The sequence below is a fragment of the Emydura macquarii genome, unplaced genomic scaffold, assembly GCF_026122565.2.
Source record: "Emydura macquarii macquarii isolate MOO-44397 ecotype Brisbane River unplaced genomic scaffold, CSIRO-AGI_Emac_v2 contig_1253, whole genome shotgun sequence".
In the NCBI taxonomy this organism is placed as follows: domain Eukaryota; kingdom Metazoa; phylum Chordata; order Testudines; family Chelidae; genus Emydura; species Emydura macquarii.
The window spans coordinates 95,282,033-95,570,390 of NW_027131390.1; the positions used below are offsets into that span (position 1 = coordinate 95,282,033).

A 288,358-nucleotide genomic window follows, 5' to 3' on the forward strand; every position below is an offset into this window, starting at 1 on the left:
TGTGTTTACCAACTTTACCTTTCAAAGGCAAGCCTTTTATGTTAACTTTAATAAATTATGTAAATTCTTTTCTCAAGTTTTCTAATCTCATAGGAATAAGATTTTTCAAAAATCAGGTCACATATAAAAAATACAAAAGTTTAAAACAAAAGAATTTTTTTGATTTATGATGGATATGTTTATAATATGGTTGTTAGATTTCAGTTTTGACACACCCAATTTCCATTAATTACAGGTCAGTGTATCCAAAACTAATTCTTGCAAAAACCTGAAGTCTGAATAAGGAAGCTGTGAGTTTCAGTAACAAAATAAAATACATATGTTAATGCAATCCCACCTTATAACCAGTCAATCTTCCACAAAGCAATCATCCAAATAAACTATGTGGACTAGACATTTATTATTTAAATAAGAGGGGAAAGACTCAATTTAATCATGGAGTTTATTACACAGAAGATTGTGGGTCCACATTTTAGAAAAAATGGGCAATCTATTTCAACAATTTTAATGAATGATTCATAACTTCTAAAATAATCCCATATGCATCTGCCTGAGTCCTTACCTGCAGAATGGAGTGTTCAGTTGTTGTATAAGAACCCACTTGCTTATACATTTAAAGACTATCACCACAGAAAAAACAATCCAAAACGGAGTATCAGATTTAGTGTTCAGTATTCATTTAAATGTTGATAGCAACTTAAGTTTTTTTCCCCTCCAATAAGTTTTCATGGCAAACAAAGCAGAATTTGGGGAAAAAAAGAATAACCACATACAGAATGAGAGACAAAGTTAGCTCCCATGATCTGACATGCTTTTTTCTTTCATAAAATAAAATTGAAGCTGTACATTGTAACAGTACTTTTTCTTTTGAGACGAGAGCTCAGCATCTTCAAGGTTTAAACGTAACTACAACAACAAAATAAAGTCCTTGGAAGATGTTTCATATTGGGCAGGATCTATTCCTGTTGAAGATAATAGCAAAATTCCCAGAATTCTCAGTGGGAGTAGGATATAGCCTTACTGATTATCAAAAACATTCTCATAGATTTCTGCTACTAGACGAAGCTTAAAAGTTTTCTCCCTACTCTCTCTCTCCCCCCCTCCAATGTACAGTTACTCAATTCAGGTGCTTAGAAATAAACAGATCTACTGTAGTGATCATAACTCCCGCTGCTGTGGTAAAGACAGAACTGACAGCACTATACTACTGAACAATACAGTGCACCAGAGATGGCAGTATCAACAAACTAGCAGAAATCCTCTATCCTCAGTTTTTAGAGGCAAAACAAATTGTATTATGCCATGTGTTCCATACAAGCAAGTGTGTATTTACAGCTTAGTGCCTTTTTTTTTTTTTTTTTTTTTAAAGGAAGCAAATATTTCTTAATTGTTATATTACAGTAGGCCATGGTGCTTTGGATTGTTTAAGCACACATGCACAAGTCTTTATTGCCAATGTATTTATATGATGTTCCATTTAACTTATTAAATTCCTGATTACAGAAACTCAGGTTGCCTCACTAACAGCAGATTCTGTTTTCACCAATAAGTTAATGCCAAATATAAAGACCCAAATTGGTGCACATATTTTCTGGGATTCTTCTGACTGCAACTCATAAAGAAGCAAAAAATTAGAATTCCCTGGATATTAAAAGCCAACGAAACAGCATCCATGTCAGGGATACTCCAATAACTGTTCAATTTCTTTTCATACAAAAGTATGCCTACTATTAAGTAACCAAAAGTTATGTTCCATTTTTGCAGAATTACTGCAAGTACAGAAGCTTTACCATCATTACATCCCAGTTATTATTGATAAACACTGCTGCATAGACACCTGACATATATGCTTTTCGGATACTGAAAAATCAGTTAGTAACCACTTTCTATCTAGTCTGCAGTACCTGTTGCATCCTGTAACAACAAAATGGGAGAGTTGTATTAGGGAATTTAAACATACTTGAAATAAACAAGGTAATTAATTTTAGGTTAGAAACTTTGAACTTCTAGTTTTCTGTTGACTTGTCTTGATAATTTGTCTGACAGTTTCAGTTGCATTTCCCTTATTTGGTCTTTGGTAGGTCAAGAGAGACTTCAATAATCTCACACAGATAATGAATGCTGGGTATAAAAGAATGAGTGAACCCAATATATTCTAGAGGAAAAATATTAAAGTGCCTATATTTTCATTAGTGGAGATGCTTGTTAAATCTTCACAAAGAAAGCATAAAAACATCAAAGTGAGGTTTTTCAATCACCACTGGGACATACCCAAGTTTTAAACCAGAAAACTATGGTCATTTTCAAATCCTACTGCAAACTAACTAAGCAATTCATTTCCCACTAATTTAATGTAACTTTCCCCAGCCATGAACAGTGCTTTCAAACATGTCAGCTTGTGCTGCAAAAAAATAGAAATTTACTCTTTAAAAAAAAAAGAGATACATTTTACTATTTAAAAATATTTAGTTCACTGTTCTAAACAAGTATAGTCTGAATTCAAATTCAAACTCTTGGTAATTAACTGTAGCTTTTAAATATATCATTGGCCTGCCTATTAAAATAAAAGGACAAAGAATCCAGAAAAACGATCAACAATATTTTTCCTAAGAAGTTTTCCTTCTCTCATAATTCCTCTTTAAAATATCTTCCTCTTTAAAAACAGAGCTAGTTATGAAGATAGTTCACATTCCTATGATACAATAATTATAGTTAGTTTAGTTGATCCTTTCTCTATCTTGCAGTAATGTTTTAATTACTGTAAGGTATAAGCAAACTGAGGATCTAACAATATTGCTCAAATGATGCTGAATACTTTTTGTTTCACATAGTACTTCGAATAGGCAGACTACAACAGAAGCATGGACAAATTCCAAGGATCACTCTCTTTAACGGACCCCGTAAACGGTGACAAGAAGTCCATTTTGAAATGGCCGTATGTTTCCATCGCTGTTCCACACCAGAGAATGGCACAATCAATCAATCAGTTATCAAGCAACAACAGGATTTGTCACACACTGGCAGCCACCAATCCTCACATTCCCAGAGCTGCCTGTTTCGAGTGCTCAGGTAGAGAGTAGCTGTGATGCAGATGATAATCTGAGTGCGTGAGGCTTTAAAAAAAGGACGGGGAGCAGGCAGCTATATATTGTTATTTGTGTTACCTTGTAATTCCAAGTTCCTGTGAAATGCACCCTTTTATAGCCATTCAAGCTGCAGCAGCACCCAAAATAGTGCCCCCAAAAATAAATGAAATCCACCCTCCACCCGTAAGCACATTTTTTTTTCAATTTTGTACTGGAATGATGTTCAGATTCTTAGCTGACGACGGGATGTTTTAACTCGTTAAAAAATAGAAAACACTTGATTCACCCAAAAACAACAAAAAACGTTTGATGGGTCTGGGAATTTTCTACAAACTGTTCTTCGCAATGATCTTCAAATTGTTACAAAGCATGGAACCTCATTTCTCTTCTCCTTGGAGTAGGTGAAAGATTTCGAAGAGCTCCACTGCAAGTGTTCACTTAGAAAAAAAATAAAAATCATTTAGATGTTCATTATGAATCCCTCCTTTCAGAAAACTCCGCTGAGCAGCATTCGTTCTGCCTGCAGCAAGACAACTGGACAAAAGTGCAGGAAGCGTAAGTAATTCTCTCAAAACCAGTTTGTTTGTCCCCAAACTTAAGCAAGGTGCTGCTGCTGCTGCTGCTATAGACAATCTCTACAAAGTGCAACCTGTCCCTTATTGTAGTCTCTGCAGGGGCAGATTCGCTTGTGGTTTGGATGGGATCCTGCACAGCTGAACAGCAAAAGATCGCCCTGAAAAATGCAATGTTTCCTGCTTTCATCAAAAGACGGGACCACAATGTCATTTGCAGATTCAACAGTATGACATTCCACATTATACCTAAAAAACAAGACACACTTGTCTAAGTCATATTACCATCATTCATTTATAGCAATTTGGGTAAATAATTTTTCACCCCTCACCACTCCTAAGACTACATCCTTTCTATAAAAAGCTAAACCCCCCCCTGAACTACAGCAATAATTAAATCATACCATGATATTATATTACACAGTTTGCAAGTAAACAGTCAGCCTAAGAGGAGTCAAACAAAAGTAGAATAATATAGATCATACAGTAACTGCTGATTTATAGTAACAGACACTGGGAATAAACAGAATATTAGTCATTTTACTTTCCAAATTTCCAAGAATAGCAACCCCTATTCTGCCTGTTGGTGCAGTGCTGGAAATTGATCAAGATTTATGATGCTAAGCAGCAACATAAAATGCTTTCATCCCAGGCTCTGTTCCTACAGAAATTTAAGCTAGAAATGTTAAGTTTTAAAAAACAATTTAAGAAGTTTCAAACTATGTTAAAACTGATAAAATTCAGAGTCTTGTAGAAATGGGACTGATTTTGTAATGTGCCTTCTTACCTTTTTATTGCACTGAATAGTGCAAGGATGGGAGAAGCTGGGAATGGTTTGTTTCATGAAGTCTTTAGAACTTTTTGTAAACAGTACATGTAGCAGAATGTATGGGCATTAAATTGGGAAACAGCCAAGAATGAGGGGAAAATCACAACAAAACAGAGAATCAGACAAAATAATTTTTGACCTTGTAGGATGAATTAGAAGACATTCAGTCTAACATTTCTCTTAGAGAATTTCTTTGACTTTGGCTGCCTCTCTAGTTCCCCATTTCTTACTCTTCATCTTATTCTCAATACAGAAGCTGTATCATTTACTGTGGCCTTTTCTGGACACTGCACAGTATTGATGTACATCCTTCTACTCAGACTATACTCCCTATGAAATGCTCTCAAATCTTTGCTATTTGTCAGATAAAATACTATACCCCAAGATGGGCAAATTTCTTCTACTGAATAATTTCAAATAGGTTTAGTATTGTACATTCCTACTATCGCAACACATTGCAGTGTTATTCCCATTTAGTACCAGTGTTACAAGTGCCACACTCTTTCTCTAGAGGACAACGCAACCCTTTTAGTTTATATCTGCTGTTTACTGAAGAGTAATGTATGAAATGAAAACAGTTAAAATAATACATTTCTCACTGTTCCCAAAAGCTTTCCTAATATGCTTATGGTGAAGAAATCCTAGTAAGATGAAATCATAAAGGACAAGATCCAAACTACTGAATTCAGTAGAAAGACTCCCATTGACTTCATTGGTCTTTGGATCAGGCCATAAGAGAACTAAAGTTAGGACAGGCTTCTATTTTACAAAACACTTTCATTTTTCCCCTTTAAATATGTGGAATTTGCAAAGATGGTCTGATTTGGCACTTACCCACTCTGCAGTGTCCTGAGACACATTTGGGTGATCAACAATAATGGCTAAGAAAGTATATGATGTGTTATCTCAAACTGTTAATAAAGATATTGAACCAAAAGGTGCAATATTTGCAGTGGATCACTATTCAGTATGAGGAATTGCAGACAACAAATGCTAGTCAGCGTGCACTGTTATTTCCTGTAACATAATCCTATCTCTGCCCTGATTCTGGTTTAATCCAGAAATGTAAAAAGCTATTCTTCTAATTTATTATCTGACTTCTCCAACTGGGGACACATTCTGATTACATTAAAGATGTATTAGCTTTATATTGCAATTTCCAGGCAGACAAAGATCTGTAAGGGAGCATTTTTTCCTCATTTAAGCACAGCATAGACCAATTATAGCTGGATAAATACAGTAATAGGGCCATTCTGCAGAATTAACTGTACAGAAGAACTGCAATTAGGATTCTTTCTCCATAAAGTCTCCTTCAGACCAGTGTCCCAGAAATAAAAGCCTTTGTGTCTCATTAACAGTATCCTGAGCCAACCGCTGTCATTTTACTTAGTCCATAAAAGTATCACAAGCATTAACAAAAGTGCTTTTTTCAGAGTTTGTTTTTGGTAATACATAATTTAGATGCTGGCCTCTTTTCAATCATTGTGATCTGGTACAGTGTCATTTCTCTACGGAGGGCCCTTCCCATTATATTTTATCATACTTAAGGGGAAAAGAGTTTGAACCGTCTTACTTCATATCATATTGATTGATTTCTAATGTATGAGACAGGAAAAGGTTTGGATTATATTAATTTAGCAGCATTCAGGTGCACAACATTTGGAAAAAGGACAAGCCACCCATTTTCTGGCTGCAAAGCTGAAGTCGGCTGGTCATTCAAGTAGCACTGTGTGGTAACTCGGGTTATTCCCTACACTGAGGTCAAGAAATAACTGTGACTCGTTAGATACTACTGTGAATAAATGTTAACTATTTAAAGAATGAGCATATTGTGTTAATTTTTTTGTCATTCAGGAATGAGAGCTAATTTTCAGAATCCAACAACAACAAAAAGATTCTCTTCGCTGTTTGGTCTAGGCACTTCAGCATTTTGAGAAACCTTAAAAGATGGAAGCAAGACAGCCTGTCAATAGGCTAAAAAAAGTTTTATATCTGTGTGGCTCCTTTGGTTTCCAATAGAAGTTGCTTAGCTTCAGGATTTGTTGAATACATAAAAAGCTCATTTGTGGTAAAATCAATAGGAAATAGGACTAGAAAACCTAGACAGCAGACTTCCTAGCAGTCATCTGTTGCACTGCAACTTCTGAATACATTTGACTGACATTGCAAAATAACCATTTTACATACATGCAGACACATGAAACTAATGCTAATTTCCCTAATGCATTCTAAATCGACCCTAGCTTGTCTAATAAAAAAGGGGTTTGAAACCTACATATTTAGGATACTACTGACAAAGAGTTTGCAGAAATCATAACTGCCAATGAATATGGATGTTTCAGGATTAACTAGAGCCAGAGAGAGCAATCTGAAAAAATATGAAAATAAGCAGAGATTTATAAACATTGTCTGTATTTACAATTGCATGAACTGCCTCAAATCAGTTCTTGTAGATATGGAGTGTTAATCAGTTTTATATTGCAGAAACGTTAATTGCACCATCTCACATAGTTCACACATACAAATAAAATTGGGATTAACATTTAGTGTATCACACACAAACTCACTAAAAGAAGGCAATGCAATGTTAGAGTATAAAGTATTCCTCTCCTCAACTACAGCTACTAAGTGTCCCAGGTGGTGCAAGCCTTCCTGGGTGGCTACAATCCTGGCAACTATGGCAACTTCATCCCAGGGGTTTAACTGTAGTGCAAGCATCCTAACATTAAAGGGCACTTGTGCCAAACAGACGGGGAAACAAAGACTGTTGTTCTTCCTCCTAAATGCTGAGCTTCCTGCTTTGAGTACACTGCTGAGTGTGGGGCAGAGCTGAGCACAGCAGCTGCCCCCACCATTGTAAACTGCACTGACTAGTGGATCGCTGGAGGGCTGACATATTTTTCACCCAGTCTTCCACCATCTGGGGAAGAAGTCACAAACAACTGAGGGTGGAAGAGGAGGAGGCAGGAATAGAGAGAGATTCAGCTGGGCAGAGAATCTATGGCAAAGGAAGAGACAGGAAGACTATTATTTGTAGGTGAAAACATGGAAACAATTTGAGGGACGGAGGCAGGCAACCCAGAAGCAAAAAGTGATCTAATAACAAATCAGCCTGTTGTTATTGTTTATTGGACCAACTTCTGCTTGTGAAAGGGACCAACTTTGGTGCTACAAAGAGCTCTTCCTCAGGTCTATACCTTTCCCAGACCTGAAGAACAGCTCTGTGTAAGCTCAAAAGCTTGTCTCCTTCCCCAACAGAGGCTGGTCTGTCCATTAAAAGATATTACCTCACCCACCCTGGCTGTCTAATACCCTGGGACCAACACAGCTACAACACTGCAAACAGTTGTTATTGTTGTAACAGAAGCCAAATCGAATTCTCCTACAATAATCCACTGGCTAATGACAATATTCAATTATCTTATTAAGTAAACAGTATAAATGACAACTTAGAACATGTATGCGGCAGAAAGCAGGTTTGTTAGGTTTATCTGTAAATTAGAATTCAAACTAAAATAAATCCTCCAATAAAAATAAAACATGCTTGTAAAGTAATTCAGGCTGTTGCTTTCTAAACCTCAAGTAAAGCTATGTAACTATTCACTACATTAAGGCAGGTGTGGGTAGCACATTCTATAACAAAAGTCAAGTTCTAGCTTCTGTTCTACTGCTCCTTTTCAATTGCTCAACCCTTTCCTAAATTATCCTTGAAATTTTCCATGCTTGTCCAAGCCCAGGGATTAAATTTTTTGCTCTAAAGTTTGATCACATTTAATCTATTAGTTCAATTTCTTGAGTGTGCCAGACACACACACTTCTGCATACATTCGGATTAGAGGGTTTTGTGCATAAAATGCACAAAATATATCTCCAGGTAGAAAGCTGAAAAATGGCTTGTTTAACAGGTCTCATTGAAATCTCTAGAGCAGGGAAGTTATTTACCTTATTGTAACTGGAGTTCTTCAAGATGTTTGGGTCCCTATCTGTATTCCATTGTGTATATGCACATGCTTCATCAACCCAGAGTCAGAGAATTCTTGCAAGCAACATCTCTTGGTCCACACATGTGCCTTGAGATGATGGCACCAAGAATAGAACTTTCGATAGGGCAGGTATGGAACACACAGCTAACAGTGACTTCGTGAGTGCTCAAAGTACTAAATTAAAGTCCCAGTGAGGGATTGGTTTATTTGCTGGTTGAAAGGTTCTGAGCAGGCCTTTTAAGAATTGGGCTGTTACTGGGTGAATAAAAATTGAGTAACCTGACGGCAAGTGACAAGCACTGATTGCTGCCAAATAGATCTGCAGCGAACTAAGAGACAGACCTGTCATCTTTAGAGTAAGGAGATAGTCCAAAATAGCAAAATATCCACTGCCTTTGGATGTACATGCTTCTGCTGGGCTCAGAGAAAGAAATGTTTCCACTTGACTAGGTGACATTTTCTACTGGAATCCTTTCTGCTGTTAAGAATGGCTTGCACGGTTTCAGAGCAGCAGCATTCTAGGCTGGATGCTCATCCAAATACCAAGCTGTGAGATGAAGTGCTTCAGAGTTGGGATGTTTGACCCTGCCATTCTCCAGGGTCAAGAGACTTGGAAACCACAGCTGTCTGAGCCATTTGGGGGTGATGAGGATGACTTGTGTCCTATCCTCTTGAATTTTCTGTAAGACCAGGGGTAATAGCGGTGTGTGAGGGACGACAACTCAAAATGCCCAACCAAAGTAATAGTAAAGTAGAGTGACCTCTGGAGTGCTGTCATAGGGCTCCTCTAGTGCCGCATGTGGGGCATTTCCTGTTTGTCTGGGAGGCAAAAAAGGTCCCAACTGGGGGTTCCCCACTGAGTGAAGATGCTACTGGTGTGTAACTTGCACTCATCATGATCAATCACAAAATGCCTGCTGAGAGTGTCTGTCAATAAATTTTGGTTCCTGGAAGGAACACTGCTGATAAGGAGATCTGGTTCTTGATACAACAGTCCCATGAAGGGGGAATGGATCTCACTTCTCCTTGTTTATGTACAATAACAGTTACGTTGTCTGACATTATGTGGACATGGTGAAACTGGATGAATTATAGAAAAGATTTGCAAGGTTCTTGGACTGCGCGGAGCTCCAGAAGATTGATGTGCGTTCTGGCATCTTGAAGCATCCAAATGTCCTGTACCACATGACTGTCCGCGTGAGCTCCCCAGCCTGTCAGGGACACATCCATTATGATCACCTTGTCGAGCGTGGGGGACAGAAAGGGAACACTCACCCAAATTTGTTTGGGGTCTTTCAACAACATCAGTGATGACATCACCCTGGTGCTATGGTATTCATGCTGTTTGTTCGCATACCATTTGGAGCCAAGCCTGCAGACAATGAAGGTGGGATCTGGCAAACAGGGTAACTTAAGTATATGAAGCTACATGCCTTGGAAAGAAATGCAAGTCTGAACTGTCATTCGAGGGTTGTGCATCACCTGGTTAAGCGGGCTGTCCATGATGTGAAACCTATCCATTGGGAGAAAAGCCCTTGACCTGATGGAATCTAGGATTGCTCCTATGGATTCTATAGCCAGGGTCAGGATAGGCATTTCCTAATTCAAATGGACTCCCAGGGACGATAGGAACTGAAGCATCAACGAGGTTGAAGTGAAGGCTTCTGGGCATGTCTTGGCAACAAGAAGACTGTAATTAGCTAAGTGAAGACAATGAAGCTGCTCCACCTGAACTATGTTGTTACTACTAGAAACACTTTGGTGAAGACCCTGGGTGCCATAGCTAGTCCAAATGGAAAGTGCCTTGTACTAGAAATGGTCTGGGCCCACTATAAACCTGAGAAACCATCTGTGGGCAGGGTGAATGTCTATGTGAAAGTAAGCATCTTTCATATCAAGAGCTGTGAACAAAGTGTCGTTTTCCAGGGATGGTGTTATTTATGCCAGCATGACCATATGGAATTTCAGTTTGTGAATAAAGGCATTAGTTGGCTGAGATCGAGAATGAGTACTAGAAAAATACATTGAGGAAAACACCTGTTCCCTGATGCTGAGAAGGTCTGTGCTCTATTGCTCCCGACTGGGAGAGCCGATTTCACCTCCTGCCACAGGATCTCCTCATGATTCTGGTCCCTGGAAAGGAATTGGGATGAGGGTTTGGAGATAAATTTGTAGCCAGAATGAATGATATCCAACAATCACTTGTCCATTGTTATTGCACTCCAGTTGTGGGAAAAAGTGTTAGGTGACTGCCAAAAGGTGTGTGGGGATAAGATAGAGGTGACATCAATGGTTTGCAACTCCCAGATGTCCCATCAAAAGTATCTCTTGGTCGGGGGTGGGGTTGAGATATTGTTGCAGATATGGGAGATAGAGGATACCACAATGTTTGTACTTTGTCTCTTACGAGGTGGTTCATATGGTGAAAGACTGATGAGTCATAGGCCTTGATTTATAGAGATTCATGTGGTACTTCCTCTTTAGGGCAGGTGTATATATTCTAGGGAACAGAAGGTTGTCCTGAAGATCTTGAGAGTGTGCAAGGAATCACCTGTCGTTTCATTGAAAGGACAGGTTTTGTCAAGGGGCAAGTCTCTGGTCTTCTGGACCTCCCTAGGAACCCCAAAGAGTGTAGTCTTGACTCATGGTGCATCACAAAGGCCATAGCCATTGAACTGGATGCTGCATCAACCACTAACTGTATCTTGGTTCTAATTCCTAGCCTGCTCTGGTGGGGGATGAGTAAAGAGAAACTTTGCTTCTTAGCCAGAACAAAATATCACTTCTCAACCCTCTTCGGGGTAAGGGCACACACAGTTGTTATATGCCACACTGCCCTTGCAGGTTCCAGTATGACCTCATTACCTCATTCACTGGAATGCTATTCAAGCTGGACCCTGTAGGTTGCAAAATGTCCACATTTATGTTGTGGATCTTGGACCCAATCTGTGGAGATTGGGAATTCCTCTGCAACCCTATATAGTAGCTCCTGGAATTGTTTATGGTCATCCAGAGAAGATGGGGATCCTGGAGTGATTGCCTCATTTGGAGAAAAGGAGGAAGATCTTGCTGGTATTGGTGGAATCAGTGGATCTGGTTCATAGTCCCCCTCTTCTGTAGGATCAGGAGGAAGTTTCTGCTGTTCTCTTGAAGGACAGGGGTGGGGTGACTCCCTAGTGGCTCACATATCTGTAATGAGCATACTGGTCCCATGAGCCCCACCACAGGCAGTAAGATGGATCAAAGCAGGGTTGTGGAGGTGCCCAGGGAACAGAGTACCACCGGTCCCGAGGGAGGTATCAAGACAGATGTTGGCTCCAAGAGGCTCTTGACTGTCTGGGCTAGCTCCCCTCAGAGGAGGTGATGAAGGTTCCTCTGATGGTTCTGATTCTTCTGAGGAGGAAAAAGATGAGTGTGGTTCCATCAGTGGTAAACTGCAGCTGGCAAATGGGATGGGGGAGAGGTTCCTCCCATAACCCATGTCCCTTGCTGAAGTCAAGATCTCCCTGGGGAGGGAAGGTCAAGATAAGAGAGCAGTAGACCAAGGATGTCAGGAAACCAGTCATGGGCAGTTGGGCCTAGTGGTCAAAACAGGAATCAGGCCTAATTCCAAAGCAAAAGCATGACTGGGTACAGGACAGGGTCTAGGTTGGAGTGAGCCTTGGTACAGGGCAGAGTGTAGGCTGGATCAGGTCAGAAGCAAGGCAGAAGCAGGGCTTGGGATAAGGTGAGCACAGGGAGACAGAGAATCCAGGGGCATGTGCATTGAGCAGCCAGTGAGCTATTGCTGCTGTTGGCTTTAAGAAGAGGCCTGCTAGCTTCCTCAGTCAACCAGGCAGGGTGGTCTGGTCGGTGGCCTTGATGATGCCACCTAGCTGTGCTCATTAGGCCATTGGGAGACTGAGCAGGTGCAGGTGTGTGACTTAGTTCCTGACTCTCCCTCTACCTCAGGCCCAATTTCTCCAGGTGGTCTCTGTGAAAAGTCCACAACAGATCTGGGGTTTTTAAATGTGATTCGCTAGTTCACAGGATCACTTGTCCAGGCTGTAAGCCACACAGTCCACCAAGTATCGGAGTTGCCCTCTAATTTATCAGGCGTCAAGGATTTGCTGGACTATGTAGTCATCGAAGGGTTTCTCAGTGTATGGCTTCAAAGGGGAGACATGAAGCACAGGATGAATTTTCAGGGACTCAGGTAATGGCAATCTGAACATTACTAGGTTGATCTGTGCCTTAATCTTGAAACGGTCCAGCTATTAGTAGTCCAGTATGGCTGAGGGGCGAGTTGATATAAGATTGTGGTCAGTGTTGATGCTCCTGATGGGAACTCTTTACTCGTACCAGCGGTTCTCAGTGTTTAAGCTTGGATATCGATGGCATCAGCTCAGTCTGTGTGGTGTCTGGTACACACAGAGCCTTGCTCTCATGAGCCTTCTTGTTATGTCTCTTAGAATGGTCCCTGTCCTTCGGCAGGAGTGAAAATTTAGCTGGCCTGCCCAGGATCAGATCTGTCCTCTTTAGAGTAAATTTAGAGGGGCATCTGCTCTTACGCTTATGAGAGCATTCCCTGACCTTCCAAACAGACCTGAGAAAAGGGTCTGTGAGTCTGGGTTCCTCTGCTCCTAAGTCAGATGTCGTGGCAGGCGGCGCACTCCTTGCTGATTCAGGCAAATGTATGAGGATGGTCCCCCAGCCTGGGTCTGACTGAGACCCCATAGCCTTCTCCTTTTTAATCTGAATTTCCTGAACCTCATGAGTATGGCTAAGCAAGGAGTGACACATACTGCACCTGGCAGAAATAAGTGCTTTCCTGAGGCAGTAAAGGCGGCGCTGGTGATCATTGCGTAACCACAGTGGAATACACACAGGAACCCGCACTCAAAGAAGAAATACTAAGATTTCTTCAAACTGTTAGAACAGTTTTAAGACAAACTTTGAATGTTAACATACTGTATTTAAATTAGAATTTATATGACTGTTAATTAATATTTATATTATAATAGACTATTTTAGGGCATATGTACAAAGTCCCAAATTTAAGGTTTATCTTTTCAATTTTAACTCTGCTTTTCAGGATTTGAGAACCTGACCACACAACATTACAGATGCATTAGCACTATTTCCCCCCCATAGAATGTATTTTATACAAGATACCCAACTATATTTTCATACTTCTCAGTACTTACTTCTGCAGATCCTTATCTTTGTTAAGATGCTGGAAGAAGGATGGCTCACAGATGAGCTGGTTTTCCTGACAAACTTGTTTACATGATTTTCCAGGTTCAGTAATTTTTACTTGAAGTGCACTTAGGGGGGGCCACATCACTTGCCCGTGGCAGAAATCCTGCAGTGACAAAGTGTACTGCATCATACAAATGGTTTTTGAATAAACTCTTCTACAGTTAGTAACGTAACAGTGGTAATTAAAAGCCGCAGCAAGATCATTTTACCTCTATTCAGCTGATACATAGGAGAACAACATGAACTTTAATAAGCTCTCACAAAAAATGGACACTAGTTGGCACCAGATGCTTCAGAAGAAGGTGAAAAAGTGCTGTTCTTCCTCAAAAGAGACATTTCTTCTTACCTCTAGTACATTAGTGGTTGGCTTATGCCCTGAAGCAGGCTTATGTGCCTCATTTGTAAAACTCAGATTTAATGTGATCATAGATGTCCTCTCTACCCATGCATATTTAATACATTTCTGATTCCCTCTTTGCCTCAGAGATACCTTGTGGCAATGATTTAGCACTAAACAAGTATTACTGATAGAAGACACAGACACCACCAGAAAGTCCTGGTAGTGAATGATGCCAAAACCTGATTATGTATTCCCAATAGAAAAGGAATTCATGGTTCCAATATTAGGAAAACCTTCCAAGTGTAAACATCTGCCCCAGTTTTTTCCTTTCCAAATGCTTAGCCACAGAGTGTGTGACACTTACACAAAGACTTAGTCGGCCGGGATAGGGAATATAAACTGTTAAACAAAGAAAGGGGGGTGCGCTCCTTACAGAATAGATTTTTGTTCTGGATGTTAAAAAATAAAACGTAGTTCTTTTTTTTTACCTGTATCCGATGTTCTTTATTAAATTATGTGCTTACTCTCCAGACCCGAGAATAAGCATTCATGGAGTTTGTTTCTACCTTCCAGTGGAAGTGCTAGTGACATTTCCACCCACACTGACACCACAAGACTATGACCAACGTGAACTCTCATGTGCAGTTACTGCAGGGAATGGAAGTAATAGGGATTTTGTCCGAAGTGCACCTTTTACTTATTTATTTCATTTCCATTTACAATAAAAAGTGCTCATACACTATTTGCAAAATACTGAAATTACAGAAGACAAATGTAAATTTCAGTCAGATCACATCTTCAGCAGCAAACAGCAAACAGGTCTACAAACAGCAGCTCTAAATACATTAGAACCTCAGTGTTACAAACACCAGAGTTATGAACTGACCAGCCAATCACACACCTCATTTGGAACCAGAAGTATGCAGGTGTGCAATCAGGTAGCGCAGCAACAGAGACCAAAAATATTTTAAATAAAAAAGCAAGCAAATACTGTCCAAAATTAGACCTAATGCTTCAGCGCTTTGGAATATCCACATCAAACACTAATTAAAGCAAAGCTAGAGGAAGATCTCCCCTGTAGGTCATGCCCCTTCCCCACATTTACCTTTAACAATTTATCTGTCACTTGGATCTTATCCCTTTCCCTCTTTGAATCCCTCCAATTATTCTCTCTCACTGACCAAATCAATATATTAAGACTCCTATCCTCACCTGTAAAGACTCCACACAGGCCTGCCTATCATCCCAATCCTTGTTCTTGTTTCTTATGGTATCCCACCTTCCTCTCTATGGGTTTGGCCACACAGCAAAGAAAAACTTGTGGCTGACCCAGGGCTGCGGTGCTGTTTCATTGCTGGGTAGACTTCCAGGATTGAGTTTGAGCCCAAGCTCCCACCCTGAAGGGTTTTAGAGCCCAGGCTCTGTCGCAAGGCCAGAAGTCTACACAGCAGTGAAACGGCCTCAAAGCCCGAGCCCCACAAACCCAAATCGTCTGGCACAGGCCTGCTGCAGGTTTTAATTTGCTGCGTAGACACACCCTTTGAGCCTTCCTGCGTCTTTGTTTCCATCTTCCACTCTTGTCTTCATGCTTTCTTCCTTAACATATCATACGGCTGGAAGAACCTCTCTGTGCCAGAATGTGGCACCCATCTTCATTTCAATTCCCGATAATATCCCTTTTCTTCTGCAAGGACCATGAATACTAACCAACATCAGCAGTATCAACTGCCACCAAAATTATTTAGCCAATATTATGTATTTTAAGAGAATCCATACTTATGCTCAAGTGAACCACTTTTCCCAGCAACCCCTATGTATATTAAAAAATATCTGTAAGCTTTTGTTCTGGGTGCACAGAAATAAAGTAATATTCTGCTGAGGATTGTGAAAATAATACAAAAATAATAAGAAACTGATGTTATTGTTGCTAAAAACTTGGTGCAAATGTCTGGCGATCTTGGATAGCGATGCAGACTGCACAGGAATGGAAATATTAGGGTAAGAATGATGCAAGCTAATTTTGGGGAGTTTGTGCCCACAGCAACAGCCTAAGATACAAATACTCCTCAGCAGTCAGGTGTATTTTTGGAACAGTCCATGCTACTGGTTGTAACCCCAGATCGATGAAGTGGTAAAGTATTTACTCTTATCTTTCTGTATTGTGCTAACTGATCTTTGACTAACACTTATGGGTTAATAACTTTGCTTAATTGTCATTATTTGACATCTTATTGATAAAGACTCTAACCTTTAAGTACATAACCCAGTTTATTTTAACAGGTGTTCTAAGCTAGTACCATCCTTTAGGGGTCCCTGCATATTTTTATCTGATCTTTTTCTCTTTCACACTGTAATTTCCTCAGTGTAGGGACTGTCTCTATTTTTTCCTTTTATAATGCACCAGGCACCCAGCCAATGCTGAAGAAATACATTAATAGTAATAGTCTATCATTCTGGCAGCAGTAAGAGCAACCCTTTCTGGCAGTCAGACCCAAACACAATTAACTGAATTAATATGTATGTGTTTGCATCACTGTAGTGGCTGGTAGAGGCCAGGGATCCATTGTGAAAGGCACAGTGTGGACATATGAAGAGGGTCCCTGCCTGAAGAGCCTAAACATAGCCATCTCTCAGATATCACGTTGAATATCTGTTGAATAATGAGCTATATTTTTCTGTATTGATGAAAACTACTGTCAATCATAGATAACTCATCCAGGAGAATCAAACAGCGCATACACTTTTAATCAACACAGCAACAAAGATCTTGAAGAGTTTATGGGGACTAAACTGGAAATAGCTATGTTAATGTTTGTACTTACGGCAATTAATTTATTCTTTTACACTTCCAGTTTTAAAAATACAATTACAGTTCTCTGGGGAGCAATGCCATAACATAAAAAACACAACGAACGAAAGGACTGCCTGTAAACCTCTCTTTCAGCCCACACCCACCTCAGTTTTGGGTTGACTGAAACTGCATTTTTTTGCTGAATAAACTGTCCGGAAAATTTTGCCAAAATCTAGTCCTGACACCCAGTACCCTTCGTTAACTGCTAGACCATGCTGATATGGTTTCTTTTTTGTCATACACCAAACCATCATAGCATTAGAATAGCTGCCAGAAGACCTATGAGCTAAGCCACTAACTTTGAGACCGGTCTGCAGAGTTGGACCTTTGCACCCATGAGGCTCCATCCAAACTTTAAAAAAAAAATAATTCCAAGAACAAATGGTTTTAATACTAAGGCACTCTTTAAAATAGAAAGCCCACATGTAAGACAGGTTTATTACATTAACATCGAAAGGTCATACCTGTTTTTCAATGAATGCATTCATCCTTTGCAACATCCCCTCACATGTAAATTCATAGGGCAAATAAGGTTCAATCTGTTGAAAAATGACAGTGTGTTCAGATTATAATTTTTAAGGAACCGTTTTACTGAAAGTGTTCCTGTGGCGCGTGTTATGTTAACAGCCTGCGTACAGTTTAATACATTATAGCTTTTGTAGCAACAAGTGTAAGCAAAGTAATTAACAAATCACCATTTTACAAAGCTCTGTTTAAACGGACTTTTCCTTCCTCAGAGGCAATTCCAAAATTGCTTAGTGATTGTCTTTGAGGATGTGTTAAATGAGGGAAATTAAGAGTTTGCTGAGCAGTGGCAGATATAAACGCAGCACAAGACTACTGGATCTCATAGCTGCCTTTTGTAATTCTATTTCATTTCTAAATTTAAATAGTACAAAGGAAAATGTGATGATTCTATAATCAGATGCTCTTTGAAAATGTTTTCAGACTGTCTTTTGATTTTTGTAATCCTTACAATTAAAGCTCAATGTAAATGAAGAAATATCTTCATAGCTTTTCTGTCACATGTAATTAATGGGTTCAACTGAGCTAAGTATGTTTGCACTGCCTGCAATTCTCCCATATTGATAGGGCAAATGACTTGCTAAATGCACAGAAAACTTACAAAGACTCAGTAACAAATCAAATTCAGTAACAAACTTGGATTCAGTGACTCACATGCTAAAGTTCCAATCCTTTATGCTCACACACATGCTTAGTTTTACTCATGTGAGTAAAGTTAAGGACACGTGTAAGCATGTGCAGGATCTAGTACTAAACTATGATACTCAGATACCACAGTGATGGGTGTGGCATACAACCTCAAAAGGTTAGAACCTTCCAGACTGCAGCACTCATTTCTATTAATGAAGTTAACGATTTGAGGCACTCTGCACAGCAATAGCTCATACACCAGGTAGTGATTACAAACAGAATACATTTTAACCTTTTGATTCAAAATTGCTTTCACTGCGTTCTCGACCTCAGAAGGATCATTGATGTTCACAGTCCAGACATGAGGCTTCCCAATGTAAACCTCAGCATAGGGATGCTGAGATGTCAACTGAAAGAGAAAATAAATACATTGGTAAAAATCAAGGGCCAAGATATCTTCTCCCCCTCCCCCTTCACGGGGTTTGGGTCTCAGGATACAAGATACACAGATAATGCAATAACAGAGCTGGAATATAAAGACACTTAATTTCTCTTTTGTCTCTGTTTCGGATTTTTTATATTTATCCCTTTAAATCTTGTGGGTGAACTTAGTGCATACGAAATATGCTGGATTGATAAATATGGGGACCACTGACCTCTAATTTATCCACAAAACAGGTACAGCATAGGTAATAGCAGTGGATGCTTTCCTGTCTCTCACCTTATGTACCAACCTCTCCTGTTTTCTCTCTATACTCTCCTCTCTGGGAGATTTCATCTGCATCTTTGAAATTAGTTAACATCTAGATGAACTACTCCTTTTCTACCTGGAGCCTTCTATTCTTTAGCCATTCCTGCATCTCTTCCTGTCTCAGACATTTCTTGAAAATCAGTATCTTTCCATCCAAACCCTTTCTTCTCCCTCTTTTTCTCATACAAATGTGAGAAATGCGTGATAATTACTGTGCACATTTTCTGATTCGGATTTTCTATTCTCAGACTGCTACACAAGGTTATACCAATTAGTGCTCAGTACAATGATATGGATGATATTTTTATCATGTGGACATGTATCCCCTTGGAAGTGGACTATCGAACTCATTTCACAATCCTAAAATATAACCTTCGTCCTTGAAATGAACCCAGCTAGGTATTTTCTCCCCTAACTGGAGGTCCAGCCATTATCATCTTCATTCTTTTGAAACTGTGTATCTGAGGCTGTCTTATTTGTGTCATTGTTTTACCTTTCCTGCTTGGTCTTTAATAACCTGTTTACAGCCTTCTTTGACTTAACTCCATGCATTCAGGCTGGCAGCAATACAAAATTGAACAGGGAAACAGAGTCACATATAATAATCATTTAAAAAAAAAAAAAAAAAAAAAAAAAGAAATTTCCCCAGTTCATCACTTCTAATAGCCTTGGATGGATATGAAACTATGATCTAGAGCTGATCCTAATGATTGTTCCCTATGTCATCCAATCCTCCATGTTCAAAAGTTCTAAACTCATACATACATTGCAGAATTAAACATGACTTCTATCACCCAGAATGAACCCTGACATGCTCCTGAAAATGAGACTGCACATCACCTCCAGTGTGCATTTTAGAACCTAACTGTCATCTTGCTCACTGCTTGCTAGAAAACAATTAAAATAAGTTTAAAAAAAATATCAGGTAGGCCAAACTAGAACAAATGAGTCAGTTGGCATCATTTAGACCATGGCCAGGACTGACAGTTTGGCATTGAAAGAGATTGCAATGACATCAGGGATTCACAGAAGCAAAGAAACGTGAAAGGACGCATATTAAAAGGGAGAACAGTTTAAAAAGTACGAGAGAGAAATGTGTCCTCACACTGGCCTTAAAAGGAAAGCCTTTTAAATAATAACGCAAAATTCCAACGTAAGAAAATTGCGAGCAAAGCATTTACACAACTGTCTCTTCACACATTATGAGATTTTTCTCCCCTTTTGTGTACAAGTACTTTCACTGAGCATTTTTTTTTTTTACATATACTTAAAAGCCATTCTTCTTGAATAAAATAACCATTTTACTTTAATTCCTTGCTGAAGCAAATGCAGTGCATGCAAACAATGTTCACAAAACATTGACCTTCTGGGCTCAGAAGCCAGCTTTGTAATCAGGCATTGTTTTGGAGACCTATGTTCACCTTTTATGATATTATAAAAGTGATTGTACTGAGGTATAAATAAAGGTAAAATGTAAAGGTTATGTTGAAGCAGAAATAAGCCAAAACTGGATTGAAATAACAAGGGCCCCATTTGTTCTATGAGCTTCATGGTGGCTGACGCCTTGCTTCTACAGAGGCCCAGTGAACTCAGTGGGGATCCACATAGAGTCACTGGAGGACTGGCACCTTAAGTTCTATTAAGAAGATTTCTGAGGAAGACTTACAGCTTACATTTTCTGTCTGTATCAGCTGTGTCCTAGTGCACCATGCTTCCTCCATGACCATTTTTAAAATTCCTCTTGAAAACCCAATCTCTCCAAGAAATCTGTATATGCCAGCTGACCTCAGTATCATACCATTCCCACTACTGTTTAACAATGCTATTTAAAAATGCAGGTTATCACAATCCTGGGTTTCCAGAGCATTCACACCTGAATTTTAGATTGTACAAACTACTTGGAGCAGGTCATATGCCTTTATTAATAAGCTGTGTGGCAGTGAGCATAATGTTAGCACTTAAAAAAGAACATTGGCATTATGTTTCATAATGTGAATTGAAATTTTTCAAGTATATAAATATAATGATTAAACGTCACACAGCTTCCGGAATTATACTGGAGATCACCGGTTCTTTGTACATGTCAGACTGGGAGACAGCACATTAAGGCAGGTCTGATTTTGAAGACTTGATGTCAACGGCGAAACTCCTCGGGTTAGTAATATTCAAGCACAGTCTCAAGCAGCAACATTTCACTGTGTGCCAGCTCTTGTGCGGATGTGTTCTATAGAAATTTTAAGAATACTGTCCTGATGCTGAAATACTTCAATTGGCCAGAGCTGAAGTCATTCTTAAGGCTCTACTGCTGCACAGAACTAGAGGTGGTCAAAAACTCATTTTTGCCCTGTAAGGAATTTTGCACAAAAAGCTTCCATTTGAAATTTTTTGGGTAGAAAAGTTTGTTTTCTCACAAGAAATTTCGAATCAACATTTTAATTTAATTTCAACATAAAACGTTGTTTTGTGTCAATTTTTTGGGATTCAGAAAACCAAAAAGAAACACTTTAAATTGAAATGAAAACGTTTGTTTTGTGCTGACATTTCTTTTCATACTATCTTTTATTTTTTGAAACCAAAAAGAAGCAAACCTTTTTAAGCCAAAACAAAATGTCCATTCAATACAAATATGTTCCTCTCAAACCTTCCTACAGATACACTGACATTTCTCAACAACAACAACAAATTAATTTCAGACAAAACTATTTTTAGTAGGAAAACTTTTCTCACACAATTTTTTGATCAGCTCTACATAAACCAAGAGAAAAACACAGTAACTTTAGTAATATTTATGCCAAGTAAATATTAAGGATTTTCATCTTTAAAGTGCTTTAAGAACATTAATGAATTCTCAGCACATCGTGAGCTTTTATTTTCATTGTACAGGTGAAAAAATTGAGATACATGGTTACCACCACCTTCCCTAAATCCAAAGAGTCAGAGCTGGGATTAGAACTCATTCCTGGTTCCCATTCCTGTGTTTAGATCACTAGATCAGGCACTGCTGTTTTAAGAGCAAGAAAATAGAGTAAAAAGTAGCCAGTCAGTATAAATGCTCTTTCTACACCAGTATGCCACACTACAAGTAGTAAAAAATAATAATCACTAGTAATCTGAATATTGTATAGTGGTCCAATGCAATTTTTTTTAAATGCTGTAGCAGACTGGCAGTGTTTGCCTAACAAGGCGTGGCATTTCAAGCAGTGTTGATTCCGCCAGTAAAAGGTTAAGTGGGTTATAATGATTTACTGGGCAGTTGACAGATTATTGCTCTTGGATATAAAAGATCTAGGAGTGGCTTTCTGGAGAGAGAAGATCCAAAAAAGACGACAGCAGTCCTGAGCAGAAAAACCTGACAAGAAGCCAAGCTTGAAAAGAAGCTTTAAGCTCTTCTATGTTTTTATTGCTGTTTCCTCTATTTTATTATTGTTTTCTTTGTTAATAAAGTCAAACTGCAGGAAGGGGGTGAATTTGGACTACTATATACATTGTGTTTGTAGAGCAGATTGAAAACGGTGTACAAAACCTTGCTCATAAACCCTTTGGCACAGGCAACCTATGTTATTTAATTAAAATGGGAAACAGTAGAAATGCATCACTTATCAACCAACTGGCCCTGTTCAATGTGCAATTTATCTAGCTGACACCATTTGTGAGCAGCCCAATACTATCATGCAAGCTGCTTATTCCCTTTTACATAAACAAGAAATTCTGCATCTGATTAACAACATACATAGTGCTTATTCATAAACAATGCAAGGTTGCAAGCAAGAATGTGTGTTAACCAATGTCAGACCAAGAAAAAAAGGGTTAGAGAAATGCTAAATGTTTTCAGCAAGTTATAGGCCTAACTTTACCCATATATAGATATGCTGCATTTATACTGTAAAACACAATGAACAATATTCTTCAGTAAATCCTTCCATGGGAGGTCTGTTTCCACAAAATATTCTGTGTATGCTTTGAAGATTTCTAGTTTGCTTTTCCTATTCTCTCTTCAAAAATGGGTTTAGCTCTCTAGATGTCTTTACATTCAAATACACACAGTTCATTGTTAGTGTTACTATTACGGCTAAACAGAAGCTTAATCAAAATCAACATTCATATTTATCTGAACATGTATGCGCTTACTGCACAGTGATGCTCATTTCCTCAAGAGAAGTAACAGATCTCAACTGAGGTTTCCCTGGATAGAAAATAAAATCTTGAAGTGAAACTTACATATATGGTCTGTCAAAAAGAATTAGAAGAATATATATATTCATGAATACATAGTTATAGCTTAGCAATACTTCCTGGGTTTCATTATTTATTATTTGTATTATCATGGTTATAATGTACTTGTGGGTCCTACAAAGGACTAACATAGCAATTCTGGCCACTGCCACCTTAAAGCAAAAGGACAAACTGCTTTCTGTCTGCAGTAAACTATGGACCTTAGTTTGACATTCTATTTTTATTGTAATATTACAAATAAATCAATTATTTGCAATAAAACTTCTATTGTTGTACAGTCCTCAAACAGAGAATAGTACAGTAGAAATAGTATCAGCAACCGAGGCATATCACAACACCAATTCTTTACAATGTTAGAAACATCAGATAATAATGCTTACCTCTCGGAGTGTTGGCTTGCCTTTGAAAAAGTCTGTATTTTTGCTGCTTTTCGGTGGATTAAATTTTAGATTTAGAAAAGCACATCCATTAGCAATAGCCTCAAGGGGAGCAGGCCCTTCATATGGAAATCCAAGTCCAACAAACAACTGCAAAATAGAAAACATACATCACATAGAACTCATTCATTTTGTTTTCCTTTAGAAGACAATAAAAACACAGAATTAATCTAAAATGAACAATGCTAAAGATTTTAAATTTACAAGCCTACGAAATATGTCCACATAACAGTTTTGAAGGAATTGGGTAACATTCTATTACCTAACAGAACTTTATTTAAAAGTTATCTAGAAACTTTGTGCTAAATGTTGCTAAGGATTTGGCTGTTCTCTCTCTCTCTCTCTGGGGAAAAATAAAGGGGGGGGGAGTAATGGAATGTCCTGTAAAACGGATCTAACAATAATCTTTCTGTAATGGGCTGGAGAGAAAATGATGGCAATCCACTCTAAATTAAACAGAAGGTTTTTCATGAAACTGATGGAACAACAGCACCTTTCAGTTATATTTTGGAAAAAATGGCATTTGGTGGTTTGATTACAGTTTAAACAAAACTGCTAGAGCTCTCTGGTAGACTAGTAGGCACAAGTTTTACAGCCGTTACATCACTGAATAGCTATGCCACTGTATTTTTCCCCCCCAACTTGGTTTTTGCCAACATAAAAACACTCAATCCAAATTGCACAAGCCTTCTGTTAAAAAAAACAGTAGGTGGCAGCAAACTTCAGTTGAAGACTCAGCAAAAGCACTGCAGAGGCAAACCAGCAATTCAATTTCTCCATTCTAAACTGAAGGGGAAAAGGCAGAAGTGCTTACTTTTGCTGCCAGCTTACGGTACAAAGTATTATAATAAAGACAGTTATTGGGCAACAGGAAATCCAACTGAAAGATATTTAACATTTTGTCACAAGGAATTCACACACTTGTGCATCAGCTATTTAGAATCCAACCTCTTTCCTGGCCCTGACAGTTGAGAAAATTGCATTAAATACAGGGCTGTCTTTTTCCCCCTTTTAATTTAAAGCTAGAGCACAATGGGTTGATTAAAAACCTCTGAACTATGATAGCTATAGTTGCCACAAATCTCTAACAATACCATTGAATAGTTCCACGCATAGGCTAATCTCAACTACTGCCTACCAGAGCTAAGCCTCATGGCTATTATAATTATGCATTCAAGACATGACACCTCTCTTTAGCAAACTAAGATACTTTTTCACAAACTCTTGAATTAAAAAAATTCTAAATGACTATAATCAGAAGTCTATTTCAGGCTACATATAAAAACAGTTAAATCAAATTTGAAGCATAAATTTGTAATATCAGCCCTGTTGTAGATAGGCATTGCAGCATTAGGCCTTTAATGCTCTCTAGCCCTTGGCATTAGTAGTTTAATATTATGAGCTAACTGGCTCTAAAAAGAAATCTGTGGAACAGCCTGAAATGTTAACGTCCCTGTCACAACTCTGAGAACACTGAATCTCTGCGCAATAAAAGTTAAATGGAGATATTAGAAATAGAAGCAAACTTCTTCAAAACAGCAGGTGCATTGCAAGCAGTTATTTCTAAAGACATGTCTAGCAAAAAAATGTTTGAAATAACCTTTTTTAATGACTAAAAATTAGTGGTGGGTGAAAAATGTAAAAATGGAAATAAATTCTCAACAAAAACTAGCCTATACAAAAGTAAACTAGTTTTATATAAGATGTATATATATAGAAAACATATAGTACGTTTCCTATGATGAAAAATTGGCATTCTAAGTTTCACCTCAAAAGATGTTTAATAACTTCAAGAAACTTAACTTCTGAAAATAGGGCCTCACAGAGACATTACATTTATTAAACTGCATACAGGAAATTTTAATAATTTTTGATAAACTGACAGTTAAACTGAACCTTTATAATTAGCTCAAACAGATACTTGGTTCAACCATTAATTAAAGGATTTGAAATGTCACTAAATTCTACTGAGACCTGTTTTTAGTTAGATATGGATAACAGTATAGTTGTACGGATAAAGAATTCTTCACTATCTGCCCTAAACTGATGCCATGCACTACTGAAAGGTTTTGCATCTGTTCTGTTTATTTAGAGTAAGCTCCATGGAAAAAGGATTATGTCTTTATATTTTGACAGCATTGGGCACACCATCAACGCTTTAATCAATTAAACGTCACCACCTGCTGGGCACTCATTTTAAAATTTTACGGAATCTAATGGTATTTTTTATGAGTACTTAAGCTATGTTTCTTCAACATAGCCCAAATTGTCAGGAAATCAATGTATAACTTGCTCACAAGACAGTAACAGTACAATAGAAATAATAAATAAAAACATTCAAATTAACTCATGAAAATCGTATCTGATGCGCTTCGAAAGCAAAGCGTGTAGGAGTGTGACACATTTTCATGAACTCATTCTCATGCTGCTTTAATTTCCAAATCCTTTCCTTTACAGATACCTTATTTCTGAAAAAACTAAAATAATCTGTCAAGGTACTTCTAAGTGTAAGTGTGTAACAAATGTTGCATGTCACTAACTGCAATAAACTATATCAAAAGTCTAATAGAAGCAATCAAACATCTGGAAACTGAAGGCTGCATTTTCAAATAGACGTGAAGCAAGTGCGTTTGGAAAATGCTTATCCAGTTAACCTGTGTAGAGTTTTGAGCTGACTGGGGAAGGCAGCTTCCTTATCCCTCATATGATATGGTGTTGGGCTAAGAGGGTAGGAGTTGAGACTTTTTACTTTCAGGCTTTAGGTTCCTTGCAGAGCCTGATGGGGATTGAGGAATGTTTGCTTCCTTATTTATAGATTCCAAGGCCAGAAGGGATCAGTGTGATCATCTAGTCTGACCTCCTGTATTAAACAGGACATAGAACTTTCCCAAACAATTCCTAGAGCATGTATTTTAGGAAAGCATCCAATCTTGATTTTAAAATGGTCAATGATGTAGACTCCACAATGATCCATGGTAAATTGTTCCAACAGTTAATTACTCTCCATGTTAAAATTTTACACTTCATTTGCAGTCTGAATTTGTCTTACTTCAACTTTCAGCTACTAGATCGTGTTATACCTTTCTCTACTAGAATGTCCCATTATTGAAAAGTTCCAGAGGGGTTGCCGTGTTAGTCTGTATACAGCAAAAACAATGAGAGTCCTGTAGCACCTTAAAGACTAACAAATTTCTGCTGGAAAAAAAAAATCTGACAAAGTGGGTTGTGGCCCATGAAAGCTTATGCCCGCAGATATTTGTTAGTCTTTAAGGTGCTACAGGACTCTCGTTGTTTTTGAACCTATTATTGAATATTTGTTCCCCATGTAGATACTTATATAGTGTAAATCAAGTCACCCCTTAACCTTCTCTTTACTAAACTAAAAAGATTGAGCTCTTTGAGTCTGTCACTATAAGGAATATTTTCTAATCCTTTAATCATTGTTTTGGCTCTTCTCTGAACACTTTCCAGTTTTTCAACATCCTTCTTGAACTGTGGACACCAGAACTGGACACAGTATGCCAACAGCAGTCACACCAGTGCAAAAAGCAAATATAAAATAACCTCCCTAGTCCTACTTGAGATTCCCCTGTTTATACATTCCGGCATCACATTAGCCCTTTTGGTCACGGTGTCACACCAGAAGCTCGTGTTCATCTGATTATCCACCACAATCCCAAAATCTTTTTCAGAATCACTACTTCCCAGGATAGAATCCCCCATCCTGTAAGCATGGGCTATGATCTTGCTAGCACCCAGTTTACCAAGTGATCCAGATTACTCTGAATTAGTGATCTGTCTTCTCTGTTATTTACCACTCCAAGTTTTGTGTCACTGCAAACTTTATCAGTGATTATATTAGATGTCTTACTGGTCATTGATAAAAATACTAAATAGCTTAGGGCCAAGAACTTATTTCTTTGGGACCCCTCTGGATACAGACCCCCTTGTTAATGATTCCCTATTTACAGTTACATTTTGAGACCTATCAGTTAGGCAGTTTTTAATCAATGTTAATTTTTATATCTTTCTAATTTTTAATTGAAATATAATGCAGTACTAAGTCAAACACTTACAGAAATCTAAGCATATTACATCAACGCTATTACCTTTATCAATGAAACTTGTAATCTTATCAAAGAAGATATAAAGTTAGACAGAACTGATTTGCAATAAACCCATGTTGATTTGCATTAACTACATTACCCTCCTTTAATTCTTTATTAAATTGAGTCTAGTACCAAATACTCTATTACCTTGCCTGGGATCAATGACAGGCTAACAGGCCTATAATTACCTGGGTCATTCCATTTACCCTTTTTAAAAACTGGCACATGAGTTTTCTTGCAGTCTTCTGGAACTTCCTCATTATTCAAGGAAGCACTAAAGGAGCACTCAGGGAAGACACAACTGTTGTGGAGAAGCTAAATGAATTATTTGCATGGTCTTCACTGGACAATATGGAAGGGAGATTCCCACACTTGCGACATTCTTTCTAGTGACAAATCTGAGGAAGTATCCCACACTGAGGTGTCAACAGAGGTCTTGTAACAAACTGATAAATTAAACAGTAGTAAGTCACGAGGACCAGATCATATTGTAGCTGAGGCCTGGCATGACATGAGGAAGATGAAACATGGTCAGTGCATGGACGGAGTATGCAGTACAGGGATTGGCTCCAGCAAATAAACCAAGCCAATCCTAAAATGCACGTGAGATGTGTAAATGTATATAAATAGTTGCTGTGTAACTTTGGAGCTGTGATGTACCCTGCATTTGAGTCTGATCAACTTGCTGACTTAAGTCCATCAAAAGGAATGGCTTCAACTGTACTCTGAACCTCTTTTGGGAAACCAGAGAGCCAAACTCTGTGGAATGTGATACACCTTGACTTTAGCAAAGCTTTTTGATACGGTCTCCCACAGTATTCTTATCAGCAAGTTAAAGAAGTGTAGTTTGGGTGAATGAACTATAAGGTGGATAGAAAGCTGGCTAGATCATTGGGCTCAACTGGTAGTGATCAACGGCTCGATGTCTAGTTGGCAGCTGATAACTAGCAGAGTGCCCCAGGGGTCGGTGCTGGGGTCCTTTGTTCAACATCTTCATTAATGATCTGGAGGATGGGGTGGATTGAACCCTCGGCAAGTTTGCAGATGACATTAAGCTGGGAGGAGTGGTAGATACGCTGGAGGGTAGGAATAGGATACAGAGTGACCTAGACAAATTAGAAGATTGGGCCAAAAGAAATCTGATGAGGTTCAACAAGTACAAGTGCAGAGTCCTGCACTTAGGATGGAAGAATCCCATGCACTGCTACAGACTGGGGACTGAATGGCTAGGCAGCAGTTCTGCAGAAAAGGACCTGGGGGTAACAGTGGACAAGAAGCTGGATATGAGTCAGCAGTGTGCCCTTATTGCCAAGAAGGTTAATGACATATTGGGCTGCATTAGTAGGAGCACTGCCAGCAGATCGAGGGAAGTGATCATTCCCCTCTATTCAGCACTGGTGAGACTTCATTTGGAGTACTGTGTCCAGTTTCAGGCCCCCCATTACAGAAAGGATGTGGACAAATTCAACAGAGTCCAGAGGAGGGCAACAAAAATTATTAGGGGGCTGGAACACAAGACTTATGAGGAGCAGCTGTGGGAACTAGGCTTGTTTAGCCTGCAGAAGAAAAGAATGGGGAGGATTTGATAGCAGCCTTTAACTACCTGAAAGGGGGTTCCAGGGAGGATGGAGCTAAGCTGTTCTCAGTTGTGATATATGACAGAACAAGGAGCAAATGGTCTCTTGTTGCAGTGGGGGAGGTCTAGGTGGGATATTAGGAAAATCTTTTTCATGAGGAGGATGGTGAAACACTGGACTGGGTTACCTAGGGAGCTGGTAGAATCTCCATCCTTAGAGGTTTTTAAGGCCCGGCTTGACTAAGCCCTGGCTGGGATGATTTAGTTGGGGTTAGTCCTGTTTTGAGCAGGGGGTTGGACTAGATGACCACCTGAGGTCTTTTCCAACCCTAATCTTCTATGATTCTTCTCATCACCACTACTGTAGCGATCCAATGGGCGGGGGTATCAGCAGCATCAAGGGAGGCTTGCAAGGTTGTTCTGGCAAGTAGAGAGCCCTGCTCAACAACTGCCTGGAACTGCTCCTTGTGTTCTGCTGGTAGACGGTTGATGAACAAGATTAGCTTAGTATCATTGACATGATTGTACTTTGCCATCAAAGCCTTATAACTGGCAATTCTAAATTGTAGAGACCTGAGGAACTGGAAGCCTCGACAGTATCTGACTGGAGAGCTGGTGGAGCCAGGGTAGCTGAGGAAACCAACGACCTGGGCTTTTTAGAGGTAGAATCTCTACCTAGCAAATCCAGGGCATGTGAAAGGAGTCCTGTGTCTTCTTCTTGGGCACCCTGGAATTGTGGGACTCTGAAGCAGCAGACTTGCTTGAGGACCAACATATGTGTGTTTGGAGGGGGGGTGAGGGGAAGGAGAGGGTCCCTTGGCCTGGATCAGAGGCTGGATGTAAAGAGCTCTCCATCATGAGGAGGCGAAGCTTTATTTCTCTATTTTTTCTGGCTCTTGATTTTAATACCAGACAAAAATAGGACTTTTGAGCAACATCGATTCCCCAAGGCAATGGATATATCAAGAATGTCTGTTGCTGACCGGGATCGGCCCCCAGCATGACAGACAGTGCTTGAAGCCAGGAGAACTGGGCATCACCTCCTAGTAAGAAAAAACATGAGGATTGATATCTATGTAATCTAACATCTATGTAAAAGGTACGTAGGAACAAAAAATGGGTAGGAAGAATATTTTTAAGAAAGAAGCTATAATAAGAGTATCTACTAAATATGGAGAACCTAACACTAAGATTACTACTAAATATCAGCAAAACAGAAAAATAGAGTTGAGGAAATATCAATAGGACAACTGCTAGAGCTCTGCATCAGGCTGAGGCTGTAGAGAAGGAACTGGGAATGGTTTGCCCAGGCAGTGCTATATAGCAACAATGGCACGGGGCACAAGACTGACTAACACACATGTGCAGGCTGAACGGACACTGCTATGAGAAATCTATAATCAAAGGCGTACATTACAGTGGAGCACCTTAGGGACACTACTCAAAGAAGAATATTATATATAGGTGCATAGGAGGCAGACATCTTGTTTCCTAGGGTGATTTGGTGCTCTGTAACAGACACTATCTAAAACCCCATCTTGTGATTTATCTGTTCGGACATTGATCCATAAGCCTTCAAAATCATTTTTTTCTGAGTTATCAGTGACTCAAAAACAGAAGTATGCCATTTTTGACAGGATGCCGCACCCCCTCTCCTTTTGCTCACTCAGTCCTTATATATAAATAGGTCATAAACATTGATTTTAACATTCTAATAGTGCGAATCATCCCACCAGGTTTGGTAATACCAAGGAGACAGAATCATGCTCATAAATGAGCAATTCCAGTTCCTCTTGTTTGTTATCCAGGCTCCTAGCATTGGTTTATAGGCAATTCAATTTTTTTTTTCTCTTCCTGTCCTTTGATTTCTTGATTAATTTTGTTCTCAAGGTTTCCATTTTTGTGCTGAGTATCATATCTTCCTTGTTATACCCTCCTCTTTTGTTATTAGTTTAACCACCTTCTGTCCTCATACTTGACTGGCTAGAAGGGGACATGCTGGCCCTTACATTAGTCCCTCTCCTTTTTTCTCTTTGGGAATCTTAGCGTCTCCCCCTATGCTGGGATTATCTTTCTTACCCTCCTTCGTCTAGCGTTGTGCTAGTTGACTGCATTGGTATGTGCTGAATTTCCTTGACTGCTGAAACTAATCATCTTCTGGGGTTTGGAAGGTAACTTTCCTGCTTAGAAAATTATTATGCTCATACAGTGTGTGTTTTTTTAGATTCACTCTCAGCAACCAGGAGATCTGTTTTTATTGTTCTTCATTATATGTTTATGTCACGAACTTCCTATGCTTGTGAGGATCAAATATTTATACAACTGCAAACCTCTATTGCGGAGTATGCATATATGTAGAGTGAACTGCCTGCACCCATCTCACTCCGCCTTGAACATGTTAGCTCTTATTCTGTGTAAGTTCTTTTTGACTCTTATGAGATTAGTGCTTGAAACCATTTCATTCAGTATCTGAATATTTTTCTCAACTTTAAATTGCTTTCGAAAGCCAGAGCCATCATTATTCATATAGTGCTGTAAATGGGCACATCACATGCTAATGATAAAAAAAAATCAGCACCTGAATGAGTTTACAATAAAAATCTAGAGTATATAACAAGAAAATACAAATATGAAATGATTATCAATAGCAATAGCTATTTTCTTCCCCCCACTTAACTATTTTTATTGCCCGTTGCCAAAATATCTACATGCCAGCAAGTGTACACTATTCAAAGACATCTTCCTATCTCAAATCTTACTTCCTCAACTTAACTATCATTCCAGATCAGCTTCTGCACCATTCTCCTTACATGGGAACGTTTTGCCTTTTGTGGAAAAGTAAGTCTTTTTCCTCAAGACCATTTCCGCATTTTCAAAGGACTAATCTGCAGAGGTTTATTGACTCCGCCATACTGACACTATCTGTAATGATCGGATGCCTTTCTTTTATGATACAGCTATTCTTTAATGGTCTGGAAACTAAATGAAGACCTTCCAGATGGCAGAAAACCTCTGTGGTTGTGACTATTGCCTTTCCTAAGGAGAGGGCTTGTTAAGTACATCATTGCCTTTTGAACCAATACTAAGCTATAGAGAATAAAGTGTGTTAGAAGCACTGTACTAGAACATTACTGCAAATAATGTAGTAGTTCAGTAAAACAACTCAGACTTGCAGACTTTGTAAATAACAGCAAAAAATGGAATGGAAAATAGATTTTTATTTTAATACAGTTAATGTTTTGTATTGAGGTCTGATGAAGATGAATATTAAAAAATGTATCTGGTATTTACCAGATCACATCTCAAATGCTAAAGTTCCACAAAACTTTACAAAGTTTCCTGTTTTCATCTCTCATTAATACCCTTTGCTTACCTGGAAAGTTTAATCTGTTCTCTGCAACTGACAGGTTTATAACCATTTTTGTGTGTGTCAACACTGAACTATTTTATAATACACTCTATTCTGAACTGCAGAAAAAGAGATGACCCAGAACTGAGATGCTCACAGCAATGGAGTATAACTTGGATACATTTTTCTCACCCACATGAAAAGCTCACTGGATAAGCACAGTCCTTTGGTAAATGAGAGAAACACCTTTAGAACAGATTTCCTCTACTGTGAATTTATAGAAGCAGAAAATATAGCACTGTATTCTCAATAAGCTTCTTCTAATTATACTGCTGTGTAAACTGCAGGATGAGAAAGATAAGTCTGCTTGCTTAACATTGCTTATACAATAGCTGAACGTGATTTCCGTTTTAGAGATTGCTACACTCTGCAACCAAATCAAGATACTCCTTATGTCATTACAGATATGTGAAAACCAGAAGTTCCATTCTGCAGAAAACTTATTTCTTTAAAAAAAAAAAAAAAAATCTTTGGAATCAGAACCAAAAGTTGGATTTGTGACATTTTCCACACTGGAGGTGGAGTGAAAGTGGGGGATGCATGGTGGATATTTTCAAAGAATTGTTTTGGAAGAACAAAAATGGAATTTTAAAATAGTTTCCCATCTGAGCTCCCCAACTACCTTCCTGGCAGCCCAGGGAACCTAGGAGCCTGGGTTGGCAGGAAAGTTTTGACAGAATCCCTATGTTCCTAGTAGAATATTTCAATTCCATCCAATCAGCATTTTCCAAAGGGAAACTGTTCAGCCAGAAATTTTTTTACTTACTTGTTGTCATGCATTGCATCAATCATACACTTGAGCTAGCCATTTTGTAAGTGCTCCCTATTTGAAAAATACCCATTTTGAAAGCCATTTTCATATTCTGATCTACAAGCCCCACAATATAATGGCAGCTTCAAGCCCTTGATGATGATTGTGAGCAACTAAGAACTACTTCAGAGATAACCATATATTTTGGGGCTTGCAAAGCAGTGATAAAAAAAATCACAATTTAGCTGTCATCTACTGGTTCTTGGAACATATTGCAGAAATTGGATCCAGTCTGAGATGGAAAAAACTTGAAGGTGCTTCATGCTGACATATTTGTAGGCACCTTGTATTTTTAGATGGACTTAATTATCATTTGGACAGAACTCTGACTTTTCAAGGACAGAAACACTTGTTTGAGGTTTTGCCCTAATTGGGAAGTACAATATTGGAACTCACAGCAATGAAAGAATCTGATTGACCTTTATGGCTGAAAACTTGTGATTAGAAGTGGAACTTTTGAAAGTGAAAGTATCTTTGGAGGTTTATTATTATCTTAGAGACGAAGCTGTAAAAAAATAGCAGGTTTCTGCTTGAAGCTGCAATTGAACATATAGATGCCAGCTTCGTCAATGGCTATAGCAGCCATCATTTGCTTTTGGCGTCCTGACTACATGCTATGATCTAGCAAGCAGAGAAACATAACAGCCCCATTAACAATTTGCTAGACCACTTTATACAGGCATTGCACAAGGAGGAGCAGGAGAGTGGCTTCTACCAGTGCCTACACTTGAATACGATTAGACGCACAACCAGGGTATGTGCACATGCATGTTAAAAGATTTGTTAAACTACCGGATCACATGTCTTTACAGATACACTGCTTTTGGGGGAAATATTATGCTGTAGGCAATGCAATGTTAGAATCTGGAGTTTCCTCGGTTAACTTGATACAAACAAGCCAGCCCACAGAGATGCAGTAAACCAGCTGATGCAGATACAAGTGAATAGTCATAGTGCAGGTATTTCATAACCATGTCAAGTTATTCTCTCCTGCCCTGCAGAAGAACCAGGAACAAAATATTCAAGTGGACAGTCATAGTGACCACTAACAACAAGCACTAGCGGAGGACTAACTTAGTCCTGTGATCATGTCACATATAGATTTCAAGCCAGATGACCAGTCATTATATTATTGATGAGATACTAATCCTAGATATTAGATTTTTGTATTCAAAGCTGACTATTCTATAAATCTCAGTTCCCACTCATTCTCAGACTGCTATTTTATTTTTTATTAAAGCAAGTGTAAAGCTAAATATATCAGAGTGACTAAATGTCAGACATACTAAAAATAAGAAAAATGAGAACCCACGTCATAATAGCCCATAAAAGAATCAACAAGCTCTCTCATTTGGTCATGATATCAGCAAGACATTTCATTTTGATTGACTTAAGAATGAGACAAGACCCCAAAAACTGGGACAACAAGATTTAATGTTTTAGCTACCTGTCACCAGGTATTTTTTTTTAAATGTTACCCTGGCTGCATATAAGCAAGCAAATCTTTTGTTTAAAGGAAAACAGCTTTGATAATTATCAAATATGGTAACAAATGTTATGGAAAAATAGACAGACTAATTATATTTGAAAGATGTCACCTATATAATAAGGCCCAATTTAAAGAAGCAAAGATTATAATTAAAGAGATTATTCAAAAGCAGATGTAATATGATAGCATTTTAATACTGGTCCCTCAAAAACAGATAGCTGCTGAACACCATCATGTGAGAAATAAAGTGAACTCTCAAAACTACAGTGTCAAGGAAGAATCAAAGCACAGCAATAACATGGAAACACTTTCAAAGTCTCACAAATCCTTGTAGATTTTTGCAAATTGCATGCAGAGATCCAACATTTTTTAAGACTTCAATACTATGCACAATCATAGTGACATTTTATATACATCTTTCATCCAGACAGATCTCATGAGCACTCTACCAACTATAGCGCCTTCCATAAAATTCAGTCACTAATCAATCTGATCAACGTAATTTGGATCAAAATATCAGAAGGCAAATCATATAAAAACAAAACTCAACTCCCACCCTTTATTTTTGGATGAGTCAATAATAGCTATGTAAACTGCTTAATAATGAAAACTAGAATTTTCAATGTAATACAAGTAAAAAAGAGCCCTAGGAAGTTTCATGCTACTGAAGAATTAGAGGTAAAAACTGTTATTCAGTTATAAAATGTTATAAACAATATCATGTGCTATGCAAATTGTGATAAGCATCCTGGCAGCTAAATAGAAAACATGTTCAACTGCTTATTTTAACCAAAGAAGGGAATAAATTTAACTGGAGAGATTTTTGCTCAGATTATTATTAAAATGTCAATATTTACCCACAGTGGTTAACACAGTAATTTCAATTTTTAAGTACAGGAGAAAGCTGTGGTGATCTCATATACATCTGTGTGGCAAATTTAAGTACGTGCTGACTTTTTAAATGGTAACTGTGTGTGTATGCAAAAAGAATGCACACTGTGGTTGCCTTTAAAAAAAGTCATAATTTGCCAATAGCTGCTGTACAGAAATACAAGGTTATCACTGTTTCCCCCCCCAATACTTTGAATGGAGATCTCTGCGGTAACTGTGTAGTACGACTGGAAAAGCTTACTTTTTAATGGCTTCTGTTGTAAGTGCAGAACGAAAAAAAATCAAAATGGGGGGGAGGGGGGAGGGAGTTGAAAGGCTCCATATATTCCATTTTGCAAATTTAAAAGCACGAAACATTTCCTTCACAAACCCACTGATTGCAAATTACACATTTTATTTTAACCCAATCCACTAACAAGTATTAATACTGCAAATTGTCCCCCCCTCCCCATGTGTTTATTAGATTCTGTATAAATCTGTCAAGGTGAAAGATATGGGATGGCAAATTGGACCAAGTGTTCTAACCTCTGGAGAAAAAAGTTTATTTAAATGTGTACACTGCTCTTATCTTAACTTTAGTTCAAATACTGACCACGGGACCACAGGCAAAAAAAACACTATAAAAGTTTCTCTCTCTTGCACACATGGAGCTTTTAAATTGTGGATTTAAAAATGAACTAAATTCCCACAGATAATAATCTTTTTGCTCTGCTTATCACAGTTACAAACAAAGAAAAATTAATTTAATGATTGTTTGAAACTGATTTTAAAATGTCTCTCCTAGGTTGGATGGCATGAACCAAGTTTTCTATAAGTGCTGCCAGTTTGTCAAGCACATGCACTGTTTGGGCAATCTTAGGGAGTTGACGGACTACCCAAAGGCCAGGTTAAGGTCACTTTTATTTGGCCTTGTATTTTTAAAGCCCTTTAACGTGCCGTTGTCAGCTAATGGAAAGATGGCATTTGGATTCTTCAGGTCCGGTAATTCTTTAGTGGTTTTAGCTTTTTTTCCTCTTGGCAATAAACTTACTTTTGTTTCTCTCAGCAGAAACTGCAAATCCCGTCCACTAAGGATGCCATGGTTTTTCACATAGCTGGGCATATGGACAGTACTTGTCCCATGGACCGTTCCATGGACTTCCATGTAGGTATGAATGATGTCCAAATAGGCCTTCTTATCCTATAAAATCAAACAAAATTTCTTTTAGTCTTTACAAACTTTAAGAAGTGATACAGTCCCGATCAGAACAGGTTATCTACCTAAACAATATCCCACAGTCATAAATGAAAGGAGGTCAGTGGTTCCAGTCTTTCATAGCTATATCTTTGACATAAGACTTGACCGTGTATTACATGGTGAGCATTTCAAAATCTTAATTTCTAAAAGTTTTGCACTAGTTTGCAATACAGACAGCTTGCTCCTGTTCCACAGAAATCAACGAGAAAATTCCTATTAATTTCAATGGGGTAAAATCAGGCCCCCAAACCATAATAACTAAGGCAACACACCTTTGCAAGGCAGAAGTTATATTGAAAACATTTCTGCATAAAGCCAATTTTGTAACCCACACTAATAACGATGCACACTTATTCCACTTTCATGAGACTATTTATGCAAGTGGTCACCACTCTTGCAGAGTCATGCAAACAACAGTTGCACAGTTGGGCCTAAAAATAATAGCTGCCTGGAAACTGGTTAGAAGGTGGTTGTGGTATTTCTGTCAGGAACTCAATATAATTAGTCTTGGCTCATCCTCACTGTGAAAAAGGAAGGAGTTAATCTTATCTCCCTGGAGCCTCATTTTTGCTAACATTTGTACACATGCTTGCTTAATTTTAAGCACACAAATGGTCCCATGAGACCTCTACAAATATTTACTCTCACTTGCTGAAGTTTAAAGAAATTTTGAAAAGACATTATATACACAAGAGTAATGTATTTCTAGGATTATTTTTAAATCAAGTAACAGAACAGTGCACTGTCCTGGTTTGCAAACAAGAGCTATTTTAATTTTCAATACCATATGTTAATAATGTTTCCTGAGTATTAAGGAGATGCAAAGACAGCAAACATTCCCATTAAAAAATCCAAACTCCACTGACTAAAGACTGTATTCACAGCCAGTAATAAATTTCTGAGCACAGACCATAAAGACTCTCTCTCAAGATTTGGACATAAGCCTCCACAAAGTCCAGTTCTCACACGAAGCAACAAATGCCTCTACTCTGATGGCTGGGCAGTTTCTAGGCTTGTATTCGCTACTCTACTTGCTTTGTCACATGCAACCCCTACATACCAGTATTTGATGGCTATATATGAGAAAGTTGGCCAACAGTCAGATTGAAGTTCACTCTGTGAGGAAGTAGACTAAAAAAAATCCTATTGCTTGGAAGCCTGGGACAACAAGACACCAAATTTAGACAATTGAAATTTTATTATTTACTACTTACCAAAAATGGGCATGCATTAACTATTCAGTGCATCCAATCTGAGGCTTGAAAATAAAAGTTGGTTTCTAGATTTAGTTTCCTCTGTGGTTTGGAAACACTTGGAGGTGAACAATTTGCCCTTTCACAGCCTGCCCCATTGCTAAATCTCTCTGATCCACCAGTTGGTGTCCAATACTACATTTTAGGAATAATGCACTGGTTAATTATTATTGTATGTAAACAACATATATTGAGAGAACCATACTTTCTTGTCTGATAACTATGTCTGAGATCCAGATTGCCTTGTACAAATCAATTTATGAAAAGGTCTTTCCTAGTCTGGAAGATGGAAAAAGGACAAGGGTGAAGGAGCTATACAACTCTGACAGCTGCTAATTAGTCTCTACAAAATCTTAAAGCCACAGAAAATACTGTATATGCCACCTGATAGTTAATTCAAAGACTATCTAGACACCTAAATACAATAATTAAGTACAGTTTCTTCTCACAACCCCAACAACGCAAATATATTTCATTAGGATGAAGGACAGAGAAAGGCAAAGAGTATTATGAATAAACTCACTTGCGAGAAAGGTTTCAAACAGTATATTTCAGTGAATGAAACAGCAAAACACAACTTACATTCTTAATATTGGCTGAGAAAACTCGTACAAAATCATGCATAAACAGAGTTCTCAAACATCAATTTCCAAGTCTAATAATACTAATAATAATATTAATGCCTAGCTCTTATATAGTGTTTTTCATTAGTAAAGGGTTTTACAAAGGATGTCAGTATCGTTATCTCCATTTTACAGATGGGGAAAATAAAGCACAGAGAAGTAAAAATGACACAGTTACCCTGCAAACTAGTTGCAGAGCTGGGAATAGAACCCAGGTCTTCAAAGTCCGAGGCCAGGGCTGTATCCATCAAGTCACAGTTCTGTATTAACATAATATGTTTTGTGACTCTTTTCCGATTATTATTTTTTCATTAACTGTGAAAGGTGTCTGATTCACACCACTTCAGCTGTGACCAGGAAGGGCCTCTTCCAGGGCTAAAAGGGGATTCTATCTTCACACCTATTGTCAAAGGCTTTTTCCTGAGGCATCCTTCTCCCCTTCATTGATTCAGCCTTGCTATGGAGTCTGAACCTGGTCACTCATTAGATTTCAAACTAAAGCAATACAGGCTCATTCTCTCGTCTAACTTCAAAAAGTGCATCTTCCCTTATTCAGGGCCTTGACCACGATTCAAGTGCTTATCTGTTGGTGTGGATTAACGCATCAGCCCTTAGTGGATGCAGTCATAAAACTTAGAAGATCCCAAAAATTAGAGATGGAAGGGACCGTTAGTTCATCTCCATCCCAAGTTCTCAATTGTATATTTACTAGTATTTTGTCTCAAGCTATGGGGATTTCACCAGTTCCCTTGGAAGACCATTATGCAACACTGTAGATTTACCACTCCTGCCATTTTACAGATGTGGAAATGGAGAAATAAAGGCAAAGCAACTTAACCAAGCCCATACAGGAAGTCAGTGGCCAAGTCAGAATTAGAACACTCAGTCCTTTCCCACTTCCCAAACCCATGCTCAGCTTTCCTGACAGATCGTACTGCAGGAAGTTTTTCCTGAAATTATGCCTATATTTGCCCTTTCCTACTCTCTGTACTGTCCTAAATAATTCCTCTCTCTCATTTGTGTTGACATCTTCAAATAATTGTAAATGTGTGTCCCTCTTTAGTTATCTTTGAATTAAGCCGTACATATTTAATAACTTTTACATTTTCCCCACGGGTGAATCCATTTAGCTTTCTAATAACTTGTTCTTTTCTGAACTTTAATTTCTCAATACATTTCTGATAAGAAGGTGCCTAGTACTGAACACGACACGCTGGGTACAATTGTGCCCCAGACATGTTCCTTCTATTATTTGTATTACACTTGCATGTCAATTGAGACTGGGACGCCATTGTGATGACCAGTGAACACACAGTAAGAAACAGTCCCTAATGGAACAACTTTCAATCTAAAGAGACAAGCCAGACAAAAGGTTGGAAGGGAAACAGAGGCCCAGAACTGAAGTGACTTTCTCAGAGTCAACAGCAGGTGAATGGAAGAGCTTTCAATAGAAGTTTTGTCTCATTTCAAGTCTTACTCGAATGGCCTCCACACTGGGCTAGGGTCCCTTTTGAGGCAGCGATGTAAAGGGGCTATAACCTTCCTGCTCTAATGCAACATCTCTGAGCGTGTGGCTACAAATTATTTTGGCATTTTCCTTCCACACTGAATGCAAACTCATGTCTAGGTTGCTATCCAATCCAATATCACCCTAAACACCTGCAGCACTAAGCTCCAAGACCCTATCTCCCATTGGAAGTTGGTTTCTTTTCCCCCCTGCATGACCTAACTACACATTACATATAAATGGCCCATAAAAGAACAAACCAAACCTATCAGTACATGCGAGGTACTATTCCCAACAAAAGTGAGATAAAGAAAACACAGAATTGGCTATCATAAAATACAGTAGTACAGTTTATTTCTTTAGATATTTATAATTATAGCTTCGGGCTATGTATGTAGTAGTGTTAGCAACTCAAATAATATATTTAGTGCCTGGAAATAATAGTTCCAGGTGAATTATGTACTTTAAAATACCACAGGGATAAGCCAACTAGGTTAGACTAGCAATAAAATTAAACATGAAGTGCACTGCTCTACCACAGACTTACATATTATTCTCACAGTATGTTTTTCATTTGTAAAGGCTCTTTATTTTTTTCAAAGTAGTGCCTTCCAAGAGTAAGTGCTTTGCAAACAGCTAAGCCTCATCATGTCCCAGTGAGGAAGGCACTTCAAGTATTATACTTCTATTAGGAACAAACTGAGCAGAGAGATATTAAGTGACTTGCCCAAGGTCACACAGTAAATCATTAGAAATCAGGCAATAGAAACCAAGAACTTGGATTTCCAGTTAGCATGAACATGTTACTATATTGTCTGAAAATGCAGACTTTAAAATTAAATCAATTACGTAAAAAAATCCAAATTCCCAGTTTTTATAAAATAGAAAATATACAATTAAAAGTGAGATAGGACTTGAGATCAAATATATCCCTCATGGTAAATGATAAAATCTTCCTGGAAATAGGAGAATACTAACATTTAGAAAACATTAAGGAACATTTTACAAGTCAAAATGCTCACAATGTGTTTTCTTTGTTTTAATAACAGAGGTCCCTTTCATGTAGCCTTTTCTTTTCTTTTGACGTTGCAGAACTACAAATTGTAAAGCCCGTTCTTTTTTTCTTAATGCAGCTGAGGTTTAGTGGCATATCTTAATCCACTGTGCCTGCTTAAACAAATATCATAAATTATGTTTCACTGTTTTAAAAGCGAGACTTGATAAGACTATAAAGCATAGGTAGTAATGTCAACATAATCGGCCTACAGCTCACCTTGAATCTTATCAGCTAAAGTCATATAATGTTTACTATAAATAAAATCATGATAAGCGGCAAAGAAAATAGCTAGAAAGAAAAATAGAGCATTTCCTGAAACTTTTTACTGATTTCAGTGAAATAAATTAATTACCTAGCTCTTGCACAGAACATTTCTTCTTAAAATAAAAACAAACAAAAGTTATCCAGTCTTCACAACCCCTCCTAGAGGCTCTAAAGAACCATATGCATCATCCCACTTCAGAGATGCAGAAATATGAGAACTGAGGACAAGGGCCAGATTTTCAAAGTTATTTAGGTACCTAAAGATGCAAATAGGCACTTGGTGGGAATTTCAAAAGTGCCTAATTCCCATTGAAATTGCTCTCTTTAATGAACTTTTCCTTTATGAAAATATAATAGGGTATATATTAAAACCCTTATTCACACTCTCATCTCAAGCCAATTCTCCAGTTTCTCCTATTGCATAACAGATGTACATTTTTTCACTTTGTCTATGAGTTATCTTCTGCAGAAGTAATTCTACAGAAGCAATTTCCCCACAAAACAGAATAGAAAAGATTGGGAGATGGATTAAAAATAAAAATTCTTCTAAAGGGCAAAAGCAGTAATAGGCAAGATACTGTATAAAACATAAACCATTCCTTGATGCTGCCAGAATGTTCAGATTTATTAACAGGTGTCAAAGAATCACCGAACATAACCAATTTGTTTATGCAGTGTAGTTGTAGCTGTGTCAGTCCCAGGACATGAGAGAGATAAGGTGGGTGAGGCAATACCTTTTTTTGCACCAAATTCTCTTGGTGAGAGACAAGCTTTTATATTTCCTCACCACCTTGTCATTCCAATTTATTTCATTATTCCACTCATATCCTGCCAACTGAGTTACTGCTTAACTCCATTCTGCAATACAGGAAGTATTCTTTTTCACTTGTGTCAGTTGAATTGTCCTAGATCTAAGATGTGTTTGTTTCTTGATATAAAAATTATTTTGAAATATGGTCAGGAAAATAAATACCCACATCACATTGTACAATTTTTACTTTTCTGAACAGTAGGAAGATATTAGAAAATGATTCTTAATAAATTGAGAAATTTAACCAAATGTACTGATTATACAGAGAATTCAGTACAGGACCTAAGATTTAGGTAGGAAAATATATAATCAGACACAAGTTGATGTTTTTAAGATGACGTTGATGGTTACCTTAAGTGGATTCCCCTCCCCCCACTGTTTGATATTATTGAAGTGAAATATTTTTTTCTAACAAAATGACAACTACTTCCTTCAATAAACCATGCAATACCGATGTTCTAAATCAAAGAAAACAACCAGAATGAAAAGTAACTCATTTTGATGCTTAATTTACTGGAACAAAAATATGAAAAGTACTTTGTTATAATGTAGAGTTAGTGCATTTTTTACATTTTAACAAATAAACGCTTCCCTCTCTATAATGTGACAGTAAAATGAATGTGAAATAAATACCTAAAACCCACTAAATTTGATTTTTAAATGGTTCTGAAACCTTACTTAAACTTGGAAGATGAGAATGTTGTTTCTGAAAAGAATATATTTTCTAATGCGATAGGAAACTTTTGTTATAACAATGGTTAGGTTCCTGGTAAGCAAGAATGCTACTAATGATGGAAGACTGAGGATCTTTAATCAGTAATTCTTTCATCATTCAGTCTTCTGGAATGAACTGCAGAAATTAAAAGCATGTTTGCCAATATATATTTCACAGTACATAGAGATAACGGTAAATTTGTCATACCTACGAACAGCTATACTGCTAGTTTCTCCTATTCCAACTCAGACAATAGCTGAAGCATGCAACAGGTAGTGAGAGAGAACAACCGAGTTGTATTGTATTTTCCTTCGTTATGAGCCTCAAATGACAACAATTCCACAGCACAACCCCCAATCAAACTGTTTTCTGGCCTAAAATATTTGCGGAGTGCACATGAAGATGTAGCAATAATTCACCTGTACAATACATATGGCAAAGTTCAGAAATCCACTGGAGAGATGAGCACATCAAAATGTGTAGATAGGTATCCTCAAAGCTTAGATACCAGAATATGACCAATCTGGGAAGAACAAATAGCTTTCTTGTTTACTTTAGATTTCTTATCAGACTCTTTAACCAGCCTGGAATAATCCCAGTGGAACCAGTTAGAATACTACAGAGCTCTTAGGTAGGAAATATCATTCAAACAAAAACATGTTCTCTTCTACCAGCGCTTGACAGCACAGATGGCATCACTTTATGAGAAAGTGAGTTGTAAATCTCTTCAGTTTTACTACAGAGATTATTCAGGGCAGGTCTTCTATTGAATGCCATGCAAAGTTATTGCTAACTGTTTTGATCACAAGCAAGGGCAGCCGGATCACTCATCATAGGTAGGTCAGTATTTGCAAAAGCATGGTGCAGAACCTGCTGTAAATCATAATGCTTAAAACATTTATCTTGCTTGAAAAGTATTTATGAGAGCAAGGTAGAATAATTAATTTGATTGTCTATTCTTATTTGTGCTACTCTGAGACAGCAAAGAATCTCTCTTTTGAGCCTTATATCCAAAAGCAATTCCTATAATTTGAAATAAAGGATGAATTTCCATTTAATTTCAGGCGTACTAGTACCAGAAGCAACTAGCACTAGTTATTTTTGCAGCTTTCTAACCATTAAGGTACAAGGTTATTGCAAAAACCTCTCTGAGGTACCGTTATTTGTTCTTTTGACAAAAGTCTGTTGGTTCCTATAATAATCATGGACTCCTCAGTTCTGGCATATATTTTGGGGAATTCCCATTCTCTCTTTCAAAAGAACTCCTTCCCCTTGAAAGAAAGGGGCAATTCTTAGCAAGAATTTGGTCAAAACAAGACTAAAATCCTCATATTCTACACAAGTTGCTATGCTTTCTTAACACACTAACCTACATATGTAATAACACCGTGTCTATGTAAGCAAATGGGAGATGACAGTATCATTATCTTCAGGGATAGCCTTTATTTTAAGGTGCAACATTGAATCTTATTTTTTGTTACTATTCCAAGGGTTACCCTCTGTCTTCAATTATTTATATGTAACTACAGGAACACAGGACTCAGATACCACAGTCTCCATTCTTTGAATATTGTCCAATGGAGAGAGGCTGGGGACAATCATTATAGGTTGCAGTCTCTCTGAAAGTAAAGGGGCTCGCCTAGGTCCACCTTTCTCTCTCTACAAACAGTCGTTGTCCAAAGAGCAAATACAATTCCATTCAACTACATACTCTATATGGTCAACAACGCACAAATCCCTTCTTGACTTCCAGTACCAACTTGGTGAGCAGAAGTTAATTTAATTCAGCCTTTGCTGATTGTTGATATTTGATCAATATTATTGTTGATATTTGATCAACAGTAGAGATAAGCCTGAACCAGAAATGGAAGTCAGAAACCCCTCTATAAACTTTAAAATTGCCCAGCAAAGAACTTCGCAGCGAGGGCTCATCTGTAATCAAGAATGAACACAGGGACGCTCAGGTATATTTATTTGTAGACCCCTAGCTCTTGAAAGAAAATAAAACGGGGGAGTTCCTGAGGCATAAAAGGAAAGGAAACTGCCTCCTCCCAAATCTGTTATGTTCTAAACAACTCTAGAGGTCCAAACAGAATAAATATCCACCATTAACTAAGATCCCCAAATTCAGGAAAATATCCACATTCAAGACAGCACTTAAACACATGATTGAGTGCTTTTCTGAATCAGGACCTAAAACTATACAAAGAGAATTAAGCATCCAAAATACAATTACTTCTTGAGATAATCTAGTTTAAAAAAAGTAATGGAAACTTACACTCAAATGAAATATTAGAAATACTGGCAGGCCTACCTGTACCATTGTGAAAGACCTTATGGTGTAGGCTATGCAGAGTGTTTCTGTTTGCAAAGGAAGCCCCTAGAGTCTCGATTAGAAAGGGCTGATTTGTAATAGGCACTGTATAGTTTGAAGGCTTACTCACAAGAAGAGATGTGAAACAAACAAAAACAAAGCAAGCTTTAAAAAAAATCCCATTGTCCAAAAGAAATCACAGCAAACAAAACCAAACCCCTTCCATAAAATCAAGTGCAGCTTTTTTTTTTTTTTTTTTTTTTTTTTTAAGAGTAGTTGGAACAAATGACTGAGTCTCCCTTATGTTTCCTGTACACCATGCACCCTCCCTTCATTCCCTCCATAAAACATACTCCTTCCTCCCGCCCAAAAAACCACAAACCAAAACAAAAACCTTCCTAAGCTACTTATTGTAAACCCTTATTTAGCTTGTGATCTGCTTGGGTCAGACCCTGTTTTCTCATTTGACTATAAAGCACCAAAAAAATACATATGATACATAATAAATAAATAAAGATCTCACAGACGTATACCTGTCTTTGTGCATTTTAACTCTGTTCTTTTCATTTTATTTGTCTGGGTTAAACTGCATGCTCCTTGGGACAAGTGTTCTGGAAAGCGGCATATGAATAAAAAAAGTCTACAATGGCTTTTTTATATCAATGTCACAAATAATCATGGACCTTTGCAAATTCAAACACACTGCATAAAGGAAACTTTATCAAAATGAGTGCACCAATCTTAATGTATAATTGACTAACCTGCCACAAGTGCATTAGAAAGTACAGGTTGTTTAAATAAATCAGGATCTGCAATGCATTATCACTTTTATTTTCAATGTGCTTCCACTCAATCACTTAATGGTTCCTTACAGCATCTTAGCTACAAACATGTTTCATCCAAAATCATTTAACTGGATACCACTAGATTTTTTCCTTGTATTTTGGTTCTTTCCAAAGTAAAGTGAAATAGAAACAGAAACTTAAAAGTGCTGGCTGGGAATACAAAATTGATTTGTTCAGTTCTCGGCACAGTCTTGGATCAGACTGGGTCAGTCCCTCCATTTCTGTTGCTTATAGTGCAAAGTAGGTTTACAATATTGAATGTCACATTAAGCTATAGCAAATGATTTCTCTTCATATCCAAAATGGAAAGTTCTACTAGCTTTTAGTCATTTTATTCGACAGCTACAACAAACTTGCCATTTGAGAGAGACACTTTTGTTGATCATTGCGCTCAGAACTGTTATTACTTTATGCCAATTATTTCCACCTACTTCTAAAAACCTCATGATAAGGCCTTTCACATCAAAGAAATGGAATGACAACAGTCTTTCCCTAAGGCAGTGTCGACAGGAAGACATAGTCTGAAAGGTTGAAGTTTTAAACTGGGTAAATTAAAATTTCAGAAGTATTAATGCTGCTGTAATAATAAATGGAAGCATGATGCAAGGAAAACTGAAGTCTCCTTTTACTCTGCTTGAAAAGCTGGCACAGTACAGGCATCAACTGAATGTTGCTTTAATTTCAATTTGGCAGTCTGGATTATCACAAATTTTCGTGATTTTAAATTATTCAGGTCACCGTCACAGAATATTAGTCTCATTTACCACTGAACCAACTGTGTTAGAGAACAATTAATCAGAGTTCTTGTTCAGTTGGTGGTCCTTGTAGTTCAGATTGTAAAACATGGACATTAGTTTGTGGTTCCAGGTTTAGCTTCCCTTATTAAAAATGAGAACATGTGAAGATTTTTATAAATCTTTATTAGTATAATTTAGAGAACCAAGATCTGCTGTTGTAGGTCTTGGCCCATGCCATGAATTTACTTCTTCAATTTTTCAGAACTCCTAATACCTGGATGTTTATTTGTCTTATGCTGGATCCAAGGTAGTAGGAAGCCCAACAATGCCCATCTTATGTTAATTATAACCCTACAGCGAGATTATACCACCCTGTAAAGTTTTTCTAAGCAGAGAATAGCGAGAGTCCTGTCGCACCCGGGAATCCTGGACGCCCCATCACCTTGGGCATTGGCACTCTTACAGCAGGGTTATCAGGCTATGTGGACTCTCTTCTCAGGCCCTATACTATTAGTACTCCTAGCTATCTTCGGAATACCACAGATTTCCTGAGAAAACTACAATACACCATCATGTGCCAACAATGCCCCTCTGCCATGTACACTGGCCAAACTGGACTGTCTCTGTGCAAAAGAATAAATGGACACAAATCAGACATCAAGAAGGGTAACATTCAAAAACCAGTAGAAGAGCACTTCAATCTCCCTGGACACTCAGTAACAGACTTGAAAGTTGCCATACGTCAACAAAAAAACTTCAAAAACAAACTCCAGCCCAAAACTGCACAGCTGCAACTCATATGCAAACTTGACACTATCAGACTAGGTCTGAATAGAGACTGGGAGTGGCTAGCCCACTAAGAAAATAATGTTCCCTCTTTTGACATTCACACCTTCTCATCAACTGTTGTGAATGGCCTCATCCACCCTGATTAAATTAACCTCGTTAACACTTGCCTCTATCCTTGCATGTGTATATATACCTACCAAACTGAAGTTTCCACTTCATGCATCCGACAAAGTGGGTTTCTGCCCACGAAAGCTTATGCCGAAATAAATGTATTAGTCTTTAAGGTGCCACAGGACTCTGACTATTTTGCTAAAAACAGACTAACATGGCTACCCCTCTGGAACTTAAGCAGAGAATGCTATTTTAAGAAAGAATCATTTTAATTTTCAAAATAGAAGAGAAGCATTCATGAGGGGTAAACAGAAAACCAGGAATGCAAAACAAGAGCACAAATGAGACACTTTGTTTGGCTTTAATGAAAATTCTAGTTTCTCCAGAGATTTGTGAGGGAGAGACATGTACAGCAGAATCCAATTTATCCAACCCTCCTTTATCCGGTTCTCCATGTTAACCGGACAACCAATGCACACAGGTCCAGAAAGGGGTGATCTTGTCTGTGGCTGCTAGATGGCGCTGCAGCATTGCACTTTCCCATTCTCTCATTTATCCGAATTTTTGATTATCCGATCTGGCCCAGTCCCAATTAGATTGGATAAATGGGGTTCTGCTGTACTGTGTTTTGATCTATAATGGTGTTTACCTTCTGAAATTAATAAACACATGCAACCATGTATGTCCCCAGAGGGGACAGGTTCTTGGGTTGATCAGGTGATTGATAATAGGATGAAGAGTTTTTCATCTTCAGATTGTCAATTCAAATCCAACCTAAGCTGGTAGTGACTGAAGTCATTACTATATAATGATGAGATTTAGAAATCTGTGTAAAATGAGCTAATAACCTCAACACAGCTCCAGGTAAGCATCAAACGCCACAACCGTTTGCAGGCTCAGCTGAGGCCCAATGACTGAATGGGCAAGAGAGTGAGCTAAAAGAATTAAGGGACATTAGAAGGGTAATCTAGGAAAAATTGCCAATGCCTGTGCATTTCCTATTTTAGGAAATGGAGATTTCCATCTCCACAGCTACTGGTCTGGTGCATTTCACAAAAAATACTTCTTTTAAATGAGTCATCACATAGGTTATCTTATTGCTCACCATACAAAGTCTGTACAGTTATGAGGCAGACACAAACATTGCCTTCTTCATAACCATTCCTTGTTCATTTTATCATGAAAAAGCTTTTTAAAAAAATGCTTTTTATGCAAGTTAAAAGAAGGTTGACTATAGTCATATTCCAAACCCTGCCGTGAAGAAAAAATACTGGAGTAACAGTCCAAAACACTTTAGTAAAACTACAGTAAGGTAATTTACTACAATTTAGGAGTAGTAAAATTCTTTTAAGGTACTGACAGGGTTTGGGATTATTACTGGAGATGAGTGCTCTATTTTTAAAGGTGTTCCAGCATCCACTGCTTTGTAATGCAGAGAAACTAGTAACTATGTTAAAGTGTATACCTCAACAACCATCATCACTTAACAATCAAGTTCAGCAAAAGAAAATTTTAAAAGACATGGGAATAACATGGTGGATGAGGAGATAGGGCAACCAGCTCTCCCAGTCTATTTTAGATTTCTGGCACGGGGACTGAATTTGGTAGAGTCATGTTTTAATCTGTTTCCACGTTAGTATATTAGCCCACGTGCACAGATTAAAAAAATGTATAAAGTCCTGTAAATTAATAGTATCATACACACATTCACATCCACAATGAGCTTATAATATAAATAAAATGGTAGAGAAACAGATCTGGGAATAAATGGTGTAGCAGTGCTAGCTGAAGACATATGCAGAAATCAAATGACATGGAAAGTATCAAGATACAAGAGTTAAAGTCAGAGGACACCAAGAGATGAGAGAGGGGAAAATGAGAAGCCATTTAAGCAGATACTGAGGGAGTAGTCTGCAAAGTAGGAGAACCAAGAGTGCAAAATGTCAGGAAAATCAAGTTTAGAGAGAAAAAACAGACGAGACTGATCAGCCCCGTCAAAGGATAAGAACAGAAAAGTCTTCTTCATTTAGCTAAGAAAAGGTCAGTAGTGACCTTGGGTGAGGACTGTTTATGAAGTCAGGAGAGAGAGTGAGTGCAAACCAGATTAGATGGAATCAAGGAGATAGTTGGAGGAGAGGCAGTCAAGGAAATTAGAACATGCTCTAGGATTTGAGACATAAGGGGAAGAAGGATGGTAGGACATTGATTGGAGAGAGTTCAACAGCAGGACTTCTTAAAAGTATGAGAAAAGAAGGAAATTAATCAAAGCAGAAAGGGTTACAAATAAAGGGGAAGGAGGCAAATAGATGGAACCTAAGGAAGACAGGAGGCAAGAAGTGATGGGAGCGGATAAGCTGAAGGTATAGGAGCAAAAGGTTAAAGAGACGTCTTCAGAGTCAGATCAGGAGAGATGAGAAGAAGGTAGAAATGGAGTGAGAGGAGAATTGGGTTGGATGCCAGTGGGATCTTGGCCTAGACAAGGTTGGCACAATGATAGACAGATAAAAGAGCAGATACTGAAAAGCAGGATTAGGAAGAGAACTGAAGGTCAAGAGGAGCTAAAGAGGGCCAACAGCATCAGAATTACATCAGAGAAGAAGTAAAGCTCTTAAAAAGGAAAAGGGCAGAATCGAAAGACAAAAGAGGCAACTTAAAGTTGGGTAAATCAGCAAGTCAATTGGACCACAGTGAAAGAGTGGGTTGAAGGAAGCGAGTGCAGTGGAAGAGACACATTGGGATGTGGTGCTTGTGAAAATCAAATCCTATTAGCTGATAGTGTTACTCAGTATTATAGGCCTGCATTGATTCACTGTACTGGTGCAGTGTCCTATGAAAGAAAAGGAAGAAATAAGCAGAACAGTTGATAGCTCAGCCATGCTAACGATAAATACAAAATATCGATAATTTTTTTTAAGGAAGACTAGTTTCATAAAAATAAACCATTGTTATAAAAAGATGTTCAACTATTCATTCAAAATTTGATGTCTGTAAGATGATTTACAAATGTACAGCCATATGTATGGCATTGTTTACTTGTTTTGCTAGTCTGTCTCTCTCCATATATATTCAATGAAAGCAAGTAGGCCTGTTTGGAGAATCGTGACTGAATTAAAGTGGCTGCCTCCCTTGAGACAAGCCACAGTTGCCAAATGGAGACACGATTTGAGCTGCTTTCTGATAGTAGCTGGCATAAATTTCAATTGATAAATTAGGCAATAGCAGTGCTGCAACATTGGAGGGAGAAGTGGATGATCAGCAAGGAGGATGTCTGCATGTATAGGGGTTTGAAAGGAGATTTTCTCCCTACATCTTCTGGCTTCAAGAACTGAAAAGTAGTACAATGAAATTATGCTATAAATACAATGTAAAAGGAACTCCAGTCCCCTGCACTGAGACAGAACCAAATAAACTAGACCATCCTAGACAGGTGTTTGCTTAACCTGTTCTTAAAAACCTCCAATGACGGGGATTCCACAACCTCCTTTGGAAGCCTCTACCAGAGATCAACTACCCCTTATAATTAGAAAGTTTTTCCTAATACCTAACCTAAATCTCCCTTGTTGCAGAGCAAGCCCATTACTTCTTGTCCTACCTTCAGTGGACATGGAGAACAATTGATCACCGTCCTCTCTATAACAGCCCTTAACATATTTGAAGACCATAATCAGATCTTCCTCCCATTTTCTTTTCTCAAGAGTAAACATGCCCAGGTTTTTTTAAACCTTTCCTCGTAGGTCTGTTTTTCTAAACCTATTATCATTTTTGTTGTTCACCTCTGGACAATAAGTTGTTCAAATCTTTCTTACAATGTGGTGTCCAAAACTGGACACAATACTTCAGGTGAGGCCTCAATGGTGCTGAGTGGAGTGGGATGATTACTCCTGAGACTTACATATGACCCTTCAGTTAATACACTGCAGAATGACAACAGCCTTTTTTTGCAACTGCATCACATTGCTGACTCGTATTCAACTCATGAGCCACTAAAACTCAAGACTACATATTCCATGTTCAGATATTTTCCAAAACAGACAAAAAAAAAAAAAAAAAAAAAAAAAAAAGCCTGCTCTCCCCCCCCAAACACTTTGGAAACTACAAAAAGTACAGCAGATTTAAAATGTATTGCATAATTTTTCTTTATTGAATTAAGGATGAGGTTGTGACTGGGATGAGACAAATAGCAAAACAGCACTGGCAGTGGAAGATAGTCTGATACCCATATGAGAGTTGGGAAGACACCTGCAAACCTCAAGATATTGCCTTTTAGCTGTAGTAGTTGATGATTAAATCCAATTCTGTTTCATTTAGATGAGGGAGAAGTATTATGGGTTTCACTCACATTCTCCACATCCCTCCTGTTCCAGTCTGGCAGACAGCAGTCTCTCTTCAGTCATTTATATTGTCCTGAACTCCAGACATTAAGTCACTTGACCGTCACCCATGCTATGTTTCCCTCATTTTTCCACCCCAAATTTTAGGCTCTCTCAGCAGCCTTTCATTCAGTGACCACAACACAAGCTAAGAACATGTCTCCATTTTGCCAACCATTGCACTCCACAACTGAGGTACAGGGATCACCTTTAGAGAATTAGAGAAACTGTACCATTACTGTACTGGGAAATAAAAGAGTCTGAAGTATGATTTAGTGGTTAAAGGGAATATGAATGAGAGCCTGCAACAGAATCCAGATCTTCTATCACAGATATCTGTGTGGCCTTTAACTAGTTACTTAACATATCCAGGTCTCTGTTTCCCTATTTGTAAATGCCAGCTATCTCAAACGATTGTAACAATGATGTGGGTATATGAATTATACCAGCTCCACGACGCCATGCACCAGCACTCTATTTTAGTTTATAGTTCTGCTCTGAAGTGGCAGTGTGCTGTCCCATATTTATCATCTCAAGTATTTCAGTTCAAATCCATTTAGTTTTAAGGTAAACTGAAGTTGCTTCTAATTGCCAATCCTGCAAACTCAGCTTGGAAATCAAAACTGATCTCTATTTCTCAATAATAAAAGGTTCTTCAGGCAAAATTATGCCCCCATTGATACCAGCTCAACCCCATTCCCTTCAGTAGGTATATACTGATTGGAATTAGGTGAAGAATTCTATTCATAATACATAATAAGCAATAGAATCAACTCCCCCTCCAGTGGGTATACTCTTGGCACTGCAGAACCAAATAGGAGTACCAAGCAGTAAAAGGTAACAATATACAAAGTTTTACAGATCCAAGTGCTTTACAAGCATGAATTAACTAATGGCTCCTATATGGCAATTGAAACACTGGCCCCATTTAATAGATAAAGAAAGAGACACAGAAGTTAAGTGATTTGCTCAAAAGGTCAAAACCAAGTCAATGGCACAGCTGTCCTAAAACCAAGGTCTTCCAACTTCCGAAGTGATACTATAATCCAGCGGTTCCCAAACTGTGGTCCATGGATCCCTGCAAGGCTACCACAAGGGGTCCACGGAAAAGAAAAATAATAACATCCTCACCAAGGAAATGTACAATTTCAAATAAAACTAGTAGCATGTGGTGGTCCACGAAATGTTTGGAGGATGAAAAGGGGTCTGCACACACGAGAAGGTTGGGAACCGCTGCTCTAACCTTTACAGTTGCTGATCAGAAGCAGGACACACAAACATACTATGTGGGGCTTATATAATTTTGGTTAAGTGATCTATTCGGATACAAAATGTAAAGAAAAATAGCATAAATAAATTAGTTCAGTTCAACTCTACCCATACTGACAAATGACAAGGCCACTAAACAAGTAAAGCAAGCACAAAATAAGTCCATTTCACAGATATAAGCTCAGCCCAGGAACCCTGTTGATCAGAATGGATTTCATCACTCAAATATGTTTCTCTGCCCAGTCCCTGAAGTCAACTCTATCTGTAGGGGTTGTACTTTATGTATGTGTCTACCCAGTGCAGTGTGCATGTCAGACAACAAATACATGTTCATAAGCAAACAATGCATTTTAATAGATCAAATGTACTGTCATACATTAGGACTTCCCCAAGAATGTAGGCCATACTTACAGGATGCTGGGGCCGCTATCTTGGAAAGTAGTGACTCTGAAAAAGACATGGGGGTTTTGGTGGATTAAGAGCTGCACATGAGCTCCCAATGTGACGCTGTGGCCAAAGTGCTAATGCAATCCTTGGATACATAAATAAGGGAATATCAAGTAAGAGTGGGGAGGTTATATTTAGTACCTCTATAGTTGGCAGTGGTGTGACCACTACTGGAACACCATGCCTAGTTCTGGTGTCCACAATGCAAGAAGGATGTTGAAAAATTGGAGAGGATTCAGAGAAGAGCTACAAGAATGATTAGAGAACTCAAAAACTTACCTTAAAGTGAAAGTCTCAGAGCAAAATCTGTTTATAATAAAGAGAAGGTTAAAGGGTGACTTTTTCTACAATCTGTAAGTATTTATGTGGGGAACAGAAATTTGATAGAGTACTCTTCAATCTAGCAAACAAATGTGTAACAAGATCCAATGGCTGGAAGTTGAAGCTAGACAAATACAGACTAGAAATAAGACACACATTTAACAACAGTGTAATTAACAACTGGGACCCCTTATCAAGAACTGTCGTGGATTCTACATCACTGGAAATTTTAAAAATTAAGATAGGATGTTTTTCTAAAAGCTATGTTCAAGTTCAAACAAGAATTAATTCAGAGAAGTCTTATGACCTGTGTTATTATACAGGAGGTTAGACTAGATGATCACAATGGTCCATTTTGGCCTTATAATTATTAAACCATGTTGCTGGAGTAGGGTGGACAGAATAAAGACCTGAAAAAATATATATGCATAAAAATCCAAGTAACTGAGCAACAACCTTGTTTATTAGCTCTGACTACACCTGACAGACTGTTCTGCTGACTCGGACAACTAATCAGGTCAGGAAGTATAGATGATTATTAGATCCATCTATTCTTGAGAGACTGCATTATGCTTCCGGGACTGATAATCAGATCAGGAACTGTAATCACAAAAGCCTAAGCCAGAAGAACAGACTCAAAATTAATGGATTTCTGTTCTGCTGAAATGTGTTCTGGAGAAAAAGGAACAGACTATAAAATCTTCATTATGCAAAAGGAAAAAAAGAAAACTAATGAAATCTTTCTTCGGCCATGAACCAAACAACAGAAAAATCACCAAAGCATGTACCATTACAGTCAACAAGAATTACTTTATAAGTGAAAGTTTCAAGGTTAAGGAGGATTGGATTTGGATAAATTTTGAGGGATCACAACTACAAATGGATTGCTGACTAATATCCACATGGTTCTCACTACATCAGCTAATGAACAGAGACTCTGCTCTTTCCTTCTTTCTTTTCCATACACCAAGGTCTGATAACCTGTTAGATCCTGTAATAGACAACTAAAGTGGATAGTTGGCAAGTGGGCAACAAGGTGTTTATCAGTTTCTTCCACAGAGTTGCCCTCTTAAGTGGGATTAACACAACAGAGTTATTCTCATGGGAAACACGACCAGAAATGCTATTAAATCATTTAGTATGTTTGGACATCATAGCTTCCTAAATCAATTAGGATTAATTCTAGTTTCCTCAAAATTGCTCTGACCAGGGATCATCAATGGAAGTTACAGGTGAAAGGGGGAGGACTCAATCATCCATTCCAAAGACAAAAGGGTTTCTTAGTCCTGGTCTATACCTATGGGGAAATTTGGCGGCAGTCGACGGGAGTTATGCAAGCTATGTAGAGTAGCTTGCATAACGTACGTTGACTTCCTAAATCCTCTTCTGTGTGCCGCCTCCACTACGCTGCGCCAAAGGGAAATGTGTACCCGTCGACACAGTGCTATGCTTTTTGGGCAGGTTGTTTTACTAAATTGACTTCTGGATCGATTGAGTGGGTCTTCACTTCCGCTCAATCAATCTGGATAAATCGATCTGATGGTGGTGAATTTGTCGCCATCAGTAAAGACATACCCTTATTTAAATGAAGCAAACTTTCAGTTCCCTATTCATCTATTTTGTCATCAGTTGTAACTGAGATGCTTCCCCTTTTCCATGTCAGATGTGATACACCTGACAATTTACTCACAGCAGCAGTCTTAGTCCTGTATTCTTAAAAACTCTGGTGTACTGTACCAATATAAATGGACCAGTAGTTTATGGTTACCACATTTCATCTTTATTCTAAAGGAACAGTGTTTTTAGGTGAAGGGCTGTAGCATCTCAAAGATTTAAGGCACAGACTTATTAGAGGGTTTCAAAACCCTTTGCCTGTTATACAATATTCAACCCAGGAAATCAGAATCCAGACACTAGTCAGCTTCATTGAGTTAGATTAAATCCTTCCTCCACATCCCTTACTGCCAGACACTCCCCCAATTTTGAGAAGTGGTAGCAAACTGACGCCAATTAGCACCCCTTGTATACTGATTCCTCCTTTACCTTCTATATGCAATATTGCCCTACCTTCACTTACCCAGTGGACCATTACAATTTATTTGGAGTCCTCCCTTTCTATAATTAAAACTATATCAAAAGTTTGAAACCTCATAATAGACCAAGAGGTCAACCCACATCAAGTAATTTTATCTGGACAGGACAGATTGATAATTTGCCACTCAAAGACCCAAAGCAGCAGATGAAGAAAAGACTTTCCTTCTAACAGCATCAATACACACCAAGGGAACAGTAAGGGATGATCTATTACTTTTGCAGAATTCCTGAGCTGCTGAGACCAGCATCAAATCAGCTAATAGATGCTGCAACAAAACACTAGTTACCCTCAGAAGAGCAGAGGATATATATGACTGGCTCTTTTTGATACTGTGGCAAGAACATAGGAGAGAACCAAATGTCCTTTGCTGGATTGAGTCTTTTTGTATGGCAACTTAAAAAGTAATATTAAAAGGAAGACATTCAAGTTTGTCATCCAGTCTGTGGCTTTTGGTGACATGCTATAAATCAAGGCTGTCCCTCTGAAGAAGGAACTTAAATGGCAGCGGTTTACTAGATGCTCTGTGGTTTGGCTGTCTTCTCACATCTGCATATCAGGCTGCCCTTCATTCTCCATTTGTGTAGTAGGTAATTGCAGCAATTGTCTGAGATTCTGATGTGCCTCACTGAGAGCCATATATTATGTGGCATGGTGAAGCCAGGTGGTTGGTCTGTTGGATCAGTGATCACGTCGAGATTCTTGACCCCATTATTTTCCCACATCCTCCATCATTTGTTTTTGTTGATCATCATGAGGCTTTGACAACTTTGGTCACTAACCAGAAGGGTATCCTGGATTTAAGGCATAATCTCAGGAGGTTTTAGAGATCTTCATAGATGTGCAAGTTTAGATGATTATCATTACATGCAGTCATATTCTTGTATTATTGCTACTTCTCTTTGGAGGGATGGTGGTAAGATATACACGAGGACAGGAAGCCAGACTGAGAGACTCCAGGATAATAGGGATTGTAACATTGTCTTTTCTCTGACATCACATGATATCAAAAAGGGAATCAGATATGTAATCCCCCATCTGTAAGTGACAGTTATTAGGCTCCACATCAGCTCTAGAAATCACTTTTGTTTATCAGGACAGGAGACAGACCAAGCCCAACTTGATCTTCAGGGGACGTATACTAATATATTCCTCGATGGGTGATTGCGCCATTTCCTCTTAGGAAGTCTCCTCCCAGTCATCACACGTGTCAAACTCTTCTTGAAGAAGCAAAGGTGCCAGTGCTGATGGTGCTGCTCATATCTGTGTCAAATGAAACACGAGTGCCCTTGAATCCAGCATAGTACAGGCCTGAGATGAGGCCTATATTGGGAAAGCTATTGCAGCCAATAAAGCAGCCTCCCCACTGATGGAAGAACATCATTCAGCATTATCATTGATCCTGAACAAGTTGTGGAAACACTAAGCAAAGCCCTTCTTGACTCTGGAGCATTAACAATTGGAAGGGGCCCTGCAAAAGGTGTTTCCAGGCAAACAGAGCTTTTGGCAAGGGAAGCAGGGTATGCTCTTCGGAACAAATTGGAGGAGCTTGCACGGTCACTCCCAAGGGGATCCTGTGTTTCTCAAGGATGTACTGGACCAGTGAGGATCACTGCTGCAGAAAATCAAGCTGCCAAACCACAGCCAAAAGCTTTGATGAAGAATCCCCAATTATGAGTAGGGAAAAGATCCATGCTATCAGAGGTGTGCATAATGGCAAGGTGTCCAAGGAAATCTGGAAGCTTGACTCTGACTATGTCCATAAACAGCCGACTGTAAGTGTACTGTGATGCTTCCTGGGGGTACACAGAGTTGTAAGGCACTTTGCTACCACCTGTCCTCAGCATGAGGATGCCTTGTATGTGCCTGCTGCGTGTCAGTTCCTCAGGACCACCAACATCTGACAACACAAGCATTACCTTTTAGGCCTCTGCAGGCCCTGCTTTCTCTGCACAGGTTAACGATAGGCACACTCCAACCCCCAAGCACTCTGAATGTTCCCCTGGAGTGTCCAGCTTCTGTTTCACTGGACACTTTCAGAATATTCCTCAAGGAACAGTACCCACCAGCTTACCAGTTACTCAGGATCATCACTCTACTCAGCACACAGCACTTAGAAATGTTTATAGCAAAAATAAGTTTATGTCACAAAGAACAGAGATTCAAGGAGAAGCAAGTAGAATTAATGGTAATAAATGGTTACATATAAAACAAAATCATAACATGCTTTCTAGCACTAATCTTAACTAACTAGGCTTGCTATGTCACATAGAGCAGAAGCTCACCCCAAATCCTTCCAGCATATTACAGCCAGGCTTGGGTATGATCTTCTGTTCACGAGACAAGTCATGCTGTCTTTTTGCCTCCTCAGTGGAAAGATCCCCTGTGGCTTTTTACAATCCCAAGATATATCAAAACCATCTTTTGATCTTAATTCATAAACAGGACACCCTTTGCTGATTGTTCTTTCTTGTGGCCACCCTCTATTGTTAACCTTGCTATTTCAGCTTCTGGCTCCGCATTCAGATACGCTTATCTTGAGACACACACAATCCACAATACACACTAGACCAGGCAGAGAGAGAAGAGTCTCCTATTGTCTGCCTGAACAGAATCTGTCCAATGCCAATCACCTCTTGGTGACATGCTTTTCATTTCAAGGCTTTAAGATAATTTCCAGTATAAATATATAACTTCTTAAATATTACCCATACGTACATTTTGCAATGACTAAGATGACTGCTGTGTTACTGGTTGTTGGTAGAAACCTCATATCCCATCTTTTGGCACACTATTATGTAGACATCAGACCCAGGAGATTCCTAGGAACGCATATGCACTCCTTATGCCCTCTGCCAATTAACATTAAGGGGTTCCTGGGCCACAGGCACAAAGAGTTTTTGGTACCAACAAAGATTGTGGTGCCAGAGCAGTCTGTTTTAATAAAGCCTGCAGTGCCCAATGGGAGGATGAGCCCCATTAAGTGTTTGGCTTGGGCAGGGGCGTACTGAGGAGGGAGGTAGGGAGGGGTTGGGGAGGGGCGCCGGCCAGACCCTCCTTGGAGGAGCCGCCCCACACTCTGTCGCCAGCAGCCAGGGCGTCCTCCCGGCTCCTCCGCCCCTGCACTGGGCACCAGAAGGGAGCTGCGGGGACCAGAGCCTGTCAGCCAGCCCACCTCCCCCTGCTGCCGGGCAGCCTCCGTTGCCCCCACAGTGGGGGGAGAGTGGGATATGGGCCTGCAGACACCTTCCCCCAGGGTGCTGCTGACGGAGGGGGGAGAGGGAAGCGCCAATCTAAGTATGGCCCCCAAGCACTGGAGACCCATGGTACGCCATTGGCCTTGGGGCATCTGCTCCCAGGCCTGACACTGAGGGTGATATTGAGGCTGGGGCAGTAAGATGAGTCTCAGGTCTCTTTACAGAGGATGCAAAAAGGACTTTGAAACTCCTGAAGAGTCCTAAGATGGCCTGGTAAAAGCCTGTGGATATGAAAAGTAGTTTGTTTCAGTCTCAGGCTTGGTCTACACTTACCCTGGCGATTCAGCGGCAGTCGACGGGAGTTATGCAAACTACGCAGAAAACTTGTGCAACTCCCATCGACTGCTGTGCTTCTCTTCTGCACGCCAACTTCACTTCACTGCACTGTGCCGATGGGAACCACGTTCCTGTCAATGCAGTCCTACACCACTTGCGGGGGTGGATTAATAGCGTTGACTTCTGGATCGACTGAGCGGGTCTTCACTGACCGCTCAGTCGATCCAGATAAGTCGATCTGACGGCGGCAACTTTGCCGCCGTCAGTGTAGACATAGCCTCAGTGGTGGTAGCAGCAAAGAGATTAGGGTGTGTGTGTTCCTTTATGTAAATGGAAAGGATGATATCATCCTAACATGAGCATGATACGGGGTCCCCAGTAATTATACTATTCCACAGCTCGCTACTAGAGGCATTAGGTCCTGTAAATGCTGATGTGTGGTGGCTGCCATTGTGACCAAGACACCAGAGATTGACCTGGAACCTCTGGAGATAAAAGCCTGAGCTATCACAGTGCCAGCTAAAGAGACAAGGCTCTGCAGTTGGAGGCTGTAACAATTTATATTCTCTGTGGATTGGGCACAGAGGAAGACTTTTAACACACAAACACCAGTGGGTTATGTACTACTTCTGCTCATAGGAAGCTCCTCCTGTGTGTCTGAGGCCAACAGCAGTTTGAATTCCAGACAAGCTCCCACTTACATGATGGCTGACAGCTTGGCCAACATAGTGGGAATTGAACTGGGAAAATCTAAACCTAAGAGCATGAGCTACTACATCTTAATATGAAGAACCAAAACTCTGGAGCTAGGAACTGTAGCAGAATCATACGCTCTGTAGATTGGCATACTTTGGGACCTGTGACATTCTCAGCAGTGGTTACAAATGCACACAGGCAACTCTAAAAGAAGAATTAAAATATTCCTTTTGTGAAGCAGAGCTCATTGTCAATGACAATATAAACATTAATGTTTCTTTGTCCAGATATGATAGTTGTACAACATCAAGGTCAAAAAAGCACAAAGCTGATTTTTCCAAGGGAGTATGAGAAGGGATATTTCCGAAGTTTTAAAGTGAGAGCCTGAAGGTTCCACATAACAGGATGTTCTGATATGAGGTTATCAAATGCAGGAAAAATTTTCTTTCTGCAGCCCGCAAGAGAATAAGTCACTGAAAGAGAGTTGTTTATGACATACAGTCCAGGTTTACTAAGCCTCTGCACCACTTCAAATCCCTTCAATGTCTCTTAACATTTACTGTGTCTCCCTCAAATCAGTCTGGTAATAGCACTTCTTCTGCTCATTGTAAGTTCTTCTTGAGTGTCTGAAGCCAACAGCAGTTTGAATCCCAGACAAGTTCCCACTTATATGATGGCTGACAGCTTGACCAACATAGTGGGAACTGAATTGGGAACATCTAAACCTAATCTAAATCTACTACATCTTAAGCTAAAGAGCCAAGGTGCTGTAGCTAGGAGCTGAAGCAGACTCAGCCTCTGTAGATCAACACACAGACTAATTTTGTCACCAGTAAATAAAACAAAACAAGCATCCTATTCACTTGGCTATATAAAAAACTCCTTTATCCAAGCAAGGGAAATGCTATGCAACACTCAAAATTCCATTGTGTCTCACCATCCTTCATCAGCGCACACAAGCACATACACTACCGAAAGCTCTAGCATTTTTACAGCCAAAGTGAAGTAGACAGGTATTGTTCAAAGATTTTCAGACCCACTCCTCCATCTGGCTAGACAGATGCCCCTTTTATTATAAGGTCCCCAAAACGTTCAGTAGATAATTTTTTTGAAGTTACTGCTTATTTTCAGACAAAGGACTTATTAGAAATTCACATGGCAGCTTACTGTAAGTCTTGAGTTTTGGGTCTTTTTCCCTTGATCAAAATGAATTTCACGAAGATGTAAAGAAAAAAAAAATTGCAACTCACCTTCCAGAAGTTATCTACTTTGCCATAAACAAGTGACTGATTCTGCCTTTTGATGTCATTAATGTGTTTAATGTCACTGGAATTAAGATGCTGCTCCACCACAAATCCAAGGAAGCTGTTGTCTGGAGTGTGAGCTGCAAGAAGGAAAGGAGAGATGTTTATTACATGAAGTAATAAGGCACTGGGTTTTTAAATGTGTGGTTATAGTCAGAAAGTGACTTACATGGACATGTCTCCTCACTTAGCAAATCTGCTCCCTGCATGTATATTCAGAGATATATTTGCTTACTTTATTGACAAGATTAATTCTTATTATTTTAAGTCCTACAGAACCAATACAACAACAGAAGTAAGTCATTCTTTTCTTACTCATTCATCACCAGCAATAAAAATTCTGAAGCTGGAACTTGACTAACAGTACTTTTTATGATGTGTAGCTTTACGTTCCAATTGAAAGATGATGGTGTGTAAGCCAGAAGTAACTCAGTTTGACTTTCAGAATCCCATTGCAATTTGCAGAGCTGGCAATTAGAAAAACACTATCTTTACACTTGTGAAATGAGCTGTAAGACATTGAGGAACAATACACATGAAAGTCCAGGGTGGCTTAATTATTACTATAATCACTTGTTAGAGTTTAATTGTACTTAGCAGTTCAAATTTGCATACTGGTTCACCTCCCAAAGTGGAAAAGTAGGCAACATCAAGCATGGTACAACTTACTTTAATATGGTGTCTCCATTTTAATTATTTTCATGTAAAATCACAAAAGTATACACAGAGGAGAGATGTAAGAGGTTAATATGAATTTTACCATTTGGTTCACATAATCGTTATAAATAGTGGGTGAAAGCCTGGTCCCACTGAAATCAATTGGGTTTTTTCATTAACTTCACTGTAGTTAGGATTTCACCCTCTGTTGTTATAAAATAAATTTATTTATTGGCGCATTATGTTCTAAAAGGACACATTGCATGAAACTTTTCTATGTTATCTTGGAGTCTCTACAAGTCTTTTGTTATGAGCAACATCCAATAACGCTAGCCATTTAGGTGCATTTAGAGATGCTATAGGTGCCCCATAGGGGAAGAATTTTTTCTCCCTCACTAACGATGTGTTCAACTAGAAAGGGATTAACATATTAAGAAGAGGAGGTGCTCAACCTGTGCAGTAACTGTGGTTCTTTGAGACATGCCCCCTCTGGGTGCTCCATTTGAGAGGTACGTACGCCCCACACATCTCTGATTGGAAATTTTCATTAGCAGTGTCCATTCAGCCCATGGAGGCACCCTAGTCATCCCTTTTGCCCTGCACCAACGCTATACTGAGCTGCACATAGATGAATCACTCTCAGTTCCTTCTCCATTGTCAAGTGTCTCAACAAACTCCAAAGCAAGGGGGAAATAAGATGAGTAGTGGTGCCCCCACACGGACATGCATCTCAAAGAACCACAGTTACTGCACAGGATGAGTATGGGTGCTCCACTTCAGGTGTCTACCAAGCAGTACCCCCAAAAGGAGGAGGGAGCTTCGGAATCTAGTCCATGATTGAGGAAAGAACTGTGTCACTAACTGCCCCATGTCATCTAGAGGCATTGATTAGGACAGCGTCTGGAGAAGCTATGTATGGAGGAATATGCAGTGGTTCTGCAGATCTCAGATACAGGGAAATTTTTAAGGAGGGTCACAGATATAGACTGAGACCTCATAGCATGAGCTGACACACCAGGAGGAAGTGGAATACTGGCAGGACCATAACAAGCAATAATACATCAGGAGATCCATTTTGACAATCTCTGGGTAGAGACAGCCAATCCTTTAAATCTGTCTGCAAACGAAACGAAGAGTCTTGGAGAATTCCTGAATGATTTAGTCCCATCCAATTAGAAAGCCAGCACTCTCTGGACATCTAGAGTGTGGAGATCAGTCTTCAAAATGGAACTATGTGGTTTCGTAAAGAAAACTGGTAGATGAATAGTCTGAATCAGGTGAAACTCAGATGATACTTTAGGAAAGAATCTGGGATGTGGCTTTAAGGAAATCTTGTCGTTGTAAAATATTGTGAAAGGAGGGTCTGGCACTAAGGCCCCAATTTCACCCACTCTTCAGGTGGATGTAATAGCTACTAAGCGCCTTCCCTGGAACAGAACAGGTAGCATTTTTTTTGTTTGAAGCTGTGGCATAAAGGTCCACTTCTGGGAATCCCTAAATCTGAAATATGTTGGTAAGAATCAGAGTCCAACTCCCACTCATAGTCCTGGGGGAAAAGACCTGCAGAGAGCATCAGCTGTGATGAAATTCTTATGCAATGCCTTATACATCAGTTTCATGGCTTTATTGCTTTGATGCAGAGGGAAGGGGATCTCGTCCCCACCTGCATGCAGGACACACAGACTGGCCTTTGATGAAAGGCAGAAAATGAAGGCAGGCATTTCTAACCACTCTGAGCTCCAACAGGTTGACGTGGAGGGTGGTTTCTTGGGTGACCAACTGCCCTGTACCATATGAGCATTGAGGTGCATCCTCATCCCAATAAAGATGTCTGTCATTACAGTGACCATTGGCACCAGTTGTAAGAAGGAACTCCGGCAACTACTTTGTGATGATCCTTCCACCAATCTAAGGCGTTTCACTTGTCGGGGAACTGATACCCATTTGTCTAAACTGTGTCTGCTTGGTTTGTAAGCTATTCTGAGTCATCCCTAGGGATAGCAAAGGCATAATCTTGCATGATTTGTCACAAAAGTGCAAGCTACAATGTGACCTAGAAGCTGAAGACATTTTGTGACTGAGGTATTGTTTACCCCATTCATTCACTGCATCAACCATCAAAGAGTTGGGTGAAGAGTGGGATAATCAGAACTCAGAATCCTGAGACGGATGCAGAATAGCTCAGGTAGTGTATAGATTTCTGTGTTTGGAGTGTATTTAGTTGATAACTGATGAGAACTACAGAAATCAAATATGATTATGGGGCTTCACTAGTTTATTCCTGAAAATTAGAACACTAATTGACACCATAGAAAAGATAAGTCAGTCTCTCTCTCTCTCTTTCTCTCTCTCTCTCTCTCTCTCACACACACACACACACACACACACACACACACTACATTTTTATGTCACTAGTCAATCTCTCACAATTTCAGTAAAATGGATGGTATATACAGATTCACAAGTAAAATGCAAGAATTTCAAATAAAAGATCTAGGAGAAAAATAGTTTGTATAAAATATTTACATAATACATAAATTGCTTTCTGAGTAGGAAAAAATAGTCAATCAGTTGTATATATAGTTGTTTTATAATTGTCAAAGTAGACACATGCACTTATTGCCAGGATCAGAGATTTCCAGTCTCAACGCACTAATGCAGGAAATACCGATGGGACCCAGAAGCACAAGGCTACAAGAAAGATTTCTAGGAAAACAATTTAATACATATTAAACAGACACTGAAATCCTCTCAGTTATTATATTCTCTATTTAGGACTTATGTGCCTTGAATAAGCTACATAAAATCAAATTATAATTACCCTTTTCACAAAAAAGTGTTTCATCTCCAGTCAGACAGAGGACTTCTAGACCAGAGAAACTGACAGTGGTATTTAACAATAAATGGTGCATAATGAATAATATTGATCAAGGGCACCTTTTCCATCTTCTCGTATTTTAGCATATGCATGCAAAAGAATGAGAAGGCAATACAAATGTAAAAGAAAAACAATTTTTGTTGTTTAAATTCTGAGTATATTATCAATTCACTTCTTCAGATCACAGACACAAAGAGCTTAATAGGATTTATAAGCAAGATTACGTATTTTTAAAAGCACTAACATTGCTAGTTTGCATAACTGTACTTAGACAGAAACACATAAAAAGGGAAATAGAACCTCATGCTTCTCGATAAGTCAGCGGACTGGCAATGAAATGAACAACATTTTGTTAATAGGTTACTATTTGAATTTGGCCCATCTTAGTAATTATATTTGCTTTATGTGAAAAGTTGTGTTCCAGTCCAGATCCAAATAGCTTTTTCTAAAATTGACTACATTAAGAAATTATATCAACTTTTGCCTGCCTGATTCCTGCTTGCTTGATTTTTAGCCAGTAATAATTTTCTTGCCCCTCAGAACCAAAACTCTCAAAGTAAAGCTGAGTTACTATCATACTGTAAAATCTTTACTGAAAAATATTTTAAGGTCACAACCCGATAAAAGACTGTGCTACCTTTGGGTGAGTGAGAGGCCAAGAAAGTTGGCTCTTTCCCATCCAATTTAGCAACACATCAAATCCTTGAGAGGTCTATAGTACTGCAATTGCACATGCTTCAGAATGAGTTTAGTTGACTTACATCTTTACCATCTCTGTTGTGACAAAATGCCAAGTACTGAAGAGGCAGAATAACCTCCATATGTAGGATTTTAAAAACTGGATAGATACTATCTGTTAAACTCCAACAGTATATGCATATGTACACTTTTTTAAATACAGTTTATGAAGTTGCTTGTTCTGCACAGGAGTATGTAATAATAGTAGGAGTAAATCCTATTATATATGCAGCACTTTAAGAACTATTAAACCTCACAAAACCTCTGAATATGGATAACTATTACCCACATTTAATAAGGGGGAAACTAAGAGGGGGTAAAAAAGAAAATAAAGAGAATCAGATCCATAGCTGAAATTATTAATCAGGATTTGCAAAACCTAGCACCCGGCTCAGACCACTGGATGCACATGCATTAATTAATAAAAACAATGTTTGCTTCTTTGCTGCATTAAAAACAATTTTTTCCCTTTAAATAAAGAGAATTTAGCATGCATGAAACGGAGGTGATAAGTACAATCTAGAGTTGGTGGTCAGGATTGCCCTGGCAACTATTATCTCCGTGCACCGTCATTCTGAGCTGCTGTCTTGTGCAGGGCCTCACACAGAAAGTTATGTACCAACTGTATTAAATAATGCATGGCAAATGAGCCCTGGCTTTAAAATTCATTTTCTGTTTGGAACATGAACCAAGAATATGAAATTAGGTCATCAGAAGTGAAAGGCACATTTGCTCAACCGCCCACCATCTCACAAACACTGCCTAGCAGTGTCCAGTTACAACTCATTATCATGCTTTCATAGTTACATCTTCTAGTCACAATTTGTTACCATATTTTTTGTTACTTGCCACTAAACAATTGTGAATGCAGATACTTAATTTGCTGAACAGCTTTCCCTGTACTTCTCTAGGACTGTATGCATAGTGCATGATGATGATAAACTAAGTATGTCTCTTAGAATTTTACAGAGCAGTTAAATTCAACAGCATGGTAGACAGCAAGTAGCCTCAAATATAGTCAACAATGAAAAAGCAGATAAGATGTTCTTTTACAGAATCTGCAACAATGAGGAACTCCCATTAATGCAGGGCCACAAACAGAAGCTTCAAAACATTCTAAATAAATTGGGTTTGGTTTAATTTCCACCACCAGCACTTGCACAGTAGATAAGCCTTGCCCTCGTGGAGCTTGACAGCATTATGTTGGTAACCTTCTCACAACATTCCTGAACTATTTCTCAGATACACTGGGCATAAACCAGATCTCTCTCAATACTGGACAAACACGTAATTCTTCTTTTCACGCCTCATTATTTATTAGAGTTACTGTATGAAAAATAAAATCCCACTCTTTTGTCTCTGTTCCATTGACCCCTTTAGTGTTGCCAGAGCACAGATATCCTTTGGCAGAAGTTCTACTTAAAGAACAAAATGTCAACACACACCTCTACCATATAAGGTGAAAAAAGCCCAAACTCCGAAAGTGACTTGGCTGCCAAGTTTGAACACTGAATACTATGCCTGCTCTCACCAGGCCCCTACCTAGCTAGCATCATCTGCTTTTGGGGTTGCACTGGGCAGTGGTATATGGATTGGATCCCAGAAGCAACTATGCATAACTACAAGGAAGTCCTTTTCCAGGCCTCTCCTGCTCTTAGACTGCCTGTACAAGTGACTCTTCTCCACCTTCTGCTGGAGATAACTGAAGTCTGAGCAACTGTTCAACCCAAATCATGCAGGGGTGAAACTGGAAGACTTCATAATCTTTCTCTATCATTTGACAGAGTGACTATAACCCAAACAGCTGACCTGATATAAAAGACCGAGAGAACAAAGGTATTTCCAATCTGTCAAGCATTATTTACCATCCATTAAACCAAACAAAGTATGGATATAAAACATAAAAAGTACAAAATTTTCAAGAAGAATTTTGAATGCCCAACCCAACACATTAAATTGGCCTGGTTTTCAAAGCTGTATGCCCAGCACTTTTTGAAGCTGTCTTCCCATCACCTCCTTTAAGAAATCTTAAATTGGACACTCCAGATCACTTTTAAGCGTATGTGGCTAAGATTTTCAAAAGTGCACTTCATGAATTATGAGGGAAAAGACAACTCAGTGGATAAAGTAAGTTTGTGAAAGAAAGTTGTTTGCCTGAAGCTGGGAATGGGCGACAGGATGGATCACTTGATGATTACTGTTCTGTTCATTGCCTCTGTAGCACCTGGCATTGGCCACTGTTGGAAGACAGGATACTGGGCTAGATGGATCATTGGTCTGACCCAGTGTGACCATTACTGTATTCTTAACAAGATGATATCTTACACTGTCTCCTTGATTTTTACTGACACAAAGTGGCGACCTTTCAACCTTTCCCTATTCTGTCAAGGAGGAGATCTGTGTCTCCGTCAATGTCTATTTGGCTGCAGTTCCAATGCACTGAACCATGTATAAATAAAGCAGGAAAAATTGGACACTTTTCTAGCAGTCATTGTTGAAGTAGAGTAATATTAGAGCACACCTTGCCATTACTGAAAAGATGCACTGTGATTGTATAAAGGAAAAAAAGACCAAATGTGTACTGTGTTTCAGACTATCAGAAATCTGTGTATTCATAACAAATGCAGGTGACGTGTGTGTGTCTGAAACAGGTATATTAAAGGAGGTATCGTGATAGATCTGTGTAGGGTTATTATTGTGTAGTTATCCAACATGACTAATGTTTGGGATTTATCAGGGTGTTTTTTTGACAGCATTGGGTGGGATTCATTAATCAATTTGTTACGGCCAAAGGGAAATAATATAGAAGGGACCATTATAATCATTTAGTCTAACCTCCTGCACAATGCAGGCCACAGAACTTCACCCATCCTGTACTATAATAGATCCCTAACCTAAGACTGAGCTATTGAAGTCCTCAAATAATGATTTAAGGACTTCAAAGTACAGAGAATCCACCAGCAAGTGACCCGTGCCCCATGCTGCAGAGGAAGACGAAAAACCCTCCAGGCCTATGCCAATCTGCCCTGGGGGAAAATTCCCTCCCAGCCCCAAATACGGTGATCAGTTAAACCCTGAGCATGTGGGCAAGACTCACCAGCCAGACACCAAGAAAGAATTCTCTGCAGTAACTTAGAACCAACCCCATCTAACGTCCCATCACAGGCCATTGGGCATATTTACTGCTAGTAGTTAAAGGTCAATTGCCAAACTAGACTGTCCCATCATACCATACCTTCCATAAACTTATCAAGCTCAGTCTTGAAGCCAGCTAGGTTTCTTGCCCCAACTGCTCCCCTTGGAAGGCTGTTCCAGAACTTCACTCGCCAGATGGTTAGAAACCTTTGTCTAATTTCAAGTCTAAACTTCCTGGTGGCCAGTTTATATCCATTTGTTCTTGTGTCCATATTGGTGCTGAACTTAAATAATTCCTTTCCCTCCCTGGTATTTAACCCTGTGATGTATTTATAGAGAGCAATCATCTCTCCCCTCAGCTTCCTTTTGGTTAGGATAAACAAGACAAACTCGGAGTCTCCTTTCATAAGGCAGGTTTTCCATTCCTCGGCTCACCCTAGTAGCCCTTCTCTGCACCTGTTCTAGTTTGAATTCATTTTTCTTAAACGTGGAAGACCAGAACTGCACACACATATAGGATAGGCATCTATCTGGTGTCTTTATAAGAAAAAATGACTTTCTCCCAAAATATGCTTGCCTTGTTTTTGCTGCTGTGCCTGTTGAAATGGCATAGGAGGTGTTAGTTAGCTTGCTAAAAAAAAATCACATCAGTAAGTTACACTGCAGAGACAGGTATAAAACCTACAAGTCCTGGCTCCCATTCTCTTGATCTAAATACACTATATTCACTCCAACAATTTGATTAGCGGACACTGATTTTTAGACATACACATCAGGCACTGCATGAGCTGTCTAAATATTTCAGAGCCACTGAATAGCTTTACTTTTTTTTATAATAGTCAAGAATTGCAACTTTCAGTTACGTTGTTCTCAAGTACATGTTCTAATTTTCAACAGCAATGTAGGTTGTTGGCTTGAAATAATCTGAATCAATCCACCTCAGTTTAAATGCTCATAGCAGGAAAACAAACAGGGTGCAAACCTTAAAACTATCTACAAGAAAAATTATAGATGCGAAAATTATGTTGAATGGAGATTGAGAGTTTATGATACTGAATGAAAAGCAACAAGGAAAGCATTGTGTACTCTGCTCAATTATAGACAAGACTTATGAAAAAAGGCAGAAATATAACAGCACAGCCTGAAGAATTCTGATTTAAAATGAACAAATACAACTGTAATTTAGTGTACCAAATGCAATCGCTCTGCAGATACTTAAAAAAAATCACTTTGCAGAAGGATTTGAGAAATTGAAGCTAACAAAAGAGAACTCCAGAAATGCTTACAGTTAGAAGCTCAATCACTATATGTTCAAAAGCTAACTTTAGAATAAACCTCCTTATCAATATTTATATCCAGTTAATACTGTTCTTACTAATGTTTACATCCAGTTAATGTTCTTTTGTGCATTTGTGCAGAGAGTACTGCAGCTTTGCAAACTCAAAAACAGACTTATGAGCACCTGCTCCTCTGTGTTTTCTTAGATTATGACCTAGCTTTTGAAACTGCAAAGATTCTCCTTAATGGGAACATTCACTTTTTAATTCTAGCTCTAGAAATAAATTATATAGGAAAACAAGGATACTTACGGAACATTGTATAAAACTGCTGTGGATTAAGGTTCCATTTCCCCCATGGCGTTTTGTGGCCTTTAGACTGGGCATAATGAGCATGATTAAACTCAGGTTCAGTCCCAAACGAATCCAGTACTCGTAACATACACCTGAATGAAAATCAAGTAATTAAAACCATTCACTTTCTTCTTTGACTAAGCTTTTTCTTGTAAATTTAAGAACATCCTTCCCCCAGAACAAACCTTAATCATTTCTAAGTTGTGAAATCACAAAAATGTTTTTTACTGTTCATTTTAATTTACGATTTCATTGTCAACAACCATAGATGCAACCAAACAAGCTATAAGAAGAACAAATGTAAGTTTTAAAAGTCACTAACTACTGTATATTCATATCAATTAAAATGTAAGCATGCCCGTCTGGTATTTGGTTTTGTTGGATACACTTTACAAATTTAGCTTATTCATCTGGGAATAGTTGTTTATAGGCACAGTGTAAGGAATCAAAGAAAAAGGTATTAAATTCCTCTCTCTGTAACTAACTTATAGCAACAAAAAAAAGATTTAAAAGTATAATATACCCCCTCTTTGAATCCTTCCACTAGCTCTCCCTTCTCTAGCACATCAACCATAGGCTGCTTGTCTTCATTTTCAAGGCCCTTCATGGCCTATCCTCACTGTACCTATCATTTCTCATTCACTGTTGACTCCTGCTGCGGATCGGCTAAGGATGCCAACTTCCATTGCCCACTTGTTAAATTTTCAGACAAGCACCTTTGTGCTTTCTCCCATTCTGCCCCCTCCCTGTTGGAAGGAGACCTCCCTAAACATCTGCAAAGCTACCTCATTATCCTCCTTCGCATCACTCCTTAAAACTCTCCTTTACATGATGCCTACAACTTAACAGCAGCTAGGCCACGCATGTGCTGAGACCACTGTCTGTCACGCTGACCAATATTGTCACATTTTTTGCTTGTACTCCCATCCATCTGCTGTTTCTTGTCTTATCTTTTGAGTGTAAGCTCTGTGGGGCAGGGACCATCTTTGTGTTCTGTGTACAGCTCTTAGCACTACAGGGTCCAGGTCCATGACTGGTGCTCTCAGGTGCCTCTGTAATAGAGATATATAATGATAACTTCTGAGCTTCTAAATGGACACTAATTCTGATTTTGGTTTCTCTTAATCTTTTGAAGGGCCAAGAACTGTCTGCCTCCAACAACCCAATGGGTACATACAGTTTGAAAGGCAGAACTGCCCAAAAAAAAAAAAGTGAAATATGGGTTACAGCAGATAGACTACAGGGAGCTTTAAAAGTTCCACACCACACCACACCGCTGTAGAGTACAGCTCTGCAGGGGTTTGACCTATGTCACTGCACATTGTGGGTGGAGGCATGACCAACTGATCTGCAATTACATGGATCCACTTTCCATTCCCACTGGTGAGGGGCCCGGAACTGCCTGGGCTACCAAAAGGAACAGGCTGCAGTAGCAACCACTGAATTGTTGAGCAGTTACTCTCCCCATTGAGAAATGATCTACCCTCCCAGCCTCTATACACTACCCTATGCAAAGTTCATTTCCTCAGACAGGATGAAAGAATTTGGCCCTAAAAACTCACATGTACAGTCAGCTGTAGTGTCATTTGTTTCACACATTTCTTTTGAAATGTCTCCTCTAGCCCCCACTGTCTAAATGAAAATTCATAAAAGCAATGGCAAATTGTAGCTTTAATCTGAAATGTTACCTTCATATTTAACAGCACAGAACAGAATAATTTACACGTTTTATCCCTATAGGGATCTTTCAATCAAATGAACAGAAAAATACAACATACTGTGAATCACAGAACAACAAAGCTGACAGTGCAGTTTCTGTAGTAGTTATTCAGTGTTTTATGTCAACTGTTTTCATTGAGAATGTTTTACAACAGTGGCAATTATCTCTGCATCACAGAAAACACTCGAGCAGGACAAAAACAGACTCTGCATCAGTAAATCAGAGAGTAAGAAAAGCATTCTTGTTTCTTGGGTAGTCTCAAGCTCATTCCTAATAAATGCACACTTTGGTCAGATGTGTGACTTGACAGCCTTCTAAGAAGCTGAAGAATTGAGACCTCATTGCGGCTTGTTGAATCATCTACGTGAGCAGCACAAATGCTTCAGGTATATTTAATGATACACATACAGGCTGATATAAACAGCTGAATCTGTAACTGAAAGAGTCCAATATAGAGAAAGCCAAAGGTCTCTGAAGCAGCAGGATGACAGAGGTACAGAAATGAAGGAGGTTGCAGTAGAAAGGAAGCTAACGAAGGAAGGGAGAAAATGAAGTGTTTGTTTATTTGATAACAGCACATGGAAACTGAGAAAGGGTAAGAAAAGGTAAGGTCAGATAAGAGCAGAGACCTGCGCAGAAGGGAGCAAAGGGTTTAGAGTATGGTAAGAAGGGTCTGGACAGGGAAACCTGAGCCACAAGACACAGCAGGGTGTGTCATTCATGATTCTTTAAATGTTATGAAAATAATTATGTACCAGGTATTCTTGGTTATATTTACTGTTCGGAAACTATCTCTGCAGAATTCACTGAGCAGACAGTATTAAATGAAATCTTAAAAATGAGTGTTGAACCTCAGTCTACGAAAAAGAGATACCTCCCCCTCAGATTTTCCTATACTTTGGGCTTTAACATTGTCAAAGTTACAGAAGCTACTGCTTATCATTGTTTGTCCTTGCCTATACTAACAGTTTAAGATCATTCAACAACGATTCAATGGCTGGCTTTTCCAATGTAGACCACTGAATCTTGCAGGCTAGTCAGGACCTGCATTTCTAACGTAAAAACATAAGCAGAGCTCCCCTGCCTAAAAAAATCCAGAGACTTTCAGGGCCTCTCTATAGTGAATGTTGCTCATTTCGCATACCAGTCATGTTACCTCTTTTCCAAAAAAAAAAAAAAAAAACTTGTTAAAAGGTTGGCTTATGGGAGTGAACCACTGCTGGAGAGATTGTGGAAAAAGACAAAGGGAGATAGATACTGATCTGCTGAATGGAGTATGCACGTGTTCATGCAGGAGATCAGCTGCACATTTAAAACTATATTAAACTATTAATATTTATACATTACCTTCAACTGATGTACATGAATGAAACATTAGATCCATAAAGACATGCAGGAAATTTAAAAATCCTGATCTAATGCCACAGGTACTTTGGCATTCTAAAATAAGCTGCATACATCAAAGTCAAACCAGTTTTGATTCATGATACTGGCAGCACCAATGGTGCCGGTTACACAACATGTATTACCTGACGTCATCACTGTGCTAACAGCATGAGAAATGAACAAAACAGGATTTGGTTTATTCAGAGTCATTGCTTTTGGAGCTGCAAACTCTAGTCACCTAATTTAAAATCATCAATAACTTCCTGTGAGCTCAAGTTCGCTCACAGAACTGAAATGGCAGTTAATATTCAAGTGAACAAACAGCAAGTTTGAATTTAATTTATATTCCAGCCTGTTCTGAACAAGCAAACTGAACTGGTCAGCATACTGACAGCTGCTGAGAGAATTTAACTGGCATAAAACAAAGAAATGTGAGGAACACAGAAACATCCTTAACTTCTCTCTAGAACAAAAAACAGTTCATACTGTAGTTATAACAACTCTATAGTTGTTATTAATAAATGAAGACAGCAATTAGTAAAGACACAATGACATGATAGCAGTTCTATATGAGAATGATCATTCTACTGGAATAAACTAAAAAAATATGTAAACCTCTGCTTTTACACTGGTATTATCCATGTTAAGTAACAAATTCTTTCACTGACACAAAACTTGCCAAGAAGCTTATGTTACTCTGTGTATACTGTGTTTCATGTTCTAGGGAAGAAACATTACTAAACCAATTTATTTTAAAAATCAAAACTAAGAAAAACTGTATTTTACACAAATTTGTTTAGAGCCAAATTTAATCGGTAAACTCACAAACCAAGAAAAAAGTCGAATTACGAAAAAAACAGGAAAAATAGGTTTACATTTTAAGATGTAGTGATTCATAATGTAACAAAAATGGAAAGCTAATCAAATAATGTTGGTGTCATGCTACATTAACATATTTTCATTATAAAACATGGCAAATAGGAAATTAAAAGGAAAAAAGAAAGGGACCTTTTTCATTTGATAAATATATTTTTCTTTCCTATAAGACTGTTTATTGCCACTCTGGCCTAATGACAGAATCATATCTGGCAGAAAAACAACCAAAGAAATTCAGTGGAAAACAAGATTAAATTGATTAGTGAACTCCTATCTTTATTTAGAATTTCCTTCCAAGTCCCAATGAGAGAATTCTGTAATGTGAAAGCTTAGTCATAAGTCTTATTTAAAATAAACCTATCCTGGAAAAGTTGGAACTTCTTAGAAAAAACTCAGGCTGGGAGAAAGGCTAAACTGACTTTTTTTCCTGCCTACATGAGAATACATTTCAGTACATTCACTCTTTTTAAAAAAAAGAATTTATTGAGAATTTTGAGTGACAGAAAACCACCAACTTGATTAGGAGCAATTCAGAAACAGTCAAGAGTGCAAGTCACACAAAAAAAGAATCTTTTAAACTAAGGAGTTTGAATTGCTTTTTACAGCATACTGAGACATTTTGCAATAATGGTAGGAGCAGCTATTTTGGACCTACTGGTTCCAGATGTCAGCTAAGAGAGAGATGTGCCTCTCAATCACATATCATATGCAGTAGGTGGTTATGTGAAATAGCAGTTAGTGGCCTCAGTTCAGTTCCTAGTGGACAGATATTTATATGTCACAAAAGCCACCACAATTTGTAGCCTCAGTAGACTCAATGGGCTAGAGAGACTGAACTACCCATTCATCCTTAAAGATGGCTCTCTCCAGTGGTGGATGGGACAGTGGGTGTGAAAGATATTGCCACTGACTGCGCAAGTACTGTTTCAGTAGATAAACAGAGGTCCTTAGTCTCCAGCACTCTCAATCCAACACCTTTCATGAAGATTAAGTTAGTGATTTTGTTTTACATTAGAAGATGATATACTTCCTTCAATTGTAAAAATGAACTCAATTTACACGCTGATACATTTACCATTTGATTTAAGGTAAAAGAACACAGCACTCATAGGGAGCAAATGAGAAGAAAGTAGCTTAAATGGAATACACAATTTCAACAACATAAAAAATATTCCGAAATGCTACAGTGCATCTCTGCTATACTGTGTCTTGCTGACTTTCAATCAGAAGGAGAAAGATGGTTTAGAAAAGAAAGAAGCTAGAGACTCTTTATTCACTGTTCTAACAACAATGAAAGAACTCTAAGGAAGTAAAGTAATTTTTAACAGCTTGACTTTCAAATAAATTCAATTCAGACTAGATGGTATTCAGGTCAATATTTTATATATTTACTGCACACGTGCTACTCAAATGCTTTTGTTAAAGATCTTCTGCAAATGGTCAGATAAGAGTAATACTTACTGGTAATGAACCCATGATGGACCAAGCGTTTTCTTAAACTGAGTAAGTCCCACAATATCAATGTAAATGAGTTCTACCACTTTATCTCCCTGGGTGGGACAGCCAGATCTGTTACCTACAACCTTCTTCATGATCCTAGCAAAAAAAAAAAAAAGTGGGGGGAATATTTCCAGCACCTTTCTACATTCACACTATAATACTATTTGTATTGATAATCCAATTACATTAACAAAAAAATCACACTGGTTACTGCTTATTCTAATTTTGCAAAGGTAGTAACTGCATATATGCAATCTTAATCTCTTACTGCTGAAAGCCAGTAAAATTCTAAAAAGTGTATTGCATTAGGTACAATAAAATAGAGACTTCTTATAGTAGACTCTTGTCACTGAATAATTTCTCTAGTCTATAAACAAAGGTACAAATATAACCTGAACAGCAATTTTCACAATGCGATATACTGAAACAACTTGGGATATCACTTCTAGTATTTTATTAACTGTTTTATTATATCAGAATTCATTATAATGTGGTTTTATTGTATATATTGTAAAAATGAAAGCTACAGAAAAAAAGGACAAGTGCCCAATCTTAAATAGGTACATTATAAAAAGCATTAAAGCAGTAGGAAGTATCATTAAGACTAAAAACCAAGATGACTTTATTCTACAAAAAGCTAATGTAAATTTGACTGAAATTTGAGCATTTCCAGAGCACTTACTTGTATTAAAATTAATTTATTTAAGATTGTAAATAGCTGGATGCTGAGTGGGGGATATTATACATTAAAGCAAAAAAACATAGAATTAGAATAGTCAGTAATGTATCTTATTGCAGATACTTAAAGTACCTGCAATGGTAAAAATAAAGCTGCTTAGTTTGAATTTTCCAGCATTAATTTACGAAGTCTCAGGAGCCTGCAGCTACAATGAAAACATATTATCCCTTTTCACAGAGTATATATTTAGCTCATGAAAATAATCTTCTTATCGCCTGTTTAGTGAATTATCACTTTCATTTTCCTCTTCAAAAAATTATATATAGTACTAATAGGGGCTTCAGGAGTTTCTTTTTGTATTCTAGTTTCAAAACTGAAAATAATCTCCTTACTCCTTGAGCTCTGCCAGTGAAGCTGAAATCCTAATGTCATGACCCAGTAAGTAGAGAGATGTAATTAAATCACTCCACTGGACTAATTCACCAAGTGGGCCACCGCTAAATGCATTCTCTGCGATCTTGAATCCAGATTCCTTTGTTAAAAGTCCCAAATGAACAAGGATCTGAAAAAGAAAGCCACATGTAAGCAGTAATAATATTAAATCTGCAACTAATAAACCAATATACATTATGTTGGTTCCTTCTTGCTCTTTCCACATTCCAACTAAAACACGTTTTTTTTAGCCAATTTAATCAAAGAACAGTTACACTTCTCAATAGCCCTCCCCCCACTCTACTAATTGCAATAGTACTACTTCATTGCTTTAGACCGTTATACAAACCATAGGAGTCTTTTTTAATCTTTTACGTTCTCAGATATGATCTAAACAATATGATTACACAACAAGAGAATGCATTAAAAATGAGGGAAAGCAGACTTTTATATGGAGGAAAATATGATTCTTTAGGTTTGCCTTTTTGTCCAAATAAAGTTTGAGATCAAAAAGATTTATTATAACAAGGAAAACACAAATAAAACGTTACAATTAACTCATATTATACAGTGCCTTGCATGTTGATGAGCTCCAGAGGGGTAGCTGTGTTAGTCTGTTTTTAGCAAAACAGCAAGAGAGGAAATGGGTTTCTGCCCACGGACACTTAAGCCCAAATACATTCGTTAGTCTTTAAGGTGCCACAGGTCTCGCTGTTTCACATTATACAATATGTGAAGATGGCAATTTCATCATGCAAATATTGGAATGTTAATTAATTCCCATTAAAAATTAAAGGGGTCTGAAGACTAATAAGACAAGATCAATTTCAGGATATGACAGTATTTCTTCTGCTCTTGGAGGACCCTATTTTTACCTTACACTAGCGAGACACTCCAGCTGAGGACAGGACAGGACATGTTTCTCTCTGGGGCTACTTTTCACACTGCTGCTAACACAAAGCACTGTGAACAGCACAAGAGTGACAAGGGTGTCCCCCGCACTCCCCTGGAAGGGATTTTTCTCTGCAGCTCTCCAGATCCTTTCTGACCTTTGAAAATAAGCTACTACAACCTATTTCATAACTGAGCACCAAGCACTGTGAAGAACTATCATCTGACTTTGCTGACAAGATTATGCGCATTTAGGATATCTTCTCTAACAGCATAGATTTGCACCACCTATAGCCACCAACCAACAGCCTAACTGCATTCCTAGATTTCAGATAGTTCACTCAAGAAGTTCTGGATGCCCTAAGAGAGACTCAAACCAAGATATGTCAATCCAACCCATCTCATTCCTGGCTTGTGAAAGACAGTAAAGAACTCGTACCATTCCTGATTAAAATAGTCAACACCTCAGAGAAGGAATCTTCCATTCTTCCTTCAAACACACAATAGTCAGACCAAAACCGAGGAAACTGATCCTGGATACATAGGTTCTAGCCAACTATCACCATATAGCAAACCTTTCATTCCTCAGCAAGTTCATAGAGAAGTCAGCTAAAAGCCAACTACAAGCTCAGCTAATTGAAACTAATATTCTAGACCTGAAACTACCTGGGTTCAGGCCAGGACATGGAATTAAAACCATTTTAGTGGCACTAGATGGATGTTCTCCTATTGGTGGATTGAGGAAAAACATCCACTCATCCTCCTAGTCATCTCTGCCACATCTGATACTGTCAATCATGAAATACGGTTGGCTTGTCAGAGGTGACAGGAATCCAGGGCAATATACTGATATGGTCTGAGTCCTTTCTGGAGGAATGCACCCAACAAATAGGAATCATCGTCCCACAAGGATGAATTCCCTCCCTTTTCAACATCTACATACAGCCACTAGGTGAACTGGTCAGACAACACTGACTCAAGTACCAGCAGATGACACACAGCCCTACCTATCCTTCACCACATACGACCATGGCACCATCACCAAGTTGGCTCAGTGATTGGACAAGATCAGCTCATAGATGAACAGCTGGCTGAAGCTGAAACTGAGCAAAACAGAAGTGATACTAATTGATAAAGGAAAGCCTTTTGAAGAGTTGCAGACAAGTTTAAGTCTTCTTTGGTCTCAATCTGTAGTTTAGGAATCTTCTTGAATATCTCACTGATAAGCTCTCACATAACAGCAATGCTTCCTATCACCTCTGATTAGCTCAAAGTCTCAACTGGATCCTGGCAGATGATGACTTGCCCTCAATTATTTATGTCTATCACCTCTCAATTGCACTTAAAAATGTGAAATATCTGGGCATGAAGCTTTCAGTGCTTAAGAAACACCACCAGTATAAATCACTGTAGCACATCTCCTCAGCAACACAGGGTACTGCAAGCACATCAGACTTGTCTTCTGTTCTCTCACTGATTTCCCAAAGAATTTCAAATCACATTCGAGATCTAAGTCCTTATTTTTACAGCAATCCATAGTCTGGGCCCAACATATCTAAAAGTCCATCTAAAGCTCTGGGATGAAGACTGAGGTCAACAACTCCACTCCTCTTGCACAATGGAACTTTTTATAATAAGGGTAAATCTTGCCTCTGCAGGACTTTCCCAGGGGTCAGTCCAAGACTGCGGCATGAACTCTCCCAGAAACTAAGGACCATCACAAATATCCACATCTTTTGCTTCAAGTGTAAGGCATATTCCTTTGATCTTCCCTTCTGTAACGAACACATAGCAACCTGTATATTTTAAAAAATCCAATCCTTTCCCTTCTCCCCCAAAACCCTCACAAACAAAATAATCTACTAGCCCCTCTGAGATTTTCTTGGAAACAGGAGTAGGAACAAACAAGAGATTACATAATTTTTCTCTCTTCCAACACAAGCACTGTTTAGATGACAAGGACGCTTACCAAAAACTGTTATGATTACAACAGCTAAAAGCAATTAATTAAAAAAACCCTCACTTTTTTCCGTTTTCTTTTCTCCAGGTTTTGCTTTTCTGCAAGTGACTTAATTGCTTCAATCCAAGCATCAGCCATTCGTCTGATGCGCAACATCATCCATCGGAATTCTTCATGCCTTGACATCATTTTGTAGAGGAGATCAAAGTTGGTATGAATTTCAGCCTTCAATTAAACATTAAGTAATAAAATCAGAACTTCATGCAGTGTAATTTTCTTCAGTGACAATCTGTCATACTTAAACACTCTGCTTCACATCCCCCATTTGCAAAATGAAGAAAAATATACCATCTATCTCACAGGTGGTTTGAGGCTTTAATTAACATTTATAAAGCGTATAGAGACCTTTGCCTGGAAATCACTATCACTACAGAAGTGTCAATTATTTTTATTACTATCTTATAGCCTGCAAAATACCAAAGTCATAAGTTTATGCAGGTTTCAGAAAGGATTTTTATTTGTACAGTATCATAGCTCCATTTTTGATTATGTGATTGCAAAGTGAGCCTAAGTGGCTCTACCTCAGATAATCTACGATTAAAATGCACTAGAAACAAAAGAGAAGAATCCAAAGGCACTATAATTATTTGTCATGAATGACCAAAGAAAGAAAAAATTAGCCATAAGAACATTAAGAAAGCAGCCTTTACTCTGTTTTAGCAGATGGACTGTTTCCAGTTATCTAAGAACAGCTGGTCCTGCAGAATGAGATATCCTATATCCACAGTCAGGTTAACAATGTTCACATATAGCCCAGCAATTACCTTCATATATCAAACAATCAGGTTATAATGTTTATAGCTCTGGTGTATATGAAAAAAACCCAAATTTTAGGAATGAGCAAAATGCTGACACAAAACTAAAATACAATCAAATGTATGAGCCATTTGTTGAGACTCTAGCCCTTGAGACACAAGTGCTTTGATTAAAGCTTGCAGTGCACAAATCCATCAATTTTTTTAAAAAATGGGCAGTTTACACCAGTTCCGAATGGCCACAGAAGAGCCATAGTCAGCATCTTTATAACTTTACCCAGCAATATGAAGTCCTCAATATTGCAAAGATTTGTGCACATGCTTAACCTTATGCACTGCAGATAGCCCCACTGACTTCAACGGGACCACTCAGTGCACAAGTCTTTACATGACTGGGACTCACGATTGTAATTTAGTGCAATAAAGGAGGAAAACGGGCTGAAACACTGTTCACATGACTGAATGTGCATCCTCAGAAGTAACTGTTTCTACAGGAGTAGTGCAAGGAAAGGAGGAATATGATCTGAGGACTCTAATGTCAATATTCTTATTAGCATTTACATGGGTCTACGCTTCGGATTTTTGTCTGTGGACTGATTAACAAACTGTATCCTTGCCTATACAGTAACTGATAAACTGAAGAATGAAAATGGATCTGTTGGACAATTTCACTGAACATTTAAACAGGTTTTAAGGCATGCCCAACACCACCACTGCTCTTACCATTGCTTTTTGATCAGTTTCTTCATCAGGATTTTTTGCTCTCCAAAGTAAACGAGGACACCAATTTTCAACCTGCAAAATAATTAACAGAAAATAAGTTATTTTGTTCTGTTTTCAACATGTGCATCTTTATCAAATTCTCTTGTATTTCCTTATGTTATGTTTCCCTACATCTTGAACAGGGCCACAACTGATCAATACGAAGTCAGCAGAGAACAGCATTTGCTGTCATGATATGTCTTCCCAGGAAAAGACACCAAAAGATTCTTTACACTATAAATGGATGCCAGAGAAAATTTATAGAAGTTATTAAAATCTCTTTGAGCACCTTAAATACAGTTTATAAGTGGTCTTGTTTTCAATAGCTGGTTGCTTTTTATTAGGCAAAAAAAGAATAATAAAAAATAGTCTGGAATATGTTACACAGTTCTAAAGACATGGCTTTAAAACTGATAGGGGTGGATTAAAAAATAGGAAGAAGTGTTCAACCCAGTATATTTGAGTTCTACTTTGCCAATCTAGACAAGAAACGTTATACTGCTATTGAGGAGAGTTGTTGGGAAGCAGTGGGGGAGGACGGTGGGGATGACACTGGAGAATGCATGCATTTAAACAACAAAATGACACCACATATCAATGCCAAGACAAAGGAAGAGTAACCACAAGGACTGAGTGACTATAATGATGGAGGAACCATGGCAGTAGCTACTACCATTGTACTCCTGTACATGCTCAAGGAGTCACTGCTGCTTGTATAATGGCTGGCTAGTATAGCATCTGGCATGTGCATGCAAGCCCCAGTGACTTCCTGCTCTTCAGTTTAAGATGTTCAGAGAGCCAGGATTCTTAAACTGCTCACTGTGGCTTCAGGGATTGCTTTATTGATGATGTTGTGGAGAAGGGAAAGTGTGTAAACCCTTTGATCAACTCTCAACAATTGGTGGAGAGAAGCCCCTATAGGCCCAAGATAATTGCACACATATTGGGGAGAAGCAGAAAAACAAGAGTGTGCTGGCCATCTGGAACACCTTCCCTAACAGGGTATGTGTAGGAATTCCCTGGGAGCAGAAGTCAGTGTTGCTGTCACTATACTCCTATGTTTGCAGAAACAGTCAAAATAAATGCAATATTTAGTGTAGAGAAATAAGGTGGGCAAGATCAAAGATATTACCTCACCCACCTTGTCTGTCTCATATCCTGGGACCAATATGGCTACAACACTGCAAATATATTTAGCTTACTCAGTCATACTGTATGATCTGAAAGCAATCAACCCAAATTCAATAGATAAGTAGCCTAAGCTAAATAGCATGCAAAAAGATTACTTAGAAAAGCAAATCACATGAAAATGAAATAGTAGAAACCATAACCTCATTAAGGAGCAAAAAACATCCAAACTAGCTGAGTTCCCCAGACAAACTATATATGAGCATTCAAACAAATGTTAGGATTTATTCCACGCAATGTATTTAATACAGTGTCTGAAAGTGATGATGTGGTCAACCTCCCTTGGGAAATGCCAGGCTCCTCATTACACTCAAGAAAGATGCTGGACATTGTAGTAATTAATAGTTCATAATTTTAATCAACACAGGCTGCAAAAGCACTAGTGGAAAATACTAGAAACCTCCATTCTTCCAACCTAAGACACACAAATCAGCTTGGCTTTGCTAAACAGCTGTATTTTTTAAACCAGGTAGGCATGATATTTTGGAGCATACAGCAAGATATTTCTACCATCAAAACTGATCTGTATTATGGAGAAATGGCCAGGACTATTGTATCCCTCCCCATCCTTTCCCCCACTGCTCCATCTCCCATGTGTGGTCACCCTAACCTCTCTATTGTTGCCACCAGCTCTACCTGCTGTTTTTTCCCTCTCCACCACAATTTCCCCCCTCCTCTCACCAATACAAATCTAGGTCCCGTGTCCACATCTTCCCCCCTCAATTCTGGTGACCTTTACTTCCATCCTGGTTCTTCCCCTCTCTCCATCTGCACACCAGTCCCCTCATATCTCATGCAATATCTTAGGGGATCATACCATAGTACATTTATAAACGGGGTGTGTATCATTGTGGACCAGGGATTGTATGCAACTTGGGAGTAGTGGGGGGTGGTGGGGAAACAGTTACCACAGCTCCTCCAGGAACTAAAAACAATGGGGGGCAACTAAGGTGAATCACTCAGGTTGTAAACATAACCAGAGAGGTACCACCCCAAAAGGTTTACGTTTATTGGTTCAAATCGGGCTTTCCAGAGGCCACCAGACAAAGCAATGTCTTTTGGCATAAAAAGGTAGAGTTTGAATTGACACAGGGCTTCTTTTGATTTAGCAAATAGACAGCATCCTCTGTCCAATGTCCAACCCTTGCATTAGGGTTGGAAAGACTTTGGCTTACTATTGCCCCATAAGACTGATGGGTGAAATCTGCTAAGCTTTCAGCATATGGATAGGAACTTGTATTGTTTTTATAGATTTTCTCTGTAATGCTTTCACCTTTAAAAACAAATGTATTTTGCTTTGTGAAGGCTGGCTGGTAACCACGGTACACTGTTGTAGTCCCTGAAGAGAGGTTAACCATAGGTGCTGGACCCAGATCAGACCTACGGGGGAATCACAGTGAAGTGCACAGGGACTGCAAACCTACACCCCCAATCTGGATGGAGATAGAGGCAGGTCTCCATCCAAGAAAGGTGATCACTGGAAGCCTGAAACCTTAAATGAGTGCCCTTGAGGAAGACTGGAGAGGGTCACTAATCCCTGAAATTGTGACAATCGTAACCTCTTCGTGTATCACTCTCTCTAGCTCCTGGCTCTCATGCAGACCTGTATCCTTCCTCTGTGCAGCTGCCCTCTCCTACGGAGGCCTCTCCTCTCATACTCTCTGCTCTGGATCTGACCTGTTCCTGCTGCTTCCAGTGCCTCCCCTTCCCAGTCTTCCTCTTTTGAACAGCTCTGCATTTGATTCTTCCCTCCTCCCCCTGACCATGTTGCAGTCTCCTTCCACCTAACTCCTCCCCTTCTGCCTTCCTTATCTGATTTCAACTCTTGGCTCTCTCCTCACGAGTCCCACGTGTGACTTCAACTTCCACGTTGATAACCCAGCTGATCCCCTAGCGGCATGTATCCTCTTCATTTGCTGTGCAGCCCTGATTCAACTCTCGTGTTAGTCAAAAGGACCATTCACTTGGTTTGATCCTCACTAATAAGTGTGCATGCTCTCACTCTCTCTGTTACTGAGTTCTCCCTCTCTGACCATCACCTGTTCTTTTTATCATCATCCATCAGTCCCTCTTCCATCACACCATCACATGACCTTCCCAGGACTTCCATCAGTGTTGATAACTTCTTGTCTGCTCTCAGCCTTCTTCCCTCTGCCTTCTCTTATCTTTCTTCCAGTGGTATGGTTGTTGATTCTCTCCATGCTTCACTCTCCTCCACCCTTAACTCTTTTGCCTCTCTTCCCCATCGCAAAGTAGGCCCTGCCAAGTGCCAACCCCATCCCTTGCTTCTACCCTCCCACCCCAACGTCCACTTCTTCCAGTCCTGCTGTCACACTGCAGAGCTTCTCTGGTGAAAATCATGTGATCAGTCTGACTTCTTCCACTATAAATTTGTTTTCTTTCTTCCTTTGGTTCTGCCACCTTCCTAGCTATAAACTCCATGTCTCTAGAAAACCCACACCCATGATAATAGCCACCTTTGATCTTTCAATTCCTCTTGGCTCACCTTCCATTCTTACCCCTCCCCGCTGCAACACTTTCCTCTCCCTTCCATCACAGATACAGAAGTTTATCTATTTTCCTCCTCGAACCCCTCCACTTGCCCCACTAACCCCATCCCACCTCCCATGAATTTACCCATACTCCCTCCTTACTTTTCTCCTTAAACTTTCCCACTCTTCTGGCTCTTTCTGCTCACACTACAAGTATGCCTTAGTCTCTCCCATCTTAAAAAATCCCTTGAGTCCACCTACCTCTCAGCCACCACCCCATCTCCCTTCATCTCTAAGCTCATTGAATGCAGTCTACAATTGCTGTGTGGAGTTCTCCCCCTCCTGATCCACCCTATACCCCTTCTAATCTGGCTTCCACCCCTTGCACTCCACTAACCCTGTCTTGCCATAGTCTCTAATGGACTCTTCCTAGCCAAAGCTCGGAACTGGTACTCCATCCTCATCTTCCTCAATGTATTAGCCACCTTTGACACGTCTTCCTCTTGAAATCTTATCCTCCCTTGGCTTCTGTGACTCTCTCCTTTTTTGGTTTTCCTCCCACCTCTTCAATTACTCCTTCAACATGTCCCTTGCAGGATACTTCTCATTTCCCTCTCCAGCTTTCTGAGAGTATTCCATAGAGCTTTATCCCTGGGACCTTATCAATCTCATGAATAAAGATCAAAGGACTGTTCTGATATATCTGGGATTGCAAAGGGTCTCAGGGGATCTTTCCACTGAAGAGGCAAGAGGACACGGTGACTTGTCTTAGGAACGGATGGATGATCACGGCCAAGCCTGGCTGTAATATGCTCGGGGTATTCTGGGTGAGCTTTTGCGCTATATGACATAACACCTAATGAGGTAAATTTAGGCTCTAGAAAGCATGTTGTGATTTTATTTTACATTTAACCCTTTGTTTCCTTTAATTCTACTTGTTTTTTCCTCAAATTTTTGTTTTGTTAAATATACTTCCTGTTTTTCCTATAAACATATCTAAGTGCTGTGTGGAGCAGAGCAGTGAATCTGAGGTGTAACAGGTGAGCTGTCATGTACTATTCCTTTGGGAGTAGCAAGTCTGCGAATTCAGTGAGTATCCATGGATCAGAGGCTGGACACTCCAGGGGATGCTCGGAGTTTGGAGCGTACCTATTGTTAACCTGTAAAGAGAGAGAGTGGGATCTGCAGAGGCCTGGAAAGTAGTTCTGATTCACATGGCTTCCTCACACTAAGAGTAGGTGGTAGGAAAGTGCCTCACAATCCTGGGTACCCCCAGGAACAGTCACAATGGTGTAGTTAGTAGGATATTGCTGGTTATCTAAGGATCATGCTCCTGGTACTTATATACCAGATAATATAGATACTGAGAAAGTCACAAGTGAAAAGGCTGGAAACAAAGAAAATGGTTGCCATTTGTTATTTTCTGTTTGTTTATTTCGGCTAAGGGAAATAGAACAGGAGGAGGACAAGATGAGTAAAACCAGAGACATACACCAACTATAACAAAATACATTTGGAAAAATGTATATTGAATGTGGTTTAAATGCTACAGGGGAAAACGAGGAAGGGCTGAATCTCTACTCAGAACATGATAAGGAGCGAGGCTATCTGAATGATCCGCCCACAGGGACTGAGACTTGGTGAGGTGTAGGCTTAGAGAGCCAGATGGGCACTGATCCCGGGAAGCAGCCATAAAGCTTGAACTGGTAAAGTTACACCAGACACATATCGCTTACAGTTTAGAAACCACAAAGAAGCTGACAGATCACCGAGATTACGTTTTATAAAATGGTGGATTATTTGAGGAAATGGAAAAAAAGGTAAATGGACAGAGAATTATCACAAGTTGGTAGATCTAATTGCTCAGGAGTAGTTCTATGATATCTGCTCAGCTGAGCTAAGAGCAGCTGTGTGGGAGAAATCCCCAGCTTCTGTTGCAGAGGCAGCTGATACTGCTGACTCACACTTACTAGCAAGACTTTACACAGAGTGTAGGCCCCAAAGGGAAGGGCAAATGCCTGTAGTAAAAGGAGCATCCGAGTTTGTTCCTGGGCGGGAAAAGGAGAGAGGAGAAGGGGCTAAGCCCACATCACCTCCTTGTAACCTTAATTATTGGACCAGAGGTCAAGAGGAAGACTCAAGAAAATGTTACTCATGTGAGTCTCTGGAACACATGAAAGAGCAATGCCCTAAGCATGGGGATTCAAAAACAGACCCCAGTCTGCCCAGGTTAATGCAGCTGCCCTCAAATCAGAGACTGCGTTGAGGACAAGAGAGCACTGAACTGAAGATGATGCCTAAGTGAAAGGCAATTCGGTAGTGTTGTCCACAAGAAAGAAGGAGCTACGGAGCATTTGGGAGTGAACAATTAAGAGCTCTGTTTATAGACTTACTGAGCTTGAGATGACCGCTAAATATCCCTCTGCCACCAATCTCTGACTCGAGGGTAGCTGTGTCAACCTGCACATAAGCCTGTACATTGATTCTAGAAAGAGAGGGATTAAGGCTGGCATAGTTAAAACAGCCAGTTAGGAAAACTGTTTTACTAGTAGCATGTTGACAGGCTTGAGGAGTGCAGGACACGGGTGTGTGAGGCAAGAAGGAAGGTGTTTGTAATAGCAAAGATGAGAGATGACAAAATAAGGATCAAGGTTTGGAAGCTGGAACAAAGAGAAAGAGATGAATTTTGGAGATAATTAAAGAACCAGCAGGATTTAGCATTGGCCAGAATCTGCAGGAAAAGGAAAGAGAGGGATGAAAAGTGACACCAAGGTTGCAGGCCTTGGTAACTCCTTTATTATCTAAGTCAAGACAAACAGACAGACATGAATAAATCCCACTCCTGACTTAACGCAAAAACTCATCCAGCAGAAAATTGTTTTTAGAATTTAGTGGACACTGGCAACAACAGAATGAAGGAAGCAGGACTGAGAGTACGCTAGGTGTTCAGTAGCAAAGAAGAGAATAGAAATTTACTGTACATGCTCTGGAAATGCCCAGTAAGCAAGTAAACATTGCCCTCTGAAATTGAGGAAGGGGCACCAGAGAATTTCCCAATATTAGAGAACCCTGCCCCCTAGTTCAAAGGGTTGTAGATGCTCATCTTGGTGGTGGGGGAGAGAAATCAGGCCACATCCAAAGTTTTAAGTTGACTTGCTGAGCTCTGGGAAAGGAAAGGAGCCCACAAGAATTTACAGCTTTCTACTCAGAAATCAAAAATACATGAGCTGCTGTTCCCTGCATACAGGTCTTAACACACTGTTCAATTTTATTAGCCCAGCCTATAGGAAATATGTAGAATCAACTTTTTTTTTATCATTTGGGACAGCAGTGAATACAGTAAGAATGTTTGGGCAGTACGAGGAGATCTGAGCACTGAAACATCAATATATCAGAGGCATATTCTTCCCCTACAAGAAAATACAGGTTACTTAAAGAACTAGAGTATTATGGTGCAAATAGAAAAAAGTTTGAATTTTATATCATTGGCCATTTCCATACAAGTAAACTCAACTCTGTTGTGTCATGTACACCCAATGCTACTATATCATAAACACAGACTGCTCTTGCTACATCTTCTCCTCATGATGGATAAAAAACTATGCTTGCACTTACTGTTATTCCCCTAATCTTCACTCCCTTGCACCTTTCTACTTTTTGTTATAGCCATTGTTGTGGGTTGCCTTAAATTAGATGGGGAGCAAACTGAGTCAGGCTTATCCTACTGTGGGCCTGTACAGTGCCCAGTATAATGGGCCTTTGTCCCAGTAAAGGACCCTAGCATCTACTAGAGACAAAATGAGTGAGGTAATAACTTTTATTGGACCAACTTCTGTTGGAGATAGAGACAAGTTTTTGAGCTTACGCAGAGCTCTTCTTCAGGTTTGGGAAACGTATTCACTCTGAGTTTGTCTCTCACCAACAGAAGTTGGTCCAATGAAAGATATTACCAACCCACTTTATGTCTTTAATATCCTGGGACAAATATGGCTTCAACAACACAACCTAGCATCTACTATAATATATATATAAATAAAAAGCAGGTGTCCATCAGGACATGGCTGTTACAGACCTTAATTGCTCTGGTTCCTTTAAAAAAGGAGACATCAGCAGCTGAAAGCATATGGTCCAAGACTGAGCTACTGTACGATTCTGTTACAAATTTATGGTAACTGCAGCCTTTCCTATTTCCTTGATCATCATTTGCATTCTGAACTTTAACTGCATGGAGAAGAAATGCTAAGAATGGAGAAGCAGTGGTGTATGTCTACTATGTGAATTAAAAAACAAACCCTCTGTTGTATTTTTAAGTCACCCATTACTATAGTATTTGAGCAACTCACAATCTTTAATGTATTTATTCTCAAAACACGCATAGGGCAGGAAAAAGCAATATCCCCATTGTACAGATAGGCAAATTGAGACAAAGAAAGGCTAAGTGACTTACTCTAAAAATTATCTGCCACAAACCAGCTTTAGGGAAAGTATCAAATAAGTTTAATTTATTTAGGTATTGCAACATAAAGGTTCCTTTCAGATGGCCTCAAAACACATAGCCATGTTACCTACCATGAGAGCTTCTTTGTAAATGACTGCCTTTCAAAAAACTTGAAAATAAGTATCCTTCTTAGAATACTTAGCACACATTAAAGATCTAACTTAGATGCCTATTATCATAGTATCTGAGCATCTAACATTTATTAACATTTATCCTCAATGCCTCTGTGAAGTAGACATGCACTATTCCCATTTTACAGATGGGAAACTGAGGCAGACAGAGACTAAAGAAATCTTTGGTGGTGCAGGGTATTGAACCCAAATGTCTCAAATCCAAGGCTAATCATCTAATTATTGAATCATCCTTCCTCTGTTAGATATTGAATATGGTTATTACACTCCAATGGTCTGTGGTCCACTGAAAGAGTGTCAGATGTGCTTTAGGCACAAAGTGATACAGAAACCTGGTGAAGTTATGGTCTATGCTAAGTCTCAGTCTGTAATGCTATTTTACCAAATTGATTTGAGTAAAGGTGTACCTTTCATGATGCTGTTTTAACATTACATTACAGCTGGGAAGAAATACAAATCACCTCACTCACCTCAAAGTTATTGGCTGGCTTCCAAATGAAGGAAAAAGATTGCAGTTAGTGCCCCCACAGGAAAGCTAATGAACAGGTGAGGACTAATGGGGGCAGCACTAAATAAAAGCTCAGGGGACAATGAGTGAAAAATTCATTTTTATAGGGTTGGGGGTTTTTTTATTCCTCACAATTTTTTTGATGAGACTTTCCAATAAAGTACAGTTTTCCCACTGAATACATCATGAATTTCCCAAGATATAACTTTGCCCAGAAGCAACATAATCCCTGAAAGTTGTAGCTGTATCATTGACAGTACATGGTGAAATATTGATATTTTGACCGATCGGTTATTTAAAAAATGTAAGTGAAAAATTATGTTTTGAAAAACAAGCCAATTTTTTTTTTGTTAAGGGTGAGTTCTTTTGCCAAGGAAATAGACATATTTAGTCCCTAATACCTAAAAACTTTAATTTTTAAAGTTAGGGGAGCAACTATTTTCCATATCCTAGAAAAACAATTCCAAGTTAACACTAGGATACTGAAAACAGATGCTCCCTCTTTGTATTAATTAGAGGTTTATCTTATTTTCCAGGTCAGAGCATCAAACTGCTTCATTAAAACACCAACAGGAGATACTGATCTAGAAAATAAGACATACAAAATAAGTCTGCCCTTAAGTATCAGCTGCTCTTAATCTTAATGATTTTTAAACAATAAAGTAACAAAAGATATCAACTACTGTATCATGTCACATTATGATTTGATATGTCATGATGCACTATTATTGGCATGTAATGAAAATGTAAAAATAAAAAAATAAGAATACATTTCAACTTAAAAATTTCATTTTGAAACGCAATCTTTTCAAAGCAAAATATTCAGAAATGTAAATTATAATTTAAAAATTAATTTTTGTAACAAAATTCATTTAAACGAATCTGATTTTCACAAAGTTGGTTTTGTCAAAAATGTTCTGACCAGAGGTCTGCCTCTAAGCTCCTGCATGACCTTGAGCGAGTCATTTCACCTCTCTGCCTCCGTTTCCCTGTCTAAAGTGAAGAGTGATATTTAGGTACCTTCATAAAGCACTTTGAGATCTATATATACAAAGCATATAAAGGGCTTCATGAAAGCAGTACATTCTGAGGAGAGATCTGAAAAAAAAGCTTGTCACACTAGATTACAGAGACTGTTAGAGAACATGGGGAGAATATACTCAGGTCTGCTATATATATCTTTTGTCATTTCCAATATATTGGCGTATGTATAATCAATTGTATTATTCCTACATAGTTATCTTTTGGGTGGAATTGAAAAATCTTGAAAAAGGAACATCTTTTCCCTGCTACAGAAATGCATTTTAATATTTTAAGGTGGCTGCCCTTTTCCCTCTGCCCACCACTCAGAGTTCTGAAGCCAAATTTATCATTCAGCTTTTCACCCATATCATAAACCATCAATTCTCCATCACAGCTCACTTTGACAAATTACTCTGTGCAACACAATTTTCAAGTTATCTTTAGCAGCCAACACAGCTCATAAATCCACACCATTGTAGTGGTTATTAGAATTTCATTTCATGCTTGCATTCACAAACATTTAAGCTTTCAACCTTTGCTGTTGGACATTAATCATGGCATTAATCATGGGATTAAGTATGCTGAATTTAAACTCAAGGTTAATAGCATGTTCAACCAATATTAGTTTTACATACTGTCAGGGGAGAACTCTACAAAGCAAAGACCTTTTTGTCAGTTCTTCCCTAAATACAAAACAAATTGATGAGTAAAGAACTGTTCCTCTGTTCCACTATAAAGCACAAAATCACACAAATTCAGCAATGTTACTTAAAAAGTCATTTGAAATAAAAAAAGTCTGCAAACATCCTAAATCCTTTTCAATCACTTAACCCGCCTAAGCCACCATAGTAATTACAATGGAAGCAACGTGTACAAATTGAAAGACATTAAAAATATATGTTGTCTGGTACAAGACTGACTGAACAAATCTCCTCTTTTAGTATAAAGGAAAAATAAAGTAATCTTCCAAAATATTACAGGGAGCGGAAATGCCTATTTATAAAAATAGAGGAAAGTTAAACATATCTAAATTTATATATTTGCATAAACTTTTTGATACTGGAGTTAATTATGCATTTCTTAAACTATTCAGTTATAGTCTAACTTATTTCCCTGGCATTCAATGAATGCATAGTTACCTAATGAATCCCAGCCACCTCTCCTCCCGTTTAGTATGCACATCCATCCTTCCAGATGCAAAAGGCTGAAAAATTAGACTTGCTCTCCCCACCCGCAAGAACACATTCTGCATAAACTCCATCTTACTTCAGACCCAACACAATAGCTCAATATTTTATTTATTAACTGTATCTTATTTGAAAGCAATGATCCACCAAGACATATCTGAGTCACCAATTATTGAGTTCAATGCAGGGGTAACTGGCATAGTTTATACATGAGGTCAAACAAGATGGTCTATGAAGTGGTTTTCAACTTGGGGTCTGAGGACTATGTCTAATATTTCCAAAGGGGTTTGCACCTCCATTCAAAAATTTGTAAGGATCAGCAAATGAAAAGAGATTGAAAACCACTGGTCTGATGGCCTTAAAATCTGTGCAAATGTTCTCAGCTAGGTGTGATGGTCCAGGGCTAACCATCTGACCTGAACTGTATTTGTACTATAAACTGCAGTGAGTTTCATGCTGTTCTACAAGAGAGTATGCTCTTTGACAAAAATTAGGAAATGCTGTAAGATCTCCAGGGGTTAGAGAGCTATTGATGTACTAAAAGACTAAGAAAACTGCTTGTTGTAGCACTATCCAGAAGGATGGCTACCTCTTGCACGTACCAAAGCGTTAATAATATATAAAAATATTACCTTAATGAATTGTGATGCAAAAGGTTTGTGTAATATTTCATACCTGAGGTAATTAAATTTGCTATGGTATCTGCTCTCTCATTTCTAGTATAGGAAATACTGCATATACCCACAAATTATACCTGCCTTCCAGAAGTGCAACAAACAGTGGTAACAACATGGGAGAAAGAAGCAAGCTGGACAAAAATAATAGAAGACAAAGCTGTAAGTTCAACGCAAAAAAATAAACCCACAAAATAAAACTCTAAAAGGGAAAAACCCAAGCACACAAGAAACCTTGGTTTATAAATTAAAAAAGACACCTGACACCTGGAATGTAGTATACAGGAGAGGAGAACAACGGAATTTCATAAGAAAACCCTTGAAAGCATTTCATAAATTCATCTTCATCCTGTTTATTTCTGGAAATTTTAGCCTTTTTACCACATCACTGCCTGGAATCATTAGAGAGCTGTTACTAATAATTAGGCAGATTTAATAGAGAACAATGACATTAGTGGAATACAACAGCTATGAAAGGCCAAACACTTGACACAAAATCTTTTGACTACGCTAGAGAATTTTGGTGCAAGATGCAAATTGAATTTGAGGTGGTGCTGGGCTCTAGCTCTCTCCAGGTATTACTTCCAGTACACCCTCCACTGACTCACCTGGCCTGCGTGAGAACAACAACAGGAGACTCGTGATGAATTTTCAGGACCTCCAACAAAAATTGTCTCCTTGAGCAAAGATTGAGCTTCAATTGTTGAGAATATGTTGCAAAAATAGTTGTGCTTCCTAGGAAGTCTCACACCTTAGTTAAATATAAATCTAAATATTCTATGGGTTTCCAAAAACCTTTTCCAAATCTCCCAGAAGCCATTACTTCAGGAAGCCGTACTGGAAACTATAGGATAGATATCTAAGAGCACTCTGTACTTACATCTGATTAAGCACCATGTGTGGCGTAAATTACAGATGAAACAGGATGGCTAGTGCGGACTTGCTATTTACATCAATACAATCCCACTGGTTCAGTTAACAGTACAATTCTTGAAGCAGACATACCTAGGGAGCTCTCAATACTAGCAACACCCTTTGGAATCATTTTCATTTCTCTCTATCTCCTCACAGAACTCCTGTTAAAGATGTGTTTCCCTTTTCCAACATGAATTGTACAAATAATGATCCATAAATACTGAGACATTTTAATGCCCCCTTATGGTAGGTTTTATGCACTTGAAGAGAGACTTACTGACCTCACTGAGGTAAATAAAAAAGGAGCATGTAGACCCATCCACACCGTAACTTGCATAACATGGATCCGATCGCCACATATCTTTCATCCACTGAAACAAAACAAAAATAGCCAGTCTGTTAGATTTAAAGCTTGTGTGTATCCATTAACTTTAAAAATCCACGTTTTCATCAGAACTCATTAATTTGGGATGGGGGAAAACTATGTCACTAGATCAAACAAGACTAAAATCAGTAGTGACAGAAGCTATGGAAACTCCACAGCAGCCTATAAGAAGTGAAAACAACAAGAGTCCTGTAGCACTTTAAAGACTAACAAATTGTTAGTCTTTAAAGTGCTACAGGACTCTTGTTTTTGCTGTATATAGACTAACACGGCTGCCCCTCTGGAACTATAAGCAGTGAGTTGATTCTCTCTTTTAAGCCATTAATGGTAGGTCATTACCATGCGGTTACCATGGATGACTACAATAAGCACTAACTGGCAGCCAGATAAGCATAGAGACAAAGAGTGAATGGAGACTTGCATACTCTCTCCAGCTCAAGAGTGAAGCAAGTTAATGGTATGACATTGCTTACATTGCCTCTGCACATGGTTGCACTTGTTCAGTAGAACAAGTCAAATAGAGCAGTGTTTCTCAACCTTTTAAGTAGCAAGTACCCCAGCACTCAATTTTCCACTCTGAGAAATACTATCTTTTCCCCTTTTACCACTGTACGACTGTATTTCTCGTAAAGCAGGAGGAGTTCGGAGTTCTGTAATGCTGTGTGGCTGTGGCAGATCACAAAACCCTCTGATGTTTCTCCCCTCCTTCCTCCTCCCCTTCCTCCATATAGGAGCAAATGTCAACACCAGCCAATCACTATGGCCTGATGGCGGGGACACATGGTGTTCTCCTCACACACAGGTGGGAACTTGTGAGGTATGAGCAGGCACAAGGGGCCCATCAGAGCAGATAGCAGCACTCCCCATGGCCATCCTTAGGGGGGTGCGGGCTTGGGGCAAATCACACTGTGTGGGCCACCTGCCTCCGAGCTGGGACAGGGCAGGAAGCAGGAGGCTGCCACCTGGCCTCCCCAGAAGTCGGTGGCTGCCACTCGCCTCCCTTCACTGGGTTTTTCGCCACATACCCCCAGAGGTACACACACTGCCTGTGTCTTGCGTACCCCCAGGGGTACACATACCACAGGTTGAGAAACTATGAAATAGAGCACTTCAGACCCCAGTGCTTTCAGTTTGGTATCTTTACACAAGCAAAGAATTCACTTAAGAAACAAATCTTTTCATGGAGCACCACCTAGATTTAGTTGTTCTGGCAAAGTCATCAGAAAGTAACCAAAAAATAAATTATTTTTCAGGATCATAAATTAGCAATTTAGCATTCGAATGACAAATTACAGAGCAGTTTTGAAGCCAATTTGGTCATGTTGCTCAAAATTGAAGTCACAGAGTTACAAATAGGCCAAGGAGAGTGATTTTTTAAAAAAAGTGAATTTACAACAGATAATATCAAGTTATTTCCAAGTATTTTTATTGAGCTAGTAGAAAATATATAAAAAAATCTCAGATTAAGTATATAATCAAAATATGTATCACATTTGAGTTTCAGAAACAAATTTTAGTATTTCAGAATCATATTCATTTTTATGCTTCAAGCAAAAAAAAAATTGTATTTTTAATCACTAATACACAGTCTCACTGGCCCATCAAGTTATAATTTTAAAAAATGGAAAAAATGTCTATATGAAAATATGTATTATTGACATTTTTCAATGTGTTTTGACATTTTGGGTTGAGTAAGAAATGGACAGTTCTCAGTATTTGCTAATTTTATATATATTGTCAACAACAAGGTAGGCACTTCACACAGATATGGCAAGATTCCTGGCCCAGTGGGTTTACAACCTTTGGTTTTGGTTGTGCATAGAGTTCAGTGGAATTATTCACATGCATAAATTTGTGTAGGCCTGGGACCTACATATTTTTGAATTTCCTCTGATGTGCAGTCAAACTCTGAAGGGACAATATACAAAGATACACAGCAAGCTTCCCAAAAGCTATGGGACTCTCTTTGGTGTTTTATCCCATGCCTTAACAAGGGACATCATCCATTTTCTTCCAGCATTAATACTACAATGGCTTCAGGTAAGGAGTGCCGTAACGGCAGCATGTAATCTTCTGTAGTGGTCTTCTGTGAAATTCTAGTTAGTCAATCTCAGTTGCTTATATCTATAAATCTACAACTGTTTCAGCAATGGCCTCTTTCAACATAGACTAGATTTTAAAAACACAACATATACACAGAGTTTAATAGAAGGCCACACTTACCTTTACTTTGCCCTCACAGTGAGGGAAGCCATCCATAGGAGGCAATTCACACTGTTCCTGGGCTCCATTAATGAGATCTGAAGAGAAAAATCAACAGAACAGAACTGTAATATTGATTTACACTGTTGGCAAACATAATAAATCCATTCGTTTGAACTTCTAAACCATCCAAACTCACTAAAGAAAGAACAATATTGTAGTCTCTGTGGCAGCAGAGAATGGACAAACTGCAAGTTGTGATGTCAGTAACAATAATGCTAATGCACAAAGTAATTTTTAAAGCACCCATTTACTTTTAAACTAAATAAGCACCTTTCCAAAGAATATTTGGACAACCGCTTGGGTCTGATCCTGAAGTCCTTACACATGCAAGTAGTCTCACTGAAATCTATAGGTATGATTCTCCTCTCACACCAGTGACAAGAGTATCTCCACTGAGCTCAATGGGGTTAAGCTGGTAGTAAGAGGACAATTAGGTCTAACAGGACTTTTTGCATGGTTAAGGGATAGCCCTTGTGTTTGAACAGGGCTGAGGACACTATCGGAGCTCAGTGCATAGTAGTAATGAACAGCAGAAAATTTGGTAGGGAATGAAATTGTTTTTCAGGTTATAACAATGGAGAAAAAATTTCAATTCTTAAAGATGGTACTTGGCAGTCAAAAGTACTAAGTCAAAACAGGGCCCCAAAGTTGCCTTAATGGGCACGTACAGAGCCGAGGGGGGGCAGCGGCAGGGCTAACATAGCCAGCTTGGGCGAGGAGGAAAGAGCCTCGGGCTTGTTCTGACACCCACTGTCCCTTCCCAGCTGCTTGTTCCTATCTCAGGGAGAGAAGGCAGAACTGAAGACACACGTCTGCAGTCTTCCCTTAGCTCAGCCACGTGACATTTCAGCTGAGCTACTGGATGCATGACATGGCTGCCAAACGCATGACTGTCACTTAGATGTGCAACCCTTGGCAGCTCTCTAAATGCTGTTATAAAGTACTCCAATACCTTTCAGACACAGCAGTGGTGCCCAAACCATCCCACAGTAACTAGGGTCAGAATAAGAACTGCACAGAAGCCTGCAACTCCCTTCCATCAAACCTTCATCATCATCCCACTCCCTCTCAATTGAAACTCACTTACTGTAATAAGAGCAAGGAAAAATGTGTTCACACCATAAAAGCCAACTAAAACATCCAAACCACAAAGCCACATACAATCAACCAAACTGACACGTGTCAAACATGAATCATGTTTCTGTAATATGTCCTCAGTTCTTCCTATACTTCCTTTTATGTCTGTCAAGTCCATCATTTGCATTGTACTGATCTGTCTTTTGATGGGTGTTTTTGAAGCATGTAGTACATCTGAGTGCATTATAAAATAATGCATACATGCAGTTGTATGTACTTCTTTAGTACCTTTTATCTCAAAGAACTATACAGGAACAGCGGTTGCCTAACTAGCCACCTGTGGCATAGAGCACAGCAACTACTGAATACAGCGCTGCAATTTTACACAGCAGTTTGAGACAGAAGACTAAGAAAATAGTCTCATAGTCTTATTTGAGATGAGGTCCACAGATCCATGACATTGGGTTTCTGCTATATACAATCTAGGAGACAGACCGGAGCTGCCAATCAATAGCGAGAGAAGTGCAGCTCCATCTTTGAAAAGCTCACCACTTGAGATATTTGCACGGCGAAGAAAATCTCTAACCACTATTTACTGGTAAGGAATCTTAAATTAAGCATTAAGACTAAATAGTAGCAATCCTTCTGCAGAGCAAGGAATTAAATTAAAATCAAACTGAATACCAATCAATAATCCAATTTTTTTCCAAATTAACAGCCCATTAGGGTGGGTTGGATCTGTAGGTCTCATTATTCCAAGAAGGAAAGCTTTCAGGTAAAGCATGGATAAATTTTCCTAATCTAATTGAAACTGTCATGATTGACTTTAGGTAGGCTGAATATAATAATCCAACCCAACAACTTTTGTCAAGAACACTCTGGTTAATGCTTTTCCTACTTCCAAAAACTGCCACAAAACATTTAAGGATTAACAAGTGGGCAAACTATGGATTTTGTCTCATCAGTAAGAATAAGATGATGTCTCAGAAACCATGGAAGTCACAGATTCTGTGAGACCTCTATGATACTTTCACTTCAGTCCCAAGGTGGCTGGGCTGGAGCCGGACCCAGAACTCTAAACTACCACAGGTGGTGTCCGCAGTTCCCAGCTACCAGCCCTGGAGCTCCAAGCCGCCGGGGACACCCCAGAGCTGTCATCCACAGTGGCAGCGGGTGCTGGATCCCCCTCCCACAGTGAGGCTCAGGCTCTCATTCCCCCCATCAGCCTCTTTTTGTCACAGTTATTTTTAGTAAAAGTCAGGAACAAGTCATGGGCTTCTGCGAATTTTTGTTTATTGCCCATGTTCTGTCCCTGACTTTTACTAAAAATAACCATGACATAATCTTAATCTTATTCATCAGATAGGCTTTACCACATCCAGCATGATGATATACTATTGCACCAATTTGCTAACTTCTGACTCAAAGGAAGAATGCCGCCTACTAAATCTCCAGTGCCATATCTCATATACTCAGGATGTTTTTCCTTTGATACTGAGAGGTGCCCATTTTGATACAAGAGAGAGATTGTTTAAGGTAAACATCTTTTTATAAGACATTTTATATTTAGGCCCATAAGCACGCAACTTAGTGATGGAAAAATCTATATGAGAATAATTGATCTCCTGAGAAGTTCTCACTGAATTTGTCAACAAATTGTGTATTGAAAGAGATGTACCGAATTTGGCTAACCTAGTGGCACCACTCAGCTTTTAATTTCTCTGAAACTATAGTCAAAATGTCAACCATTCATTCCTACCTAACAAAAGTCAAAACCCAATTGACTTAGCATTAAAAAAAACTAATGGAGCTCAGATTCTCTATATTTTTATAATAGGGACTACATTTTTAAGGTTTTTTCCCCCTTCATATCTTGACAAACTCATATACAAGTACATTGCAGCTAGAAGTTATTATAGCAGATACAATACCAAAACTGGAATAATGTTTTCTGCAAAAGTATCTTTCTATGTTTTTTTAGATGTACATTCCCATCTAAAATTTCAGTATTGTTGGTCATTGAATAGATGTACTCATCCAGTATGTTGCTCTTGGAGATAACTTTTATAGTATTTCCAAGCTCAAACATTAAAAAAATCATGACCCCCCCAAAATCATGAGATGTTAAGAAATAACTTGTGTTCTTTCTACTTGGTGGTGTCATAACCTTTAGTGTTCACATTTTCTAGCATTTCTCTGCCATTATGAGGGCTAGAAACTTCTTTTTTTTTAAATGAAATCTGGGATTCTCTTATAATCACATGAATCCAGGATCTAGGTCTTCAAGTAATGCTTCATATACTGTGCTCCAATTTTTCCCCTGCCAGGATGTGTAATGCACCAGCTGAAATAGTCAACACTGAAATGTGAACCCCTTCTTTCTTCCCACCTGCCTTTTTTTCCTTCTTCTCCTGTCCACCCCTTATAATACAACATTCCTTAAAAGAACTTTCTGTTCAATTAAAAACCCATATTTCAGGGCTGCTCACTAAACTAGGAATCTCTGCACCCACGTACCCAGGGTGAGCTTGCCCATTCAATGTTCCAGCACCTCCTACCTCCATTGCAGTACCCACATCCCCAATAGATACACAACCAGTTACCCACAACTTGACACTCAAACCTCTCTCCCCCCAACCATGGATTTACCCCAACTACAACTGCCAGATTTTATTCAGCTCCATGTTCTGTCTCCCTTCACATTTGCAAGCAAGAAACCAGACTGTGTAATTTTACCAGGAATCTGTCTGCATTGAGCAAAGCTTTACAAGGCAACATTCTGGCTAAAAAGATCGACAGAATGTAACAGTCCTTTCTAAAAATGATCTTGCATATATTACCTGCACAGAACAGGGAAAAACGTCAGCTGATTACACTTGTACTGACGTCTTGTACTATTTGCCTATTACCAATGGTTCTACCCTTTGTATTGGGGCAATGCTCTTTTCCCAATTTCATGACAGCCCTCCCTGGAGTCCTGGTTTGAGAAGGGTTCCCTCTGGCTTCAGGGCCCTCTCCCATTTCTCTCTCTCTTTGCCCAGAATGCATGTGGGGATCATGGTCCAACTCCTCCTGGAGATGATGTTCTGTGGGTTGTGGAATTGTTCTAGTTGGTTCCACTTTTTGTTTTTGCTTTGGATGGCTGACATCAGGGTTTTTTTTTTTTTTTTTTTTTTGGATAGTACTGTTGGGTTTCTTGCATGATCTCCAAGTAAGTTTACTGATTTTTTCCTACCCATGTGTAGGAGTATGTGATTATTTCTTGTTTAAAGTGGTCCGTTCTGGACTGTGTAAGGTGCTGGCGATGATTCCTCAATTTTTCTGAATTCCTTCTGCAGAGCTTTTCAGCATATTTGAAGTTGTATGTAATACTTATAGAGTTATAGATGGTGAATCTTCTGGGGATGATGATTTGTTTCTTGCATTCGCTCAGGAAGTAGATGTCTCTGTTAAGTTTGACTTCTTTTTCTTCATGTTGTGGAGTTTCCATTTCAGATGGCAAAATTTGATATCTTCCACTGATGATTACAGTATTGCTGGAGCCATGTTGGGTCCCGGGATATTAGAGAGAAGGTAGGTGAGAGAATATATTTTTCTGCGTGAGTTCACTCGAGACCATACTGATGGTCTCATTTCACCCACATAGTTGGTATTGGGGCATTTACTGCACTGGATGAGGTATACCACATATGATAGGCATGTGCTCTTTCCTTATGCTCTCAGTGTAAGCAATGATAATGAACATTTATATTAAATATAGAAATACAGATTTGATAGAAGTGTACTTTACACCAACTGCATCTGAAGAAGTGAGCTGAGGCTCACGAAAGCTTATGCCTACTGAAATTAAATTTATTAGTCTTTAAAGTGCTACAGAACTCTCATTGTTTTTGCTGTATACAGACTAACACGGCTACCCCTAAGGAACTCTTCTAAGTATACAGTTGTTCTTGAATGCTGTTTTTATCAGGGTTGGATATTACATACTACCTAACAAAATTTTATTCTACATTGGCATACTAACATAACATTAACAAGGTACAAGCATGTTCATGGATTGTATAGACAGGCAGATCACTACAGGAATGTGCACACAGAGCTGTCTGAATTTCACACTTTCACTAGCATATCTCAAGACATTTCTTTTGTGATACTGACATGTGCTGCCTTTCCTATAAGTCCTTGCTACTGGGAAGGTTTATGAAGATTTGCAGGAAGTCAAGAGTCTCTCATTAAGTCTATTTTAAAGACTTAGGGCCTGATCCTGCCAGGTACTGGGTGCCCTCAACTCCTGCAGGCCTAAAAAAAAGTTGAGAGTACTTAATATTGCATAGCATTACACACTTAAAGTTAGAACTAGTTTAAGTTTAAAATATCACACCTAGTTTTAGATGATCAGATGAAGGTGGAAAATGGTCTAGCCATACGTATTTTAAAAATAAACACTTCCGTTTTCAGCAGCCAATGTGGAATTCTAAGCAAGAGTGAATGAATGAGATCCTCAGAGTGGTGGAATATGACTTTAGCAGCAGTGTTTCTTTTTGATAGAAGAAAGGCAGGAGCTAGGACAGCAGGAGAGGAAACTCTAAATATTGTAGATATCCTTTTTCCTTATCTTTCCCAAGTCCCTGACTCCTCCTACTGAAATAAGAACAGCAGGTATAGAAATATCCTCCAAAGATAAACACTGAAGGTTATCACCACTCTTTTGAATAGTGAAGGTAATTTTAAGTGGATATTTATGCAATATTTCAGGGTTCCTCTCAGAAAGTACATATTACTAACACAGGAAATGATTTTAGGAATAACCATGCTACAATGAACAACAAAAAAATGATGCAATATTTTAAATCTGCCATGACAAAAATATGTCAGCATATATTTTGTAGTCCTCTAATTCATATTTCTGGCTATTATAAACACAAACAGAATTAAAGCAAAGAAGTAGGGAAGCAGTGAAAATTTGTTATTACAGTATGAAATATATGATATCCTAGGGCAACAGCACTGATGATAATTGCATATCCAGTCCCTTTCCTCTACTCCTTTTTCTGCTGGGATCTTAACTGAATTGTTTGTACATCCCTAGCTTTTATTTATATTTTACATCTCTCTCTCTCTTTGCAGGAATTCCAACTGACTGCACAGACACCTACTGGCAAGGGCGGAAGAGACAACCTGAAGGTTGTTCTAATGCCAAATTCAGCAAACATTTGGGAGTTATTGCTTAAACAGTCTGTCTTTTTTTTTGCCTTCATGAACTCTATGTACTGTTTGTGCATCCCCTGCAAGAACAAAATGCCAAGATAGCTTAAATTTAGAGATAATATATTAGGAACTAATATCTTGACACTAGGGGGGGAATAAACAAATAGCAAAAGTCTACATACAGCAACGGAAAATATTAGAGCAGTGAGAGTCATTCCTACATAAGAGAGCTGAAAGAACAGTATTTTTTCGTTAGAACAGTACACGGAAAATAAGTGGTGAACATAAAGAGCCTTTTCAGTGCTCCCTTTTTGCTCTTTCCATAATACAAAACAAGAGACTAGGATAGAACTTAAAGGCAAAACTTAACATGGAGGGAAGTTTTGTTTTGTTTTTTAAATGCAGTGTAAAATTAACCTGTGTAATTTACTGCAACTAATTTTTTTAGACAAAATTTAGTAAGAATCAGCAGAGGATAAGATATAGTATATATCTTAATGGCATGAAGAAAAACTATAGGAGTTACGCATCTTCCTATTTCTGAGTATAATTAGTCACCGGCTGAAGTCAAAGAAGAAGGGTTAACATCTAGTCACGTAAAATTGTCACAGATGAAGGATGGCAGCTTCTGCATCACACAGAGGTTACATCATTGAAGGGGTATTTTGAAACTATATAACAAAGCTCAGGTAGAGCAGGAGGGGGTTTGTTTCCATCTGGCACTTTTTGCAGATGTCACAGCATGGCTACAAACCAACTGTGGCACCAAAAGAAGTCCCCCAACAAGCTGAAAGGATGCCCCAGCACCACCCAGGGGTGTGTGGCCTTGGCTCTTGCCCCATGTCACATGCCCATGTAAGGGCTGGTGTGTTTCATACACAAAGCACAATGATTTAAAAGATAACAATCATCTTTAAAAAATTGTGATGTGAACATTTTTTATTGGCTACTACAGACACCTATCACCACCAATTGGGATTAGAGAAAAAATATTTATATTTTTCCCCCAGTACCTTTGTGCATCTGACATCTTTATAGCATTTTGGGTACGTTTCATTACGGTTTCCCAGTCCACAATCAATCAGTTTTCCTTTATTTATGTGAACATTTCACACAGACACTGAAGAGAGAAAAACCAGCACAAAAATTGTCAGGGGAATAGGAGAGTAGCTGACCTAAACTACTTAAAAACTGCATGGATTTCAAGTTTTTCACACACTCATTGACACATTAACCAGTACGGTTCGCTCATAACGTATTGGATGTGAGTACACTTAAATTCATTCCAGCTTGAGAGTTATTACCATTTTAGTGATGCTCCCTATGTTTAAAATAGGGCCAGAAATGGGTGGTATCTATAGATGCAGAATGAACTTTTTAAATGTGGCCATTGCACAGTTGTGAGAAAGATCCAACTTGAACGGAAGTAAATTCAGAATTAAAATGAAGATTGACACTGCTTGAGTCACATGTGTTGTTCGAGAACCTTTTAGACTATTATGTCCTACAGCAAGTAATCAAAATGGCATTCACCAAAGAGAGTTAGTTTGACCCTAACTCTAAATATTCTTGCTTTTCATGGTCTAATTTATCTTAATTTTCTTAGTCTAACTTCCTTTAAAACTGACTGTAGGTTTGGGTTTTTTTTGAATGCGAGATGGAGTGAAGTGACTTTTAGTCTAAATAGGATGTTGTAAGTGGCCATGCAAGGAAGAAAAGAAAAAAAATAAAGCCAGAATTGGATAACAGGAATCTTATTTTCAGTAGCCAGAACACTCCTCCCTTTCACAGCTGTTTCATAATGGTACAGGTGGCATCAATACCCTTGGAATAAATTCAAAGGTTTTGGTGTACAATACTAAAAAATGAACATTATTCCTCCCTTAACAATTTACATGCTTGAACTGTGGTAAAACACGGGGGATCATAAATGTAGAATAGAGGAAAAATCATGAAGCACTTAGTTTTTCTGATTCTTCCTTAGCTTAATCTTATTTGAAGCAGAAAACAACTCTGTAAATACCTTTTGTTTACATGTAAGTGCACGCTGAAGTTCCAGCTGTCAGTCCTTTGTCTTGAACAGACTGTAAGGTCAGCCTAGGCTTTCCCATTCAGTTTTGCTTAATGTTAAAGAACTTGCACAGTCGCTGCATACCTAAAGTCTCAAAACTGAAGACACTTTTTATTGGTTTGAGAAGTAATTTTCCATAACATAAGAGGGGGATGCCACTGGACAGTAAAGTCTCTCAAAATGGAAGAAACTTTAAAAATGTATAGTGTCATATTTCAGAACTCCAAGCGTTTTAAATTTAATTAAAATTCAAGTGCCCTTTTTAAACCCCAATTTACAGATGCATGTCTTTGTCAGGGCCTGCAATAAAAACCAGAGTACTTGACCTGTATGGTGTTGTAGCCACCTTTGGGGCTGTAACTGCATGGTCCAAAATACAAGGAGCTAATTTTTGCTGATTTTAGTTAATCATGTAAGAAAGATTTCTCTGTATTTCATTAGCATTAATAACTAGCAATATATGTGGACTTTGACTTAGAAGTGGGTGAACTCTGCAGATAATGTGCTCATAGTGGGCCTAAACAGTCTCTCAATTTTCATACTTTCTACACCATGGATAGCAATAGTGATATGTATTCTAGAAACAATGAAGCATTGCAAGGAATAGTATGCTGAATTATGTCTATACAAGTAGTAAAGGCATGCTATTAAATTGAGTTATTTAATAAAAATGAACGATTAAAGCCAAGTACTCTATTTAAAGAGCAAAATTGTTAAAAAATAAATGAAAAGCAGCCATGAGACCATGGAAATAGCCATACCAGAACAAAACATCAATGGTCCATCTAACCCCCCCAAGAGTGGCCAATGCTGGATGCTTTGGAGATTATCTGAAAATCTCCACAAGTTACTGTACATTGTACAAAAAAATATTTCTTTCCATCTCCAGCTGACAATTATTATACTCTGAAGCATGAGGATCAGTAGAGCCTTTAACTTTTTATCCTAGTCTAAAAGTTGATATTATTCTGATATCCTGTGACAATGAGTTACACAGGTTAAATAATAATTTATGTTAGTAAATATTTCCTTTTGACATTTTTCATTTTATTGAGTGTTTTCCTGTTTTTGTATTATTGGGAAAGAGTAGTTGGAACTCCTGGTTGGCCTTCTCTACGTTATCTTGCATATATCTCTAGCTCTTCTCTTATTCTTCTCAGTTACTAACCAAACAGTCCTATTCTCAATTTAATTTATGAGCCCTCTCTGTCCTTCTCCTTCAAGCTTCATTTCTGATGCCCTTCTCTGAACTGTTACTATTTCTGTTCTGAAGTTAGCAGTCAGGTGACTAAAGCTGAATAGCACATTCAAGTTGAGGATGCATCAGGCTATACAATGGCATATTATAATTTTTCTCTACCATCATCCCTTTTTAAATACAACCTTTTAATTTACATTTTCCTTCCATATCTGTAATGGTTTTTTTAAAGAATGATTTACAGCTTGATCTGAAAGCACCATCAGGAATAGCAGTAATGAGCTAAGAGTTAAAGACATTCCAAAATGTGAAAATATTTTCTAATGAAACTTCAGTAGCAAAGCATTAATATGATTTTAAAAAGACTAAACTTTTTCAGTACTGGTCCCCCTCATCACACCTGCTGTGCTGCCATCTGCCATTAACATACTACTGAAATCAGTTCAATGTTAGGAGAGTTCAAGTAGTTAATCAAAATGCAGCCCAAGGGACCATTTACAGCTCCCTTCAGCATTCCCCTACAAAACTACCAGGTTACTCTGAAAAAAATCAAGCTTGCAATTGTCTGAATCTCTTTGATTCTCTTAATGCCTTGTATCAGGTAGAATGACAGGAGGCAAGCAGAATACAAAATAAAAATGACTGTTTTGTACCACAGAAAATGCAGAATAAGATTACTATGGGTCAAGCAATTGCACCATGGAAAGATGATGACAGTGGGCTGAACTTTAGGCAATAAATTCACACACACAAATTCAGTCCATGCAAAGTGTAACTATGAGAAAGCTGCAGTCCAGAGACTTGATCCACAAATTGCTGTGTCATCTATTACATCAAATATGGGGTTCCTACTTTGCCACCAGGACCAATTTTTTTTACTGGGATTTTTAAGGTATACATTGAGAATTTTTTGCAAGTACCATTTCACCTGATTAAAAGTTCCAGCTAGAACCCTTCTTGGATACTAGATGAACAAGGTAATATGCAGTACAAGCACGAACTAGTGTTATTCCTTTAGGAATTTTGTAGAATTTAACTTACAACAAAACCCTTGTTAATAGAATAATTCAACTTAATGAGCAGTGGATTTCCTTTGCATCCGGTAAACAGTCAAAAGATAAAGTATTTTCCTTTTCAAATGAGAAGGGTAGAAGAGCCATTCTTGAAGAGTAACATCTTGACAAACTAAAAATCTGTTATATACATCAGAGTTCATTGGAAAGATATCCATGAAAGCAATTAGCTGGTCATGAAGTCCTTCCAGTGCATGATCTCTCTCTTCTCACATGGAAATATTAACTCAGCCACCACCACACTAATTTGTCTCATCATGGTGACATTAAAAACAGCCTGCAGAGTTCCCAGAGCAGACTTGTCAATCTGCCTTCCTGTTCTGTAGTGTACAGAATGACAGATGTCTGACAGACATCCAAAGCATCATCTCTTAGATGACAAATAAGTACTGTAGGCTGCATCATCAGGAGGGGCTTTAAAGGAGAAACTTGTTTGCATGAGGATCATGTCATAAAAAAAACTAGATTAAACCAACACTACAAGGCAAGAAGAGAACACAATATTAGAAAATGAGAGGGAGGAACAGAATAAAAAAATCTTCTGGAAGATTTTCAACTGTTATTAAAACTGAAAACAACCTAAAGTCATAAAAAGGAAAGAATAATCAACTTCCAAGACAGCAAAACAAACTACTATTTAAAACAGAGACTATGACACAGGAGACTTTTCTCAGAAATAAAGGGCATTTAAACATTTTTGTAAACAGTCATTCTGGCATTATTTTCAAACAAAATTGCATTGCCTAATATATTAGGTAATTATGTCTGTGGTAAGAATTTTAGTCTGCATTGGGCTTACATGGCAGACACAATACAGACAACATCCTCAGTCTATCTAGGGTTTTGTTTTATAAATGACATACCAAGATCTTATACCAGCAACATTATTTAATAAGAATTACCATTTGGTACACACATACATTCAAATGTTAACATCACTATTGTTCTGTAGTACATTTGAAGGACTCTGAAGAATTGCAGCTATTGTTTCTTTAGTTTACAGATATGAAATGACTGAATTGAACACCTGGAACCCTATAGACATTTATATCTAAGAAACCCACAGATCACCACCATCTACCATCGTAGCAGGGTGGATAAAAATGAATGATTTTTTTAAAAATTAAAAAATTGGACTTTTTAAATTTAAATCAGATTTTTAAAAAAAAATATCAATAAAATGCTAAATTTTTCTCGTTTAAAAATAACAGTTTGTAATGAAAACTAATTACAAACATGCTAAACCGACACTTACAGTCTCATAAAAATGAATTAATGGCTCTAGTCTGTCCTGCCTAACTGCCAGTTCTTGCTTCTTGAAGGTTCTGGGCTTTTAGTTTCTGTTTCTCAGCGGACTAAAGTCATATGTACAAAGAAAGACACAGGCTGGATAGGATTGTTGTTGTTCTGTGCTTATGTGGTGGTGAAGTGGGCCAAGGAAGGCAGAGGAGTTAGTTAAGACACTGTCTTAAAGACAGAGGGACAAAGGACGGAGACAGAGTAGAAAGGAACAGAGGAGTGGACTAGAAAGAAAAAGGGAAGACATTCAGTACACACACAGCTTCCTATATTCCTCCACACTTCTGCCACAGAAAAACCGTCATAGCTTCTGGGCATAAGAGAGACCCTATCTGGGAATATTTTGATGAAATTCCTTCCCTGAGTAAAAAAGGAAAAGGTGTCAAGTGTAAGCAGTGCAAGGAGATGATGCAGGGCCTAGGTGCAAGAATGAAACATCATAATGAAAACTGCTTATTGAGAGAAAATGACGTGGATGAAGATGTGGATATGTCTGAAGAACAATCTGGACCAACTGGTTAGTAACTTAAATAATTCACTTTGCAATGCAGTATTCTTCAAGACTCTCTCTCTGTCTTTTAGTATAAGTGTGATTTAACAAATAAATTCCCAAACTGTTTGCTGTGTAGGATGTTGCTAGAAAAAAAGTTTAGCTTAGCTAATCCTTATGGCTTGTTTAATTAGTTAACTAGGTTTAGAATCTATCACCCAACTATACAGTACAGAAAGCTGCAGTAAGAGAAATCTAGAGTTGCCACCAGCTCCCACTGGCGTAATTTTCTTATTTTATATTACATTAATACATGCCCCTTATTTTGGAACATCATGGCCAGACCATAATGGTGATGCCATAAGTCTATTCCCTATTTTACTTCAGCATAATTTAGTTTTCCCCAGGCAACCTCATTTCCATTTATGCCACAAATTCTCCTTTTTGCATTGTTAACAACAAACACTTCATTGACATGGTCGAGTCCTTACGACCAGGCTACACTCCACCTGGTAGAGCAGACATTGGTGGAAGGTTGCTAGATACAGTGTATATGAAGGAACTTGAACAGTGTGCAAGAAATACTGAAGGGAAGTTTGCCAGTTTAAGCCTTGACGGATGGAGCAATGTACACAATGATCCAGTAATATGTGCCTGTGTGACAACAGAAGATGGGGTTTCATATCTTTCAGAAACAATAGATACTTTGGGAAATGCCCGCACAACAGAACATATAAAAGATATTTAAAAAATATTTAAAACTTCTATTTAAAAGAAGTGGCAGTGAAAGTAGTAATAAACTGTGAACAAAAATGCAACTGTCATGTGTGCAGTTTTGTCACAGACAATGCAGAAGATACTTAGAAGAAATGGAAGGATGCTCCTTAATAACATATGGCTGCAGTGCCTATTTAATGGATCTTTTAGCCAAAGACTTAAATACATCTTCTCCAGGAATAAAAGAAAATGTTGTTGAAGTCGCAGAATACTTCTGTAACAACCATTTTGCTTCAGCTTCACTGGAGAGAGTAGGAGGATCCAAAGTAATCCTCCCTCAAGATGTTCGATGGAATTCTGTGGTTAATTGTTTTGAACAATTTATAAGAACTGGCCTAGTCTGATAAAACTTTGTGAAGAAAACCATGATAAAATAGATGGAAGTATCTCATCCAATGTATCTAACATTGGATTAAAGAGGAAGGTAGAGGATATGCTCAGTATACTGAAGCCTATATCCATAGCCTTAAACTTCAGAGAAATTGTTGCTGCATTGCTGATGCTGTTGAAATTTGGAAGGCAATTCAAGAGACATTGAAGAAAGAAATACCTCACCAGAAAGTTAAACTGCAAGCAATAAAGAAGTGAATGGATCAAGCACTAACTCAATCTCATTTTCTTGCGAACGTTCTCGACCCCACATATTAAGGTAGATGGCTAACTTCTGAAGAAGATGCTGCTGCCATGGCATGGGCATTTCAAAATCACTCCTCAGTTATGCCAGTCATAATAAATGTCAGGGTTGGAGCAGAACCATTTAAACAGTACGTGTTTACTGATGATGTTTTGAACAAAGTCACTCCCCTGAACTGGTGGAAATCATTAGCCAGGCACCTTGAAGCAGAGTTCCTTCAATTGCTAAGCCAACTTTTCACAGCAGTAGCTTCCTCTGCAGGCACAGAGAGAATATTTTTGGAGTCTGGTATTATTCACTCAAAGCTAAGAAATCGACTGGGATTTGAAAAAGCAGGAAAACTTGTATTTCTGTTTCAGTCTATGAATAAAAATGACAGTGGGAGTGGGGAAGATCAGAGCTAGTTATAGAAGTTTTAAGGACAGCGTACATTTAGTGTTGTGATGACTTGTCTGTTAGAGTTAATAAAATTTGAAAATAAAAAAAAAAAAAAATGTAAGGACAGCCGTCAGCTGGCAACTCAGGAGACTGCTGCAATTGCAAATGTGAAACATTTATGTAACATTTAAGAATTAGTTTAATAAAATATAGGTATTATTGTGTTTGTGTGTGTGATTTAGTTCTTACCATTCCTAATGTACTGCTGCTGCATCTGCAGCTTGACACAGGTAATGAGTATTATGTACTATTTCCTAAATTAATAAAAATCAAGTTATCTAAAAAATTACACAAAGTATACTCTTAGAAGTTGTAAAATGCTGTATTGAGTTGTAAATTAACATGTTTTAGTGATCAGATTTGCACCATTGTTTAAGAAATATGTGAAGAAGTACCAGTGGGAAATTTTATTTAAATCAATGATTTTCTCTTGGTGATTTAAATAGTCTTGATTTAAATCAATCCACCCTGCTTCATAGATCCAGTAACCACTCCAAAGGACCAAGAAATCTGTTATCTGCAGTCAGGCACTCAGATACCACAGAATATGCTTCAAGGAGAAAGTCCGGAATATATACTTTAACAAACAAAGCCACCTTCACCAAACAAGGACACACCAGCAGAGAAATAGATTGCATTATGGAATGGGACACCCAAATACCCCTGGAGAACCTGCTTTAATACAGAAATAAAAGCCCTTCCAATTGTCACCTACCACCCCATACTGAAATCCATATGAGGCATTGAACAACTACAACTCATACTCAACGGGATCCCGACCTGAAAGAAATCTTTCCTGAATCCCTTCTTCTGGCCTTCAAAACAACCCCCCAATCTCTCCAAGCTCATCATCAGAAGCAATCTCCTCACAGACCGGGACACATCAACTCAAAGTGGCACCAGATCGTGCCAGAACAGACACTAAACCTGAGACTTATCTCCACTACACAATGTTCAACACCCCCCACAACAAACCTTTTCAAGTTCCATGAGTCCTACACATGCCTATCACATGTGGTGTACCTCATCCACTGCACAAAATGCCCCAACTGAAACTATGTGGATAAAACCAGACAATAACTACGTTCTCAAATGAACTCATAGAGGAAAATGGTAAAAGACTAAAACATCGTATCACCTGTGGGTGAATGCTTTTCACAAAGCAATCACTCTCTCTATATATGAACTATCAGTTCTCATCCCCAAAGGAAATGTGCACAACACTTTCAAAAGACAAGCCTAGGAGCTTAAATTCATAACTTTTAACTAGACACTAAAAATCATAGACTGAATGGAGAAACTTAATTTATGGTTTATTATAATCTGTAACCCACTAACAACATCCTCCCCCCCCACAGCTGCTTTTTCTCCTCCCTATGACTGGAGCGGTGTTAACAGGCCACTTCACTTTGAATGGTCCCTTGACATGTGTCAACTACTTATGCTAAACAATCTGTTCCACCCTGAATTTATTAGCAGTGACACTCTTTCCCAGACCTGAAGAAGAAAGCTTTCGAAGCTCAAAAGATTGTGTCTCTCACCAACAGAAGTTGGTCTAATAAAATGTATTACCTCACCTACCATGTCTCTTTAAATGCCAGGCCACAGTTGCCTAAAGGACATACTGCAACAGTAAACAATATTTTTAAACATTAATTCCCTACCAAAGAAAGTGGATAAAGCAGGAAGAGAATTTATAGCTTCAGTCTGAGATACTTTATTGCAAAGGCCTAACGGGAGTGTCTCATAAAACTAGTATGAATTTGTGTCAGCAAGATATTACAAAAATATGGTTGTTAGAAAAGATCAAGCTGCCTAATGAGCTATCTTTGTGACTGGACAGGGACAGAAGATTTCACTCAAAGGGAGTAGCACTCTAGGCTAAGAATGGATGAAAATGCTGCTGCAGTTTAAATTCCCTACCTTTCCTGCTTACACAAACAGTCTAAAGAAAAGCTATGTTCACAGAGGTCCAGTGAAACAGTTATCACTTATATTTAGGTACCCTATCATGATTGCCCTTTGAAGTGCAGAACACCACTTCTCTTTTATTCTCATACTCTGGTCTGTTCTTATTGCTACCCCCAAGGTAAAACTTGGGTCAGTATTTCTTCCATTTAGGGATCTGAGCAAATGTGTTATGTTTACTGCATAAATGGCTAATACCTATTAAATTCATTTTGGGGGGGGGGGGGGGGGGGGCAGGACTGTCTGTAAGCAAGAATAGGTCTGCATCCCACAACTTGAGTGAGTGAAGGATCATCTGCTAGGACAGGTTGTGGATCCTTAATGATGTGCTGGAGAGATTTTAGCTGGGGGCTGTAGGTGATGGCCAGTGGTGTTCTGTTGTTTTCTTTGTTGGGTCTGTCCTGTAGTAGGTGACTTCTGGGTACCCGTCTGGCTCTGTCAATTTATTTCTTCACCTCTCCAGCTGGGTATTGTAGTTTTAAGAATGGTTTTATGGAGATCCTGTAGGTGTTTGTCTCTGTCTGAGGGATCGGAGCAAATCCGGTTGTATCTTAAGGCTTGGCTTTGGACAATGGATCATGTAATGTGTCCAGGGTGGAAGCTGAAGGCATGAAGATATGTATTGCGGTCAGCTGGTTTTCAGCATAGGGTGGTATTAATGTGACCATCCTTTATTTGTATTGTAGAATAAATGGACACAAATCAGACATAAAAAATGGCAACATCCATAAACCAGTCGGAGAGCACTTCAATCTCCCAGGACATTCTGTAGCTGACTTGAAAGTTGCCATGCTTCTACAAAAAAAACTTCAAAAACAGACTTCAAAGAGAAACTGCAGAGCTGGAACTCATCTGCAAACTTGACACAATCAAATTGGGTCTAAATAGGGACTTGGAATGGTTCTCTCATTACAAGAAGTAATTGTCACTGCTCACACATTCTCACCTCCTAATCAATGGTTGTGAATAGGCCTCAACTACTCTAACTGAACGGACTTTGCTTATACCTACCTTCCCCATTGTTGTTCCTTACCCATGGATGTATATATACCTCCTATCTGATTTCTATTCCTTACATCTGACCAAGTAGGTTTCAGCCCACAAAAACTTATGCCTGCATAAATTAAATTTGTTAGTCTTTAAAGCGCTACAGGACTCTCGCTGTTTTTAAAAAGAAAAGAGTTACTTACTCGAGGATTAGGATGAATCTTGGAGGTATCTGGATCCTATCAGCCTAATGAAATTATTGCTTGGTGGCACCTGAAGTAGCTTGTAGTACTGAGCCCATAAAAGGAGCACAGAGGGGAACATTTTAACCAAATACAATTCCCATGTTTGTGTAAGATGATGCTTCTCCAAGACCAAGAGAGAATGCTGATTATTCTGAAAAAAATGTTTCACTTATTCTTTCCAGAAGGGTACCAAGGTCTACCAAAGCAAATCATTATTGATTATCCATGGCAAAGCATGTGATTCCAGAAACTGTTCTGCTTTGTAATCGTTTCAAATATATCTCACCTTCTTAATTTAGGTTTTTTAGGAGTGGAGCCCTCGTCCCAAATTTACACTCTCAAACAACCTAAAAGAATTGGTATATTACCAAGCCCTCATCTGTCTGCCCTGATCAGTGCTGCACATTCTTACATTTGTAAGGTGCGCTTTACCACAGCACCTTTACTACATTTAAATTTTTAAATTAAAGATGTTTTCCTCAAAGCAGGATCATAATGGTGCTCCCTAACCTATCAATGAGACTTCACCCAAGAATTAGTGGATTATGAACTAGAGACCAGCTTCTATGAAGAATCATAATTTCCACTCAGGAATGGAGGGACTAGACTAAATAGGTGACTTCCAATGTGACCGAACAGTGGTGAGTATTTTCATCAGAAGCAAATTCCAGAACCAGATCTTTCCTCAGGTCCTGTCACTCCCAACTCTGAGAACAGAGGGAAGAACCACTGCTATGAATCACAACTGCTCTGATGGCACATGGGGAAAAGAGGCAGTCTTTGAGACACCTGTATCTTAGATCATTTAGGACTTTAGAGAGAATAAGCAACAGCACCCTGAACTGAAGAAAATTGCAGTTCTTAGCTTTAGCCCTACAATCTTCTGGTGGCACATGGGGCAACTTATGTTTCCCCACTGCTGTCTGTTCAGAGCAAGATATTTGACCACATCCATGACGACAGCATCCTTTCTGTCCTGCAATAGGTTATTCTTCATCCTTCATGCCTTCTCTTTCCTCCAGATGAGATCCAATCTAAGATGTACCTTGTGCTTTTGCCATTGGTAGCCCGAGGGCATGTTCATACCACCATAGCTGTCTAAAATTGCTGTCTGTTGACCTGTGCAGTGCAACACTTCCACACTGGTTACACAATCTCTTCAATGAATTCCTAAGATTCTTCATAAACAATGCTGGTGGAGTGCATTCAGCTTCACCATCCTGTTGTGTATTTCCACTATCTGCCACATGTGTAAGGCGTACAGTAGTATACCATTATACATCTACAATCTAAAATCAGATTGTAGATGTATCTTCTTAGATGTTTGGCAAACAACCAGGAAAACAATCCACTTGCTTTGCCGATTCCTCCCTTCACTTCCTTATTAAGCTGGCCATTTGCAGATACTGTATTTCCAATATAGACAAGTCATCAATGCTTGCATACTTTTCTCCATCAATCAGACATCTGCCAGCATCAATAGCATTCGTTCCTATCTCCAAGAGCTTAGTCTTCTGCATACAAAGTCCTGCTTTAGCCACTTCTGCTTGTTTGCTCATGAAGAGTCTTTTCATTCCATCCAAGCTGGCACCCCATTTGACTATATCATCTGCAAACTTAAACTTGCAGTTTAGCTCTAGTGCAAAAAATACCAACATCCTCAGCAGCAGCCGCCCCTCTTCTCACCAAGATCTATGACAATGCAGAAGAGAAGTGGGGATAGCACGCAAGCTTGCTTTAAACACCACATAACAATCAAACTATTCCATGCCTTCACTCTGTTCGGAAGCAGCACATGCAAACTTGTCATGCACAGCTTTATCAAATTAACAATCTTTGCTGGAATTTCATAGTGTCTCAAGATCTTCCCAAGAACATCTTTGTGGATATTATCAAATGCTTTTGTAAAAATCAAGAAATTTAAAAACCATCTTCTTCTGGTATTCTAAGCTTCTCTTAATAAGTATTCCTAAGGGAAACTCTGGTCTGAACACAAGCTACTTGATTGAAATCCAGCCTGTTTTTCCTTGAGTATTTTATCAAAAGCAGCTTTCATCCTATTCAAAATAATTCAGGACACTTTTCCAGGTATAGATAGCAATGTCACCCCTCTCCAATTATCACAAATAAGCTAGTCCCCCCTTTCAAGGGATTTTGCAAATAACTTCTTCAGTTTTTGGCAGATATCTCCTTTTCCCAACCATTCTGTACAACCTGCTCATGCACAATCACATCCCCCAAGCTTTTAACATTTCAGCATCTATAATATCATAGGCTAGTGCATTACCACTCTTCCGTGGGTTTATGGCCTCAGTTACTGTCTCAAAAGGCTTTTAATGGTATAGATAAGTCTGCTATTTCTTCACATTGCTCAATGTGTTAATGGTTCTAGTTTGTTAAGCACAGCCTTGAAATGTTCCATTCAACTGAGCTCTCTGTCCTTCCTCTGTGGTTAAAATTGTACCACCCGCAAGACTTCACAATTTCACATCAGTTGTTTAGTTACTAGAAAAAGCTTTTTAGAATCCCCACTCTCTCTTACCCACCACCTCAGCTTCTCTTGTTTTATTTTCCACCCACTCTCTTTTCTCTTCTAGTCAATCTTTTAACTTCCTTGCCTTTGTCTGCATATTCTTACTGAAGAATAGCGCTTTTACTGTTCTCCCATTTTTGTTGACTTTTCTTCTATAATTCTTTCCTCTCTTCAACAAGCCTCCGTGTATTTGGTTAGAGCCATTATTCCTTCTTATCTCATTCCCACTGTAATCCTGGCTGCATCCACACCTGCTTCTTAGAAAAATTGCCATTGCTCTGCTATGAAATGTTGTAGCCATGTTGGTTCCATGATATTAGAGAGAAAGGTGGGCGAGATAGTGTTTTTTATTGGACCAACTTCTGTTGGTGAGAGAGACAAGCTTTTAGACAAGAAGAGCTCTGTGTCACTTTGTCTCTCTCACCAACAGATGTTGGTCCAAAAAAAAGTATTTCCTCACCCACCTTGTCTCTCAGTTGTTCTCCTGTGTCATCCATCAGTGTCTAACTCTTCAGATCTACTGCTAAGTTGCAGCTTGAAATGCATCTTCACTGATGGATCTATTAACTTTGTAGTATCATACATACCCTATGGCTTTCATGATGTTATCTTCTTCAGTTTTATTTTGATTGTCCCAACAACAAGATAAAGGAAAATGAGACATAAGCACTTGTATACATCCTGGAATCCAAAGGTTATCTTCTCAAGTTTCTACTAATGGCAACATGATCAACCTGTTTCTGGGTGAAGCCATGATTTGATCTCCATGTCAGTTCACATCTTTCCTTGTGTGGAAATGTATACTTCAACCAAAGATTTTATTTTTCTAGTAGACTGATACAGATTATCTGTGCTCTAAAGTGATCTAACATTCCAACATCCAATTCTTGTTTTAAACAGGGTACCTTCACAATTAAGGTTCAGATGAAGAACTTCCTTGTATTCTCAATCATTAGAGTGTCGAGGATTTGCAGATTGACTATCAGTTGATGTTATTAGCAAATTTTGATAGACTCGTTTAATCTCTGAGTTGTTTCCATAATAAAGCATTTTGACAAGGACAGGTTGTTAGCCTGGCTCACAATCCACTACCAAAAGGGCAAAAATGCAGAGGCCAGCATCCAAATGTAATATAGTCTTGTCAGGCTACCATAGCTAAAATGTGTTTTGCTGTCTTCTGCACTAGCCAAAGACCACATGTGGGTTTCAAAGGCACACCCAGGTACAACACATTATAGCAGTCCAACCTACAGAAGATGAAGGCAAACAAACAAACAAACATGGTGGTGTCTGCATCTCAGAGGTAAGGATGCAATCTTTTGAACCCCTGAAGGAAGGACGAATGTCTAGCCATTGCTATTAAGTGGGAATTAAAACAGATTAATCCAGTCACAGTCAAGATTGTGACCCACTGTTGAGGAATTTATAGCCTTGAAACGAGGGTGCAGCTTTTGGATCCAGGCATCAGAACAGAGTTTTGAGCTTGGGTAGGGGTTTTTGTAGGGAAGAAACAATAGTTCAAGGGAGATTTGTTTATGGGTAAACAATGACTTAAGAGAGTCTACCAGAGTTGTTTTGTTTAGGCTGGACAATAGGAACTGATCATTCCTGGCTATGGGCAGTATTTCTTTGAGGGAGCTCACAATGCAACTAGGCAGATTCAGTATTTGGATGCCAGTAAAGGATTCATTACTAGAATTGGTCTGATAACTGCTGAGCTGGGGGTGTGCAAGCGTGGGGTTCATTAACATTGGGATCAGAGATTCCCCCATCATGCAGTGCTTCCCTGCTTCTCTGGTCCCAGACTTCAGAGCGGTCCATGCCTTGGAATCTTTGTCTCAATTCTGTATGCTAATGGAGATGCCTCCTTGTTCCATCTTTGATGCAAGTGAGGCTAGGAAAGTTTCCTTAATCTTGTTACCCTTGTCCGGAGAAGTTTAGGTGCGTCTCCCATTGCCTTTTCATTGCTTTTTGTAAGTCTTTCTTCTGATCAGTTTTTGGTTCAAACAGAGGCTCGGTTGCCTTGGTGAGTTAGACAGGCTGTGTACTATGCCCTGATTCCCCAAGAACATAGGACTGACAGGTAACAGCTATACCATGTTTGAAACCCAGCAGAGATGGAGGGGTCCAAGAAGTCAGAGGAGCCAGAAAACACTGAAGTCAACCTGCCACCAGTTTCTCAATATCTCGCCACAAGAAGGGGAAAAGGGTAACTGGTGAGTATTGTCATGCGGTCATTTCTGAGGCAAGGACTGGGTTACAACATATTTAAATACCTCCAGCAACTTGCTCCCCTTCAAGCAGGCATTAACAATTCTCATTAGTAATGGAGCTATCTTCACCCCCACTAATTTCCATCAGCCAAGAATTGTTTAAGAATCCCTCTGCCAGTGCTTCCTTTGTTACTATGACCAGAAACCCATAGCCCCTTCCATCTGACCATATAATCCATTACTTAATAATAGAGTTTGAAGAGAGAACAGCCTGGCCCCAAACTCAAAATTCTGAATACCCTATAACTTTGGGGAAGTCCAGAGACAGGTCTTCTAACTTCACCGCTCATGTTATCTAATATTTCACACAATCTGATTGTGCTCTCCCCCTCTGGACTGGATTCAGAAAGTTCAGAAATTTGTTGTGTCCTCAAGGCATGGCAAAAATCATATGCATTTTACTAGTGCAATGTAGAAAAGGTAAGATGGGTATCACTGATGAACACCTGAGTGATTAGAGAAGATATTAATCTTAACTAGCCACAGAAGGAAGCACAGGAGCCAGAGAGAATGTTAATTGGAAGGCGATTTTAAGAGGTTGTCCAAGGATCTATCAGCTTGAAATAATTTTAATTATCTTTTATAGGGGACAACAGCACTGAGTCAACTGATGTTTTATTATCAAGATGTCTATTGAACAAATCCTTCTAGGGCATCTATTCTTTCCTGCTAGCTTTCCAATCTCATGAAGCTTGAAAATATTTTTAAAATTAACAAATTGGCATGTTAAGTTATCATTCATTATGCTGCAACCATTTCTCAGATGTATTCTCAGTAATTCTGTATGGCTGTACAGATAAACCTAGGTATACTGTAAACATTTATTTCGGAAAAGTTTGCCCACATGAATTATGTGAAACATTTCATTTTTATACTAGGTAATTTAGCTGTCTATATCTGACAAGGCAAACAGAAGTGCAGTTAAAAACCTTCAGCAAATATGAGATACATTCACTTTCTCTATTCCAATTGTCAATGTCCTTAATCTGATATAAACCGAGGAGAGTTCTGAAATCCACAAGTTTAGTCAATGCAAGTGTTCATTACTAAAAGACAAACCATACAGATGGAAAGCTTCACAAAAGGAGATTAACTTCACTGGCTTGACCATTGGGGTTAGTCCACCTTTCTTGTATTACGTGATCATTTACGTATACCATATGGATATGATTCTTTTCTGTACTCATAATCCCTTTGTCTATCTATGTATTTAATGAAGAATCAGTATTTGTATTTTAAAATAAAAGCTTCTATACTTGTGTTCTCAAATGGCATGTATTTATGCAGTATTTTAATGTTTCATTTTGGCATTCAGCAATTCATAGAAAGGGGAAATCATAGAATTACATTTTTTTAAAAAGTGTTCCCTAAATAGTTAATACAGACACACACACCACTGAAAAAAACCACAAAAAACCCACACCTTCACATGGCATGAATGAATTTTCCATATTATGTGATACCATTTTAAAATTAAGTTTTATAAAGCATACTGGCTTTTTCTCCTTGTGATCATCACTCATATTCAAGTGCCAATGCAGAAGGGTAAATTAAATACATCAAATAAGTGGAAAGAAGTTATAATTTTTAACCAAAAATATTTAATCACTACTATATTTGTTCAGGTATCACAACTGTACACATTAATCTCAATATACAAAAATCAGTAAAACAGACCTACAGTTTGACTGAAAAGATACAGTAATACAGCTCCCAGCATGCTTAGATTCTCTGCTACATATTACAGATTAAAGAACAGATGCCAATTGTACATGTTGTAGCCTCCTTTGTGAGTGGACCTTACGCCTGCATGGAGCTCCACTGACTTCAATGACACACTGCACAGGAGAATTAATCTACATGGGTCAGATTTCATGACTAAGGCCCTAATTTGCTGTGATAGACTGCTCCATAAGAATGGAAGCAATAAATTTGTAAGAAGTGGGTATCACTGCACAGCACACCAGCGAAGGCAGACTTTTTGCATTGCTCATAATTTAAAAAGTGAATTCAGCATTTTATAACTATTTTTGGAATTTTAGGTGTTTCAGTCTGATAAAATTAAAACTACCTCAAGAGCTCAAAAGCAGCGTCAAAATAATATATTAAATAGAATCTGAAAAACAACATTAATAAAAAATTAGATATTGTGGTGATATGGTCTCAAGAGATACCTATAATAGTCTAGACTGAAAGTGTTGAAATTACTATCGTTCTTGTTAATTACTCTAACAGCAGGATTGCATGAACTGTTTGTCCAAAGCTGTCACTGAGATATTGTAGTGGATAAAACAGAAAAACGGTAAACTTCATGTGTTTGCTTTCTGGTAATTACCCAGCAGGGAAATAGTTGAATAACAAAAATGGTTTCCATAGATAATGTATTACAAAGAAAGCAATGGAAATACCTTTATTTTTGGAGTTCATGACAGGCACATATGCATTATTAGAAAAATGAACAAATCCCTAAGAAACAATATGTTTTGCTCTATAACAAGATAAATTCAAGTTTACCCATTTCTCTTAAAACAGGTGCAAGACTTAAAACAAATAAGGCTGAAACATTATAGATAAGATTAAAGCTCTGGTTGATACTGTAATCATGATGTTGACTTAATGGAGGATAAACCATTCTCCCAACAAAGCACCAGTTTATTTTATCAGAGTGTTATTGTACATTTGGATGGCTTCCAAACTTCACTACAGCTAGGGAACTGTCTTCTGGAAGGACGAACTAGTACTTATGGTAAAAAACAAAAGAAAACTACCCTATTCCTCACATTCAACCTAACCACCCTGTGAGATGTGGATTTCCTCTTTTCTAGCTTGAAATGGATGGCAGTAGACCTCTTAACATGCAAGGAAACAGGGTTACTTACCAGTAACTGTTATTCTTCGAGATGTGTTGCTCATATCCATTCCAATTTAGGTGTGTGCGTGCCCCGTGCACAGATTCCCAGAACCTTTTTACCTTAGCACACCCGCAAGGCCGGGCGGCGCCCCCTGGAGTGCCGCGCTCATGTCGCTGTATATAGGGCGCTCCGGCCCCGTGGGTCCCCAGTCCCTTCTTTCTGCCAACTCCAACAGCGGGGACGGGGGGCGGGTTTGGAATGGATATGAGCAACACATCTCAAAGAACAACAGTTACTGGTAAGTAACCCTGTTTTCTCTCTTCGAGTGATTGCTCATATGCATTCCAATTTAGGTGATTGAGTAGCCATACCCTTGGAGGCGGGTAGGAGTCACTGACGAGCAGCTCTACTCAGCACGGCTCTGCCAACCGCTGCGTCTCCTCTCGCCTGTTGAACAATGGCGTAGTGGGTCGTGAAAGTGTGAACTGATGACCAGGTGGCTGCCCTGCAGATGTCCTGCAGTGGCACATTCTCTAGGAAGGCTGCCGATGAGGCCTGAGCCCTGGTCGAATGTGCCGTTACCGTTCCTGGCAGTGGCACTTTCGCTTGCTCGTAACATGCCTTAATACATGACGTGATCCAAGAAGAGATTCGCTGGGTGGAGATGGGAGAGCCCTTCATCCGGTCTGCCACTGCTAGGAACAGCTGTGTCAATTTACGGAAGGGTCTGGTTCTCTCCACGTAGTGTGCCAGGGCCCGCCTGACATCCAGCAAATGCCATCTCCATTCCTCTTCCGAACCATGCAGTTTTGGGGAAAATACAGGGAGGAAAATGTCTTGGTTACAGTGGAATTGGGAGACTACCTTGGGAAGGAAGGCCGGGTGGGGCCTCATCCTGACCTTATCCTTGTAAAAGACAGTATAGGGGGGGTCCGAAGTTAATGCTCTTATCTCAGCGACCCTCCTGGCCGAAGTGATGGCCACCAGGAATGCTACCTTCCAAGAGAGGAGTAGCAGGGAGCATGTAGCCATGGGTTCAAAGGGGGGTCCTGTCAACATGGTGAGGACCAGGTTTAAATCCCAGGGGGGGATTGGGTCCCGAACCTGTGGAAACACCCTCTCCACCCCTTTCATGAATCTGACCGACATGGGGTGGGAGAACAGTGACCGCCCTTCCATCGGCTGGTGAAAAGCTGAGATGGCCGCCAGGTGTACCTTCAGGGAGGCCAAAGCTAGGCCTTGGAGTTTAAGATGCAGGAGGTATTCCAGAATCACCTGTATTGGCGAGCAGGTTGGCGTGATACCCTTGGCCTCCACCCAACCCATAAAACGCCTCCACTTAGCCCGGTATGTAACCTGTGTGGAAGGTTTCCTGCTTCCCAACAGAATCTGCTGAACCTGCAAACAGCAGGCTCTTTCTCCCTCTGTCAGCCAGAGAGTCTCCATGCTGTCAGATGGAGGAAATCCAGGTCCGGGTGCAGCAGGCGCCCCTGGTCCTGGGACAGCAGGTCGTATCGCCTGGGGAGCGTAATTGGTGTGGCGAGATAGGTCGAGCAGCGTACTGTACCAGTGCTGTCTCGTGGCAATCAGGATGATATTTGCCCTGTCCCTCTTGATCTTGAGAAGGACTTGAGGGAGGAGCAGAATGGGGGGAAATGCATACACCAGGCCTCCCTCCCCATTCTACTAGGAACGCGTCAGACAGGGAGCCCGGCTCGTGACCTCGGAGTGAGCAGTATTTCGGGCACTTCCTGTTCCAAGATGACGCGAACAGGTCCATTTGGGGAACACCCCACACTCGGAAGATTGAAGCTGCTACCTCCTGGTGTAGCGACCACTCGTGTCTGTGTGAGAACGACCGGCAGAGGCGGTCCGCCTCGTCGTTTCTGTTCCCCGGAGGTGATAGGCAAATAAGTGAAAGTCGTGCCTCACTGCGAATTCCCATAGACGTGCGGCCTGGCACAAGGCCGAAGAACGCGCTCCCCCCTGCCTGTTCATATAGAACATGGCTGCAGTATTGTCTGTGAGGACTCGTACCCCCCTGCCCCTCAGGAATCTGAGGAAGGTTTTGCAGGCCAAACGGACCGCCCTGAGCTCGCAAACATTGTTGTGTAGAGCTCTCTCCATCGGTGACCATAACCCTTGGGTGCCCAGGTTGATGCTGATGTGGGCTCCCCATCCCACATCCAAGGCATCCGTGATAAGGGTCACGGACGGAGCCAGGTCTCTGAACAGGACTCCCTTGAGCACCTCCCTCGGGTTCGTCCACCAACAGAGGGAGGACAGCACCTGTGGGGGAATTGTGACCACCTTGGTCTGTAAATGTCTGGAGGGTACATAGACCGAAGCTAACCACGCCTGTAAGGGCCTTAGCTTGAGCTGAGCCAGCCTCACCACGTAGGTAGAGGCTGCCATATGTCCCAACAGCTGTAGGCAGTGCCTGGCTGTCGTCATGGGGAACCTATGCAGCTCTGCGATAATGGATCCCACATTGCCTCGAAACGCGGTCGTGGCAGGAAGGCTCTGGCCTGTATGGCGTCCAGGCTAGCCCCTATAAAGTCAATGCGCTGCACCGGGGCGAGCGTGGACTTTTGCTCATTGATGAGAAGCCCCAGTCTGGCGCACGTGGCGCAAGCCAGCTCCAGGCTGTTTCACACGTGATTCCTGGATCTGCCCTTGATGAGCCAGACATCCAGGTAGGGGAAGATCTGAACCCCCTTACGGCGCAAGTAGGCCACCTCTTCGGCCATACACTTGGTGAAGACCCTCGGGGCTGAGGACAGGCCAAATGGGAGGGCCGCAAATTGGTAGTGGCCTCCCTCTATCATGAATCTCAGGAATCTCCTATGCCCTGGTAAAATGGAGATGTGAAAGTAGGCATCCTTTAAAATCGAGGGCAGCGTATCAGTCCCCTGGATCTAAGGCCGGAATTATGGAGGCTAGGGAAACCATACGGAACTTGATATGTCTGATATATCTATTCAGACGGCGGAGGTCCAGGATCAGTCTCAGGCCGCCCTTGGCCTTGGGGATCAGGAAGTATCTAGAGTAAAATCCCCTTCCTCTTTCCATCCCCGGAACCTCCTCAATCGCACCGAGGCTCAGGAGTGAGTGGATTTCCTGTATGAGGAGTTGCTTATGTGCAGGGTCCCTGATAGGGGACAGGGTGGGAGGGGCGTCCGGGGGAAAAGAAGTGAGCTGGAGGGCATAACCCCTGAGAACCACCCTCAGGTCCCAACGGTCCGTAGTGATTGCTTCCCAAGCATGATAATAAGGCCGAAGCCTGCTTTCAAAGGGTCGGTCAGGCTCCCAGGGAAAAGGAAGAGCGCCACCCTCATAGTCGCTGTCAAAAGCGTTTATTACTGTTGTCACTTCCGGTTTTGCCACAGTGCTGCGCCCGCGCTGAAGAGCCCTGCCATTCACGGCGGTTAGGCCCTCTAAAGTGCTCCCGCCCCCTCTTTTGCTGAGCGGCCCGAGGGGCTTGTCTTGGCGGGGGAGGTGGCTGCCTTTGTGGCTGGGGGCGAGACTGGCATCTCGACACCTGAGGGGTGTATAGCCCTAAGGACCTCAGGGTAGCCCTCGAGTCTTTGAGGGCATGCAATTTGTCATCCGTCCTCTCCGAAAAGAGGCCGGAACCTTCAAAGGGGAGGTCCTGGATGGCTTGCTGGACCTCTACCGACAACCCCGATGCTTGCAGCCAGGAACAGCAGCGCATGACGATGGCGGACGCCTTTGCCCTGCCTGTGGTATCCGCCGCATCGCTGGCAGACTGCAGAGCTGCTTGGGCCACTGTCTCTCCCTCCTGTCCCAAGGTGGCCAGGTCTGCAGTTTGATCAGGGGGAAGCGCTGAGATCAGATGCTGCATCGAGACCCACATGTTTTGATTGTATTTCCCCAAGAGGGCCTGATGACTTGCCACCCTTAATTGTAAAGTGGCCGTGGAACAAACTTTGCGGCTGAAGAGATTAATTTCTTTCCCTCTTTATCCCCTGACTCCCCTGGAGATCCCTCTGGTTTGCCGCATCCACAACTAAAGTCCCTGGGAGGGGATGATTATACAGGAACTCAAAGTTTTCCTTCAGCACATAATACTTCCTTTCTGTTCCCTTCGATGTTGGGGGGAAAGAGGAAGGTGTTTGCCAAAGGGCCTTGACAATCTTCATTACCCTCTCGTGGACGGGGAGGGCCACGCAAGAGAGGCCTGAGGACCCTGAAGGGCCAAAGAGGGGATCATCCTCCTCCGACATCTCCTTAAGCGGTAACCCCAAGTTGGTGGCTACCCACTTAAGGAGGTCTTGGTGCACCCAGAAATCAAAAAGAGCGCCTTATGGTCCCTGGACATCCCCTCCGGGTCTGACTCCCTATCAGAAGGGATTTGTGGAGGCAGCTGTGTTGGGGGAGGTGGGGGCTGCACCACCCCACAGTGGAGCGATTCAGCACTCTGTCCCGGCTGAGCGGTCCAAGGTCCCCAGTACGGCCACTGCCACGGCCCTTGTGGCCACCCTGGCATAGGTAGCTGCTGGGTGTCCACATAGTGGCCTTTGTGGCCTGAGTCCCCAGACCGTCTCTTGCGACCCTTCGGCAGGGAGCGGCTCTGGGAAGAAGAGGAGGACCAGTGCCAACGCCTGCGGTGTCTTCTAGAGGAGGACCGACTGGAGGAACTAGTGGACCTCCTGCGTCTGCGTCCCGAACGTTTGTAGTGGCGCTTCCCACTACGGGATTGGGAGTGACGGCTCCTTTGGCTGCGTGCCGTTGAAGCGGAACGGGAGCGCGCTGGTTTTCCCGGTGCCACGAAGCCCGGTGCTGAGACGGTCGGTGCCGTAGTCGTCGGTGCCAGTAGCCCCAGTGCCGAATACGTCAGTGCCAGCGGTGCCGAATACGTCAGTACCGGCGGATCCAGCGGTGCCGAATACCCCGGTGCCGGTAGCCCTGGAGGTGCCGAGGTCTGGCCCATCAGAGTGGACCACGCCAGGGAGACGTGTGACGCCGCTGTAGGAGCCGGTGTCGTTATCGGTCCCGGCATCGTCTGTACCGCAGTCGGTGCCGGAATTGACGGTGCCACTGCTCTTGATGCCGAGGCAAGGGGGGCTTCCAGGCCGTCGTTGCTCGGTGCCGCCGGGGTGTCACGAGGAGAGTGGTGCCGCGACATCCCCCGCACCAGAGAGCTCGAGCCCGAGCTGTGGGTGGTGTCAGAGTCGGCGCTGACACTCCTGCGCCGGCTCTTCCTGCCTCTTGACTGCCCCCGGTGCCGCGGTGCCGAGGCGCTCGACGACTGAGTCAGAGCTCAGAGGGGACGCACTCTCCGCCCTCTGTGGCTGTCTGGGTGAGGATTGGGAGCGTTGTTTCCTCCACCCACCGGGGCTACCCAGCACGGGTTTGCCCCGAGACGCTAGTCCCGCACCCCTCAGCCGAGGAGGGGACGGAGGCGTAGGCAGGGCCATGAGGGCCCTTGCCGCGACGAACGCCTCCGGCGTCGATGGCCCTTGCAGGGGCACTCCCCCACCCCCAGGAGTCGGGGGAGGCTCCCTATGAGGAGACACTGGTGCCGGAGGGACCTCCACGGCAGGTGGCTGGGTGTCTCCTGACTTTCTACCTGCTTCGCTGGTTGCAGGGAGGAGTCCATGGAGGCGATGCCGGACCGCTTTGACTTCTTCGGCACCGAAGGCTTCGGTGCCGATGTCGGTGCAGACGGTGAGCATCCACTCGGTGCCGGGGATCTCGACGGCTTGGAGGCCGGACGGAGCGCAGACTCCATGAGCAGAACCTTCAGTCTTGCATCCCTTTCTTTTTGGGTACGGGGCTTGAAGGATTTGCAGATCCTGGATTTTTCTTTGCGGTGCTGCTCTCCGAGACAACGGAGGCAGCAGTCATGAGGATTACTCGCTGCAAATTGCTTGGAGCACATGGAACAGCTCTTGAAACCAGCGGAGCCCGGCATGGCTCCTGCAGAAGCCCTTAAGGGCACGTGACAGTGTCAACTATCTACAATTAACTGTTTTTGAATAACAAAACTAACTAACTAACAAATCTAGAGCTCTAGAGCGAAGAGGCTAAGGACTGCTGCTTGCAATAGCAAGGGGCAGAAGTTCCAGCAACCATCAGAGGCGGAAAGAAGGAACTAGGGACCCGCGGGGCCGGAGCGCCCTATATATCGCGATGAGCGCGGCACTCCAGGGGGCGCTGCCCAGCCCTGCGGGTGTGCTAAGGAAAAAAGGTTCCGGGAATCTGTGCATGGGGCGTGCACACACCTAAATTGGAATGCATATGAGCAATCACTCGAAGAGAGAACATGAGATTTAGCCTCATCCAACCTTATTCCACCCACCTGTTCTGTATTGTCCTCAGGCTAGCTGAGAATTCAGAAGTACTCAAGGAGGCACCAGAAGGACAAATGATTTGGCCCTTAAACAAAAGGCCCCCAGGTTCCTACTGAAGACTGCAAAATTTAGCTCAGACTTTTAAATTTAAAAAGGTAATTCAGTGACAATGCAAGTGGAAAGTCTGACAGCCCCGGGGAGATTGAAGTCCTTTTCTTTGCTACAGAAGAAGTTCACCATGGTAACAGCTGTACACATACAGCGTATGTAGCAGTTGTGAAAGCTAGAATAGAAGGACTGCTGACAAACATCCAAATATTTTAAATTGGGCCTCCAGATGCTAGAACTGCGAAAGGGACAAAATCCAGAAGAGAATGGGCAGAATAACTCCATCCACTGTAGGAATTGTTGAGTTATATTTTATAGCTTGTGTTATGTAGCTGGCCAGATTAGATCCATTGCGATCCTCCCTCGCTTTAAAAATCTCTGAATAGTGTTTAAATAAAATTTAAAGGAGAAGGCTCTTTATGACAACTGTGCAGTTCCTCCACTAGCTTTGCACAAGCTTTTAGCTCATGTTAGCACTGAAAGTCATATGAGACTCCTGCCAAAGAAGGATGCTGTATTGGATACTGCCTTGGTAAGAATCTGTTAGTCATTTCTTGCACTGGAAATGCTGGTGCACTAACAAGAAAATGAACAGCTCAAAGTATATATCATAGTCCATTAGCAACTTAAGATGGTGTCCCTACTTGCCAATTACTCAAAGGCACTCCATAGGGAACTCTTTCCTTGCTTCTAGGAAGATGTTATGAAGAAAAAAAGGAATTATGTGAAAAATCTTCTCTCACCAAGGTGCTTAGAGCCCTGCTCGAATAAAATAATAAACATCCTAAGTAGGCAATATAAAAACAAATACTGAAAAGTGAAGTGTGAAAAATCAGTAAAACTTAAGCCTCTTTTAAGGAATAAAATCTTGACTGGTGATTTGTCTTTATTATTTCAGTTTTTTCTCCAAAAGCAGAACAATTAAGTCAGAAATGTTTAAGTACCAATTTGAGCAAAGTACATCTTAACTTCTGATTCATGCATCTAATAAGAGGCAAGATTAAGTAACCTTGGAATTGATAATGTAAAAGTAAACACTCAGAATAACTGCAGCACTGTTATACCTGCCGCACTAAACACAATTATCTTCAACAGTAAGACAAAAGAGGCAGCGTGTTACCGAGTAATAGCAGTGTGTCTCAAGTGATGGTCATTACAATTTAGCAACCTTGGAAGTGCCACATTCCCCTAAAAGTGCCTCATTACAGTATCTTATTTTTGGTTATAAATTTAATTTCATAACAGTGAAGAAACTGATACTACTAAGCATTACTGAGCTACATTGGTCAGCATACCAAAGCTTACTTAGTCCCGAGTTTCTAAATTATTTAACTGTACCCAAGACTATAGGGTCATGTTTAAACAGCCATCGTTATATGCTGGGCAAAATTTCCCAGGGCACTCTACAAAGTAATATGAATAGAGTCCCATTCAGCTTCTTCTCCATCCTATGGCTTTGTCTCAACTAGCAGTTTTGTAGGTAAAACTTTTGTCTGTCAGGGGTGTGAAAAAACACACCCCGACCGACATAAGTTTCACCAACAAAAGCTCTGGTGTGGACAGTGTTGTGTCAGCAGGAGAGCATCTCCCACTGATACAGCTATTGCCACTCGTTGGGAGTGGTTTAATTATGCTGGTGGGAGAGATCTCTCCTGTCGGCATAGAACAGCTCCATGGGAGACCTTACAGCAGCACAGCTGCAGCGATACAGCTGTGCCACTGTAAGGTCTGTAATGCAGACGTAGCCTAAGTTCTTCTTTCCTGATTATCTATCCAAGTATTATACGCTCATGTTACCATAGTATCTGAGCACTCGTTCTCTGCATACCCACAACTACTCAGTCCCTCCCCTCCTTGCCTGCAGCGCAACTCAAGCCTTGGCTACACATGAAAACTGCTTTAAACTATACTGGCTGAATTAAAGCAGTACAACCCCTAGTGTGGCTGCAGTTATACTGGTATAAAAGTGTCTTATATCATCACAGCCATTACCATAGGGAAGGAGAAACTATACCAATATAAGGTGACATTAAACTGAAACCAGTCCGTCCACACTAGGTGTTGTACCATTTAATTTGGGTACAAAAATCACACCCCTATCTAAAATAGTTATACTGGAACAAAATCTCGGTGTAGACAAGGCCTCAGGCTGCTGGAACACCTTCCCACCCTCGCCCCTCACTCACCAGCTTTGTCTCGCTATGATCCCCTCCCCGGACTGGAAAACCTGATCATGGGGCTGAAGCACTAACTTCCAAATTAACAAAGCATTCGATACCTGTTTGGGCCCACTGACACCAGAGGCAGACAGGGAACTGTGGATAGCAATCTCTGAATGGTGGGTCAAGTGCATGCAGCATTTAGTGCAGGACTGCTGAAAGAGTAAAACCCTATGTGGATACATAGGTTCCAGAGGTATTCTGCTGCCACTGAACTATATGCCTCAAATACACCAAGAGGCAGTGACGTCAACAAAAAATTAGTCAATCCACCAAAAATAAAATTAGTAAGAGAACTTTTCAAATGACATTTTATTCAAGCTATCACATATTTAAAATAAAGATTATCTATTCTAACAAACAGGGCTGCACGGTATATAGTTTCCTTGTCAAATTACAGGAACTACTGGACACAACAGGGAAGAAGATTCTTACATCTTGGTTGATGCTGAGGCCATGGTGTAACTAAAAATTATAAAATGTCTGCTTTGTTGCATATTTGGCTTGGTGTTGGCTGCACCATTAAAATCTGCTAAAGATAAAGGAGAGACAAAACGCACAAGGACAGATTCACACAAAACCAAGTCATCCAACTTTTTAAGACTGGGATAAAATGTTAATGTGTTGCCCCCTCTCCCAAACCTGAGCCTAAATGTGTTAAACTGATATGAGGGGTTAAAACTGTTTCAAACCCAATGACATGGCTTTCAAGACCCCCATTTCAGCTCTCCTATTAGACTTCAGTCCTTGCCTGCATCGTTGCATTCAAACTAGTCCAATTCACAAACCTCTTCCAACAGAGACTCACAAATCTGCTATGTAGAAGTTTCCACTCCGCTGAAAGGAGACTGCTAGCTCACATTTGTTTATGACACACTGTCACGCGGGTTGGATTGGGGGGGGAGAAAGGGGATTTATTATATTATTTAACATCAGTATGTCAAAATAATAATAATTCATATAAGATATGCCGTATCAGGTACTGTTAAAAAGGCTATAATGTGCTAAGTAAGATGATAATGTTTATGTTCATATGTTATATGTGTAATGGAAGTTATGGATATGGTTGATATATCTGTATTTCAAATTGTGCTGTTTCTGGGCGACACCCCACACAGGATGGCTGCAGCACTAGCTACTTAATGGCCCATTAAAGAAATTCATAGGTACAATGGGCCCATGGGGAGAAGCCAGGGATATACCTGATGAGTCACCAGGACTTACTCATGTGACTCTGGACTCCATCTTATTCCTGTAAATTTCCACAAGCAACATGGAAAAGACCAAAGGACATAAAAGGCAGCTGCACCCCATCCATTTGTCTTCAGTCTCCAGCCTACCTCTGGATCAACTCATCTGCAACTGAACTGAAGCAGTGAAACAAAGGACAGACCCATCCAGGTACTGGATGTACACCAGAGGGACTGTACAAGCCAGCAAACTCCACAATTCTACTAGAAGCCTGATATATATGAACTTTCAAGTCAACTGTATGTATCTGATTGTTTTAATCCTTTAACATTTCTCTTAAAGTTTGTTTCTTTCTTTTTATAATCAACCTTTAGTTTTAGTTACTAAAGGATTGGCTGGCAGTGTGGTATTTTGGGTATGATCCAAACTTATATTGATTTGGTACTGTGGCTGACCCTTTGGGGTCAGAGGGAACCTTTCTGGTAAAGAGCATAGAGTTTTAAATAACTGATCTCTTTACTGGAGCTGATGGCTGATTGGGAGCCAGAGACTGAAATGCAGTAAAGGGGGCTGGGTATATTTTTATTTTGGCTTCTTGATAACCAGTGTGGGGAATCAGAAGCACTGTTTGTGGCTGGTTGAGAAGTCTGATTTCAGTGTCACCCACCAGTGCTGGAAGAATTTGCTCTCCTTTTACAGCCTGCCCTGACCTTGGCATTTTCAGGTGGCTACCCTAGGTACGAACGGGTCTCACACACGTCAGATTTTTACTTTTGGTTTCCCCAAATGAAAAGCAATTAATCAGTTTTGCCACCTTATTCCTGAAGAGCTCAGAACACGTGGTGCTTTCAGTTCAAGGGTATTAGTATCACTGTTTTTTTACACAATAAAATGTAGTTGGAATTCTAAAGAGTTTTCAGACCTACCTGCTACATTGAGCTTTTCAACTGCTCCTAAGCTGGGAGCAGCAGTAGCAGTATTGTTGGTAGAGTTTGCTCCTGTGCCATTAATTACAAGGTTCTCCACCTTCGACTCTAGCTTGCCAATACGCTGTAAGATATTATCCAGTAAGACTGCAAGAGTTTTCTTCAGATCTATAACAAACGAAAAACAAACCATGTAACATCACACTGGATACCACATCGATGCAACAGACACCCATCACTGGCACCTCGTATCAATCGAATTGAAGAAGAGAAGCTGCAGCCTTGCTGTGATCAGATACCATTTCACCACTACAGGTCCCCTCTGAGCCACAGCAACGGTCTTAAAAATTGTGGGAGAAACCAAATTGTATTTAGAAATCTTTGTCGGGGAGCTCCTCTCGTCATATGAATATTTACATACAAAACTCAGATACCATTTGTGACTGTCACGGAGGAGAATGAAATTAATCAAGACATAAAAACAAGACTGGAATTAATATTAGCACTCAGAGAAAATCTTGTTGATGAACAATTACCCTCTATAAGAACTGTTTTCCTATTTTGTCCAAATTAAGTATAAACTCCTCTGGGCACAGAACAGATCCATACAACTATTTTGTAAAGAATGTTGTAAGAAATAGATCACCAAAGGGAATTTATATATCTGGATATCTTTATATGTGTCTTATGTGTATGTGTGTATCCATAAGTATATACACACACATAATGCATGTGTAAATGTATGTCTTGTACACCTGCTTATATAGTGATATATGCATGTAGTTTACACACACACACTTCAGATATTATGGTAATAGGGTGGGCAATATACACATGCTTGTATCCACTTCGTTATCCTGTGTATGCAAACGAACTTGTGCGTTTTTGTTTTAAAAACAGTCAAAATATGAATCCTTATTGCAACACAAATTAAATTGTTAAAAGTGATAAATGATTCCTAGTTTGTAACACTGGCTACACAAACTCTGCAAGCAGCAGCTGGAACTTGTCAAACTAAGCATTGAATGCTATGTAAATCATCGGGATCAATTACTTTACATGTTTTATTTGCAAGCAAGGAAACTATTCCTCTTGATTGAAAAGCATGGTACTCAAGTCCTTATAATACACTCAAATGCTCCCATAATGAGGTCTAGCTTCACATTTGTGTACCGTCAAACGAACAGTCTAAGGGATGCTCCCAGTGAATATAAAAATCCCATCCCTATAAACAGGGCTCATATCTCAATCAGACTGAGTAGAGCCAGCAATCAGGTTCCACACTGGCACATCATTCTCTGCAAATTTTGACTTTTATACCATACATCAATAATGCTATAAACCACTTGTGTTTTCTCAGGCCAGCTAGTGATCTTATCTGTCACCATCTCAAAAGAACCCTCCTGCAACTAGGGTGAAAAGAAAGAAAAAGAAAATCTGCATACTGTGTAAAACAAACCAAGAAGAATATGAGGAAGTTGATTAATGAACAACAACAGAAAGTATAAAATTCAGAATTCAGAAAATGTAACAGAAAAGTGGACAGATTGTCCTTACCTCATGATAGTGTGTGAAAGGGGTGAAAACGACAATTATACAAGGATTACAATGCTGGCCTAAAACTTTGACTATACTGGATTTTTCCCATTTATGCCACTATCTCAAGAATTTACGTATATTCAACAGATGCTACCATTATGCTGTTAATCATGCAAAAATAGATTTAAAAATGTGTAATTATCTTCTTTCATATCTTTAAAATGAAATAATTTTCTGATCTGCAATTTGACATCTGGTGGAATTTTAAGTTATAATTTACAAGCACAGATTCACTTGCTTTACACTGGGTTTAGTTTTGTCATATGGTTTTTAATGTTTCTAATGAGTTTTTAATGAGCAGTCAAACACATGTGCAAATAAGAGAAAGTTTATGTGGAAAGGCTGCAAAATTTAGAGTTCAGGAAACCTACCTGAAAAGAAAATGAATTACACCAATTTTAAGGATACTCTAATTACGTATGTTGTCCTTCATTGGCACGGTTTTCTTTACCTTCCAAAGACCATAACAAGTGAAAACACAAAGAGTACTAATATATATTGCTCATATTTTGAAATACGTATTGATATACATACATATCATATCGTAATGCATTTTATATTGCAAATTTTAAAAAATAGAGTCACACAGGAGTTGAATGAAAGAAAAAAGATGAGTTGTTATAACCTGATTTTAAGGTGCAATTTCTTGCCGCCTGTCTGAAAATGCAGTGTTTCTCAATCTTTTTGAGTTGGCGACCCCCTCTGGATTTAAGAAAAAAAAAAAAAAAAGCATGACTGCCCTATTGGAAAAACTTGCGACCCCCATCATAAACTTGGACGCAGGGCTCTAGCTGCCCCACGGCCATGTGGCTCGGGGCTTCAGCACTCCCACAGCTTGGCGGTGCGGAGCTGAAACATGTAATTTAGTTTCCTGGGGTCCTCTGTGGCATTGGGCCTTAGGCAATTGCCCTGCTTCCTATCCCCTAACATTAGCCCTGCTTGTGACCCCCTCTAAACCCGTTCTTCAACCCCCAGGTTGAGAAACACTGCTGTATAGAATGGGAGCTCCATTTACAAGATATGTAACATAAAAGATCTTAAAGATGTCAGTTGTCCAGAGTAGCAGTGCATTTTTGGCACTGATATAGCAAGCCCTGGATTTGGACCAATGCAATTCTTGATTATCATTAAAACACTTGCTATAGTTAATCTAGATAGAGGGTGTAAAAGACTGGCAATATACTGGACAAACCTTATGGGATTAAGATAAACTTCACTGATTTAACTTAAACCTTACTGAATTAGATTTAATTGCGAGAAGCTGGGAATGGGAAATAGGGATGGATCACTTCATGATTACCTGTTCTATTCTATTAATTCCCTCAGAAACACCTGATGTTTGCAGGCATCGGAAAATAGGATACTGGGCTAGATGGACCATTGGGTCTGACCTTTGGGGTCCATTATATTAAAAATGCAGCTGTGTATGTGTTATTGTGGAATTGTATGCAACTCCTCTAGGAGCAGAGGGATGCTAATGTAATTTTGCCTTTTATCAGCCACCCCCGGAGAGGTTTTAAATACTAGTTCAAACTGGATTCTCCAGAACCAACAGATAAAGGATTTTGGGGTAAATAGTCTGGTTTTAAACAGACTCAGGGCGTTCCTCCTGACCCAGCAAATGGAGAGGTCTATGGAGGGCCCCAATCCTTAGGGAAAACTTAGGGAAAAGTGACAGACTTCAAACCACGAGGAAACCCTTTGGGGTTTTGAGGGACTGCTCAAGCCAAAGCCTATGTTAGGATTGGGGTGATATATGGTAAGCTTATTAGCATGTATGTAGGGTTTATTTATTGTTTTTAAATATGTTCTCTCTGTAATGATTTTACCTTAAAACTGGCTTGCATACGAAGTGCTGTGTGGTACCTTATAATAGTGGGCAATTACTCTGTTACTAATCTCTGAAGAGAAACTAAGCAGGCCTGCTTAGGCAGTCTCCAGCTGGGATATCACAGTATAGTCAGGGGACTGTGCACCCTGGAAATACCTTGATCAGAATGGTATTTCCACTTGAGAGGTGATGGCCAGAGAATAAAGCCTAGAGCAGGTGCCTTTGCTGAATTGTGACAGAGGGCTAGGTATGATTGTTGATATGTTTATTAAAAACATGTAAGTGTTTTGGAATTATCATGTTGAGCACATTGTTAGCCCCTGTAAATGTCTGTTCTTATTACTGTTGCCCTCAGGTTCCCTACCTTCCCATTAATCTCTCAGATTTCTAAAGCTAGAAAACAGTTCACACGATGTACCATCTAAAATTTTGAAGCTCCAGCTTTTAAACAACATAAAGCATTAACCTTTAAGTGTAACTGTTCCCATTATATTGGCTGTTAAAGTAGACGGGTGAAATTGTGGAGGCAAGATGGTAACCAGAACCACTTTATTTTAAAACATATCACTCATGGCAATTTATTGAAATTCTGTTCCCCTACATAGTTTTGATAAGGAATATTTCATATGTAAAGCTTCTCCATATTTAAAAGTTATTTTGATCTCAAGTCTACTGGGAGAAGGAGCTAAAGTCAAGGTTTTAGTATTATGCCACTGATGACATCGTAAACAGATTATATTTCCATATTCAAGAGGAATGACAGTGACCTAAAGAAGTTAGGTAGAGAAAATAATTGATATTTCTAGGGAGGACCAAGACAGTGCCACCATAGTAGTTCTTTAATGACAGAGCCCTGAAAAACTACTGACTTGACATTCAAATAGACACCACCCTCAGGGCTAGAAAGCAACAATGAGGAGCCAAACATGTTTACCTGGCCCACACCTCAATAGTGTGAGTCTAACTGAGCCACAGAAGAATGTTTAAACTACCTAAACGGTAGCAGATGCCAGTCACTTAAAAGATCCATTCAGAAGAGGGCTCTAAGATATACTAACATGGTTTAAAAATGGTCTGTGTAGCAAACAAAGCATAAAGTGTTCATAATTAGTGTTCATAACCTGTTCCAAACTAGGAACTGACCAATTTAAAAATGATTATGTCTGATCCACCCTGGTCAGGCAAACAACATTTAAACAGAGTTGGCATGAATATGTTAAACTGTTCCACAAATGTAATTTACAAGAAGCCATGCCACTGATATCAGACTGAAGGGAAAAAGGAGAGCAAGGAACCTGCCAGTAACAACAAAAGAACAAAGCCAAAGGAGTAAAACCCAGAAATAAAGGTAGGTGAACCAAAAATTAAAAAACAATAATGTTGCCCGTAGTGCAGCGGTGTACAAAATACAGTGAGAAGAGTAACAAAAAATAGGCCTTCTGCCACAGCGCTGCCAACGGCACTGATGCTAAGAGACTGCTGAGCAGGAAAACAGGCAAGCACTAAAAATAATCACTCGGGTGCAAATTAAAAACTAGGAGGGGACGCTTACACTATGTATCTCTCTGATGTGATGAAAACAACTTTTTGTAAAAAAATTGCCTACTACTTCTCCCCACCTACCCACCCTGCATTTGTACTGTCCTAATGTTTAAAAAAAAAAAAAAAAGTACATGACAGACAAAAGTTAAAAGATGTTCATGTCTATAAATAAGGCCCTACAAAATTCTGGGTCCAGTCTAGTCAATTTCACAGCCATAAGATTAGAAAATTGATCAATTTCATGATTTCAGATTATTTTAATTTGAAATTTCAGGGTGTTGTAACTGTGGGGGTTCTGGCTCAAAATGGGGTTGTGGGAAAGTTGCCAACCTGTTGTAGTGGGTGGCAATCACTTCTGTGCTGCCTTCAATACTGGATCTAGCAGCTATGGGCCCGGGTAGGGCACTCCCAAAAGCACAGGGAAATTGAGAAGCCTCCTCTGCCTGAAGGAACCTCCTGAGCTGCTGCTCAGCCCTGAGCTTCCTACAATAGGAAGAGGTACCAGAAGTGGGTCTGATCTGCCCCATGATGCTGGAAGCACCCCGGCCCAGGACTAGCAACTAAGGGCGCCCCCCCCTCCAGCTGGGACACCCCCAGCAGTATGGGGGAGATCAGATTTCATGGGGAAGGGCCAATTTCACAGTCCATGACACATTTTTTACGGCTGTGAAATTGGTAAGGCTCTAACACACTGGGCATAAGACAGAGGAAATATTATAAATTAGTAAAAAAAAATATATGTTGTCATGTGAAAATTAAAATGGGCTGGCTATTTTCATAAGGAGACAAAACAAATGTGGATTAAGACAACAGCAAGAGAAAAAGGTAACCAAAACCAAGAAAACTAGAAACAATCTTTCAGACATCAGGAGAGATGGCTATTAATGGCTGAGGCTTCAGAAACATGGTAACAGTTTGGGGAGGCTTTCATTGAATAATGGATCAACATCTTCTAACTACTTTGATAAATACCGACCATTAACAAAGATTTGGCCTGCAAAACAGATAGTTGTAATATACATAACTAAAAGTTTTAGACATTCAGTGCATTGCCCAATGGACACCCAACTCAAGTATGGCATTATTCTTATGGAAATTACCCTTTAAACAGGGCTGTAGTCATACTGTTATTGAAAATAATTTATTACAAACATCTTTCATTCTCCATCTTCAAAATCCCTAATTTGCACATAAGATGTGGGAAGTTGCAAAGTATTCTTTTTTAAAAATTATTACTTTGCATTTACATAGCACCTGTGAGCTAAAGATGTCAATCTCTCTTCTTAAACAAAAATCTTAAATTAGTTTCCTGTGAAGTAGGTTAGGATTAGAGACCAATCATTTTCCCCACCACTGAGAGCTGTAGTTGTCTCTGCTATGGTATCTGGCCTCTGATTAGTATACCAAATTACTGCACAGCAGTATATACAACAAGAAACAAATGGTAGGCAACTGAAACCACATGGGAAATTTAACTAATGACATCTCATGTACTTGAATTTGGCATATTAACACAACCCTAATTTTACAAAAGATGCTACGAAACCTCTGAGGACAGATGACCATTTATGTTTTGCAAGTCACATGAGCCTATGGCCCTCTTACTTAATGACAGGACATGGGTTAAACACTGATTCAAAGGGAAGAGCACCATCTATTGAACAAATGTTATCATTCTCTGCAGAAACCTGGGCTTTCTTTGTGGGCGGTCTTCCATCCAACCTAACTCAACTTTGCTTAGCTTGTGATATTTAATGGCATCACAATACAAGTTGGTATGTCTGCAAGCTGTCAGACATAAATAAAAAATCATAGAACAAGGGCTAGTTGTTATCTAAGCCACATAGCAATATAATAGTCAGCTGCCTAGGGGATGGTGACCTCAGCCTCACAAACAAACACATTCACAGGAACACCCAACTCTTCTCAGAGGAAACAAAGCAGTAATAGAAACTGCAAGCCGTCCCAGCATCTCTGGCATCTGCTGTAAAGAGGTCCTTTCATTCTACACACTGAAGGGAAAGAGGATACTGAAAAAAGAAAATGACTGGCTCCGAACTACATGAGCGTGCAGCCCTAATCTAGGGCATCATAACTTCTTTTACAGGTCAAAAAGAAACACCAATAAGATTTCTCTTTGATAAAATGTTAAAGAAGAAATAATCCTAATGACTAATTAGCAATTAACTTGAGATAGTCTAAAAGGAACAAACTATTCTGCACCACTAATAGGTGGTAAAGAAAGCAAATTGAAAACATCTATGTCAGAGACATACAGTTACATCAGATTTAAAGGGACAACATCACCCTGACGACTAGTCTTTTTTTTTTTTTTTTTTTAATGACCAATAATTTGATAATATGCCTGTGCGAGATTCCTTGCCAATTTCTGTGATTTTTACACATTTTCCCTATTTAAAAAAAAAAAATCTTTATTTCTCCTCTGCTTGTGTGTGAAAGACCCACAGAAACATGGGACAGAAGAAACAGTGAAACTTACTATATGTAAGTGCAGTCAATAGTAGGTAAAAAATTCAGAGAAATGCATGATTAAATTTAGGACTAAATAATGGATTTTACACTTTAAAACTGTTTTAGGAGATGTAATTTGTAAGATTCAGCAAATATCTGAACCAAAATGGAAAAGGTCAGGAAAAACACACACAAGCAATTTTCAAGTTTTTGCTTATTTTTTATGCAGCGTGTCTCTCTAATCAATTCACACATCTAAAATGACAAATCAAGTTTCTCAGTAAATGGCAATGCCTGATTTTAAAACAGAGATATAAATAGATAGATAGATGATCACAGTCACAGCAGATACAAGCACAGTACTGGGAACCTATAGTAAAAATTAGTGGACTGAACCATACGAGGTTAAAGATAGTTTCTGAAGAGCATTATATAAATGAGTTTGGATTCTGCTATGGCTATGAATTTTGCTTAGTCTAATTTCACACCTAGGCATTGCCCTTCTGTGAATCTCTTCCAATTCTAATCTCTCTCTTTGAGATGGAGTGACCAGAACTGCATGTAGTGTTCAAGGTGTGGGTATACCAGGGACATTAGAAAAAATAATCCCAGCTATACATAAAAAATGAAGAAGGAGTCTAAATAAGCTGTTGCCACTCAAGAAAAAGACCTCGGAGTCATTGTTCTTTGAAAACATCTGCTCAGCACACAGCAGCAGACAAAAAAGCCAACAGAATGTTAGGAACCATTAGGAAAGGGATAGATAATATGAGAGACAATATCATAACACTACTATGTAACTACATGGTACACTTACACCTTGAGTACTCTGTGCAATTTTAGTCACCTCATCTCAAAAAGATGTGTTAGAACTGGAAAAGATGCAGAAAAGGGCAACAAAAACGATTAGGAGTACAGAACAGCTTCTATACGAGGAGAGATTAAGAAGGCTGGGGCTTGGTCTACACTTACCTCCGCGATTCGGTGGCAGTCAATGGGAGTTACGCGAAGTACGCAAAGAACTTGCGTAACTCCCGTCGACTGCTGTGCTTCTCTTCTGCGCGCTGTCTTCACAACACTGCGCTGACGGGAACCACCTTCCCGTCAACTCAGTGCTACGCCACTTGTGGGGGTGGATTAATAACGTCGACTTCTGGATCAACTTAGTGGGTCTTCACTGACCGCTCAGTCGATCCAGATAAGTCAATCTGACAGCGACGACTTTGCCGCCATCAGTGTGGACATAGCCTGGGACTGTTCAGGTTAGAAATGAGACGAGTAGGAAGGATGATCTAAAAAACTATGAATGGCCTGGAGGAAGTGTTATTTACCCCTTCACATAACACCTGATGAAATTAACAGGCAACAGGTTTAAAACAAACAAAAGGAAGTACTTCTTCACACAACACAAACTCAACCTGTGGAATCATGGAATGTTGTGAAGCTAGAAGTATAACTGGATTCAAAAAAGAATTATGTAAATTCATAGAGGTTAAGTATAATCAATGAATATTAGCCAAGATAGTCAGGGTGTAACTCCATGTTCCGGGTGACATGTTCCTAAACCTCCAACTGCCAGTAACTGGGACTGGATGACAAGGGATGGATCACTTGAAGTTACCCTGTTCGGTTCATTCCCTCTGAAGCATCTGGTACTGGCCACTGTCAGAGACAAGATAATGAGATAGCTGGACCAGTGGTCTGACCCAGTATATACATTCTTGTGTTCTTATAAAGTGGCATTAGGAAAGGTATAGCCAATAAAACAGAAAATATCATAATGGTTCCTAACATTGTTAGCTTTTCTTGACAGCCGCTGCACGCTGAGTGGATGTTCTCAAAGAACTATCCACATTGCTTCTAATATCTCTTTCATGAGTGAAAACAGCTAATTTAGACCCCATTATTTTATATGGGTGGGTGATGTTATTTTTCCAATGTGCATTACTTTGCATTTATCAACACTGAATTTCATCAGTCATTTTGTTGCAGAAGTGGCAAGTGGTGCTATGGGGAGCAAGTAAAGCACTAGTCTAAAGACAGCTCCACCCAAGGCAAAAATTACAGCTGCCAAGTCACTCAATCTTCCTTTCTTAGTCAATGAGAGCAGTAATCACAACTCTAATGATGGGTTCCCCTCCATCTCCTGACACAATGCCATGCAAGCAAGCTTCAGACCCATTGTGGAATGAGTGACCCATATGACACTGAAGAATTACTATGTCCATAAAAGATTTTTCTTTCCTCCATCTAAGCAAAATAAGTAATTTACTGGCAGGGTATGTAACTTTGGGTTTTTCCAATAAATAGAGTGATTTCCCTGAATTAAGCTGAGTCTATGAGGAGGGTCATACCAGTTATCTGACACATTCCAGCCCTGTATTGCTGAATGTTGGGGCAACATATATGTCATCGATCTCTGTTGTTTACATCCTCTCCAGTGCCAACCCAGCTGCTGTAACTTCATGTTTGTCATCACAGGAGTATGATACATTCTGGTGACAATTTTTATGGTGTTTCTAAGACAACACTTCTTTGAAATTCTTAGGTATGTTTAAAACTACAGCATCTTTCTCTTGTATCATTGAGACTTTTCCTTGTGTGTTCTCAGTTCTGGTTTTCCAAGGTTTTATACATCTCCTATTCATCTTTCAACAAAAAAGAATAATGTTAACTGAAACTAGAACATTTTGAGAAGAATCTTTCTGGCAATGCTGAAGAATTAAAACTTTGGTTCTCAGCCAGTGGAAAGGCTGGAACCACTTTGGTCACTGCCAGCTATTAATATTCTTAGCTTGGAATTTTTCTGTAAAAATAGAAAAACTGAAGCATCACATTCAAACCACAGAGGCAGAGCTGTCCCTGAATATAGAAAGTGCAGACTAACCTAGGAGATTCTAGAGTAGCTGGGGATTTGTGAGATAGTGACTTTATTGTTCTTATTGACGATTGGTTGTATTCTGCCTGCTGGATAGATTGTGGCCAGAAAACCCACTAAACTTGATTAGGACAGATAATTATTTAAAACAGAAATCAATGTAGTTCTGAAGTTTCCATTACTGCTTAACTTGAATACAAATGTTACAGTCACAGAATTAAATGGTGTATTCCCCCTCACAACCATCTGTTCTTACAGTGATGGTGTAGTTCCACTGTGGAAAGCAAAGGCCGGACTTGGGGGATTATAAGTATGGGTTCAGCACCACAGAACCTTGCTCTGCTGGGGCTCTCTGAGCCTCATAGTCTTAAAGGACAAGACTGGTAGATCAGTAATTAAGTCTATGGAAGAGAATGACATGTGGATAGAAGAACCCACAGGGCACTATTTCAACCCACTGCAGAATGGCTCCACTGCTCCTCCACATCTTGTGGGTGGAGGATTCCCTCCCACTGTCCATGGGGAGAGTCCCAGTGTACAGCTTGGTCAATCGGGCTGTATTCTGAGGTTCATTTTTTGGGCCATAATTAATGTCGAATGAACATATTAATTAACCAGAATTTTCTAGGAAGCTACAAGCTATTCTAGAATATGCACTCACCATACGCTGTCATGGTCCCAACATAAGGCCCATCAACCACATTTCTATTTTCTTCTGCCAATGCTTTGATATATCTTTTGCTGAGATCCAATATTTGCTCACGAAGCACTGAACTGCTTTCATGCTGAGTTCGCTGTTGAATAGTAAAATGAAGCAGCATCATTCCCCAAATAAAGCCAAAAGTCACCAGAAAAAAGCCAAGTTTCTGAGAGGATAGCTTCCATGGAGTAAAGAAGGCCATGGTTTCCCAACAGCTTCACAGTCAGTGTAAAGGGTCTTAAAGCATGAAACCAAGGAGCAAACGCATGGTCCAGGTATGTAAAGATCTCAATGCAGGAATCAATCTCACTCTGGCTCATTAGTCAGTGTATTCCCTCCTTTCAGTTCCATCCTGCTGCTGGCAAAAAAAGAAGAGAAAAAAGCATATGGTCACCATAAAGTAGTAGAGTATCTCCAAACTGAATTTTGTTTGTATTGTAACTTTTGCAGAATATGAACAGAAAACATCCTTTCTTTGTACATTTTTACTTTGTTATACTTTATAATATGAATCAGAGCAGGAACAAGCTGAGAAAAGATCTGGAAAGAGAACAAGTATAAAAAGTTTCAACGTATGTTAACCAACATAGAACACCTGTGAAAATTTGGACCCCTTTCAATTCTTTAAAAAGTTTCCAATCTGAATTTTAAGGTAAAGGTATCTTAGTGCAGTGGGTGAATGAAGATCTTATCTTGTAGTGGATTTAAAACAATCCTACCATAATTCTTCTCTCAGAGAACAAGTAATTTTAGCTGGCAGTGACAGTGCTATTAGTTTCTGGCAAGAGCTAGGGCATACGGCTAGATAGGGGATCAGGAAAGTTGATTCTCTCAAGGGAAAAAGGAAAAAAGCGTTCTGCATTATTTAAGCAAATGCAAATTCTCCTGGCTTCCATTACAGGTATTCAGAAGAATCTCTTATTGGTTTTGTGTGGCGTCAGTGCCAAGTGTCACAAACGGATAGCTTCAAAGAACTCTGAGTTATTTCATAATGAGTAAGAGTTCAATCTGCACATTTCTGCACCACGCTTAGGAATATAAATATATTTCTGAACTGTCACACTACACCATTTGTGTTTTAAAATGCTCTCACTGTTCTAATTTCAGCATATGTAATTTCAGCAAAGAGCTAATATATGACTATCTAAAAATCAGTAAGTAGTGGCTCCATCGTTGCATAACCCATTCAATAAAAACTAGCCAACACCCAATTTTGCTGAACATATCAGTTAATATTAAATGTGACAAGGAAAGCTTGTTTAGGAAGTTTCAAGTCAGGTTTTTAGCATAAAACACTGCAAAAGGAGAAACACTAAAATGAAATTAAGTGTAAGCTATCATTTAAAAACACAGATTTGGTGAAGTGTTATCCTATTAACATTATAATATTCCCAGACAGGATTATAGAACACACAATGTTCTCCTCTTATTTTGTACTCACACAGATAATGTAGATGTTGCCTGTTTTAATAGAATAACTATAAACACGCCTGCTAGCATTGCTGTATGTACTTATGGGCACATTCAAAATTAGATCAGCAGCTTTGCTTTTGGTAGAATTAACCTCTCCTGAGAAGAAGATGTCCACCTTTGGCCTGGATATAGTGCAAAAAGTCTTGTGCATGCACTTTTATTACTGCAATACTATTAGTCCAAAGATCATTATGCACCAAAGTGCGTTTTTGTGTGTGTCTGTTTTGCTTTATTTCCTGTATTGCTGAAAAGTTCCATTTATAGTCTTGCTTTGTACCAAATGCTATGCTTTATAAAAAGGGCTGGTGTGAGAAAAATGGAAATTGTTTGTACTTGTTTCCTTTATAGATAATGTAGCATACTCTTCAAGTGAACTTCAGTTTGATGTGTTTCGGAAGCCCATCCAGAAAAAAATAAAGCTTGTTTTACTAGTGCTCTCTCCTTAAGCTTTGGTCGGCTAAAACCTGACCTGGTGATCACACTGCGGAAATTCCATTCTTTCAGCTTAATTCTATTCTGGGAACTCTTTTTCCAATCACCTATATTAGAAAATGTATGGATTTACCATTCTCTTGTAGTACCCAAATGTGAAAATACTGGAAATTCAATAAGTAAAAATAACTCTGTGATTTGAAATCAAAAACATCGAAGTCATTAATGAACTGCAATTCCATATAAAAGTTGTCAGCCCTATAACAGTACCATTAAAATTATATTAATTCTTTCCATAATTACTACTGTGCTCCAAGACTGGGCAGGGCGAAACCAGAGTAAACAAAATGCATGGCATGAATGAGGCATTATAAAGGTTTTATTGACGTTTGTTTAGGGACACTGCTCCCTGGAGGGTCATGATAAGGTTATCTGGGGGGGGGGGGGAGGGAGGAGAAGAGGGGCCACAAGGACCTGATGGGGCTATGCCGAAAGGCTTGAGTCAGGAGGGGGCTCTGTCCGGCAGGGGAAGCGGACAGGGCTATGTGCACATCCGGGGCATGCACAGGAATAAAAACAACAGCTTTTGGAGGGGTATGTTCTGTGCCCTGGGGCAGGAGGACCTCGCTCTCCCTGCCACAGCCCTGAAGGAGCTCTGTGCCCCCACTGATTATTGGGGAGGTGCCCCTGCTTGCCCCTCTCGTGCACACTCCTGGTGCAGATGGCCTCTGCTTCCAGAAGCAGGCTCCCTGCTTGCCTCATTGCCCAGCGACCACCAAGCAGTTATGCTCCTCTCCTGGGAGCGTTGGTAGAGACTCTGCGAGCGGAATATGGAAGGGCTACGCCCTGGATGTACTGATGCCCATGCCAGAGCCCCTGTCTGACATTGGCTCCTCAGTGCTGCTCCAGAGCACACAGCCCTGTCCATCAGCCCTGCCAGACAGAGCCTGGGTAGGGAAAGCAGATGGGGCCGCGCTCAAGGGCTGGAGTCAGTAGGGAGCCCTGTCCAGCAGGGGGGCAGTACTCACAGGTGCATCATTCCACTCCCCTCCAACCCTAGCCCTTCAGCGCTGCCCTGTTCATTTCCCCTGTACAGGTGCGGACTGAGATGGGGAGGGACCTGGGTCCCAGCAGCCAAGACTGTCTGATTGCTGCAGGGAGCAGGTGGTTTCCTCAACTGACACAGGTTTAGTACCCCCCACCCCTGTGGTACTGGACACCCCTACTCCTGGGCTCCGTGGGTACAGGTTACTCCTCCCCCATAATCCCACTAAAAAGAGGGGTGTGTGCATTGGACATGAATCTCTGAAGTCAGGCTCACTGAAAAAATTTTTTTGGAAACTTCTGGATTACAAGTAATGGGGGGTGGGATGTTTGTGACAAATTCCATGAATGGCAAGGGGCGTGCGACTGGAAAAGTTTAGGTTTAGGGAAAATGTGAATTACTCATTGGTGGCTTAACACAGGCAATCCAAGACTCGTAGCAATAAAAACAGCTTAAGCATCCCAAACCACATTCTTTTCTCTCTCTCTCTCTCTCGTTTTTTACATAAACACATTTTTCTGAATTGATAAAATTAACACTAGCCAAAAATCAATGTAAAAATTGCCATTTTCACAAAACTGTTAACACTCAGTTTTTGAAGGCATTACAATTCTTCTCAGGCTCAAAATAAATATATGTAATAGACTATCTCTGTTGATTTGTGTATCGAATACGGTCGGAAGAAAACTAATTTATGGAATCCAGTGAAGATCATGAGCTGAACTGATGTGTGCATAACAAACAATTAAAATGTTCATGAAAAAGATTACATGATTCTGACTGGGGAAGAGAAAAGACTACCCTATTCTACCACCATCTCCCACACACCCAACCTTCTTCATGTGAGTCGGAACAAGATGAATGTTCCAGCTTCCATGGTCTAGGCAAAAGTAGCCACCCTAGACACTCTACTAATTCTTGGTATAAGAATTCTAATGACTAGATGCTTGATGAATACCCAGAATCCTATAGCCAGCTGACCGTTAGTTTTAGCAGACCTTTAGTAGAGATTTAGTTTTATTGTTCCATTGGTGTATACCAAGATCTAAATATATGTAAGAAAAGTTCTCTGCTCCAAAGAGCTTGTAATTTAGGGCCCTGATCCTGCAAAGACATATGCACGTATTCAGTCATTGACTTCAATATAACTTGCCACATCAGTGAAGTTCAGCACATACATAAGTCTTGCCAGGATAAGGGCCTAAACTGCCAACACACAGAGGCCAGCAAGGGACTTTGGAGTTGGGAAGCCCGATATGCACCATAAAACAGATTTTTGTAGTATTGTTTGGGTGGGAAGCCATGAAAGTAATTAAAACTGAACTCAATCACAATTAAATAAAAACAAACAAAATTTCTTATTTTAAGCCACTTTAAATGGTTGCCTATGTACTTTGAGGTGACCTTAGACAGCCTCTCTCCATGCTCAATAACAGGAGCTAAACAATCCTCAGGTTTAAATAGGATGGGACTGGTAGCAGGATATTTTCAGTGAAGCCTCAAATCAGGAATTCTCTCCTCCACAGTTTAACAGGACCTGAAGAAGTTGACTTTCAAGACATGCTTCAAAATCTGTTTTCCCCAAAACTCATCAGGTCTTGAACTCTTGTTTGAGTGGGATGAGAAGGACTTTAAATGGTAGACATCATTCCACATGTGTATTTTGTACATGCCTCTAGAGCAATAGACAAATCAAAACTAAAAAACAATTTGGTCTCTGAGTCGGGTCACGGATGTGGGAGTCCAATTACTTTAGATGGAACTGCACTACAACCTATAATGGCAAATACTGCATTGGAAACAGGCTGCTAACGTTAGGGTGACAACATGTCCTGATTTTATAGGGACAGTCCCAATATTCGGGACTTGTTCTTATATACGCACCTATTACCTCCTACCCGTCCTGTTTTTTCACACTTGCTATCTGGTCACCCTAGATAATATGGAGGCCAGATCTGATCATTTAAATGCCAACCTTATCAAATGCATTCTAAACACACCAGACACACATACAGAAAAACTCCAGTGCGAGTGGACACACCTGGTATGACCCAACATTCCATAGAAAAATGATGCCAGGACTCATGCGCTATGCATCAACCAGTGGACTAACGCATTTAAAGGGATACATACGTGTGTGTGTGTAAATTCTCAGAGTTATGAAGCAAACTGGGAAAGCTAGCTCCGGTACTAGTGATACATGTAAGTAAGGGCAAAAAATCCAGCTTAAATGTACTGTACATATATTAAACTTTATTACTAATGCTAACTATTACCTCACAGTAGATGGTGTGTTGCATAGCAGATAGTGTTGGTATGTTCAGATAACCTATCGAAAACAAATTAATAACTTTTCCAATAGTGCAACTTATCCTTCTGACAGAAATCCATGGTATCTCATCATACATCCCACCTAGTTTTCACAGAGTTCGCTAGTCTCTATTCAGCAACAATTTCAAGTCTCTGTTACAGTTTCTTCAATAAGTTTGTTCAGACTGATTTTCTCTTGCTTTCTTTCATTTCTTGTATGGCTGCAGACCATATGTAACATTTGTTTTATTTCTCTCACTTAGAGGCTGAGTCATCTCCTCTGCTTTATAGACACAGTGTTATTGGTGAGGTGGGTTACTGACTTGCTCTGTGTGGTCATTTTACACCACTTTGCACAGTTAATTAAATTTCAATAAGGGAACTGTTAATGAAAGATGGACAAAAAAGGTAGTTCATTTTAGAATTATGTTCAGCTGCAGTTTTTCTTCAAATGGAGAGGACTACATACAAATCAAACGATAAAAACGAATTTATAAGCACAGAAAAAGACACATAGAAATGCTAGATTTTTAAGAAAGTCCTACTTCATATGATCAGCACAGGGTCTATTCTTGGACAGCTGGCAACACCAGACACTTTTCCCATACACAATATATGCGCTACCACAAATGCAAAATATCCTTAATTTCTGTTTGTTGCCTCTTGCTTGCTTCATACGGAAGAGAATCACTGTGCATCAGGCAATGATGGCAGCAACTAAGTTACAGAAAGATGCAAAGTGGAACTATCGATGGAATGGGATTGATCAAGCGGGTCATGGAGACCCGTTCAATAGATTCGAGAAGTGCTATCTGTTCGATGTGATTAAACCACCTCCCTCAGAGGAGTGAGGCTGCATGAGACACCCTCCAATTGACACAGCGCAGTGAAGATGCCATGGTACGACAACATAAGTAAGTCAATGGGAGATATGTAAGCTACTTTATGTAGCACACATATCTCCCGTTGACCGCTGGTGGTAGTGTAGACCAGGCCCCTGTATTTATTATCAATCCTGTCTACATTTCTAATACCTCTTAAGCACATCATTCTCTTCCCATTTATAAGGAGAAGTCACTTCATCAACATGGTAATATACAAAGTTCAAAGAGAAGCCAAATATCCTACTCAGGGAAATGTTAGGTATCTGTAGCCATCACCAATCTGATGCAAGATCTCCTACAACAACAATTACAGCCAGACCCAAAGTTCACTGTGTGGGAAGGATCTCACTGACTTCAGTAGACTTTTGATTAGCCCATAACGAATCTTATAGCTACCATAAAATGGTTTGGTAAGCTTACATCTAAAAAATTAAATTTAAAATGATTTCCACGGTTCACATCTGAAGCAGAAAATCCTATAAAATGCAAAAAATTCACCAGAGCTAGCAAGAAGACAGGTGCACTCTGGAGAAAGCAGTGCCTCTCTACTGTAAACATAGTAAGCAAATGAAAGATATGCAGACAGCAACTTCTAGCTGTGTCAACCCATGCACAGCACCTACGGTCTCAGATCATCTCACAGAGAGAAGCTACATAATAATGAGTTGAAAGCTACATAATAATGAGCTAACTCATTCAATAGCTTCTTTTACATCAGTTATTAAAAGCATATTTCAGAATTTAAATTGCTTAACGCATAAAATAAATGCACAAAGCAGTTACCTTAGCTGCATTAAGAATTCCTGAAAGACATCTCTTTTGTCCTCTTTCCTGTTTATTTTTTTTTAAAGAATGCTCTCATCCCTCCCTTCTAGATGTCTGATGCCATTGCTACCACTCTCAATCTCTCTCCTGACCGTCAACTACACCTGAAGTGAGGCACCATATACTTCTACAGAAGAACTACCTTGGGAGGCAAGTCAACTCGGTAAGAGAAGCAGAATGACGCCAGGTTGACAGTTGAGGCAGGACAGATGGTCTGAAGGAGATTAGAAGTAAAAACACTTTTTTTTTCCTTTTCTTTTTTAGGAAGAAAGCGTAGGGGAAATTGTGACAAGCAGTAGTAGAGAGAAGAGCAGCCTTTGGTGAGATGCCATTAAAAAAATACTACTTTTCATTTTGAACAAGCAGCCTGCCTTCACTTTCAAAAATAGTTTTGTCATTTGTGAACAGGCTGAGTGGCAACCCAACCAAAGATTTCTTGTGAAAGTCCTTGATTGTACTAAGTATTTTGAAATCTTTCCAGTTTTCTATCAAGCATATCACTTTATGTAGCTTAGCTACACAAAAATGGACAGCAGCAGATGCTCCTCTCTTTATGCTAGTTAGTGACCTATTTACTGGTCCTCTGATTTTGTGATTTTTTTTTGATACTAGGACAGAATGAAACAGTAACAATCCCTCCTCCAGAGATTTTTTTTTTGCAAGTACAAATCTCACTATGATGCAAATTAAAAGTTTTGTTCTACCGAAAAACGAACACAGCAGAATAAATCTTCGCTTCTTTAATAAGCATGTCAGCAATCCTTTAATGCATGGTGTCAGGATCATTACTCTTTTGTATTGAGTAGGTTCAACATAAATACCCTTCCTCATTATCCCAACTAAACAGCAAGCAGCTCACTTATCAATTCAGCACCCCGAGCTCTTCTCTTCTTTATCCTTTCATAAAAGATTTTTGAAAAAACACCTATAGGGCACAGCTGCGACCTTCTATATCTGTTCTGTACTTTATTGTATCCACTGAGTCTTTAAATTGTAATTATTTGGAATAGGATCACCTGAGCAGCACAACCTATGTACCGTACTGCCTTGTGTAAGCTAATGATAGCAAGTTATAAACCAATAACTCAGCGTGGTTGCAATCTGTGCATTTTAGCACATATGATCAACTACTGAAGGGTGTTCCCGCAACCAGAGTAAACTTTTAATCAGAAGAAAATGCAAAAGATGCTAGAACATTAATGTTCTGGAATTGTGCTCTGGGGTGACACTTTGTGGGGGCTCTCCTCTACATCCACTATTTCGAGGCTCATGGAAGCTACGTTCCCTGTTTATGGAAAAGATAAATCTGTTGTGCTAGCTAGTTGGGCGTGCTGGATAGGTATAACAAAATTACTCAACAATTAAACAGATGCCCAGCCAAGTGACTTTAAGCTCAGACTTCTTCAGAGCTTCTCATGCAGACAAGGCTTGGAGAAGGGAAAAGATCTGATAGTAACGAGATGTTGCAGAACAAGTGAGTACATAGGGCCCCACTGATCCTATTTTTAATCCTTAGGAGTTTATTTACCTGAAGCAGAGTAGCAATGACAGCCACAACAGCTTTCAGAGCATCTCCACAGGTTAGCTTGATTTATGAGTGCAAGTATCAAAAGGCAAACAGGGGTACTGCAGTGCGTTCCAAGCCAGGCAGGAAGAGTGTGATTTTGAAGTTAAGAGAACAAGATAAGATTAAAAGACACAGAAGGTAGGGGTCAGAGCTGTAGAGAAGGATAATACAGATATATGTAAGAACTTGAAAACCAGTGAGGGGCACATTAATGCCATTGTTAGAGATAATATACAGCTTAGTTTTCTTTAAACCAAAGCCCCTGAGAAAAACGCTGGAAGTAAAAATGTGTGATTACTAAAGCTTCCTGCTGGTTTTGTCATAAATCTACTTAAGGTGACTTGAGTTAAACACTGGAATGGATTTATACATTTAGACAGAAGCACAGAAGAGTAACAAAGTGTCCTAGAATGGAAAGAACCCTCTTGGACTGTTTCAGAAGTGAGGAATGAAACATCCTAAGCAAATGTCAGTATTTTAATAACCTTTCATCTTGTCACTATCTCAAAATGTCTTTATTTGGAAATGAGAAAAAGTTGAAATTAGCATTTAGCATAAAGAGCGATTTAGATGAGATGGTAGAAGATCATAGGGCTAAAAATTGATTTTCTTCAACATGGAAATGAAACCTATCATATCCAGCAAAACTTTAAGGCCTGAGGTAGTATTTTTTCAATGAAAAAGCAGAAGGGCTTTATGATATCTGAACTTTTTAAATAACAAATAAGAAATAGCTGATTCTTTGCCAGCGAGTCTACTTTGAAGAAAAGCTTGAGAGAGAGTTAATCAACTTACAATTTGGAGGAAAGGTCTTCTCGTAGTTTTTAAAGCAACAAGGAAAACTCTACAAGAGTCATTTAGAAATTTGCTTGCTCATTTGCAAGCTATTTTATCCATTTTTAAGTAAAAGTTCAAAAGTGGGATCAATGAAGAGCCTCATCAGATTTCCAAAATGGATGCTGATTACCATCCCTCCCTCTCACTTTCACACACACAGAGGGGATGACTAATTCAGTCTATGAAACAGGAGATGTCAATGACCTATATAACATCCTCTTAGTTTCCATATAAGTTTGACAGTATAATTTATTTCATATAAACTATAAAAACTGTTCTTTCTGAAATGCATGAAGGTGTCATACTTTTAGAGCTCAATCCTGAAAGATTAGCAGAGAATTTACAAATTCCCAGTAAAGCAGTAATTCTGCCATTGACCCTTTGCCCTGGTCTAGTCTTAAAATTTAGATTGACCTAATTATATCACTCTGGATATGAATTTTTTTACACCCCTAAGTGTCAGCTGACCTAAACTCCTAGCATCGACGCAGCTTCCATCAAAGTATGAAGCTTCATCTACACGATGGGCGCAACAGCAGTTTAGAAGCAGTTGTGCTCCTCTAGCACCCTACTGTAGACATGCCTTAGTTAGCAATTTTGTGGTGCATGACTCAGGGTTAAAAATCCAGTTCGCTCTCCCAAAGACGGACTGTCTGTGCAATGCTAGCAGTCGTAAAGAGAAAATGATAAAACTTATGAATTATATTTGTAATAACTGTTATAACTAAATTCTAAATCTTATTATCTAATGTACTTTGTTACCAAAACAAGCTAATTACCCCACATGTGCACAGAGGAAGTGGAATTAATTAACAGAAGAAGAAGATACACCACAGGGAACGTCGAAGGTCTGCAGAATGTTCTATGCCTCAGTCAGCCTGCTCTCATCTGTGACCCCCTCTCACCTCTACACAAAGAAAGACTCTCACCACAACTTGGCTAGATGAGGTGAAGCTATATGTTGGGTGTCATCAACCTACTGAAAACACTTCAGCCCACATCTTGCTAACTCTCCTAACAGACTCTCGCACAGACTGGATAAAGCACAAAACATCGCAGCACACCACCTGGAGGCCTCTTGGCAGAAGAGCAGTTACCTCATACTATACCCTATCCAAAAGAAAAGAAAGAAGCCAACCAAGGGCAATTCTGTCCAATCCCCTGGGGACCACAGGCAAGTTAACAGCACCTCACAGTCACATTATCCCAGACCTCATATCTGCATGGACAACTGATCTTTATTCTTTGACAGGAGGCAGGGTTGATTGATTTAAATCAAGACGATTTCAATCACCAAGAGAAAATCATTGATTTAAATCAAGTTTCTCACTGATACGTCTTCACATATTTCTTAAACAATGGTGCAAATCTGATCACTAAAACATGTTAATTTACAACTCAATACAGCATTTTACAACATCTAAGAGGGTATACTTCGTGTAATTTTTTAAATAACTTGATCTTTATTAATTTAGAAAATAGTACATAATACTCATTACCCGTGTCAAGCTACAGATGCAGCAGAAGAACATTAGGAACTAAACCTCACACACACAATAGCACCTATATTTTATTAAACTAAATCTTAAATGTTACATAAATGTTTCACATTTGCAGTTGCAGCAGTCTCCTGAGTTGCCAGCTGATGCCTGTCCTTAAACTCTTTTTTTTTAATTTTCAAATTTTATTAACTCTAACAGACAAGTCATCACAACACTAAATGTATGCTGTCCTTAAAACTTCTATAACCAGCTCTCACCTTCCCCACTCCCACTGTCATTTTTGTTCATACATTGAAACAGAAATACGAGTTTTCCTGCTTTTTCAACTCCCAGTCGATTTCTTAACTTTGAGTGAATACCACCAAACGATGAAAATATTCTCTCTGTGCCTGCAGAGGAAGCTACTGCTGTGAAAAGTCGTCTTAGCAATTGAAGGAACTCTGCTTCAAGGTGCCTGGCTAATGATTTTCACGAATTCAGGGGAGTGACTTTATTCAAAACATCATCAGTAAACATGTACTGTCTAAATGGTTCCGCTCCAACCCTGAAATTTATTATGACTGGCATAACTGAGGAGTGATTTTGAAATGCCCATGCCATGGCAGCAGCATCTTCTCCAGAAGTTAGGCATCTACTTTAATATGTGGGGTTGAGAACATTCGCAAGAAAATGAGGTGCAGTTAGTGCTTGATCCATTCACTTCTTTATCGCCTGCCGTTTAACTTTCTGGTGAGGTATTTCTTTCTTCAATGTCTCTTGAAGTGCCTTCCAAATTTCGATAGCATCAGCAATGCAGCAACAATTTCTCTGAAGTTTGTTTAAGGCTATGAATATAGGCTTCAGTATACTGAGCATATCCTCTACCTTCATCTTTAATCCAATGTTAGATACATTGGATGAGATACTTCCATCTATTTTATCACGGTTTTCTTCACAAAGTTTTATGAGACTAGGCCAGTTCTTAATAAATTGTTCAAAACAATCAACCACAGAATTCCATTGAACATCTTGAGGGAGGATTACTTTGGATCCTCTTGCTCTCTCCAGTGAAGCTAAAGCAAAATGGTTGTTACAGAAGTATTCTGCGACTTCAACAACATTTTCTTTTATTCCTGGAGAAGATGCACTTAAGTCTTTGGCTAAAAGATGCATTAAATGGGCACTGCAGCCATATGTTATTAAGGAGCATCCTTCCGTTTCTTCTTCTAAGGATCTTCTCATCTTTGACACATTTGCAGCAGAGTGAATAATACCAAATGATGAAAATATTCTCTCTGTGCCTTTAAGACAGTGTCTTAACTAACTCCTTTGCCTTGTTTAGCCCAGCTCCATCACCACATAAACCCAGAACAAAAACAATCCTATATACTTGTGTCTTTCTTTGCACATGTGACTTTAGTCTGCTGAGAAACTGAAACTGAAACCCCAGAACTTTCAAGAAGCAAGAACTGGTAGTTAGGCTGGACAGACTATAGCCATTAATTCATTTTTATGAGACTGTAATTGTAGGTTTAGCATGTTTGTGATGAAATTTAATTGTAACATATTTTAAACGAGAGAGAAATTTAGATTTTTATTCATAATTTTTAAAAAATCAGATTTAAATAAAAAACCGATTTAATTTTTTTTTTTTTAAATAAAATCATTGGTTTTTATCCACCCTGCCAGGCGGTCACTGACCAACACAAGTAGTGCAATCTTTGACCTTACCCAGGCCAAAATCCAGACTGACCAAGGTCAGGAAAGGCATTATTTTAGGTTCATGTGAAGTGTAATCTGTATTGCAAGGAAGAATACAAACACGCTGAAGATGAGTACCATAGTTCTGCATAAATTTTTATGTTTGTGTTACTTAGGTGACTTGTGTATGCACCTCCGTAGAACCATCATACTGCACTCTCCTCGTTAAAAATAGTTTTTAAAAATAAAAGATATAGTTAAAATTAAAAATAGCAGTGTCAGCACAACTAAAGAGACATACATGCTGCAAAATAGCTTCTCATCCATCATCCCCACCAATGAACCACACTTCACAAATAAGCACAATTTAAAGAAACATTAAAAATAACTAGCTTTTCAAAAAAATGGTTCTTTTCCATAAAACTTGTAATTAGTCCAGTTTTAAAGCTCAAATGCCATTGAGGTCGAACACCCTCAGACAACTAAGTCTTCTCCAACTGAAATATTTAAACTAAAATAAAGGCAAATTTAAAAAATCATGGAGAATTAACAATGCATATTTTAATCAACTGTATATTGCTGAGTCAGAAGCAGAAAAGCTTTTTTTAAAAAAAATACTCAGCTTAATCAAAGATTTTTGTAATGTTTATTCCTTCTTATGTGGGCAAGTTTTAAACCTGGGTCAGCATATAAAATTTCCTCCTACCGATTTGTTGTTGGCAAGCATTTGAATAAGTCTATTTTATGTGTTTAGACCAATGACTGTAAATATAAGCACTATCCCAGAAAGCACAGAATTTAATGGAATTAGAATTTCTGTAATTAAAGAAGAGTCATCTGTTTGGAAGCAATTGTGCTATAGTTTATTACAATCTTCACTTATTTCTACATAAAGAAGTCCTTTTCTCAAATTAGTTGAAGAGCTGACAATTAAAATTTGCCTCTCATCTGAATTTCAAAGTTATCGTCATAGCTGTGTATGCCAGTTGCCTAATACTTTTAATACATATTTCCTGTTCTCTGTGTATGTACATTTTCAAGTTTATATGGTATTTATTATTAATAATATATCAATATATGAAACCAAAGGAATAGCAAGTTATTTTGCCACCTACCAAAGGAGAAAAGAAATATTAAAAACCACCTCATATTATGCAATGGTATTTGTTTTATGTCATCTTTATATGCCAGCTTGCAAAATTATGGCAAGGTAAGATCTTGCCAGGTGCTTATCCACCTAAGCTGATGTGAGGGTTTTGTAGAAAAATTTGCTGGCTCAGCAATTGTGTTAATCTGACACAGCTCCATCTCTCTTCACTCTAAATACTCAGTCTCATAAATCACAATTATATCACTCCTGCGACTTACAAATTGATTTTTGAAGGGCTTGCTGAAGTGAGATACATGCTGTTCTATTGGATAATATAAAAATACCAGGAAATCTGAGACTACAGCTGTCACCACGCAATACACCACGGCCACTCAGAACTGCATGGCAACAACAGGGACAGAACCCACACCCTCCTGCTCCAAAAGCATAGGCCCAGCTACCTGAATTCAAGGAAAATCTCATGCAGTTTTTAGTATTTATAGGGCCTGTAATCAACAGCTGAGCAGTTCTGATTCCATCCAGCACAGAACAATGGTACACACATATACTGGCCACATTACTGGATTACTTCCAATGTAGTAGTTTTTTAGCAGATTTTTTTTTCCCCAAAGCACTTATTTAATTCTCTGCACCCCATGAGATAGTAAAGCCTTTCAGAGAATTGTAAACTGAGGCAAAGAGGTTAAATACCTTGCCAAGTCCATGTAGTATGTTAGAGGCAGAACCAGAAATAGTGCTAAGCACTAGGCCTCAATTTACCTTGTTATCCATGTACTACAGTACAATTGTTAGCTATGGTAGTGGAGGATTGACAGTTCTCTGGATATAAGCAGGATTTAATATCTATACAACTTTCTTTGGGAGAATCAATATATACTGTACTCAACAGACATCCATAGAACCATCTTGTACTGGCACAGTTAGTACAGCAGCATCACTTCAGCTGTGGTCCATGCTCAGCTAAATGAGAAATTTGAGTTTAACACTCAGTATAGGGAGTGTAAACACAGCAAATGTGTGCAGACGCACAGAACTGCTCTCACAAGTTTAGATAGCAGCTGTAAAAGAAGCAAGAAACCAACAGAGCAAGAAAAAAAGTTGACACAAATGGTAAAAAACTTTATAACCCATTGGAATCCAACAGAATACATGAATTCGGCATCACATGTAGCTACCAAAGTTCAGACCCTGACTATTAAGCTCTCTCTTGATTGCCCATTTGATACCATTAGTGACAAATAATGATCCTTCCTTACACCTACATGGGCTCTCTCCCTGTATCATTAGATAAGGTGAAAAACAATAATCATTTTACTGCCCTGAGAAAACCGTTTCCTCTTTTTGGTATTGATATAGACCATAGTGAGGGATTGCATGAAAACCATTTTTCATTCACCTCTAGACCTTTTTGTGATCATCCATATTTTGGAGGCAGACTATGCCGTAATGCCTAAGGCTTCCCCACTGGTGTATATTTGGTTGTTGCTTTTACTGCTATTGATATTGTAATTCAAGATTTATTCCCTCAAGAGGAACTTTATTGCATGAGGCTGAAAGACAAACCTCTGCCCATCCTAAAAGATCATTGCAAAAGTAAATAATATTTTGGTAAACAAACATCAATGTTTTAGAAGCTTCAATTCCAAAGTGTCCCTTAATTTGTTAATTTCTTTCTCTGGCAGTCTACATACAATAGAAGATTTTTCCTAGCTGAGATCATTTTTAAATAAGTCAGAAAGTAAAGCTATGTCTTTAAAACATGGACCTTTGTGTACCATTACCTCTTGATATCAACTCTACTCTTATCACGGACCTTCACCACAGAAGTTGCTAGGAAGGTAGATAAATTTAATTCACAAAACCTTACTTTTGAAGCTGCCCTTAATTAAAAGCAGTGAGAAGTAATAAAACATAATAGACTCCTAAACAAAGACACAGTATATCAGAAACCTATACCACTTGTTAAACATGAAAACTTATTTTGATTATAGATGGGAAAATGTCATATTTCAACTAATGGACTCCTGGGAGCATGGACATCAGCACCAACTGCATACACAGGAAACATGTTTCCTCTTAATAAGAAGCCAGATTATTTTTGAGTGGCCTACAACTATACCGCAGGGATTCTCAAACTCTCATTGCATGGGCCACATCTTCACATTGAGTGTCTCAGACCTCTCCTCCTGTTTACAATCATATCACTGCAACAAATGTAATTGTTTACATGGAAAATACCAGCACAGTGTTTTAACACTTTGAATGTTCTCTTTCGCCCTTTTGTCTCCTTCACTCCTTATCTCTCCCCCACCTCTTTGGGTCCCATCCTTCTCTCTCTCTCTCTCTCTCTGCTTTCCTGCCACTCAGTCATCTTCTCATCCTCCCGCCCCCCACATATGCTTTCCTGCTGCTTGGTTCCCATCTTCCCTGGACATGCTGCCTGATGCCCCATTCTCTTCTTCCCTGGACCTTCCTCTCCCAATGGTGGCTGGCCACTCCAGTGCCGCTCAGACCTCTTGTCCCTAAGAGCATCTCATATTTCTTCTTTTCCTCCTCCTCACAGTAAGCTAACACCAGGCTCACTCCTCCTCCTCTACAGATGCATTTTGCAGAGCCTCCCAGCAACTTCCTTTCCTACTGGAAACAAGGAGTCAGCAACTGCAGACGACCAGTGTTCCGTTGCCTGATTTCTGGGTGTTTAGTAATTTGAATGGGGTTATAGGCTTGCCAATTGATCTGATCAGAAGATAATGAGGTTCTAGTCCAGGGGTGGCCAACCAGTCAGAGACAAAGATCCGCAAAGAGTCACATTTACCTTTTCAGTTTCCCCTCCTCTCTTACCCTCCGTTGAAAAGCTTGTCAATTTCAAAGAGCAAAGAGCTGCATGCAAAGAGCCACGAGCTGCATCTGTACAATCAAAGAGCCGCATGTGGCTCGCGAGCCACAGGATGGCCACCCCTGTTCTAGTCCCAGAATCAGGCTCCAGAAGAGTTTTTACAGGGTCCCCCGAGGTGCACGACAGGAATGCTCACATTGATAACAGAATCTGTATAATTTTATAAGCTTTTATTAGGATAACATAAAAAAATAGACAAATGACTGATTAAAAGAAAATGAATAATCAAATGGATAATGAATGGATAGGATTACAGTCTTAGTCTAAAGACACACGTGATATATCTATTTATACGGTATGCTTTGGATTAATATACTCACACCCTTCCCTGATGACCTGGTTGAGAAAGATGTCCAATTCCTCAACTCTTGAGTGGAGGGGTGGAGAGCTTGGCAATGCTCGAGAGCTAACAGCTATAAGGTTAAGACAAAGACTACAAATAATACTAAATATAAACTAAGAACAAAAGAGTCTAACAAACAATAACTAAAAAGCTTAAAGAAAGGTAGCTGGTGATCACGCCCAAGTAACATGGTTTGTCCCTTTTTATACCCTGAACAATATGAGTCTTCCTTCGAAGTCCAAACTTGGCTTCTTCATCCCCAAATTATTAGGGAACACTTATTCTACAGGCTGGCAGATTCGTATGTATTAATGACATACCATATTGTTTCCAGATGGTTCGCTCATCTCACCTTTGTTAATTCTGACCCTTTATATAGGTTTTGTGGCGTACCTGTGAAGTTTACTTGGGGCATAAACTGAGGCAGCCCTCCCCCCCCCCCCCCCCGTCTTGATACCTCCTGACTTATTTAGAGTAAAGGTTATAACCATATATGTCTTATCCTTTAACTCATCATTACTTATCTGGGCCAAAGGTCCCGAACATATGTATGCTAACTGCCTTAGTTTTCATACCTCTAAGGTACCTTGCATTACAGCTATAAGAAGTTAATATGAATCTATGACTAGTATAAAAAAAAAAACAACAATATTTAAATTTATAAGGAAAGGTATACATGTGCAAGCAAGCAGGCTAGTCTATAGGCTACAGTTCCACAGATCACAGTTCGGAAATCACAACCAAAAACAAGGCTGTTCCTGCACCAATACTTACTGCTCCTTCCCACAAAGGCTTTTCTTCCCAGCAAAATACCATGGGGAAGAAAAAGTACTTAAGGGACCTATCCTGCATTGTCAGGAAGACTGACTGAATGACCCAACAGGTTTCTTCTATATCTAATTTCTATTTTTTTTTTTTTTAATCAATCCCCTCAGAAACTGTGACTTTTCTTAAATTGTTTGGGTTATATACTGGTCTCCTCTACAGATTTAAGGAAGTTTAATTTCAGTCCTATTTACATGTGATCAGGAGAGCAGTTCTTTAAAAATTACATAGCTCTACGGAAGACACATGCAGAGTAAATTATATTTACAGATACCTGTGGTGCTGAGTCCTAGCATTCTTCATGTTTAGGCCAAACCTCTCCATCTCAAGTAAGGAGATCCTTCACAAAACAAAAAAGAAGGAAATGGGGAGATTTTATGTATGTGTGTTTTTGCTGTTTAAGGCTATGGATGAACAACATCACCAAGAAAAACTGGAGGGGGGAGCCAAAATTCTGACACACATTTTTAATATATGTAAGAACTTGCAGTGCTTCACTGGCTCAATGCACGGATGGCAAAAATACAAGTAAGTTGTAGAAAAAAGACTAATTAGCAAGAAAAAAGCCAATAACTTTGAGGAGTTGAAAATGACTGGAGAATGGATAATACGTCAAGCTGAAAAAGAAATTAAAAGATCTCGCAGAAAGAAGAAAAGCACATGCCCTGAGGTCTGAGATGATAATCCAAATGCACTGAAAATCAAAAAGGAGGCAAACAAAACATTTACTACGCAGATGAAAAATGTTTCTAACAAAAGTTACCAGACTGACAAAAAGCAGATTTAGACAACAGCAGGGCAAATGAAATATTTGAATATATAGAGCTATGCTGAGCCAAAGGACAAAGATCGAAGAGGACATCATATAATAAAGGGATGAGAAGCTTGCTAACTGATAGGTCTCAAAGTGTAATTGTAAACAGGGAATCATCATCAAATGGGTGTCTTTACAGTGGAGTCCCACAGGGCAGCTTTTGGACCTAGGCTATTTAATATTTTTATTGACTTGGAAAAAAGACATAATATCACTGATAATGTTTAGAGATGACCCAAAATTGGGGGCGTGATAAAATGTGAAGAGGATAGGTCACTGATACAGCGTGATCTGGATTGCTTAGTAAGCTAGACGCAAGCAAACAATATGAATTGTAATATGTCTAAATGTAAATGTATACATCTAAGAACAAAAACGTAGGTCATACTTACAGGATGGGGGACTCTATTCTGGGAAGCAAAGACTATGAAAAAGATTTGGGCTTCATGGTGGATAAGCAGCTGAACATAAGCTCCCGAACGATACTGAGGCCAAAATGGCTAATGCAAGCTTTAAATGAATAAACAGGGGAATCTCAAGTAGGAATAGACAGGTTATTTTACCTTTGTATTTGGCACTGGTACAACTGCTGCTGGAATACTGTGTCCCGTTTTGTATCACAATTCAAGAAGGAGATTGACAAATCAGAGAGGATTCAGACAAGAACCACAGAAATGGTTATAGAATTATAAAACATGTCTTATAGTGATAAGCTAAATAAATTGAGCTCTTTGAGTCTAACAAAGAGAAGGTTATTATTGACATCAATACTGTAAAATTACAATGAATCTTACAAAATATGCTGCGTCAGGTATCATTGGAAAGGTTATAATTTGCTAAGTATAATAATATTGTTTATATATATGTATCACTTTTGTATTATGAGTTCTAAATATGTATGGTATATTTGTATTTCAAACTTGTGCTGTTTCTGGGCATCACCCACAGACAGGGTGGCAGTAGCACTAGGCGCGCTTAATGACCTATGAAGGGAACTCAAATGTACCATGAATCCAGTGAAAGTTCATGAATCCAGGGACTACACTTTATGAGTCAACAGGACATGCCTATAGGCAGGGGATTCTGAGGCTTTTCCATGCCATGTGCTATGTGGCTGTGTTTGGGACAAGGAAGTACAAGCCTCATGGCAGAAATTATAAAATGCAGCTGCACTGTCTCCATCTTGTCTTCATTCCTGCTTCCTACCTCTGGATCAATCCATCTACCTCTGAAGCTGTGAAACAAAGGACTGAGACCCATCCACGTACTGGATGTATACCAGAGGAACTGTACAAGCCTGTAAACTCCACAATTCTACTGAGACTGTGATATATATGGTGGTAAAAAAACCACCATAGGTTCAGGCCTACTTAGAAAAGCTGGACTTGAACAAGTCCATGAGGCCAGATGCAATGCATCTGAGGGTGTTGGCTGATGTGATTGCAGACCCATTGGCCTTTATCTTTGAAAACTTGTGGCGAATGGGGAAGGTCCCAGACAATTGGAAACAGGCAGATATAGTGGCCATCTTCAAAAAAAGGAAGAGGAGGAGGATCCAGGGAACTACAAACCAGTCTGCCTCATCTCAGTCGCCAGAAAAATCATAGAGGAGGCCCTCAAGGAATCCATTTGGAGGCATTTGGAAGAGAGGAAGGTGATCAGTAACAGTCAGCATGGATTCACCAAGGGTAAGTCATGCCTGACCAACCTGACTGCCTTCTATGATGAGATGACTGGCTCTGAGGATGTGGGGAAAGTGGTGGACATGATATATCTTGACTTTAGCAAAGCTTTTGATATGGTCTCCACAATATTCTTGCCAGCAAGTTAAAGAAGTATGGGTTGGATGAATGGACTATAAGGTGGATAGAAAGTTGGCTAGATCATCGTGCTCCATGGGTAATGATCAACAGCTCAATGTCTAGTTGGCAGCTAGTAAAAAGAGTCCTCCAGGGGTCGGTCCTGGGGTCAGTTTTGTTCAACATTTTCATTAATGATCTGGAGCAGTGGTTCTTAACCTTTCCAAACTACTGTACCCCTGAAGTCTGAGTCCCACCCCCACGGGGCTGAGGCATGTAACTTAGTTTCATGGCGCCCCTGTGGCTCCAGGCAATTGCCTTTCTTGCCACCCCCCATACCAGCTCTGCACTTGCGACCCCTCTAAACCCCCAGGTTGAGAAACACTGATCTGGAGGATGAGGTGGACTGTACCCTCAACAATCTGCAGATGACACTAAATTGGGGGGAGTGGTAGGTATGCTGGCGGGTACAGATGTTCTAGGAACTATTTTGGGGAAGTTCTATGACCTGTGCTATACAGGAAGTCAAACTAGATGATCACAACAATCCCTTCTAGCTTGGAATCTATGAATAAGACATCAACAATCCTTGATACTCCTAAGGTTGAAACTGGAGCTAAAAGAAGGGCAACTGGTGATGGCTAACTTATTAGGTTCCAAAAGTACAATACATAAGACTGTAATTACAAACTGAGACAGCATTCTGCTTAGCAAAAAAAGATTTATTGGCATCCCTACATACATACTTTAAAGCTGCATATGATATTGTCTCATCTCAAGGTATTAGGTAGTGAAAAGGGTTATTTTTCAAATCCCTGTTGCCTTAGAAGCAAAACCACAACCAAACAACAAAAACTCATTGTTAAGGAGAAATGTTAAAAATATAATTTGTTTGATACTAGAGTCAATCTCCAAAGATCTTTTTTTAAAAAGCCAGTATGCCATTTTTACATGAAACACTAATACATACATGGGGCCAGATCCGCAACTGGTGTAAAACTATTTAGCTCTCTACTTCAGTGGAGCTATTCTGATTTACACTATCTAAGATTTATGGACTAGATCCTCATTTACACACACACACACACACACACACACACACACACACACACACACACACACACACACACACACACACACACACACACACACACACACTCTCAGACACTGTATTGTGCAAGCATTTATCTAGTCCTTAACTGAAGACCTTCTTTACAGAAAACAAGCCTGATATTTCCATACACGAAGTTGTTAACGCTGCATGTTGTGTGTCTGGACGTGTGCAGAGAGGGTCTAGGGGAAGAAATAGGAAGCACAAGTAGAGAGGACTACATAATATTTCATATATACAGTCAAGATTATATTATAAAAATGTTTGCTGTAAGATGCACGCTAAATGTCTTTCAGCAATCTTCCTTTAAGGGATAAGTCACATGCTGATTGCACAAGATGACACCTCACAATAAGGAAACAAGTTTCCTTACTAACATGAAAAATAAGTAAAAATTTTACATTCTCGTTTACTGGACACCTATATGTCAGTTTTACTAATCATCAGATCAACTAATGCTAAAATGTAAAACATCAAAGACTTGGAAAAAGATGACAATAGTTTCTGTCATTTATTAGCAAACCATTAATCAACTGATGGAAGAGAATCATGATTTCATGTTAGAACAATTAAATTATGCAGAATTGTGAAAGATCCAAAAATGTAACAAATGGTTTAAAATATTCTGGGACATCAGCTATCTTCAAAAGCACATCTTACAGACAAAGTCACCAAGGGCTGGATATTAAATAATGATGTGCATCTATAACTCAAACTGCAATTGTTGGGAGGTGTGAATGCTAAGAACCTTGGAATACCAGATCCTTATCTGACTCAATTTCTCTAACTGTAAAATGGTTACACTTCCCTCTCACCCAGGTTTTGTGAGATGCACCTTATTAATGTAAACTACATCTTTATCTGGTGTATGAAAGATGCTATTTATGTACCACTATTATATTGAATATTGCTGAGCTTTTTACTGCCACCATCTTGGAAATTTAGATATGAAATCTGCTCATCTATTTTCACACTTATTGTCTCTCCATATAGGTAGTAATCCAATACTGAAGGGGCGTTTGTTTTTTAAAACTATATTGTCAAGTCCAGCATAACCCTTTAAAGGTCCCTAAATATTATTAAGTAAAAGACTTCAGAACAATCTATCATGAGCAGCAGTAGAGGCAGAGCCTCTCAAAAATTAGCATGAGAAAACTGAAGCAACACTGCAGCTTGTTGCGTAAACAAACACCAGGGATAATAAAAAAGGCAGATCAACCAAATATTTTCAATACAATCTCACCAAAAGGTGTTAACACAGAACAATGATGAACTGGCAGGTAATTCATTCTCAGAGCACAAAGATTAGCAGAAATAGGTTGTTTTCCCTCCCAGGAAACCAAGTAAAATGTATTGCTATTTCATCCGACAGCAATGACAGGAAATTAATTTGTTTAATGTAATGTTGCATAACTCTGAAAGTAACACAAATCAGGCACAGAATCTAATGCAGCTTAAGTGAATTTATTTTTAAAATAAAAGCAAGCTGTATACTGTAAGATCTTTCTGTTTTTTCGCCACAAGAATTTCTATTTAGAGAACTGTCTGCCATCCACCTCCATGGAATTCCCACTGGGTGAAGGGATTCCAGAACAGCAGGTTTGGGAAGATGAAGATACAAGTTAAATGAGCCTTGGGGCAGAATCTTTGTCTCTTACGCCATTTTCAAGCACAGCCAGGAAAAAAAATGGGAGAGATGCAACTAAGCACAAAAGGTGGAGGTCTGGCGGGGGAAAAAAAGAGAGAAAACAATGCTACCTAGAGTAGACGTCACTACTGAGCATAAAATTCAACAAATCAGTTTTCAACCAGAAGAGAGGTCATTTAAAAGGGAAAAAACTTGCAGAAAGACATTTGGCGGTTACAGATCTAGATGAAAGTAATTAAATAACCTTCAGTGATATGGGGTTTCAGTAAGAAAGAATGATGCAACAATATAACTGTTCGAACTATACTGTGAAGCACTTAAGGACTCTGCTTTATGAGACTACATTTTAGCTGGAAAGAATAGAATGTAGAATTTAATATACACATACAGGAAGAGGGCTAAAAAGGGGAAGCAGAAGTGGCAAACAAAATACTGAACAGCATCTTATATCTTATTCCAAATCTTAAACTAGATAACAAAGGAGGGGAGGATAAGGCTTTGTAAATCTAGCATGCTGTAAAGTTAAAAGGCTGACTGATAGATTTGCAGGTCATAACAAAACAAAACCTGCAGGTCATAACAAAAAACCTGTTCCTGCTCATCTCTATGCTCTGAAAATGAATTACCTGCAGTGGACTGAAGATCTGAGCCCTTTAATTCACATACTAAACAGGGTCAATCTTTAGATGGGAGACAAAGAAAAGAAACTTCCATCAGCCAATTGTACCAATAGCTGCCTGTCAGACTGGGCAGGGATATAGAATGTTGTGATATAAAAAGGCAGCATAGGCTCTAGGGCTCACATCTACACTGCAATAAAAGATTCGTGTCACAGCGACAACTGGTCTGTGTCAGCTGACCTGGGCTTGCAGGATTCTGGCTACAGGGCTGAAAATTGCAGTGTAGATGTTGGGGCTCAGAAACCCAGCAAAGGAGGGAGGGAGGGACTCACAGCCCAGGCTCCAGCCTGAGTCCTAACATCTACACCACAATTTTTAGCCCTGCAACCTAAGCCCCATGAGTCTGAATCAACTGATCTGCGTTCTGAGATTTTGGGCAGGTATACACTAGAAATGCTACAGCGTCTGGAGAAGATGGATCATTAGTCTCCCTCCGTGAGAGGCGGAAGCTATGCAAGCGGGAGGACATCTCCTGCTAACATAGTGCTGGTGTAGACGGCGCTTAGGTCACTGTAGCTTGTGTTGTTCAGGGGGACTCCTTTTCACATCCGAGTGACACAACTTAAATCAACTTAAGCAGTAGTGTAGTGTAGAGCAGTAGTGCCGCATTTTTTTCACTGCTATGGTGACCCACCATAAGAGTCTCAGATGTCAACTCAGCATGCTCAAAAGTGAATTTTAAATCACTTATAACTAGATTTAAATGTTTACCCCCTAAAACTGGAAGAGGACTTACCTCTCAATTAGGAGTATTTATAAGGAAGGTTTTGAGGGAGTTTTGTTCATTTGCTTTGGATTTATTCTTGAGCAGAGTCTTAAAAAGCAGGGTGAGTATTTTTCCACTGTCCAATAACTCAAACAGCTCAATGGAATTTTGCTACCAAAACCACCTCTGGTCAGAGGCCAGCATCATGCCCAAAGAATTTTCTGCCATGTTAGGACCGCATCAATGGGGGCTTATAATGGAAGCCGTGACACAACTAACTGCTGGTAACTCCAGCCATGACAGATACTAAGGTTCAGATTTTTTAAATATTTAGGCACCTGAAGATGCAGATAGGTGCATAGTGGGATTTTCAAAATCCCCTAATTCCTATTGAAATCAGTGGTAGGCAAGCACCTATAAGCACTTTTGAAACTCACTAGGCACCTATCCACACCTAAACACCTTTAAAAAGGTCTATTTTGCAAAAGTGCTGAATTGTGAGCAGTTAGCACTGCTGAAAATAAGACCTTACGATTTTGATCTTGCCAACACTTATTCCCATGACTAGTCCTAACCCCCATGCAATATATCAGAAAGATAATAAGAGCCTTAGCACTTGTTATAATGAAAAGAGCTATGCATTTGCTTTGGGGCTAATGGCACAGTTAAAATTATGCTAAGCTTCCAGTTGATAATCTAAGAACAACACATTCAACCCTTTCTGTAACATTCTCCTTTTCACTTGTAGGTTTCCCTGCTTGGTCTTGGGTCAAAGTTTAAATTTTGAAAAAAGTAAGTCCAAAGGTGTGTTGGATTGATATCTATTCAACTATGTCTCAATAAAAAGACCCAAAAAATCCACACAGTCACTGACAAATTAAGTGCTCACATTTAAAACAGTTTAATGTTACAGTTATAACTGTAACCTCTCAAAGACCAGGATATGCGAACATTAAGATTCTTAATGCAACCATAATTTGTCCATCTTGAACATAAGGGGTAAAGCCTATCCCCAGTGATGTCAGAAACTTGCCACTGAATTCAATGGAAGACAGATTTACCCATGGAATATTTAAATTGCTAGTTATACTGTTAAATATAAACTTAATATGCACTGGGCCCACTCCTACCTCAGGCATACATGCACAACTCTAGCACAGGTTAGTATTACAAACGAACTCAAAGAAGAATTTATGAGAGCAAAAAAAATGGACCCTATATGTGCCATGCAGGCCAAGTCAAGTCATTATGTGTCTCAGAGCATGTCTACATTGCACAACTATATATAGAGTATGCACACTGCACACCACCCAGTACAGGTACAAACAGCATGACAGATGATGACACGCTGCTTAGGTGAGTAAAGATATGACAGAACTTTACGTGTATACCCAGTACAGCTCTCTACACGTCCAAGCAGTGCCTCCCCCAATTTTTTTTGAGGGTAGTGTCCTGCTGCTGGAGCCTTTCCCCCCAGTCTTTCACTGCCGTGTATAGGTAAACACCTCAGGGTGGACACAGCCTGCTTTTCATTGTGGTGTTTATCCACACATGGTGCCTGTACCCTACACACTGCTGCCAGTGTAGACAAGGTTTAAGTGTTTAAATGTGTAACCTTATGTTTATGCATTGATACTGGGATAGATATCAATAAACACTCACAAATGTATTTGCGAAATCTGACCCATGATTACATTTGTTTGTATATTTGTGTTCCTTTTGGTTAGTTTTTACAGAACATTCAGAAGGCCAGTTTTCTTGTTGAATGTTTGTTATGACCTCCTATTTTAAGGAAAATCCACTTGTATGCAAGCAAGAGTACATGAGAAAGAGCTATTCACTCTGCTGAAATAGTTTGTCTTCCAGTTACGGAATAGAACAGTATCATGTGATCAATCACAGTGAATACCCTTAATACCCTATTTGCGGGTAATCCATAAACTATTTTTTTCTGGAAAATGATTACAATTATTATGGAAAAAAACAAATTCAGCACAGTTGTGATCAGTTCACAGACCATCTGAGAATAGGAAAAAGGGTTAAATACACTGAATAAATTGCCTCTTAACTTACCTCTTCTCTATAGCATTCCCCCCAAAATAGATAAGAAGAAAATATGGTCCCAGGGTAGGATGGAAAAATGACTGACCTTCTGGACAGATCTCTTCTCTAATCTAACTTGGCACCTGGATACTACAAGCAACAGACACGTTAGGAATACTGATGAGTTGGACTGTAAGGAAGTGTGTGCCAAACCTCTGGGAGTAAGTAGCTCAAACCACTTTACCTTATGGGTCAACGAGTCTGCAGGGAATATCCTTCACTATTTCTATCATACAACCAATACTGCACTGGGACAGGTGGCCTTCTTAAAATATGACAAGACAAAGACTCTGCCAGGGTTGCAGCAACCACAGACAATTGTTCCATTTTCCTGAGACTCATTAGCATTGCTCAGCTGTTGCCACACTCAGTAACAATGCTAGCCTCAGGGGATCTGACAAATACAGGTCAGAGTGAAGGTAAGAAGTGGAAGATTACAAGACAAATCTAAAAAATGGTTTACCCTTTGTAGACTGAGGCAGATTTAACCACCAGTGGCAGCAGCAGTTTGTTTTCATTCCTTGACAAGTTCTTTGGCCAAACAGACAGCTTTCTGGGAGGAGATAGCACATTAAAATGTCCCCAGATGTCACTATACAGGTGATTAAAGATCACAGGAACTGCTACGCAATTTTCTTTAGAAAAGTTTAAAAAAAAACCAAAAACCTTCTAGCTACTTACATCTCAGATGAAGCAAAGGAAGAGACTGTATAGGAGTCTAGTCTCCCTTTAAGGAAAGTGCATAGGTCCAAATTACTGTAATGGGCTATAACACTGCACATACATAGGAGACAAGATCCCATGACAAACAGTATGTGCTCAGAGTACTAACTGGAAATAAATTGCTTGAGTAATCCTGCAACTGCCAGCAATCCTTACTTCTTCAGGAGCTGTAAGAGTAAAGCAGTTCCTGGCTCTCGGACTGCTTCAATTAGCTGATTTGTGAAATTAGTATAATACCACCTACCACACAACGTTTAATTGATTTACTTTTGTATCAGCTATCAGATTTTAAGCAACAAGAAATTATGTTGAGATCAGATTAAAAATAAATCAGAAGTATAAATGTTATCAGTTAATAGCCATCTGCGTGTCCCAAAAGCCATAGGTCTGTCTAAAAATGAGGTTTACTTTATAAAAAGCAGTCACAATGTTTTAAATTGAAGAAAAAACACATATATATATTAAGGGCACTAACTCCTGAGAGTTTTGAGGAGAACTACCAAGTTAAAAATCTATTTTAAAAAACATTATCTCTGTCACTTTAAAAAAAAACCTGCAAATTCTCTGCAGAAAACCACACTTCACATTCATTTTATACAAGATCATTTGCAATGTCCTTCCTCACAATATTAGAGGAGAAAGCATGACTAAACAAAAGCAGCATCTCTTTAGATTCATGCTATCAGTATTATGTGTCACATCTCCTATATTCATTAATAGCCACTCGAATGACTGGATAGGACATCAAGTCTGGTTTACACTTAAAAATTAGATTGACCTAGCTATGTTGCTCAGAGCTATGAAAAATTTTTGTACCCCAAGTGCCACAGTTAGGTTAATCTAACCCCCTGGTGCAGGTGCAGGAAGAATTCCTCCATCGACCTAATGACTGCCTCTTGGAGAAGTGGATTAACAACATCTATGGAAAAACCCTTTCTGTTGATGTAGGAAGCATCTATGCTTGTGGCCTGGTCTACGCTGCTGTGCTTACATTGACCTAGTTATATCTACACAGCACAATGTCTTCACGATGCTACATCGACGGGAGACGCTTTCCCGTCGACACTGCCTTCCACCTTTCATGAAGGTGGACTAATTCAGCTGATGGGAGAGTGCTCGCCTATTGACTGAGCGGATCTACACAGACCCGCTCAACTGATGTCGCTGCAGTGCAGACGTGCCTATAGACCCACTGCATCGATGTCTGCCGCGGTGGCAGTGTAGACTACCCAGTGTTACATCAGCAGAGCTACACTGTAGCTGTGCTGCCGTGGCGCAGACATACCCCTCAAGTGTTATGTACTTGCACCAAAGTAACTGCAGACTCCTGATCAGCAGTGAAAAAAAGAGAAGCTTGAACTTTCTTCTAAAGCTGATTCACCTGGCCCAATCCACATGAAATTTTATAAAGGTAACAAATGTTTCTCCCCAAGAATAAATTAGGAGATTTATAGAAAAAGTACCAGCGGGGTTGCCATGTTAGTCTGTATACAGCAAAAACAACGAGAGTCCTGCAGGACTTTAAAGACTAACAAATTTAATTTCTGCAGGATAACCATAAGTTGCACTTCTGAGCCTAATTCTGAGCCTTTTTGACACTGTATGTAGGAACTGAATGGGAAACTAAGGTTAACCTCCAGTTTTAAAAATGCTTTAAAATATCAAAAAATAATTTTTACAAGAACCTGTAGTCTTTCGATAGACAATTTCCATTTAGTTCAATGGGAGTTTTACCAAATTCAGTATTGCCCACCCTAAGCATATAAAACCCTGAGTCAGGCCTCCTCAAATAACCATACTGGCTTAAAAATCATGAGATGTTCAAACATAATAGATGTTGGGGGTCTTTCTTTACATTCTGTTTTTTGAGCATTTACATTTCATGTTTTCAAGCTTTTCTCCAGCATCATGAGGGCTAGAAATTTTCTTACTTTCTTTATTTAAAAAAAAAAAAAAATAGAAACAGATTCTCATGTAATCGAAAAAACTTCAAAAGCTGTGACTTTAAAAAACCCATACTGATTTTGCAAGATAAAAACTGCAGGAGTTAGCAACACTGCTGATTTGAAGCTCTGGGATAAAGACTCATTTTTAAGGCACTTACTTCTCTCTCCCAAAACGAAGTAAGGGAACTTAAAAGAAATATGAAGGCACAATGGGATTTCCCTGTCATTTCCCCTTTAAGAACGTAAGAACGGCCACACTGGGTCAAACCAATGGTCCATCTAGCCTAGTATCCTACCTTCCGACTGTGGCTAATGTCAGATGCTTTAGAAGGAATGAACAGAACAGGTAGACATCAACTGATCCAGTTATGTGTACACTAGACTTTGCTTTTCTTACTTCTCATGGCTGCTACTGCTGATGTAGCTCCAGATATTCTAGGCTACTGTAGGCTGGCTGATGGTATTTTTTTCACCACTGTCATCTAACCTTGCTCAGAGAATGTCTAGACATCAGAGTGATTAACAACCCAGTCTGTGGCTATGTGCTGTCCCATCTACACTAGTGCTCCCAACCACTACCACCAGTGGAGCTGCACCATTGTTAGCAAAAGTTGGGTGTCACAGTTACAGGGCTAGCTGCACCTTGACCCCCTCTGTGGTCTCTGAGTTCACCACCCCCTCAAGTGTCAGGCCCCATGCCTTTGCCTTTCCTGGGGTGGAATCACACAATTTTCCCACTCTTAGACTGGTCCCGGGGTTGCAGTACCCTGTAGATCAACAACTGTGTTTAACCACAAAGATCCAACTGGGTTTGGCACCTGCAGATCTGCCTTTTGAGAGCTTGTGACTAGTGGTGAATACAGTGACCAGACAGCTGTCTTACACCAAAGTATTGTTTAATCCAAACAGCAGGAATACAGCATAAGAAAAAAAAAGGATTTTAAAACAACAAGAGGTCCTCATGGGTCCATTTCCCCCAAGCCTCTAGACCCTTCTGAAGTGAGCTTAGAAAGGCCTAGCTTCTTCACACCCTCCAGTAGGGTCTGCTAGTGTGAGAACAGCTTCTCAGCAGCAACTGCCTAACTTCTGGACAGAGAATCTAACTGTTTAGAATCCTTTTGATCTATGGTTTCCCAGCAGTGATAAAACAAGCTGTGTAACTTGAAGCCCAGAAGGTAAGATCTTCACAGCCAATAACTCAGGCATTGTCTCTTAACAACCCTGAAGCGTTTATCAGGAGGTGTCTTATGTGAACTCATTGCCCAGTTTCCTGCTTGTTCTTTCAATAGCATACTATTAAACTAAACCAATGTATTCATAAAATAAGCATCTCAATAACAAGGTCACAATACAGTATTCATAAATTTACTACAGAGCAACTCCAGGTTTGTCAGAATAAAAGTTTAAAGGAAAAACGTCTAGTACAAACAAGTCTTAATTGTGGCTCTTGCACTGCCAGCATCACAAAAGACTCTTCTATTATAATCATCTGTCTTCAATACTAGCTTCAAACTCCAGCTGTAATTAATTTTCAAGTACTCCAATTTTCAGACTACTGGAATGAGCTAACTGGTTCCAATTTTTCATGAACTGTCACTTCCATTGCATGTGTTAGTTTGTAACACACCCATGCATACATATAACAAGCTGCCCATCACCGGTTCCCTAGATATCATTAGTTAAAGATTAAAATGGCACTGTAACAAGAAGTTTATTAGTCAAATGAATTCATTCTGTTGTACTCATTTCTAAAGTTAAAAAAAAATCTAGTCAAACTAAATGGAGTTATTTTCCTGTAGAACAGTTTAACCACTCAGAACCCAGTTCTCAGTGGGAAAGTCATAACAAGGCTTACGTTGTATTTACCCTTCCTGGAACTTAATTTCATTAACAGTAAGAGTGAATCTTAAGCCTTCTTCTGAGACTTGGCTGCCTCTAGTATTCCTCATTCTGGACTGCCCAGCTCACACCTACCTTTAGACAGCCAACTTATATCCAGGTGAAATGAGGCATACGCCAAAGCAGGCTGCTTCACAGAAAACCTGCCAGCCTGTTAAAGAACTTTTTAGTCTGCAAGAGATTAATAAACCACATGCACATCATTTGCCAAATTCACTGTAGCATGTTCTATTGTCCTCTTTTAAACTCAACACTACAACTTAGTATAGAGGAAAGTGTAGAGCAAGGTTTTACACACAACACATCACTTAAAAAGGATATCCTTTGCACTTATCCTCCATAAACTTCCGTTTTTAAGAGGTTAGAAGAACAAAGAACAGATATAAAAACAACAGCAATTAAAATACTTTAGCAATAAAAAGTTTGGTTAGCTCAAACCACAGAAAAAAAGAAAAAATATTATTCAAAGCAGAAGAAATTTAATGACATCCAGAAACTCTTTGTATTCTGGGTACGAAAGTCTGTTTCTCTCCCCAAGAGTTGCTCCTTCAGCACAGTCAGGGCAGATCTATACCTAAAACGCTGCAACTGTGTCGCTGTAGCATTTTAATGAAGATGCTACTTTACCAACGGGAGAGCTTCTCCCATTGGCATGGTTAATCCACTTCCCTGAAAGGTGGTAGCTATGTCAACAGGAAAAGATCTCCTGTCAGCATAGCGCTGTTTATGGGAGAGGTTTGGTCCGTGTAACTGCTTCACTCAGGGGTGTGGATTTTTTAACACCCTGGAGCAACATAGCTATCCTGATGTAAGTTAATAGTGTAGACCTGGCCCTAGAGTTTCTTCCACTCATTAAAAAGGTCAGAGAAATACACACTATCGAAAGAAATAAGACCATGCCTTTTTAAAAAGGCAGCAAAAGATATTCATCCTTCAATTCAGTCGCAAAACAAACGGGAAAGAAGAAAAGGATAATATCAAACAAAACTGGAGACTGCCTCCAGCTGCATTCTCCTCATTCTCGCCAGCTACTATGCTGCTTTGTAATAATACTTCACTATATATGCCATTCAGCTCATGATCTCAAAGTGTTTTACGTATACTGAGCCCTTGCAAATTAATAAAGTTTTCTCCCCATTTTTCAGATGAGGACACTCAGGGACAAAGAGACTGGCTAGTTCCAAGGTCACAGAAGAAGTCTGCAGCAGTCCTGGCAGTAGAACCCACAGCTTTTGACTCCCTGTTCTAACCAACAGACATGCCTCCCTGCCTAAAGTATTATTGACATGGTCCCGTTAAATATGGTGGATGTTTGAAAAAAATTTCAGACTGGGTTAATTACTAGGCCTAAGTAGGAGTAAATTGCATATGAGATAGGAGTCAAGTTTCTCCACATCCTCACATGCACAAATAGAGAACTCAGGAAAAAAGAGGCTGTGAAGAACCCTGTCAAAGACACATGGGAGCAAGGGCTGGTAGAAGAGACAGTAACTGGGTGACTGGAATCCAAGCCAGTTATCACTTAACCACACTGCAGCCTCTTCATTCAGATTAAAATTAACTCACTCAAAAAAAAATTTAACTAAATCCCCATTAAAGCTCCATCTCAATTCACTCTGACAGAATAATTTGTTTTTCCACAGACAATTTTAGGACAGCAACACATATTTGTTAAGTAGCCTTTCTACAAGAATTCTCACATGTTGTAGAAACAAACTGGCTAATGTGCTTTTTAGCACTGCTTATTTTTCACAACAACAAAAAAAACACATTCCAGAAATCAAGTTTTCTGTTCATTTAAAATTACATGCATCTCTAGTAGAGTTTCACATTTCAGGCATATTTATGCACAAGATGACTCAAGATTTTCAAGGACAATTTAAGGTTTTCAGAGCATTCCTATTCATTAACCCTGCAGGTGTTTGCAAGGACACTCAGCAACCTAATGGTACACATACCTCAGGATGAATTACATTGTTACTGAAGTACACCTACATGCTGAATGTCTCAGCAGCCTTGACTTACAAGCAAGAATGAGTAGTAAATGAGGTAATATCTTATAATTGGACCAACTGCTGTTGGTGGAAAGTAGGTTTGTGTCTTCCAACAGAAACACACCCCTGATCGATGCAAGTTTCACCAACAAAAGCATCAGTGTGGACAAACCCTGAGAGTTGACCACTCCAGTAGCAGTCGAGCTAGCTATCTTAATGAGCCTAGATAATAGAATTTAGGCACTGCAGAAAACTCCAGAGGTACCAAACCATTGTACTGCATGGACTTTCAAAGAAAAATTACAGCAATTTATGAGCCTAAATCAACTTGATACTTCAAATCTCCCTTCAAGACATTTCCTTGACCATAATTAGATACATATATGTATCACAGAGCAGATGAGTAGGGGATTTTTGGACTAATACAGCCCTTGCAACTAACTCATTGTGTGAGGCAATCACCTGTGTTTTTAATTCAGGCTAGAAAAGAATCCTTTGCAGCTTGTAAAAAATAAGGAGACTTTCTTACAATGAAAGCTTCCATCACCAGCTGCCTACAAGGTAACCTGCTTACTCTGGCAGCAATTTCACCACACCTGGCCCTTCAGGCCCTCTCCACAATAAACATATTTGGAAAGTGTTGCTCAACGGTTTCAAAGAAATGTGTTTGCATTCTGAAAAATGAGGCAACTGTGAAAACCGCTCTACTCAACTGTGTTTCTTAACTAGCTTATCTGTGGTGCCAACAGGACTTAAAGTTTGATGGAGAACCACTTCAGTCATGTTTCCCAAGCAATCCCAGAATGCATGACACAGTGCCAACAAACAAGTGATTACAAAGTGTCTACTTCCAACCTAGACATTAAACAGAAATTTGGGATGATCAAATATCCAAGCACAGGTGTGAGTTTTATTCCATTGCTTGTTCCACAATCCATTTTAAACAGAAGTCTGTTCTTCAATAATTTTCTTTGTTTTCCTATTAAGCAGGTTGGGTCCTGTTTTCCTCTATTGCCTTGTGGATTTAATCCTTTAAAAAAGCTTCTTTAGGATGCATAGAGCTCATTTTGAAGATGTCAGTGAAATAACAGTTTACAGGGCCACTGTGTCAATGAGAAAGACTTGGCTGGTAGCTCTCAAGATGGGTGGGAGTGGAAGCTTCCCCATATGTAACAAATGTGTTTAATTTATACACGGATGCATAGAATTCAGTCAAGCTCTTTCCCCATATAATGGCCTCTTTCACACATAACATTACACAGAATTATGTAATAAAATATGTCCTGTTATCCATGTATCTGAACATAGTTTCTTTCCACATGTACAAGACCGACCACCTCTGCTAAACTAAGCCCTACTTCTTTAGCAAAAACAAAGGACTCTTCCTAGGCATTTCTGCAGCATTCCGGGCAGCTTCAGGAAGATATGAAACTGGCTAGAAAAGATGTACTTCTCCTACTCCAGCTTCTTGGGAAATAAAGGGAACTTAAAGGCACCTTAAATTAATATAAGCTTAAATTCTATATCAATTTTTTGTATTACAGTAGCACTTCAAGGTCACAACTGAAATTAAGGCCTTATTATGCTTGGTACTGTACATACACAGTCAGAGAGTGCCCTGCCCCCCAAGCTTACAATCTAAACAAACAAGATGGGTAAAGGGTGGGGAAGGGAGAAGGGATGTAACATAGAAGCGGAGTGAACAACATGATGATTAGCAAAAATCATGTTAGCTTCAAACTTTGTTGTTTTTTTTTTAAACTTAGTTTTGTTTGTTTGGGGGTGGAGTTTTGGTAGGAGGGGGTTAGTTAAATGGAAAGACAAGAAGAAAGAGAAAGGATACTTAAGGGGGGGGGAGAGGGAAGGAAGGAAGAATAATTTAAATAAAAACCTCTTAGCCTTTATGGCTGAAAAGACAGCCTTACACACAAATTAATGCACTGCTGTCTTTCCGAGATCACAGACCCATCCCACCCTCAATGACTGAGCTGCTCAGAGCTTTGCTGATAAAATCCCAGTCAATTTTTCTGCTGCTATATAGAACCCTTGGTTTCTATCAGTTTCATTCTTTGGCAGCTGGCATGAAAAGTTAGGAGCAGCAGAAAAGGCAAGCACTATTCACTCTGGAAATGGACCCAGAAAAATGCAGTGGAGGGTCATGGTAGAGCAGTAGGATGTACTGAGCAGACTGAGGAAAGAAAAGACAGAAGACACCCCACATGCCTCAGCGGCCGCTAGAAGACTTGGTGGTGGGGATGATCGGCTCGTGAACACAGTCACCTTTAGTCTCTTCCCACAGAGGCCACATCAGTAGCTCTCAAGATGCTTCTGAAGGAGATTGGGCAGCAAGACAGCTCAGGCAGTCTCTCTGGAAACCTTCCAACCCACTCAAGACAAGCTACCAGATCTCTTTTCACTGGCACAATGACCCTGGGAGAGCTGCAGATATAGAGCTCATTCCCATCACAGCAGTAGCAAAGGGGAATAAGAAAGTAGCCCTGTGTCTCAGTGTAGTTACAGCCAGGGATGTCACACAGAGAGCATGACATCACCCACAGTGATGTGACCCCCTCAGTAATCATTGAAGTGAAAACTTCACTAAGCCACGATGGAATATCCCCATTAGTGCTGAATGTAATAATCTGCCTTAAGGTTTTTGTGAAGGCACAACATTGAGGGAGTAGAGGATAGAAAAAGTAGGTCAATTCAATCCAATCTTTGTTCTCTAATAGGACAGAAAGTTGTACTATTCCGTGCCAACTGCAACCCATTTACTGAGTACAGGAATGAGACCACAAACCCATTTCACATAAGCCATCCAAACTGCCAGCAGATCATAACCACTTTTAGTCACTACCAACCTAAATTTTATTTGAACCAGCATCTTGAGGTGAAAAGGCTCCATTATCTTGAGTCATCTAAAACAATTGCTAACCCAATAAAAGGAACATCAAAGAAGTAATCAATGCATTTTTAGCTGTCTTTTAATGAGGTTTGGCAGCTGGAAAGAGGGAAGATGACCATGTGACCAGCCAGCTCTCCACAGAACCATAGTAAGTGCCATGCAGCCCTCATTCTAGAAATCTTGACTATAACTGATCCCAAATCATCCCATCTTGGTCACCCATGCCTGTATTTCACATGGACTCTTCAATAAATCATGCTCCTGCCTCATTCTGTCTGTAGCATTTGCTGTTCATCGTACTAATCACGTGCATGATACCACTATCAAAAACAGGTGGTTACCCAATGGAAACAATGATAATTATGTAGATCCTCACAATAACAGAGCTACTAAACTGTGTTACCTCTGACCTTGAAAGAGCTGACAAAACTGAAGTTTGAAACTGGTGAAAGTATTGCAATGTCATCTATAAATATCATATCACTAGCACATTATAATTTAAGCACTACCACCGTTTAATGCAGATTATAGAATGTCCAATCACCCCAGTTTGGTTTCCCTGCCAAGCAAGCATAAAAAAAGGGGAAACTAAAAACAGATATAGCATGCACAATTCTGTATAGAACATCCTAAGATTAAGGATACATATTGGTTTTGATGATCCACTGCCTTGCACTTTGTGCAGTCTTTTATATTTGTACAAAGTGATACACTACCATTTTGATCTGGTAGCATTTTTGCACAGGTGTAAAGACTACATGAGGTACAAGGCAATGGAGAAATCAGCAAGTGATGGAAAGAGGGCTACGCTTGTTTATCTTTCAAAATGAACACATTAAAAAGATGGAACACACTCCTAGGGATAAATATAGCATTACATAGCAAGGTTTTCATTTCATAATTTATGAACAAATGAAAGTTACTACTAATCAGGAGAAACAAACAAGTATGGTGGGTAGCGTTCATATACTGAATACCATTTTTGAAGCAGCAATAGCAACTGTGTTCCTTCCATGTTAATTTGTGGACTGACTATTGACCTACCCTTTGGCTGCTCTATATACAGGACAAAACAACATGAAGAAAAAATCCCCACAGGAAAGTCTCTCAGAACATTTATATGCAGTGTATGTGTGAAACCTTAAGATACAATAAATCAGTTCATGTCCTCTATCTAAATACGATGCAGAATTATTAATTTTGAGGAAAGGTTTCCCTATATTTAGACATATAAAGTTATTGTACATGAATATTTTACACATACACAATGAACTTCACCAGTTGGAAGAGGTATAGTGCACAAAACACTTTGAAATCTGGGTCTAATCCATTGTGATTTCTGTGTGCCTTGGAGTCTTTGTTTTTCTAAAGAAGAACGGGAAGAATTTAAAGATCTGTCAGTTTTCAGTTGAAAGTCCTATTCCTAAACTGGATTAGCTGGTAACCTAAAAATACCAACCATTAATCTTCAGAAGTCATGAGCTCATGTACCCCAGAAAGTCCTGAACAAACCACTAACCAAAGGAAACGAGGTCAGACTCCAAATCAGATCGCTTTGGAGCAGCATCAATCTTATTTCAGAGCCATCATATTCTAAATCTTTCCTATGGTTCCTACATAAATTATTAGTAACAGACGAGGTCTTTGTTTGTACAGAGACTGAAACCCAAAATGACATTTCAGTTTAATTTTATAGTCTTAACATAAAATACAAAAAATAGTTCATCTACAGCTGCCAGCCAAAAAAGATGTCTGCCAACCTGCTCCAGAGGTTCTATAAACAGGCATAATATAACACAGTACATTGAAACCTGATAAAATTTGTTTCCTCCCCAACTTTACACCTCATCCCTCTCTCCAATAACCCAGATTAATTTGCTGCATAGCTGCTCACTAGAGCCCCAATCCTACAACATCAATGCACATTAACAATTCCACTGAAGTCCAACATTAAAAAAAAAAAAAAAAAATCAATTTCTAGTAGTTTTAGATTTTCAATGTATTGAAGCTGTCCTGAGAAATGACAAATCTGGAGGAACTTGTTCTTAGTATTAGATTGAATAAAGTCTGCTCCTTTTTGGAGGCGAATTACATTACAAAGCCTTTATACTCATTTAAATTGAAGTTTTATATGAATTTTATAAGTCTTGTGTATGGTCCTTCTCTTATCCTCCAACAACATAATTCCCTAAAGGAACATGCTGGCGATTAAAAAGGGAAGATGAGAAACTGTGTTTGTAAGAAGCATAATTTTTAAACAAATGGGAAGAATACCCAATTGTACCTTGTGTCTGAAAGAAAACAGTCATTTTAGAAAACAGGCTATATCTCTGTCTAAAAGAATGGGGGCTCAATTATCCAGAGCCATGACATATTGGGGGATTAATTCTTTATTGACAAATTTGTCACCAAAATGAAATATGTAAGGTAACAAACTATAGAAAACCTCTACTAAACACATCCCTTCCTCTTGCAAACACATCATAATCATAAATCAAGTTTTATTTAGAAATACTCTGCAGTAACATTTATGAGCTATGTGAATGAATGATTTAAAACTGTTTAAGACAAAAAACTAGTGGGCAAGGAAAGTGGTTTGACTGACAAGTACTTAGACAATATCTTGTCCAACTCTTTGCTATACAACATTAAACCTCTCATATTAGAAATTATCATTACTGCCTCCCTGTACATGTCCTGCTCTGTAGCCTGTTTATCACTTTCTCATATGCCCATGCATGCCTAAGTGATACTTTATGTCAATCACAGCTTCAGAGGCAGGCAACTTCTTGTCTCTCAAAATGATCCATTCAGCTAACTGTTAATCCAATCTGCAAGCCAGATCTATTCACAGGGAACATGTTTCACAAATTGGAAGGATAATTTTAAACACTGTGAAGAGTTAGCTGAAAATCTTGATGCTAAAGATGGGTTTACCTGTTCCCCAAAGAACATATTTACCAACCCCATCTTTAGAACATATGCTAAATACTGGCAGGGGCAGACAAACAGCTGAAGGAAGTACAGCCATACCAAATAGGGAGAGGCAATGTAGTCAGTTATCCCTCCTCCTTCACCCCCCTCAGCATCTCCTAGGACCCAGAACTGTATTCACTCCAGCTCCCTCCTGCCCCCTCCCTCAGTCTATTCAACCTGGGCCACATTCAACCTGTCCCCATGCTCTCTCCTTTTTCCTTACCTTCTCCCTTTAATATCCTCTCTCGGTTCCTCTATCAGATCTCCTCCCAGCAAACCCCACCCTAAAAAAAACCAAACAAGCCAACAAACAAAAAAACCTGTGGCATTAGTATGTTTGCAGATCGCCACATTGCTCACTTTCCTCGCACGCTATATCTGTTCTCAACATCTGTGCAATAATCACAAATCAAAAATTCTTTTAAACTCAAAATTAATTCAGATCTTATATATTGTGTGCCCTCCATTCCAAAGTTCCCAGGCTATCATGGTCTTATATTTAGAAGAAGATTCAATAAAAGCAAATTTGTCATTTGAACTTAATAACTAACTAATAACTTAATTGTGAGTGTCATTGAAAATGGACAACAGAATATGCATCCAAAAGAATTCAGTTGTTGGGTGATAGAAATTACAGCTGTCAACAATGAGGACTATTAACATTGGAACACTAATTTAATTATAAAGAACCAAGTTAAAATATTTTAGACCAACTAGTCCATTTTCTTAAATTAAAATTGTTGTTTAAGCTTTTTATTTTATAAAAAAGAAAAATACAACCCAGTCTAGTTCAAGCTGAAATGACTATTCCAGCAATCTTCTAACCTTTAGTTACTGCTCAGGGCTTGACATGAACTGTAAATGGCTGGTAATCTGACTATGTACTACTGTATGGCTTTGTAGATTGCTATTTACTCATCTCAGAATGAGATGTTATTGCTTGGAATGTGCTTTTCTACTGATAATATAGGAAAGGTAAATGTCTTTTCAGACTTGTACCTGGCCTTTCAGTTCAAAACTGAATATTCGCCATTTAAAAGAGGTTTTTCATGTTCCAAAACAGCAGACCAGAAAACTGTTTCCTTGTTGCGTAGTCCTAAAATGTATTTGTTTAAAAAAGTTAATAGCCAGAGCACCTGAATGGGCAAACATTTAAACATCTCTAGGGTGTTTCTGAAGTAATGATAGCTTATTTGTTATGATCAAATTCCATTAATTATTAGCCCATTTGATGTTAGATTCATCTTTTTGCAGACAAATAAAGGCCCCATAAAAAGATCTTTGTTCCAACAACTGTGAAGCATTAACTAAAGTTCTCACCACTCTAAATCCTTTTCCAACTGGCAATATTAAAACACTGATTGCTCTTATAAAATAGAAATGTTCTTTAATACCACGTGAAGTCAGTCAAGTTACAAAACCCATTTACTCAAGTACATACTAATGGCTTCCAGGGTCTTCACCCTGAAAACAGACATTAGTGGTTGGGTGTTAAAGTTGTTCTGGAAAAAAACATGGTCTAAGTCACCGAGCAGATTACTTCTAGTCACAAATCTGTGGCTTGATCAACACCATGTGATCCAGGCTCTCTCAGAGATCCACACCAGAAGAAAATCTCTAGGAAGGAGTTAATTTAATTATTTTCTGCTGGGGAAAACACACAAAAAGTTTTTAATAGGAGAATGGAGTCTTAACATTTAGAGAGGAGAATGGTGTTCCAAAATGTATTCTGCTAGCAGATCAGTTAAGAGTAGCATTGCTCTAAGGAGAGGAAGGAAATAGAAGGGGGAGCAACCACCATGGTGACAAGTGTAGCATAAAAAAGTACAGCCTGCACACATGTACATTGGGAAGTAGGAAGGTGTAAAATAATTTAACACTTTATTGCCAAAGGATCAAGATTTTGAAATTCAACGTATTAGAAAATAACACATGCCTCTCCCCCCATGATCCTGCAATGGACTTCAGATCTTTGCAGCTCTTTCCTGCCGCAAAGCTGTTTTATCGGATAAAGCATCTGCAGCAGGAATTATTCATGTGGTGTTAGCTCCATATATAGAGAAATGTCATTAAGCACAAAGATGTGATAATGGTTTACATTCAATTGTCTGCAATCAAATTAAAGGTAGCTTCATGATCTCCTCTACCCAAAGAATCTAATGCGCAAGAGTCAACCGCAAATTATCTAGTTCACCAGCTGATTTATCAAGCAATTTCACAAGTTATATACTAATGCAATTAACAGTCCGTATATAAATACTTTAGTACTTTACCAAGTACTTCACATGGTTCAGATTTTGTATGATGTAACATTTCATTTAGGCTATACACTGTATTAAATAAGAATCATAAAAGCTTACTTGGTCCCTGGTAATAAGCAAAACATTTTATATAACTATGTCATACCATTAAACTTCATGCACAGTCAAGGTGAGTTAATTTGATACCTGCTGAGAGATATTCTAATGGATGGCACAGCATTTCCTTCCTTTTGATTAATTTCACACTCAACAATGGACATGAATTCTTTTTGAGTTATGATGTCTAGAGTGTAACGTTTAACTTCTCTAACAGACTAAATCAATCTCACCCTGCATCAGTGTGCTGGGAAACATAGAAGTCACATGTCACGCAACTGCAGGGAACTGCTAGTAATATAGGTGTTGAACTACACCAGTGCTGGAGAAGAGTGACTGGCTGTTCTTGTTCAGGAGAAATACATGCCCCTGGAGAATGGCCTGATTGCAGAAATGCTGCATATTTATGTATCCGTAAGTAATATTTGGAAAAGCTTTAAACACACTTAAAGCTTGTCACTGAATAATTACTACTTGAACATTTAAACTTCACTGTTTCAATCTCTAAAGATATTCCAAACATTTATCTTGTAATAGCAGAGAATCACTTGTAAAAACTCATAACCAGCCAGAAGGATAACACCATTTCAAAAAATGCAAAAGAGATTTTGCCTTTGGAAGCCACTTATGAAACTGATATTTTCATTAGAAAAAGTTAATAGCAATATGGATCATTTACATAATTCAATGTTCAGGAAATTGAGAAGTTAGCTATTTTTACCATAAGTCACTTGTTGTGGTTTACAGAAATAAACACACCATGAAAACATGGCAGCTGTACAGTATATCATAGTAAAAATTCTACTTAAATAAACTACTATACACCCTATTTCCAACTGGAAATCAGTCATATGTATACTGTAGCTAAGATTCTTTGAGAAAATCATTGTGCTCATAATAAAATACAGCTATGAACTATTACTTCTTGACAATGTCCTCAGTTTTGGTCTTTGCTTCCAATTAATAATGGGAAAGTGCAATATGAAAAGGAGATAATTTAAATCATTATCTAAATACAAGGAAAAATAATTATTTTTAAAACACCATTATATGCTGGAAATGGTTATGCCGGCAATAGGATGACATAGAACAGAGCACAGAAAATGCAACTCAGAATACATTTCTAAAGAAGATAATTTCTATAGCCCAAAACTGACAGCTGCTAACCATGCTCAACAGTATTTTCTCTTTACCACCATATCCTTGCTCCATCAGTTTATCATTTCCACACCTGTCTCTAGTCTTATCCTTAGGCCATGTCTACACTAGAGCGCTTACAGCACCACATCTGTACCGATGCAGTTGAGCTGCTTAAGATCTCTCACGTATCCCACTGTACGTCAACAGGAGTGACGTCTCATCGATATAATTAAACCAGCGGTAGCTATGGGAGTAGGGGAAGCTCTCTCACCGACATAGCGCTGTCCACACCGGCACTTCTGTGGGTGTAATTTATGTTTCTCAGGGGCAGTGTTTTTTTTCACACCCCCTAGTATCATAAGTTATACAGACAAAAGTGGTAGTGCAGACAAAGCCCTAGACTATAAATGGGATAGGGACCCTCTTTTTGCTATGTGCCTGTACAGCACCTTGCACAATAGTGCTTTAATCCATAACTGGGGACCATAGGCAGTACCATAATAAAAAACAATACCAGCATCAAAAGTGTGCTAGGCACTTTACAGGCAGTAAGAGAACTACCTCCTTCCTGCAAAGTTTTCAGTTTTACCATTTGAAGGATTACACACACACACACACACACACACACACACACACACACACACACACACACACACACACACACACCCTTTTTTCTGCTGTGTTCAATAAGGAGCTGTACTTCCTTTGTCCTATTTGACTGGAGCTACCGCTGGGAAGTATCAGTGGAATGGCAGCTCCCACTAAGAGACCAATTACAGTTACAACTATAATGAAACAGTGACAGGAATTTCTAACCACTATTTTGAAGATTAATACTGAATACACGAGACATGGAGAACACAGGAAGGCCTGGCATAAAGATTTAACTGCAAAGAGTGGAGAGAATGCACATTATTCACATGACATTATGCAGGCTCCCAAGCTCATGGCAATGAAGCATTTATATCATACCAAACAAGAATTTATATTTTTGCTTATACCACATTTTATGGAGATAAGCCTGTGCCGCTTCCCAGGGGTACACAGGATTGTGAAGCACCTTGCTACCACCTGCCCCTGGCATTGTCTCTGCCTGCCACAGGTCAGCTCCTCGACTCCACCGGCCACACGTAATGCAAGCCTTTCCCTCCAGGCCCACACAGGCCCCACTTGCTCTCTCCAAGTTAGCAACAGACACTCTCCAACCCCCATGCATCTCGCTGTTCCACTGGACCCACGCAGTATTCACAGATTAGCTGCTTCCATCAAGGGCGTAGCTACGGGTGGGCTTGCGCCAGGGCTCACCCAAGTTCCACTTAAGCTACCTACGCAACTGGAGCTCTCTTAGCCAGTGGCTTCCCAAACTTCCAGGTTCCGGTCATGTGACTGGAAGCAGGAAGTTGGTATTTTTCGGCCAGTCCACCCATGTCAGCTAGAGGCCCTGCCAGAAGATCAGGTCTGGTTACACACCTGCTTCCAAAGAAGCAGTACACCCTAGCTTACTGCTTACACTTCCAACATACAGCACTTCACTAGGTGTACAGGGAAACAAAAAGTTTATATAATAAGGAACAGAGATTCAAGCGATAGCAAGTAGTAGTATTGTAAATCAAATCATAACACGCGTTCCAGAACCTAGACTTATTTAACTTGATACGGTCACGTCTTATAGAGCAACGGCACCCAAAGTCCTTCCATCATTTTACTGTTAGGCTTGGTTGTGATCTTCTGTTCATGAGACAAGTCATGCCGTCAGCTTGACTCCGCACTGAAGAATCCAGGTTTTGTGTTTGCACCCCCAGATACAGCGGAACAATCTATTGTCCTTATTCATAAACAGGTTGCCCCCTGTTGGTTCTTTTTCTCCCATATACTCCTGTCTTGCAGATTTTGCAATGTCTTAATCAGTATCTGCCTCAGTATGCAAAGAGGCTTTATGTTGTGCTATATACAATACACAATGACCAGACACTTGCCTTAAGAACATAATTTTCAGAATATGCACAATTCCGTAAATATTACCTATACGTGCATTTTTCAATGACAATGACGACTAGTGAGCTACTGACTCTTAGTAGACACCCCACAGGCCACCCTTTAGTGAAGAATTATGCATATATCCGACCCAAGGAGCCCTGTAAAACTCTATGCACCCCTGGGCCACCTGCTAGTTGTGACCAAGAGGTCCCTAGGTCATCAAGGCATTTTAGAAATGTTAGAGTTCTATAATCTATCAAGACTACTTTCCTCATTCTCCTGCATGTAAAGCCAGATTACTGAGAGTCATCTGCAGTATCTTTACAGGGGAGGAAAAGTAACTAATAAATGTTTCTTCATAAATCAATGTTAAGGTCCAATCTCTCATAACCAGCCAGGGCTAGAAGGAAATGCTTTGAAACGAGAAGATGCCCAACTCTACCACTGCAAACTATATTTTAGTCTGGGTGATTTATGATATCCTATCAAGGCTGATAATTTTATCTCAGAGAACTGGAGGGGTGAGGAGAGGGATAGTGGGGAGGTCTCTACATTTTGAAGGAAAGGAGAAAACATTTGAATTTTTTTTAATGGCAACTTTTTGAAAGCCACTCAGCGATCTGAAGCATTATAAACAGTCCTGGAGAGGAATTAGTAGACTGGGTATAGGTGAGATGCGCAAAGAGCATGATAAATTCATCATATGGACACCACTACGTGCATTTTAAATTTTTAACTGTGACAGGAATTAAAACATCTACACCACACACTCATACTACTCATTTAACTGTTAAGAGCCCAATTTAAGTCCCTGCATAAAACCTGAGTAAATGTCCATTTTGGTGTGCATTATTCTTATAATGGTTACCTGTTTATTTGCTAATTTGTACTGGACCTTCCATGTGGATCACCAAATTTCTATTGTGTACTCCTGTAAATGCACAATTGCAGGATGAGTGAGAAGATGGATTAACAGGATTCTGAATGCAACGCCAAAGTCAATTATCCCAACTTCTTGAACTTGCATGTTGGAGCTCATGGTAAAAATCCCATTGTTGGCAGAAGACTGTGCCAATACTACCAGAGCCCAAAAGTTAAACTTCAAAAGGAGAAGTATTCAAACTGAAACTATTAGCAACATTCACTTTTTGTCACCACAGTATGGCTTTCCATTAAAATATGCAAAGAGAACAAAATTTCAGTTTTCTCTCACATCACCCAACACTCAACGTGTTCAGAGTTTCAGAAACAACTAGAGATTCAGAGTGCACTATGTGAGACACCTAAGCAGAGACCAATTTTCATAAAGTATTAATCACCCCACTCTCTGGAAGTCAGGCCATGATGAGATGTCGCAGATGGAGGACCCAAAATCTGAGGCACCCAAAATCACTATATATGGAAATCTTAGCTTCTGAAATCCAGCTCGCTCTCACTCCTCCCTCCTTTAAAAACAAAACCAATCAGTCATGTTTTTAAAGCAAAGGAAATTTTAAAGTATATTGCACTTCTCTACATATTATATGGAGATACAGGAAATAGAAGTCTTCAATCCCAGCAAGAGACTTAAGGTAACTACTGAAATTTTATCTGTACATAGAACAATTGAGACCAAATTTTTCTACTACTCAGTAGATTAGTAGTAGTAGTAGATAAAGTGTTTTTCATTTTTATAGCACTTTGTGAGCATCAATTAAACTACGATTAACAATTTAATGTTATATTCTGTTTTCACATATTTATCACATGCAAAAACATTCAAACAATTTCTAAAAACAAATCTCAGACAAGTGATTACAACTAAAGCATCAGGAGACAAATAAAATGAAAAAGTGATATATTTAGCATCCTCTCTGTAGAGAGAGAATTCCTTCAAATGTGGGAAGTTAAAATAGTAACTACCTTATTCGGTATGTGCGATTTTTAAAAAATCCCATCTTTGCCAGGAAATGAGGGCACACTTTTCTCCCTCCACACAGATGACCTGCTTTAAATAGTCTTATATAATTCTAAATGAGGTTAGATTTGCCTTATCACGGATTTGCACTTATATTTTTTCAGTCTGAACCAGATCACACGTTAAAAAGTTTCCTGAACTTGTTCAGCTAAAATGATCTAACAAACTTGGGGTGGGTCCAAATCTTCATGTACTTCATGGGGCAAAGCTGGTGAGGTGAGTTAAATTTTAATTGAAAAGAACAGAAATACTCCAACTGGAAACTTTTGTTTCTATTTGTCCCTTTAAATTTCAAGAAGAATGAGCAAACACTCACTCTCTCTCTCTCAGGTATTTTCCTTTGTACACAGTGCAGAGCTGCAAGCCATCTTTGAGGCAATATCAACAAACTAACAGCATTTTCCCCAAACTAGGTGGTTTCCCAGCAACAGGCAGAAGTGGATATGTTTCAGCACTGGGTGAAGTGGATGATATTTCTTTCGCCTACCTCCATAAGGGCACTGTGAGGCTTAATTAATGTTTGAAAAGCTCTGAGTTACTGTAACTGAAAGCCCTAAATACTTTGTACTTCTACAATAGTTGAGGGATTTTTTTTTCCTAAGTGCATAGTAACGTGTGAGGGGGAGGGAGAAACGTCCCTTTCTGAAGTGTTTCTTGTAGCATTATCAGATGACCACACTGAAGGGTATTATTAAGAAAAACCACAGTCAAGTACCATGTGTGAGATGTAAACTGAACAGAAAGACCAGATAACAACAAACAGCAGCAGCAAGAAGTTACCTGAAACTTCCCTTTGGCAAACATTACACATCTCCTCTAGGGCTTTGTCTAAACTAGAAAACTTCGTACCCATGTAACAGCAACAATGCATCTGAAGTAGTAGTAGCAAGAATATAAGTGTTAAGGCTAAGGCTCCATTTAATTCACAATACTGTAGAAATTGCAGATCCTCCAATACTAGGTTTCCACTGCAAATTCTGCTAGCTACTCAGGGCTGAGAGCAGGAGCCCTGGAGTCAGCCACCTGGATGGCTGGGCTCCCACTGTCAGCCCTATGCATTAATGACTGTAACATAGTTGCAGCAAAATGTCTGGTTATCAAAAAAATTAGCAGGCATAAGATAATACTTGAATATTTATATTGTCCCACCAAATTTTTCTTAAACAAATACGTCTTATCTGGCTTTTCCAAAATTACTGCAATTAATAAAGGCCCAATATTACTTTCGGCAATTTTCCATGTCTTGTGCGGAACTCAGCCAAAACTATTTGACAATCATCCCACAATTCATGTAGGGCCTTAGTTAAAGCCTGTTTACTACTGTGCCATAGTAAGTTATGCACGTTACTCAGCAAGTTATGATACAGTGATGCCTGTTCCTGTCTATACTAGTGGATTATAGCCACTGTTGCTGTAACCTGGATACTAATTTTTCCAAAGCAGATGCATCCTAGAGTTAAAGTAACAGCCACAGCCCTAAATGGATGTGATCAATTGCAAACTGGTCTTCTGGTAGCTCAACACCAAAAATCCCTCTTAAATACAAATGAAAATTTAGTGGGCAATAAGTTGCTTTGGAAGCTTACTTCCATTTCCTGGCAAGGTTAAATTAAGTTACTAATAAAACCTAAACCTAAACAAACTAATCTCTTTAGATTTATAAAAAAGTTAAGGAGAATAACCTGATTTGATCTTGTGAATAAAGTTGAACAGCAGCTATCAAAAGCATTGTGTTATGAAACTTCATGAATGGCTCTGAAATGAACAAAGGTTGTTTTTGACTAGTAAGGAAAAATTAGAAGGCCTTCTCCGTGCAAAGAAAATATAACAAGGTAGAGAAAGACAACGTTCAAAAGGGACTTCAATCAATAACTAGAAATAAATTTAGATACAGTGGAGCATATTTGCCTTAGCTTTAGGATTAATTAGTTGGATAACTCAGAGAAATCTGACAAAGGTGTAAATCCAATAAAATTACTTTAATTCTCCTGTTCTAGTTTCCCCAAGCAGACACTTGCATACTCACCATTCTAACCACTAAAGCTGGGGCATAAGTACTCTACAAAAGGACATAGATAACAAAGGACATGTCTGTAAGTCACTTTCCAGAATCAAGTGGACATTATCTAGCAAAGATAATAAGGTGAGACACATAAAACCTCATCTGTGACAGATATGTTTAAAACAGAAACAGACTAAGCATACTTCCTGTATTCTATCACACATTTTGATCATCATTACAATCTAAACAGTAGTTAACCTGACTGCCCAGACAAAACTATTGAAAAGATTGCGGCCTACAGATCTAAAAAGTTTTTAATTAGCAAAGGAAAAAAGTATACTGCACAGATTGTATACAGTAGCTGGTGTGGATTTCGTCCCAGGTTTACAACTCGCTCAGAGGGAGCATCACTTATTTTGAGCTCTCTCCTCATGAGCCACACCTAAAGTTTATGAAAGATTCACTCCTCTATACCTGCTGCACTGGCAGAGGCATTCACCACTGGAGAAGACAGGGGGGTGTACCAACAGCATCCCTTCCCTAAGGTCTTCAGCAGGGGGCTGCTTTGCTTTATAACTAGAGCTCCACAGGCAATCTGCTGGTGGAGGCTGTTCAAGGAATGTACTGAATAAGGCCAACTTCTCAACCTCTGGCCCACTTTGTGGACTGCACGGTCAGGCTCTATTTAAATGGCACCACTACACCCCAACATCCCATACTCGCCAGCACCTGGCACACTGCCAGCTTGCACTGACAGTACAGTGGATAATTCTGACTTCATATGCAAACAGTGTAATAGTATGCCTGGTGAAGAAGTTCAACAGCTTTAAGAGGAGATTGGCCTTGATTCTTTCACACAACACATCAACCAAGATTTTGAAGACTTCTGGTCACTGAAACTCCACACTGGTATCCTGAACAAAATTCCAACTAAGGCACAATTTAATTTACCAAACTAAATCCTCCCTCAGGTTTCAAATTGAAATGATATTCCTCCCTTTTTGTCTTCAACCACACAAGTGTTGCTGTGCACCATTAAACAGGTGCCATGTTTTACTCGAAATCTGGATGCATTTCAGTGGTGGGTGAAAGTGATCCTTATATAGGCTGAACCTTAGTTAAGTGTATAAAGTGCTTTCAGAATCCATCTCTATTCTGTGTCACATATAGCTATATAATATTATACCACACATGAAGCATCAAAGTTCTTTTAATCATATGACTTCTTAATAGCTTTAATCTCATTCAAGACTGAGAAACATTTGGTCTTCAATGAAATAGTTTGTAGGATTTAAGTTAATGTTTCTACCCCAATCTCCAACATCTGTACTGCCTAGCGAGCCAGTCCTTTCTCCTAAATTCTGATAATCTACTGTGGTAAATAGAATTGCTTACATGTTTCAGACACTGCCTAATTAACATACTGACTCCTTGGTTTCTGAAAATGCTATAGCAGGTACATGACAAAAACTGAATAGGATTCCCCCCAATCTTGCAAAATATCTTTGTTATTAGTGAAAGTGTTTTTTCTGCACCAGATAGTCCTCTTGGGACAGCTATTTTAAAACCCTTTGAGGGTCACAACTGAAACTGAAACTGGTGGCCTAGTGCCAAGTACATACAAATTCATATCACACTTCCGCCACCCTATGCAATTGGACCAAGCACGGCAATGTATCTTTTCAAGAAAAGCTCAGGTCGAGAATAGCAGGAGTAGTTGAGTGAAAGAGAAGCCTTGGTTAAGTCAGGAGTCAAGCGCATTGATAGAATTTAAAAGTTAGCTCATGTCTACATAGCCCACTCCCAACAAGTATCCATTATGCTCTATAATGGGGTCTACAAACCCCACACTGAACATAGGCAGAGGAGGGAGGAAAGTCCCTCCTGTTCATAAGCAAGCAGCTTGATCACAACCCCATGCAGCTGCCAGAGCTACCAATTATATAGGCAGGCACACACAGCAGCAACCAATTAAGAAAACAGGGCCTGCTATAAAAGGGAGAGTGCAGAAAAGGAAAAAGAGGCAGAAAGGCCTGGGATAGCAAGGTGGTAAAAACCCTGCACAAGGCTACCTCCAAGTAAACAGCCAGGAGACTGAAAGAGATGGCAAGCCTAAAATGCTTAGGGCTGACCGATTTAATTGAAGGTGAGGGTCCAAGAACTGACCTGAGCGCAAACTAAGGAGAGTCAGACAGGAGAAGCTGAGGACTCTCAAGAGACCACCCCAAGAGGCAGTGACATGCTCTTAGCATAACTATCGGTTACAAATGCTAACAGTATGTTTGGATCTAACAGAAAAGCAATAGAAATAAGACAGAAAAATATCATGATGCTGCTATATAAATCAATGGGGTGCCCACACCTTGAATACTGTATCCAATTCTGGTCCCCCCATCTCAAAAAGGGTATAGTGGAATTGGGCACAAAAGGCAACAAAGATGATCAAGGGTCTGGAATAGCTTCCATACAAATAGAGACTGAAAAGATTAGGGCTGTTTACCTTAGAAAAGAGGTGACCAAGTGGGAATATGATGAGACCTATAAAATCATTAATGGTATGTAAAAAGTGAATAGAGAAGCATTATTTAGCCTTTCCACAATACCAAAACTGGGGTCACCCAATGAAATTAGTAGTCAGCAAGTTGAATAGAAACAAAAGGAAGTACTTTTTCCCCACAACACACAACTAACCTGTGGAACTCATTGCGGTGGGATGTTGTGATGGCCAAAAGTATAACTGGGTTCAAAAAAGAACTGGATAAGTTCACGGAGGATAGGTCCATCAGTGGGTTTAGCCAAGACTATCAGAGACGCAACCTCATGTTTGGGGCGACCCTAAACTTCTACCAGCAGCCAGGAGTGGAAGATGGGGTGGATTACTCAATAACTGCCCTGTTCTTTACACTCCCTCTGATACAGGCCTCTGTCAGAGACAAGATACTAGGCAAGATGGACCATGGTCTGACCCAGTATAGCAGCTCTTATGTTCTATGTTCTTATGCTATTTATTCATTCCAGAATGTAGAAGGATTTCCATGCATAGCTTCAAATTCATCAGAAAGCTTCTAACAGGAGAAATAAGGAATGGAACCCCCAACCAGGAGCCAAGGTAGCTCCTTGACAGGAATCCCAGTACCCTCTCATCTTCCAGCAGCAGAAGGGGTGGGGGAAGTGTGCAAAGTAGAGAGCAAAAAAAAAAAAAAGAGGGGTTAGTGACTTTTTAACTAGGTTTTAGCCTAGCAGCAGGGCCAATTTTTGTTCTTATTTGAGGATAGTAGCTTTAGTTCCCAGGCTAACAGCTAAAATTTTCAAGTTCTATCTATAGGTTCAAGGATAAACATTAGTGAATGGCTGTGTGGGGCAGGCATAAGAAACAGGGATGAAAGATAAGTTTGAAGAAAAAAATAGGGGAAAAACTAAGAGAAATTTCAGAGTAAGAAGTAGAAAGGAAGAATTGGTCTAGAACTCAGGAGATCTGGATTTGATACTGAAATCTGCCAGACTTCCTGTGTGACCTTTGGCCATCAAGACCTTGTGCCTCCATCCCTAATTTGCAGAGCCAGGACAACACTTATTTTCCCCACCATTTGTCTATCTTGTCTATTTTGACTGTAAGCTCTTTGTGGCAGGGACTGTTTCTTACTAGGTGTATGTACACCTATCATGATAAGGAACCATTCGTAGACATGCTACTGTAGTAGCAGTAGTAGAGAGTAGTGACGAGAAAGGAAACCAACACTGAAGACAATTCTGGAAAAGATGCTTGATTCAGTCTCGGAGAAAAGAAAATGTAGAGTGAAGCCAGGAAGTGAAGGAAGGTATACCCAACGCCATGTAATAAGTGTAGCTGCTCGAATAGGATTCAAGTAGTACATTATTGGAAGAACTTCAACGTTATTTTTTCAACAATACTCTTTTCCATTATTCAATCTCTATAGCACATCAAATACTATTTGACTAGCATAACTGATGAATCCTGGCAAAGTTCAAATAATGTATTTGACAAATATTTGTTCTGCTCTCTCATTATCCAGTAGAAAACTGAACAACGTTATACACAGTACATAAAAATCTGTACCCTTTTATATTGCAGGGGGTTTGGACACACGATTTGCACCCTGGATAACTGACTTAGTTCTCAGGTTAGACGACACTAGGGAAATTTTTTAAGTCCTGTAATTTTCCTATGCCAGAAGGCTTTGCCAGAATAATTTCCACATACTTACCATGCTGCATTTTAAGTTGTATTATCAATCTTTTTAATATAAAGTGCCAAATCTGAAGTTATTTAAAGAACAAGGTGGGTGGTAGCTTTAAAAATATTCCGTAGCCTGGGAAAGGGCTAGAGCATACCTACATCACAGTATCCTCCTTTTGTAATGCATTTCACTTCATTGATTTTAACAACTGGTATTATTCATAGAGCATCAAATGTGCATTATACACTTATAGGACAAGAGAAGGATTTAAAACAGTTTTAAAGACTCACAGCCAAGACAAAACAAGAACACGAAATCCATATTGATAGTATGTATACAGTCACATCAATCTTTTTCCATAAAGGCTCAAAAGCAATTTTCTAAATAGGGATCACTTCACTCACCACTGAAGTGACGTCGCCTGTCAGATGGAACATGAACTCTGTTTAACAACATGCAGCAACACTACTGCACAGGAAGTGCAGAAGAATACTGTATCAAACTGAAACCAAATCTACAGGGGCAAAATATAATTACTTAAAATTGGAGTATGGCTAGGATGACAAGAGTTAATGCCCCTTCTTGTGGAAAAGTGCCATGAGACCCCAGTTTTAATTTCTGTCTGAACAGTGCCTCACACAGAAAAATATAAATGTTACGTAGTAAAATTAGGAAACAAAAGGAAGCAGCAAGCCCTTTGGGTTATCAATCAGCATCTTGCACTAGCATGAAAAATGATTCAAGTTGTAGCTTCTGACTTCCTTGGGACAGCTGAATCTGGGGCTATGTCTACACTCATGGTGGCGTGCAGAGTACAGGCACTGCATCTGCAGTGATAGGCAGGCTGTGTCCACGCTGATCACTGAGGTGGGTAACTACACATGGCAGTGAAAGGCTTTGGCAGGGGGAGGAGGGGGGGCAGCAGAGAAAGGATCTTGCAGCTCCCCGCTGCTGAAGCCTTTCACTGCAGTGAGGAAAGACTGGCAGAGTGGAGGCAACAGGACACTACACTGCTAAAAATAGCATAGATGTGGGTGGTATGGCTTGGGCATGTAGAGAGCTGCTCAGGATATACACCCTAGGGCTTCTGGCATATAGGGCAGGCTGCTCTACTCACCTAAGCTGTGCCTCAACACCTACACTGCAGTTTATTCCTGTGATTGCTGGGCATGCAGCGTCTGTACTCTACATACCACGGTAAGCGTAGACATCCCTTGGGAATGCTGCAGCATGAAGAAGCAACAAAAAAAACCCAAACCATGCTTCATTCTGAAGCAACCCAATTAGCCAACCCAGGAACAGCAATGACCAAGTCTGAAGAGATTTATGACCAACAATCCCGGTTCAGAACGACAGTGGCCATGAGCTTAAAGCTGAGGGAGGAAAGCAAAAAACTTAGAACTTCTTTAATGGACTGCAGAAATCCCACACCCTGGATGTGGGAAAGAAAAATACACTCATGCTTCATTTTCAACTATAAAAATAATTCATTCCCTGTGTAACTTTCCTTTGAGACATGAGAAATGCAAGTTTTATGTAGACTAACTGCTCTGTATATTTTAATTATAGTGATATTTTTCCAAGTATAGCCCTTTATACAAGGATTACTGTTTTGCCCATTCAAAGGGCTCGCTGTTCTCTTTATCTTAGACATCCTCCACATATGCCAATATCTTGGTATGTAAGAAGGTACTCTTTGGAACTTTTAAAGTAGTTTAATCAATACTACCATTTTGCTGTAACATTACACTGTTTGCAAACTACCTGAGTGGTACAGCAGCTATGATGCTAGGAAATTAATCAAGCTACAGGACTTCAGTAGAAACTTGACAAATGATAAATCTGACCAGGCCTTTTCTCTCCTATCATGAACTGGCCTCAATAAAAAGCCTAAAAACACCTGGGACCCATTGTGCTAGATGCTGTACAAAGAAGGCACAGATAACTATGGTCCAAGCCACAAGAGCATAAGTAAATGGGCATGCAGTTTATTTACCTCATCACAGAATTCAACCCATTACACTGGAATGCTTGTCACATTACTTTATAATCTGCAGTGGGATGTTTCCTTTCAGTGTTGGCCACTGGTTCGAATTTAGTCAAGATTAGTATCAGATGGCTAAGTCGGTGATTTCAGCCCAGTTCCCAGTGCACTGGTGGGAACTTCCCAGAACCTCCAGCTCAGCTGGTACTAACTGGCACCTTGCAAGACTAAATGGACTGTGTCTCAGCCACCTTCTCACCCTCACCGCCCTCACCCCCTCCCCGATAAGTAGTCCCTCACTACGTCTGGGATAAAACACAGGCAGGTTGAGAGAAAGTTTGAACTGAACTACAGTTGTCTAACTTTCCCTATAACAACAGGTATGGTAAAGTCTATGGGGATATCAATCCAGCAACTTTCTCAAGCAATAAATATTTTTTTCAAATAAAAAAGATTGAAGCAAAAGTAGTTGGCAATAAACAAAAAATTATTACCTTTGAATAGACGTCAATACAGTTTTCCCTAGCAGAGATTTCAGAATATTAAGGTCTATTTAATGGTCTCCTTCCCCATTTTATACAGAGATCTCTGTGATCAAACATATTGCCATGAACATATACCTCTAATTCAGATGTGTTTCCTACAGCATTAAAAACAGATTTCTGAAGCTCTCTTTTTTACTATATTAGTTATTTTATCTCCCTGCCAAGCCAGTGGAAAAATCAGGGGTAATTTTTCAACAGCAATTAGAGATTACAGCACTAGCAGTAGGAAGCATTTCCTTACTAACATAAATTACATCATCAAAACTGAAAAAGAAGAAAGGTTATGAAAGTGATAATAGCAAGGATAGTCAATGAAACATTCACTGAGACTGTACATTTTAAAAATTCAATTGCTGAGCATGCACAAATCAATAGATTATCAGGTTGAAATATTAAAACAATTGGTGATGATTAAAAATCTAATGACCTGCAAAATCTGCCATTCAAAATAAAGCCATTTGTGAATTAGGTGAGCACCAAAAATATTTAAAAACAAGTATGACAAGGCAAAGTAAGGATGAGAGAGATCTGTAGCCCAAATCCCCCCCATGTTCCCAAATGTCTAAAAAAAATATAGAAATTCCCACCTATGTTAGAGTCTGTCATACCAGTACTGAAACTGGAAAAGAGATTTTTTTTCATCTACAGAGCTCACAAAACCTATTAATTGTAGGTTTTACAATGAAAACCCTAACTGATTTACAACTACAGTGACAGGGCAATTTTTGTGATAATATATGCAATCATTCCTACAAGACAAAAATAACTGTCATGTGCTCTGAAGGTGTTATTTATTTTAAATTCCATCTTCATGAAATTTGCAGAAATTACAAAAGAAATATTATCCAGGTAGGCATAAGACGTATTCATGTGTAAAATCACTGTTGATAGAATTGATTTATAGAAATAAACTCAGCTGGTGTTTGCTGGAGAACGACAACTATTATTCAAATCTATGAAGAGTACAATCGATACAAATTTGCAAATTAAAATATGCATGTAACTAATCAGTATAACTCAATTACAAGCTCGTAACACTTCAAATTTGTCAATCAAGTATCTTAACTATAATAATTACACAAAATTAGCCAGATATTTTAGATGCAGAATACACTAGGAATCAACTGTGAGAAATGCTGTTTAGCATTTTCATCCTGTATATACTACATTTTCGAACTGTTTACGTAACTTGGATATATTAGCTAATCCTAAAAAAAAACCCAACTACATTTAGTAGCCTTTTTTGTGACAGTCAAAGTCAGTTAAGCGTGATGCTATAAATACAGGAAGCGATATAAGGAGTGAAATATCTAATTTTTGCAGTTATTTGATACAAGAAATCATAAGGTATCAATATGATTATAGCCAGATTGGAATAACTGGCTCTAAGCATTTGGACAAATGTGCATTCTGTTCTATGCAGGGTAAAGTATAAATTGTATATTTTAAATGCCAAGTTATATGTAGATTTTCTGTATAGGATACTCCACATGCTTTCCTGTACTACTAGATCAAAGAAAACACACCCATCGCTTTCACAACATTTTGGCATAATAAATAAGGAGGAAGAGTTGCTTTCATGTACAAATTCTTAGTCACAGATTCTCAAGTCAGAAGGGGCCATCATACCATCTATTCTGACCTTCTGTATGACACAGGCCTAACAATTTCACTAATTTCCCCGACACTGAGCCCAATAACTTGGGTTTAGCTAAAATATCTTCCAGGAGGGCATACAGTCTTGATTCGAAGATATTGAAAAATGGAGAACCCATCACTTCCTTTGGTAGTTTGTTACAATGGATAATCATCCTCACTGTTAAAAACCATGTGCCTTATTTCTAACTTGATATGTGCCTTGATTGCTAACTTGACTGGCTTTAATTTCCAGTCATTGCTGCTTGTTATGCCTGGATTGAAGATCATTTAGAACCCAGTATTTTCTTCCTGTGAAGGTACTTACATGCTAATCAAACCACCTCTCAACCTTCTCTTTGATGAGTTTGAGCTCTAAGTTTCTCATAACAAGGCATTTTCTGCAGCCATACAATAATTTCTGTGGCTTTTTTCTGCACCCTCTCCAATTTTTTCAACATCCTTTTAGAAACAGACACCAGAATTATATGCAGTCAGTGCCGTATATAGAGGTAAAATCACCTCCCTACTCAAACTCACGACTCCCCCGTTTATTCATCCAAGGATCCCACTGGGCCTTTTGCCACAACAATGCACTAGGAGCTCATTATCCACCAGCGCTCCTCAATTCTTTTCAGTATTACTAATTTCCAGGATACAGTGCCTCATTCTTTAGGTGCTCTCTGTATCTAGACATATGACCTTGCATTTGACTATATTAAAATACACTTTGTTTGAATGGGCCCAGTTAACCAAGTGCCCAGATTGCTCTATATGACTGCCCTGTCCTCATTCTCTACCACTCTAGCAATCGTTGTGTCATCTGCAAATTTTATCAGGAGAGATTTTATATTTACTTCTAGATCATTGATAAATCTATTGAACACAGTATAAGAATAATAATATTCAGCTCCATTGTTACTGAAGCATTATTCCTAGGGTTCCTACATTTTGTAATGAAAGATTGAAATCTGATCTATTATGACATTCATTTTCTTACATATCTATCTAGACTGAGCATAATCATTCGCCTGCAGGGATTCAGAATAAAACAGTGCTTCCCGAATGAGAACTTACTATATACCAGAACACTGTCATTACATTTATATTAATTCTGCAACTTGTTCAACTCAAAGACTGTAGCGACATTTTGTTTTATCTGTCCACAACAGAAAAACACCATGACTTGCAATACAAGGTGAATTTTAATATTGCACTGACAGTATTAAAAAAAGTGGAAAAGAATGAGAAAAATCATTCTAAATAAAATCATGAAGAAAAGAATAGGTCAGCAAAACAAGGAACCACTAGATTGCCTGTCCAATAAGGAAGGAGTTTATGTCTAAACAAATATAACTAGTTTTAAACCAGTATAAGAATATCTACCCAATGGCTTGCACCAGTTCAAATCAATATAAAATCCCATCTTCAGTTAAACCAGTGCAATTTTGTGTATAGACAAGAAGTAGAGTTTTCAGAACCACTCAACTCCCCTTTTTAAAACTGACTTTCAAACTAAGGCCTGGTCTATTCTAAAATGTTAGGTCAACCCTGCTATGTAATTCAGGGGTGTAAAAAATCCCCACCCCTGAGTGATGTAGTTAAGATAACCTAACTCCTGGTGTAGACTATGTTAGGCTGACAGAAGAATCTTCCAGTGATGTAGCTACCACTTCTTGGGGAGGTGGATTACCTTCACTGATGGGAAAATCCCACCCATCAGGGTAGATAGTGTCTACACTAAAGTGCTACCGTGTCACAGCTGCAGCTAGCCACTGTAGCATTTCAAGTGCATACAAGCCCTTAGGCTTCTAAATCCTCCTCACTTTCAGTGATAAATCTCATTTTTGAAAACGGGTAGGCAGCTAAGTCACTTAGGATCCTCTGAAATTGTTACTTCAGGCCTGTACATCAGATTATGTTTCTAGGTGACTAGTTTGGCAAGTCTAGTTTTGGGCATCCTATTATTACATAAAATTTATGTAATATTAGAGATTATTTTAAGGGGATTATGTAAAAAGGAAAGGGAATAGAGAGCAAGAAGCTTAAAGGAATACAACCCCATTATTTTGACAATTTCCAGGGAATCCTCCACAACAGGCAGTCAAAAGAGACACCTTACATGGAAAAAAGCTTTTTTCCACATCAAACAAAAGCAACACCACACGGGAAGATATGTTCGGAATTAAGTTATGTACAGTATATTACCAGTATATAATACAGTATATTACCTTTTATAATCCATACTTAGTTGTTAAAGAGTTTGAGGGAGAATGCTTTCTAACAGAAGGGCAAAAGTTTTAGCAAAAGGAATCTATGAATTCACTTTAATAAAGGAACTATGCCTGTTACTATCTTAGTTAAATAGGTCTTTGTTAAATTTACTTGTCAGTTATCACAGGTTCAGTGAGGGGGTTTTGTTTTGTTTTCATCTTCTTTTTATTTAATGCACAGAGACAGTTGTTATTTAAACAAATTTTCAGTTTAGGACACAAGAGCTTACTTTAGAGGTCTGAAAAATTTTCATAGTAAAGCCACTAGGTTCCAGGTGCCTCACCTGATATATTTCATAGTAAAGCCACTAGGTTCCAGGTGCCTCACCTGATATGAAAATAAGCATGTCAGCTTGTATTTCTTTTTCAAGAAAGGGGGCTAATTCAGCCAATAGTTTGTCAGGGATTTTGGAATTAAGTAACCGAGAAGAGACCCTGAGGTCATTCTCTATTTCTTTTTCAGAAATGGGACTATTTTAGCATGCAACCCATCAGGGATGTTAGAATTAAATGAGAAAGGAAAGGTCATTTTGATTTAACAAAGAATAAAAGAAAGTATCAAGACTAGCAACATCACATATTGGATAAGACTTTTTGGAATCAGATAGTGCTTTTAAATAGATTCTGATTTTTGGCTTTCAAATAATTGGCTATTAAACAGCTTATCTTTATAAGAGTCTAAACAGAATTTGGTAATTCCAGCCTGTAGTAACCGAGTGAAGCTATTTCAGAGTTAATATTTTCATCACCAACTCATCCACACACAAAAATTCACTTTAAGCAGTTTCTTTTTAAACAAGAACTTCAATTTTCACACTACAATGTACTGAAATGTGGGAGTTTCATTTTACACACCAAGTTCACTATGAAAAAGTTTCAGTGTAGGAGAGTAAGGCCTTATCTACACTGCCGGCGGCCGTCGACGGGAGATAGGCAAGCTAATTACTGTAGCTTGCGTATCTCCCGTCGACTTACTTATGTTCCCTTACCACAGTGTCTCCACCGCGCTGCATCAATGGGAGTTGTCCTCCAGTCGACGCAGCCATACCTTTTTCGGGGAGAGGTGGGGTGGATTTATTGCATCGGCCAGAGAGCACTTCCAGGATCAACTGAGTGGGTCTCCACTGCCCGCTCAATCGATCCCACTGCATCAATCCTTGAAGCCCCAGCAGTATAGACATACCATGAGAAAAAACATTTCAAGACTTGAAGACTATCAGATTAGATTCATTTTATTTCTACTGTTTACTCTGGTCTGTTAGAATAACTTCCTTTTTAAAAAAAATGAAGTGGCACATCTGATGACAAACCCTCATATTGCAACTTTTAAAACTCCCCATATGGCACTTTAAGTTAAATCAAGTGTTTTTGAAAAGGAGAAGAAATTCTCATTCTGTTTAATTGGACATCCATTAGTAATATAGTTCAGACAGCATCTGATAAATTTCACAATTAGCAGATAAAATTAGAGCAAGTTTATGTTGTATATGAAGAGGGACCAACCAAGATAGACTCGTGTAAGGTATTGAAAGTCTGTTTAGGGAGAAGAAAGTGATAGGTTTTAGCAAATTAATTATGAGAATCATACTTTTTTGTTTGGTGAAGTAGGCACTAACTGTCGGATTGCCCTGAGCCAGGAATCTAGAACAGCATCTAAAAGCATCTCTCATAATAAGGGATATCACCATGGGAAGAATCTTTCCTGACAGTGGAGAAAGGACATAGAAATTTAGTCTTGTGGAATCTTGGATATTCAAGATACTGTCCCAGATATATCATGAGAGACTAGAATAACTGTAGCTCTGAAATCCCTACAACTCTTATTCTTTCAAGAGATCCTTGTTCACATAAGTAGTGCTCTTGAAGTTAGAGGGACTACAAGAGAAAAGGTTGTTGCATAGCTGGGGTCCAATGCTTAATGCAGTAAGTTGACTATGTGGAAGGGCAGGAGTGGGGAGAATGACCTCAGAAAAATCAACCCATAGAAACCATTGAACTTCTTCATATAACAAAATAGAATAGAAATTACCTTAAGCAAAAAAGGACAGACACACAAAAGCTGGTTAATTAACAAATTTTCCACAAACAGAATTTTCAAACATATCTGAGGACACTCTAGGATGATCTCAACACAGGAGGTTGTCTAAAGAGATCATCTCTTGCACAGGTCTCATTGTATGTTCTCTTATTTCCATCTCAATTGGGCCATTTAATATCTTAGAAAATAATATAAGTCAATGAAGACAAAAAATGAAAAAGGAGAAGTAGTCTAGAAAATAAGTGAGAACACACAGAAGTGAGAGGAACAACATTAGGCTACCTCAAATGCAGAAAAGTAGGAGCCTTAAGACTTAGTATAGTAGTGAACAGACTGCAATCATAAATACATAAGTATGGAGAGTTCTCCAGCTAAGTAAAGTGTAAGAATTTCTCAGACCCATTTCTCAGGTCTAAGGGGACAGCAAGATTTATTCTTACAGATAACAGAAAGGAGGCAGTAATAAACGACTGAAAACAGCTGCTGAACTTGATTCCCTGGCAGAAGGAATAAGAAGAGGTAATGGTACATATCCCTTATAAGGATATACCAGTGAAATGCAATCAGAACGAAGTTATACATTTTATATATTTATAGACAATAAATGAAATGTGACAAACTAAGTTATGAAGATGCACAAGGCAACACGCAAGTTAATAACATTGAAAAGGAGGTTTTTGTACCAATAAAGATCCCTGGTTGCCCATCTAGGATATGGAAGGAGGGCAATGAAATCTATTTGTGAAAAAAGCTCCTTTTTGTAGAAAGTAAAAGCTCTAAAGGCCTGATCCTCCTGAAATCCAAGGAAGTTTGGTCATTGGCTTCAATGGCAACAGGCTTTGTTTAGGAAATGGGAAGTGTAAAAAGATACTGTGGTTGGAAGGTTAGACCAACAATCATCAAACAGGAAATTAAAAATTAAAGTTGGAATAAAACCATTTTAGGGGTGATATGAGTGGGATATAAGGATTATTTGGTGGTGAACAAGAGATTCAAGAATATGCTTATCAATTAGAAGTTCCAAAAGTCTCAGTCTAAAACAGCAGAGATCAAAGAGGTTTTAGCATATATGAGGTAGTAAATCAAATGAATCATAGTGTTGACTCAATGTTTCCTTTTAATGACAACTTTGCAAAATGGACTAGAGCAGGACAGTTCGCCTTTCACTTTTTGCTGTTTTACTTCCTCCTTTATCTTGTGTCCCTGCAGTACCCGCCCCCAATGTGCAGGTAGCAATGCAACCACATAGATATGTAGGAGAGTCTTAAACCTAATCTCTGGTTATGTATTTTAAGCCTGGTCTACACTCCAGAGTTTTATCGACAAAAGTGAGCTTTCGTCAACAAAACAGTGCAGGTGTACTCATTGAAATGCTCCTATTGCTGATTTAATTCCCCTGCTATGCTGACATAATAAAACCACCTCAATGAGGCCTGGTCTACACTGATAATCTAGGTCGATGTAATGCCGCTTATGTCAACCACATAAAATATGCATCTCCACTGGCATGTCAGTTTCGCTGATCTAATTCGTAGTAAAATTCGACTTAATAAAACCACCTCCGCAAGTGGTGTAGTGCTGAAGTCGAATTCTGTGGGCTGAATGAGCATCAGTGTAGGCAAAGTGCAATGTAAATTGATGTCAGTGGCCTCTGGGAGGTATCCCATAATGCTCACTTGTGATCACTCTGCACATTCACAGTCTGCTGCCTTGTGGCCACATAAACAGGAAATAGATTCTCCCCACAAGCCCTGAGAAATTTTGAATTCCCATTTCCTGTTTGGTCAGCATGGAGAGAGCTTGCCAGCGCAACTGATCATGGCAACTGCACACCCCAAAAGCTTTTCCAGCCTGGAGTCGACCTGAGATTCTTGGATCTCATTGGTCTGTGGGGCGAAGAGTCTGTTCTGGTTCAGCTCCAAGCAAGCAAAATAAATGTGGATATCTACGAGAAGATATCTGGTAGCATGTTGGAGAAACGGCACAACAGGGACGCACAGTCGTGCCACGTTAAGATCAAAGATCTGAGGCAAGCTTACCAGAAAACTAGGGATGCTAACAATCGTTCTGGCTCCTCACCCAAAACATGCTGCTTTTACAAGGAGCTGCCTGCGATTCTTGGCGGAGACCCCTCCGTTATGCCACCACGCAATGCTGAATGAGGACGAGTCAGCGGATGAGGAGGATGATGAGGAGAACAGGGAACAGGCGAGTGGGGTATCCCTTCTCCCTGAAAGCCAGGAGCCGTTTGTAACACAGGAACAGCCCACCCAGACGCAGGAAACCATGACTGACCAGGATGCCGGGGAAGGCACAGCTGGTGAGTATGTACTGCTAATTGCATGTCTTTGGTTATATCCCCAGTCCAGAATCTTGTACCAGCAGGAAAAAGTGGTGTGCGTGGCGGTGGAGCTGTGCTTCCTTGTACTTCGTATGCTTAAGCATTGGGTTCACCCCAGAAAAGAGTATTTATGTGCACAGGGACGCTCCGAGAATCCTCCATGCATATCTCCAGGAAGCTTTCATGTAGGTACTTTGCAATCCTTTGCAGAAGGTTTCTTGGAAGGGCAGCCTTATTTCTTCCATCGCAATAGGACACTTTCCCCCACCACTCTGTTATTAATTGTGCAGGCATCATCACAGAACACAGCATAGCAGCATAAGGGCCAGGCTGTAGCCAGATGCTTGCAGCAAATCCTCCATTTCTGCCTGCATGACCCTCAGCAGGCTGATATACTTGTGGTTACCTAGTGAACATGGCACACATTTATAGTACCCGCCTAAGAACGCTTTTGAAGTGTGTGTTATTCCACAGCTGTGGATGGTTTCTTGGTTCAATACTCCGCAAGTCCATAAGCAGGATGTTGTTGCTATGGGCCTTGGGCATCTGCAAACATTTTTTTCCTCTGGAGACTGTTAACCCCTACCCACTCCTCACCCTTTCTACCACCTCTTAAAAGCCTGATCAATGGGAGCCGGACATCCATACTGCTCTAGGGAGCATGGACTTGTGCAGCATGGGCACCAGGGATTTCCCTAACGTAGATGTACTAGCCCCTTACTTACCATGGCTGGAACGACACTCTGACCCCTGCAATAGTTAGGCAATGGTATGCGGAGTTATTTATAAGCTGTAACATTGCTTTTTATCCATGGGATGAGTTAACAATGGGTACCTTATGCTTTCTTTCCTTTACAATGGGCAATGTGGCCTTAAACACACAGTCTCATGTTCCTGCAGAGCACCTGTCGCAGAAAAGAAGGCCAAAAAGAAAAACCCTGGGGTAACATGTTTAATGAGATAATGAATGCCTCCATGACTGCTGACACAGATCTAAGAGTATGGAGGATTTCATTATCTGACAAACTGGACATGGACATTTACAACTGGAAGGCAGCACAGGAGTATGACTGTTCACAACACAAGAAGAGATGCAGCGTATAATGAGTGATCAGATAGACATGTTGAGACGCCTGGTTGAGCTTCAGGAAGCTCAGCAGCAGGAGAGACTCCCTCTGCAGCCCTCGCAAAAGTCTGAGCTAACACACTTTTCCTTAGCTCCCATCCCCAAGCCATCTAGGAGGAGGTTGAGCAGGGTGTAGTACCTGCTGCACTCCTCACCGGTTGAAGGGAGCAGAAAGAGGCGATGGCCCCTTAAGGAGTGGGAATATGTGATTCTCTCCTGTGCGCACAGCCAAAATGGGCTCTGTATCTCCTCTCAGGCCCCACACAATGCATGCAGAACTTTCAATGATCTTTCTTTTCTCCCCTCTGCAAAGGATCTCCAATAAAAAGGGACTGCTTTACAATGCATTACTGTTTATTTATTGATAACAAGGGAAAAAAGGGGGGAGATGGATTGTTGGGGGAGGGGGAAAGTAGAGTGGGGGAACTGGATGAGTGGGGAAGGTGTAAGGTTGGGGTGGAAAACGTACTGCTTCACAATTCATTACTGTTTATTTATTGATAAGGAGGGATTAATGGGAGGAGGAAGGTGCGGGAGATCTGGAACAGTGGGTGAGGTGGAGGGGGGGAACTGGAACAATGGTGGATGGATAGGGGATGCGAAGTGAAAGCACAGCAAAGATAAGCAACCCACATTTTTGTTGTGTCTCATTGCAAAAGCAGTTTTTCAATGGTTCGCTGAGGCGCAGTGCTCCGTAATTGGCTCTCAGCGTTGCAGTGGCATCTAGCTTTTCAAAATTTGCGGCCAGCCTATCTACCTCCACAACCCAACCCAATGGGAACTTCTCCCCCTTTATTTTTTGGTCAGGGAAGAAAGTGCCCACCTGCATCTTTTTGAACAGACCTGAGTTCCTAAAGATGCGTGCGTCATGCACCTTTCCAAACCACCCCACATTGATATTGGTGAAGCGTCCCCTCTGATCCACAATGTCCTGCAACACCACTGAGAATTATTCCTTTCAATTTATGTACTCTGTGGCACAGTGGTCCAGGACTAATATGGGGATATGCGTGCCATCTATGGCCCCCCCCACAGTTTGGGAACCCCATTGCAGAAAAGCCTTCCACTATGTCCTCCACGTTTCCCAAAGTCACTACCCTTCTTAGCAGAAGCCTATTAATGGCCCGGCACACTTGTACCACAGGTTCTCCCACAGTGGATTTACTGACTCCAAATTGATTCCCAACTGACTGGTAGCAATCTGGTGTTGCGAGTTTCCACAGAGCGATGGCCACTCTCTTCTCCACTGTCAGAGCTAGTCTCAAGCAAGTATTCATGCGTTTCAGGGCTGGGGAGAGCCCTCCACAAAGTTCCAAGAAAGTGGCCTTTCGCATTCGAAAGTTCTGCAGCCACTGCTCATCATCCCACACCTTCATAACGATGTGATCCCACCAGTCACTGCTTGGTTCCCAGGACCAGAAGCGGCACTCCACCTACTGTAGATGGTGCGTGACATCCTGCAGCAAATGGAAATTGTTTCGTTCTATGGCTTGTAGCAAGGTGGCCTTTGTGACACTGCAATTTTCAGCGCTGAGGCTCCTGTCTCACTCCTGAAAATACTGCAGAATAAGTCGTGAGGTGTTTGTGATGCTCGCAATAATAGTGCAGAGCTGAGTGGGCTCCATTCCTCTCAGGCAATGGTGCGCGCAATGGTGCGAAAAGGCGATTGTCTATTTGTTTGGATTGGGACAAGAAGGGGGGGGAGGGGAGAGCACGTTGCATCATGGGAGGACGACAACCTTCCCAAACGCCCCTGCGGGTAGTTGCACTGTGGGATTGCTACCCATGGTGCACTGCTTTGATTTTCAATGTAAGCATGGATGGTGGGGACCTAATCCCCAATGCAATGAGTGTGGTGTGATCACACTTCTCTGAATTCTGCACATCTCTGCTGGAGCCCTGAAATTGACCAGAAATCCAGGCAGCTAGAGCCCAGCTATCCCCCGCTTCCCTGGACAGCCGGGAACTGGGGCCAGAAGCCCTGGGTGGCTGGGCAAGTTAGGAATTGCGCTCCCAGCTCAAACTGTAGACATAGCCCTAGAATGTAAGCTGTTTAAGGCATGGACCCTGGATTCATAGTCTGTAAAACATTTTGCACACTACTGTTGATAAGTTATTATTAAATGAAAGACAATATACTGTATGTGCCAAATGACTATATTGTTGCCTCCATAATTGCAATACAACATGCGGAGAAAAGTTACATACTACTCTCTTGGTATTAGAATGTGGTCAGGAAATAAACCAACCAAAGATTTTGCTGCAGCACATAAGGAAATCACATTCAAAGAGAAAGGCTTTCAAGATATTACAAAAAAATAGAAGAGGCTCCTGAAATTGCATATTCTCTCAATTTCATCAAAGAGAAACATTAGGGTATCAAGAAAAAAAAACTGATCCCCAAAAGCAACAACTGTCTTTATATACATTCACAAATGCAGGTCACATGAATATCTATTTTGGCGGTTATGATTTCCTTAGTCTCCTAAAATATGCTTCTGAAGATTCTACTTTACAAAGCAGATTAAGGATTTTAGATAATCTGTCCTCAATGCTGCTAGTTCCTTCTTCAATTTCTGACAATCAATTTCTGGAAGTCCGATCATTCTGATCTAATTCACATTAAGCATTCAACCACTGTCTTTACTTTCAGTATCCTTTCAACCAAGCCTGAGAGAGCTGGCTCTCTCTCAGGCAGCAAAAAGGATTTATCTCATGGCTAGCCTACACTTAAAACTTACAGCAGCACAGCTGTATCGGTACAGCTGTGCTGCTGTAAGAGAGCTTATGTAGCTGCATTATACCAATAGGGGAGAGCTCTCCTGCCGACATATTAAAACCACCTAAATGAGCAGCGGTAGTTATGCTGGCAGGAGAACGTCTCCCACAGACATAGCACTGGGTAGACAAGGCCTTACAGAGAAGGAAGAGTGTGCTTTACTTATTTAATCCTATTCTGTTATACAAAAGGTAAGTGTGCATGCATGTGAGCACACACACGAATTTACTACTCAAGAAGGAACTGGCATGGGCATCCCTTAAGACTAAATTCTTCATTTATTCCAGAAAGATATAGCACAGGAAATGGCCGTGCAAATTTCCCCACATACAGTGGAAACTCCAGGTAAGATTTGAGATAGTTTCCACAGTCCATTCAGTTAATCTTTGGCATTTTAGATGAGGCTGCCACACATAATGGTGCCACTTGTGTTTCTTTGTGATAAGTACAGTTGTTCACTAGGAACCAGAGAACCACCAAATTCATTTCACACAAGCCACAAAACACTTAACAAATAGTAACATTTAATTACCAACCTAAACTGGATTCATATAAATGACAGGCAAATGGTTCGATTTACAATTATGAATACCAGGAACCATAAAGTCCTTCCCTATTTTTACAGTAGTGTTCAGTGACTTTTTGAAACTGAGAAGCTATTTTGAAAGTGATAAAAATGAGAGTGCTTGCTGTGAAATGAATTAGTCTCAGTTGATTTGCTAGCAAGAAGGTGCCCACATAACCCAAACCACCCCAACTACTGCTCTTGCCAGACTCAGCAGAGACTACAGATTGAATGTACACAGAAAATGAAATACCCTCCCACCAATGGAAAAAAATCTCTAGTAGTCAGGTTTCAGGTACATTTTTGGGCAGGAAACATGAGCTGCCATTGCCTGTATTATACCGCTTTTGTGGATAGGTAATTTCAGCTTCCCATGGCTTTCAAACCAGTACCTTCCCAGAGTCTTAAATCCACTTGTAAAAAGGGTGAAAAAATGATTACATGAGGAGAAAGGGCGATAGGAGTAATAGAGCCAATAAAATTCATCTTCAAACCATAGGTCCAAACCTGTTCTGCAGAGGTGAAGCACTTAGGCCATGTCTATACTGACAGCGGCAAATTCGCCGCCGCCAAATCGATTTTTCTGGATCGATTGAGCGGTCAGTGTAGACCCGCTCAATCAATCAGGAAGTCGACGCTGGTAAACCACCCCCTCAAGTAGCGTAGTGCTGCGTCGACGGGAAGAGGCACAGCGCAGTGTAGACAATGCACAGAAGGGAAGCACAGCAGTCGACATGAGTTAGGCAAGCTACTCTGTGTAGTTTGCATAACTCCCTTAGACTGCCGCCAAATCTCCAGGTAAGTGTAGACCAGGACTTGGTAATGCACTCACCTGGTGCACCTTCTTTTTTTCTGTATCTAGGAACATGAACAGCCCAGTTGCAAGAGCTACCACAACACCTTAAGTATGCAGATGACAGAGCTTTCTCTGAAGTGATCAATGTTGTGTGACATATCCTTAGGTACCCCAGCTCATCCCTCTTCCAAAAATAACCCTAAAATGCTCCTTTTTCCAGAGGTTTTTAGTGTTTTTCTTTTGGTATGACCACCTTTTTTTTTTTTTTTTTTTTTTTTTTAAATGACACTACAGTGGCTTTTGCACAATTTCGAGTGTGTTTTTTGCATTTTAATTCTCTGTGCAGCAACATAAGTACTGTCTCAATGTATGTTTCTAACTGGACAGAAGAAAGGGCATTTTTATCAATAAACACATGCAATAGCTTTACTACAGTAGTTTGTAGTATACTAAATATATATGTATACACACATTATATTAAACATTACATAGAAAAAATGCATTAAAAAGAATGTTAAAGGTACACAGTAAAGCAATAAAAAAACTGGGGAAACACCAGACTTAAGGCTGGCCATGTAACCTTAATTCAGCCCTTTTTTATAGTCTTTAAGACATGATCAAACACTATTACTTAAACACAGGACACCCATTTCATTCAATGGACAGGATGGACCTGCCTGGGAATGAATCAGAGTCATGTAGTCAAAGAAGCTATAGTCAATAGGACCCCTATCTCATTTTTTGCAGAAGAGGGATGATGTGTAGTGAATGAGGCAGGGGATTGCAGCAAGAGACTGGACGATCTTGTGGTTAAGAAAGTTGAATGCCACATGTAAAACTGGATTTTATGCTCACCTCTGCCATAGAGCTCCTATGTGCTGCTGGGCAAGTCACTTAAATCAAAATGTTCACACAGCTGGCCACTAACTGTGTACTCCTCATTTTCTAGGTGCCCAGTGTGAGACACCTTGGGCCACATTTGCAGGAGTGCTGAGCACTCAGCAACTGCCATTGAAGTGAACTGGAACTGTGTTTTGAACATGAATAACTACTCACAGAGAGTGAGTCGGGGATCCTGTGCGGGAAAAAATAGTATGTGATCATGTAATGAAGACTGTATCTTAATGTACGTGTATAAGTGAGCTGAATTAAGGTTTCACAGGCAACCTTAACTCTCATATTTTCTAATTTTTGAGTAGCTGACTGCAACCACAGAAGTCTTTCAGCATAGTTTTTTGGATGTAATATACACTTGAATGACTTCAGCCTCAGGAATAAATCCCTATCTAAAGGGATTCCTGACACAATAAAATATAATGACTGAGTTGTCAAGGCTACTGAGAAGGTTTGTACTTTGAAGTTCACTGACCATAATTGCTCCCATCAGTCTGCAAGGGAGAAACATGGGCACTAAGGGGACTGTATTCAATACTTGCAAGATAGTTCCTGGAATGCACGTAACAACACTGATGGAATTTTTATTGAAAGAAAAAAAGAGGAGAAAAAACTACACCTTTAGGACAGTGTCTCATTTTCTAAAATGAAAATAACTAAAACTTCTGTTAAAATTTATTTTCCCATTAAACTGTAGATTACATGCTTGTACATAAAGTACCTGCCAAAAAATTAGTCAGAAAGTCTAGAATATGCAGAAAGATAATCTTACTTATCTATACTGGAAAGGTAAAAATGCTCACATAAGGCCTACCATTGCATTCCCTGAGTATTCAGTATTTTAGTGGAAGATTTGGGTGCAGAAGGAATACAGAACCAGGCAAACAAAGAGTACCGTAATTTCCAATCTGCAACAAAATTAATTGCATCCATGGCAAAAAACAGTAAGCAGACCAAAGGAAAACAAAACTTGGCTGGCATGGAACACAGCAGTATGAATGAACCTTTTAACAGTTTCACATCCTGAGATTTACATACCCCTCCAGTTTGGACGAGAATGAAAGAAGTGCAAGACATAAACCAAACCTCACCCCAAACCACAATTCAGCTGTCAGTTAATCTAAAAGATTTATACAGCACAGTAAGTCACATATCAAACCTGGTCTCTGTAAAATAAGCATATCATCTTTTACTATTGAAACACCTGTCCTCCCTATATTGTTTATTTGCCATCCTCTGCTGCGTTATGTCTGCATTACACTGTTAAACTCCTTGTGGAATGTACCTGTCTTTTCACATCTTCCATAAAGCACCATCCATGCCTAGAGCTCTATTTAAAATGATTCTTTGGGTTTGTAACAAAACCCCAGTGAGCTCTACCAGGTTTGGGGTGTTTATTCCAAGATTTTCACACAACTCCATTAAACGCTCTGTCCCCATCAGACGTGGCATGAAACATTTCAATACTCTGCTCAACTTTACACCTGCCCTCAGTAACACACTACAGTCAGGTCACCTGTCACCCAGGAGGACTAGACAGTTACAGGGTGTTTTCACAGGGTTATTGTGATGGGGGCAGCCTGAACAAGAAAGACTTGGCAGCATTTACAGACACGAAAACAGCTTAAAAATATTGTCTAGAAAGGCAAGAAGACAGCAGCTTAGTACCCAGCAGGTATAGATCTGTGGAAGCAAAGAGCATGGCTGGAAGCACCTCTATAGAGTCCCCTGGATCATCAGGATGGCAGCATGCGACCACTAGCCCAACAGAGGTATACTATCCCCTGGCACAGAGAAAAGGGCTGGAACAGCCATACGTCCCCAGCACAAAGACAATGGTTAGAAGAGACAGTAGCTGTCCCCTGGCACAGAGGCAGGGCTAGATGAGAGAGGCTGCGACTCTCCCTACCCACAAAGAGGGAAGGCCTGTCTGTCCCTCCAAGCACAGAGGCTGAGAGCATCCACCCCTCCATGCAAAGGCAGGGGCTGAGAGTGAGTGTCGAGCATAGGGGTAGGAGGCTGTGCATGACCTGTGCAACCCATGCCCGCACAGGGGGTAATGTGCACGCTCCCCCTGGCGCAGATGCTGTGGGTGTATGTGTCCCAGGGCAGGGGCTGTGTCTGTTCCCATCTCCCCCCACGCACAGGAGCTGTGTATATCCCTGTCCTTCCTGAGCGCAGGGGCTGTGTGTGTGTGTCCCTGTCCCATGCATGGGGCTGTGTCTCCCCTACCGCTTCCCCCCTGCTTCAGGCACAGGGGCCATGTGTGTCTGCCCACCACCTCCATCCCCCACACCGGGCACAAGAGTAGGAGTTATGCATGTCTGCCCATTGCTACACCTCCCATTCGACCCCGCTGTCCAAAGGGGCAGGGGCTGTGTGTATCTGCCCACTGCCACTCCCCTCCCAGGCATAGAGGCATGGGCTCTGTTTGTGTGTCAGTGTCCCCCACACAAGGGCTCTGTGTGTGTGTTCCTCTCCACACAGGGGCAGTGTGTGTATCCTGTCCTTCCTCCCCACACAGGAGCTCTGTGTGTCCATGTCCTCCCCCTCCCCCGCACAGAGGTTCTGTGTGTGTGTCCGTGTCCCCCACCCCAGCAGAAGGACTGTGTGTGTGTGTCCATGTTCCTCATCTCCTACCCTGGCACAAGGACTGTGTGTGTGTGTCTCCCTGTCGTCCCCGTCCCCCTCCCCACCAGCACAGGGGCCGTGTGTGTGTCCGTCCCCCCTCTCCACACAGGGGCTGTATGTGTTACGTGTCTCCAGCACAAGAGCTGTGTGTGTGTGTGTGTCCGTGTCCCATCGTGGCCCCCACAGAGGTTGTGTGTGTTTCCGTGTCCCGTCCCCACACCACGGCACGGGGGCTGTGTGTGTGTGCCCGTGTCCGGTCCCGCACAGGGGCTGTGTGTGTCCCCCACCCCGGCACAGAGGCTCTGGGTTGTTGTGTATATTCGTGTCCCGTCCCCACACCCCGGCACGGGGGCTGTGTGTGTGTGTGTTTCCGTGTCCCGTCCCCACACCCCGGCACAGGGGCTGTGTGTGTGCCCGTGTCCGGTGCCGCACAGGGGCTGTGTGTGCCTCCGTGTCTCCAGCACAGGGGCTGTGTGTGTGTCTGTGTACCCCCCACCCCGGCACAGGGGCTCTGGGTTGTTGCGTGTGTCTGTGTATCCCTCACCCCGCCACGGGGGCTCTGGGTGGTTTTGTGTGTGTGTGTGTCTCCCCAGCACAGGGGCTGTGAGTGTGCGTAGGTCCGTGTCCCCACCCCCACCCCGGCACAGGGGTGGGTGTGTGTCCCCGGCACAGGGGCTCTGTGTGTGTGTGTGTATGTCTGTGTGTCCCCAGCACGGAGGCGGCCCCCCGCCCCGCTGCCTGCAGGAAGCCCGGAGCTCGCCGCTCCCGCCCGGCCGGGAACGGGCAGTGACCCGCGCGCTGCTCACCTCCTTCCGCGCCAGGCCGAGTCCATCGCCCATCGTCCGCCGGGAACACCAGAGCGCCGCGCCGCGCCGGGAGCAGCTGCCGCGCCGCAGCTGGGACCGGACACCTGGGAGCGGCGAGCACGGCGGCGAGGTCAGGGAGGCTGGCCGAGCAGGGAGCGTCTGCAAAGTGCACGCCCGGCCGGGAGCGTGCACAGCAAGGGAGCGTCTGCAAAGTGCACACCCGGCCGAGAGCGTGCACAGCAAGGGAGCGTCTGCAAAGTGCACGCCCGGCTGGCAGCGTGCACAGGAAAAGGAGCGTCTGCAAAGTGCACGCCCGGCCGGGAGCGTGCACAGGAAAAGGAGCGTCTGCAAGCAACTCTCTTGCTGCCCTTGCGGGAGCATAGACGACAAAGGAGCATCTGCAGATTACACACCCTGCAGGGTTCGTGCACAGCCAGCCCGCCAGAGCAAGGGCGCTAATTTTCATGACAGTCTAGAAATGTGCTCATCAGATTTAGAGAGAGGAGGGGGCTGAGGTGAGATCTTCTATGGAACCAACTTCTGTTACTGAGAGACAAACTTTCGAGCTACATAGGTCTGAGGAAGAGCTCTGTGTAGCTGGAAAACTTGTCTCTACCACCAGCAGAAGTTGGTCCAATAAAATATCTCACTGTACCCATTTTGTCTAATATCTTGGGAGCAACACGGCTACACTGTCCATTTCTTATACCTACTCAGGCAGGGAGAGACATCAAATTCCCAGTGTGGTCAGTGTGTGTGCACAACTGCCCATCACCACCCAGCACAGAACACCAACAGGGTCAAAGACTGCTTGCAAACTGCTAAGACAAGTAGTCGGGAGGAGTGCACAGTCATCGAGCGCAAGAAAGGAAGGTCTGGAAAGTATCAGGCTGCCTGGAGGTAAAAATGTACAATAATCTAGTCCAACTAGACATGGTCCACCAATTCCCAGATCAGTAAAGAACTTTGTCCAATTGCAACTACAGTGCAACTAGGAGCCATATACAAATTCACACTCCCACCACAGACTGTACAAAAGCTAAATCCGATCAGGAACTGTCTGCGAGCTTCTTCTCACCTCACCTTTCCTCAAACCCTTCCCATGACTCATGGTGTCTCTGGGGAGTAAGTGTAGCTCACAGGGAAAATAGGAGGCCAGGCCAAATCCTCAGCTGGTGTAAACCGGCACAACTCCCCTGAAGCCGGGGATTTGGCTCAGGGCACATCTACTGCTACCATTCTTCCCATTATATGCAGGCTCCCCATCCTTTCATTAGCTGAAGCCTCTCTTGCAATGGATTTGTATATTGGCAACACCCAAACCTACTCAAGCCACCTTGCATCTCAGAATGTTAAGGCACTTTCACTTTCCTGTTGTTTACATTTTACAGATGAGGTGCTCATACATTGAATTTATGTCAGCACTAAGATCTCTTGACTGCCAATACCTTGGAATAGCCACAGGACCCTCCCTGCCCTCTTTCTACTGTCTCCATTTTCTCCTCCCATTGATAGTCTTTCTCCTCTTTTCTTTATTTTCTCCACCATTGACTTTTTCTTTGGCCAGCCCTTGGTCTGTCTGCAATTTCCAGTGGTCCTCTCCCCTTATGTTCCAGTCTCCTCCCTCAATCCTTTTCCTCCTCTGCATTCCTTTGCCACACCTCCAGTCCTATCTTCCTTCCTTCACCAAGTTCACCATCATCCTGTTCCCATCCCCAACATTCTTGCCTGCACCATGTCTCATTTTCCCTATTCACACATGCACTTCCGGGGATGACAAGGGCCACTGCAGCTGCTGCTCAGAGCCAGATAGTGTGAGTAGGAGGCTGCAAGTTCTGGACACCTTGAACTTCGGCTTCCCCATTCTCTGTCTCTCCCCTTCACTGCCTGAGCCATTTTCCATGCTGCACTGAGAACTATTGAGAGGGTGAGGTGAGGAAGCCATTAGCGCAGGGGTTCCCAAACTTTCTGCCAGCATGACCCCATTTTAATGAAGTCTTTCCTGCCGGGACCCCAGACAGCATGGTGAATGACATTTTGAAGAGCAATATATCATCCTCCTTGCACTATGACTTTGTATGCACCTACATGTGAGGTCACAGCGCATGAAGGATGCCATTTTTCTCTACAAAATGGTGTCCTCTGCACAGTGTGGTCTCATATGTTTGGTGTGTGCGTGTTCATGCTGTGCAGAGAATGCCAGTTAGTAGGGCAAAATGGTGTCCTCTATGAACCATGACCTCGCATGCATTGCACATTTGAGGTCATGTGCTGCAAGCAAGATGATGTATCCCATCTGCTGAGAGTATGACCCAGCTGGGGTCACAACCCACACGTTGGGAATCACTATATTAGTGACAAAGACAGGATGGAAGCAACAGCCCTAGTGTTTGTTCCCTTGCTACAACCAGGAGTTCTGAGTTACATTTCAGCTAGGATGCATGACAACGGGGCAAATTTTTGACTGTCACACAGGGGGAGTATTATTGGTAGGTATAGACTTACTACCACTTGTATTTGGAGATGGAGATGTCTCCCAAAATGTGTGTGGTAGTGTCTGGGACAAGATTTTGCCTGTGACAGTAACCGTGTCCTTTGTCTGCAGGATGTGGATTAATTATATCAGCTAACTTTTTCTAAACATTACATAGTGAAGAAATATTTACAGTACAGTACAGTATATTTGCCTGATTTTGTATTTATTAAGTTGTTTATAAAATAAAGCTTTAAATGTACTAGACTAAACTGTAGTGTTTGGGGCCATTACTGCAAAATGCTGTAGGTAGGAATTGAATAAATTGTGAGTGGCTTGACCGACTCTTTTTAATCCAGCCCTGAGAGGAGTGTTATGTTTTCCAAACTGCATGCACACACATTTGAAGGTAGTGGTTCTCAACCTGTGGACCCTGGGCCATTTTGACCCAATCAGCACACAGCTGTGGCCTATGTGACAGCTTCAGGGTCATACAGGTAGTATATATATAGTGTGGATGCAGCCCACATAACACATAGAGAGCTACATATGCAGCCCACAATGGTAAATAGGTTGAGAATCACAGTCGTGAGGGAAAGCAAATAGAAAATGGGTGACATCTGGTGGCCAATATTACTCAAGTGGTTGATATGAATCATATGCTCTTTAATAAAGAGTCTAAAGTAAAGTTTCTAATTTTGGTTAATAACTATAAAACCTAACATAAGACTAGAAGAAGAATTTGTACAGTTTATAGTAAACTCTGCAGAACTAAAGTTTATAATCTTGTGTAGAAGTCTTCATGCATTGTGAACTATCAGAAACTGTCCACAGAAATGAAGTAAAATCAAATTACATGTAATTGGATATCTTTTTTATTACAATACACAAAGTCTTTGCTAGTATTTAATATTATCTGATATTTTTTTCATGGGGTAGAAAATTGTTTACACAATGAATGCTGAAGGACACTTGTTTATAACCACTGGCATCAAAGTTGGAAAATCTCACTGAGATTTAATGAGAGGTTTGGGATTTGAGATTTTCCTATGCATGCAGTAATCAAAGCTCTGCACTTCTTCCTGTACAAAAGATGAGTAAGCTTCTGAAAAGTTCCACTCTGATTTGCGCTGAGGTTCTTGTGACCAAGAAACAAAACAGATGAAATAATGATGTCTAAAACTCTTTGATTTTCTTCCATTTGTTATGTTTGTAAATTAGGAAGCTCACATCAACTGGCTGACCCCAGATTAGTCACTTTTGTGGCAGAGATGCTCAGATATTAAAATATCATTTAATCAAATTGCCCATAGCTGCTTAAAACAAAACTCCTTGTAAACCTGTTACAGAGGAGAAGGGAAGATCCAATGGTCCACTTGTTAATACAATAATATTTATGAACCAGCTTTTTCATCCATCAGTTGAAAATACATTACAGTATAACTTCATACTGTATAGTGTATATGTCTCAAAATGTTTTACAAAGCTAAATAAAAGAGTAAAGTAATAATAGAGCATTAACCAGGCAGATGAGAGTTTGGTGACTTCCTCAAGGATTACCAGAAAAAGGGAAAACTGGGGAGAATGAGAAGGGAAGAGAGAAGATGAAAGTAGAAAGTTAGAGGCAAAGGGGGAGATAAAGGATGGATGGGGAGGGTTAAGGACGGGGAAAGTTGCAGGGCAAGTTGGCCTTTTTGTTTATTTTTTATCTGCATGTATAACGAACAGGTTGATGAACATTCAAATACAGCTTTTTATGGTGCTATGCGCAGTAATTTCCAAGCATTTCTTGAAGTTTATTCTCTTGTTCCATTGAGTTTCTTTGGCATTTTCATTCTTGTTCTATAGCTTTTTGAGCTTTACAATACATTTCTCAATCAACCCATGTCAGATCCAATTGTCATTTCTTTACATTGTAATCATTTTTAAAATAATTGTAAAAACCTTCATATAAATCTAAGGCTGAGGAAAATGAAAACATATGACTTCAATGGAGCTGAGGATCTGGCCCAGTAAATGCAAGCAAGAAGAATCTTCTTGTAGTGGTGTAGTCACACATTAATAGGTTTTTCTGACTGATTATTTTTCTACATCCTTGAAGTTGCAGATACAACCTTTTCACTGATGGATCACAAGAACTCCTCTGTGTCATATCATCAAGGGATGACGTTTTCTTGCCAAAGTCAACCTCATGTTCATGGAGGAAGCAGGCAGACTTGGCTTTGCTGCCAGGGTCGGCCTCAGGTTAGTGGAGGAGACCGGAAGACTGGGTAACAGTGTCACATCCTCATTAATCTGCACAGTCATGTGATTATGACATTCTGGCTCATTTAACATAAAGGACGGAAGCACTGCTTAAAAAGCCTTAGACCTCTGTAGGCTAAGAGTAGATGCTGGGAGTGGATATGGACTCTCTATGGTGTTGTTAAGTAGTATAGGCCTTCATCTGCTTTTCTAATCTAATGGGCTTGAGTCTCCATTGTATCTTTTGTAATCATTAATGAATCAAAGTGGCAATGTTTTACACCCACTTTACACAGGTGTGCACAAGGCTCAAGGTACACTGTATTTTTTCATTTGAGTCATGAAAAAAGATAACACTTCTGCCAAACAGCAGGTTATCCTAGTACAGTGTTTCTCAACCTTTTAAGTAGCAAGTACCCCCTAACTTCTGAAAATTTTAATAAGTACCCCAACACTCAATTTTCCACTCTGGGAGCTAGGACCGGGCGGGAAGCAGGCGGCTGCCGCCTGCCTCCCTTCACTGGGTTTTTCACCGAGTACTCCCTGCCTGTGTCTTGGGTACACATATCACAGATTGAGAAACTATGTCCTAGCAGATAAGGATACAGACACTCATAACAATGAGAAGACGATAACCTGTACTGATGGGGTACATATATAGCTATTGTGGGCAGTCTCTGGTGAGCAGTGACCAATTGGGCGTAAGCTATATTAATTTAATCACAAGCTCTGCACAGGCTGCATGAATTCCTTACAGTCTGTGTTGAGTTGTGTTTGAGTTTCTTTTTTTTTTTTTTCTTTAATCTCATTGGCCCAGGAGGAATTAAAGGCCTCACTGAAGGTCATGATTCAGCTCCCATTGAAGACAATGGAAAGACTCCCATTTACTATAGCGAGAGCTGGAGATGAGGCCCAGTGAAGGGCCTGGTCTAAGACTAGGAGCAGGTAAGCAGGGCAGTTGCCCTGGGCAACAACTTCCCACAGGCGCAGAACTGTTGTGCTGCTCGATTTTTCAGGTGCTTTTATTTTTCTCTGCTCCTGATTGGCTGGCCTTTTTGTTTTCAGCCACCTCAGAAGTGGGTGGTGGGGAGGAAGGAGAAACACGTTTTCCATGCTGGCTGGCAAAATGGTGAAGGCCGCTCCCGGGTCCAACCCTTTTTGTTCTTTCACAGCCTCCCATGCAGCTCAGGGTTTAACTCAGCAGCTCTTGAGGGTTCTCAGTGGTTCAACCATTCTGGAACTCATCATCTGCTGATTTAAAAATGAAGAGTGTGAACTGCTGCTCACCTTGAGCACTGGTCTTGCTGTATACAATTGAGAAAGCTTCCGCACACTGTCTTCTAACAAGCACTAAGAATATTCTAGGATTTTACCTCAGCATCTGAGGGACAGAGTCTCCTTATGCAGTAACTCCCTCATTTTCTGTAATCTTATCCTCCCCATGTCTGGTTGTCCATTCCTCATGTTGCTGATCTAACGTTAGATTGTAAGCTCCGAGGGGAAGGCCTTATTTTTCTATTTTGCTGTAAAGTACCATGAACATCTATGACGCTATATAAAAAAAGATGTTAAGCTTGTGAAATGGTATTAAATACTCATTTACCCTCAATGAAAATCACAGCAGTAATCGCAGATGTGCTGGAAAATCCTGACTCTTATTACTGTGACACCTCACTGATATCAGTGGGGTTGTACTAGTGTAACAGAGATCACAATTTAGCCCACAGTATCTAATTAAATCTCTGTTATAGTATTACCACTACATCAAAGATCTCCAGTCTGATGCTCTAATCAACAACATGCTCTTTTCTAAGGCAAGTCTGGAAAATAAAACAGAAAGTTTTGACTACTGTGGTCTATTCAGTAACCGTCCTCCTAATGTTCTTTGAGATCCACAAAACCCTGAATGTTGGGGTGAGTGTTGGATTCTGAACTTGGATGCAGATCCAAATTTTAGGGCCAGCCAGTCCCTATTGTTATAATAGACCAAACCAAAATCCAAGCTCCTATTAATCCCCAGAACTTTGACAGGGATCAAAATCAGCGTGTGAAAGTTGTGGCCATCTGTAATTATTATTAATAAGCTTCTTTTTTCAAAAAAATTCTCTTTGAAGAATTATGCAATTTATAGTGGAAATATAAGCCAGGTAACAGCACCTTTCACTCATGCTAAATGCATTGCCAGCATCAAAAGGTTAAGAAAACATGTCACATGGGAATAATTGCGATTGACATCTTCTCTTCCTCTGAGTAGCCAGGTGACGTTTGACTTATAGCAGGCATTAGGCTGGGGGGGGGGGGGGTGTGTGTGTGTGTGTGTGTGTGTGTGTGTGTGTGTGTGTGTGTGTGTGTGTGTGTGTGTGTGTGTGTGTGTGTGTGTGTGTGTGTGTGTGTGTGTGTGAAAGATTGATTTGTTTTACTTCAAGCCTTCTTAAAAAGGAACTGCTGTCACCATCTGGGTGATTAAAGTTTTAAAATAGAGGCATTTGATTTATAGCACAAGCGATTACTTTTTAAACTAAAAAGGACTGATCCCATAACTTCTCATAAAGGAACTGATGCTTTCAACAGCTTGTTGTTATAGTAGGTCTGTACCTGCTCCTGCTGTAATCAATGGCAAAACGGGAACTTCACTGGGAGCAGAAGCGGGCTCCTGTTACAACTAGGGATGAGCAGATGTTGCAAGTTTTGGGTCAGTGGATCTTAACATCTCCAAAAGAAGAGGGTATTTTACTCTGAGATTTTGGTTTAGGTCCATCTCTGATTATAATCTAACTTCATGGCTGCAATGCTGTAATATTTCAAGCATGGGAGATTTCTTATAATAAATTTCTGTCTCTTGATTATAATGTGGTACAAAGTGACAAGACACCTGGTTCTAGGCCCTGTATAGAAATGCAGATTCATTTCACTCACCCTGGCAAGCAGACCAGATGGGTCCCATTAGCTCCAAGTCAGCAATAGACAAGATTGGGATCCTAGGAATGTCAAGCTCAGGATGAGGATTATGTTTGTTGTTATTTAATTTAATAATAAAGGAAAACACCAGTCAGGGAGTAAGTCTAGATGATATCTGGCATGTGATTGCACTGTTGAGAGTTAGGTGGAAATGATACCAACCTACAGGCAACTGTGGAGTTTTATACTTTACAGTCATCTTTCTAGTTTAACCAGAATGACAACTCAGATATAACAGAGACAAGGTGGGTGAGGTAATAACTTTTATTTGACCAGCTTCTGTTGGTAAAAGAGACATACTTTCGAGTTTACACAGAGCTTTTCTTCAGGTCTGGGAAATGTACACAGAGTGTTACAGCTAAATACAGGTCAATAGTCAAGGCATCCTAAAACAATAAGCTACACACAGGTAATGCAGTAACTCTGTTACCAAATAAAGCAGCTATTGTGCACTCAACAAAGCACTTGACCTTATCCATTGGTACTTACTTGCCAAAACTGAATAGAGACACAAAAGAAGACACTAAGAGCAAAGGCATTTATAGCTGCTGACAAGATAGACTGTATTACAACGGGTGCTCAGACAAAACAAAATAAAAACAGCAACAACGGAAAAACCGCCATTGGCGTTGCATGAGCTTCCATTTATGAAAGGAAAATGTTTTATCATATCTGATAATCTGAGGAAATATCTATCCTGCACTCCCTTGTAGATAGACATCATTCTAATTGGAGCCCTGGCTGACATTTTATTTACTTAGAAATGCCTACCACTTACAAATATCAAAAAAATAAAACAATTGCCATCAAATGGGCAGACAGATGACCTATGTCTATTATAATCCAATCTCACTCTTGCCCACTGACAATAAGTACTCTTCTAGACATAGACGTTAAAGACAAAAGCAAAATTAATTATATTGATCTTGCATTGCATCCTAAGGGCTGGTAAACTCTGACTATGCTGGATCACACAAGGGAGTTAATTGCGTATCTGAAGACCCTTTGCTGACAATCTCCCTGCCACCTTCTGGAAGAAATTCAGCACTGTGGACAGATAGAAAAAACATTCAATTCAATGGCAGATTCTATAACAGAGCTCAACGGACAAGGATGAGATCTAAGATAACTAGATCCCAGACCATTCAAGGCTTTATGCATGATAAATAAGCACCTTGAATTGAATCTAGAAGGGAACTGGCAGCCAGCATAGGTCATGTTATATGTTCAAGGCAGCCTGCTCAGTTTAATGGACATTATTTCACACAAGAAAAGGCTGGTAGGAGATTGAGCACATATTATTTGTGCGGGAAATTCACATATCACAGTCTATGAATTGTAGAAAACAAAGGTGAGGGTAAGAGATTTTAAAAGGCTATCACTTTATTTTATCTTGCTCTTTGCTATCATCATATGATGGATCAGCAATGACTGACATAGCACACCTTTGCAGTCATCTCCAAATCCAGCCCCAATGTGGCAGTATCACTCAATTAAAGTGGAAGTTGAATTCAGCCTTTAGTAGGTCTGGCTAGAAATGGAAAAATTTATACCAATAATTTTCTTTCTGCTAGCAGTGTCTGCCTCAGTTCTGAACATCCAGGCTGCTCCCCTCCTTTCTGCAGTCACAGAGGTGGATCAAAGTTTTGGCACCACACGTTTAACCACACTCCTTCAACTCCTGCTTGATGTCATATGAGTTATTCCAAAGCTGTAAAACTTGAATAACAATATTAGTAACATATTCCAGACCAACTATGTCTGGTGGACCCTCCTCCATGCCCCCAAAAAGTTTGTCATAAAATTAAAGAGCCTTTCTCAAGGCTGACTATGTAATTCAGCAGTGTAGCAGGCAATGCACCATAAGGCTGCAGTTTAAGTAGACCAAATGCTTCTTTGTTAAATATGATGTAGATTTGTGGCTTATTGAGTGGTTCTTTACATTTACAGTGTCATTGGGGACCAGAATCAATGACAAGCAGAAAGGGCAAACTTTCTGTCAGAAGAGTCAGAGCTTAGAGAATTGTGATAATTTTTTAGTCAGTGTAGGCAGAACAGGGAGTTAGATCAAACTGACGTTGGATGGTGCCAGAAAAGAGAATATTGTGCATGTGATTTTACATTAGTCATTGTCCTAAAAGGAATGAGTGTTGAGTTACATAGATATGTAAGATCACACAGCTAAAATGTCAGCAACCTACTTACAGCAGGTCTAATCTAATCTAATCTAAGACGTGCGGTGCCAGTGGTGCAGTGATTTTCAGAACCATCCTACCAGCTCAGGGCAGTGTGAGTAGAGGTGGTCAAGGAGAAATGCCTGGGAGGGTTCACACTGCTGTTCCTAAAAAGGAATAAGCCAGTAGATTTAGAACTTGTGATGCCTAGGTGATGTCTGGGTGGGTGTGATAGCAGGGTCACCCTCCTAGGACTCTCTTGAGCTCCTGATTGCTCTGTTGTTATACAGGTGCCTAAAATTGACACACTCACCCCTTAGTGCACCCACATAACATTGACACATCTAAATTTTCTTTTGCTGTGTTGGAAAACTCAAGAATAAAACCCAGAGATGTCTGGGTAAAATGTCCCTCGTATGACAATACCCAAAATGGGGCCCAATTTACATCAAACTCTTGATAAACAACACCTCCTCTAGTTAATGTACAAGGGCATGTTTGACTTAAAAATTGGAGCAAACTGTAGAGAATGCAATCAAAATCCTAGTTTTAAAGATATATTTTTATATATTTACATAGACATTATATCAGTCATTCTTCAGTCTCTTTCACACTCATGCTTCTCCTACTGACAGTTGTAGGCTCATAGCAGTTAGCCAAGGAAAAGACTTGTTAGAGCATGCAGTCCATTTCCCTGCCAATGCAGGATCATACCCTACACAATATATTTGCTAATGTTTGTTCTTGTCTGTTTTAAATGTCCCAAGTGCTAGAGCTTCCAGTACTTCGGCTGAGAAATTTTTCCAGAGACAAACACATTTAACTAAGTTCCAGAGGGGTAGCCGTGTTAGTCTGTATACAGCAAAAACAACAAGAGTCCTGTAGCACCTATATATATCTCACTCTTGGATGGATATGTCTTACCCTTGGATGTATATATATACCTCCTATCTGTGATTTTCATTTCATGCATCTGACAAAGTGGGTTGCAGCCCACTAGATGACCTCCTGAGGTCCCTTCCAACTCTAATATTCTATGATTCTATGATTCTATGATTCTAACTAAGTTCCAGAAAGCTTATGCCTGCAGGAATTTGTTAGTCTTTAAGGTGCTACAGGACTCTCGTTGTTTTTACATTTAACTAATATTCCAGAGGCACAAGGAGACTGGAACACCAGCAATACCACAATATTGTCCAGCATCACTATCATGTGCAGACACTCATGGGTTTACCATTAGATCATAAATAAATCCAGATCACCATCTCCATGGTCATGTTCTGTAGAGATATGATCCTGTGATTTCTGCAATCTTTCTCCTCCTTTTGTGTGTAAAGAATCTTGTAGCCACCCCACATATGGAACATGAATGAAGTGAAAGCCCCAGGATCAGCCCATTCTCTTGCTGTCTTGCTGTCTTAATTCTGAAGAATAGCTTTTCTAATGCACTTACTTGTACATGTTCTTCTTAGGTTAAATTAGATTTTGGGCTTATTAGCCTTGACAATGTCCCTTTAAATGTTGAGCATAATGGAAAGAAGTATGTAATGCACAATGCAGGAAACCATTAAGAGTAATAACATCTCTTGCTTCAGGGCAGATCACCAAAGGGGTTGGGAAAGAAATGTTACCCTCATGGGTAGCATTGAATAATTTGTTAGATGCATTATCAGGTTTTTCACCTTCCTCCCATGTATAGTAGAGACAGAATACCAGACTTGATGAACCAGTAGTCTGATCCAATATAACAACTCCTATGAACTTAAACATGTAACCTGTCAGTATTTATAATTAAGAGATAAAAAGTAGAATTATTGTTGAGTGATTAGATAGCAAGGGCAGATGGGAAGTGATTTCCAAAGGAAATCGTCAGTTGTAAATATACAGTGAACCACTGGGGAAACTTGAGGCACTATATGGGAACAATTCACTTGTGTCTTGGATAAACTCAATCTTTATAGCAACAGAATTATGCAGATACTGAATCTGATAAAATACTGGAGGATCATTCTATTAAGTCCTGAGTTATTGCCCTTTTAAATAGGAATTAGGAAGCCAGAGTTTGCTGCAAAATTTGTCTAATTATTTTTTCAATTTCTCTGTGTTTCTAAATCTTAATTGCATCCTTTCCTTTTATCTACTGTGCAGTTCAGTCACTTACAACAACAAATACGTTGTCACAAGGTTAAACTACAGTACTCTTAATGAATGAAATATTCCTGTTAGAAATGTTTTTGTACTGAAGTCTGAACAGTCTGATCTTTCAAAGCTGCTCAATATATTAACAACCCACAAAAAGAGTGGCAAGAATTTTCTGTTTCCAAAGTAAAAATATTCTGTAAACTTCAAAGCAAGTGCTTCTGCCTTGCAGTTATTCTTCCATTTTATACTGTTATGGTTTTGTTTTTGTTGTTTAATATACGATATATATATATATATCTAGTCACCGTCCTGCAAGTCCTTGACACACAACTTTACTGAATTGAATGAATGTTCAGTGTACATAGGTCTTGCAGAATCAGGGCTTATTGTTTACTTTTAAAACCAAGAATGTATTAAAGGAAATAAAGCTGTTGATATTTTTATGAAGAATTTACAAGCAGGCAATGTCCCACACTGCTTTACAAACACAGTATGTAAAGTCTAAACTTGCCCCCTTTTTCTGGAGCTTGGTTTTATCAGCTCATATCTTCTCCCCAGTCTTGACTGCTGTTACTGTCCTCCAAACTATTCTTCCCCCACTCTTGAGAACCACTTTTACCTCCCTTGTCCACAACCAGTTGGAATAATGAATCACCTGCCTCAGTGAGTAAAAAGAGCACATTTAATTTTTCCCAGCAGAATCCACAGCAGATAGCAGAGTGGAGTAGTTCAGGCAAATACCCCAGACTATTACAGAACTATTTTCAAAAGGGGACTGAGAGAGGAGAAAAATGCAGAGATGAAGTGTCAATTTATAAAGACAAATTACCTACTGAGGTAGGAAGAATGGGTGCCTTTCTCCTAACCACAGACAAAATAAAGGGGAATTTATTTAGGTTCCATCCACTGTGAGTCCGAAAGTCACAACCAATATTTATTGGATTAGATAGATGGATAGATTAGACAGATAGATGTGCAAAGAGTTTCTACTGATGGTTGCTTTTAATCGAGATGGGCTCAGGCTACAGGTGCTAATCTCTCCAATATTATGGGGTGTTCTAATATAGAGTTTCAGGCTGGATGATATGAAAGATAGAGAGCATTAACAGAATTCAGATCTGTATCCTCGCTCAAATTTCAAATAAATCTTAAAGTTTTGGTTCAGGATGCAGCCAATCTCTAATTTTAATTGAGCCTGAAATTGCTCTGTAACTCATTTTTCATCTGCTCTTACATTAAAATGACTACAAGTTAACACATATATGGTGCTTTGTAGTACATGCTCAAAATGCTGCACATTCATTCATTAGCTGATGATGCAGTGATTCTCAAAGCCCTGTGGTTCTCTATAGTGCACATACATCAATAAAACAAAAATGCAATAAAAACCCTTCTCTCGCTCTCTGAACATTGTAGTTGTTCAGATAATGAGGCAAAAAAACCAAACAAAACTCATCACTACTGTAGCTGATTTTACTTTTAAAGTAGATCATTAATGGCCTGGTGGCAAATTATTCTACTTATACAGTTGCTTAAAGCAATGGACATCTCCGTCAACTATTTCTGCAGTGTCTAATACCACTCTAAATCTCTTTATTTTACTTTTTCTCATTTGCAGTGGAAGCTTCAGGCTGAAAAAATGGACGTCCTTTCATGCTGAAGCCAGGGAACAAGAAACCACAGTCAGGGTATGTCTACACTGCAGAGTGAAGTCAATTTATTTTAAATCAACTTTCACCCGCTGAAATTTAGAAGTCGGAGGAGCGTGATCACACCACGCTCATTGCATTGGGGGATTGCAACCCCACTAGCTGTGCTTGGGTCGACAATCAAAGCAATGCACCATGGGTAGCTATCCCATAGTGCAACTAGCCGCAGAGGCTTTTGGGAAGCTTGTCATCCTTCCATGATGCAATGTACTCCCTCCCCCTTTCCCTTCTTGTCCCAGTCCAAACAAACGGACGATCGCCTTTTTGTGACATTTTTTCAAACCCTTCACTCTCTGCCGCGCGCATGTCATTGCTTGAAAGGAATGGAGCCCACTCAGCTCTGCACTATTATTGTGAGCATCACAAATACCTCATGACTTAGTTTGCGGTATTTTCAGGAGCCGTAGTATTGAAAATTGCGATGCTACAAGGCATAAATTTAAATAATTCCAGTGTCATGCACCTTCTGCAGTTGATAGAGAGCTGCTTCTGGTCCAGGGAACCAAGCAGTGACTGGTGGGATTGCATCATTATGAAGGTGTGGGATAATGAGGAGTGGCTGCAAACTTTGGAATGCGAAAGGCCACTTTCTTGGAACTTTGTGGAGAGCTCTCCCCAGCCCTGAAACGCATGAATACTCACCTGAGACTAGCTCTGACAATGGAGAAGAGAGTGGCCATTGCTCTGTGGAAGCTAGCAATGCCAGACTCCGACCGGTCAGTTGGGAATCAATTCGGAGTCAGTAAATCCACTGCAGGAACGGCTGTGAGCACTTTCTTCCCTGACCAAAAAATAAATATTGGCTATGTTGAAATGCCAATAGTGATCCTGCGGGATCCTGCCTACCCCTTGCTCCCCTGGCTAATGAAGCCATTCACTGGGCACCTGGACAGCGATAAGGGGTGTGTTAATAATAGGTTCAGCAATTGCAGAATGGTGGTGGAATGTGCATTTGGATGTTTAAAGTCACACTGGTGCAGTCTGCTCACTAGGTTAGACCTCAGTGAAACAAAATCTGAATAGTTATCTCTGCCTGCTGTGTGCTCCATAATGTCTGTGAGACAAAGGAGGGTCAGTCCCCATTGGGTTGGGTTGTGGAGGCAGATAAGTTGGCCATAAATCTGAGCAGCCAGATGCCACTGCAACGCTAAGAGTTAATTGCAGAGCGCTGTGCCTCACGGAAGCATTGAAAACCTGCTTTTGCAATGAGACACAACAGCAATGTGTGTTGCTTATCTGTGCTGTGATTTCACTTCGCATCCCCTACCCATCCCCCACCAATCCAGTTCCCCCACCTTTCCCCTCCTTTTATTCCCTTCTTAACAATGAATAAACAGTAATGAACTGTGAAGCAGTAGATTCTTCTGCAACCTTCCCCGTCCCACACCATTCCCCCCAAACTTCCCCATCCCTTTATTCCCTTGTTATCAATAAATAAACAGTAATGAATTGTAAAGCAGTCCTTTTTTTATTGGTGATCCTTCGCAGAGGGGGAAAATGGAAGATAATTGAATGGTCCGCATGCATTATGTGGGGCCAGAGATACTGAGCCCATTCTGTCTGTGTACAAACGAAAGAATCACACATTCCCACTCCTTAAGGGGCCATCGCCTCTTTCTGCTCCCTTCAACTAGCGAAGAGTGCAGCATGTACTGCACCTTGCTCAAACTCCTCTTAGACAGCTTTGGGATGTGGGCTAGGAAAGAATGCGTTAGCTCAGAGTTTTGTAGGGGCTGCAGAGGGAGTCTGTCTTGTTGCTGAGCTTCCTGAAGCTCAACTAGACACCTCAACATGTCTGAGTTATCACGCATTATATGCAGCATCTCTTCTTGTGTTAAGCGCTCATACTCTTGTGCTGCCTTCCTGTTGTCCATGTCCATGTTCAGTTTGTCAGATAATGAAATCCTCCACACTCCTAGCTCTGTGTCAGCAGCTGCGGAGGCATTCATAATCTCATTAAACATGTCATCCCAGGTGTTGGGTTTTTTGCCTTCTTATCTGCGACAGGCATTCTGTAGGAGTATGAGATGGTGGTATGTTGAAGGCCACGATGTCCACTGTGAGGAAGCAAAGCATAAGGTACCCATTGTTAACTCATCCCATGGATGAAAAGCAATGTTAAAATGTAAAAATAACTCCCCTGATCATTCCCAAGGAAAGGCTATACCCGCATACCATTGTCTGACTATTGCAGGGAAATCTCCAGCACCCATACTGCATGTGGGTGGGCTGCTCCTGTGTTGCAAACAGCTCCTGGCTTTCAGGGAGAAGGGATACTCCACTTGCCTGTCCCCTGTTCTCCTCATCATCTTCCTCCTCCTCATCCATGGACTCATCCTCATTCATCCTGGCCTCGGATTCTCCCGAGGTATCACCGCTGTGTGGTGCATAGCGGTGGGGTCTCCGCTGAGAATCGCAGGCAGCTCCTCGTAAAAGTGGCATGTTTTGGGCGAGGAGCCAGAATAACTGTTAGCGTCCCTAGTTTTCTGATAAGTCTGCCTCAGATCTTTGATCTTAACACAGCACTACTGTGCGTCCCTGTTGTGCCCCTTCTCCAACATGCCACGAGATATCTTCTCGTAGATATCCACATTTCTTTTGCTTGCTCGAAGCTGAGCCAAAACAGATTCTTCATCCCACAGACCGATGAGATCCAAGACCTCAGGTCGACTTCAGGCTGGAGAGCTTTTGGGGAGTGCAGTCGCCATGATCAGTCGTGCTGGCCAGCTCTCTCCACGCTGACCAAACAGGAAATGGGAATTCAAAATTTCCAGGGGCTTGTGGGGAGGATCTATTTCCTGTTTATGTGGCCACAGTGCAGCAGACTGTGAATGTGCAGAGCGGTCAGAACAGAGCATTATGGGATACCTCCCAGAGGCCAATGAATTAAGTTGATTTACATTGCGCTCTGCCTACACTGACGCTTACTCAACCCACAGAATTTGACTTCAGCACTACGCCACTTGAGGAGGTGGTTTTATTAAGTTGAATTTGACCACGATTTAGGTCGGTGGAACTGACATGCCAGTGGAGATGCATACTGTATGTGGTCAACGTAAGCTGCATTACATCAGCCTACATTGTCAGTGTAGACCAGGCCTCAGGAACAAACCTATGTCATTCTGCAATGAAGAGCGCAAACAGGGGGAGTGAGGGAGCACCAGGGCATGTTTTCATGAACAATACCATTTTCCTGTAAACATTACCAAGGTCACTTTAATTTGGGAAATCATCCCATTTTCATTGATATGTGTAAGATGAGGAAGATTTTTTATGGTTTTTTATTAGTATTACAGTAGCACTTTACAGTGATCATCTGAGACCAAGGCTTTGAGCAGGGGGTTGGACTAGATGACCTCCTGAGGTCCCTTCCAAACCTAATATTCTATGATTCTATAAGGCTCTATTGTGCTAGGTGCTGTTCAAATACACTGAAAGATCTTCAGTGCTCAAAAGGTGATAAAAAAGGGGAAATTGAGGCACTGAGTGAATAAAACCCTGATTCAAGAGGGTATGTGAGCAGTCCCATTAGCTTAAATCATTGGTTTTCAACCTTTTTTCATTTGCAGACCCCTAAAATATTTTGAATGGAGGTGCAGACCCCTTTGGAAATCTTAGATATAGTCTGTGGATCCCCAGGGGTCCATGGACCACAAGCTGAAAACCACTGGCTTAAATGTTACACTTCTACTTAAGTACCTTGCTGAATCAGAAACTAAGTGACTTGCTCAAGACCACATAGGAAGTCTGTGGCAGAGCCAGCAATTGATCCCAAGTTTTCAAAGACTCAAGCCAATGCCTTAGCCACAGTCCGTCCTTTCCAGGGCTGAGCCCCAAATGATCATTCTTGCATCCCGAATACATGACACATTTGGGATACAGTGTAATATATTTGTACATATCTTATCTATTTAAAACATGCCATACCATTCACTTTCAAATAAATATTGTAATAGCTCCTCATTTATTATTGTTCTGAACTTATTTACATTTAGTTTCACTATTATCATATTCCATATGACACAGATGAAAGCTACATATAGTTTTTTCTTAATAAAGCCAAATATATGCCAGAACAAGTTGAAATCAAATCCTACTTTTCAACAGGATTTTCATATATATTCTTCCCCAAAGCAGGCAATCTTATGCTGCACTCTTGAAGATGTCTGAGCTCATGTGATCAGACAACATGTCACAGCGTAGCATGAGCAATTTGACATGAAGCCATTACTGAGTCAGCTAAAATGTAAAAGGGAATAACAAGCCTTTGCATCAGATAGGAAATATAACTCCGTCAAATGCTTGTGACAAATTGCAGCAATAGAAGTTTTAAAACATGGTGAATATTTGCAAAGTGATTAAGAAACAGTGGGCCCCTAAATCCTAGGCAAAGGGCACTCCCTAAGTCCTAGGCTAGTGTCCTAAGCACTAGACAATCCTTCCTCTCTATCCCTTATTTTAAAAGTTTTTCTGTTATACATTTAAATCCAGAAAAGTTACAGTATTCCCCCATGGATGTGTCTTTGATATCCTCATATTCTACTTAAATTAATAGTGCAAGAGAATATGCCATTTTAATTGCTGTGAATTGGTAAAAAATTAATAAGAATCATAAATTATACCTAGTTTTGTGAAGGTGGGCCTTCTTGTGCAAACAAAAGTGATGAAGTAATATAAAGCACTAGAAAGAATAAAATATATGTTGTTCATGCTTTCAAGGACAGCAGGATGACTTCTCTATATTAATGCTGCCAACATCTGAAGGAGAGAATGAAAGTTTGTCAGAGTTTAATCAATTAAGGGATCTGTATCAATCAGAACTGCATTTTGAAAGATTCAAAATGATTAGGATTGGCTGCACCAGCATAATATGGGGAGGAAAAGAGCTCTGGCTGGCCATGTAGACTGTATCTTTATATTTGAAGGAAAAAGTGCTTCAGTTATGGCTGCATTTACGGCACAATAGGCTGAGGGCTTGGTTGTGGCTTAAAGCTGCAATCTGCAGTAGGGGAATCCTGAGCTGTCCCACTACAGTAGGATCTCCTACTTAGAGATATTTGGACCCAGGAGCCTGGGAGAGTGTAACTGCTCTGACACCCTCTCACGGGGTGCAGGATCTACCCCTTCATGGAGCAAGGTGGGGTGGAGAGGGCCTAGGCTATGGCCCTGACCCCTATAGGAAAGCTAGTGCTGAAAATGTGCTATTTTGGAGCATCCTTTGTATTCAAGGAAGTACAAGGACTGGGATTGTACCTGGCTCCTGTGTGGAGGCAGGGGAGAGGAGGAGAACTATAGATGAAAAATAAAGAGAGTTAAGGGTCTGATCCACCAAAGAAGACTGAAATATTAGTATCCAGCCCTGCAATGATCAAGGACAGATGATCCACTGGCAGAAATAACTCCTGATGTTAATGGATTCAAATTCCTAGATGAAAATGGCATGGTTGATTACTTCCCTTGTATGCATATGATTATACACAGAACCTGTAAGGACATACAGAGTGATAGTTACCTTGGTCAGACGTAATAGTAGAAAAAATGTTGTGCTGTATACATTGCTACAGTATTAGCTCTTCAGACCATCTGATACTTGTGTTCCTAGTACCACTGTCATCTAAACACTACAGAGATGGGTACTAATACATTAAAAAATACCAAAGAGCTAAGATGGATAGACAGACCAATGCTTATTTGGCACTGTGCTATATCTATAGCTACATACTGTACCACTTCTGCTGAGTGCCTTGTAGAAAATAGACCATTCTGGACACCTTTAATCTGAAAGCGTGAATTCCACAACAGGCAGTGCAGCTGGTGACAAATTCTAGGTCAAGTGGAACCTGGAGTATCTTTAACTATTGTCTTCTGTTATGTTGATAAATCTGGGAGGGATATCTGTGAAGGCTATAGGAAAAAGTGTACATTTTTTATGGCCATGCAATCTAGTTGGAAGAAAAAAAATACCATAGAGTATAATATATACTTAACGTTAGATAGACTGACGAGTTCTGTGTAAGCTCAAAAGCTTGTCTCTCTCACCAACAGAAATTGGTCCAATAAAAGATATTACCTCACCCACTTTGTCTTTCTAATATGGGACCAACATAGCTACAACAACAGGGTAAACAGGAAATAGAAGATGTCAGAGCCACAGGAACTAATGCAGCATAGTGTAGTAAATTAACAAGGTGAGAGAGCTGTAAAGAAAGGCTTTTTCACATAGCTAATTGAATCTCTGAGTTGAAGTACAACTCCATGACAAGAAAGACTTCAGGATGGTGGAGAGGAGATTAGAGAAAAATAGAAGGCTGTCTCTGGAGTTTCATGGCATGATAGGCTACCATAGTTTTTCTAATGGACTACTCTCAGACACAAAGCATGTTCTCTTGCACCATTAAATTAAGTGGAACATGAGGATGTCAAAGACACATCCATGGGGGAATGCTGTAACTTTTCTTGATTTAAATGTACAACAGAAAAACTTTTTAAATAAGGGATAGAGAGGAAGAATTGTCTTAGTAGTTAGGGAACAAGCCTAGGATTTGGGAATTCAGTTCCCTGCTCAGCCACAGACTTCTTGTGTGACATTAGGCAAGTCACTTAACCTCTGTGCCTCAGCTTCCATCTGTAAAATGGGCTAATAGAATTTCCCTATCTCACAGGGGTGTTATGAGTATAATACATTAAAATTTTCAATGTATTTTGAGATCTAGTAATGAAAAGAGCTAGGTATTATTATAATTTAGATAAGGGATGACAGATGACATTATAAAAACAGAAGGTATTATTGTGAGGTTAGTGGATGAAACACATGCATCATCATCACTCATAAGAGGAAGAGTAGCTGCTGCATATGTCAGTTGGAGGTCACATCACAAATTATTTATTATTGTGTTGTAATAGAGCTTTGAGGACCCAATCAGAGATTAGGACTCATTCAGAGATTCCAAAATCAGGATGGACCATTATGATCATCTAGTCTGACCTCCTGTATAACACACAGAACTTCCCCACAATAATTCCTAGAGCATATCTTTCAGAAAAATATCCAATCTTGATTTTAAAATTGCCAGTGATATAGAATCTACCATAACACATGGTAAATTGTTCCAATGGTTAATTACTCTCACTGTTAAAAACTTACACCTTGTTTCTAGTCTGAATTCATCTAGCTTCAACTTCCAGCTACCGGATCATGTTATATCTTTCTCTGCTAGATTGAAGAGCCTATTATTATATACTTATTTTCCATGTAGGTGCTTATAAACTGTCATCAAGTCATCCCTTAACCTTCTCTTTGTTAAGCTAAATAGATTGAGCTCCTTGAGTCATGTTTTCTAATCCTATAACCATTCTCATGGCTATCAGAGAGGTGCGTGAGTGGCTAAAGGTCCAATTTCCAGGTTAAGGTCAGTACCAGAGGTCAGAACTGGTTCCAGGTCTGGAGTGAGGGTCAGACTCCAAGTCAGAGCCAAAGTTAATGCCAGGAGTAGCATTCAGAAGTAGCAAAGCAGAATCAGTCATGGTAGCTCACTGGGAAGTCACATTGCCAGAATGCTCCCTGTTGTGGCCCTTGGGTTTATATGAGGTCAAGGGGCCAATGGAGAACCTGAGGAGGCTTCCAATTGGATCTCTTGGGTAGAACATCCCGTAGTGTTTGTCTGCTGTGATTTGCAGGGAGAAGCCAAATTATAGTTTCTGCCAAGTGGTAGTGTGGTGGTGTCCATGGCCTGGTGGCTCTGTTGACCCAGCTTCAAGTTCTGTTGATCCTTACAGTGGCTCTTCTCTGAACCCTCTCCAATCTTTCAACATCATTCTTGTACTGTGGACACAGAACTGGAAACATTATTCCAGCAATGGTCACACCAATGCCAAATACAGAAGAAAATTAACCTCTCTTCTTTCTTGAGATTCCCCTGTTTATGCATCCAAGCATTGCATTACCATTAGTCGTTTTGGCACATTGGGAGCTCATGGTCAGCTGATTGTCCACCAAATCTTCTTCAGAGTCACTGCTTCCCAGGACAGAGTCCCCTATCCTGTTAGTATGGCCTACATTCTTATTCTTAGATGTACACGTTTACATTTAGCCATATTAAAACACATATTGTTTGTTTATGATCAGTTTACCAAGAAATCCAGGATGCTCTGAATCAGTGACCCATCCTCTTATTTACCACTTCCCCAATCTTTGTGTTGTCTGCAAACTTTATCAGTAGTAATTTTATGTTCTCCTCCAGGTCACAGATAAAAATGTTAGTGGAGGGCCAAGAACTGATCCCTGCGAGACCTCACTAGAAACACACCCATTCAATGATGATTACCCATTTACAATTACATTTGAGACCGAGGGATAGCCAGCTTTTACTACATTTAATGTGTGCCATGTTAATTTTATACCATTCTAGTTTTTAATCAAAATATTGTGTGGTACCAAATAAAATGCCTTATAGAAGTTTATTATATCAACACTATTACTTTTATTAACCAAACTCAAAAATCTCATTAAAAAAAGACTTCAGCAGATATACAAGGTAGATAGAAAGACAGAGAATGCAAATGATAAATGTAGTGCCTCACCTAATGTTGTCAGATAATCATTCAGCACAGGGAAAATATAAAGAACTTAACTCTACTGTCTCTGTTTTGCGCTGGATTTTTCACAGCCTAGATGAGAAATCGGAGATCAGGTCATCGTCTTGTTCTAGAATGGATTTTAACAGATAACAATTTTAGCATGATTTGAAATGATTAAACTAAATAAAGCACAGAAACAATGCTATCTCCTTCACCAGGCACCATCTGCACAAATAATTCAGGTGGAGACTAAAGTGAGGATTGCACTGCTATAGATTAATGGGATATACTTGAATAGGTAAAGAGATTAAGAATGGAAATACACTCTCTCCTTTGTGAAAGAAAATACACAGTGCACAATACAAAGTGGCATTAATGCTCCTGCCATTGAATGTCTCAGAGAGCATAGATAGGAAAATAAAATCCTCCATGTATTGCTGCACTTAGTGTCCCTCTTGGGCCTTTATTACACTAGAAAATATTCATCAGAATACTGGAAATATATAGACATAAACAAATCCCCAAAGACTCATTTGTGCTGTTGTAGATGGAACTGTCATGTGTAAATGGAGGCAGAGGGTAAGGAGGGAGAGAAAGCCTGAGTGAAATACTGGATGGCTATTCAGTATGCCTATCTGTTTCTTATCTATGCCAAGACAATTGTTGGGAATTACTGTGTGCAGCTGAATTTGCAACTGTCAGAAGGATGAGACTAATCAGGCATGTGACCAGCGTAGGAAGCAGTGTTTAACACTGATCACTTAAGTATCAGCTGTTTGTTGGTGTCAGTTATACATGGAGATTGGGAAAACAAGGACAAAGTTAGCTTTTCAGCACAGAGCTGAAGGATAATTAACACAAATGCTCAAGATTCACTGTCTAAACACCAAGATATTTACTGCATTACAGCTATGCATATTTGCGTAGAAGAGTGCTGCGTGATCCTGATCCAATCTAAGTTCAAGCTGGTTAACAGATTTCTGACTTTGGTACCATGCTGTGTTTTGATGCAAGATCCTAACAACTGAATACACTTGGCTTCCTTGCCATTATACCATAATTATTTTTCAAGACTGTAGCCATTTTCCATCGTTAGGCTACACTGGAATGGTCTAGACCAGTGGTCCAGGTAGCCTGTTAATCTGCCTCTGGGAGTGACCAATGCTAGATACTTTACAGGGGTTCTCAAATCTATTATAGGGAGGTCGCAAACTATTAGCCCCCACGTATGCTGGAGGTCTGACTGACAGAAATACATGGAGCTGACAGCCCGAGCCCTTCAGAGCTGGGTGGCAAAAGAGCCACTGGCCAGGTGCCCAGCTCTGAAAGAAGCACCGCCCCCAGTAGCAGCACAGAAGTAAGGGTGGCTTGGCATGGATGGGGGGGTGTCCTCACTTTTGGGGGATCATCACAGCATGAAATATTTTCAAAGGGGGTCCCAGCAAAAAGGTTTGAGAACTCCTGCTTTAGAAGAAGACCTGAAAACCCTTTAATGAATCCCATTATGCTATACTATATATATATCTTGGGGGGAGGGCATGTCTTCCTATCCTTGCTTGGTGTTATCATTTCATGGCCTGATGCATGAAAACTAATAGTGCGAGTTACTTTCCAAATTTCTAAATCCTAACATAACTGAAGATACTGTTCTTGTATGTAACAGTGTTTAATCTTACTATGCTTCAGTTCAGACATGGAAAGGCCCATGGTGTCCAGTACACGAACCTGTGTTTTCCTCCAAGCTCTCTAAAACATGCATTGCTTTCAGCTATTCTGAGCCCTTTTGAACACATTCTTAATTACATCTCAGTTCATTACTAAAACACTCTAACTTACACAGTGGTCAGGACAGGATGTTTTGGGCTGCCTGCAGATATAGTAGCACACTTCACAAGCTTTAGATTTAGATGTCTAAACAATTAGCTATCACTGGTACCAAGGGCAAATACTGATCTTACCACTAGTATAAAAATATTGAACACACTACCAAGCATTTATACTATAAATGTCAATGCTAATTTATAAAACATAGAACCCTGCCTTGAGACATTTGTGATTTCACAACACTGACAAGACAAATTTCAGGATTACAGACAGGTAAGGAAGGGAATAAAAAGACCATAACGGAGGACATTAATTGAGGAAAGAACCTTGACAAAAGTGGGTTTGAAGGAGTTATTTTAAGTGGATATTAAGGAGAAGAGAGAAATCACATGGCAGAAAAGAAGTCTGAGATTGTTTTAATTGTGTGGTGGAGGAGTGACATGAAAGAAAGCACAAAGACAAGTATGGGAGAAAGACTAGGGATGAAGTGAGCAGTAAGAAGAGAGGCCTGGGAGGAGCACAGTGTGTGAGACGGGGAGCACAAGGAAATGAGAACAGAGATGTAGATAAGGAAAATATTTCATAGAGCCTTGAAGGGAAGGGCAGAGGGAAGGACATAAAAAACAGTGAAGGGATTACTGAAAGCTGATGATGTGATTAAAGGAATGGGAAAGAAAAGTGACTTTTGTAGTAGTATTTTCCACAGACTGTATTGGAAAGAAATTAGAAATGGGGGATCCTGAGAAAAGGATAGCAGGTAAACTTTTCAAATGTGCCTAAGTAACTTAGTCATGTTTGAAAATGAAACGTAGGCCCCTAAGTCACTTAGGAACTTTTGAAAAGTGCCTTGTATGCATACGTTGCTTGACTTCATTTACTAAATGTATTGAATTTATAACCTTATTGCACAATCAAGTTGGCAATTTCTCCTGTAGACACCTTCCAAAATCCCATCCTAAATTCTTGGTATACTCATATGTACTGCAGCGTACTGTGCAGAAATGCATTTTTATGTCAAATGATGTGTGAAATCAGTCTTCACATTGTTTGTTTCCACTGTGCTCTGTAAACTTTTTTCCCAGTTGCATAATGAAACAGAGTTTAACTTTTCTGTGTGTGGTACAGGACATGTTTTTTTTCCTCTGAATCTTAGCAGCAGACGTAAGCATGTGTCTCCAAGCAATCTGGTCCATAATGCTAATGGCTCACACAGTGCTGTGAATTGTTTAACTTAACAAAGAATTTCTGACCTTTATGTGTGTTGGAAGCTATATCTGATTTGCTAGGTGAAAGGTAGTGAATTGATAGGTTCAGATTTTCTCTGATTATTTCTTATTTGGAAACAAAGTTTGCTTACGCCTGCATATGTCTGCAGAAGTTGTTTTCAGCTGTATAAGAGAATTCTGGTTTTATTGGGATCAGAATAAGTCCCTTTGAATCTAATCTTTATGAAAATTAATTCCAATTAAAACAAAAAGCACCATAGAAAACTATTTCCAGGTTTTGTGCTGTAACTATAGCAGGGCTATCTGTTGATTTCAGAGATGCACTTAATGTTAATATACACTGTACTCTTTCCAATTCCTACTGGGACAGGAAGGATGTTTAAACTGTTTTCTTTCTTCTTCTTCTTTTTTTTTTTTGGCATTTTAAGAGGGTTATAATAGCTGTCATTTGACTTTAAGTGTATGTGATGAGTCATTGCTGATGGTCATTTTATCTGTGTCTGGAAGAGGACATAGACATGAGACAGATTAAAAGAAAAGTAATATTACATAATAGCTATCCTGGTGTCTGTGTCTCCAGTGAATGGCTATTTCTTGCCTATTATAGTCATAGTAAATGTCACTTTCCAAATACTCTGTCCTTTGAAACCACAATAGTTTATTTTGAGTTAATAGGTTGATGGAAGTGTAAGTCAAAACTGTGCAACATGATTAGAAAGATGTTCTTCACAGAAGCATCAATTATTGACAGTATACTCACTTCTTCGGAAATGAAGAAGAATGGACTAATTCGATAGGATGCTAGTGTACATAGTCACCAGGAACAAGGAGAGGAAGGAAAACACACACAAACTATACTTGTAAAAATACATGTTCTTGTGTCTACTGTGCTACAGTGACTATAGCACTACACAGAAATCATTTGCAACATATACTTCACAGAGAAGCCTTGAAGAACAATTATAAATTCTATGGGACAGATGTCAGAAATATTGCTAAGAGACCTGAAACAATTATATAATCCTGTAGACTAAAAAGCTGCAATAAGAACTATGAAAATATCACAGTACAATAACTTACTTCCTTTCAAAACCCATAGGATATATCACTGTAAAGATGCATGGCATACATTTTCAGAACACAGACCAGAAAAGGAATCAAAGAAAGAATTTTGACTCCTTCAGTAACTGTTACCAGTCTTTTAAAAGTTCTGAACAGATTTATTTATTCTTCAAAGACAGACAGCAGCAGTCAGAGCAACACTGTAAGTTAGCAAGCACATACAACTCATTACTAGAAAGCTACAGTCCAAAACACTTTATCCGTTAGTTTTTCAACTCTCGCATACAAGGACTGATCATGAAAATGGGTGGGCGCCCTCAACTTCCTTTGAAGTCAATGCAATTTGAGAGTGCTCAGCACTTGTCATGGTTTTATACTGCTACCCATCACAATAATATCTGAATGCCTTCTTTGGAAATTAGATAGCAATACTGAAGTCCCTAGCGGATTTCACAGAGTCACAGGAATGTCTTTTTCAGGGTAAAAATTCTGCTTGAGTTAGGTTTGTGTTTTTGATAGTATGTTTTAGTTTTTATGTACTTTTTGTTTGAGGTTAATTTGTTTCAAGGCTTTGGTTGTTTAGGTTTTTGGTTATTTTTCTTCTTGGTTGGGATTTGTTGTGTAGAAAGGGTGTCAGAATTGGGGTTAGAGGTGTCAGTATGGTAAGTTCCAAAGGGGTAGCCGTGTTAGTCTGTATACAGCAAAAACAACGAGAGTGCCACAGAACTCTCACTGTTTTTTTAGTATGGTAAGTATCATTCTTATGGTGGAAAGGTGGTTTTCTTTTGGTGTTTTAAGGAAGGTTTTGCCATATTTATAAGGATGGTCAGATCTTACATTCACCTGATCTGCTTTAATTTGTTCCATAGTTGGAACCCCACAACAGAGAATGCTGTATCCCAAGCTCTCATCCACTTTCTTCTGGCTTTGTGATCTGCATTGTCCTGGAGAAGCACAGGTGTCTTGGTGGTTCAGATAACAAAATCTGGTCTTTAATGGAGCTGGAGCTTGACCCATTAATTACATTGAAGATTAGTTAGGCTAAAATTTGAAAAACTGGGATGCTTATTGAAATGTAGTAGGCCATTTTTATATCTTTCTTCTTTCTCATCTCCACCTGCCACCTTCCCTCTTTTACACTCAGCTAGGTACCACTCTGTTACTCTTCCTCTCCCCACTCATTCTTCTTCTATCACTTCTTTTCTCTGACCCACCTTTTTCCCCCTGGCCTCAGAAAGTTCCTTTGGCGGAGAACACTCAGCAAGAGCCCTTCATTTCAGTGGTCACTCCTTATTGAAGATTTCAAAAGTACTAGTCTGGACCTGAAAAGTATGAGCCAAACACTGTGGCTGTGGCCTTGGAGTAGGACCCATGCCGTACGTGGTGATTAAAAATCAAACAAGGAAGTACTGGGGCAGTTGTTTGAGATTAATCTGTGCTCCTGAAAGCAGGGCAAATGCCAGGTTCTTTCAGACAAGAAGATGATAATCTCTTGTTTGATAAAGATAATTTCCTAAAACAGCCAATTCCCATCCTTTTTATCTCCAACCTGTACTTTTTTAGAACAGGAAAATGAACAACTGTGCTTGCAGAAGCCAATGAAGTTGTTAGCAGGGTCAGGTTAGCACAGGCTTCAGGAAGACAGGTTGACTAGTTGCAGCTGGAGACATGGAGGGTCTAGGGATGTTTGAGAGAAGATGGCTTATAGCTACATCATGCCTGGAGACATAGGGCCAAATTTTGTCCTCATGAATGTTTGCAGCTCCCATTAACTTCAGTAGGAGCTAGTCTCACAAGGAAGGCTTTTGACTTAAGAATATAACCATGTAGTGAGGTGGTGTGGCCTACCTGCAACCCAGAGGGGGAGGCGCGAGCCTCTCTACCCAAGGGGAGGGAGCCAGGCCAGTCTCGGCCTCCCCCAAGAAGCAGGTGGACAGGACAGGAAGTACAAAAAGCAGGCCTCTAACTCAGTTGAGGAGGGAGAGCTGCTGGAGGAAAATATCTCTCCCCCGGTGCTGGGGCTCAAGACCGACCGCTGCACTGCTGAGGAGCTGCCAGAGTTGCCTACTGCCTCGAGCCCAGAGGACAGGGAGGAGCTGCTGGACGCCTGCGACCTGGGGGAGCCACTGGGGCTGCCCCTTGCAGTTTACCTTGGGGAGACTGATGATGACCAAGGCCCACGTACTGTATGGAAGGGGGGTAGGAAAGAGCCCAGGAGAACCAGACATTTGTCCAGTTTTGTTGTGGCTGGAAGCCCCTCAGTGAGCTTTGGCTGGAGCCCCGCTGACCCATGGCAGAGCACCCCGCCACTATTAGGGCCTTGGGTTGGGACGTGGTGGAGTCAAGAGGGCCTGTGTCCCCCTCCCCCTTTGCAACCTTAACCCTGGGTGGCAGCCTCACCCTGGCCTGTGAAGCCTCCATGGCTATAGACGGTTTGCTCGCCCTGCCCTGCTGGAGGGCCTGCACTTTAGACTTCTCCTCTGCCCTGCCCTGCCTGAAGCCCTGGGAGGGAGAGGCAATAAACTGCTACTCGACTGATTAGCTATTTCCCGCTGGCAATAGAAAGTGAGTGAGTGAGGTGATGTGACCTCCCTCTGACCCAGAGGGGGAGGAGCGGCTGGCACCCCTCTATGAGCCAGTTTTTCAGGTACAATGATGAAGCCAACTCCTACTGCGTTGCCTTGCTTTGTGTTTGTGGCTGTGCAGCTCATTGTACTATATTATCATACTTATTAATGGTGTGTGTATGGATGACCCTGAATGGCTGACAGTCACTGACTCCTGGAGAGACTAGAATGCGAACTATTAGAAGCTAATTTCTAATTGTTTGTTTTCTGTGGCACTTAGTGATATCAAAATGCCTTTAAAGCATTAGTGAAGTAAGCCAAGGACAGTAGTGTATAAGACTTTCATATAAGAAAAGATTGAAAAGTGTAGGACTGTTCAAATTAGCAATGAGATATATAAGGAGAATGATAAAAATAATGAATGGTATAGAGATGGTAAATCAAGTGCTCATATATATCCTTTCTCATAGTACAGGAACAAAGTGATAACCAGTGAATCTGAAAGGCAACAAATATAAAACCGATAAAAGGAAAAAATATTTACCCATTGCATAATTAACAGTGGAACTCAGAGCCACAAATATCAACAAGGTCCTTTGTTTCAAAGGAGGAATTAGGTATATCATGCTGCCTAGAGAAGCTCACGACTGACCAAAACAAGGCAGACACCCCAAACTGGTGGTGTGTTCTTTAATTAGATTTCATCAAGCCAGTAACAAATATGAACTCCTGAATCACTATAACAGTCTGACCATGGAGTCACAGACAGTCCCATTAGACATTCCAGTCTATCTTGTCTCTCAGGGAAACTGAACTTAGTGATAAATGGTCATTTACACCAAAAATCACACCACATTCATGTTGCTTCTGGTCCCAAGAGACCAGTCACTTACCCCAGATCAATTGGTACCCTAGATCTTACACCAAAGATGCTTGTAGCCAATCCTGTAATAAACTATCTAAAGGTTTATTAACTAAGAAAAGGAATAAGAAAGTTATTTACAAGTTAAAACAAGCAAACATACACACACAAATAAGTTACCATATAAATCCTAAGAGTGACAGAGTTGTAGAGATCTGTCAATTCAAAGTGTCTTTCAGGTTGGACCCAAGAGGCAGCCCCTGGGGATCTCTGGATTCTGTTTAGAGTCTCTGGCCCTTCAGAGTTTAAATAGACAAAAAATTGGAAAATTTTCACATGGCTCTGTTTTCTTTCCTTCATTCAGCTTCCAAGCCATACCATTTCCCAAGTGCAATAGGGCCATTAACCAGTTCTTGCAATGTTCCATCTAATTTTGATAGTCCTGGATGAGTGGGGGCAAAGATTTCCATGCCCAAATTCAGAGCAAACATTTTCAAAGTTATAAAGCAAATCTTACATATTTTCTTATGGCAGAATACAGACATTGCAAGTGAGATTAATGCCTGCAGCAATTTACAAGCATTTCATAGTCTAAACACTAAATACATTCTTATAAAACTAATACCTATTTTGAGCAAAACTAACCTACAGGTGAACTGGTCTGGTCTCCAGCTATAAGTTTGTTAATTCTTAGCTTATTCCTGCAACCTGGGCAAGAACTGCCATCTGGCCTGTCAGTGTCACAAATATAATTAGGAATTACGTTGGGAAATAAATATTTGATATTGGGCTCTTCAATCTAGCACAGAAAAGTAAAACACAATCCAGTGGCTGGAAGTTGAAGCTAGACAAATTCAGACTGGAAATTAGGTGTACATTTATAACAATGAGAGTAATTAACCAATGGAATAATTTACCAAGGAATGTGGTGGGTTCTTCATCCCTGGCAATTTTTAAATCCAGGTAGGATGTTTTTCTAAAAGATATGCTCTAGGAATTTTTTCAAGGAAGTTCTATGACATGTTTATATAGGAGGTCAAGGTAGATAATTACAATGGTCCCTTATGGCCTTGGAATCTATGAAAAAAATGTTTATGTAAAATGCAAACATTCATAGTTTAGAAAGGATAAAAAGAAATAAAAGGTTAAAAGCCCTCATGCTTCTGGGTAGAAGGCAACTTCTAAGCAGTGGGGCTTTAGGAAGGAACTTTCCCTATAGTTTTTTGTATAGTTGTTAATTACAAGTTTTCTTACACTTTTCTCTGAAGCATTAGGTGCTGGCCACTGTTGGGACAGGATACTGGATTAGATGGACCACTGGTCTATTCTGGTACAGTATTATTATGTTACTCTCTTCCTTTAAATTGGGATAAGATTATTTTTTACTGCGCACATTTCAAATAACATCAACGTGCTAAAACGATTGTAGCTGCTGAGTTAGGCAACCACTGCAAATTCTCCTAGAGGAAACAGCTATGTGCAGTATTTCCTGCATTGACTGATGGACGGGCAGATTGAATGACCTCTCACAGCTCCTTTAAGCACAGAAGAAGGAGGAAAAAGTAAGGCTGGGTACTGGAAATGTGTATTGTGATCTTTTTGGTCACCCTGTACCCATTTGCATTATATTTTCAAGCAATATTAATTTTACAAATGATGTAGTACAACAATAAACCTGTAAATCCATCAGACAAGACTGCCAGGTGCAGCGTGATTGTGATAGGTAGTGCCCCCCCCTCCCCCCCGGCTGGGACATGTTTGGTATGGCAGGCACACCCTGATTCAATCCACCAGTTGTGGCTGGTCTATATGCAGCTCAGTAACAATAACAAACTCATACTTTGGCAGTTTGTGCCTTTAAATACACATACAAAACTTCAAGACAAACAGCTATCTGCAGTGCTTGAGGTCCAGGCCCTAGCCTGGTTCTGGGCTACCTTTGAGACAATCATTCTCTCTCGCAGTCTGACCCAGCACTAACTTGCAAAGAAGCAGGTAAGCCTTCTTAATTGCTGGCTCCTGATCCATCAATATGTCCTCCTGGCCCTTCTAGGCCACTGGAGGACTGTTTTGTTGGTAACCTGGTCTAAATGGGTTTTCCTTGACCAAGGGCTGTCAGAGCCCGGGCAGAGAAGGCCTGGTAGACTTCATCACAGTGATACATAGCATCCTTCCAAACTAAACCACGAGGATCTGGGGTACAGCTTCCTTGACGTACGTTCTCCTTGGAGTCAGCACTAGGATCAGCGACAATTGCAGTAGGAATTGTTCCCTCAGAATGCTCATGGGGCTGCAAATTGTCCTGGTCATGGTCCCTCTTCCTGACTTTGAAAGGCCCCTGAGCTGCCTGAGGACACTTGGGAGAGCAGTCTACACCAGCTGAAGGGATAGTGCAATGTGTGCACTTGAAGAAGGGACAGTGCCTCTTGATACACAAAACTGGCACTGTGTACCAATGTACCAATTATTCCCCCCTCCCCCTTTTTATGCTACTTCCTCGCAGCACATGACAGTTCTGTGGAGATATCCCATTTAACTACTAAAGAGACCCAACCCTACTTAGCTTTTGTGCTCTTGAAATCACAGTTAGGAGAAAGGCTTGAACTAACTTAAATTTGATTGAATGAGATCTACTCTCAGAGTAAGGTGAGGAAAGGCATCTGAATCTGTCCCTGTGTAAGTAACCCATGGGGCGTCAATGGGAGTGAGTAAGGCACGTAGGACCAGCTTCACATGCCAAATTGGTTTATTTAACGTGGGCGGGCAGGGGGGATTGGCTGCTGAGAGAGCATGTGTGAGGGAGAGACTGCAATAATCATGAAGTTTTCTCTACGTTTATTGCCTCTCTATGCCTTTGGGATTCTTTATTTTATTTTCCATTCTGCTCCTGCTGCAGTTGCTGAATGCTAGGCTATAACTGCAACTAGAGGCAATTATGCTGAGGAAAATGTCTGACTATTCATTGTGAGTTTCCTAAGACGATATGAGGGAAGCCACTCACCAGTTTTGAGTCTATGGATTAAGGTAAATAGTGTAGCATTATATTTTTAGCAAATGTTATTACAAACCAATATAGTTAGAGGAGGAGAAAATACATTCCCTGGTTGGGAAATTAAAATGACTGAACAGGACATTTCCTTTGTTCCCCCTTTATAAATAAATCAGTACCAAACAATTAGTACTTTTTTTTTACTAGATACTTACCCATCAGATATATCAGACTTTCTACTTGTTTTATCAAAATACATTATGAGATAAGGCTATCCCGAAATCTGTGCATCCAAATACCTGCAAATTCTGGGTCTGGTCAGATCCAGAACTCCAAAGTTTAGAGCACTATCTAATTCTAATTTACACAACCAATCCTACTCCTGCTGGTATCAAGGGCTAGTTTATTGGCTTCAATAATATGTATCAAGTCAAGTCTGTTGACTTTAATCGGAGCAGGATTGAACCAACAATGCTGTGTTGTGCTGTGCTACTGATAGTAACTGCTTTGTTTTTATGGAGTAGTATCCATTGCATTTTTAAAGACCTGAAAGGATTGATCTTTAGCACAACAAGAGAATTAAAATAATCTTTTCAATATCCCCACCCTTTCTCCTTCTTCCCCCCCTGCACGCAAGATTCAAATCCAGAGTGGAGCTTCAAATATCAATATTCTTTGCTCTCAGATCTCCTGTTTTAGAAATCAGGACAACATGAACTCATAAGAGCCAGGAACAAAATACCTGAGTCTGGAAAAACAAAGCTATAAATCAATTATAAATTATAGTGTGAAAGCTTAAGGGAGATAAAAATGAACATGCTTTTTTCTGCATGTTTTAAAGTAGTATGCAAAGCACATCAAAGTTCTTAGGTGTAATTAAAACCATTGTTTCAGAGCTTCATGTTTTAGCTTAATGTTTGAACCTTTCCCCTCCTCTCCACCACTGAAGACAATAGGGCTTGGCAAAACTTTGGATCATTTGCTTTGTAACTTTTTGTTGCTAAACTGAAACTGTTAGAGAGGCTTGATGATTTCATGATAATTTTTACACAGCAGAATTTCTCATCTTCCTGAAGACTCAGTCCTATCATTCATTGGTTCCACCAGAAAGACTGAGTAGGGTCAGCCCCTACCTTTATTGAATATTTTTAATACACTAATAAATCGCACTATTGAGTTTTATGTAATATAACCATAATTTCTGTAAACTTTATGAATGAAATAGCAGCAACTGCCTTTTGCTTTATAGCAACCCCCCTCAAAATTGCCACTGGGAGAAGTATTTCTTAAAAGCTTATTGTGTGTTGTGCATTTAAAGCAAGAAAATGATTACCAGTAACTTGGGTCTTTTACTCAGATCTAATCTCTTCATGTGGCAGCACTAAAAGCTTTTTCTAACATTTATCAAGAATCATTATACAATAGCAGTCAGATTTTAAAGAGACAGTACTTCTTTTAAGGAGAGACCAATTGCATGAGTTTTTCATCGAAAATCAGTACTGTGTTTGTTGAGGGATATGTTGATTCCTCCCGCACTGAAGATACACTAGAACATGTCACATGGTTTTTTAATTGAAAGATACCTAGAGGTCTTTGTCCATGTGTGCAAAATTATTATTTTAAAATTACAATAAATAATACTGTTCTGCCTTCATGTTCTAGATCAATTAAGTCTAAGCATGAGGGCAGTCCCACTGACTTCAACATACTTAAAATTAGCCACACACTGGAGCCTATTAGTTTTACATCATTTATTCTTTTATGCACTAATACCATAATGAACTGGGTGAACCCTTGTTGTGGGTTGAGTTAAAACCTCATTAAACACTGATGTGTGAACACATCCTTCACTTAAGAGAGTGTTAAGAAACATCTAAAAGGCCACACCTAAACCAATGCCTATAGAATCAGTCAAAAAACTAGCCCTATTTCTCTGCCCAAACTGCCACAGAGACTTTATTTCAAATGCTGGACTTGCTTCTCATTGCTGAGCTAGCAAGTGCTAAATTTCCCTCCTCTGCAATCGAGTACGACAGACAGCTGTAGGAAGACTCTATGAAGAATAAGCAATCTTTATTTGTCTCTTGCACAGGGTGGTTACAGCTTACATTGCTACACAGTGCAAGCTGCATAGCAGTCATAGCATGGCACAGACAGTTTACAAAGACACATTGGTGCTCATTGTCGAAATGGCTCATCAAGGCCTTCCTGATTCGAATGGTCCCCCATTGTCCCTCTAATAGCCCTGACATCTGGTTGTTCATAGTCAGCTGCAAGGAGATCTGCCTATGCGCTCATCTTTTCACTCTTAGCTTCACAAATATTAAGGAGCACCCAGCAGGCAGCTATAAGCATGGGAATATTTTCCTCATTTAGGTCTGACCTGCCACAAAAGGCATCACCAATGATCTTTTAATCTGCCAAATGCGCATTCAATGGTGATTTGGCACCTGCTCAATCTGTTATTGAAGTGCTCGTTGCTGCTATCCAGGTTGCCAGTATAAGGTTTAATAAACCATGGCAGTAAAGGGTAGGCTGTATCTTCCAGGATCACTATGGGCATTTCAACATTCCCCCACTGGAATGTTTTGGTCTGGAAAGAAAGTCCCTGCTTGCAGATTTCTGTACAGGCCAGTGTTCCTGAAGATGTGTGTGTTATGCACCTTCCCTGAGCAACCCGTGTTGATGTCAGTGAAACGCCCATTGTGATCCACAAGCGCCTGCAGTACTATAGAGAAGTAGCCCTTTCTATTAATGTACTCCATCACAAGATGGTCTGTAGCCAAAATTGGGATATGTGTGCCATCTATCACCCTGCCACAGTTAGGGAATCCCATCGCTGTGAAGCCATCTACTATTTCACGCACATTTCCAAGACTCACAGTCCTTTGTAGCAGAATGGGATTAATGGCCAGCACACTTGCGTTAACACAGTGCCAACAGTGGACTTCCAAACTGATTAGCAACTGACGATAGCAGTCTGGAGTTGCCAGCTTCCACATGGCAATCGCCATGTGCTTCTCCACTGAGAGGGAAACTCTCATTCTGGTGTCCTTGCGCCGCAGGGCAAGGGTGAGCTCCACACATTGTTCCCTGAAGGTGGCTTTGTGCATTCAAAAGTTCTGTAGCCACTGCCCATCATCCCAGACCTGCATAACCATGCGATCCCATCACTCAGTGCTTGTTTCACATGCTCAAAAACATCAATGCACCGTGTACAGATGCTTCGTGAATGCAAACAGTAATCCGGTATTGTTTGTTTGCACAGCACATAGCAGGTCTGTTGCCTCGGATTTCAGTTCCTATTTGGAGCTCATGATATACTGCATGACCAGCTGTGATGTGTTCAGAACACTGACCACAACACTGGAGAGTAGTGCAGGATCCAGCTCTTCAGATAGAGAGGGCAGGTGCACAGGAAACTGGGGCCATTGAAAAATGCCGCAAAACGCAGTCAGAAACCCATGGAATGACGGTATGGAAATCACTGCATCATGGGATGTTGAACCTGCACCCAGGATGCACTGCGATCCTCTCCACCTTCCCACAACTCCTAGCAGCAGAAGATGGCGAGTTGCACAGTGGGATAGCTGCCCACAGTGCCTTGCTCTCACTGTTGATGCTAGAGCACCAACTGTGAACGTGCTCCAGTGACACGAGTGCTGCGTGGATGGGCACAAGTGTTGTAATTATAGAGCTTTTCTTTTTTAAAGCTTTCTAGTGTAGACAAAGCCTAAGGAACTGCTCCTTTTGTTCTTGGTTCCACCCTCATTCGGAAAAGCAGGACTTCGTACATTCCTTGTAAATAAACAAAACTGCATCAGAGAAATACCTGACCATCACCAATTTCTACTCCCATCTGGAACATCCCAAAGATGCAAACTTTCACTGGCTGCTCAGGTCAGAAAGGGGCAACAATACTATATATAACATGTAGTTTAGGTCTTCAGTATTGTCATTCATCTGTTCCTTCTACCTAAATTCTATTTGGAGGAGGAACTACTGCAATACTACTTAAATCTCTCTAATCTTTTAAAGCAAAACAATGATATATCGGGCCTGGATTTCTTCCCTCTGACTTTTGTATAAAGTCCATAGTGCACTTTGGAATCAGTAGAAGATAGAATGCCTGTATTTAGGCAACCTGTCTAATCTGTTAAGGCAGGGTTAAAGTCATAACAGTGATCCTCTGAAAGTGGCATTGTTTGGTTTCATGTTTATCCTTCAATAAGTACATATTTGGTTTGCTTAGTATACAAATGTCATGGATTCACAGGATCCGTGCTACGCCCCTAGCTTTGGAATAGTCTCTAGGAGGAATCCCTTCAGTGTGCCAGACCCCCGACAGGTCTCAGTCTTCCTGCCCCAGCTAGGCCATGTGTTCTCATCTCCTCCTTTGACTGAACCTCTGGACTCCACACTCCTGTCTCACCCCATGAGCTCTGTTCAGTGAGACCAACTGAAATAGGCTCCTGACAGAGACTGGTACACTCCTCAGGAATTAATGCACCTCAGCAAACATTTGCAGGAACACTCAAAAAGTGTTGTCAAAACAGTAAGATTTATTAGTCAACTGGAAGCCAGCATAGGAAGTTCTTAGGTTAGCAAAGAGATAGGAAGGTTAAAGCATAGAACATTCTGGTAAGCCCAGAGCCCAGCCAAGCTGTGGCAAACCCCATGTTCAAGCTCTGTCTGTCTCTCAGTCTGACCTCCTTCGTCAGATCCCAGGTGAGAGCCTTGATTCTTTCTAGCAGCCAGCTCTTATCCCCCCACTTCATGCCTTCCCAGTCCTTTATTCTAGAGCTGGGAGATATTTCTCAACTTCCCCTCTGAGAGGTGGGGAAATCTATCTCCCTCTGAGTGGTTGGTTGGTAGGTGTCAGTGTCCTGGTGATTGGATTTGACATTATCTTCTTGGATTCTCCACTGACATGGGGTCATCCTCAGCCAGTCTTTTTCCAGTGACCCATGCAGGTTTTGACAGCTAGCTGACATTCATACCCATGTTTCTTTAGCCTGCCCTGAGAGCAAATAGTTCTTTTCCCACCACCAGGTAATCATGCAAAGCATAGGAAACTGAGGCACACATAGGCGTCATAAAAATATTACATAAAATTCACGCTTTGTTACCCAAGTAAAATAATTTCTTTTTTATACTACAAGTCCTGCAAACTCACCCTGGTATCTGATATGTCAAGCTGGGTTTTTTGACTCATGCATCATCAATATTCTGCAACTGGAATTTGGTTAACAATTCTACTAACGATGAGTGAACCAGAAAAGAATCTAGCTGTCTATTCCAGAGCTGTACTGGGTGTGATGGGATGTTCACCTCACACTTGCTCTGAAAGGTTTAATTAACCAGACATGCCACAGTTGAGAGGAATGAGATAGCAAAGCAATCCCCTGACTGAGGAAGGGAGCCTAGGTGGGGAGGAATGAGGTGGGCTGGACTCATAACTACTGGAAATTGGAATCAGAAGGGGCTTCTGGGAAAGTGAAGTCACTCCCTGGGAGAAGGGAGATGTATTTGGAGGCTAGTCCATAGTTACTTCGTGGGAGGAGGGAGTTAGGAGGCTGGCAAACTCAGAGAGGAGCAAGTGCTAGATGGTAAGGAAAAGGCTCAGGGAAAGGTAGTAGGATCCAGGAGGGAACAGCCCTTGACTGCTGGCTAGAGGGTCCCCTGAGCTGGAACTTGGAGTAGATGGTGAGCCCAGGTTCCCCTGTTCATTACTGTGGGAGTGACACCATAAAGTGGTGAATGGACAGACTGCCTAGGATTGCTGGAGAACTCCTTTGGTACCCTGGAAGGGTAAAATGTGTATAGTGACCTGGCTGGAGGGCTGAGTCAAGTAGCAGCTCATGGAGCAAGATAGATGCTGCAGACCAGAGAGAGGAGGGAAGATGTTGAGCAACCATGGGAAGGGGTGCTGACCTCACAAGCTAGTCCCCAGAGTGACCAGGAGGAGGCACCATCCTTGCAGTGGGTGGAGCACCTTGTCACAGGCCCTGAAGGGCTGACAGAGCTAAAAGAAGTACAAGATAGGGCTTCTTCCTGAAAGCTAGATGTTCATAGGCCTTCTGTGAGAGTTCTACACATGTCAAGGCTGAAGGATTGGGTCCTCTGTTTATTGCTAAAGAAGCAGATATCTCCTGGAATAAGCACAGATCTGCTGATGAAGAAGGTGTCATTTTTAGTTAGTCAAAACTTATAGCTGGTCTATCGGTCTGATCCAAAGCCCAGTGAAGTCAATGGGAGTTGTCCATTGACTTTTATAGGTTTTGGATCAGTCCCTATAGTATTAATATTTTTAAATACAATAAAACATTTAGGGCTAGATAGTGGCTTTTAGGCACAGACCCATGTTGGGGGTACTGCAAGAGGGTTCCACCCCAGCTGGAGATCCAGCAATCATCACGATTAAGGGGAGCACAATGCTTCTGAGACGGTAGGAGGAATATGTCATCTGCACCCACCCATTTAGGAGTTGCAGTGTGTGTTTTCCCTTTGTGGGGTGGGGCTGCTTCACTGACTGGTGTAAGGGATACAATCTTCTCTCCTTTGGAGAGGATAGCGCTGCTATGGGTGCTAACCCGGCATGTACTTAGGGGAACATAAGATCAGCAGCTGTGCACAGCCCTTTCTGGGCCCTTTCCTTCCATCTTGTGCATCTGTATAGCAGCAGGCACAATCTGATCTGTCTTTTGTAGGTCCTCTCTGCTATACTGAAGTTGTTCTACAATAGTAGGATGGATGGTCCTGTGCCTAAGACAGTGGCCTCAGACTGGGTAGGAATATTCCTAGTGACTCTCTGTGAGATCTTGGGTAAATTACTAAGGCCCAGATTTTTAAAGGTATTTAGGATCCTGACCCTGAACAAGATTTAGGCTCCTAAGTGTCTAAATCCCTTCTGAAAATGAAATTTAGGCTCTAAAATAGCATTGTGACACTGAGCACAGCATTGTCTAAACACCTTAAAAATCTGTGACTTAATCTCTGTGCCTCAGTTCTCCATCCATGAAATGGGGCTTAAAACATTTTTGTACCTCAAATACATACTATGAGAATACATTCATTTAAGGTTTGTACCTTGCTAATGAGCTACACAGAAAAGTCTGTACATGAGAAACTGCTTTATACATGATCCCCTTTTTAATGGGAAATTGGAACCCAGTGTTTTAGACTGTAAATGTGAAATAAAAATGTAGAGTATTTGCAATTATTTCTTCAGGGTCTAATCCTGAAGCCCTTACTCAGGCAAAACTCACATCAATTTTTAATGGGATAAAGAATTTTCAGTGCTGTTCAAACTTGCCACAGCTATAATGGTGTACCATATCATTTTAATCCCAGGGTTTTTGGAAGGAAAGTAGATAGAAGGAGGCATTCATGCTTGGTGCTGACTGCAAGCTTGTGGGAGTTTAACGACACTTTGAAGTGATTGTTTGAGGAAAGATTAGAGAAAAAAAAGGGAACATAAAAAATGCCTGGAGAGATTGATGTTCTCCCATAATTGGAATAAATAGAGCCAATGTGGTTTGTGTGACCTTGGTGAGACCTGTTAGAAGTGTTAATAAAGGATTTCAGTGAGCAGAAAAATGTAGTTGGAATCACAAGACTACTCATTAAATCCAGTATGAATCAGTGGATAAATCACAATGATTGATATAAATTGTTTCAAGGGACACTATTAAATAGTTGGGCTCCTAATCTTTCCTACCTTAAAATTCTTCTACTCTAGCATAAGGTGGATGATGCCTAGAAATTGAGGATCTGTTTCTCTTGTAAAACAACAGTGGGTGAAATTCTAGCCTTGTTGAAGTTGATGGGAATTTTGTTTACTTCAATGGGGCTAGGATTTCATCCACTGACTCTAATGCATTAACTCCTGATTTACACCACTGTGAGAAGAACATCAGGCCCTGAGTGTGCTGAAGGATGGTTGGGACCAGTCACAAGAGAGTCACAAGTTGCATGGAAACTTTAAAAAAAAAAACTACCATAATATACACTCAAATTAAATGTATAAGTAAGAGGATGAAAAAAAATGCCATCATGGCTAAACAGAGCAAGATAAGTGGTTAAAGGGGAAAAAGGGCATCCTTTAAAAATTGGAATTCAAATCCCAATAAGGAAAATAGAAAGGAGTATAAACTCTGGCAAGTCAAGTGTAAAAATATAATAGGCAGCAAAACTAAAAGACAATATCAGAAGCAGGAAGCCTGCCAAACAGTCAGTGAGGCCACTGGATAATGGAGGTGCTAGAGGAGCCCTCAAGGAAGAAAAGGCTGTTGCAGAGAAGCTATGTGAATTCTTTGCATGGGCCTTCACTGCACAGGATTTTGAGGGAGATTTCTCACACCTGAGCTATTCTTGTTAGGTGACAAATCTGAGAAACTATTCCCAGATGGAGGTGTCAATAGAGGAGGCACTGAAACAAATTGATAAATTAAACAGCAAGAAGTAACCAGGACCAGATGGTATTCACCCAAGTCCTGAAGGAACTCAAATATGAAATTGCAGAACTAACAACTGTGGTATGTAACCTGTCACTCAAATCAGTTTCTGTACCAGGTGACTGGAGGATAGGTAATGTGACACCAATTTTTAAAAACGGTTCCAGAGGTGATGCTGGCAATTACAGGTCAGTAAGCCCAACTTCAGTACCAGGCAAACTGACTGAAACTATAGCAAAGAACAGAATTATCAGACACAGAGAGAAACATGATTTGTTGGGGGAGGAATCAACACAACTTTTATAAAGGGAAACCATTGCTCACCAATCGATCAAAAATTTTGAGAAGGTCAGCAAACATGGACAGTGAATATAGTGTACTGGGACTTACAGAAGGCTTTTTAAAAGGTCCTTCACCAGAGGCTCTTAAGCAAAGTAAGCAATCATGGGATAACAGGGAAGGTCCTCTCATAGATAAATAACTTGTTAAAAGCCAGGAAACAAAGGGTAGGAATAAGGGAGGAGATAAATAGCAGTGTCCCCCAGGGATCTATACTGGGACCAGTACTGTTGAACATAGTCATACATGATGTGGAAAAAGTGATAAACAGTGAAGTTTACAGATGACACAAAATTACTCAAGATAGAGAGTTAAGTCTAAAGCAGACCTCAAAGAGTTACAAAGGGATCTTAGAAAACTTGGTGACTGGGCAAGAAAATAGCCGATGAAATTCAATGTTAAATGCAATGAAATGCAGTGGAAAACATAATCCCAACTATACATACAAAATGATGGGATCTAAATTAGCTGTTACCATTAAAGAAAGAGATCTTGGAGTTATTGTGGACAGGTCTCTGAAAACATCTGCTTAATGTGCAGTGTCCATCAAAAAAGCTAGCAGAATGTTAGGAACCATTAGGAAAGGGATAGATAGTAAGACAGAAAATATCATAATGCTACTATATAAGACAGAAAAAAAACTTGATTTATTTATTTGAATAAAACAAACCACAAAGTTTTATTTTCTTTGGCCAATAACCTTCAAGTTCAATAAAAAGTATGTATCAGGGCAATAAAAAAATACTCAGATGTTTGCTAGATGGGCAATGGAAATATTATGGAAAAAGGGACCAGTAATTTCCACTTTCTCAGAAGAGGTTAAAATCAATGCCGAGTATCATAAACAAACCAGTAATAATTCTTCACTTTTGCAGCAATGATAAAACATTCTCTCACATCCTGAGCTTCTATATTTCAGGAATCCTCTCCATAAACTGTTTGAAAGTATTCTTCACTCACAGTAAAACAAACATTTTGTCCCATGAGATGAAAAATATTTTTCATTTAATAACTTCATGGTATGCACATTATGATAATTACAGTACATTTACAGCTGAAATCACATGTTCTTGCTAAGAGGCACGTTAGTCATTTAAGAACTTCCAGTTTCAACAAAGTCTTTTAAGGTGTTTAGAAACAGATGAAATGCACCTGGGAAAAAAGGACTCTATGCTCTTGGCAATAAATCTGTGATCAATATCTCTGTCAGCCACTGGCAGCAATATTACAGCAGTTTTTATAAGTTTTTGTCTTGATGTTTGGCACCCTCACTTTTAAAATACTGGCGAGTCTGCCTGTCTGTATTCAACACAAAGAAGGAGACTTGCTAATCAAACTATCTAAGTGGCTGTTTTTTTAGTTTGTTTGTCCCATTGTATAAGTCTTGAAATTTCTCTGTTCATAGTACGAATCACTGAATATATTTCAGCTTATAGTTTGGAGCTCCTGAGTGGTTGTGTCCATGTTACTGACAAATAAATGCTCTTTCCTTTGTTTTTGTATGACACATTTACAGTGACATCTAGTGGCTAGTTGGGTTAATCACAAGCATGTATTGGAAATTCATTGCCTTGTGTTCATACCTCAATTTCTGCAATTGGACTTAAATTAACTCTGTTACACACAACTGGTGTTCTTATGTTTATTGTTTATTGTTATAAATTCTATAAACTGCACATATATAGAATCAGCAAATAAGAAACTGAAGTCAACACTTTCAAAATTAACGAGAGTCCTGTAATACCTTAAAGACTAACAAATTTCTGCGGGCATAAGCCAGATTGTGAATAGGCCTCATCTATTCTAACTGAATTGACTTTGTTAGCACTTGCCCTCCCCATTGTTGTTTCTTACCCTTGGATGTACATATATACACATCCTATCTGTGATTTCCACTTCATGCATCTGACGAAGTGGATTACAACCCACGAAAGCTTATGCCCGCAGAAATTTGTTAATCTTTAAGGTGCTACAAGACTCTCGTTGTTTTTGCTGTATACAGACTAACACGGCTACCCCTCTGGAAATTTCAAAATTGGGTCTATATCTAAATCCATATCTAGGAACCCAATTTAGAAAATTTTGGTTTGAGGTGAAAGGAATTGTCATAAGTGCTTAAGCAACTCATCCCATATAAGAGCCAGGATTAAGAACTTGTAACTTTCTACTGACCGCCACCTCCATGCAAAAACGACCAGTCAATACCATATCCAGTGGAGAGTTTAGGGAGGCAGAATATAATTTCCGGTCTCCTAATTTGCCCAGGACATAAAGTGATTTCATGATCTTAAATGACTACAAACTGTGAAGTATGCAGTTCTACGGATCATCCTAAAGACTGCACTAGCAGCAAAGTGTCTCTTAACACTGAGGTAGTGTCTAAAGGCCAATAAAAATGGGGACCTATTGTGCTAGGTATTGTACAAACACAGATAGTAGAGTGTCCCTGCAAATAAGAGCTCGTAATCTAAACAGACACAGCAGAGACAGGGTGAAGGAAAGAGAAGAACATCTAAAGCAAAGTAAACTTTGTGATGTTGGCAAATGTCATGTTAGTTCCATGATTTATTTTTGGAGTGGGTTTAGTTAGGAGGAAATCAGCTGGATGAAAAGGGAAGGGAAGGGGAGTGAAGCAGACAGGAGCAGCGGGTGCAGAGTGAAGCTGAGGTGAAGAGACTTGATGGAGGAGGAGAGAGAGAGGTTTTTGAGCAAATGGCAAATCAGCACATGGCAGACAAAGTCCAGTCAAAACCATAGAAAGTTCTCTGGATATCCAGAGGTCCCTATTTTGGCTGCTTCTACTCCAACCAGCTGCACTTTCTCTGGCTTCTCACTGCAGTTTTTTTCCCAAGGCTACATTTGAGGTCCCATCTGAGTCCTAGTGTTCACATAGTGCAGGAGTCTTCTGCATAGTTCTAGGTGCAGGGGCAGGCCCACTGACAGCAATTACAGGCCCCATGGCAAAGCAGTCGATGGCCCCCCTTGAAAGGGATGGCTGACATCCCAGTGGGCTTCCACCAGAAGTTTTTACTTATTTATTATGTGCCATGCAGTTTCCTGGGCCACTGAGTAGATGGTATCTGCTACTCAGCTTCCCAGGTCCCATGGACTCCTCAGGGAGATTACTTATGAACCTGGGAAGCTGAGTAGCAGATACCACCTCCTCAGCTACCCAGGAACCTGCATGGTTCATAATAAATAATCTCGGCTCAGGGGAGGGCGGAGACCATGAGCGGCAGAGGCTTCAGGGAAAGTGGGCTGTTGAGGAGAGGAGGATATGTATCTATCCTCCCATCTGCCTGGGCCCTTTTAAATTGTCAGGCCCCTAGGGAATTGCACTCTTCCCCTCCCTTCCCCCCATTGGTCGGCCTGTCCAGGGGTGCTGGAGGGAGGGGTGGTCCTAGCCAGACCTCATTTTACCCCTTAGAATCATAGAAGATTAGGGTTGGAAGAGACATCAGGAGGTCATCTAGTCCAACCCCTGTTCAAAGCAGGACCAACCCCAATTAAATCATCCCAGCCAGAGCTTTATCCCTTCCCCTCCAGTGCTGCAGTTCCTGCTTTGGCTGCTTCTGTGCCTGCCAGCTAGAATCTCTGCTGGATCAGTACTGATTCAGAAAAAAGACTGCCACCTACTGAATCACCAAGAGTCATTCTGAAATTTCCTTGCAGTTTCCCCATCCAAGTTTTGACTGGAACTAACCCTGCTTAGTTTTAACTTTGAGATTAGGGTGCTAAATGGAATGGGTATGTTTTGTCTTTAGATGCATTGGGCTGTAATTACATCTGTCACGTTATTGAGTTTGGGCTAGCATCTTCAGTCTTGAATAGGAATAAAACTCCCATTGACTTCACTGGAAGCAGGCTAGAGCCAGGTGTGAAGACTATGTAAGATGTAGCTTACTGTTCCTTTAAGAGGGAACTTGTTCTTCTCTACAGGGGAGAAAGCGTTGTGAGTGTAGAGAGTCAGGAGATGGCTGTTAAGTTGAACAGAGCTCTGTGTGGTCTGCTTCTTTCAAACCTGAGCCTGACCCTCAATGACACCGGTCTTGTGTGGTATGTCTCTTATAAGTAAGCGTAGGCTGTGTCCAAGGACCCCTGTAAATGGTAAATCTGCCAACCAGCTACCTTTTTTGTCTTATTCAAAGTATACATTCATTTATTTATTTGAATATGTTTAAAAATGACTATCCCGTGTTACCTGTGGTACCATTTAGGGGCTTGTTCGTCTGTACAATAAGAAGCATGTTCAAGTTATTTCTCTGTGGACAGAGATGTACGTGAAATTCAGTGGAACTATAAAGCATGTGCAGAAAAAATAGCAGGAAATAATCCTAGACAACTATTCAAGCTTCATCAAATTTGCTTCACTGAAAACCTTCAGGCCTAATGCAAATTAATGTAATGCACTGTAGGTTTTGACAAATATTGAAGTTTCAGAATGACTAAGAATGGAGGCAATGGATTAGAGACTTTTTACAAAGACTCTTTAATTTATATATAGCTAGAGACTGTAATGGAACCATGAGTTGCAGAAAACAAGCACAGTTACTAGATAAATCACATCTTAGCTGCAGAGGAGCAAACTTAAAGGGGAAAACACAAATAAAAGGGAGGTTATTAGCACTTAAACCTCATTTCTCCAGAGACTTACATGTCCTTAAATCAGTGGGAGTATTCAAAATTAATCATGCATGTTAGTCTGGTTGGGGCCACAGATAGTAGGATGATGGGTGCTCTAGAAGTACTTTAGATACATTAGATTAATTCTTCCCCTGAACCTTTCTGTTTTATTATAAATCACATCTCTAAATTGTGTAAACTCCATGTAGTTGTGCAGAAATTTTTGCTGATCCAAAAGGCCAGTTGCTACATTCTTCTTGTTATATACTCTCAGTTATGTTAACCTACTGGCTGCACTGTGTATAACTGAATTTTTGTGAGTATGTAATTCTGCTCAATTTCACTTGAACTGTTTGTTTGAAATGTAGGGTTTTTTGTTTTGTTTTTGGTTTATAAAATTTAACGAAAATAATAATTTGGCTATAGAATCATGTAAAATGGCTCTCACAGTGAAAACAATTAAGCCTGGAAAAAAGTCCAGCTTCATACTTCTCTTACATTAGCAAGGTTGAAGCTGATCCATTTAATTTCTATGGCAAAAGAATGGGTTGCCATAAAATAACAATAGGTTTGGCTCAAGTTACTTTTAAAGCTGCTAGAAAAAAATTCTGATGGAACAGTCTTCCCTCAGAAAATACTGTTTTGCTGAAACTGAAATGTGTCAGAGAAGTGTATTGATTTCAATCAAATATTCTACATATATTTCTATATATTCTATATTCTACAATTTTGACATGATTAGAAATCAAAATAGTGTATTTCATTTCAAGTTTCTTGTTTTGTTCCAGCTTTTTAATTTCATGTAGACATTTATATTACACATTTACATTGAATATTTAGGTTTTGACATTACAGAAACAAAACATTTCCATAATGTCAAAACAGAATATTTCAATAAGGTTGTTTTGACATTTCTGAATTAAATTTTTTCAAAATTTCTGTTCTATAAATTTTTTTGAAATTTCTACTTTTTGTCCTGATAGGGCACAAGAATAAATTTCAATGGGTTGGGAATTCCATTTTTCCTGCCAGCTCTAGTTTATGGTGACCAAACCCTATCAAATTCAGACTCAGATAAATCCCTGTTCTGACCTTTCAGTTCAAGCTTTCTAAAAACAGGAGGGCAGATATGAAAATAAGGTGACATATGGATGCCTAACAACAGTAGCCTGCTATATCTGTACATTGATTCTTTAACAGGGGTTTAATCAGATCCTAAAGTAGCTTTTATAGTAAAACTTTCTTTGTTACATTTTTGGTTACATAATTACATTTGTTTCAGACCCAAGTCATGTTAACAAATCAGTAGTATGATCTTTAGTATGATCTTAATTAGAAATTAATTCATTGTGTCAAGTTTCAAAAAATATGTAATAGCAATCTGAAAAAGCAAAATAATATATTTCTACCATAACACTCTAGCTGCTTTCCTCTGTGGTATATCTGCTGTTATGTTGCTGCCCTCTGCTGGCTGACTTCGTGGAACTTCATTTTTAGTTCATTGGTTACAGAACTGCATTGAAGCATTAACAGTATTCCCGATGTATTTGATTAGCAGACAGCTGTGGTGTCTGTGAGTGTCTGAGTATGTACCATTATTTTACTGTTTCATAAAATCTCTTATTGACTGACAGTAGCATACTTTCTTGCACAGGTTGTATTGTACTGGACATATGGCCAGTTATAGTATGGCATTTGCAATGTCTCTGCACTTGGTTGTTTTGGTGACAAGCTGATTTCCATTGCTGATATGTAATGTATCATGAAAAAATGTAGGACTCAAGGCTGCATGCAAAAGAAATGGCTGACTTTACAAGATCCCTATTGGTAGGGCAGGAAGGATCTCTAAAAATCCATATTAAAAATTAAGAAAATCTGAAGTTCTGGCTGAAATTTCATCAGTAATGTGTGTTTCTTGTCTAGACAGAGCAGCACATAGTATCTAGGAGCAAGAGGGATGTTCAGCCAGAACTCTGAGTGTGGTAATTTTTTGTCTGTCAATTAACTTTTTTTATATTGGTGTTTTTTTCTCTTTGTTGTTTTTAGAGTGTTTTTAGTGACTGGGAAATAGGACTTCTGTACCAGGTCTCTAACTGATTTATTGTTTAACCTTCAAAAATCATTTAACTGCTCTGTACCTGAGTATCCCCATCTATAAATTGGGCATTATAATATGTCCAGTATATTGCAGAGGTGTTGAGACAGTGATTCCTAAATGAAATCCTCTGTGCAAATGCACAATATTATCTTTTTGAAGTGTCTTCCACTGAGTTCTGAACTGAAGAATATTGGGAAACCCCTGTTGTAGAGTGGAAGTAATGGAGACCTCTTTCATGAAGTCATAAATTCTTCAGTGGAGAAGTTTATAATGGGAGGGGGGGAAGCCTGGAGGACTCCTCGCTGTAGCGACACTACCAAGTGCCTCTTCATTGCCAAAATGGAAGAGATTCTTATTCCCCATTCTCTCTGCTTATAAAAGCTAACAGAGCTTTGGTGGGGGTTTGTAGGTGGGATTTTGGAGTGTTTCTTTTCCTCTGTCTTTTGAAGCATCAGGGGTGGCCACTGCTGGAGATGGGACACTGGATGGCATGATCCAGTCCTCTGAGATGGCACTAACCATTCTCTCTCTCTCAGGTGCTTGGCTGGCTTGTTCATGCTCATGTGCTCAGGATCTACCTGATTGCCATATGTGGGATTGGGAAGGAATTTTCCCCCAGGTTAGTTTAGCATTGTTTTTTTGGTCTTCCTCTGCAGTATGTGGATGTGGGTCACTTGCCAGGATTATCAGGGTATATCTCACTTAATCATTTCCCTGCCATTGCAGGGGCCTCTGGCATTGGTGCACCTCCATCCCCCCTATGCTCTACCTGTGACACAAAGTCTAGTCTCCTGTGGGCTGTAATACTTCAGTTGCTGGGTTTAGTATGTGGGTGCTGGGTGGTGTTGGTGGCCTGTGATATAAAGGAGGTTGTCCCTTCTGGACTTAAATGCTCTGACTCTACAAATGTACCACCCTTTTGGTAATTGAAGGATGGCCTGCTTGAACCAGACTTTAGATGATTCATCAAGAGCTCTGTGATGGGGTAGTCTGCCCCTTAAGGGCAGTAGTGCCTAGGGGTTAACCCACCCCTGCCATATGGTATGTCCCTTTAAGATTTGGAAAGGTCTGATATGTACAAGAACCTAGGAAATACTGGTGAAAGGAAGCGATATCACGAACACAAAGTGTTTGGGAGGAAATCCCATCCCTATTCCTTTAAGGGCCCTAGGGCCACGAGCCTCGCAGAATGTGTGAAGCAAGGCTCCCATCTCGCCCGGGATGAGCAATTGGGATGAACTTTTGGAATGGGATGGAGCTTTTGCTGCCTTCTCCCTCAGAGCAAAAAAGACACTAGCAGGAAAAGGACTACCTGCTGCAGCCATCTTGCTGGAGAGTGAAAGGATTGGGGCAAAGGCACAGCTGGAGGAGTAGATGGCTGAGGCTCTGCTGCAGGCCTAAATTAAAACTCCAGCTTCAAGGAGGAGAGCTAGAGACTCCTTTTTTTAAGGAGCGACAAAGGGAACCACAACCCAGCTCGTGGAGGAGGACTGAGCCCCCTGAACTTGAACAAGGAAAAGCTACCAGGATTCTTATCGGGACCCAGCATGGGCATAAACCCGAGCAGCCAATGAAAGTAAGTTGCACTCTGTAGAAAGAGTTAATAAACCAGATCCCATGAATGTGATCTATGTTTTGAACTAATAGGAACTGAATGAGTGCTGTGGGCAATGTACCTGCAGGGCCACAAGGCGGTGTGGTCAATGGCAGTGCCCCATTACAATTTTCAATAGCTAATACATTTGGTAATGCTCATTGCATGAGGTCATGTTCAATGCTTAATTTGTAATGAAAGAGGTGCCAGGGCTCAGGCAATTTTTTTACTTTCATAACTGACCCAGCAAGCCCAGCGGTGCTGGGGCTATGAATTGCAAAGCCTAGAAATTAAGCATTGGTCATGATGAAACAAAAGGACACTCCAGGATATAGGAGTTCTGCCCCAAATCTGGCTATTTGGGGGAATAGTTTTCATCATACTAATCAGCATGTCACATCCAGTATGCATAGTTAGCATTGGAGTAATGTCCTCTGTTGTGACAGATGCCTTCATTGAAAGGAATTGCTGTAATCATAACATGAGTGCAACCTCATACCAATGGGAAATCCAGCCCTGGGAGAGTTATTCCAGCATTCCATCACTTACAGTTTAGTAGAGTTTCTCTGAAGTGACTGGGGGTGATGTATGCATATAGATTATTAGGTAGGCTAGTGTCAAAAAGGAGCTGTATGAAGGATGCTTGAATGAGGCCAATGATAACACACACCATACAGAGAGAAGCCACTGGCTATAAGAAGGTCAAACTGTCTCTTCAGTTTTTTCTCTAGTTATATGACAACAATGGTCAGCTCACTACAACACGTGGCTGCATTCTATTTGTGAAATGCACTCTTGCCTATTACTTTGCTAAACCAAGTTATATTAATACCATTCACAAGTTGACCGAGGCAATAGTTTTAGTCTGAGGCATATTACGCTTGCCAGTGCGAGAAAGAATCAGGACAGCATTGCACTGATTTCCCCACTGACAGTGAGTTATACAATCTAGAAAGGTACATGTGCTGCTTATTGTATTCAGTACAGGGTCACAGTCTTAGAGTAAGATATAGTCACATGTGAACAATATTGATGGTAGTTAAAGATTAAAAATACAAACTAATGACATTAAGTGTAAAATCTCTCAAAAAAGAAATGAAGGAAATGTAGGGAAGTATACTTATTTATCTCTTCACATTTCTAAATTAGAACTATAGATGCCCAGCCTGTGCACTGGATGCCAATTCCATCAATTAAAAATCACAATATCTATGGTAAATCCATGGATCCCATTACCATAGTAGCTTAGTGCTGCATACTCTTTAATATCCCTCTGAGGTAGGGATTGTCTCCATTTTACAGATGAGAAACTGAGGCACAAAGAGGATAAGGCCCAAATTTTGAAAGGTATTTAGAGTCTTTGGAGCTGGAGTGCCTATGTCACTTTTGAAAATGAGACCTAGGCTCCTAAATCAGTTAGGCCTTGCAATATGGAGAAGAACAACACCTAAATCTGGACCTCTGTGATCCTGGGCACCAACTGCTAGGGGATGCTGTACTGCTTGGCTTTTTGGTGGCTCTGATTGGCTAGCTGTTTTTGCTCACTGATTGGCCAGCTTTCTTTTTTCTGCCCTGGCTGGCAAAACAGCTAGGGCTGCTTCTGTCTGTGACTTTCCCAAGGTCACACTCTGAAGTCTGTGGTTGATCAAAGAATTGAACCCAGGTTGTTTCCAAAGATCTAGGGTAGTGTCCCAGCCAATGGATCATCCTCCTTTTTTGGAAAGATCATCAGCAGAGGACTTCCCATAGATATCCTCCTCAGCAGCTTTTTGAGAAAAAAGATTACCTTTGCTGCATGCCTAGAAAGCTAACAGATCTGGTGAATCAACATAGGGAGTGATTTTCAAAACTGAGGACCTCATACAGCAAATGCCCTGCCAGCAGCTATCTCTTGTTGATACTGAGGGAGCTCCAGCTTGAGGGCCTCAGCTGATCTTGCCTGTGGTAGTGTATAGGACAGTTGTGTATCTGGAGATGTACCCATCTCTCCTTTCCCCCAATAACAAAGGGCTGAAGGGTATAGAGAGTATGAAATCGGCTGCAATTACATTTACATACAGTTTTCACTGTGACCTATTCTGCAACAGGAGGAGTGTGTTCCTCCACATGGTGACATTGTTTTCTGTTCAAATTCTGGGTGATCTGTGGTGAAGGTGTAACTCTAGTGTGGAGGTAAATCATGTACTTATCAATTCTGTGCTACAGAATTCCTCTATCTCACTTAAAGTATTTGCACAAAACATGAATTCCTATCCTTGCAAGAGATTATAGCTGGATTTTCAATAGGAACCCACTAAATACTATAAGTGGAAATTATAATAGGATTCACTTTCTTTCCTTATGAATCCACTACCAGTCTTTCACCTAAAACAATTATGGGCACACACAGTTAATAATTTACAATTCCGTTTTATGAATAACACTCAAAAATAAACTGTTCCAGCACAGCAGTTACAATGCACTCTAACTAGATTAACACCACTAACTAGAAATTTATTTCCCTTTTAAAATGAAAAATATAATACAGGCCTAGATCCAAAAATATATATATTTATGTACCTTACAAAATAGATACAGGATGGGACTTCTGACAATTAGAGATCTTCTGCTTTCACATAGGCTCACCTTGGGTATTATTTTGGTAATTAAATAAAACACCTAGTTGTACTACATGCCCAGTTGTTTCAGCATCCGTGCTCTTGAGTACATATGCAACTTCAAATAAGATAGAAACAAAAAACAAAAAAAACCCCAAAAACCCTTGACAGTGACTGTACCTGTTAGGCTCACACGGTGTCTTGGTTCAATGGTGAAATATACCTGCTGAGAGCATTTGACCTCTAGTCTGTGATTCCGCCTTTATGGTGTTTACCCAGTCTCAAACCCAAGGATTTCTGTAAAATCACAGGAAGCTGTATGAGATCTGATGCACAGATTCAGTCTGGGTTACCCCAGGCAGCTCTGTCTTCTCCCTGCAGGGCTTGGCTGGATCTGACAGGTGCTCTACCAATTAGGACACAAAGCCATGCCTTGTGTCTCAACAATCTATATAGTCACACAACCACAAATGTCCTACTTACTTAATTCTAAGCTTGCTTCTTAGAATAACATGGGTAAAGCGGCAGCCTTTTGGGCAAGTAGGAAACTTCTTTATCCCCCTAACTATAACCCATTGCTGTATAAACAAATACTTATTTTCCTTCTTGGGACTAAAGACCTTACAAATACCTTAACATATATCTGCTGTGGACCAATAAGATCCAACTAACATGTAAAATTACAGGAAATTATTGTGATCTGTCCTACAGATTCAGTATGGGTTACCTCTGGGAGCCCTATTTTCTCCCTGCAGGATTGGACTTGCTCCAACTAGTGCTCAACATGGCTGCCAGTTTTGTACCCCTGACAGAACTCACTACTGGCTGGCCAAGAGATTTCAGCTTCTAACTAAGTGGTGATGGGGGGAAGGAGATATATGTGTACAGGCAGGAATGTGAGCTCTTATTGAAGCCTTTCCCACAGCTTCAAAACAGCTACTGAGCATGGCTAACAACTTTCAGCACATTACAGAATGCAGGACTAGCAACTACTTCTTTGCAGTCTCTCACGTCTCTAAACTGCCACTTTGTCTGGGAATGCTTCCATATCAACCCAGCACAAGTAGAAACAGCAGGTGTAATTACAGCAATAAGTGTTTGTGGCTAAACACCATGAAATAAGAAAAAGAAAAAGGAGTTTACACCGGAGTAGGTAAAGTTCCTGTTGCCTCCAAGTAAAAGGAAAGTATAAAGTGTACATGTGTATGGCCTGGGTTTGCTATTTTAGATTGCTGTAGGATGATGCCAATTAGGGGCATAAAAGCGGTAATCTCTCCCAGTATATTCATTGGCAGTGGGGATTTCATCTTCAGTTATATGCGTATCTCCATTTTGCCTCAGCTGTAATTGCGAAAAGTTACATGGGTACCACTAAAACTGATTGAAAAATTTCAAATGGAACATTGTTCTGCTGGAGAATGCAGAATTGATTAAATTAAAACATTTCAATGAGGTTTGAAGTACGATAAAGTCTAATGTCATCATAAAAGTGGAAATTATAATGTTGCAACAAAATGTTTTGACCTCATTTAAACAAAATGTATCAATAAGATGAAAATGAAATTTCATCCTGATTCTGAATGAAACCAAATTTCATCTCAGGATTTCCCATGGGATGGAAATTCCACTGTTCAACCTGCTCTATCTATCACTGTTATCTGTGTGACAAAAATATTCAGCCAGCTGGGATTGATGCCATAGAGAATCTTGGCTTCATCCCCTTCTGTCCCAGCCATATCTCTGCTCTCTGTAGACATGAATCCCCATGAATCTCCTGTGGTACTAGAATGCTGAGACATTTTTGTGACATCTCTAATTTTGAGACATATAGGTTGTCAAGTTTGTTTTGCAACAAAATACTCAAATTTCATCTTTTTAACCCCAAATGGAATATTTAGTGACTTGCTAAATTCAGGCCAAGTTCTTCATCTATCTGTATCAGGAATGGTTGACAGTGTTCCAGTTAAGTAGCTAAAAACACCTGTACTGTTCAATCAATCCTCCTTCCATCCAGTCACCTTCCATCCAGTCACCAAGAGATTTCGACTTTGACACCAGTATAAATTCAACACCTTCTCATGCCAAGCTTCACAAATAATTTCAGGAGGAGACTTAAGCTTTACTATTACTTTTAAGATGTGACTATGGTATCCAATCTCTGAATTAATGTCTTTGCTGATATTGTCATTCTCTGAGATCTATCAGTCTATTTAATTATCTGTCTACTCCTATATCAATGTCTAGTTAGTTGTCTGGGTGTCAGGACACATTGGAAGAGCACAATCACTCAGTCACCTATCAGCTGTGCTGGCTGATGCTGTAACATGCATTTTGTATATATCATGGGCTAGGTTGTGCTTGCTCCTTTTATGAGGGTGCTTGTATCTGTGTGGAGGTAAAGGCAAGGCACACTCACAGTCCCCCTTTGCTTAGGAGAGCACAGGGACTGCTTTCTCCTAGTGACCTCAAAGGCACAAGCCACCTGAAAGGGAGCAGGAAAGTGGTACAGGCATGGCTCCTGTATACCCAACTAGCCCACTGGTTGGGCGCAGAGAATGGAGCATGTAGGAGAGTGCCTCCTGGCCCTGGAGTTGCATTGCCTCAACAGCAGGGAAATGTAGCAAGTGCACAGTCTAGCTCTCAACTCTTAAAAAAAAATCATGAATTTGCTGGTGAATATTACAGACCAAGAACCCTTGCATGAGCCAGACATGGCAAAGGCAGGTAAGGTGCAAACACCCTCACCACCTTTTCTTTGCACCTAGACTCTAGGTGTTTTTCAGAGAGTTTTCTAAATGTATTACACTGAGAGCTGTAGTCCCTAATGCATGGAGGTAGCTCCCCATACACAGAGCCACTATGTTATCCTTCTTAAAACACACCTCTGTCATCAAATATCTGCAAAGCACTTGACAGTGTCTAGGTAGCTGGTGTGCTGTAAGTGCTGCTTGTTACACTGATAGTAGTTAGGGTTGTCTGAAAACAAGAATTCCATTCTGCAAAAATACTTGATGTTTTGGAATATTTTTTTTTTGTTCTGCATCAGAATGAAAGTGAGACCATTCAGAATTTTTTGTGGGGAAAAAAATTAGACTCCCCTCACCTCTGTCCTCCCCCAAAAAGCCCATAGACCCCTGGGTAAGGCACTAAGCTAGAATGTGGGAGATCCAGGTTCTAGTTCTTGCTCTTCCTGGGTTTTTCTTCTCTCTCTCTTTCTGGCCTAGTGAATAGTTAATTATTTATACAAAACCGAACAGTTCCAACTGACTCAGGTAGAGAAGGGACGTAAGCCTGAATCACCTACATCCCAGATGAGTGCCCTAACCGCTACACTATGACATCATTTTTTCTCCCTCATCTGATTGTACCCACCTGATGTCTCTCCTCATATACTCACTGTTTGAATATTCTAAGGCATTGTTCATTGTGTAGAGTGCCTTGACCAATGGGGACCCAATCTCTGACTGGGCCTCTAGATATGGCTGCAGTACAAATAATAACAACTGGGGTCAAATTAATCCCTAGTGTAACTCTGTCAGTGACAAGGGGTATATTTTGCCCCAAACGACTGCTTTGAGTTTTGTGACCTGTAATTCCCTAGTCTTGGGAAACCTCAGGTCAGATTAAACAAGGCTATTGGAGAGGTTAGAATTTCTTTCCACCAGTTTGCTAGCGGGTTTGAAAGAGGCCGATGGAGGGCCAGTGGCTCCCTTTGTTTCATGCATAGATTTGGTCTAGATGAGAATCAGCGCTCTTTTTGGCTTGGAATGTTTTATTCTAACCCATCAAACATGGGATGGCCCTCGGCAGTCCTGATCTGAGTTATGTGAGGCTCCACTGAATGAATTTCTAGGATTTATTTCTTTCATCCCAACTGTTCCTTTCCCCATCTTGTTTGGTTTTCTTTCCTTCTAGCTAAATGAAAAAGTTCTTTTTGGGCAAGAGAAATCCACTTTCCAAAACGATGATGTGCTGTTTTTCCCCCACCCATGTCATTAAATAGATGCTGAGATAATACTGCTGTTAATAACCTAGTGCCCAAAGAGATACAACATGTAATAAATCCACAGCACGCTACATTGCCTGGAGATATCAGTTAAACCACACACTGGTGGCTTTGGATATAGAACTTGTGTTCTTCTGTTCCAATTATGTATAATTTTCTGGTTTCTGTTGCTCTTGCTAAATGAGAGTCCTCACTGGCTGTCATAGCAGGGCTGTTATCCTCTTTGCGGGTCACCTACTTAAGCAGGCATGATCACACACAATTAGGTAAGTCCTAGGCCACCCAGCAGAGAGTGCTGATACCACTACACAGTAGCTAAACATCGCAACAGGTGCAAAGTCAGCCCCGTTGCCCTGCTGGCAATTGTTCCAAACAGGAAGGGCCACTATTCTTTGATATCAGTACCGGCTGCAGCACCTTCCAAAGTGGCAGCAGCAGTCAATTGACATCTTCAGCTGTAGGCTGTAGAGTGATGGAAAATCATTGCTTTATTATTTATGTAGTCCTGATAGTCTGCTCAGACAAAGAGTAAGTACAAGACTACTATCCTGGTCCCAAAGAGTTTTACATCTATTACGGTTATCTAGTTAAATAGGTCCATTGATGTACATGGTTCTTGGGTCTTTACAAAAACGAAAAGACAAAAGGTGATCTCCTGGCCCCACTGAACTCAATGCCAATACTCCTACTGAATTCCATGGGCCCAGGATTTCATCCAAGATCTCGACCACCAGGAATTTACAATCTAAGGGTTGGAAGGTGACTGGCCCTTACATAAATCCACAGGGGACAGGGCATAAAGCCAGGTGCCTCCCTCTTCGTAAGCCCCAGGCAAGGGCTAGTCACATCACACATTCTTTATGTGCACATAGAGGGTTCACACTATCTCCTAAGGGGGCATAGAGGAGGGAGAGCAATGGCAATGGCCTCTGCAGGCTAGCTTTCATTCTAATGGATGGTACAGCCTGTGCAGTCCCACTGTGCTGTGCCCCAGGAAGCTTCTTGACCTCTTCCTGACGACTCCTGGCAGGGTGCAATTCTATAGCCCTCTCCTTGGGATGCAGTTCTGTAACCATCTCTTGGGATGCAGACACCACAGAATGACAAAAAACGGGGAGAGACAGGAGTACCCAGGTTTGCGAGGCACCTCACCACTACTGCCCTTAGTGGGAAGCAGTGTTGTCTGTGACATTACTGGAAAATTGGCTGGAAAGACCAAATATATTACTGGAAGGCAATTGCTTCAGCCTCCAAAGAGTCTCTCCTCACACCGAAGGTGCTCAGAACGGCTGAGAACATCACTGATGAGGTCATAAATGCACTAGAATCATTCATATGCCAATTTTGCCATTTGAAGATTAACATTATGACACTCGCAGAACTACGTTGGTGGACGTTTTCCAAGAAATGGACAAACGGAGAAAAATTGCCACCGATAACGGGTACATTTATATTGACTAGCAAGAGGGCAAATTATCAAGCAATGGAATAGTTCCAGGTTGATTGAGTGCATCCAAAACTACCCTGTCCTATCGGGCATGATGGGTTCTGGAGGATGGACTGATCACACCAGTTATGTGCGAAATTCCATGCACTTCTTAATCAATCCTTAAGCTAATCAACTTCTTTGTGTGCAAAGACCAGATGCTCACCACCCTGCAGACATTTGGCCAGCAGCCTGCCTTGTACGGAGATGTGTGAATGAGGATCAGTGTAACAATGTGTCTAGCAGTGCCCTAGACGGAGATGACAATGATGATGACTTTGATGAATTCATGTTTTCATGCCAAGGCTAGCTTTCCTACGATACCAAAGACCAATGGGTTCTATAATGTAAGCAATACATTCATGTGTTAAAGTATAATTAAAAAAAGTTGATTTAAAAAAAATTCTTTAACATATATCTACATCATTATTCAAGGTTTGCTATATTTGCATTGTACCATTGTATTTGTGGGACAAAGGGCTTTTGAGTGATACCCAAGCTGACCCATTTGGGATGACATTGTATTATCAAAATTTACACCAAAAGGAGGGTCAGGGGCTGGGTGCTAGGTGGTGGGGATGGGGGCAGCGAGTCCCCCATTCCATGCCACAGAAGGTGACGCCATGGAAATGATGATTCTGTCGATTTTTACGAATCAGATGACACCTCCCTTACCTTTCTGTCACTAACTTGCCTGTGGAATGAGACTTCTACCACATTTTGCTCCCAGACTAGTAACTCTGCTCCCTGAAACAATCACTGGCCACACAAGCACTGCCTTCCAGTTCCTTGCAGATCTTGCTCCCCCTCTGCAAGCTAGTGATAGGCACACATTAACCCCCAGGTCCTTGGGGTGCTCACTGAATGTCAAGCTCTTAACTACTGGACACTCTCAGAAATTACCATGTAAACTGCTCGCAAAGGAACAGTGCACACACCAGCTTGATTGATTTAACCTAAGATCAGCTCCAATACACCATCACAGCACTGAGATATATTTATCAAAGGCTAAGATGTAAGAAATAGTGACTAAAGGTAATGATGGAGGCAGGAAAGGTTATATGTAAAACAAAAATAACACACTTCTCAGAATCTAAACTTAACTTGAACAGGCTAAAAGTCTTTGTCTAAAGCAGCTTATCTTACCTAAAGCAATCTCCCAGCATTTCCATCCAACATGACCGGGATCATCCTTCATGAATGCAACTGTTAGGTTTAGCCATCCAGCCTCTGATTCTGAAATAACTGGTTTCTGTTGACATGGCCAGGCCTAAATCTAATTGTTCCTCTTATTTTATGTTTCAGAAATTACCTCTTAGTAGTTTACCCTGAAATATGTGTTGGAAATCGAGCTATTCCATTTATTGTACTGCATTCACAGTGAGTGATATGTACTCTTGCATGAAAGCCAGCAGGAAGTGAAACAGGTTTCTGCATTCGGCTGCTGCCAAGACTCAAATGTGTAATACAGACCCAAAATGAAGATCACAAAATGTTAATGTAGGAAACATAAAATGTTGTGGGATTCATCTTTTTGCTGTAACTCAGCCTGTCTAGCACCTCCATTGCATGGCTCTTTATTTCTGAAGTAAATAATCTTCAACAGTAAAAAGAAGGGGCACCAAAGTCATGTGCAACTTAGGTAGCTTTGGGCATAAAAAGAGAGGCATAACCAGCTGACCTACCTATATGTATTTGGCTAGACTTTAAAAACTTGTTCATGGACAGCCAAAGCAATCACAGACTTTTACAATGAGACTTTCTCCACCACCCTCACTTTTTCTTTTCACGCCTTTGGCTAACGCCATAGAAGCTCAAGGAAAGACAGCTGTTTACACTTCTCAGCTGGGAATCTCAGTTAAGGCATATCTATAGTCTTTTGCTTGAGTTCAGTCATGCCCATCATGTGAAATGAGATGGTGCCAGCTTACCAGTTGGTTGGACATTTACCCTAGAGCAGAAGTGCTAAGAAGTAATGGGTTTAGACAGGATACTTGTATAACACTGTAGGTGCCATTTCTTCTACAGTGAGTCCTGACTTTGTTCCAACATTCCCATGTTGAAGCTACTTGCATCCATGCACTTGATGATTTCTAAATATATCCATCAAGAACAATGGAAGGTAGAGCTGTCAAACATATTCAGCCAAAACCTTTTTTAATGGAAAATAGCCTTTTTTTAAAAATAAAAATTTCTATGGAAAATTTTTGTTTAATGTAAATGCTCTTGCTTTTTAGCAAAACAAGGATACACTTTAGCTTTAAAAAAAATTAAAATTCTTCAACCTTTCTTGAAAAGAAATAGGTGGCATTTTTGACTAGCTTTCCCTCAAGTGTTTTGGTTAAGGAGGTTGTTTAACAAAACAGTTTGTCCTGAAGCAGATGCCTTATGGAAGCATGGTTAAGGAGATGAATACAGGGTATAGAAAGCTTGGGGCTGATTCTTGCTCTAGGTGATAAACCATACCACAGAATGAATGCAGCAGATTTCAAGATACAAGTTGAACATTTGGGGACTGAATGGCTTCGGGGGCTGGTAATGAGATGTGCAACCTCTCACTTCTGGATAACTGGGATATTTCTGGCACATATTGAAAGAAGTCATTAAAGTACTACTGTATTTGGTGGCCAATTTAAAATGGGTTTTGTGATTTCAGTCCAGTTCCTGCTGGACACATGACCACATTACAAAATCACCTTCGTAAGTGGCACCATCACCAGCAGACTCAAAAAGTGAGAACAAAGAATGGAGTGATCTGGATTGAGAAATACATTCTCACCTTTCATTGCCTATACACCAATACCAGGATAATACCAGGGTTAAAAAAAAAGAGGAATTGAAATTGTTCATTTATGAGCATAAATTCAATCCAGTTGGTATTCCTGAAACCTGGTGGGATGATTCGCACAACTGCAATGTTACAATCAACCTATTTAGGAAGGATCGTATGGGCAAAAGGGGCAGGAGAGGGGCTTTATAGATTTAAAAAAAAAAAAAAAAGCATAATGTGAGTCACTGAGAACTTGGAGAAAATATCTTGAATGGTTAAGGATCAATGTCCTAACAGATAAAGCACAGGATTGGGTACTAGTTGGTGTCTGCTGCAGACCACCAAATCTCATTAGGGAACAGGACGACAAGCTCCTTATGCGTCTATCTATAATGTGTAAGAGAAAAAGCCATGTGATCACGAGGGACTTCAGTTTGAGTGACATATGCTGGAGATCTCATACTGCTAGTATTAAAACATCCTTGGAATTTATAAATACTATAGATGACAATTTCTTAACTCAAAAAGTGCTTCAAGTAACAAGGGGGGGGAAGTCCATGTTAGACCCAGTCTTCTCAGATAAAGAGGAACTGATCACAGAACTAAAAGTTAATGGTAGCTTAAGTACATGTGATCAGTTTGTGCAAATGGAACAAAGTCCAAACCAGTAATACATATGTATATATATATGTATATATATATACACTTGGTGCCCTAAAAGGGACAGTTTCACAAACCTGAAAACAGTTTTAAGCCAAATCAGCTGGGATGAAGAATTTAATTAGAAAAATGTGAATCATAATTGGGAATCATTTAGAACACTTTACTAGATGCCCCAAAAGCCACAAACAAAGAAGAAGGCCATATGTGTTAAAAAAACCAACCTTGTTTAGAGGGGAAGTGAAGGAAGCTACAAAAAAAAGTATATAGCAAATGGAAAAAAGGCGAATTTGAGAATGATGATGAATATAAATTAGATGTTAGGAACTGTAGAAAATTGACAAGAGAAGCAAAGGGATGCAAGGAGAAATCTATGATCAGCAGAATTAAGGACAATAAGGAGTTATTAGGAACAAAAAGTATCCTTACAATAGTATTGGTTAATTACTAGATGAAAATGGTAGAATTATTAATAATTCAGAAAAGACAGAATAAATATTTCTGTTCTGTATTTGGGTGAAAAACAAATAATATAGTCTCATCATATGATGATGATAACATTCTTACCATTTAACTAGTATCTGTGGCGGATGTTAAATAGCAGTTAGACGTTTTAAAATCTGCAAGTCCAAATAACTTGCATCCAAAAGTTTTAAAAGAGCTGGCTGAGGAGCTCACTGGCCCATTAATGTTGATTTTCAATAAGTCTTGGAACATTGGGGAGTTCAAGAAGATTGGAAGAAAGCTAATGCCATGCCAATATTTAAAAAGGGTAAATGGGATGATCTGGGTAATTACAGGCCTGTCAGTCTGACATTGATCCCAGGCAAGATAATGGAGCAGCTGATATGGGACTCGATTAATAAAGAATTAAAGGAAGGTAATATAATTGATGTCAACCAACATGAGTTTATGGAAAATAGCTTGATCAGATCTAACTTGATATTTTTTTGATGATATTGCAAATTTGTTTAATAAAGGTAATAGTGTTGTTCTAATATATTTAGATGTCAGTAAGGCATTTGACTTGCTACCACCTGATACTGTAATTAAAAAACTAGAAAGATATCAGATGAACATGGCACACATTAAATGGATCAAAAGCTGGTTAACTGATAGGTCTCAAAATGTAATTGTAAATGGGGAATCATCATTGAACTGGTGTGTCTCCAATGGAATCTCATATGGATTGGTTCTGGACCCTATGCTATTTTACACTTTTATCAATGACCTTGAAGAAAACATGAAATCATCACTGATAAAGTTTGCAGGTGACCTGAAGTGTGATTGAGGAGTGATCTGGATCGCTTGGTAAACTGGGTGCAAGAAAACAATTGGCATTTTAATTCAACATCTAGGGACAGAGGTTGTAGGCCATACTGGGGGACTTTATTTGAGGAAGCAGTGACTCTGAAAAAGATTTGGGGGTTATGGTGGATGATCAGCTGAACATGAGCTCCCAGTGTGATGCTGTGGGCAAAAGGACTAATGAAATCCTTGGATGCATAAATAAGCTAGTCTCAAGGAGAGAGCTTACTTTATCTCTGTATTTGGCACTGGTGTAACACTGCTGGAATATTGTGTCCTGGCTGAATGTATACAGTTTAAGAGGATGTTGATAAATTGGAGAGGGTTCCGAGAAAAGCCACAAGAATGATTAAGGGATTAAATAACCTGCCTTATAGGGATAGACTCCAGGAGCTTAATCTATTTAGCTTAACAAAGAGAAGGTTAAGGGGTGATTTGATTACAGCCTAAAAGTAACTATATGTGGAACAAATATTTAATAATGGGCTCTTCAATCTAGCAGTAAAAAGTATAGCACAACTTAATGGCTGGAAGTTGAAGCTAGACAAATTCAGACTAGAAATAAGGTATTAATTTTTAACCATGAGAGCAATTAACCATTGGAACAACTAACCAAAAGTCATAGTGGAATCGCTATCACTGACAATTTTTAAATCAAGATGAGATGTTTTTGTAAAAGATCTGCTCTCTGAATTATTCTGGGGAAGTTCTGTGGCCTGTGCTATTCAGGAGGTCAGACTAGATGATCACAATGGTTCCTTCTGGCCCTGGAATATATGAACTTGTAAAGGGGTTTGGCCCTGTAAGATGCAGAGCACTCTTGGCCCTGATCTAGCAAAGAACTGAAGCATGTGCGACTATTCATGCATAGACTTGAGCAAAATTTGGAATATCTGTCCCATGCAAAATTCCAATATTTTAACATTTGCTTTTGTTCTAAAAGGGGATGAAAAGTTGAAATTTCAAAATACCATTGAATGGAAATTCTAAAAAAAAAAACATTTGGAAATGTCAATGCATTTTGCTTCAATATTTTCAAAGACTTAGACATTCCTGAAACAAAGAAAGAAAGAAACAAACAAACAGTTGTTCAAATGAATTGAAACACTTTGTTTCAAGTCATTTCCACATTAAATTGTATTCTCCTATCATCTTTCATTGCCATAGGAAAGTTGAAGTTGGGGAGCCCCCAGTCTCCTCTATTGGCTGGTTAACTGGCTGGACTTTATCTCTCATAATGCACCCAGAGTCATGTAATTGCCATGATACACCTCACAGGTCAGTCAGAGGGTAATCAGTACATTGCCTTATGACAGATGTAGTACTTAGAGGAGCTTGGTTCAGAAGAGAGAATTGGGACCAGAACTACAACTCCCATAAAAATATGTTAGGGAAGTGCAATTTAATGTTTTGTTTATCTGATTCAGAACTAAATATTTCAGGTCAGTTCAAAAATCAAAACAGTCCAGTTTGGGTCAGACTGGATAATCAGACCAATGGAAAATTCTTGATCAGCTGTACTCAGAATCTGCTTAAGGGTTTTGCTGGAATGGGGCCCAGATTAATTAATTTGTCACTTTTCATGAGCAGTAAATGCATTTAAAAATTAACACTTCTAGATTCCCTAAAACGGATATATTTTAAATTATTTTGCCCATTCTTTCAGTGCTTAGGAAAACACCCGGATTGCGTTGTGTGCCATATAGCCAAAGGGAACAGTAGAAACAGAACACAGACCATCCAATCATCATTCTGCTCTCACCCTACTTTGTCAGCGCTACTCCTGATTTACCCAAGGTTAATGAGAGCACAGTCAAGCACTCTGACTGCAAGTCAGTTGGATGGTAGTTAGCAACTCACGGGGACAATTTGTTCCTATGTGAAGCAATTATGGTATATGTGTAAAAGCCTCTTAACAAACTGCCAGCATTTTTCATTCAAGGTCAGAAAAGAGAGTGAAAGTAAAAGCAAAATTCGTTAGCTACATTGTATGTACTATACATACAAGAAAAGTAAATTAAAATGGAAAGATGCACACTATATACAGGTGAAGTGTGAGGAAAGTGGTGTGATGAATGTAGAAATTGCTATTGCTGCCTTGAAAGGAAAAAAGGACTAGAATTCTATTCTTACCAATTTGCATATATGCAAAGAAGGGTTTGTTAGTGGAAAATAGCTAACAGCTATTGTCATTTGTGTAATTCAACAGGTACAAAGAAACATAAGATCTAATCAAAGACTTTATGCTAAATTTATCCCTGGCGTAACTACACTGGAATGGCTTCTGTGGAGTTACACCCAGGATGCAGCAGGCCATGTCTTCTCTTGCTTCTAAGCTCTTTCAGCTTTAGTGGTGATGCCCGTCTGCCTCTGGCAGCCCACAATATGAGCTTTCTCGCTCAGTAAAGAATCAGTCTGATATCACTGAGATGCACCACAAGCCAGTGATGTGGCTTTGTACTAATAGGGTGGGATGGGGTTCCCAGCCTTGCACTTAGACTGGACAAACAATTAAGACTTCGCTTAATGGCAACTGCATGTATAAAAACCCTATGTGAATCTTGCGGGCCCAAACTGTGGAAGTCTAATTATATCACAATAGACCCTGTTTTTACTAAGGAGCTTCATTAACATGGGGTATTTCTAACATTGTATTATAAATTCTTTAGTTAGGGTTCGTGTACTCTCTTTTCCCTGCACGTGTATAGCTCCTATTGTTGGAAGTAAAACATACTAATCAAGAGTGCAACAGGCCCTCCTAAATGGCTGAATTTTGTGTTTAAGGAAACATCAGCACTTGTGTCATGATCATTGTTTTCCAGCAGATGGTGGTAGATGGCCACTGAACAGCAGCAGGTAGAGGTAAATTGATTCACTGTAAGACACAGATCAACATAAATGCCATGGAGATGATACCAGTCTTATTAAAACACCGATTCTAAAGGATTGATCACATACTTCCCCTTTTAAAATACATGAATAATTACTACATGTATTAAATGATAATATTTTTACTACTGCTTTAAATGCAAGTGGAGTATAATAAGATTTATGGGTGTTGGGAAAAAAGACAATAGGTTGTGCAGTGTAGGTAACCTGTGTGTTTTTACATGGCAATCTAAAAAGGTCCTATTCCATAGTAATCAAAACAGTTTCTTGCTACTTGAAAAGGAGAGGAAGGAGCTAGCTCAACTGGTACTGAATAACTGCAATGGAATAAAGTACATTTTATATCCTACAAATGTAACTATAATGAGTTAAACCTATGGAATGGCTTCACCATTACTTTAGGGCTCCTCTGTTTGAGACATAAAAGAGAAGCCATACAATGATCTTTAAAATTTGCCTAGTATCCTTCTAATGCTATTTCAAATACTGGAAGCTCTTCAAAGGTCACAAGGTGGCTATTTAATCCCTTCTCCCTATCATATTTAATGAAATGCAGATCCCTTCTCTGGGTATTAAAATAACATTGTTTGTTGTGACCCAGAGCAAGAAAAGGTAGAATGGCAAAAGCTTGGTTTGTGCCAATAACTCACTTGGCTGTAAAACTCAAGGTACAACTGTGCAAAGGAGGGTCATAACATCACCTTTGCAATGAGATTCCTGGCTATTGTCGACCTTTGTCCAAACCTTAATGGTAGTGTATTTATGTATAGTTTATATATCTAATTTCCACATTAAAGAGGAAATCTGTTCATGGAAAATTATAAATCGCTTACTATTTACCCATGGGAACAAACATGCTCTCTCACAGCTGTTCCAGTCCATATGTAAATTCATACTTAACCTTTTAAAAAAATTACATAGCTAGATAGCAACACAGTCAGTCAAATTGATAGGTGCTGCTCCAGTTCCTCTGGAGCCATTCTGAATATACTTGTGTTTTCAAGCCAGAATGCAATTGAGAAATGGCCTTGTAAATGCTTTTTCTAGCCTACAGGGTGAGCATGTATTAACAAAGTTGTTAAAATATGCAATTTTTTAAGCAACAGGCCATACTGATTCTCAGAAATAAGTAATAAAAGTAATCAAAAAGTTGTTACTCTCCAACTAGCATCCTAGAAGTTTTCCCAGCATCCACAGCAAATAATCATATTACTGGACACAAATGATAACCAATATACCCTGCTAATTCACTTATGTAGTGTAGCAACTTTCATTCAAGGATCTCAAAGTACTTTACAAAAATACATTAATTAAGAATCACACTCCTATGAAGTTATAGCCATTTTATAGAGAGAGAAATGACCTATGCCAGTGAAAGAGCTGGTAAAGGAACACAGGAATCCCAATTCCCAGTTCCCTGCTTCAGACACTAGGATTTAGATACTAATCCTGTCCCTGTTGACATAAATTGCAGTTACTTCAACTTTAATACCTTTTTATAAAAAGGTAAAAAAAAAAATCAAACCCTCAAAAGAAATATTTTGTTTTACCCAAAATGAATTTTTTTTAGTTTGCCAAAAATTTGTTTTAAAAATAGTTTTGGGTTGACCTGAAACCATTTAAAAATTAATTTATTTTAAAGTTCATCCACTTAACCAAACAATTAGTTATTCACATAGCTCTGTTTGGGACTATAGAATGCCCTGCTCTGATCTTATCGGTCCCAATCAAGTATTGTTTGTGCCTTTGAGACAAATTCTGTTCCTTTTATGTTCTGCACAATTGTCTGACTTAATGAGGGACTTTCCTGCTGGTGAAACTTTCAAGAGTATTAATAAGTTCTGGCTCTGATCTAGTGATTTTTTCATCCATAAATCTTAAGTACTTTAATAAAGTCAGATCAATATTACCCCCACTTTCCAGATGGGGGAGCAAAGCACAGAGTGGGAAGTGAGTTGCCCAAAGCCATCTAGCAGAGACGGGAATAGAACCCAAGTCTCCCAAATTCTTGTCTGGTTAGATAGCCACTGAACTTCAGGACTTAAAGCATAAACCCATTTACCTCTCACATATTTTTCAGGATTTTTGTCAACTTTGCAAATCACTTAAGAGATTTGTATTTAAACAGGGATTTAGTTCTTTATTGGATCCAGCAACTGATCTTTTCCAAAAAGAGATTTTTGACAATAAACAAGAATTAATGGGGGTCACAACTTAAATTTTTTTTCATTGATTTCAATTTTAAATCTCTAATAGCTTTAAGGCCATGAGGAGAAGGCTGATCAGAATGGTGTTGTAGGAGTCATGTTCAATCTGCATAATACATGCTGGTCATGTTGGTCTCTTGACTTGTATGTTTAGAAGGGACATTATGCAGATAGGTAAGTTCTTCCTATTTTCTCTATAATCTCCCTTCCTCTTGTTTCTGCTTCTTCCCTTTGCATTGACCTCATGAAGATTCCCATGTGTCAGCTTCAGTCTAATGGCAGAATTCATTCCAGTTACAATTTAAATGAGAGGGCCAGTTTAAGTGGCTCCCTTGCTTAAGGCACTTATTGTATGAAGTGCCAAGAAATCTTCATTCTTTGTCTTGTGGTACAGAGAGGTCAGGCAAGCACATGTAGCTTCTGCAGTGGCCAGTGCTTTATTAAGGCTCAGTTCTGACTAGGGGAAAGCAAATCCCTTACCTCTCTTTATTATTTCCTATTTGTATTACCAGAGCTCCTGTGAGTCCTATCAGGGACCAGGACTCTATTGTGCTGGACGCTGTGCAGACACTGACCAAAAAGATGGTCCCTGCCCTAAAGAGCTTACAATTTATGTTCCTTTGTGAATCGTTCCCATCAGTCTTATGTGAGGGACACCACTGTACTGCTACTCCTCTTCCTGTGTAGGTAAGTGAGGAGTGGGTGGAGTCTTGGCTGTGTCATGAGAGAGGGACAACCAAGCAAAACCTGGGTGTTACCTGGAGTTTGCCCCTTCTCTCCACTTCTACCATAACCACTAAACTATCAGAAGGTTCTCCACATCCCTCCAGAAATTCCAACATTTCCATCCTCATCCCAGGTTGAGAATCTCTGTTCTAGACGGGGATGACACACTGAAATTTTGCCAAGGGTGATAATTTCCTTGTATATCACATGTTCTATCTAGTTCAAGGAAGGTGGGGTTCCACACCATTTGCATATTGCACAGGGCACCAAAATTCTTTAATCTGGGCACTGAGGCCAACTAGATGTTGAGGGCACCCAACATTTCACAGGATTGACCCTAAAATCACCAAGGGACAGATTTGCCCTGGCCACTCAACTAGGGAATAAAGTAAATTTGGGCTGCCCGTCCCTGATAACAAGGATCAGTGGAAAATTTTATAGAGAATTGTTATGTTTATGTCATAATTTTGAAATTTTTGGGAAATTGCAGGGGACTCTTTGTAGGCTATTTCATTTTATAATTTTACATCTTACTGTAATGGTCACTAACTAATAAATCTATCACTGTTGCTTTATAATGATATTACATTTTATTCTCAGGCAAATAAGGGGTAGGCAAAGTTGCAGCTAGGGGTCTGTGTAGCTGGAGCAGGCAGTAAAATAGGAGACCCAGTTGTATATCGGTTCTTAATTTTACCCTGAAAGTCTGTAGATGCTCTATTTTGTAAAGTTCAGGCTTTGTGATTCCACAGCTCATGCTCTCCCATTGACTCCTTTCCTTTTGTTTTTCCCATTCTCACATCTCCTAGAAAATGCACATAAATGGTAGGAATAGGAAACCTTTTGTTTTTTCCTTTGGTGTTTAAAATGCTGCTGCACAGATTTCTTGGCTAAGAGAGTCAGGGTCCTGATATATACTTGTCTCCTATTTTGGTGACTGCTACAGCTACCTCTAGGTCTGTTTTACCTGAGAATATTATTTAATATGAGGACTCAAAATTTGCCCCAGTATTAATGCTTTGCAGTTCTCCAGCCCCTTCTATGAGGCAAACTCACAGCACCTTGAGAGGCAGGTTAACATCATTAATCCCATTTCACAGGTGAGGAATGGAAGCCTTGCGATGTGGTATTCACTCCACACAATACAGAAAGGAGTTAAGGTGACCAGATAGGCCAATTAACTCCACAGATTGCACCTGGAGGAGGAGCCAGAGAGCAGGGAGATAATTAAAAGCAGGCTCAGCTGGGCAGAAGTGTGTGCGTGTGTGCGTGTGCGAGTGAGCACGCACGCACGCACGCACGCACGCACGCACGCACGCACGGTAGCTAGCAATAGGAAAGGCTATTTCTGGGAAAGGCTGCAGTCATTCCCTGGGAAAAGTGAGGATTGTTTGGAGGCTGAAGAGACAAGTTGTCTAAAAGTACTTCCTGGGAGGAGGGAGGGAAGAGATTGGCAAACCCAGAAGGCCAGGAGTTATTGAAGTGGCTCAGGGAAAAGCAGCATGGTGGAGGGAACAGACCTTGGCTATTGTGTAGAGGTTTCCTGATCTGGAACCCAGAGTAGAGGGAGGACCTGGGTTCCCCTGCCAGCCACTGTGGGAATGGTGCTGTGAGGTAGAGAAGTAGAAAACTATCTGAGATGGCTGGAGAGCAGGAATGTTCATGTGCTTCCCCTCACCCCACTGGCAGGAGAAACCACAATAGTGACCTGGCTGTGAAGGGCTGAGTCACGAAGAGAGCTGCAGCTCCTGTGAGTCAAAGAGGGGCTGTAGAGGAAGAACTGAGGGGGTATAACTGCTGGAAGGGGCATTGGCCTGATCCTGCTAATCCCCAGCACCACCATGAGGCAGTGCTGTCCTAGCAGTGAGTAGAATGACCCATGACAAACTTGGAGAGGTTAAAGGATGGCTTGCTTATGCCATAGAGCAGTACTGTATTCCATGAGTAGTCTCTCTTTCTTCAGTGGAGCTATTCATGGAGCAAAGCACAAGTCCTCCTGTATAGCTGGGGAGTAGTCTGGCCTGATGTAACTTGAACACAGTTTCATAATACGTCTGTGGCAGAGTCAAGAAGCGAACTGAGTTCTCTTATGCCCCAATTCTGTGCTTTGAACAACAGACAACGGTTCCTTTCCTCTAATGAACTCTACATAATAACTGGTTATGTTTTCCTAATTTTAATTTTAAATAAATTGTCTTCAGAAGAAAATGTGACAGTAACCACTAGTCAGGAGTAAGATTGAATTATGCCAACTGTGGGCAATGGGGCCATATAAATCTGATGGACTGGTTCAGTGCCCTATGGCCTGGAGTTGTTAGATCAAAGAAGTGAAAAAAGTCATTGCACTAGAAACATGACACATCTCCAAAATGCAATTCCTCTAATTTTATTCCTTTATAGGGTAGCCGATTCACAATGGACTG

The 288,358-nt window shown here is 40.0% G+C and overlaps 1 protein-coding gene across 1 annotated transcript; it reads right to left on the reverse strand.

Annotated features, from left to right (window-relative positions):
* Positions 1-424: 424 nt before the first annotated feature.
* MGAT5 (alpha-1,6-mannosylglycoprotein 6-beta-N-acetylglucosaminyltransferase) lies at positions 425-217,471 on the reverse strand. Its single transcript, XM_067549543.1, has 17 exons — positions 217,370-217,471; positions 144,252-144,648; positions 133,269-133,436; positions 97,343-97,419; positions 95,016-95,105; positions 82,080-82,151; positions 80,605-80,766; positions 77,651-77,820; positions 76,541-76,675; positions 71,056-71,189; positions 62,005-62,138; positions 36,794-36,943; positions 23,422-23,568; positions 18,350-18,466; positions 17,367-17,441; positions 13,657-13,814; positions 425-3,907 (listed from the first exon to the last, which is right to left on the reverse strand). The coding sequence occupies exons 2-17, from the start codon at positions 144,490-144,492 to the stop codon at positions 3,709-3,711; spliced, it is 2,229 nt and encodes a 742-aa protein (XP_067405644.1). The 5' UTR covers positions 144,493-144,648; positions 217,370-217,471; the 3' UTR covers positions 425-3,708.
* Between the last annotated feature and the right edge of the window lie 70,887 nt (positions 217,472-288,358).

Bases quoted from the DNA above. Each gene is read 5' to 3' on its own strand.
- MGAT5 (XM_067549543.1), bottom strand. From the start codon at position 144,492: ATGGCCTTCTTTACTCCATGGAAGCTATCCTCTCAGAAACTTGGCTTT. The intron at 36,944-62,004 runs GTGAGTTGCAAT...TTGATTTTATAG, and splicing joins AAGTAGATAACTTCTGGAAG to GATAAGAAGGCCTATTTGGA. The intron at 13,815-17,366 runs GTATGACCTTTC...TTGTCACTGCAG, and splicing joins ATGCATTCATTGAAAAACAG to GATTTCTGCCACGGGCAAGT.